At 45.5% G+C, this 239,986-nt stretch overlaps 20 protein-coding genes, 3 long non-coding RNA genes and 2 other non-coding genes across 65 annotated transcripts; 7 read left to right on the top strand and 18 right to left on the bottom strand.

The window, feature by feature from the left end:
- Window positions 1-2,564: 2,564 nt before the first annotated feature.
- LOC140581684 (cytochrome P450 2K1-like) lies at window positions 2,565-9,393 on the bottom strand. Its single transcript, XM_072705162.1, has 9 exons — window positions 9,098-9,393; window positions 5,969-6,131; window positions 5,437-5,586; window positions 4,825-4,985; window positions 4,346-4,525; window positions 4,106-4,250; window positions 3,748-3,932; window positions 2,932-3,073; window positions 2,565-2,812 (listed from the first exon to the last, which is right to left on the bottom strand). The coding sequence occupies exons 1-9, from the start codon at window positions 9,290-9,292 to the stop codon at window positions 2,625-2,627; spliced, it is 1,509 nt and encodes a 502-aa protein (XP_072561263.1). The 5' UTR covers window positions 9,293-9,393; the 3' UTR covers window positions 2,565-2,624.
- Window positions 9,394-10,675: 1,282 nt separating this feature from the next.
- On the bottom strand, window positions 10,676-17,223 carry LOC140581683 (cytochrome P450 2K1-like). Its single transcript, XM_072705161.1, has 10 exons — window positions 16,928-17,223; window positions 16,101-16,263; window positions 15,557-15,706; window positions 14,984-15,144; window positions 14,515-14,694; window positions 14,275-14,419; window positions 13,918-14,102; window positions 13,095-13,236; window positions 12,760-12,975; window positions 10,676-12,493 (listed from the first exon to the last, which is right to left on the bottom strand). The coding sequence occupies exons 1-9, from the start codon at window positions 17,120-17,122 to the stop codon at window positions 12,788-12,790; spliced, it is 1,509 nt and encodes a 502-aa protein (XP_072561262.1). The 5' UTR covers window positions 17,123-17,223; the 3' UTR covers window positions 10,676-12,493; window positions 12,760-12,787.
- Window positions 17,224-20,955: 3,732 nt separating this feature from the next.
- On the bottom strand, window positions 20,956-31,543 carry LOC111856768 (cytochrome P450 2K1-like). Its single transcript, XM_072705163.1, has 9 exons — window positions 31,248-31,543; window positions 29,368-29,530; window positions 28,843-28,992; window positions 27,958-28,118; window positions 27,480-27,659; window positions 27,240-27,384; window positions 22,289-22,473; window positions 21,352-21,493; window positions 20,956-21,232 (listed from the first exon to the last, which is right to left on the bottom strand). Exons 1-9 carry the CDS (start codon window positions 31,440-31,442, stop codon window positions 21,045-21,047), a joined length of 1,509 nt encoding a protein of 502 aa, XP_072561264.1. The 5' UTR covers window positions 31,443-31,543; the 3' UTR covers window positions 20,956-21,044.
- Window positions 22,631-36,584, top strand: LOC111856771 (uncharacterized). 2 transcript variants are annotated; one of them, XR_011984822.1, is made up of 6 exons: window positions 22,631-23,148; window positions 30,483-30,539; window positions 31,889-32,019; window positions 34,582-34,749; window positions 35,773-35,894; window positions 36,346-36,584. It is a non-coding gene; the product is annotated as an uncharacterized lncRNA (long non-coding RNA). The 2 variants fall into 2 exon arrangements; XR_011984823.1 differs by lacking the exons at window positions 35,773-35,894; window positions 36,346-36,584 and adding an exon at window positions 35,187-35,670.
- A 1,308-nt stretch (window positions 36,585-37,892) lies between these two features.
- LOC111856767 (cytochrome P450 2K1-like) lies at window positions 37,893-42,428 on the bottom strand. Its single transcript, XM_023836982.2, has 9 exons — window positions 42,127-42,428; window positions 41,001-41,163; window positions 40,738-40,887; window positions 40,235-40,395; window positions 39,842-40,021; window positions 39,356-39,500; window positions 38,759-38,940; window positions 38,541-38,682; window positions 37,893-38,397 (listed from the first exon to the last, which is right to left on the bottom strand). Exons 1-9 carry the CDS (start codon window positions 42,319-42,321, stop codon window positions 38,201-38,203), a joined length of 1,515 nt encoding a protein of 504 aa, XP_023692750.1. The 5' UTR covers window positions 42,322-42,428; the 3' UTR covers window positions 37,893-38,200.
- A 10,843-nt stretch (window positions 42,429-53,271) lies between these two features.
- On the bottom strand, window positions 53,272-56,524 carry LOC111856737 (uncharacterized). Of its 2 annotated transcripts, XR_002841215.2 has the most exons (3): window positions 55,460-56,524; window positions 54,849-55,369; window positions 53,272-54,374 (listed from the first exon to the last, which is right to left on the bottom strand). It is a non-coding gene; the product is annotated as an uncharacterized lncRNA (long non-coding RNA). The 2 variants fall into 2 exon arrangements; XR_002841213.2 differs by having other exon boundaries at window positions 54,849-56,524.
- trnar-ccu (transfer RNA arginine (anticodon CCU)) lies at window positions 55,894-55,966 on the bottom strand. Its single transcript has one exon. It is a non-coding gene; the product is annotated as a tRNA-Arg (tRNA).
- Window positions 56,312-56,384, bottom strand: trnar-ucg (transfer RNA arginine (anticodon UCG)). Its single transcript has one exon. It is a non-coding gene; the product is annotated as a tRNA-Arg (tRNA).
- Window positions 56,525-57,476: 952 nt separating the features above from the next.
- On the bottom strand, window positions 57,477-62,603 carry LOC111856723 (cerebellar degeneration-related protein 2-like). The gene is made up of 5 exons (XM_023836909.1): window positions 62,038-62,603; window positions 60,915-61,027; window positions 59,483-59,631; window positions 58,992-59,153; window positions 57,477-58,842 (listed from the first exon to the last, which is right to left on the bottom strand). The coding sequence occupies exons 1-5, from the start codon at window positions 62,096-62,098 to the stop codon at window positions 58,017-58,019; spliced, it is 1,311 nt and encodes a 436-aa protein (XP_023692677.1). The 5' UTR covers window positions 62,099-62,603; the 3' UTR covers window positions 57,477-58,016.
- A 126-nt stretch (window positions 62,604-62,729) lies between these two features.
- On the bottom strand, window positions 62,730-71,879 carry recql5 (RecQ helicase-like 5). Of its 13 annotated transcripts, none has more exons than XM_023836987.2 (19): window positions 71,674-71,879; window positions 71,373-71,494; window positions 70,592-71,107; window positions 69,604-69,700; window positions 69,411-69,522; window positions 69,067-69,229; window positions 68,894-68,976; window positions 68,164-68,385; window positions 67,854-67,950; window positions 67,650-67,686; window positions 67,124-67,182; window positions 66,774-66,847; window positions 66,502-66,595; window positions 65,857-66,039; window positions 65,003-65,496; window positions 64,860-64,908; window positions 63,958-64,218; window positions 63,769-63,841; window positions 62,730-63,503 (listed from the first exon to the last, which is right to left on the bottom strand). In XM_023836987.2, the coding sequence occupies exons 1-19, from the start codon at window positions 71,765-71,767 to the stop codon at window positions 63,340-63,342; spliced, it is 2,994 nt and encodes a 997-aa protein (XP_023692755.1). In that variant the 5' UTR covers window positions 71,768-71,879; the 3' UTR covers window positions 62,730-63,339. The 13 variants fall into 13 exon arrangements, 10 of the variants coding, with proteins under 10 accessions (XP_023692755.1, XP_072560867.1, XP_072560869.1 ...); XM_072704766.1 differs by having other exon boundaries at window positions 68,164-68,395; window positions 68,895-68,976; XM_072704768.1 differs by having other exon boundaries at window positions 63,958-64,152; window positions 68,164-68,395; window positions 68,895-68,976.
- A 460-nt stretch (window positions 71,880-72,339) lies between these two features.
- LOC111856753 (E3 ubiquitin-protein ligase TRIM58-like) lies at window positions 72,340-76,223 on the bottom strand. 2 transcript variants are annotated; one of them, XM_023836962.1, is made up of 10 exons: window positions 76,067-76,223; window positions 75,066-75,171; window positions 74,797-74,895; window positions 74,589-74,690; window positions 74,289-74,423; window positions 73,816-73,953; window positions 73,669-73,720; window positions 73,557-73,583; window positions 73,297-73,323; window positions 72,340-73,166 (listed from the first exon to the last, which is right to left on the bottom strand). In XM_023836962.1, the coding sequence occupies exons 2-10, from the start codon at window positions 75,123-75,125 to the stop codon at window positions 72,607-72,609; spliced, it is 1,200 nt and encodes a 399-aa protein (XP_023692730.1). In that variant the 5' UTR covers window positions 75,126-75,171; window positions 76,067-76,223; the 3' UTR covers window positions 72,340-72,606. The 2 variants fall into 2 exon arrangements, with proteins under 2 accessions (XP_023692730.1, XP_023692731.1); XM_023836963.2 differs by having other exon boundaries at window positions 75,066-75,165; window positions 76,067-76,202.
- A 1,218-nt stretch (window positions 76,224-77,441) lies between these two features.
- LOC111856752 (histone H3.3A) lies at window positions 77,442-79,689 on the bottom strand. Its single transcript, XM_023836961.2, has 4 exons — window positions 79,533-79,689; window positions 78,698-78,832; window positions 78,385-78,538; window positions 77,442-78,296 (listed from the first exon to the last, which is right to left on the bottom strand). The coding sequence occupies exons 2-4, from the start codon at window positions 78,823-78,825 to the stop codon at window positions 78,168-78,170; spliced, it is 411 nt and encodes a 136-aa protein (XP_023692729.1). The 5' UTR covers window positions 78,826-78,832; window positions 79,533-79,689; the 3' UTR covers window positions 77,442-78,167.
- Window positions 79,690-80,245: 556 nt separating this feature from the next.
- On the bottom strand, window positions 80,246-91,889 carry LOC111856729 (uncharacterized). 7 transcript variants are annotated; one of them, XM_023836916.2, is made up of 8 exons: window positions 91,768-91,889; window positions 90,102-90,147; window positions 89,709-89,839; window positions 88,063-88,172; window positions 84,954-85,066; window positions 83,987-84,112; window positions 83,003-83,176; window positions 80,246-81,437 (listed from the first exon to the last, which is right to left on the bottom strand). In XM_023836916.2, the coding sequence occupies exons 2-8, from the start codon at window positions 90,120-90,122 to the stop codon at window positions 81,315-81,317; spliced, it is 798 nt and encodes a 265-aa protein (XP_023692684.1). In that variant the 5' UTR covers window positions 90,123-90,147; window positions 91,768-91,889; the 3' UTR covers window positions 80,246-81,314. The 7 variants fall into 7 exon arrangements, with proteins under 7 accessions (XP_023692684.1, XP_023692682.1, XP_023692685.1 ...); XM_023836914.2 differs by lacking the exon at window positions 91,768-91,889 and adding an exon at window positions 91,534-91,651; XM_023836917.2 differs by lacking the exon at window positions 91,768-91,889 and adding an exon at window positions 91,534-91,651 and having other exon boundaries at window positions 84,017-84,112.
- A 1,900-nt stretch (window positions 91,890-93,789) lies between these two features.
- Window positions 93,790-108,105, top strand: LOC111856754 (Na(+)/H(+) exchange regulatory cofactor NHE-RF1-like). The gene is made up of 6 exons (XM_023836964.2): window positions 93,790-94,378; window positions 104,412-104,582; window positions 105,468-105,621; window positions 106,086-106,129; window positions 106,402-106,524; window positions 106,647-108,105. The coding sequence occupies exons 1-6, from the start codon at window positions 93,914-93,916 to the stop codon at window positions 106,785-106,787; spliced, it is 1,098 nt and encodes a 365-aa protein (XP_023692732.1). The 5' UTR covers window positions 93,790-93,913; the 3' UTR covers window positions 106,788-108,105.
- LOC111856721 (caskin-2) lies at window positions 107,746-137,017 on the bottom strand. Its single transcript, XM_072705239.1, has 22 exons — window positions 136,506-137,017; window positions 135,100-135,708; window positions 126,174-126,225; window positions 124,926-125,023; window positions 124,624-124,769; window positions 124,449-124,544; window positions 123,637-123,761; window positions 122,201-122,309; window positions 121,970-122,078; window positions 116,122-116,216; window positions 115,908-116,028; window positions 115,402-115,542; window positions 115,232-115,309; window positions 114,627-114,760; window positions 114,322-114,370; window positions 114,064-114,137; window positions 113,441-113,551; window positions 113,207-113,308; window positions 112,883-113,021; window positions 110,583-112,457; window positions 110,298-110,493; window positions 107,746-109,869 (listed from the first exon to the last, which is right to left on the bottom strand). Exons 2-22 carry the CDS (start codon window positions 135,191-135,193, stop codon window positions 109,773-109,775), a joined length of 4,041 nt encoding a protein of 1,346 aa, XP_072561340.1. The 5' UTR covers window positions 135,194-135,708; window positions 136,506-137,017; the 3' UTR covers window positions 107,746-109,772.
- Window positions 137,018-138,453: 1,436 nt separating this feature from the next.
- st6galnac2 (ST6 (alpha-N-acetyl-neuraminyl-2,3-beta-galactosyl-1,3)-N-acetylgalactosaminide alpha-2,6-sialyltransferase 2) lies at window positions 138,454-150,662 on the bottom strand. The gene is made up of 10 exons (XM_023836912.2): window positions 150,109-150,662; window positions 149,487-149,553; window positions 147,140-147,238; window positions 144,880-145,051; window positions 144,604-144,763; window positions 144,071-144,209; window positions 143,530-143,633; window positions 142,846-142,929; window positions 142,649-142,745; window positions 138,454-141,799 (listed from the first exon to the last, which is right to left on the bottom strand). The coding sequence occupies exons 1-10, from the start codon at window positions 150,288-150,290 to the stop codon at window positions 141,620-141,622; spliced, it is 1,284 nt and encodes a 427-aa protein (XP_023692680.1). The 5' UTR covers window positions 150,291-150,662; the 3' UTR covers window positions 138,454-141,619.
- Window positions 150,663-153,956: 3,294 nt separating this feature from the next.
- On the bottom strand, window positions 153,957-167,795 carry LOC111856755 (uncharacterized). 8 transcript variants are annotated; one of them, XM_072704763.1, is made up of 5 exons: window positions 167,225-167,795; window positions 160,536-161,594; window positions 160,247-160,493; window positions 159,992-160,136; window positions 153,957-154,741 (listed from the first exon to the last, which is right to left on the bottom strand). In XM_072704763.1, the coding sequence occupies exons 1-5, from the start codon at window positions 167,579-167,581 to the stop codon at window positions 154,627-154,629; spliced, it is 1,923 nt and encodes a 640-aa protein (XP_072560864.1). In that variant the 5' UTR covers window positions 167,582-167,795; the 3' UTR covers window positions 153,957-154,626. The 8 variants fall into 8 exon arrangements, with proteins under 8 accessions (XP_072560864.1, XP_072560863.1, XP_072560862.1 ...); XM_072704762.1 differs by having other exon boundaries at window positions 160,247-160,577; window positions 160,620-161,594; XM_072704761.1 differs by having other exon boundaries at window positions 160,247-161,081; window positions 161,124-161,594.
- Window positions 167,796-172,593: 4,798 nt separating this feature from the next.
- On the top strand, window positions 172,594-174,699 carry mettl23 (methyltransferase 23, arginine). The gene is made up of 5 exons (XM_023836937.2): window positions 172,594-172,866; window positions 173,458-173,562; window positions 174,004-174,241; window positions 174,348-174,432; window positions 174,533-174,699. The coding sequence occupies exons 1-5, from the start codon at window positions 172,762-172,764 to the stop codon at window positions 174,693-174,695; spliced, it is 696 nt and encodes a 231-aa protein (XP_023692705.1). The 5' UTR covers window positions 172,594-172,761; the 3' UTR covers window positions 174,696-174,699.
- A 285-nt stretch (window positions 174,700-174,984) lies between these two features.
- LOC111856741 (serine/arginine-rich splicing factor 2) lies at window positions 174,985-178,346 on the bottom strand. 4 transcript variants are annotated; one of them, XR_002841218.2, is made up of 4 exons: window positions 177,795-178,345; window positions 177,004-177,343; window positions 176,212-176,354; window positions 174,985-175,726 (listed from the first exon to the last, which is right to left on the bottom strand). XR_002841218.2 is itself a non-coding variant. In XM_023836941.2 (3 exons), the coding sequence occupies exons 1-2, from the start codon at window positions 178,148-178,150 to the stop codon at window positions 177,007-177,009; spliced, it is 663 nt and encodes a 220-aa protein (XP_023692709.1). In that variant the 5' UTR covers window positions 178,151-178,346; the 3' UTR covers window positions 174,985-176,354; window positions 177,004-177,006. The 4 variants fall into 4 exon arrangements, 3 of the variants coding, with proteins under 3 accessions (XP_023692709.1, XP_023692706.1, XP_023692708.1); XM_023836941.2 differs by having other exon boundaries at window positions 174,985-176,354; window positions 177,825-178,346; XM_023836938.2 differs by having other exon boundaries at window positions 174,985-176,354.
- Window positions 178,347-178,534: 188 nt separating this feature from the next.
- mfsd11 (major facilitator superfamily domain containing 11) lies at window positions 178,535-186,744 on the top strand. Of its 3 annotated transcripts, none has more exons than XM_023836933.2 (14): window positions 178,535-178,845; window positions 179,132-179,258; window positions 179,730-179,785; window positions 180,243-180,350; window positions 181,531-181,610; window positions 181,708-181,804; window positions 181,899-181,957; window positions 182,043-182,241; window positions 182,701-182,741; window positions 182,871-182,936; window positions 183,551-183,676; window positions 184,328-184,502; window positions 184,699-184,834; window positions 185,090-186,744. In XM_023836933.2, exons 2-14 carry the CDS (start codon window positions 179,163-179,165, stop codon window positions 185,249-185,251), a joined length of 1,401 nt encoding a protein of 466 aa, XP_023692701.1. In that variant the 5' UTR covers window positions 178,535-178,845; window positions 179,132-179,162; the 3' UTR covers window positions 185,252-186,744. The 3 variants fall into 3 exon arrangements, with proteins under 3 accessions (XP_023692701.1, XP_023692704.1, XP_023692702.1); XM_023836936.2 differs by having other exon boundaries at window positions 178,536-178,845; window positions 182,043-182,166; XM_023836934.2 differs by having other exon boundaries at window positions 178,539-178,845; window positions 182,043-182,217.
- A 267-nt stretch (window positions 186,745-187,011) lies between these two features.
- Window positions 187,012-199,976, top strand: LOC111856730 (uncharacterized). 5 transcript variants are annotated; one of them, XM_072705102.1, is made up of 17 exons: window positions 187,012-187,105; window positions 187,606-187,770; window positions 191,761-191,865; window positions 192,328-192,408; window positions 193,033-193,146; window positions 193,402-193,753; window positions 193,836-193,921; window positions 194,590-194,670; window positions 195,049-195,123; window positions 195,286-195,450; window positions 196,144-196,241; window positions 196,941-197,006; window positions 197,234-197,335; window positions 198,218-198,386; window positions 198,761-198,860; window positions 199,249-199,365; window positions 199,587-199,976. In XM_072705102.1, the coding sequence occupies exons 1-17, from the start codon at window positions 187,040-187,042 to the stop codon at window positions 199,736-199,738; spliced, it is 2,094 nt and encodes a 697-aa protein (XP_072561203.1). In that variant the 5' UTR covers window positions 187,012-187,039; the 3' UTR covers window positions 199,739-199,976. The 5 variants fall into 5 exon arrangements, with proteins under 5 accessions (XP_072561203.1, XP_023692691.1, XP_023692690.1 ...); XM_023836923.2 differs by having other exon boundaries at window positions 187,030-187,770; window positions 195,289-195,450; XM_023836922.2 differs by having other exon boundaries at window positions 187,030-187,770.
- On the bottom strand, window positions 193,749-200,301 carry LOC111856732 (uncharacterized). Its single transcript, XR_002841210.2, has 3 exons — window positions 200,145-200,301; window positions 195,026-195,072; window positions 193,749-194,761 (listed from the first exon to the last, which is right to left on the bottom strand). It is a non-coding gene; the product is annotated as an uncharacterized lncRNA (long non-coding RNA).
- A 779-nt stretch (window positions 200,302-201,080) lies between these two features.
- LOC111856728 (UBA-like domain-containing protein 2) lies at window positions 201,081-207,669 on the bottom strand. The gene is made up of 3 exons (XM_023836913.1): window positions 207,406-207,669; window positions 204,775-204,831; window positions 201,081-201,946 (listed from the first exon to the last, which is right to left on the bottom strand). Exons 1-3 carry the CDS (start codon window positions 207,523-207,525, stop codon window positions 201,716-201,718), a joined length of 408 nt encoding a protein of 135 aa, XP_023692681.1. The 5' UTR covers window positions 207,526-207,669; the 3' UTR covers window positions 201,081-201,715.
- A 2,849-nt stretch (window positions 207,670-210,518) lies between these two features.
- On the top strand, window positions 210,519-217,906 carry tsen54 (TSEN54 tRNA splicing endonuclease subunit). Of its 2 annotated transcripts, XM_023836929.2 has the most exons (11): window positions 210,519-210,959; window positions 211,514-211,672; window positions 211,821-211,884; window positions 213,469-213,552; window positions 214,327-214,425; window positions 214,513-214,565; window positions 215,023-215,124; window positions 215,569-216,161; window positions 216,304-216,364; window positions 216,995-217,108; window positions 217,297-217,906. In XM_023836929.2, exons 1-11 carry the CDS (start codon window positions 210,898-210,900, stop codon window positions 217,445-217,447), a joined length of 1,542 nt encoding a protein of 513 aa, XP_023692697.1. In that variant the 5' UTR covers window positions 210,519-210,897; the 3' UTR covers window positions 217,448-217,906. The 2 variants fall into 2 exon arrangements, with proteins under 2 accessions (XP_023692697.1, XP_023692695.1); XM_023836927.2 differs by having other exon boundaries at window positions 214,327-214,565.
- Window positions 217,907-218,026: 120 nt separating this feature from the next.
- tmem104 (transmembrane protein 104) lies at window positions 218,027-235,588 on the top strand. 3 transcript variants are annotated; one of them, XM_023836930.2, is made up of 10 exons: window positions 218,027-218,606; window positions 218,959-219,042; window positions 219,665-219,786; window positions 220,399-220,480; window positions 222,048-222,144; window positions 222,263-222,343; window positions 224,224-224,323; window positions 224,727-224,823; window positions 230,918-231,011; window positions 234,486-235,588. In XM_023836930.2, the coding sequence occupies exons 2-10, from the start codon at window positions 218,998-219,000 to the stop codon at window positions 235,241-235,243; spliced, it is 1,476 nt and encodes a 491-aa protein (XP_023692698.2). In that variant the 5' UTR covers window positions 218,027-218,606; window positions 218,959-218,997; the 3' UTR covers window positions 235,244-235,588. The 3 variants fall into 3 exon arrangements, with proteins under 3 accessions (XP_023692698.2, XP_023692699.2, XP_023692700.2); XM_023836931.2 differs by having other exon boundaries at window positions 218,309-218,389; XM_023836932.2 differs by having other exon boundaries at window positions 218,312-218,393.
- Window positions 235,589-239,986: the final 4,398 nt, after the last annotated feature.

Here is a 239,986-nt window from a genome sequence, read left to right as displayed (position 1 = left end):
CCGCCTTAGCTGGTTGGTTTCTGGTCCTTCCCATTGTCTCCTACTTCACCTATAGTAGTAAATGTACCTGGACATGATCCAGGTACAACCCAGACCCTTCCTAGAGCCAAACCCAGCAGTTAAGGGAGAAAGGCCTTCGTAAGAGAGGTGGCCACGGACCCAATGGTCACTCTGGCTGGGCTCCGGAAATCCTCTGTGGTGGTGGGAGAAACTTCCAGATGGACAACCATCACTGCAGAATTGCCACAATCTGGGCTTTATGGCAGAGAGTCCAGATGCAAGACCATTCTCAGTAAAAGACACGTGAAAGCCCCCGTGGAATTTGCAAGAAGGCACCTAAAGGGCTCTCAGACTCTGAAAACACAAGATTCTTTGGTGCGGCAGGAAATTTTGGGGTCGTGTTTGGATGTACTCCTCAAGGCCAAGACCATCACTGCAACACACCATCCTAATCTGCAGAACTGGGTACATGCCTTCGCAGCAAGCAGCGAGGAGAGCTGCTCACTCCAGTCCCAAAATCGAGGGTCCTCTGGCCCTAAACACAATGTTCAGCCAAAAATCTCGGCAATGAAGTGCAAAGTCAGGCTGAGTTTATAGCATGTGCTGGACTGCTCCATGTTAGACATGCAATTTGCATCAACCATTCACTAAATTTAATAGTTAAAAATCCTTTGACCAGAATTCAGCACTTAATGACATATGAACTAAAACATGGCAAATTTAAACATGGCAAAAAACTTACTTTATGAGAAAGATCTCGGTGTGTATGTTGATGCTTCCATGTCCCACTCTAGCCAGTGTGGGGAAGCAATAAAAAAGGCCCATAGGATTTTTCGTTACATCTCTAGGTGTGTGGATTTAAGTCAAGGGGGGTGATGCTACGATTATACAATTCCTTGGTAAGACCCCACCTAGAATATTGTGTGCAGGTTTGGTCACAATACTTTAAAAAGGACATTGCTGCCTTGGAAAACGTTCAATATAGGGCTACAAGAATGATTCCTGGTCTTAGAGGAATGTCTTATGAGGAGAGGTTAGCTGAGCTGAATCTGTTCAGCCTCGAGCAAAGGAGATTAAGGGGGGACATGATCCAGGTCTATAAGATTCTAACAGGTCTCGATGCTGTTCAGCGAAATGGCTACTTAAATATTAGTTTAAATGCTAGAACTTGTGGCCATAGGTGGAAATTAGCGGGAGAACATTTTAAATTGGATTTGAGAAAACACTTCTTTACACAGTATGGAATAGTCTTCCTGCTAGTGTAGCGCAAGCTAAGACCTTGGGTTCCTTTAAATCAGAGCTAGATAAGATTTTAACAACTCTGAGCTATTAGTTAAGTTCTCCCCAAACAAGCTTGATGGGCCAAATGACCCGCTCTTGTTTGTAAATTTCTCATGTTCTTATGTTCTTTACATGATGCACCATTGCTAAGCAGAAGAATGGCCCATATTCTTAAACAAATGGGAAGATCAGGTACACAGTTAATCATTTAAGTGGCTGAAACAGCACTTTTCATACACTTGCCAAGATGAGTGAGCAGTGAGAACCAGTGTATCTTTGGCCTCATTAAAAACAGATCTTACACTTCTTCGTGCAGAGGAGTAAGAGGTCACTTACCATATTTGTGCTCGCACCATTCCATGAAGCCACAGTAGAACTATTAGAGGAGAAAAGAGTGTCTGCCTCTTAAGTAATTCCTTTCATGAAAATGTTGCATCATGAATTACAATCTCAGGCTACCAACCTGACCAAATAAATGGCAAAACAGCTGAATGAAAGCCTAACCAGGCATCTCAGAGATCATTTCTTCAACCGGGAGCAATTTAGGGTTCAGTGTCTTGCTCAAGAACACTTTGATGGGATCAGGAAGAACCAGGGCTCAAACCTGCAACCCTCCAGTTGGCGAACAATAGCGCTACCTCCTGTGCCACCATCTAAGATGGCTTCAGGCCCAATGAGCCGCAATGGTGATGACTCCAGGTCTCGCCCCATCAACCTTCGACCCATCAGATCCTCAAGTATCACTGGGAATCTCAGCTGAAGCTTCAGGATCTGTACCCAGCTCAGGCAATTTATTTCTTTATGTGTTACTACTTGGCTGTTCAGTCAGGACACAAGTGATTTCCAGTCACCAACAATGACGTCTTTCTATATGTCTTAGACAAAGGTCTGTGGCACTTGCTTGACACAATAGTTGTTAAGGGCAGGAATAATTCAAATACCAAGGAAGATGCAACAGTTGAGATCCAGAGGTATCTGGACGAGGTCAATATTTCTAGAATGCAGGATCCTCTGCAGTACTGGCACACACCTGAACACGTCTACCCCCACCTGTACCCAAAGGACGACTGTCCTGCAAGGACCATCAATACCCAACACAGATCATACCATATAGAGGAAAACTGTAAAACAATCAAATAGCAGAATACTCTGACATCATTAATATAATACAATATGTATTGATTTATATAGTGAAATGTTCTTTGTACAGTAATGTTTTTGTTTTATAACACATGCAATGACACAAACAATCTATAAATTTTTTCACATTTTATTTACTGTGATTATTCAAGTCATGTGGAGGATGATATCCTACTCCATAAAACCATCAGAATTCAAGAGCTTCAAGCCCGGCTTACAGCACACAATTTATGTGAAGGCGGGTTGGAGACCAACCCATCAGTTGGAGTAAGGACCAGATCAGATTCAGACAGCCCAGGAGGTGGAGTGAATCTGAACTTCAGCAGGAGCGAGGTGAAAAACAGGAAGATCTCCATCCTGGCCAGACTCTCTCCAAGGCATATTCGGCGTCCTGGAGAATAGATGTGACAATATTTTGAAAGATACGTGAGGGACAACTATGAGTTTGTTTTCAGGCAGCTAACGAAAGAACTGAACAGAGCTCGTACCAAAGCACAACCTGCACTGTACCTGCAGAGAAGGGCATGAAGGCATCCCTCTTCTTGAACCGACCCTGATCATCCAGGAAGTGGCCGGGGTTGAAGGTATTGGGACTCTCCCATTCATTCTCATCTCTTAGTACAGATGTCAGCAATGGAATGACAGCAGTTCCCTGCAGGAAACAGACATGTGCACCTAAACACACGTTGCCACCACAATCATCTTCCCATCTCGTTTCCTGGTCAGGGTTGTGGTAGCAGCATGTCGAGCAGGTCAGACCAGACAAGCCATGGATTCTATTATGTTCTGCAGGATCCCAAGATGTTCCCAAGTCAGCTGGTAGATATTAACCCTTTGATGTAAACCTCCAGATCTCCAAGCTACACTCCATGTTAGTAACCCCAGGAAGACGTCATTTCATCCACTTGAACTCCCAACCTTGTTCTTTCGATCATTACCCACAGCTCAAGACCACACATTAGGATGCGTGAGTAGCTCCTCAAAGTGATCTTTCCATAGTTATATCCCCAGTCAGAACAAGGTCCCACCTCCATCTCCTGAAGTGTGTTGAATGGCTTTATAAAACCTCTCTGGAGACACCTGATTCTACCCATGGTGTCTCTAAACTCCAATGCACAAGCTTTCACTTCTGTGGCTGCCTTTGTGATAGCCTGTCTGGGCGTTAATACTTTTGTACTATTTCAGAGGACCGGTTATGGTTTTTAAATACAACAATTTAAGTTAGATGATCTGAGTTCATCTCCACAATTTTGGAACCAGCACTAGACAGAAGTATTCAAAGTCAAGGTGAAAACTGCCCCATGACAAAGCAAAAACTGAGCTTACCTTCCTGATGTGGTATCCCTGGAAGACCACATCACAGCTTGTGACATGTGGGAGATTCAAAGGAACTATGTTGCCCATCCTCTGTATCTCATGGATCACAGCATCTGTGTATGGTAGGTTCTTCCTGTCCTCCACTCGAGTCTGCCGACCCCCAATGACCCTGTCCAGCTCCTCCTGTACACGGTCTAACGATGGATGGGGAATAACCAGTATCTCTGTATTAGGGATTTGTGTGCCTGTCTGCGTGTTAAATCTCTAAATTACATCAGCATTACATGACTGACAGGCTACAGTGTATGGGTTAGGGTTAGGTGGGGTATTGTGTTACAGACCTGCGTGTATATTAATCTTTCCTCACCTTGGATATGGGGGTATTTGGCCATAAACAGCAGCGCCCAGCACAGTGTGGTCGCACTGGTGTCAGTTCCAGCTGCATAAAGGTTGGTCACGGTGTAGAGAAGGTTCTTCTCATGATAGTACTGGGATACTGGCTCCCCAGACGTCTGTTAGAGATGACAGAAGAAGGTTTGGTTAATGAATACAAAGGCACCATATCAGCCATGGAAGCCATGTATGACATGTGCAAAGACTGAGGTACCTTGACTTCCTGCTGTCGGAGAAGGAAGGCATCTATAAAGCCTCTCTTGTCCTCAGCATTCAGAGTTTTCTGAAGTTTCCTTGTAAGTTCTCTCTGGTGCTCATTGTTCTCCTCCCTAGTGTTCATCAGGGAGGTCCATACCTTCAGCCAAGGGCGCAGACTTGGAAACATGTTGTACAGCTGCCACCACAAACATTAGAAATATTAATATATGATATTAACATTGTCTTAGCATTAATACTGTGGCAGACACTTAAACAAACCGTTTTTTTTTATTATTTTATATGCTCACAATGTTCTTAATAGTGTGGCAAGTTTACCTAAACATGATATTTTAAGTTCTCAAGTTAATTAATTTAAATTTTAATATTTTGTTTATACTAATTTACTTTATTATGTGAAGATCTCTGCATTTCTGGCCTCTCACACCCCACTGACCACAGAACTGAATTAAAATACAAAGAAAAAGTAAAAAGTACATTAATGCCAGGTGCCCCGAGGAGCTTGTTACGTTGCTTTGCCAGATAGACCATCTTCTGGAACTCTGGATCGTCATATTCAAACCTGTTGCCGTAGACGATGGAAGAAATGATGTTGGAGACTGAGCGACTCAGTGCTTCACTGGTGTCAAATGGTTTGCCTGAAAGCATGGATAAGCAAAGCATCAAAGGGAAGAACATTTATGTAGCACCTGGAAAACATTACAATCAATGTAAAATCAACAAGGTTTGAAGGGTTATTGAAGCAGTGCTTGAAAGCTGCAGAAATTGATAGTATATCCAACATTTATGTAGTAACTTGTAAACATTTGCATCACTCTATAGTTGCTCTGGGGAGAACCGTCATTGATACACAGCTTGTACTTGAACTGTTCATGTCAATTATACACAGATAATCTACTTGTCATGACTAAGACTCAGTGTTTACTGGTTAAAATGTTTTGTATCTTCTGTACCACTTATCTAGCACAGGATGGAAGTGATATTCAGCATTCAATCATAATATCTAAATATATACATTAATATTGAATATTCAAGTAGTGAATTAATTATATAAATTTAGCATTTTTTGTAAATGTTGTAACATCTAACCTGTAAAGTCTGAAAACACCTCTGTCATGTAGTGGATCTCCTCAATAATTTTGTCCTCAATCCCTCGTTTTCCCATCCCAAAGTCACGAAGGGTGGACAGAGCAAAGCGCCTCAGCTCCTTCCATGAGTCTCCATTGGCAAACGCGATGCCTGTGTGGGTAGAATGTATTTCAGTGTCAGGTCACGGAGACCTCCTATATGCATGGAATCCAAAGCATTACTGTAAATGCCAGTGTGATCAATGGGCACTGATTGGGATTCCAGCCATAGCTCACCACAACTCTGAATTAGCAACAGAAATGAAGGAAAAGTCTGAAATAAAAGAGTTAAAGACGAGAGAGACACCTGAATTTCATCCTCCAAGAACTGCTATTATTAAGTTAAAAGTTATATTTGTTGCATATGCAATTATAGTCATTACAATATGCAGTGAAATTCCTAATCCCAGTCTGGAAAGAGGGGCTGCAATTTGCAATATGACCCCAGGAAGCCAGTTACGAATTCTTGAACTGTAAGACAATGATTTGCATACCGTGCCCTTTTGCATAATCTTTGAATATAGGCGTTATGTCCCGGTCCCCAAATTCTTCTGCAAAATTGATGAGAGCTTCTTTCACTGCCTTATAGCCTGCAAGAACCACAGTTTTCTTTGGGCCAAAGTGAATGGTGGAGACAGGCCCATACTTCAGAGATAGCTGGAGAAAGTCAGACAAAAAGAGAATATTCCATTACATATAGAGGTGCATTCTGGGATTCATGAGGTCCTCATATGTACAAATGCAGAAAATCAACTGAATGAATGAATGAAACCTTTATTGCCCCAAAGGAGAATTTGTCTTGCAATTAGGAACCATAAATTACACAGTGCAAAACAACACTTAGATATACCTATTAATACATAAAATGACAAATAATTAAAGACATGCAATATAAAAAGTATATAAAGCATAATTTAGAATGGCAGGTGCCTGTCTGAATTACACTTGTTCAGCAACTGAATGCTCCTTGGCACAAAAGATGTAATAGCTCTGTTTGTTTTTACATATGGCATTCCATAAGCGAGTACTCAGGGAAGAGGGGGGTACTCAGGGAAGAGGGGAGAACTCAGGGAAGAGGGGGGTTCTCAGGGAAGAGGGGGGTTCTCAGGGAAGAGGGGAGAACTCAGGGAAGAGGGGGGTTCTCAGGGAAGAGGGGAGTACTCAGGGAAGAGGGGGGTTCTCAGGGAAGAGGGGGGTACTCAGGAAAGAGGGGGGTTCTCAGGGAAGAGGGGGGTACTCAGGAAAGAGGGGAGAACTCAGGGAAGAGGGGAGTACTCAGGGAAGAGGGGGGTACTCAGGGAAGAGGGGGGTTCTCAGGGAAGAGGGGGGTACTCAGGGAAGAGGGGAGTACTCAGGGAAGAGGGGGGTTCTCAGGGAAGAGGGGAGTACTCAGGGAAGAGGGGGGTACTCAGGGAAGAGGGGAGTACTCAGGGAAGAGGGGAGTACTCGGGGAAGAGGGGAGTACTCGGGGAAGAGGGGGGTTCTCAGGGAAGAGGGGAGAACTCAGGGAAGAGGGGAGTTCTCAGGGAAGAGGGGAGAACTCAGGGAAGAGGGGAGTACTCAGGGAAGAGGGGGGTACTCAGGGAAGAGGGGGGTACTCAGGGAAGAGGGGAGTACTCAGGGAAGAGGGGAGTACTCAGGGAAGAGGGGAGTACTCAGGGAAGAGGGGAGTACTCAGGGAAGAGGGGACTACTCAGGGAAGAGGGGGGTACCCAGGGAAGAGGGGAGAACTCAGGGAAGAGGGGAGAACTCAGGGAAGAGGGGAGTACTCAGGGAAGAGGGGGGTTCTCAGGGAAGAGGGGAGTACTCAGGGAAGAGGGGGGTTCTCAGGGAAGAGGGGAGTACTCAGGGAAGAGGGGAGAACTCAGGGAAGAGGGGAGTACTCAGGGAAGAGGGGGGTTCTCAGGGAAGAGGTGAGTACTCAGGGAAGAGGGGAGAACTCAGGGAAGAGGGGAGTACTCAGGGAAGAGGGGGGTTCTCAGGGAAGAGGGGAGTACTCAGGGAAGAGGGGGGTACTCAGGGAAGAGGGGGGTACTCAGGGAAGAGGGGAGTACTCAGGGAAGAGGGGGGTACTCAGGGAAGAGGGGGGTACCCAGGGAAGAGGGGAGTACTCAGGGAAGAGGGGGGTACTCAGGGAAGAGGGGGGTACCCAGGGAAGAGGGGAGTACTCAGGGAAGAGGGGAGTACTCAGGGAAGAGGGGGGTACTCAGGGAAGAGGGGAGTACTCAGGGAAGAGGGGGTGAGATGGATCATCCAATATTTTCAAGGCCAAATTAATGGTGTATTCATCAGAAATCTGCATAATACTTTTTACTTCGGAACCAGTTATCTTCCTACTAAGTTTTGTAATCTTATCCAGCATATTCCTGTTTTGGACAGACAACCCACCCCCCCAGCACTGAATTGCAAAGGTCACAACATTCTGTATAAAAGTTAAATAAAACAATCTCAAAATCATTGTATCAGGCTTAAAGCTGCGCAGTTTCCTTAAAAAATAAAGTCTTTGTTGTGCCTTTGTGTATCTTGCTAAAGTGTTTACCCACAATGTGAGCTTATTATCAAGGATAGTGCCTAAGCACTTGTACTCTTCCACCATGTCTATATCATTCCCTTGTACAATGACAGGTTTAAAATCAAGGGCCTTTTCCTAAAATTAATTACCATTTCCTTGGTTTTCAAAACATTTAAAATCAAGGAATTTGCCTTACATCATTCATAGAACGATTAATTTCATTACCTGTTAAGAAACCCACTATGGCAGGTGCATTCTGGGATTCCTCAGGTCAAAGAACACATGTCCTCATATGTACAAATGCAGAATGTCAGTAAAGGTGCATTCTGGGATTCCTTGGGTTAAAGAGCACATGTCCTCATATGTACAAATGCAGAATGTCAGTAAAGGTGCATTCTGGGATTCCTTGGGTTAAAGAGCACATGTCCTCATATGTACAAATGCAGAATGTCAGTAAAGGTGCGTTCTGGGATTCCTCGGGTTAAAGAGCACATACCCCATATCTACATACTGAAATCCCCCCTCCCCCCCGGCATGAGACAGAGCCCCTGCCACAGCTGTGATGCTGGCTTGGAGCTGCGGTCTATGGGATGAGCTTGGACCAATGTGCAACGTATCTATTAGCAATGTTTTATTGATCATATCTAAATAAAAATGGAAATAAATTTTTGTTCCTACATGTTTTCTCAAATTCTGTTGTCTCTAGGCTGCCTGTGATTAAGTTTGCCACATGGCAATTATTCATATGCATTTTGGATTGCTACATTTACTTCTAAATGTATAAAATGAAAAAATGTTGCATTTTCTTATGTTTGGCTTTCCGAACACTGGAATAATACAAAATGATAATTGAAAAAGACACTTTAGTGAAAAAACCGCACAACTACATGTATTTCTGTGCATGAAAGGGGGAATCTCCTTAATGACCTCAATGATGTCAACCAGTGCAGACAATCAGACTGTCACAGTGCACATTTGTCATCTCACACCTCAAAGGATAAGGTGTTTGGTTTTTAAAAACAAATTCTGATGAATTAAATATTTGGCTATTTAACTAAAAACTTGAAAGTGATAAACTATAGTACAAATATAGATAAATGATGTATTTGACCTGGAAGAGGCACAGATCGAGCCTCTTGAGATCCAGCTGCAGTAGGTTTCCCAGAAGAGGCAGAGGTCTGGGTCCTGGGGGCTCCTTTCCTCGGATTTGTGTGTCGATCAGCAGATACAGGATCAAAAGCACCAGTACAGAAACAAGCAGGGTGACCACACTGGGAATCTGGAAAAGTTCCTGTACTACAGTCATAGTTTCCAAATCTCAGTCCTCAAAAAGCGTATGAGTTGTAATTTGGAGGAGCAAACCACATCTATTAGGGGTTAACCTCTCTGTACAAGGAGTGAAAGGTGAAAGAAGTCAAAAGCAGTGGTTTATATAACAGAGCTTTTCTACTCACAGTTCAGCCCCTTCTTTACATCAACCAATGACAGCACAGGATACATTAATCTTTTCATGCCCTCTGTACATATTGTGCATACATACCTGAAATATTAACTGCTTTCATCTTTGTCCTATGTTAGCTTTCTGTTCCTATTTCTTATGTTAAACGGGTTAACTTATTCTATGTTTTTTATGGTTTTTTTACTATGTCTGTTTTATTCCTCAGGTGAAATAACACATACTTTCATATGTACTATGAAGATAGTGTTCTTATAACCAAATACATTGAATACAGTGTGGTTATTTTTTTGCAGAGCTATTTTAATTTAACAAAAAAATCTGAACCCATTCCACTACAATGTAAATTTTGTTTAGGAATGCATTTAGTGTTAGTTTAATTTATATTGTTGCAACTGCAATTAAGAAACAGTACAACACATACAAAAAGTTCATTTCAGAATTTAGAAGTGAACATCCACTTATTTGTCTGTATTTCTAAATAATTTGGACAGAGCATAAGGAATAATCTCACGGTGTGCGTAGCTAAAATCTTTTCTCCCATTTATCTCATTCCAGACCCCTGCCCTGTTCAAGGCATTTCAGATATCAACTTGTCCCAGCTTGTTACAAAAGAATTTGTATTCCCATTTTCATGTAGCTGCACCTTGTTTTTGGTGTCTCCCATAATCTTTGAAATCAAATAATATATTTTAATAGCTATATACAAATGCTCTGGTCTTTGTGAAGGTATAACACAGTGGTAACTTTCTCCTTTTCATCATTTGTGTAATAGGACCAAAACAAGTGAAACCTGTGAGAAGAACCAATGAAAGTCTGCATTCAGGTGCCCTCAGATAGCCCCAGACCACAAGTAAACGAAAAAATATACAAAATCTCCTTCATGAACGGCTATATAAAAGCTGTGTACCTGCCCTGTATGATAGGTGTGTACATCTGTCAACCTGTCATCATATAGTTTGCACCAGCTACTTAATGACATATTGTACATATTCAGTGTCAGATTGTCTGAGCACGATTCAAGTTAAGCATCACTGGTGTAAGTTAAAGTTTTTTTTTCATGAATGATGCATCCTGCAGAAACTCTTTGCAGTACCATGCTCATTTCCTTCTTAAATACAGTCAGATGGCACTGACAGTGCATTCAGACCAATTCACATTTTTGTTGCATCCTTATGCCTATGCTCATTTTCCCCTCATACCAATACCCCATAAAACAAGGCAAAACGAGGATTTAAACATTTTTGCAATTTATTGAAGGTAAAGAATTAAATGTTACATTGTCATAAGTACACAGACCCTTTGCTGTAACACTTGAAATTTTGTTCAGGTGCAACCCATATCTAAGCATCTTTGAGATGTTTCTACAAGTTGTCTGGAGTCCACTTGTGGTTAATTTAATTTATTGAACATGAGATAGCAGAGCACTGATGTAGGAATCTGAAAACATTTGAATCTCTGTGTAATGCAGAAACCTCTGGAATTGGATATCCAAATGCAGAGCAACCAAGAACAAGAAATTGGAGGCAGAGTTGGAAATACAAGCTGGGGTTGAAAATCCAAAAGGTTTGTCATGGGGTTGCTGGGAAAGGCAGACACACATGCAGACATGGGAAAGTGGAGACACACACTGTGACCAAGAAGGGGATCATGGTCATCAAACAGAGTGTCATGGATCACAAGCACATAACAACACCTTGTAGGAATCTCAGAAAAACAGGAGAAAATGGGGAGCTAGAACATTTTTATTAATGGTATGTTGGAAGTTAAAAAATTAAGGAGTGGTCGTGAATGTCAGCTGCCAGTACCCAGGACTGTTAACGCGGTCCATACTCCTTCCCAGGTGACCATGGGATGGCAATGGCAGCCAGCATCCGCCTATTGCCATCGTACCACTTGGGTCAGGCTAATTCTCAGACTTTGCCTTTGGTCTCCATCTCCCAAGGGTAGAGAGGGGGTTGCAAACACAGAACAAACTGGAATAGGGTTAACCAGAAAGAGGGATGGTATAGGGAGTTTTGGGTATACTCTGTCCAGGGTAGGTACTGGCTTCAATCAGCCAATCAGCTTGGTTGTTGGTGTAGAGAATTAGAAAGAATCTCCCAATTTCCTGACTCAGCTATTCGCAGTGGCCATTTACTCCAATTTAATTAAAGATCTCTATGGCAATTTTAGTCATGACATTTCTGTTATTTAGATTACTCCTGGGCTGTGCCTTCTATTGCTTAACTCCCATTAATCCCGGACGGTGGGGCACTCCGGATTTGCCTTGGCCGATAGGGCGATCCACGGATCTGCTATGTAGGACTCAATTTAGAAGTTCGGAAATCACTACAATGTAATACAGTGCCAGCCTAGATACCCATCAGGACCCGGCGACCCATAACGCCTCAGAGGCTCAGCTAACACTTGCCGGATCTGAGCTAGCGAGGGCCACAGAGATTAAGCTGGTGCTCGCCGTAACCCAGCGTGTGCGCGCCTCAGACGCCAAGGCGGCCTTCGCTGTAACCCAGCGAGTGCGCGCCTCAGAGGCCGAGCCGGCCTTCGCCGTAACCCAGCGTGTGCGCACCTCAGAGGCCGGGCCAGCCTTCCCCGTAACCCAGCGTGTGCGCGCCTCAGAGGGCGAGTCGGCCTTCACCGTAACCCAACGTGTGCACACCTCAGAGGCGGAGCCGGTATTCACCGTAACTCAACTTGGGCAGTCGCATCGGGTCTCGGAGAAACGGGGTCGAGTCAGAGGCTGCAAGAGAGTGTTAGAAATAAGCCCAGTCTACAAGAAACATGACGAAGTGCCCGTCGTACTGTGACCATTCAAACGAGACCAAACATGGATATATGTGTCCCTAATGTTAGTCTGGGGTAATACCTCCTGTGTTGGTGTGAGTTCGCGAGTGTAGGATGCATCTGTGTCTTGACGCAGCCAGGACTTGTCGCTGGAATTTGGCTGCAGGGTTCTGGCCACCCAGTGGGGGTGAGGTGTCCCTTTTGTTGTAGTAATCGGGTGATTTGAGTCCAGTCTTGTCGGAGCCGGTGCACCTTTGCCTTAGAACACTGAGTGGAACATTGCAGGCTTGTCAGAGCTCAGACCAACGGGGCCTGAGAGGCCTCCAGCCTGACACTGACATCATTATTTTAATACAATATCTATTGATTTACATAGTGAAATGTTCTTTGTACAGTAAATACTGTGCAAGCATATTGTGGATTTCAGTTTTTGTTTTTGTTCTAGAACACATACAGTGACACATACAACCGATTAATTTTTTCACATTTTATTTGCTGTGATTACTCAAGCCATAGGGAGGATGATATCTTACTCCATAAAACCATCAGAGTTCAGGAGCTTCAAGCCCGGCTTACAGCACACAATTTATGTGTAGGCGGGTTGGAGACCAACCCAACAGTTGGAGTGAGGTCCAGATCAGATTCAGACAGCCCAGGAGGTGGAGTGAATCTGAACTTCAGCAGGAGCGACGTGAAAAACAGGAAGATCTCCATCTTGCCCAGACTCTCTCCAAGGCATATTCGGCGTCCTGGAGAATAGATGTGACAATATTTTGAAAGATACGTGAGGGACAGCTATGAGTTTGTTTTCAGGCAGCTAACGAAAGAACTGAACAGAGCTCGTACCAAAGCACAACCTGCACTGTACCTGCAGAGAAGGGCATGAAGGCATCCCTCTTCTTGAACCGACCCTGATCATCCAGGAAGTGGCCGGGGTTGAAGGTATTGGGACTCTCCCATTCACTCTCATCTCTTAGTACAGATGTCAGCAATGGAATGACAGCAGTTCCCTGCAGGAAACAGACATGTGCACCTAAACACACGTTGCCACCACAATCATCTTCCCATCTCGTTTCCTGGTCAGGGTTGTGGTAGCAGCATGCCGAGCAGGTCAGACCAGACAAGCCATGGATTCTATTATGTTCTGCAGGATCCCAAGATGTTCCCAAGTCAGCTGGTAGATATTAACCCTTTGATGTAAACCTCCAGATCTCCAAGCTACACTCCATGTTAGTAACCCCAGGAAGACGTCATTTCATCCACTTGAACTCCCAACCTTGTTCTTTTGATCATTATCCACAGCTCAAGACCACAAATTAGGATGCGTGAGTAGCTCCTCAAAGTGATCTTTCCATAGTTATATCCCCAGTCAGAACAAGGTCCCACCTCCATCTCCTGAAGTGTGTTGAATGGCTTTATAAAACCTCTCTGGAGACACCTGATTCTACCCATGGTGTCTCTAAACTCCAATGCACAAGCTTTCACTTCTGTGACTGCCTTTGTGATAGCCTGTCTGGGCGTTAATACTTTTGTACTATTTCAGAGGACCGGTTATGGTTTTTAAATACAACAATTTAAGTTAGATGATCTGAGTTTATCTCCACAATTTTGGAACCAGCACTAGACAGAAGTATTAAAAGTCAAGGTGAAAACTGCCCCATGAACAAAGCAAAAACTGAGCTTACAGGTACCTTCCTGATGTGGTATCCCTGGAAGACCACATCACAGCTTGTGACATGTGGGAGATTCAAAGGAACTATGTTGCCCATCCTCTGTATCTCATGGATCACAGCATCTGTGTATGGTAGGTTCTTCCTGTCCTCCACTCGAGTCTGCCGACCCCCAATGACCCTGTCCAGCTCCTCCTGTACACGGTCTAACGATGGATGCGGAATAACCAGTATCCCTGTATTAGGGATTTGTGTGCCTGTCTGCGTGTTAAATCTCTAAATTACATCAGCATTACATGACTGACCGGCTACAGTGTATGGGTTAGGGTTAGGTGGGTATTGTGTTACAGACCTGTGTGTATATTAATCTTTCCTCACCTTGGATATGGGGGTATTTGGCCATAAACAGCAGCCCCCAGCACAGTGTGGTCGCACTGGTGTCAGTTCCAGCTGCATAAAGGTTGGTCACGGTGTAGAGAAGGTTCTTCTCATGATAGTACTGGGATACTGGCTCCCCAGACGTCTTTTAGAGATGACAGAAGAAGGTTTGGTTAATGAATACAAAGGCACCATATCAGCCATAGAAGCCATGTATGACATGTGCAAAGACTGAGGTACCTTGACTTCCTGCTGTCGGAGAAGGAAGGCATCTATAAAGCCTCTCTTGTCCTCAGCATTCAGAGTTTTCTGAAGTTTCCTTGTAAGTTCTCTCTGGTGCTCATTGTTCTCCTCCCTAGTGTTCATCAGGGAGGTCCATACCTTCAGCCAAGGGCGCAGACTTGGAAACATGTTGTACAGCTGCCACCACAAACATAAGAAATATTAATATATGATATTAACATTGTCTTAACATTAATACTGTGGCAGACAATTGTTCATAGCGCTGGATCAGTCACAAACCATTTTTTTTTTATGCTCACAATGTTCTTAATAGTGTGCCCAGTTTAGCTAAACGTGATATTTTAAGTTCTCAAATTAATTAATTTAAATGGTTGACTTTATTATGTGAAGATCTCTGCATTGCTGGCCTCTCACACCCCACTGACCACAGAACTGAATTAATATACAAAGAAAAAGTTAAAAGTACATTAATGCCAGTTGCCCCGAGGAGCTCGTTAAGTTTCTTTGCCAGATAGACCATCTTCTGGAACTCTGGGTCGTCATATTCAAACCTGTTGCCGTAGACGATGGAAGAAATGATGTTGGAGACTGAGTGATTCAGTGCTTCACTGGTGTCAAATGGTTTGCCTGAAAGCATGGATAAGGAAAGCATCAAAGGGAAGAACATTTATGCAGCACCTGGAAAACATTACAATCAATGTAAAATCAACAAGGGTTGAAGGGTTATTGAAGCAGTGCTTGAAAGCTGCAGAAATTGATAGTATATCCAACATTTATATAGAAACATTTGCGTCATTGATACACAGCTTGTACTTGAACTGTTCATGTCAATTATACACAGATAATCTACTTGTCATGACTAAGACTCAGTGTTTACTGGTTAAAATGTTCTGCATCTTCTGTACCACTTATCTAGCACAGGATTGAAGTGATATTCAGCATTTAATCATAATATCTAAATATATACATTAATATTGAATACTCAAGTAGTGAATTAATTATATACATTTAGCATTTTTTTGTAAATGTATCATCTAACCTTTAAAGTTTGCAAACACCACTGTAAGGTAGTGGATCTCCTCAATAATTTTGTCCTCAATCCCTCGTTTTCCCATCCCAAAGTCACGAAGGGTGGACAGAGCAAAGCGCCTCATCTCCTTCCATGAGTCTCCATTGGCAAACGCGATGCCTGTGTGGGTAGAATGTATTTCAGTGTCAGGTCACGGTGATCTCCTATATGCATGGAATCCAAAGTATTACTGTAAATGCCAGTGTGATCAATGGGCACTGATTGGGATTCCAGCCATAGCTCACCACAACTCTGAATTAGCAACAGAAATGAAGGAAAAGTCTGAAATAAAAGAGTTAAAGACGAGAGAGACACCTGAATTTCATCCTCCAAGAACTGCCATTATTAAGTTAAAAGTTTTATTTGTTGCATATGCAATTATAGTCATTACAATATGCAGTGAAATTCCTAATCCCAGTCTGGAAAGAGGGGCTGCAATTTGCAATACTACCCCTTAAATGACCCCAGGAAGCCAGTTGCAAATTCTTGAACTGTAAGACAATGATTTGCATACCGTGCCCTTTTGAAAAATCTTTGAATATAGGCGTTATGTCCCGGTCCCCAAATTCTTCTGCAAAATTGATGAGAGCTTCTTTCACTGCCTTATAGCCTGCAAGAACCACAGTTTTCTTTGGGCCAAAGTGAATGGTGGAGACAGGCCCATACTTCTGAGATAGCTGGAGAAAGTCAAACAAAAAAAGAATGGCATTATATAGAGAGGTGCATTCTGGGATTCCTCAGGTCAAAGAGCACATTACCTCGTGGTGTGAAAGTTAATGTGTTTTTACCTGAATGCCGTGAGACCCTGAGAGTTTACTTATTCATGTATTGAACATTCCACTTACACAACAATCTGTAGAATCTTTCTCCATAATGAATTCCTCCATGAATGTTTTAATGTCTATGTTTGAAAACGTCATTTATATTATTTATATTTTAAAATATTTATATTCTATTTCTTTCTTTTTCACTATGAACAAAGTTTTTGGTTACATAAGAACTACCAAGAAGCATTACCATACCTACAGCCATTATTATTTTATTGTCGTGCTCATAATGTTCATATAACTTATTTATATTTAACTGACACCTTCATTCCAAGTGGCTTATAGTAGAGGAAAGTGGTGCAATTTATTTGTGCTTTGAACCCCTGAGCTCTGCATTGATATTCTTTGTTTTGGGGAATGACAAATGTACTGTGGCAGTCTGTCATCTCCCACCACAAAGGATAAGGTGTTTGCCTTTTCAAAACAAATTCTGATGAATTAAATATTTCGCTATTTAACAAAAACTTGAAAGTGATAAACTATAGTACAAATATAGATAAATGATGTATTTGACCTGGAAGAGGCACAGATCGAGCCTCTTGAGATCCAGCTGCAGTAGGTTTCCCAGAAGAGGCAGAGGTCTGGGTCCTGGGGGCTCCTTTCCTTGGATTTGTGTGTCGATCAGCAGATACAGGATCAAAAGCACCAGTACAGAAACAAGCAGGGTGACCACACTGGGAATCTGGAAAAGTTCCTGTACTACAGCCATAGTTTCCAAATCTCAGTCCTCAAAAAGCGTATGAGTTGTAATTTGGAGGAGCAAACCACATCTATTAGGGGTTAACCTCTCTGTACAAGGAGTGAAAGGTGAAATAAGTCAAAAAGTAAAGCAGTGGTTTATATAACAGAGCTTTTCTACTCACAGTTCAGCCCCTTCTTTACATCAACCAATGACAGCACAGGATACATTAATCTTTTCATGCCCTCTGTACATATTGTGCATACATACCTGAAATATTAACTGCTTTCATCTTTGTCCTATGTTAGCTTTCTGTTAAACGGGTTAACTTATTCTATGTTTTTTATGTTTTTCAGAATCAGAATCAGAAAAACTTTATTTATCCCGGAGGAAATTGCTCAATTGCTACAAACGGTCACACAGAGACACAGGACAAGAACATAAAAGAAAAAGAATATCAGATGTAAGTATCATAAGTATCATAAGTATAAGAACTAAAATAAAATTATAAGAGACTCTGCGCTATATACACCATGATATATACAGAAGCAGAAATACAATATATATAAATAGAATAAATACTGTTTCGTGGTAATTTACACAGGTAAATTACCAGATGAACATTGCACATCCGAATAGCAGCAGGTTTCTTGCCCAGGCTAAGGTATGGTATGTAAGGTATGTAAGATAGGTATGGTGTGTGGCTGGATGGAGTTTATTTATTTATTTTAGCGTCTGAGGCTGGGTGGTTTTTTACTATGTCTGTTTTATTCCTCAGGTGAAATAACACATACTTTCATATGTACTGTCACGCCCCGCTCCGTCCGCTCCTGATGTGTGCCACGCCCACTTCATTACCTCCTGTTTCGCCCTGATGGTTGTCACCTATGGCTTGTTACCTGTGGCTTGTCTTTTGTATTTAGTCCTCGTCTGAGTCCGTCTTCCCCAGACTCGTCATTGATGTTGCTTGTCGTGATTCCCCGGTCCCAGTCCTTTGAATAAATCCCCGTTTTACCCTGCTTCCTGGCTCTGATCGCCTGCTTTCCGGCTCGCTTGCCCCGTGATCGTGACAGAATGACGAGTCTCGGCGAAAGCACGAAGCAGCAGTCCGAGCACCACCGGTCAACCTGTGGTTAATTTAATTTATTGAACATGAGATAGCAGAGCACTGATGTAGGAATCTGAAAACATTTGAATCTCTGTGTAATGCAGAAACCTCTGGAATTGGATATCCAAATGCAGAGCAACCAAGAACAAGAAATTGGAGACAGAGTTGGAAATACAAGCTGGGGTTGAAAATCCAAAAGGTTTGTCATGGGGTTGCTGGGAAAGGCAGACACACATGCAGACATGGGAAAGTGGAGACACACACTGTGACCAAGAAGGGGATCATGGTCATCAAACAGAGTGTCATGGATCACAAGCACATAACAACACCTTGTAGGAATCTCAGAAAAACAGGAGAAAATGGGGAGCTAGAACATTTTTATTAATGGTATGTTGGAAGTTAAAAAATTAAGGAGTGGTTGTGAATGTCAGCTGCCAGTACCCAGGACTGTTAACGCGGTCCATACTCCTTCCCAGGTGACCAGGCAGTGCAATTCCAGTGTCAGGGGTCCAGAGGGTTTGGACCACATACTCTAGGAGTGGTTTGGACCACATACTCTAGGATGTCCTTTATATCATCTATGTCCAAGGGAGGAGAAGACATTGCTGGAGAGGTCAGGGCTGCATTGGGTTGTAATGGACTGGTTTGAAGAGGGAATCATTAATTAATTGATACTTTATACTTTATTGATCCCCGTGATCTCTTTGTAGAGCAAGCTGTCTGCGAAGGGCAGCCACCCGTAGCGGCGCCCAGGGAGCTGGGGATTGAGGGTCTTGCTCAAGGACCCACAGATGTGCTGAGGCTGGGCTTGAACCGGCGACCTTGTGATTACAGGCACATGGCTTAGCCCACTGAGCCACACGCTGCCCCCTGAATCATGTAACACTGGAGAAATCCAGCATTGACTGGGTAGTTGTAGATGGTATGTGACAGGGTTAATGCACAGGAGGACCTTCAAGGAACCGAAGGTTGACAGATATACCCATTGTTCTGGGTGGGGGAGCGGAATGGGATGGCAATGGCAGCCAGCATCCACCTATTGCCATCGTACCACTTGGGTCAGGCTAATTCTCAGACTTTTCCTTTGGTCTCCATCTCCCAAGGGTAGAGAGGGGGTTGCAAACACAGAACACACTGGAATAGGGTTAACCAGAAAGAGGGATGGTATAGGGAGTTTTGGGTATACTCTGTCCAGGGTAGGTACTGGCTTCAATCAGCCAATCAGCTTGGTTGTTGGTGCAGAGAATTAGAAAGAATCTCCCAATTTCCTGACTCAGCTATTCGCAGTGGCCATTTACTCCAATTTAATTAAAGATCTCTATGGCAATTTTAGTCATGACATTTCTGTTATTTAGATTACTCCTGGGCTGTGCCTTCTATTACTTAACTCCCATTGATCCCGGAGGGTGGGGCACTCCGGATTTGCCTCGGCCGATAGGGCGATCCACGGATCTGCTATGTAGGACTCGATTTAGAAGTTGGGAAATCACTACAATGTAATACAGTGCCAGCCTAGATACCCATCAGGACCCGGCGACCCATAACGCCTCAGAGGCTCAGCTGACACTTGCCGAATCTGAGCTAGCGAGGGCCACAAAGATTAAGCCGGTGCTCGCCGTAACCCAGTGTGTGCACGCCTCAGACGCCAAGCCGGCCTTCGCCGTAACCCAGCGAGTGCGCGCCTCAGACGCCAAGCCGGCCTTCGCCGTAACCCAGCGCGTGGGCACATCAGAGGCCAAGCCGGCCTTCGCCGTAACCCAGCGCGTGCGCGCCTCAGGGGCCGAGCCGGCCTTCGCCGTAACCCAGCGCGTGCGCGCCTCAGGGGCCAAGCCGGCCTTCGCCGTAACCCAGCGCGTGCGCGCCTCAGAGGACGAGCCCGCCTTCGCCGTAACCTAGCGCGTGCGCGCCTCAGAGGCCAAGCCAGCCTTCGCCGTAACCCAGCGCGTGCGCGCCTCAGGGGCCGAGCCCGCCTTCGCCGTAACCCAGCGCGTGCGCGCCTCAGAGGCCGAGCCGGCCTTCGCCGTAACCCAGCGCGTGCGCGCCTCAGAGGCCGGGTTGAATGTACCAAATATTGTGATTGATTATTTTAGGGACTGTTTTGATCTTGTGTGTGTGTCCTGGAGAACTGCTGATCTTATCAATTGTTAGACCCTCAGCCAATCGAATTGCTTTAGAAGAAATGTGAGAATTCCTTTGTTCTACCAGGTGACAAGATCCTCCACTGGATTTAGTCTTACTTTCTATATTTCTCTTATGTGAGAACATACTGCGCTAAGGTTCAGAGTATTGTGCCCATCGTACTGTGACCATTCAAACGAGACCAAACATGGATATATGTGTCCCTAATGTTAGTCTGGGGTAATACCTCCTGTGTTGGTGTGAGTTCGCGAGTGTAGGATGCATCTGTGTCTTGACGCAGCCAGGACTTGTCGCTGGAATTTGGCTGCAGGGTTCTGGCCACCCAGTGGGGGTGAGGTGTCCCTTTTGTTGTAGTAATCGGGTGATTTGGGTCCAGTCTTGTCGGAGCCGGTGCACCTTTGCCTTAGAACACTGAGTGGAACATTGCAGGCTTGTCAGAGCTCAGACCAACGGGGCCTGAGAGGCCTCCAGCCTGACACTGACATCATTATTTTAATACAATATCTATTGATTTACATAGTGAAATGTTCTTTGTACAGTAAATACTGTGCAAGCATATTGTGGATTTCAGTTTTTGTTTTTGTTCTAGAACACATACAGTGACACATACAACCGATTAATTTTTTCACATTTTATTTGCTGTGATTACTCAAGCCATAGGGAGGATGATATCTTACTCCATAAAACCATCAGAGTTCAGGAGCTTCAAGCCCGGCTTACAGCACACAATTTATGTGTAGGCGGGTTGGAGACCAACCCAACAGCTGGAGTGAGGTCCAGATCAGATTCAGACAGCCCAGGAGGTGGAGTGAACCTGAACTTCTGCAGGAGTGAGGTGAAGAAGAGGAAGATCTCCATCCTGGCCAGACTCTCTCCAAGGCATACTCTGTGTCCTGGAGAATAAATGTGAAAATATTTTGTAAGATACATGAGGGACAACTATGAGTTTGTTTTCAGGCAGCTAACAAAAGAACTGAACAGAGCTCGTACCAAAGCACAATCTGCACTGTACCTGCAGAGAAGGGCATGAAGGCATCCCTCTTCTTGAACCGACCCTGATCATCCAGGAAGTGGCCGGGGTTGAAGGTATTGGGACTCTCCCATTCACTCTCATCTCTTAGTACAGATGTCAGCAATGGAATGACAGCAGTTCCCTGCAGGAAACATAGACAACAACAACAACAACAAAAATAATTTTGTATAGCGCATTATCATAACATTACATCGTCTCAAAGCGCTTTACAGCATCCCCACCCAAAGCCCCCAGTGAGTAAGCCATAGGCGACAGTGGCAAGGAAAAACTCCCTAGAAGGAAGAAACCTTGGGAGGGACCAGACTCAAAGGGGTAGCCCATCCTCTAGGGGCCGGCAGGGAGAAACATGTGCACCTAAACACACGTTGCCACCACAATCATCTTCCCATCTCGTTTCCTGGTCAGGGTTGTGGTAGCAGCATGCCGAGCAGGTCAGACCAGACAAGCAATGGATTCTATTATGTTCTGCAGGATCCCAAGATGTTCCCAAGTCAGCTGGTAGATATTAACCCTTTGATGTAAACCTCCAGCTCTCCAAGCTACAAGTTATTAACCCCAGGAAGATGTCATTTCATCCACTTGAACTCCCAACCTTGTTCTTTTGATCATTACCCACAGCTCAAAACCACACATAAGGATGCGTAAGGACAAAGACTGACAGATAAACCCCAAGTTTCCTGCACTGCCTCCTATTGGGAGCACAATCCCGGGTTAAGTAGCTCCTCAAAGTGATCTTTCCATTGTTTCGCTTCTGTGACTGCCTTTTGCGGTAGCCTTTCTGGGCGTCAGTACTTTTCTATTATTTCAGGTGGCCAGTTATGTTAGTTTATCTCCACAATTTTGGAACCAGCACTAGACAGAAGTATTCAAAGTCAAGGTGAAAACTGCCCCATGACAAAGCAAAAACTGAGCTTACCTTCCTGATGTGGTATCCCTGGAAGACCACGTCACAGCTTGTGACATGTGGGAGATTCAAAGGAATTATGTTGCCCATCCTCTGTATCTCATGGATCACAGCATTTGTATACGGCAGGATCTTCCTGTCCTCCACTCGAATCTGCCGACCCCCAATGACCCTGTCCAGCTCCTCCTGTACACGGTCTAACGATGGATGGGGAATAACCAGTATCCCTGTATTAGGGATTTGTGTGCCTGTCTGCGTGTTAAATCTCTAAATTACATCAGCATTACATGACTGACAGGCTACAGTGTATGGGTTAGGGTTAGGTGGGGTATTGTGTTACAGACCTGTGGATTGCTGGGATTGCTGCGAGGATTGCTGGGATTGCTGCGAGAGAGTGGTGTTGAGCTGCAGCGATTGTTTGGGATTGTTTTTTTGGAGTGTTTTGAGTGTTTGTGTGCTTTACCTGTTTACGTGGGTGGCTGTTTATTTCTATTTATTGTTCTTATTTCGGTCAGCGTGAGTGCTTGTCTGTCCTGTCTGTTAATCAACAGCGCGATTATTACCGACGGAGAGCTGCGGGTGTCGCGTGCGCGGCGTTTTTCTGTCCGCGTTTAAACTCCGTAACGAACACCCGCGGGGCGATTATAACTAACAACATCTAACGTCGGTATCGCTACCAAGCGTCGGAAAAGGACAGTTGCTCCTGAGCTTTGCTCGGTCGCCAGTCGGGGCCGGGAGGACATTTTCCACTTTTTTCCCGCTCCGGCAGTAGCCTGCTGTGAGGGGGTTTTTGTGGTTTTTCGACCTCCCAAGAGCAACTTCGATTTCGCCTTGTTTTTAGTTCATACTTGGTTCAGGCAGAAGTTCTTCTGGTAAGTAGTAGTAAGTTTATCAGGTTTAAAATTTTTAATAAAATAATAATTAAGTTCCGTTTTAACACAAGTAATAACTTATTTTAGTGTACTCCGCACGTTACTGCATTTATTGTTACGCAAATTAATCTTTATAGTTAAATACACTATATAAATTTACTGGGCTGGGAGTACGGGGTCATAGTGAGTTAGTTAATTATGGGGCCAGCTCAGTGTTGCGTTTGCAAGATGTTTGCCCTTCTGGACGTTAGTGTCCAGTCGGACTTCATCTGCGAGCGATGTAAGCTAGTGGACTCACTCATGGTCAAGGTTCGCGACCTTGAGGAGCAACTGGCTCGCATCCAATGCAACAGTGAGTTAGATGAGCTAGTTGATACGCCGTTTAGGGAGACGGTGTGTACGCCACTAACGGGGGGGAGGGAGAATGAAGAGCAGAGAGGTCGAGAGAGCTGGGTGACCGTAGGTCGTAGACGCAGGAAAAGGCGTACACACGTTACAGAGGCGGCATCACCTGAGGTGTCTGTGTCTAACAGGTTTCAGGTGCTTCCAGCTTTAGAGCCGGAAGGGACTGGGGAAGCAGGTGGGCCCTTGGGCACTGAGGAGCCCCCTCCCCCCAGAAAGAGGGAGGTTGTGGTAGTGGGGGATTCAATTATTAGGGGAGTAGACAGTTATGTGTGCACGCGTGATAGAGGGTCCCGTACGGTGTCTTGCCTGCCTGGTGCCCAGGTAGGAGACCTTCCAGATCGTGTGGACAAGCTTTTGGCCCCAGCTGGGGTGGATCCAGTTGTCGTGGTGCATGTTGGCACCAACGACATAGGCAAGGGTAGAAGGGCTGTTCTGCAGGATAAATTTATAGAAGTCGCCAATAAGCTTAGAAGCAGAACGTCCATGGTGGTATTTTCCGAAATACTCCCCGTGCCACGCGCAAGTGAGGCTAAGTTAGCTGAGATAAGGAGATTAAATGCGTGGCTAAAAGGATGGTGTAGGAAAGAGGGGTTTAGGTTTATGGGGCACTGGAGGACCTTCTGGAACAGGTGGGACCTGTTCAAGCCGGATGGGTTGCATCTGAACCGGAGGGGAACCAGTGTACTGGGAAGGCGTATTTGTAGAGTAGTTGAGGAATGTTTAAACTAGGGACTGGGGGGGCAGGGAGGTTAGTTAAGTATGTAACTGGGGGGAAACGGAAAGCCCAAAAAAATCATATTATAAGTAGGCACTGTAATAAGCCTACCCTTTGTTGTCTGTATTTAAACGCCAGGAGTATTAGGAATAAAATTCATGATTTAGAGGCTCTTATCTCATTGGACTCTTATGATATTATAGCAATAACTGAAACGTGGTTGAGTGATAAGGATGGACAAGAATATAATATGGATGGTTACACATTGTTCCGTAAAGACCGTATAGGTAAGAAGGGAGGTGGTGTTGCAGTATATGTAAAGGAAATCTTGCAGGCAAGGGAGCTTACTGATATAAGTAAAAGTACGGAAGCTATATGGGTAAAATTAGATGCTACAAACTCAAATAGCCTAATTGTCGGTGTTTGTTACAGAGCACCCAATGTAGCTGCTGAGGAAAGCAGATTGTTATACAGTGATATTAGGATTATGAGCAATAAAAATGATGTGGTAGTTATGGGTGATTTTAATCTACCGGGGATACAGTGGGACATTGTTGCTGGCTCTTCTGAAAATGAACTTGAGATGGTGGAATTAGTACAGGATTGTTTTTTTACTCAGTTTGTTAACACCCCTACCAGGGGAGATGCCATTCTTGATCTTGTTTTGTCTAATAACCAGGACAGGATTGGTAAATTAGATGTTTTAGAACCACTTGACAGTAGCGATCATAACATGGTTAAATTTGAGGTTAAGTTTAGTGCCCGAAGAGCAAAGTCCAAATCAAAAATATATAATGTTAGGAAGGCTAACTTCAATTGTATGAGATTAAAACTAGAAACCGTGAACTGGATGGAGTTAAATAACAAAACTGTTGAAGAGGCATGGGAATTTTTTAAAAGCACATTATTGCAAGTACAAGAGGACTTCATACCTGTTTCTAGCAAGAATAAATCTAGGAAATTGCAACCTAGGTGGTTTAATAGGGACATAAAGTATAAAGTAAGGAGGAAAAGGGCTTTGTTCCAGAGATGGAAAATAACTGATGATGACATAATAAAGCAAGAGTATCTAAATCTACAGGCTGAATTAAAAAATGACATTAGACGAGCTAAAAGGAATGTCGAAAGGAAGATCGCATTGGAGGCTAAGGATGACGTTAAAAGTTTCTTCCAGTATTTTAACTCTAAAAGAGCTCTAAAAGCTGAAATTACTAATCTGCAGGATAGTAAGGGTCTTATAATTGAAAACGACATTGACATAGTAAATGAGTTCAATGATAGTTTTGCACGGGTATTCACTGTCGAGGACACTAGTAACTTACCAGTTCTTATTACTAATTCAACATCGTCTATAACTAATATATATATAACTGAAGCTGATGTTTTGCAAAGCCTAGCTAAGCTCAAAATAAATAAATCACAGGGCCCTGATGGCATCTTACCTATAGTGTTAAAAGAGATGAGGGATATTATTTGCCGACCCTTAACATTACTGTTTCAAAAATCCTTATCTGAAGGTGTGGTACCTTCTGATTGGAAGCATGCCAACATAACGCCCATTTTCAAAAAAGGGGATAGAAGTAATTTGTCAAACTATAGGCCAATCAGTCTAACTTGTATAACTGGTAAAGTTATGGAGGCTATAATCAAAGAGAAAATGGTAGATTACCTGGACTCAAATAACATTTTGAGGGATAGCCAGCATGGATTTAGGAGAGGTAGATCCTGTTTAACAAATCTGTTGGAGTTTTTTGAGGAAGCTACTCAGGAAGTTGATGATAAGAAGGCCTATGATGTCATCTATTTAGATTTCCAAAAGGCTTTTGATGTTGTTCCCCACAAGAGGCTCTCACTTAAACTCAAAGCGACAGGTATTTTAGGAACTGTAGCGACTTGGATTGATAACTGGTTAACGGATAGGAAGCAGCGAGTAGTTATAAGAGGCTCGATGTCACAGTGGGCCTGCGTTCATAGTGGGGTACCGCAGGGTTCAATTTTAGGACCACTTTTGTTCCTAATTTACATAAATGATATAGACACCAATATATACAGTAAACTGGTGAAATTTGCAGATGACACCAAGGTGGGTGGTGTAGCAGATACTGAACTAGCGGCTCAGCAGCTACAGCGGGATCTTAATTTAATTAGTGACTGGGCTGACACCTGGCAGATGAAATTTAACATAGACAAATGTAAGGTACTCCATGTAGGGAGCAGAAATATAAAGTACAGGTATTTTATGGGACCTACTGAAATAAAGGTAGCTGATTATGAGAAAGACCTTGGTGTGTATGTTGATGCTTCCATGTCTCATTCTCGCCAGTGTGGGGAAGCAATAAAAAAGGCCAATAGGATGTTGGGGTACATCTCCAGGTGTGTGGAGTTTAAGTCAAGGGAGGTAATGCTAAGATTATACAATTCCTTGGTGAGACCTCACCTAGAATATTGTGTACAGGTTTGGTCACCATATCTTAAAAAGGACATAGCGGCCTTAGAAAAGGTGCAGCGTAGGGCCACAAGAATGATTCCTGGTCTTAGAGGAATGTCATACGAGGAAAGGTTATTTGAGCTAAATCTGTTCAGCCTCAAGCAAAGGAGACTGAGGGGGGACATGATCCAGGTCTATAAGATTCTAACAGGTTTGGATGCTGTTCAACCGAATAGTTACTTCAGCATTAGTTCAAATACAAGAACTCGTGGCCATAGGTGGAAATTAGCGGGAGAACATTTCAAACTGGATTTAAGGAAGCACTTCTTTACACAGCGTGTAGTCAGAGTATGGAATAGTCTTCCTGATAACGTAGTGCAAGCTGAATCCTTGGGTTCCTTTAAATCAGAGCTAGATAAGATTTTAACAACTCTGAGCTATTAGTTAAGTTCTCCCCAAGCGAGCTCGATGGGCCGAATGGCCTCCTCTCGTTTGTATAGTTCTTATGTTCTTATGTTCTTATGTATATTAATCTTTCCTCACCTTGGATATGGGGGTATTTGGCCATAAACAGCAGCCCCCAGCACAGTGTAGTTGCAGTGGTGTCAGTTCCAGCTATAAAAAGGTTGGTCACGGTGTAGAGAAGGTTCTTCTCATGATAGTACTGGGATACTGGCTCCCCAGACTTCTGTTAGAGATGACAGAAGAAGGTTTGGTTAATGAATACAAAGGCTCCATATCAGCCATGGAAGCCATGTATGACATGTGCAAAGACTGAGGTACCTTGACTTCCTGCTGTCGGAGCAGGAAGGCATCTATAAAGCCTCTCTTGTCCTCAGCATTCAGAGTTTCCTGAAGTTTTCTAATAAGTTCTCGCTCCTCCTCCAAGCTGACCTCAATAGTGTTTATCAGCGTGGTCCATACCTTCAGCCAAGGGCGCAACCTTGGAAACATGTTGTACAGCTGCCACCACAAATATAAGAATTATTAATATATGATATTAACATTGTCTTAACATTAATACTGTGGCAGACACTTAATTGTTCAGAATGCTGGATGAGTCACAAACTGTTTTTTTTTTATCTTATGCTCACAATGTTCTTAATAGTGCGCCCAGTTTAGCTAAACGTGATATTTTAAGTTCTCAAATTAATTAATTTAAATGGTTGACTTTATTATGTGAAGATCTCTGCATTGCTGGCCTCTCACACCCCACGGACCACAGAACTGAATTAAAATACAAAGAAAAAGTAAAAAGTACATTAATGCCAGGTGCCCCGATGAGCTTGTTAAATTTCTTTGCCAGATAGACCATCTTCTGGAACTCTAGGTCGTCATATTCAAACCTGTTGCCATAGATGATGGAAGAAATTATATTGGAGACTGAGCGACTCAGTGCTTCACTGGTGTCAAATGGTTTGCCTGAAAGCATGGATAAGGAAAGCATCAAAGGGAAGAACTTTTATGTAGCAACTGGAAAACATTACAATCAATGTAAAATCAACAAGGGCTGAAGGGTTATTGAAGCAGTGCTTGAAAGCTGCAGAAATTGATAGTATATCCAACATTTATGTAGTAACATTTGCATCACTCTATAGTTGATCTGGGGTGAACTGTCATTGACAAACAGCTTGTACTTGGACTGTACATGTCATACATAAGGTCTGTGATAGACCCATCCATGTCACTGAAAAGCACCATGACTACAGTGCAGCAATGGCTAAACTCTGACCAAATATTCACTATGAACTGTCCGGGTGACAGCAAGATAACTAATCATTAAGTAGTCAAATAATCATTTTTGGATGTTTTGCTGTCTTTGTACACAGATGAATAACTCTGAATCAATTGATCCCTTTTCAAACGTTACACAGATCCACATAATTTATCTTCTGTTGCACTTATCTAGCACAGAATTGAAGTGATTTTCAGCATTCAATCATAATATCTAAATATATACTTTAGTATTGAATACTCAAGTAGCGAATTATATATATAAATTTATATATATAACATTTTTTGTAAATGTTGTAATTGTTATACAATTGTTATACTTGTAGTTTTGAAATAAAATATAGTCCACATCTACAATAAATTCAACAAGTCACCATAAATATTTTCACATGTAACATCACCATTATCTAACCTTTAAAGTTTTCAAACACCTCTGTAAGGTAGTGGATCTCCTCAATAATTTTGTCCTCAATCCCTCGTTTTCCCATCCCAAAGTCACGAAGGGTGGACAGAGCAAAGCGCCTCATCTCCTTCCATGAGTCTCCATTGGCAAACGCGATGCCTGTGTGGGTAGAATGTATTTCAGTGTCAGGTCACGGTGATCTCCTATATGCATGGAATCCAAAGTATTACTGTAAATGCCAGTGTGATCAATGGGCACTGATTGGGATTCCAGCCATAGCTCACCACAACTCTGAATTAGCAACAGAAATGATGGAAAAGCCTGAAATAAAGAGTTAAAGACGAGACAGACACCTGAATTTCATATTAAGTTAAAAGTTTTATTTGTTGCATATGCAATTATAGTCATTACAATATGCAGTGAAATTCCTAATCCCAGTCTGGAAAGAGGGGCTGCAATTTGCAATATGACCCCTTAAATGACCCCAGGAAGCCAGTTACGAATTCGTGAGCAGTTAGACAAGCATTTGCATACCGTGCCCTTTTGAAAAATCTTTGAATATATGCGTCATGTCCCGGTCCCCAAATTCTTCAGCAAAATTGATGAGAGCTTCTTTCACTGCCTTATAGCCTGCAAGAACCACAATTTTCTTTGGGCCAAAGTGAATGGTGGAGACAGGCCCATACTTCTGAGATAGCTGGAGAAAGTCAGGCAAAAAGAGAATATGCCATTATATATAGAGGTGCATTCTGGGATTCATGAGGTTAAAGTGCACTTGCCCCATATCTACATACTGAGATCTATGAGACCTTCCCCGGCATGAAACAGAGCCCCTCCCACAGCTGTGATGCTGGCTTGGAGCTGCGGTCTATGGGATGAGCTTGGACCAATGTGCAACGTATCTATTAGCATAGATATTGATCATATCTAAATAAAAATGCAGATAAATTTTTGTTCCGACGTGTTTCCTCTAATTCTGTTGTCTCTAGGTTGCCCATGATAAAGTTTGCCACATGGCAGGGGGGCACAGAACCAAAATACAAAATTAAAACCATAAATAACGTAACACAGCTGAGAACAATTTGAGGCAGAAGCTAAATATATTTATAGAGCTTTGTAAGAAGAACACAAGAAGCAGCGTTGATTGCCCACCCAGTTGCAAGTAGCGATACTCATATGATAACGATACGATAATCTCGTGGTTGGTACTGGGTCAAGATAGTGCGTGAAAACTCCCATAAACAAGAGCACATGTCTGGGTTTGGTTCACACTGACTGAGGAGCTGCAACCTTTTATTTTGTGATATGAGAAAGTTTCCACTGAGGAAATGAAGTAAAAAAAATACATTGCTTCAATTCATAGATAACTGTGAATTTGGATAACCAGTAACTATGTAAATTACAAAATGTCACTTGTTTTCTAATTTTGATCAATACTGTAACAATTTGTTTTTATAAATATATGCAAACTGTTGGTAACTAGGTTGTTCTGTTAGCATTTTGAACTACCTTTATGAATTTTTTTTGCAAGTATAAGACTACAAAGCAATCATTTTATTTAACTTATGTTTCTTGAAATACATGGTGTAAAATACCTTAAAATACTATGACAGGCAGCTCAACTATCAAGGTTTTCTTTTTTTTTGCAGTGAATTCGGAGGCTGAGCCTTGTTAACCAAATAAATCGAACATCAGCTGTGTGATAGGTGAGTCAGTAATTAAGCAATAACATAGGAGTGGGAATGCTTTTGTACTCCAATATATCACAACTGTGATTTGGTCATAGGCACGAGGCCACAGGCCTCACATATGATTATGTTTCCTAGTTTTGGCATCTGTTAACTCTACCTGTAGCTTGTTGTTCTGTGTCTCTGTTGATTGGTCATGTTCCACTCCTACTCCCTCGTTAGCCTGGTTGTGTTGGTGTAAAGTACCTTTGTTTGTTGATTTTGTTTGTTAGTACTCCCCTACTAAACTGGAGTACATTTTCCCAAAAGCATAATTGCTAGCAACAATAGCAACTGCTATATAATTATATGAATTATTCATATGCATTTTGGATTGCTACATTTACCCTAAAATGTATAAAATGAAAAAATGCATTTTGTTACATGTTTGGCTTTCCAAACACTGGAATAATACAAAATAATAATTGAAAAACACACTTTAGTGAAAAAAACGCACAACTACATGTATTGTTGTGCATGAAAGGGGGAATCTCCTTAATGACCTCAATGATGTCAACCAGCGCAGACGATCAGACTGTCACAGTGCGCATTTGTCATCTCACACTTCAAAGGATAAGGTGTTTGGTTTTTAAAAACAAATTCTGATGAATTAAATATTTGGCTATTTAACTAAAAACTTGACAGTGATAAACTATAGTACAAATATAGATAAATGATGTATTTGACCTGGAAGAGGCACAGATCGAGCCTCTTGAGATCCAGCTGCAGTAGGTTTCCCAGAAGAGGCAGAGGTCTGGGTCCTGGGGGCTCCTTTCCTCGGATTTGTGTGTCGATCAGCAGATACAGGATCAAAAGCACCAGTACAGAAACAAGCAGGGTGACCACACTGGGAATCTGGAAAAGTTCCTGTACTACAGCCATAGTTTCCAAATCTCAGTCCTCAAAAAGCATATGAGTTGTAATTTGGAGGAGCAAACCACATCTATTACGGGTTAACCTCTCTGTACAAGGAGTGAAAAGTGAAAGAAGTCAAAAAGTAAAGCAGTGGTTTATATAACAGAGCTTTTCTACTCACAGTTCAGCCCCTTCTTTACATCAACCAATGACAGCACAGGATACATTAATCTTTTCACGCCCTCTGTACATACTGTGCATACATACCTGAAATATTAACTGCTTTCATCTTTGTCCTATGTTAGCTTTCTGTTCCTATCTTATATTAAACGGGATTAACTTATTATATTTTTTTATGTTTTTTTTTTTTACTATTTTATTTTATTCCTCAGGTGAAATAACACATACTTTCATATATACAATGAAGAAAGTGTTCGTATAACATTGAATATACTATTATTATTTTTTTGCAGAGCTATTTGGGAAGATTCTGCCAATTTCCTGACTCAGCTATTCGCAGTGGCCATTCATCTGGGGATGATACCATGAAGACAAATTGAGAGTGATACTCATACGGTGGCAAAACGCTCTCCAGAATCTTAATGTAAATTGATGTCCTTGGCCAGTGTCTGTCTTCTTCCCTTGAAGATAAGTTACAGTGAACTTTCACCTGTCAAGAAATGTAGCCCACCAGGCTTGACATAAATACAGTTTAGTGTTCTGGATATATGCTAAATACTTGTAGTCCATTGAAATTTGAAAGGAGTGCTTGGCTTCCTCTTGCCAGTGCCTCCACTCCACAAGAGTTTGTGGTTGCCCACATCATAATTTTGCTCTGTTGCAGTTATCTTGTGAAAATAGAAAGCACAGGTGGGTGCAGCTTAAGAAGGAAAGAACAACTGTGATGTCTGAAGCCCCCACCTCCACGATGAATAGTACAGGGTGGGCCATTTATATGGATACGCCTTAATAAAATGGGAATGGTTGGTGATATTAACTTCCTGTTTGTGGCACATTAGTATATGTGAGGGGGAAAACTTTTCAAGATGGGTGGTGACCATGGTGGCTATTTTGGATCCAACTTTTGTTTTTTCAATAGGAAGAGGGTCATGTGACACATCAAACTTATTGGGAATTTCACAAGAAAAACAATGGTCTGCTTGGTTTTAATGTGACTTTATTCTTTCATGAGTTATTTACAAGTTTCTCTTTGTTTACAGCCATTGACATGTCGCAGAGGTTAACACATGAGGAGCGGATAGAAATTGTGTTGATGTCTGGTGAACGCAGTAACCGGGTCATTGCAGCAGATTTCAATGCAAGACACCCTACGAGACCACCCATCTCCCATGCTACAGTTAACAAACTGCTTGCTAAGTTTCGTGAAACTGGTTCAGTGTTGGATTTGCCAAAATGTGGACGCATGAAAACTGTCACTAATGAAGAAACATCAGTGGCTGTCCTAGCTTCATTCAGCAAGAGCCCACAGCGTAGCACTCGCCGCATGTCACTGGAGAGTGGCATTAGTCGAACATCCCTTCGGCGGATATTAGCTACTCACAAATGGCACCCTTACAAACTCCAGCTACTGCAGCATCTCAACGAGGATGACCCAGATTGGCGGGTCTGAATTTGCAGAATGGGCAAAACAAAAATTGGAACATTCCCAATAATTTTGATGTGTCACATGACCCTCTTCCTATTGAAAAAACAAAAGTTGGATCCAAAATGGCCGACTTCAAAATGGCCACCATGGTCACCACCCATCTTGAAAAGTTTTCCCCCTCACATATACTAATGTGCCACAAACAGGAAGTTAATATCACCAACCATTCCCATTTTATTAAGGTGTATCCATATAAATGGCCCACCCTGTAGATCTGGGTTTAGCTGCTGGACAATGGGTGCTTATGCAAACACCAGCTAAAGCTTCTGGATGACTGATGAGGCGTGGCTGTTTCAGGTCAAGAGTTTGTGCATGTGGTGTGAGTCAAGGCCATAAGGGGAGCTGCAAAGGTAATAAACTGTCATATGAACTGACAGTACAAAATTTGCAAACTTTTTCTTTTGAAGTGGAACATGTACTTGAGGAAGGAAACCCTGTTTTTGAGAGTTCTGAAAAGACATTAAAATTGACAAGATCCCAGAAGCACAACATGCTGGAAAAAAAGGCTGGAACAATGCACAGCTTCAAACCCTAACCCAAAACAATGCACAGCTTCAAACCCGAATCCAAAACAATGCACAGCTTCAAACCCGAACCCAAAACAATGCACAGCTTCAAACCCTAACCCAAAATAATACACAGCTTCAAACCCGAACCCAAAACAATGCACAGCTTCAAACCCTAACCCAAAACAATGCACAGCTTCAAACCCGAACCCAAAACAATGCACAGCTTCAAACCCGAACCCAAAACAATGCACAGCTTCAAACCCGAACCCAAAACAATGCACAGCTTCAAACCTTAACCCAAAACAATGCACAGTTTCAAACCCGAACCCGAATGACAGGGTGGTATGGTGGCTGAAGCTCTAATTACTGTGCATCCATGCCTCAGAGAGTTTGGAAGTGATAGTGGATGGTATGGATGGAAGATCTGCTTAAAGTTCAAGATGGGGAATTATTGTACAATGTTGGCCAAATCTGCGTGTGCAGAGGTGTCCATCAACGCAGCCCTGGGAGCGAACACCCCCATTCTAACATTAAAGGAGCCCGACATCTGAAGTTAACTTCCTTCCCAACTTTCCTAAAGGAGAGAACGAGGCTACTCTGGAACAGATGAGACTGCAAATCATACAAGAATTTGAAAAGACTGAGAGAAACCAATTATTAATAGAAAAACTCATGCAGACAAGCTTTGCTCTTCGTCAACAAGAAATTGTTAAGGGCGATCTACTGGTTAGGGACTTTTTGAATAGCTGTCCGGCCCTACAAATGGAATCACAGGAAACAACTGCTTTTCTCAGTCTGCCCTTCCCCAAATATGTTTCAGACAATCAAGTCGCAGTTTATTGTGTGTTTTAATGTGTGATCTTGGCATAGAATACAGGCACTATAGCTAGTAAATTATCAAGATGCTTAAAATAACTTATAAAATAGGAATGAATAACAATAATAAAGTTATTGATTCTGTTGACATTGATATATATTTGTGTATCCGCAGGTGTACGCTGAGTTCCACCGCATTACAAATGTGAACCTACACAACATGTTCTACACAGAGCTTGACCGACACACACCACGACTGATCTACTTGAACAGGCAGAAGGTGTCACGAATGGGCAAGACAGCAGAAGTGCTATGGGAGATTCATGGGACTTAGGATGTCCAGGTATGTTTATGACTAACTTTGCCATCATCACAGCATTGTTCACATTTTGTGAAGAGTTTTTAGAATTGTGCAGCCCAAAAATCAATTCAGGAAGCTGACTCGAAATTAAATTAAACAAAGGAGCAGCGTTTACTTAAGTGTAACATTAGCTGATACAGTCTACTATTACTACAATTATGTATAGTCACCAAATTATAGCAGACACCTGTTCTTTGTATGGTTCTGAAATCATGAAACATGAGTGATGTAATTCCTTTGTTAAATGAATCCCTCGGGTCATACTGATTACTTAAGAAAACATTGACTCAGAATTTACACAAACATCAGTTTTTAATTGTTTTTCTGCACGTCTTTGGATCTTTGTTGGGAGGGTCTATATTACAGTGAATGAGTGGAAAAATATTTGTACAATAATTATTACTTTTGACTCAATCAAGGAAGAACATGATGTCAACATGAGATGCACTTTGTCCCTTCGTGCACTTCCTGTCTACCTGTGCAAGGATGACTCAGAGTTCTTCAAGACCTGCAGTGCCAGCACTGTTAATATTAGTACTTTTAGCAATATTAGTACAATTAGTACTGTGTAAACTTACATTTACAAGCTGAAATGCTCCTTTCAGCATTTTAAATAAGAAAAATAATTACTGTATAATTATGCTTTTTTTTGCAAAGAAGAGTTGGTGGTTGTAATCATTTTATCCTTTTGACAAATTTAAACAACCTAAGAAGTGCAGGACAAAATCAACAGCAATTGTCCCTTTTGGGGGGTCGCTTTGACGTTGCTAAGGAGAGAATTAGAAAAGAACCATGTCACAGCCACTATGGATAGGAGAAATTATTATAAGCAACATTAACCTTCAATATACATATTGCCATGGAAGTGATGCATAAATACAGACAGAGACACAAACAGGCAATATAGACAGACAGAAGTAAGAGGGTAATAATGAACATACCATTTATGAGTTGTAGCCTTGTCTCTTGAACTCTTACAATAATTTTATTGATATTTTGCTGCAGGAAGAGGAGCCAGATATCACGGATATTCCTGTTGCTCTCCTCACTACTGGGGTGGACACCTTCAGACCCGAGAGCGTCCTTGTTGTCGTTGAGGGGCGAGTTGTTTTCAGCGATCTTCCAAGGTTGGCTGATGCATTTATATTGTTGTTTGGCCTGATCTATGCCTGCAATTTGGAGTTTCCAAAGAAACTCATGCACACATTCACCTTCATCCAGGAAATTCTGATGTGTTTGGAGGATGATAAGCCACTAAAACACTGCCTGCTGAGCTTGAAGAATGATTTGTTGAAAAACTGAACTATGTAGCAAACTTAGCAAACAATGTACTTGGGTATAAAGGCTCCATTCATTTCGAGCCTTAATCCAACACTTAGAAGTTTCACTGCTCATCCAAGCAGCTTCTTCAGTCTGAGGAAGGTTGTAAGTGTTCACATATTCATCCTCCTGGGTAGGTTAGGGTTAGGGTTAGGGTTAGGGTTGCTCTAAGTAGGCTCGTTGAGTGAAACAAAAAGGGGGGGGGGGTTGTGGGTAGATGTAACCGTCACACCTTAGCAGTCCCTCCTACCCCCGTAGAGTGCTCCACCTGGTGGGGGTGAAACGTTTCTACCTTACAAGAGAGAAATCCAGTTGCCATGAGTCAACCAAGCAGACAGTTTCACCTGGATGACTGAGAATCTTCACAGACTTGGGAACAGTTGTCAAAGGCAGGAACACTAGTTCAGGAGAAATCACATCCGTCGCAGCACGTTACACAAACTACTTTTTCGGAATAAAAATCAATAAATGCCCTCCTCCCTCCTTCACATACAAATAGAATTACCTTAATTTCCCAAAGAATCCCACAAAAAATGTTAAGAATTGCATAATACTCATTTACTGGCCACAGATGAGTTTTGATCCAGAATGGCTTTTGCCTGCTATAACTTGTTCATTCTAGCAGATATCACTGTTTGCCATTTTCTGACAGAGGAGTGTGACTCCTCACATGCATCATCAGCCCATCACTACACCGTATCACTCAGTAGGAAATTCAGGCAAACAGGAGTCAATGGGGAGATCACAGGATGTTCTGCAGTGGCACATGGAGGTAACCTGTCACACTGGTGAAACCGGTTATGTAAGCTAGTGAATCACAGATACAAAGTGCAGCTGTCAGCACTGAGGGGAGAGAGACTGGAGCAAAGGGGCACGGTGCCGGCAGTGGGTCTGAACTATGGAGTGAAGGGTCCTTCAGGCAATTCTTATTCTTAAAAGTTGCAGAAAATCACTATATATTCAACCATCTTCTTCTAACTGCTTATCCTGTTTAGGGTCACAATGAAGTCAGGCAGTTAGGGGCACAAGCCTGGGTGGGACACACGTACAGTAATTGTAGAAAATAGCGTGACTGGTGTCTCTTAATGGCCCATGTCACAGACAGTCATGTGACATGGGCCATTAAGAGACACCAGTCACCCTAAATGTAGGGAAGAGATACAAAGTACAGAAGCAGGGTTAGGCAGGGTCCCTGGGAAACTGGGTTAAGGGTCTGGAGTTAATTATTGGCCCAGTGGTGAAGTCTCTCTACCAGGCACAATATTTGACCTAGCAACCTTCCGATCATGATTACTTGTCCTAACCTGCAGAGCCACAGCACGACATTTCATGATAACCAAGCTCTAGTTGGAGCAAATTTAATGCATTGCTGGCTCTCATTATAATGGCACTTGATGACTCATTTATCAGAGACTGAGGCTTCCAAAAGATATACAGACGGTCCTCTACTTACGAACGAGATACATTCCGAATGGCCGTTCGTAACTTGAAATGTTCGTAAGTCATTATTCAACATCATTTTAAGGGTATACGCAAGTATAAATAACTAGGATGCTGGGAGTACGCACGCTACGCTGCGGCGCGGCGGGAGTAGCGGCCAGAAGTCGTACTAGGCGGAATTGGCGGGAAGAAAAAAAAATTGATGTTGCGGACAGGAAACGTGAGCCCAATGAACATAATTTGGACTTACACTCTTCGTTCATATGTCTGAAAGTTCGTAAGTTGAAAGTTCATAAGTAGAGGAGCATCTGTAATTCACTTTAGAAAATCGGCTTAAAAACAAACAGGCTTAAATTGGTGCTCAATGGTGGTCAATATATAACTTTATTAACAAAGTGTGTAGTCAAGTACACTGACACAAGGAAAATGTCACATTCCAAACAGTTCATGGCAAAAGGTTTTCTGCCAATCAGCCCTTTCCTCTATGTCAGGAAAACTCCTAAAATTCATTTTGGAGCAGACGTGACAATGATTTAATTCTGTAGTTATCCTATTGTTCTTCTTTCCTTCTCTTTTAACTAATTTTTACACTTTACTTGAGTTATTAAATGTGATAATGATGAGTGATTATCTAGAATTACAATGTAATATCTGATTGCAAACCGCTAGAGCTTCATGAGCTTCTGTCCCGAGGTTGAGCACACAGAGTATGGGGGGTGGGAGAGACTGTAAACCCAAACACTGGAGTCTGATCCAAATCAGATTCAGACACTCCAGGTGGCGGAGTGAAACGGAACTTCTGCAGGAGCGTGGTGAAGAAGAGGAAGATCTCCATCCTGGCCAAACTCTCTCCAATGCATAACCGACGCCCTGGAGAAAGGATAGATGTGGAGATACTCTTTGCTTATTAAGACAGATAATGGACAACAATATGTCTGTATTCAGGCAGTTAAGGAGAAAGGAAGAAACGCAGAGAGTGTTTTATGAGAGAACGAGATGAACATGAGCTGTACCTGCAGAGAAAGGCATGAAGGCATCCCTCTTTATGAATCGACCCTGATCATCCAAGAAGTGGCTGGGGTTGAAGGTACTGGGACTCTCCCATTCACTCTCATCACTCAGTACTGACGACAACAGCAGAGCAACTGCAGTTCCCTACAGAACATGTGTAATTGTAATACAGTGTACAGCAATATTAGTACTTACTAGCTTGTAAGTGATGATTTTTTACCTTCTTGATACTGTAACCCTGAAGCACCACATCACAGCTGGTGCTGTGTCGAACTAGTGGAGTAACTTGTGCCACCCTCTGCATCTCATGGATCACAGCATCTGTATACGGCAGGTTCTTCCTGTCCTCTATTCGAGTCTGCCGACCCCCAGTGACCCTGTCCAGCTCCTCCTGTACACGGTCTAACAGTGGATGGGGAATAACCAGTATCTACGAATGCTCGAGAACATTTAATAATGTGTGTCTTTAATACAGGGGTGAGGAACCTGATCCATGGAAGGCCGGTGTGGGTTTTTGGGATGGCCTCTCAATCAGCCAATAATAAAGCAGTGGCCCTCAACTCCAGTCCTGGGGACACACTGTTATTGGCTGATGGAGAGGACATCCCCAAAACCCACACCGGCCCTCCATGGATCAGGTTCTCCACCCCTGCTTTAATACATACAGGGTTAACCGACTCATCTATTGGACTTAATGTGACACATTTCAGTATTTTAGCAGGTGTGTATCCCTACAGTGTGGTGAGGCTATCCCATTGTTTTCAAGCACACATGGCAGCATGTACCGTTAGCTGGTCGGCACATGTACTGCCATCACCTTGGATATGTGGGTATTTGGCCATTAGCAGCAGTCCCCAACGCAGAGTGTTTGCAGTGGTATCGGTCCCAGCTGCGAACAAGTTAGCCACAGTCATTAAGAGGTTCTCATCATGGTAGTAGCCAGACTCTTGCTCCCTGGAAGTCTGTTGAGGAAAATAAAACAACATCAGATATTACGATCAACAACAGGGAATGAATTTACGGTAACTCTTTTCTTGAGGGGGCACAGATAATGCAGTATTATGGTCTTATTTATTAATTAACCATAGTATAAGTTTCAGTTACATACTGATGTCATGTTTGTTCATCATTAATGAATTGTGCTGCATCTTTTCTCTTATGTAGCTACTATGTTTGTTCATGATTTGTAATTCAGTAATAACTGATTTACTACAAAGTATTTCTGCCCACTCAGGTAAAGTGTTACTTTCTTGGAATTTATTTTGGGAGTTGAGTATCTATTTGCTATCAAAGAGCCCAGAACCTTCATCTTCTGTTGGTGGATAAGGTAGGAATCCACGAAACCTCTCCTCTCCTCAAGGTTCAGGGTTTCCCGAAGTTTTCTGATCATTTGTTTTATCTGCGTTAGTGTGAATTTGAAACCCTCCATCAAAACTTTCCTGTCCTTAAGCCACCAGCCCAGCCAAGGAAACATGTCATAAATCTGCCAGGAGAAAGAGAAGATAAGTTACAAGCCGTATGGTTGGTTGGTGGTTTGTTAGGACTGAAGTCTAAAACCATTATCGATCACCTCATGTCAAACCAGGTCGACGAAAAGAAATGCGATCTTTTTAAAACATCTTTCTGTGTCTGGTTTTCAAAGACACATATATTAGACACAGTAAAATAAAATTTAAAAAAAAACCTGTCAAAATACCAGGACTCCAGGTGACGCCATGAGCTGGACATTTCTTTTAGTCTGTGTGACCATTTCCTGGAAGTGAGGGTCATCATAATCGAACCTGTCGCCGTAAATAATGGATGAAATGATGTTGGAGGTGGTATGCATCAGTGCTTCTGTGTTGTCAAATGGTTTGCCTGTCAGCAGAGAATATGGGAAGGAAAATGCATAAAGAATTTATGTAATGATTCAATTGAAATCTGGCTATCTTGATTAAAAATAAAAATAGAATGACATTTCATCCACCCATCTTCCAACAACTTATCATAACAGCCAGAATGAAATTTAAAATTAAGATTTTCAAGTAGCTGAATTGCAATGATATTGCTGTGTGTTGCTTTATAATAATTGTGTTGCTTTATAATAATTGTTATACAATTGTTATACTTGTAGTTTTGAAATAAAATATAGTCCACATCTAAAATAAATTCAACAAGTCACCATAAATATTTTCAAATGTAACATCACCATTATCTAACCTTTAAAGTTTTCAAACACCTCTGTAAGGTAGTGGATCTCCTCAATAATTTTCTCCTCACTTCCTCGTTTTCCCATCCCAAAGTCACGAAGGGTGGACAGAGCAAAGCGCCTCATCTCCTTCCATGAGTCTCCATTGGCAAACACGATGCCTGTGTGGGTAAATTTCAGCGCCAGGTCACGGTGATCTCCACTACGTATGGAATCCTTTAAATGACCTCATGAAGTTACAGATTCTTGAACTGTTAAATAATTGTTTGCGTACCATGGCCTTTTGCATAATCTTTGAATACAGGCGGTATATCCCGGTCCCCAAATTCTTCACCCAAGTTGACGAGAGCTTCTTTTACTATTTTGTAGCCTGCAACTACCACAAGTTTCTTTGGGCCAAAGTAAATAGTGTACACAGGTCCATATTTCTGAGATAGCTGGAGAAAATCAGACAATTGCCATTATATTTAGAGGTGCATTCTGCGATTCCTCAGGTTAAAAAGCACATGTCCTCATATGCAGGGGCGGATTAAGGTGTACAGAGGCCCCTAGGCTACAGTAGTCTGTGGGCCCCCCAACCCCACCCCCCTCCGCGCCAATGGGGACCCCCTTGCAGGCTGGCACACGTGGGGCCCCTAGGCTTAAGCCATATCTAGCCTGTGCGTTAATCCGCCCCTGCTCATATGTATATATGCAGAAAGTTTTCTTATAACTACAGACATTAAATACACTGTTAAAAATTTCAGTGTAGAACAAAATCTGAACTATGATGTAAATTTTTAGTAATGAATTTAGTTCATATTTTGACACAACAAATAAAATATAATTCAACACAAATAAAAATGTGCATGTTTGTTTTAGCATTGAACACAATTTATTGTTTTTTAATCATTTGGACAGATGACAATGAATAATCTTGCAATGTGTGTAGTGGAAGTCCTTTACGCCTAACAATGGATCATCATAAGGAACTGATTAGAGTGTAAAATGATCCTTTCAGGGCTCCCAGAGCAAAATATATTGCAGTGATCAGACAACTAACTTGGTATTATGCAATAGATGAGCCATAAATCATAGCGCGGGTGGGCTGGAAGAAAATCATCACATTTCCTCTGTTTGATCTAACCACATACCTGTCAGACGCAATGGTTTTATCACACTGTATTGCTTACTGTGAAAGCTGAATGGGTGCTACCTAGACCCAACCATGCCTCCACAGTAGGTATTATCGTCATGATTGTTCACTCTGTGATTTCTGTGCTGTGAAACAGTGCTTGTATTCATACTGTAACAGTTTATATTTGTCATCTCCCACCATAGAGGATACGTTGTTTGTTTTTACAAAACAAATTCTAAAGATCGAAGTATTTAGCTATTCATAGTGTAAATGCTAAGTGTACCTGGAAGAGGTTCAGATGAAGCCTCTTGAGATCCAGCTGCAGTAGGTTTCCCAGAAGAGGCAGAGATCTGGGTCCTGGGGGCTCCTTTCCTCGGATTTGTGTGTCGATCAGCAGATACAGGATCAAAAGCACCAGTACAGAAACAAGCAGGGTGACCACACTGGGAATCTGGAAAAGTTCCTGTACTACAGCCATAATTTCTCTGTCCTCCAAACCTTATGAGTTATTTATTGGATGAGGAAGCCGCACCCTTTATGGCCGGCTTCCCAGTAGGAGGAGTAAGGGACTGAAACGCTAAACAGAGTGAAGCAGTGGTTTATACAAGAGTGTTTCCACTCATAGCCCCGCCCCTCCAGTGGATCAGCCAATGACAGCTCAGGATGTGTTACTTAAATCCCTTCACGCCCCTTCTCTGTACAAAGCACAGACATAGTGTACCTGAAACGTCAGTGGCTTTAATTTATTCTCTTCTTTTATTTTTTATTTTAATCACAATACAAATGACTAGGCGATTCTGTTCAGTGTGGTTGTTTTAATTTGTTTTTATTTTTTTTGGGCTCCCATTTTCATGTAAGTTATTTTCTTTCTGGGCTTCAACTAATCTTTTCCTTTTTAAAATGAAATCAACTGGAGAAGAGTGTAGTTCTCAGAATCTTATCCAATAAACCCATCAGGACATTTATTTTTGTGGTTATTCTGGTCATTGAGTGAAAATTCATAAGTAAGATCTGTATACTGCAGCCCTCACACACTGCAGAATTGAATTATGATTAAAAAGGTCAATTTAAAATTATGTGACTGGCAGGTGACCAGTTGACCGTACATAGCATCACTAGACTGACCATCTTCTCTGGGGCATCATATTCGAGGCTGCTGGTGTAGACAAGCAATACTGCTTCAGTGGTGTTAAATGGTTTTAAGGATAAAGGAGAACATGAAAGTGCTTAGCGTGTATATAATAATTCGAAAATATCTGAATCACCATGTGGGAACCTCAGAACGGGGATCCAAATACAGAGCAACCAAGAACAAGAATCATGAGGTGGAAGACAGAGTCAAAAATACTAGCCGAGGTTGAAAAGACAAAAGATCTGTCCAGGGAGTGCAGGGAAAGGCAGACACATGTGCAGACACAGGAAAGCGGAGACACACCAAGAAGGGGATCCGGAATCGTGCTCAGAGTCGGGGATGGCAAACATGCCACTGTTATTGAACATCTTTTGGATTTCTGTTTCCTAGTGTCTGTTACTTATTTTTGTGTCCCTGTTTGATTTTTCCCTTGCTTGTGCCTTGTTGAATTATGTTCTGCGTGCACTTATGTCCCCAGTCTGTCCTAGTGGTGTTAGCACTTAGTGTTAATGCTTCCTACTTCCAGTGCTTGTTAATCATGATTTATTCCACCAGTTGATTGTTGTGCCATGCCTTTTGTGATTGGCTAATTGAGTTATAGTTCCCACCAATAGAGAGTGTCAATGTTAGAATTCCTCGCCTTACAGATAAGTAACCTAACCCATGAAAATGAACATAATACAGTTGGCTTCGTGTGGGTTCAGGCATTCACATATAATCCAAATTCTTGTGATCCGTTAACACTTGGAAGTGGTGTTGGCTTCCTATAGCCAGTGCCTCCACTGCTGAAGGGCCAGTTTGATAGCCAGAAATTTACCCACAAGGTAATTATGCGATGTTGCAGTCATCTTTTGTGAATTCTAGTCATTGAACAGGCAGGTTCAGGTGATGTGCCAGGATAGTGTTGATGAAATTCCCCGCAGTTTGACATATGACAGCCAGAGTCGGCGGTGATGCTGGCTGGGATGGTGAGCTGTTTAAGGAAGATGCCCTAAATCCCCAGTGTTCTGACCTATGTTGCTCGAGTGTGTTCATTCGGATGCGGTGGACTTGATGGGCACCCACAATACAAGCAGAGATGGCGACACACTGCTGTCCACACAATGTGATAAAAGCCTGTTATTTTGACCTTGTGGGGACTTAGGGGAAAACTCAATATTATAAAAAAAAAGCTGTGAATGCAATCAAAAAACTAAACATAAGAACATATGAAATTTACAAATGAGAGGAGGCCATTCGGCTCATGAAGCTCATTTGGGGAGAACTTAATCAATAGTTCAGAGTTGTTAGAATCTTAACTAGCTCTGATTTAAAGGAACCCAGGGTTTTAGCTTCCGCTACACTAACAGGAAGACAAGAGCTATGCTGTCAAAAGAAAAGTCCAGAAGCCACACCAAAAATATTAAAAAAGATATTTTCTTCATTGATAAGGAAGTCTAACAAGGTAACCAAGAGGTAAGAAACAAATTGGATGATAAATAATTGTTTTGAGGGTATTTTATTTCTGATTTAAGACACGGGTCAGCACCGACCCGTCTAACATAAGAGATGCGTACAGAAAGCTAACATAGGACGAAGGTTAAGGTATGCTGACCAAACCTGCACACAATATTCTAGGTGGGGTCTTACCAAGGAATTGTATAATCGTAGCATCACCTCCCTTGACTTAAACTCCACACACCTAGAGATATAACCCAACATTCTATTGGCCTTTTTTATTGCTTCCCCACACTGGCGAGAGTGGGACATGGAAGCATCAACATACACTCCGAGATCTTTCTCGTAATCAGCTACCTTTATTTCAGTGGAACCCATAAAATATCTGTACTTTATATTTCTGCACCCTGGATGGATTACCTTACATTTATCTGTGTTAAATTTCATCTGCCAGGTATCAGCCCAGTCGCTAATTAAATCAAGATCCCATTGTAGCCTCTCCGCTGTTAGATCAGTATCTGCTACACCACCCACTTTGGTGTCATCTGCAAATGAAACCAGTTTACTGTATGTATTTGTGTCAATACCATTAATGTAAATTAGGAACAATAGTGGTCCTAAAATTGAACCCTGTGGTACCCCACTATGAATGCAGGCCCACTGTGACATTGTGCCTCTAATAACTACTCGCTGCTTCCTGTCAGTTAACCAGTTTTCTATCCAAGCTGCCATAGTTCCTAAAATCCCTGCAGCTTTGAGCTTTTACAAGAGCCATTTGTGGGAGACAACATCAAAGGCCTTCTGGAAATCTAAGTAGATCACATCGTAGGCCTTTTTGTGATCAATTTCTCTTGTAGCTTCCTCAAAGAACTCAAGCAGATTCGTTAAACAGGACCTACCTCTCCTAAATCCATGTTGGCTATCCCTCAGAATGTTATTTGAATCCAGGTTACGTGCCATTTTCATTTGGATTATAGCTTCCATTACTTTTCCAGGTATGCAAATTAAACTGATTGGCCTATAGTTTGCTGGATTATTTATCCCCTTTTTTGAATATGGGCATTATATTAGAAGGTACCACACCAACAGATAAGGATTTCTGGAATTGTAAAGTTAAAGGTTGGCTAATAATATCCCTCATCTCTTTTAAAACTATAGGTAAGATGCCATCAGGGCCCTGATGTAAGCTCTGGCAGATATGGCTATGGCAGCATAAGTGAGAGAGAAATGCAGGTGGGAACGCAGGCATGGGGGGTCCCTGAAACATCAGCACTCCAATTCCACAAGGGGGTGTGAAGCTAGAGTGACAGACTGACAGTTCAGTTCATCCAAATCCAATGGCACCGATCCCCACCCAGCTCTACACCTCACACTATGGGTCTAACTGGGAGTGAGCAGTTAGCTAGAGCTAGAACTAGAGTCCCTATAAGATAGACTACACAAGTGTGTTTTTAGTCTAGACTTAAGTATTGAGAGTGAGCCTGAGTCTCGCACATCCTCTGGATGTCTATTACACGGCTGCAGAGCTCAACACAACACAAAGGTGAAATTCATAGGCAGAACTTGTAAAGATCTGTATACTGCTGCCCTCACACAGCCCTGGACAACAGAAATAAGATGGTCAAGCCATGAAAGCAGCTAGTTTGCATGCAACCAAAACAAAATGAAAGGCAGAGCCGCTTGGTTACTGAGGCACAGAATAGGAACATTTAAAAGCAAAGCGTTATTCTGGGCTTCCTCTTGCTTCAGTCCAAACGTGCAGCAGCCGCAAATACAACATTGTTTCCTGTTACCCAGGCTCTCTGTAGGTCAGATTTAATCAATTGTTAGTGTGCACTGGAATGCTGTGATGATATCTTACTCATGTGGGACTGAAGGCTCCCAAACACACAAAATACTCCACTAAAATGTGCTTTAAAACCAAGCGGCTCGAGCTGCTTTTGCTATTAGTGAATTCTTTGAATGTTTTAGGCGACACGTCGCTGTGTGATGTGAAAGAAATGCAAAATGTAAAGTAAATGACTGCAGTAAATAAACAGTATACTAATAACATATATGAATATTACTGAAAACAACCCCCCTCCCCCAGAAGAAGAACTAACCCCCCCCCCCCCCGGGGCCGGCTCAACCCTTTTTGGGCCCCAATCAAAACCTGAATTGCGGCCCCATGCCAGAGCTGCATTAGATGGCCCCAGATGGGGAGGGAGTTGGAATTTCCTAAGCGTGGGGGTTGGGTTACAATGGGGCCTCTGAAAGGGGGCCTCTTTCTCCACCCTTATGTGAACCTGGGGGCTCCTTTCCCTTGTGGTTGGTGGAGAGAAGACAGAAGACTAGAAGAACCAGCAGGGCAGCAACAAGGGTGAAAACACTTGGGGTTTGTACAAGTTCCTGCACTAGAGCCATAGCTAAGCTGTGATATTCTGTCTTTGCATATTTCATTTAAAAGGATGGCCATTTTATCCTGATCCAAATCCGCAATTTAAAGACAGGCAAAAAGTTGAAAAGTCGATACATGGAGTGTGGGACAAATAACCAAGCCATAAGATGAAGAGCAAGAAAACCAGGAGATCAAACAGGAATCTGACACAGAAAGCAGGTCATGAAACTAAATCACATTAAGGTGGGACACTCAGTACTTCTCACAGAGATTTACCAACTCCAGGAGCCTTTATCCTCTTCCAAAGAATAGAGTATATGAGCTGTAGGTGTGCTTGGGTATTAAATTATTATAATTTTATTTAGCACAATGGTTCTCATACTATAGTACAGGAGTTTGTAATGGTGCATGAAGGTAGAATTTATGGTTCAGTGGTAATGGTGGAATCCAACAAAGGCATGGTTATGCACTGGGCTGTTTGTCATACAGCTATACAATTACGAGCTGCCACCCCCCCCCCCCCCCCCACACACACACACACACACACACACACACACGACACACACACCTCCTTCACGCACCTATGAGTCTTACTTGTCCATGTTTCTTGGATGCCTTTATGTTACTTGTAGTTTGCTTAGGTTTGGTTTCTCATTACCTACTTCATTTGGCTAAATTCCAGATTAAGTCTAAAGTCCTAAGTCTTTGTTGATGTTTCATGGAGAGCCTAGCTAAGCTGTTCAATGTGTGTTGACCATAAATAGTTCTTGACCAATTAAATGTTAGTACAAGAGTGCTCTGCACTTACAACAGTAACTGGCAGATGAAAATGCACAATGAGGCACACATGTCTTCATGGATATTTGGAGATCCATAATATATATCGTACTTAGCAGACTCAGTTGCCCAATTTCCCAATCATAGGTGGCATTTTATATCTCCTTGGGATGAGTGATGTGACTCTCTATGGATTGAGGTATGTTGTGTTTTCTCCCCCTGCACTCTGTATAAAAAACACTTGCTGTATTTTTCAAATGCAAATGAATCATTTTGTGTTATACAAAATAGTGTTTTAAGAAGAACAGGGTCCTACTGTCAACACTTAAAAAAATTCAGAGATACATCTCTAGCTGACACATGGGACGATACGGAAAATAAATTCACGCAATTTAAATGCGACTAAATTAAAAAGTTATAAGAAATAAGACACAATTTAGCTGTAACTTTCATGAGATCTTTCTCATGTTGTTTAACCATCCATCTACTCATCTTGCTGCCCCTTTTACCCTGGTCAAGTTCTAGGGGGGCTGGGAGGGGTCCTGGAGCATGTGTAATGCAGCATAGGACACAGACGTTGGGTTGTTAGTATCCTCATCACAACAGCTTTTTGATGTTCAACACATGCAATATATGCATCATATGCAACAAATAGTCTTTAACAAAAAATCTTTGTTGATTTGAAATTGGCCCTCACCTGGCAGGGTGCATGTCACGAAATTGGAAGGGGTTAGATGAGGTGAGAACACCGGTTCATGCAAGGATGCATTCTTGACTCTTAGCTAGACTGGTTATTTACATGACTGATTTCCAGTTAATCAGTGAGACACTGTGTCTCTCGCTTTCTTGTTTTTGACAAAAGCTCCAGTGTCTGTTTCTTTCACCCCCAACCACTGCAGATGAACACCCTAACCCTAACCCTAACCCCACTGCAGATGAACACCCTAACCCTAACCCTAACCCCACTGCAGATGAACACCCTAACCCTAACCCTAACCCCACTGCAGATGAACACCCTAAGCCTATTCCAAATTCAGTAAAAAGATTTTTCTACTAAAGCCAAGAATTTTTTAATTGCACTCCATGGCTTATTTTTACTTTTTGCTTTAAAGATGTTAAGGTACAGGTAATTTGGGCTGTGCCACATGAGACAGTTGCATCTAAACCTTCTGTTTTCCTTTTTTTGCATTAACAAAGCATCCAACAATGAAGGAGTCCGAGAATTTTCATAGATAGCGCAAATCGGAATTGTACTTGAACTCTGTGGTGTAGAGAGTGAACAGAAAGGGAGACAGGATGGTTTCTTGGGGCGTGCCAATGTTTCTCAGCACCGCACCATCCTGAAACCTCACAAACTCTCACCTGGTTGTTAAGTAGTCTGTGATCAAGGACACTATAGGGCAGATAATTCTCTTTGAAGTCATTCCCCAGACACAGAAGCCCGGTAATGTTGAAAGTATCAGAGAAGTCAGAGTGTGATCCTAACAGTGCTGCTCCCTCTGTCTAAAAAGTTGGCTTTGCAGATCACTGCATGACCTACCCCTGTATGTCCCTGGTAGATACACTATCATGGGTCCATTTGGTCATTGACTAAAGGTCTAAGATGTTTGAGTAACAGACTTTTATAGGATTTTTGTGATGTGAAAGCTGCTGGTCTTCTTGGGCATTGGAACAGTGCATGAAACCCACAGTTGTCGCATCTTCTGCAAGTTTTATGTTTTTAAATATTCCACAAGCCAGACTAACATATAGCTTGAGCCCCACTGCCTTGCCTGTGTGTAACTTTCCTAGTTTAACTTTTACATGGTCCAGCATGATGTACAGTCTGGGGAGGGGAGTGGAAGTTTTGATCTTGGGTGTTGTTCTTTTTTTTCATGGTGCAGGAGGGGAAGTTAGAGGAGGGAGAGTAGGGGAATAGGAGGCCGAGAAAGGGGTGAGGTAGTAGGAGTGAGTAGGAAGGCAGAGGGCTGAAGCCTGTCCATCTAGTGCCCCCTGGTGGTGGCTGTGTTAGGGAGTGCACAAGTACATTGTAATGCTACTTTCCACAAATCCCATTCTGCATGTTATATTTATATACACTATATGGACAGAAGTATTGGGAGACCTGGCCATTACACCTACAGGAACTTTAATGATATCCCATTCTAAATCCATCGGCATTAATATGGAGTTGGTCCCCCCTTTGCAACTATAACAGCTGCCACTCTTCTGGGAAGATTTTGGAGTGTGTCTGTGGGAATTTTTGCCCATTCATCCAGAAAACTAACAGAAAGCAGTATTCATCCAGAAAACTAGCCACCTGGTCGGGGCGGCTTCTCAGTATGAGGAACAGCAAAGCTTGGCTTTGGGACCAAGTCACCATATTTACAGCTCACCTGCTTTGAATCAGCCAATGATATCGTCCCAGAAACATAGACGTGGGACTTTGCACGCCCACTTTGTGCATTGCTGACATATATTTGAAACATTCTGCTGTCATTTATTCTATTTTGTTAGGACTGATATTACATGTGGCCCTGTGGTGGACTGGCGACCTGCCCAGGGTGGACCCCGCCTCGCGCCCGAAGATGCTGGGCTTGGCTCCAGCTTCCCCGTGACCCAGATGGATAAAGCGGTATAGATAATGGATGGATGGATGAACCTGAACCTTTACTTACATAAAAATGTTCAGAGGGCAGAGCAAAAAATGATTGGTTATCTCTCTGGACCAATCACATATACAGGAGGTGGCTCCAAGCAACTCGAGGATATGGGACCAACCAATTGGATGTTTGGTCCTGTCTCCTGTAGTTGCTTGGACCGACCTCCTGTACAATATTATTGGTTATCGCAATAAAATAATGTGATATCTATTGCACAATAAGTTATTTTTGAATAATACATTTTAAATAATTTATAAAAAATAATGGTTGCCTACCTCTACCCATATACTATCAGTGTAAGGAGTAGAGTGCAAAAGTGGGAGCAGTAAGTTCATGTGTGTAGTCATAGTCCATTAGACAGGCAAAGGGTCAGAAACAAGGCAGAGAGAATGACAGAAAACAAATCCAAGCCGTGACCCAAATCTGTAGCCCGAACACAAGCAGAAAGTTACAAAGCCAGTATGGGTGTTCTTGAGCAAACAAATCCAAATCACAAGGTAACATACCAAAACCTCACGAAGATTGAGCTGCAAAATTGTCCTTTTGTCTTGTCTTCCTCTCCGGTGTGGTAGCAAGTGGAAAGGTTTTAGTGCCGCACACAAAGTACAAAAAAAGAAATCAGACTAGAGTCTGAATTTAAAAATTTCTATTTGCTATGTTGCAGGGTGTCAGGAACGAACCCAGGAGAAGGAGTGGCGATCCATGTAAGAACATAAGAACATAAGAACATAAGAAATTTACAAACGAGAGGAGGCCATTCGGCCCATCAAGCTCGTTTGGGGAGAACTTAGCTAATAGCTAAGAGTTGTTAAAATCTTATCTAGCTCTGATTTAAAGGAACCCATGGTTTTAGCTTCCACTACAATAGCAGGAAGACTATTCCATACTCTGACTACACGCTGTGTAAAGAAGTGCTTCCTCAAATTTGTTTTAAAATGTTCTCCCGCTAATTTCCACTTATGGCCACGAGTTCTAGTATTTAGACTAATATTGAAATAGTCATTTGGCTGAACGGCATCCAGACCCGTTAGAATCTTATAGACCTGAATCATATCCCCCCTTAGTCTCCTTTGCTCAAGGCTGAACAGATTCAGTTCCGCTAACCTCTCCTCGTAAGACATTCCTCTAAGACCAGGAATCATTCTCGTAGCTCTTCGTTGCACCTTTTCTAAGGCAGCAATGTCCTTCTTGAGGTATGGTGACCAAACCTGCACACAGTATTCTAGGTGGGGTCTTACCAAGGAATTATATAAGTGTAACATCACCTCCCTTGACTTAAACTCCACACATCTAGAGATATAACCCAACATTCTGTTCGCCTTTTTTATTGCTTCCCCACATTGGCGAGAGTGGGACATGGAAGCATCAACATACATACCGAGATCTTTCTCGTAATCAGCTACCTTTATTTCAGTGGAACCCATAAAATATCTGTACTGTATATTTCTGCTCCCTGCATGGATTACCTTACATTTATCTGTGTTAAATTTCATCTGCCAAGTATCAGCCCATTCGCTAATTAAATCCAGATCCCGTTGGAGCCTCTCTGCTGCTAGATTAGTATCTGCTACCCCGCCCACCTTAGTGTCGTCTGCAAATTTAACCAGTTTACTGTATGTATTCGTGTCAATATCATTAATGTAAATTAGGAACAATAGTGGTCCTAAAATTGAACCCTGCGGTACCCCACTATAAACGGAGGCCCACTGTGACATAGTGCCTCTAATAACTACTCGCTGCTTCCTATCAGTTAGCCAGTTTTTGATCCAAGCTGCCACAGTTCCTAAAATTCCTGCAGCTTTAAGCTTTAACAAGAGCCGTTTGTGGGGGACAACATCAAAGGCTTTCTGGAAATCTAAGTAAATCACATCATAGGCCTTTTTGTGATCAATTTCACTTGTAGCTTCCTCAAAGAACTCAAGCAGATTCGTTAAGCAGGATCTACCTCTCCTAAATCCATGTTGGCTATCCTTTATAATGTTATTTGCATCTAGGTAATCTACCATTTTCACTTGAATTATAGCTTCCATTATTTTTCCAGTAATGCTAGTTAAACTGATTGGCCTATAGTTTGCCGGATTACTTCTATCCCCTTTTTTGAATATGGGTGTTATATTAGCATGCTTCCAATCTGATGGTACCACACCCGCAGATAACGATTTCTGGAATATTAAAGTCAAAGGTTGGCTAATAATATCCCTCATCTCTTTCAAGACTAAAGGTAAGATGCCATCAGGCCCCTGTGATTTATTTATTTTGAGTTTAGCTAGGCTTAGTATCACATCAACCTCAGTTATACATATATTGGTCATAGACGATGCTGTATTCGTATTAATTGGTGGTAAGTTACTTGTGTTCTCTATTGTGAACACCCTTGAAAAATAATCATTAAACTCATTTACCATATCAATTTCGTTATCAATTATAAGGCCCTTACTATCCTGTAAATTAGTGATTTCAGCTTTTAGTGCTCTCTTGGAGTTAAAATATTGGAAGAAACCTTTACTGTCATGCTTAGCCTCCAATGCAATTTTTCTTTCTACATCCCTCTTTGATAGCCTAATGTCATTTTTTAACTCTGCCTGTAGACTTAGATACTCCTGCTTGATTTTGAAATCATTAGTTCTTTTCCAATTGTGGAACAGAGCCCTTTTCCTCCTGACTTTATTCTTAATTTCTTTAGTAAACCACCTTGGTTGTCGTTTCCTAGATTTAGTTTTGCTGGAAACAGGTATGAAGTCCTCTTGAACTTGCAACAATGTGCTTTTGAAAAATTCCCATGCCTCTTCTACTGTTTTGCTATTTAACTCTGTCCAGTTTACAGTTTCTAATTTCCGTCTCATACCATTAAAGTTAGCCTTCCTAACATTGTATACTTTTAATTTAGACTTTGCTCTTTAGACACTAAAATTAACCTCGAATTTAACCATGTTATGATCACTACCGTACAATGGGTCTAAAACCTCTAATTTTCCAATCCTATCCTGGTTATTACAAAAAACAAGATCAAGAAGGGCTTCTCCCCTGGTAGGAGTATTAACAAACTGAGTAAAAAAAGTACTGTTTAGTTGAAGCAAAAGGGGCTTTATTCAACCACATGAGTAACTGGAAACAAGAGGAAAACAAGATGAATAATGTTAACAACGGCTAGGACTAGAGGAGAAACACAGCAGGAACAAAAAGTAAAAGGAGTAAAAGCATACAGTGACAGACAAAGGAACAGGGCAAGGGCAAGCACTTGAAACAAGGGCTACATGAGGACCAGGTGCAGATCATAACAATAACAAGACACAGGTGAGGGTCATCACCACCAAGCACTTAGAATTCAAACACTACGAGTGGCATAGCCAGTGACACCTGCTGGCCAAATAGGAAAACAACAAACCAGACAGAGACGGGTCTTGACACAGGGCAGTATAGTCAATGAAAAACTGTGTAAAAAAAAAAAAGTGCATAGACTAAGAAAATGCAAACGTTTCAGCGCAGGTTGGACATTCCTCAGTGCAAAAAGAGCATTTCAAGATGGTCACTTAATATATGGGATGCTGCACCAAATCAGTGAGCTTGGGCATAACTGAACAGCTTTGAGATTCAGATTCAAGACTCAAAGCGTTTATTGTCATATGTACAGTAGAAAAGTGCATTTCTCTGTGCAATGAAATTCCTTGTTTGCTGTCCACACAAAATGCTGAGGTACAATATATTAGAAAAAATAGTAAATATATACTTTAAAGTGTAATGTGCAAAAGAGCTTAATGTGCAAAAAATTACAATATGAGGTAGGTGATGATGTGCATTATTCATACTCCTGTCGGCTGTAAAGGAGTCTGATGGCAGTGGGGGAGAAGGAGTTGTTAAGTCGGGAGGCTCTAGATTTCACACTTCTGTACCTCCGTCCTGAGGGCAGAAGTGTGAACAGTCCGTGTTGGGGGTGTGTGGGGTCTTTGAGGATGGAGGCAGCTCTCCTCTGGACTCGGTAGGTAGCTGCTCTGCAAAGAGGGCAGCGGAGTCCTGATGATCTTCTCCCGTCTTCACCACTCTCTGCAGGCGTTTACAGTCCATAGCTGTAGCTCTGCTGTACCACGCGGTGATGCAGCTGGTCAGTGTGCTCTCCATAATGCAGTGTGCTGAGGATCTTGGGTGACAGCCTTGAAGCTAACTACCACCTGATCAAGTCAGTACAAGCACATTAGAATAATGTAATTCCATAGCACCAATACATTATCATATATATATTGATATACATACATATGTGTACATAGGTGTTAGCTTTTATACTGGGGATATGACATACCAGTATAAAAGGACAATAAAACTGAGTCACAGAAAATAGGTCATGTCTAATTCTTCATTTAACCTGCTACAATGTAGAATTTTAAGGTAAAAGATATATCAAGATACGTTACTCATTCATATATCCCATATTTTGGTGTCCCCTGCAAGCAATCTCCAACAGTTCCCTTTGCTGAATGGTAAAAATAGGATGCTCAATACCTCGGCTTTGACCTCTATTTTGTTGACAAAGGGTCAGAAACAAGGCAGAGAGCCTTTGTTGTTTTTGTATCTTTTATGTTAATTGCAAGTTTAATTGTTTGTATTGTAACGCGCGTTGTTTCTGTAAGGAACTTCACAGTTCTTACCGCGCGCTGGATCGTGAGTTCTAGGCTTTGTTGCAAGGAGGGCACCGACAGGGAGCTCTGGAAGTCATAACACTTGATTTATTCAACATGAGGAGGTGAACATCGCAGATTAGCTACATCCGATTACACAGTGCGCATCCTCTCTCTCCCTCTTCGGCTCTCTCAAACCGCCCCCACTACCTATTCTCTCGCGATCCTAATCGCGGATCTTTGTTCTCGCGATATTACCTCTACGTCTTATTTAAAGTTATAGAACATTCGTTTTAACCTTAAATTTCACTCCCTACATAATCATGGCACCACCTGCAACAAAAGAAATTCTGATTCTGTCAAACATACACATCTATTACAGTATTTTAATGAGTAATATGAATTTTATAAATTGACTCACCTGCTGATCATGTGGTTTTAATTCAAATAACAGATTGACACTGATGATAAATCCTTGAGTGCATGGCTGAAGTATTTTTGCAGACTGCTAGGTGTCGCTGTACTCCCATACTTCAACTCCTTTATTTACCCTGTCAATCAGGAAAGAGCTTCAATAGCTGTGCGAGGCATTGTTTGTCCGTTTGAAAAATTAATAATTCAGTACTAGAAACGATTCGTACATTTGAGCGACGGAAACCTTGACACCAATCGCCAAGTTCCTGTACGACATTTCCGCCTGTGGAGGAAGGTGAAGCGTCTTGGTGCTCAAATTCGGCGAAATTTGCAGAAAAGTAAGCAACTATCCTCTACTTACGGGCGCTATTGGACATAGCTGATTCATACAGGATGGATTTATTTTCTAAAATATTTGTATGCTTTAAAAAAGTTAGCAGAGGATGGTTTCGATCCATCGACCTCTGGGTTATGGGCCCAGCACGCTTCCGCTGCGCCACTCTGCTCCACAGAATTGTGTTAGTAACTCAGTACTATAAAAATGGGTATAATGAATGTTTGTAATTCATCTAAATTGTATTTTTGTCTGAAGTCTGGTTTTGTGATTACTTTTCGCATTAAACATTCATTAATTTCAAATCGGATTCTACAAAAAGAGTGACACCCCAGATGGGACTCGAACCCACAATCCCTGGCTTAGGAGGCCAGTGCCTTATCCATTAGGCCACTGGGGCTAGGCACAAAAGCTGTGCTTTAAACACACTCTTTTCTGAGAGAGAATTATAAATTAAATGATAAGTCTAAATTATAATTTAGAGACCGTAAGGATACAAGCAAAAATATTTTACATATTTTCAGATTATTTGTTCAGTTTGAATAGATGAATGGAGAAATTTTTCGTCCATCATCCATCCGTCGTCTAACCGCTAATATAAAAAATACACGACCATTTATTTATATAACTTTTCCCGAGCAAGAGAGAATCCACTAGTGAAGGTGCTGGTAATACCTGAATCGTAGAATTTTCCGGAAATGACATGAAAGTGTATCGGGCTACGCGTAACTGCGAGAAAATTTTACGACCACGAAGGGACTCGAACCCTCAATCTTCTGATCCGAAGTCAGACGCCTTATCCATTAGGCCACGCGGTCCGTTCGTGAACCATTTCCTTTAACGCTGTATGTCAGAAATAAAATACTGAAAAGTGGTTATGTTGTTGAAAAAAGTCTATGCCGAACAAGAGAAAGGTTGCATTTCCAGATTCAAAACAAGCAATCAACAGACGTGGAATCAAAAGGGTGGAGTCGTAGTTAAAGGTGTAGAACTGGTTCATCTATGATTAGGTCGTGATTGCGAAGTCATACAACCGACAATTGTTTTAAAGTTAGGCAAACACGTTAAAAATATGTTGGAAGGTATCGGTTCACATTTTTTTTTACTCTAAATGGACATGCTATTCGGCAACAACTTGGGTAAACCAGCTGTTATGTACTTGAAAGGTGTCTGTAGTTATGTAGATATGTAAGAATGAAGTGTTGTTTTTGAGCCACAGCATGGGGTGTGCCTCGTCAATATATAATACCAGTAGCCTTATACTTAAAGCAACATAAACCTGTGTATCAAGTCATGTCATTCATAAAATTGTTTGAGCAGGGTTGCCAACTTTGGTCATCTGGCTGGCGTTGAGATTTTCAATTCGAGACTGCACACGTATTTAACAGTTATATCACCTTGTAAATAGTCTGCAAGGTTTGCAAACTACCGTAACAATTTTGATGTAGCTAATTTTAGGTTTATAATGGAATAATATAGATTTGCCGTAAGAATTCTTACGTGAGAGTCTTAAAGCGTGTGTCACGCCAGTTGCGTGAGAGTTGGCAACCAACTTTGAGTGTTTTATTTTACATCCAAACACAAAAACCAGACTACAGCCCTGTATCCGAGGGAAGATGTTTTAACTGAGAAAACGATTTTAAATACCATGTCCGTGCTATAAACAAACAAATATAAAGAAAAATGAAGAACCAAACAAACAAATTTTGGTCGAAATGTCCGTCAGAATTCACCAACGTATTGACCTCTACTCCAGTGGGATTATGGTCCAATGTGCATTTTGCATTATATGACAGATAGATAGATAGATAGATAGATAGATAGATAGATAGATAGATAGATAGATGATAGATAGATAGATAGATAAATAAATTCTGATGTATGTAAAATAAATGCTAAACAAAGCCCAATTACATTTTCATCATTAGATTCTTTATTTTAAGTCGAAATAATTTTAGACAGACCCTCTCCACAGAAAGAGAAGTATGATCCTTCTTACTTTTTAAGCCAAACTAGGACATTGTAAGTAAATCAGAATTCTTCAGAATAACCTCACAAAGTCAATGTTACACATAAAACAACAGCGCAAACTCCTATCATGTCCAAATATGGTAAAATACAGCCTGACTGATTAGCTCCATTAGGCAAAACCATTGGACCTAGTGCCATTGCAGTGCTTCAGCAGGATATCAGTAACTATGATTTGCATACTGGAAATTTAGCCATGCTTATCTAATTTTCTTTGTAGCTTTCCATTATGTCAGAGCCTAAATTCAGTTTGGAAGTATGGAAGACAAAAATAGACTAGAGAAGAAAATGCAGTGTTTTCTACCATCAACTCTTATTACAGAGCCAACAAGACTATCTTTAGTGAACAAAGGAAAACATAGAGAACAATAGTGCTTTACTGGGCGCCCAGTTGTGAATGAACAGGAACAGGAAGAGTGATGTCATTTGCTGCTCTTGGTCTTTTTTGGGGACTTTGCCTCCGACTTTGTCTTTTGGATGTGGGAGAAGATTTCTTTGAAAAGTGCCTTATACTCAGGGGGATTCTGGGCCGCCTGGCTGTGTCCAGCACCTAGACGCTCGCATGCAGTCTCCGGGGGCTCAGGGGAGGCGGGGGGTGCGAGGGAGGCACAGTCTCGGGCGGAAGGGTCTCGGGAGATGGGCCGGGAGGTCTGCACCCCGGCGTGATGGATACCACCGTGGCCGCGTCGGCACTTTCCGAGCAGGTCCTCATAGCGCTCCAGGAGAGCGTGGTACTGCTCATCCACCTCGCGCAGAATAGACACGCCCTGTCCTGGCAAGCCATTGGCTCGTGGCCCATATCCACCCGGCTTGCGTCCTGGTGAGTATCGACCCCCCATGGAGTTCAGCGCTGTGTCGCTGCAGCTCTTATGCACCGATTCAGCTACACTCCCCTTGGCAGTAACTTCAGCGCCCTCTGCCTGGGCTCGCTCCTCTCCCAGCCCAGTGGCCGTGCTGATGACACCGCTGCTGTCCAGCCCGTCAGCGCCACCCAGCTCCCGCAACTCCCGGAGCTCCACCTCCAGCTCCTGCACGTGTCGCATGCAGCCCTCGGCCACCAGGAGGCGCTCTTCCAGGTGTGCGGACTCCTGCAGCACGCGAGCAAACTCTTTCTGTGCACCCTCACGCCTCGCACGCTCCGCGCATATGGCTGCCTGCAGGGCAGCCGCCACCTCACGCAAGCCTGCATTTTCCTCCTCCAGCGAGTGCCATTCAGCCTCAGGGGTCCCCACAGCGCCACCTTTATGCCTGGCAGAGAAATAACAGGTGTGTGTGAATCTGATAGTTAGAGTCAGACGATGCAGGAGCCTCAAAAAGCCCAGGTGCTACAAACACATTGTGAAGAACTTCTATGGTACAAAAACCTCTGAGAAGGACAGGGAGTCAGGGAGCCAAACCTGGGAGAACAAAGCTCCTGCAGGCAGGGGAAGGAGCGTCTGCTCCTCTCCTTCTCATTCCACTCTCCTCGAGCTCTCAGCTGCTCCATGGAGCGTAGCTCCTCCACCCGGGCGGTCATCGAGTCCACCTGTGCTTGCAGTGTCTCCATGGTGCCTGTCAATCTGACGTACAATGGACATACACAGTTGCTTCCAGGACCTTGCACTGACTGTTCATTTAATAAACTTGATCACTCCTAAGTCCACTAGAACAAAATGCAACTCAGATGAAAATATGTCCAAATATGTTCATCTAGCCATCCAGCAAGATACCAGTAAGGAGAACAGAAGAAATTTTTACTAGTTGTTACTCCTAATTTGCATATGTTCTAATGTTAAATTGTGCTTTTGTTCTGAGCAAATGTGCTTTAAACATTTCTTTTGACTACCTAAGACCTTTGCACAGTACTGTATGTATTTCCATCCACATGCAAGTCTGCCCCGTAACTCACCTGTCAATCTTCTGCTGCGAGGTCTTACCCTCCAGGACCAGCGTCTGATTCATCAGCTCCAGCTTGTGTGCACTGGCATCCAGCTGCTCATACACCTTGGCATGCTGTTCGTTCGTTTCCCGCAGGATCTCCACCTGCTTGGAAAGGTACTGCAGGCGATTCCACAGGGCAGAGAACCGCTGAATCAGATAACGGCTCAGATTTCAAATCGCCGTCGATCGCTTTTGATCTCAAATCGTTTCAATGGCTTGTTCACATTCGCAGATTCTGGAACCCGACGAGGGTCTATGAGGCACTCCATCATTCTGAAATGCATTGTGTGTAACACATGTCCCAAGTGATGTTTTGTTCTAGAAGACTTTCAGATGTCTCATCTGTATGACTGATTTCCCAGACCATTCCTTCCAAGAACCTCCTCTTTCTGGCCTGATAATGGTGAGAAGCACAATTCATCAATATGTCTTGTCAGAGTTCTACATTTCTGACATCACTGGTACTGCTATCCAAAGAAATACCTATATATGTCCATTCGGATATCTATAGAAATATCTATTTGTCCTTCCATTTCTCATAACCAGTTTTCTGGTATAGAGTTACAGTGAGTTTTGAGCTGATTTCAAGATGTACAGAGCAGAAAGTAGAGGACACCCTGCATGTGATGGCAATCCAGCACAGGGTGTCACACACACACACCAACACACACACAAAATGCAGTTTCCATACACCAATTCCCCTAACCAGGTGTCTTTGAACTGCAGGATGAGTCCCAGAGGAAACTTGCATGAACATTGGTACTGATATTTACATGTATATATTTCTTATATGGCAGAAGCTTTTGTTTAACGCAACATATCACAAAAACAGATAACACTGATTGGGGGGCAAATTCACTGAAACTGACGTATATTAACACGGGGATAATGTGGGCTTTTTTTTAAATAAAGTTTTGTTGTTCACATTTAGTTATTCGTAGTTTTTGTTTTCGCGATAAACAATCACTGCATCCTTAATGATGCTCGGAAGGTTGCATGGGTTAGGGTGGCCCCTCTGCTTCCGTGGATTATATATCACAAGCACACAGCTGTCAAGGGCTGCTATGCCAGTTACAAATGCAACAGCTGTATGCAGGGGCGCCGTAAGGGGGAGGAAAGCTAGGACAGGGGCCCTAAAAAATTAGGAAAATAACTGGATTGGTTTGGACTGGGGGGCCTAATATGATATGCTTTCATGGGGCCCAAAATCTCTAGCGGCGCCCCTGGCTGTATGAGAATTTAGCATCAAAAAGCTATTCTAATAAATAACACCAGGACAGTGTTACTAGATTTTAAATCATTTGACGCGCAACGGCTAAGCAACACGTGAACAACCCATAAAACATAACGGAATCTCCGCCTTGTACCACATTCCTTCCCACGTCTAATCGCTTCCCTACCTCAATCTCCCGCACCTGCTCTTCATTTGTGAGGTACATCTCTTGCAGAGAGTCCTCCATCTCCCTGTTCCTCTCCAGCAATGTCTTCCCCAGCTCCGCTGCCAGGTACAAATCTGATAGTGACACCGCAGATAGGAAGGGACAAGAGCGTAAGAGACTACTTTCTACATAATTCGTATTTTATCCCATGTATCAAATGACACAATACATAAGTAAATATTTCACTTCTTATTCATTTATTATGGCATTTCCAGAGTTACATCATCAACAACCACAGTCAAAAGAAAAATGCGCTGTCTGTGCATTTATTTAATTGCCATCCATTTTCCTTGGATATACCGAAAAATGGCAGGAGCATCGAGCACTTTCAATGGAAAATATGAAATAGTCAGAGGCACCCGACGTTGATGGGTGCAGTTCCCGCGGCTGTCGCCGACACTCTGCGTGAGCCATAACGGCAAAGCAGCGCACCATGATAAGAACCCGTCGGCCCGGTGTCTCGGGGACAACAAGCCTGTCAAAATCACGTGACCGAGAATGACGTCAAATATCAGATAATATCCAAATTGTATCCGGATTTTTTAAAGGTGCATTCTAAAAGAATGTTTATAAAATGTACTTCCAAATTTGACCACTCGATTAACAAACGTGGCTACTTTTCATTATCCTTACCATCTGCTGTATTTTTCCTTAATAAACGTTTCTAATTCGCCATTTTATTGTGTTAGCAGGAGGGGAGAATTCTTTAAAAACGAGACGCCAGTACAAATGTGATAATAAAGCAATAAACACTCCTACACATATCAAATTCATCATCTCGAGTGTTAAATCTAATTATTCAGATAAATATTGACGGCAGTTTTCTCTTTATCAAAAATATTGACGGTGCGCGTATGTATTATTACACGCGCGCTCAGCAATTATGCTCCGAAACTGGTTACATCACCGGGAGATTTGACAGCTACTTGTCGACAAGAAATCCCTGTTACTTCCTGATATAACACATAAATACGCCAGCATATTGTATTTTATATGACTACGATGCAAGACATTGAATAAACCGCCACTGTCTGTAGAAGACAAAGAAATGGCTGGGGACCAATTTGCAGTTTCTCTCACATACCCTGCTCCAGGTCCTGTTGGTCGTACCATGGCTCATCTTCTTCAGTCTCGAACTGCTCCATGCTGCTGCCGATCTGCTGCACCAGAAGCGCTCAGCTGCAGTGCGCAGCGGGGCAAACCTCAGCGCCGGCTCTCGGTGACCGGGATCAGATTACCGATTGCAGACGCAAAGATCCCCCATTGCAATTTGCAAATGACTCCACTTATAAACACAGACTTAAGACGACCGGTTTATTTATCGAATGAAAAGAGAAAAATAAAAAAATGTGCGTTTTAATTAACTTTACTCAGTTAAATGGAGCAAAAAAAAACTCCAGCGCTTTGTATTGTCTGCGAGGATGCCAGCTCTCTTGTTTTCAATCGGTCAGACCTGTCTTATGTAGGAACAGAGGTAGACCTAATCTTACTAAAAGCGAGGCTACGCTCGTGTGAAATAATTATTTCTTCGCTGCTGAATCCATTCGGCCGCGGTGGGTCTCAGCATCCTGCCCATGTGTGCCACGCGCCGACGTCTCGCTTTGTCCTCGCCGAGGTCCCTCTCTGTCGCCCCCCTGGCAACCACCAGGATTTAATTGCACAAACAGGAAAGATGACTCCACACTCCCCCCCCCCCCCCACACCCCACCCCCTTTCCGCTTCTGGGAGGAGAACACCTTGTCAAATAAAATAATTCCTCACATCAATTCAGAGGTGTTCACAGGAACTTCATTTATTGTAAACGGCCGGGTCTCGTTTGGAGGGTCTAAGCAGCTTTATGGATCACAGTGGCATAGAAGACTTAGAAGAGAATAACCCAACTCCGCGTTCACGCGGGCATTCGCTCAGGCGGCGCTACCGCAAAGCGACAACATCCCCAAGATGATTAATTCCCAGATGAGGTCGACTTTTAGAAAGCGAAGTCAAAACGCAACAAAATTAAACCGCAAGAAACGCAAAGGATATACAAACAGACATATACAACAAAAACTGCCAGATAAACTGATTTTATAATTCTTCCATACTCTAAAATTGAACAAAAAGGTGACATGTAAAAACGATAAATTAAAAGGAGAACAAAACTGACAGACTATAGTTACACCGGCAGACTGTAAATGGTTTTGGGGGTGGGGAGGCAAAATTAAGTCCCCTCAGGTGGCACTTCCAAAGTTCACGAAAAGGCCTCGTTGAGTTGAGAAGCAGCGTGGGAGGGCAGTAGCAGTATCTTCACCCTGCCCAGAACTAACTGGCTTATGTCTTTCCTTTGGTGCACTAGGCTGTTGGTGAGTGCGGCAGCAGTCCGAGTTCTGGATCCGAGGTCTCCGGGTTACGATGGAGCTGAGAGGCACTCCGAGTCTCCACCTCTGCTCCCCTGGTCCATCTCGCCCCCGGCCCGGCCGGATCCTCCCAAATGCTGCCAGTCCGCCTCGCTCTCGCAGCGCTGAACGGTGCTGAAGAGCTGGCCAATCAGACGTTCGACATCTCCTTTCACTTGGGGGGGGGGGGGGGGGTGAATGGGGGCACACAGTGAATGAATAAGTCACACGACAATCTGACACCCAAGCTCCCTCTTTCACACACTAACGCTGTAGATACATGTATGACGCCACTTAAATTTTCCCCTTCCAGCATCATACCCAAATAAGGACCCCACTGACTATGGCCACGCCCCCTAGCATTTTCTGTGCTGAGAGCCCCACCCCCCAGCTCACAGAATGGAAGAAAGGGGCCTGAGTTTCCCAGCCAATGAGCTCACCTTGGCTCCTCCCACGTCGCTTTCCCTTTGTGAGCAGGTGAGACAGGAAGCGGGCAAAAGCTTTAAAAAGGTCCTGAAAAGACAGCATTGCAGCACAGGCGATCACTGATCGTGGATTCCTGGGCTTTCGGGATTCTGGATGGTTAATACAGGGGCATGCAGGAAGCCATCAGCCACGGCGTCTCTCACCTTGGTGGCGAACTTGCCCTGAGCGTACAGCGGGTCCAGGCATCGCACCACGATGTCCGCCGCCTCTTTGAGGGACACCCCCTTCTGCGCTTTTTGGGGTGGCACCTCTGCATCCAGTCGAATTCTGCTCTGCTGCACCTCCAGGTTGAACGTCACCCTCTTCCCTCCGTCCTGCTGCCGCCGGCTCCGTTTGGCCTGCGGGGGGCGCCGGTCATCCTCACGTGGATACGCGGTCACGGCCAGCTCAGACTCCTCTGAAAACTGACATTCATATCCAAAGAGTCTGATGATCATGCTAACAGCTAATAGCGAATCTAACAAGCTGGTTACTATCATTTATGTTACTGCGATACCATGGTTACTATTAGGGGCCAGGCCAGATCCTGGCAAAGTCAAGAAAAAAATACATATACTATATATTACTATAGTGTCAGTCAAAAGTCTGGACACACCTGAAAATCATTTCTTTTTCAGCAAGATAATGACCCTGAGCACATCTTGAGATTATGCAAGTACTGCATTATATTGTGAACAGGGAAAGCGATGGAGTACTGACAGGTTGACCTGCTCCCCCCCCCCCAGCCGTGAGACTAGTTTTTTATTTATTTATTTTTTTCTATCTAAAAGTAAGGCTGTGCTGACAGGGGGGGGCAAAAATACTGCCTGGCGTTCTGTGACAACCAAACTTGGCCATGATCAGAGGTATAGCTGGGGTCCCCTTAACAAAACATTCTGCCAAGGGCTCCTCTAAAGTGTTGTGGCCCCTGAACTTGCCAGGATATCTGTGCCCCTACTGAGCGCCTGGTTAACCTGGTTAACCATACTTATGCTACCAGAATTACTAGGAAATGGTAACACAGTCCCTCTGCAGGACAGACGCGAGAACATGGGATTTCCGGCACCTTCTCCGACGGTTTCCCGTCCAAAGTTCCGCCCACCGGCTTATCGTCACTGCGAGAGAAGATAAAGGCACGCAAGCATGTGAAGAAAGTGAACCAATATCACCGAACAACACAGAAACACTTTAGCACTGTGGTTTGCAGACCTGGGGGGTTCTGAAGCTGGTTCTGGGTCCTCCTGCGGATGGTGCTCAGGAGTGGGGAAGTCTGGATGGGGATGCTGGTTCTGGTCATGAGGCTGGGGCCCCATCTCCCCCCCAGTCGAGGACTCGGCGTTCTGATCCTTATACCCCACAACTGGCCTGAAGAATTGCGAGATGGGGCGGAGCTGGCGGGCAGCTTCAGCTAGCTTCAGGTGCTTCTTGCTGGGGGCCTTGCACCCCCGTTTGGTGGGGCTGGCCAGCAGGTTGGTGGTTTTGCTGGGGGAGGCATCTGTACAGGAGGTCCTGCTCCCTCCTTCCCCCCCCCCAGCAGACCTGACGGGGCCCTCTGGGGTGGGGGCCTGGAGCTCTCCTCCTTCTCCCTTGCTAGTTCCAACCATGACCAAGTGGTTTAGTTTGGGGCCCCCCAGAAGCTCGCTGGCCACCAGGAGGGGGTTTGAGGAGCCACGGAGCCCCGCCCCTACTCGCTTACGCTTCAGCTGCGGGGGGGGGACAGACACACAATAAGCAGAACTGCCAGGTGAAGTACGTAAGTACGTACGTAAGTAAGTACGTAAGTAAGTACGTAAGTGTCTGTCTGTCTGCCTGCCTCATCAAGAGTGCTTCAATAGGCTATAAAGACAAAATTATGGGTTCAATACAAAACAATCACAGAGATTTTGAATAATTGACATATTTAAATGGCCAACTACATAATTTAATAATGGAAAAAGACGGGAATCTATCCAGGGTGCTCCTCGGCCGTGAGACCTATGCTGCGTGGGACCAGGATAAGCGGATGGAAGGTGTATGGATGCAGGAGAAGAAAGAGATCCATTAATGGAGGGGGGGGTCCTTACAGAGTAAATCTGGGAGGCTGATGTAAATCCCACAGCCTCTTCAGAGGGCAGCGACGAGACAGAGGGTGGGGTCTCTTTCAGATCGGTTTGCACGCCTCCTTCGTCAAAGAGGCAGCTGGGCTCCTCCACCACCTCCCCGGGGGCTGACTTCTCCCCCTCCACCCCCTTCCTCATCTCCGACACCTGGGGAACGACACACGTGCCAGGCTCACCTTACCTGAGTGAGCAGGGTGCGTGTGTGTCACTAAACTGTGTTTGTACACAGCGGCAGGCAGCCAGAACAAGGAACAGCCGAGAATGAATAATATACCAAAAATATGGGGGGAGTTAAGTAGAGAATTAAAAACATAAATGAAGAATAAAAATGTAAACAAAGAGAGGAAAAATAGAGAACAACAACAATGCCACAGGTCAAATAATACAAGTGCATATAAACAGACTGTGCAAGTAATAGAAAAGGTGTAATGCAAGCGCATACTTTGGCGCATACTTTGGCGCATACTTTGGCGCATACGTTGGCGCATACTTTGGCGCATACTTTGGCGCATACTTTGGCGCATACTTTGGCGCATACTTTGGCGCATACTTTGGCGCATACTTTGGCGCATACTTTGGCGCATACTTTGGCAACTGATGAAGACTCACCCTCTTCAGCACGGCTGCCCTGTACAGATTGGCAGACTTGCTGCTCTTGAAGATGTCGTGCTCGAGGTCCATGGCTAAGGTCTGGAAGTCAGAGCTGATGGAGGGGGGCAGGTCAGAAAGAGGCAGCTGGCCATGATGCAGCAACGCTAAGCAGATGAGAACGTTCACTGCCTGTGCAGCTAGTAAGTTAGAAGAAGTGAAAATAATGGCGCTCACATTAAATAAACACGTGCATGATTTGCCGACAGGTAGAGCGTTATATAGAGAAGTACCTGGTTGCGGGGTCTGCTGCCCCCTGTTGGTTCCTAAAGGCACTTTCCAGTAGCGACAGGCAGTGTTCCCGAGTCTGAAACACAGGGAGGAATCGCTGACATCTGGAAGACTAACAGGATGTAGTAGCCATCAGTTCAAAGAGATTTAGGAGGAGGCCCAGAATTAAGACACTCCCAGTCAATGACATGTCTAACCCATTATAATCAGGAAAGCATCAGATAAAACACAAATAAATGCTAACAACTGACTCATTATAAAAGATAATTAGGAAAGTAACAAATGTAATGAAAATAAACACTAACAACCACAGACGCTAGTCAGGCCAACATGCAAAATGGCAACCGATTACCTTGACTGTAAGCCTTGGGATTCGCTGGCTGTTTGCCTCCCGGAGTGGACAGTCTGGATCTGCAGTGAGATCAGCAGAGAGACCAGCAGAGATTAACAGTGAGATCAGCAGAGAGACCTTTACAGGCTTTACTCTTAGACTAAACCCCACCACTATCACCAAAAGTACAACTGAATTCTGGAAGTTTACATGAGGCCCTAACACAAGCAGGGCTGCTGTAGAGGCAGGGACACAAGCAGGGCTGCTGTAGAGGCAGGGACACAAGCAGGGCTGCTGTAGAGGCAGGGATACCCTGGCAGATGTAGGGGGTCGAGCATTTTACCGGGGCCCCAGAAAACTGGGCAGGGGGCCCAAAGCGACTCCCCATAACATGAAAGGCTAACGCGGGAGGCTAACACTTGTTTCCATTCCATCACACTAACGTAACCCCCACTGTGTCCCAGTACTGCCCACTGAAGGGGTGATGTATAAAGGACAGGACTGCAGTATCCCTTGACTTTCAGAAACTCTAGCAGGCCTGCCTCACCTGGAGGGACAAAGGTCTCCTTCGACACATCAGCTACCTGCGCAGGGATGAGGAGAGACAAAAACTAGAGATTTTATGTTTACCGTGCACCAGCAAAAACCAACAGCACTATTCAGCTTCACTATACACCGTTAAAGATGAGCACCCATGTCTGAGTCAGCATGCTAAAGCGTAGCCATTAGCGGGTAGTACCAGCAGGCCCACCTTGCGCATGCTCATCTGCCTTCTGAAGAAGTCGCCGAACTCCTTCCTGCGCTTCTCTGAGTCATCCTCGGGGGCGGACCACGACTCCTCGTCATACCTGGTACACGGTCACAGAAGACATGGATAATTCATTATAATATGTATCACCTCAGCTTACATTTACTTGATCAGTTCAGGTGGCAGATCCTGAACAAAAACATCAAAAGCACAGGCTGAAGCAAACCAATCAACTCCAGTGCCTTAATGACTGCACCACCTGACCTAGTGGCCGTGATTGGTAGCACGGCTGTAGCATTTCTTCCTAACTGACCTCTCAAAGCCGTAGCCCTTCCTGCCCCCGGCATATAGCTCGGGGTCGAAGCCAAAGGGCCCGCGGGGCTCGCTGCCCTGTGCCCCACCGATGGTGGTGCTGAGGCGGCCAGCAGCCTCCAGCTGGGCACGCACCGCCTTGGGGTCCCGGCAGAAGTCACAGGCCCCGGCACAGTCTGGCTTCTGGTCCCCGAAGTACTTGGAGATGGTGGCATGTCGACACCTGGAGACTCAGGTGGAGAATGAGGCATATGCCTGATAAGCCACATCCATTAATAATATGCATTAATATTTGGCAAATCCTGCAAGGTGTTCTTGCTCATCTGGATAACGTTTCAGTTTTAAGGTAGTCTTAGCTAAACGTAAGGAAACTATGTAAGGAAACTAAGATAATGTTCATTTAGCCCAGACTACCTTAAATCCAACAAGCTATCCGGTTAAGCAAGAAATCTTGCTTCATGGAAGACCCCCCTGCTTTGTCGAAATGGCCATATGTCAGAATAGGATAATCACACTGACTTTTAGGTGTGAAAATGAGACGATGCGTGCGTTGTAAGTCGGGGACAATTTGTACAGGATTTGTGTCTCATGTGTCTCAGATTCATTCGTATTAGAAGTTTCTCAGCTTGCCTCATGGCTTACAGTGATGAAACTGTATTTACTTTGCACATTCACAGAGTAGCTCTGCACATTTCCATGGCTCCCCCCTCAAAGAGAAAATCACAGCTCACCCCTCCTGCTCACAAAATGCCACCATGGCTTCAAAGTCCGTCATGGCCGCCTTGTCGTGCTCCTTCTCTGAGCCGCGCTTCTCCTGGAGAGAGGGAGTCAAACGCTTCAGAACCGCAGCCTCCGTTGATGGACTCGAAGCTCTGGGCGTGTCAGACCCCAGCTCTGCCCCCACCTGGATGCGGCTGATCTCTTTGCGGATCAGGAAGCTGATCTGGTCCCGATCCCGAGGTGAGTAGTAAACCCGGCACGAAGACGGCAGCCCGTCTCTTCCGGCGCGGCCCGATTCCTGGTAGTAACTCGCCAGGGACTTGGCCAGGTTCCAGTGGGCCACAAACCTATCCAATCACACCTGCCATTATTGCCATTATTATTTATCTTTTTTTTATTTTTTCTTTTCCATCCAAACCTCAATTCAAAACTTAAAAGCATCACTGACCAATGATTATAGCACCACAAGCAGAAGATCTCCTCCCTTCTCTCACTGTGAGCCAATCAGAGTCTGTGGCCGCGACCCACCTGACGTCAGCCTTGTCGATGCCCATGCCGAAGCTGATGGTGGCCACGATCACAGCCACTTTGCCCTGCATCCAGCTGTTCTGCGCCTCCGTACGGTCACCCGTCTTGAGTCCTGGGCCAGAAAAAATGTATTAGCCCAAAAGATAATAAGTGCAGTTAGCAGCCTGCAGTTTGAAACGCTGACACTCCGCACCTGCGTGGTACGGCTTGGCCAGGACCCCGAGCAGAGTCAGCCGGTAAGCCACTTCCTCACAGGCGTCTCTGGTGCGGCAGTAAACGATCCCACAGCCCTGCAGGACAGACCAGCACAAGCCTGAGTGATGGAGAGATACACACAGGCCTGTATCACAGACACACACAGGCCTGTATCACAGACACACACAGGCCTGTATCACAGACACACACAGGCCTGTATCACAGACAGACAGAAAAACAGACTGAGACACAGACACACACAGGCCTGTATCACAGACAGACAAGAATACAGGTAAAGGTCTATGCAACACAGATACAGAGATACACACAGGCCTGTATGACACATAGACAGATAGACAGAAAGACTGATACACACAGGCCTGTATCTCAGACAGATACACAGAATGTCTGTGATACAGGCCTGCGTGTATCAGTCTGACTGACAGACAGACAGACAGACAGACAGACACCTTACGGTAAAGTGACCCGCGAGTTCCTGAGGCACAACGAAGGGGAGACAATCGATGCCAGAACACAGCAGCAATAAGCGTTATTGGCTGAACACCTGAGCCCATCCCAGGAAGTAAAGCGTACTAGACAGGACACACCCTGGACGGGAGGCCGGTCTGCAAGGCGCATCACACAATCAGACTGCGGGCGAGTGGCGCTCATTCACCACACCGCACTGACACAAAACACAAGGAGGACCTCCTGGAGGGTGGAGTCCTACCCACAGCACTGCCTGTTGACCACCCCCCCCCCAAAGGCAGCAGAAGGGGGTGTTCCACAAAGCAGGATTTCTTGCTTAGTCAGAGATTGCTGGATTTAAGGTGGTCTGGGCGAAATGGACTAATATCTCTGCTCCCTTAAATTTAGCTTAGACTACCTTAAGTCCCACAAGTTATCCAGCTATGCAAGATATCCTGCTTGGTCGAACACCCCCCAGGTATGATGATTCATCCAGACACCCCGAGACAAGCTCAGACCTTGGCAGCAGCGGCCCCTCCCAGTGCCTCCAAGATGAAGGCGTGCAGGTTGGCGTAGTGGTCGTCCAGCAGCTCGCGGTACACCACATCATAACGCAGGTTACTGCGGAAGACTGGCGTGGCGAAGGAGAGCGGCGAGCGGAGGCGTAGGGCACGGCAGATGTCCTGGCGCACGCGTGCGGGGGCCGTGGCGGTCAGCGCCACGCAGGGCACCCCCGGGAGGCGGCCCCGCACCTCCCCCAGCTTCAGGTAGTCCGGCCGGAAGTCGTGGCCCCACTGGGAGACGCAGTGAGCCTCGTCCACCGCCAGGTAGGAGACCAGGCTGCGCGAGGCCAGGGACGCCAGGCAGGGTTGGAAGGAGGCCGAGCTCAGCATCTCTGGGGTCACATACAGCAGCTTCAGCCGGGGGCTCTCGCTCTGCAGGTCCGCCAAGATGGTCCCCCGCTCATGGGCGGGGAGCTTGGAGTTAATGGAACATGCTGGAATGTTCCGCGACTGCAGCTGGTCCACCTGGTCCTGTGGTGGGAAAGCCATGAACTGGAAGCTTTATTTACAATTAATGAGAAGCACCCTATAAATGATTATAAAAGTCTCTTCTTCCATTAGCCTGGGTCAACTATCACGTAAAAATATATAACAAATAACTGTACGGTTCCAAAATCAAAATACTGCGACCAACTTTTGCCCTTTCCCATGTAAAATGATCCGAACATTCACGATAAGTGTGCTCAGTTGTCGTGACATTTAGTAAGAATAAGCAGATGCTGTAGGCGCTTCTGACCTGAATGAGCGCTATAAGCGGCGATATGACCAGAGTTATTCCCGGTGCCAGCACTGCAGGAAGCTGGTAGCACAGGGATTTCCCTGCGCCCGTCGGCATGCACACGAACACATCCCGGTCACCTGTCGCAGGACACGCAACATCACACCCAACACTCCTTACTTTGCCATTAGAGCTTTCCGTTTTCAGTTTTTTTTTTTTTTCGTTTTGTTTCATTACAGGGTTAACAGAAAATTCTCCCAGACAATGAATCGCTGCGATTTCATCACCTAACAAATTGGCAAGTTTCATTCGCAGTTACCTTTAACGATGGCTTTAACCGCGTCCTCCTGCTGCTGCGATCGGAACTTTTCGTGGCCGAAATGCGTCTTCAAAGCACGGCGGAGTGCAGCCATAACCGGCGCTCGCTTATTCCCCCAAGACTCCGGCAAAGTTGCCAGTCCCGGATTAAAGGGCTCAGGCGCACGCGAATGACATCACAGGCGCGAGCCGGCGAGACGATTTGCCTTGCGGGCTTTGCAGGGTGCGCATAATCATGGGGTTTTCTAAGGACACTGCTGCAAGTCAGAATAGTCTAACTTAATGAGACCCTAATCTTGCAATATGCAGATTTCTTATTGGAACTCAAATACTAAGGACTTATAGATTTACATTGTTACAACAATGTAATATTTATGTTCAACTGAAAATTGCACGAGTTATATAACCTTTTGTGTTTGTATATTTCACCAGTTATAAGTTTTTAAAAATATAATCTTTATTGATATTTTTTTCTTAGCGTTTAGGTGCCATATGCATATTTTTAATTTTTGTGCCTCTCAAAAGTGGGAAAATACGTTCACGCATTACTAATTAGTCATACATGTGATTTCAACACAATAACATTAAGATGTATAGTTATGTTGTTAAACTTTTTGTGTAGGCATAATTGATATGTATGTAACAAAATACAGAAACGAGAAATGAGTAAGTGCATGACAGGGTACCTTTACTATTCACATAAAGTGCATCATTGTTACTTTAAAGGTGTACACACCACAAATATATATTATCATTTTTAAATATTAGCATTGTAAGATACATGTAGCCAGCAAGAAAAAAATACATGTTACAGAACAACTTATTTGCCAAGCAGTCTGGATTTTACAGCAGTGGGGAATCTGCGACTGTGAGATCTTGAGATTTTGCCCCAAATTTACTCAGATCCCTCACCAATGTGCTGAGCGGAACCGTTTTAACCCCAGACACAGATTCCAGGACAACGAGGCTCAGGTGCGCCGGGGGACCAGATCACCATGTCATTGATGATCTCTACGGTGCCAAAGAGAGGGTAGAGCTCTTCGCTGAAGGTCTCATTGTAGGTGTAGATGTGTGAGCGGTTCTTGGCGTCGTAGAAGGACAGCTGTCCCTTTTCGTAGTCGAGATAGACTCCCACCCTCTGCGGGTTGCCAAGGGTGGGGGCCAGGGCGGTGAAGGGCACGGTCAACGCCTTCATCTCTGAGCCCCTCTCGAGTCGCAGCGTTAAGTACCCGGAGGCCGTGTTCAGGGACTTAAAGCCCTTGCGGAAGGCAGATGCCTTGGCCACGCCCAACCGCCAGTCCCTGTCACCAACTTCCACCTCCCAGTAGCGCCGCCCAGCGGAGAAGCCCTCCATGCCCAAGGCACACCACCAGCCGTCGAAGCGATGCGGATGGTTGACGAGGTCCTGCCTCTCGAATCCACAGCGCATCTTCCTCTCATCAGGGGAGAGTACCAGGTCAGGGTTGGCCGTTTCAGCATCTAGGGTCACCTCCACTAGAGGGAGGAGTGGTTGGGAATCAGGAGGAGGTGAGTGACACAGTATAACTACAAGGTACTGCGTGTCCTTAGCCAATGGAAAGACCATTTTTATGCATCCAACAGTAATAATAAATGTCATAGGTACCTGCAGCTTCCCGTATCCAGTTCCACACTGCAAAAATAACATAGATAATAACATGACCTTGAATTATTTCATGTGCAAGAGGTTCACACTGAATAAATTCAAATTGACTTCAAAGGCATGGTGACAATCCCTGGACTTCAGGGAGGTAAACTTCGATTGATGAGTGCCATTACGCTCACACATACACACAGACTCATTCATCATATGAATAAAATATAATCAGTGTCTGAGATTCTGTATAATGCTGAAGCGTCAGTTACCCTTCTGAGGAATGTACGGGATGGCATCTGGAACAAAGTAAACGATACAGAACCAATTATTTTCAAGATTAATTAATTGCGCGTGACAGTCACATTTTCCAAAAACTCATACCAATGTTCTTGATCCTTTGTTTCCACACAAGCCACTTCTGGGGAATAGCTTCCTGCAAAGAACACGACAGATGATGAATTTCTTCTTAAAACCAAAAAAATAAAATAAAATCTATGTCAGACATATAAGGAGTCCCGTGCAGCCAACCTTGTCCAAGCCTTCGGTCAACGTGGCCCACAGCAGAAGCTCCACAGCCGGCTGGAGGCTTGGCACACAGCCTTTCTGCCAGTTGATTGCGATGTCATCCAGGATTTCCACCACTGCTTGCCCCGGCCACAGGCTGTCCTGGAGGGGCAAGGAGAATGAAAGTGGGTTGTGTCACCAACAGAATTCTAGAAGAGAGTGTGTTAGCTCCTGCTAGCTAAATACTAGGCCTCTACCCCAGCACGGTGAAGAAAGTTGCAGGAACGTGGATAAATACATAATTCAACAAATTTGGATGGTTTAGCTGCATTACAGATCATCATGGCAATGAAATCAGAAGCACAGCATTGTTTTGTCAGGGATGTCATATGGCTGACAAGTAACAGACTAAACAACAAAGAGCAACAGACGGTGTGGTGGAATGTGTTCCAGGACATATTGGCTCCCGCATGGCAGAATCTTCAGGATCTGCTTACCTCCGGCAGTTTCTTCAGCTTCCTGGTCCATTCCAGGATGGCCAGCTTGGCAGGGTCCTCCTCATGCCCGCCACCTGTCTCCTGCGAGTCCAGGCGCGGCCCACTCTGATCACCGCCCTCCAATCTGCCGGCAACCTACCGCGAGTTGGAGAAGAACACACCCACAGATCCATTTTCCGCTTCTTCGCAGTCGATCTTCATTTATCACTGTGACATTTAATTTATGAGTAGTAGGTACAAAATGGATAGCAGGGATAGGATGAGTAGGATGAACCAGTCCATCTTACGCAAATCTCCTACCTTGCCATCCAACAGTGCAGCACAGTCGATGATGAAAGCCTGACACACCGTGGCGGGCCAGACATCTTCACAAGTCCAGATGTGTTCCAGAACATCTGACCTCTGCAGGAAAAGAAGACGGCGTACGTAAGACCTCAGTGAATCTCTGTGTGAGGACACAGGCAGAATGGGTCAGTCCTCCATGTCTGTGTTGTGTGCAGAGCTTCACCTGGCAAACTCGGTGGAGGTCCTTGGCCAGTTCCATGATGAACACCTGACTCTCCACCAGTGGCTCTGCCCTCTCATCCTTCGCCTTGTTGCGAGACTCCTACAGAAGACAGAAGGACGGAAGAAGTTGGCCAAAAAAGAAATTAAACTTTCAGACACAAAAACAAATTCATAACGAATGACAGTCGTAACAGAGTAAGACTTACACCTCTAATAAGTGTTGAAAACCATATCTGAGCTAAATTTCCATTTCTAATGAGACGACTGTACCTTTACATGGAAGGCGAAGGTCTTAGCCGGCTCAACAAGGAAGTGCAGACACTGCATCATGTTGGCAGGTAAGTGAGGGGTTCGAACTGAGCTGGGTACGCTGTTGCTGAAGAAAATAATAGTCAGTAGCACCAAGTGTTATGGCGCTTAAGGAGCGGTATTTGTGACTCTTTGGCACGTTGCTAGATCTTAAGTTCTTCAACAGAATATGCAAATGAATAATTACATAAAAGACCGCTGGTACTAAATAAAATACAGTCCATATCTTGTATGCTCATTGGCCGGAGAAGGGGGTTTGTATTTGCAAAGTAACAAATTAAATAAGCCCCGAAAGCAACAAAACGGAAAAAGCCAAGTCAGACATGCTAAATTGATTTTATTATAGAACGATATCAGATATCAAAGTGAACAGCTGCATCTAACAAGTTCACTGCCATTATTTTTGGATTTAGAATTTATAGTTACCTTGAAGTTAAATATCATTTAGCTGACTGTATTTATAGTTTGTCTGATAGCTCCAAATGCGCATCACACAGAAATGCGTCTCGCGATATCCAATATCTCAAAAATAAAATCGCAGCATCATAACTGTCTGCTTTTATGGAGTTTACGATACAAACAAGCAAACATTTAAAAAATCGTGGTGTAGTTCACGGACAGTTTTATGTAAAATAATTCAAATTTTTAGGTGGGCATCCTGACACTGCAATCTAGATTTTTTTTTTCATAAACGCAATTCGGACATTAATCAAATATGCGACAGTTAGCAACATACATTGGGAATTGACTGTAAAATCGGACACTATCTTGTATCACTGCTCTGATATTAGCGTCTGTTTGCCCCTAATGGATAAACAGTTACATAATTTGGATTTCCGTTTTAATGTAATGGCAGCTGGCTCGCTTCCTTCGCGACAAACCAGCGCATCTATGTCATCCCGAAAGAGTCACATTAGTAAGCTTTAAAGCTTAGAAAATGTACTAAGTAGCTGCAAACTTACCTGTGCTGTGGCTGTAAGGCACGTCCGAGCTCCTCTCCAGCTGCTGCTGTATCTTGCTGCAGCCAATGTGACCTTGTTATTGCGTTTCAATTTCACCACCGTGCGTCGGCAGTCTTCGGCAGACACCCGAATGAAAACGAAGCACCCAGCGTGAGTAGTCAGTTTTCCCCCCTATTTCAAGTACCTCTCAAAGATTTTTGTTTAGTATTTGCTGTTATCTATTTTTTTTGTCGACATGGAGACTAAGCAGACTGCGTAATGCCCCCCAAAGTGATTAAATTAACAATAGGCTATGTGGTAATTGTGGTTTGTGCTAATTCACTTCTGGTGAATGTTTTATGACTTGGAGTCAAAAATCTAAAAGCTTAAATATTGAGATGTATGGCCATATTAGCAAAAAAAACTGTTTTTAAAACAAGTTGCTCTTGCATGTATTAGGAAAAGTGGGTCATGCTGCAGTCACGTGGTTTTTCCGCTTAAGCCTCCGTCGGACCGACATCGTAGAATTACCACAGATAAGAGTCCAATTAGAAATAGAAGCTGATGTCACTGAACGACAAATGACGGCGAACTTCGTGTTTTATTCGTAAAAAGGCGTTCAACTGTATTTGACCTTTAAGGTTCTTATGAATGAGCTGTTCTGTCTGTTGTAGCTCAGTTACATGTTTTTGAACATAGATTTTCTACAATTGCATGTTGCTCACTTAATATTTACTATAAATGCATTCAATATTCATTGCTAACAAATACATTTACAATTTATGTTCACCATTCATTTGAGTATCTTTATTAGAAAGAAAATGTCATATCGTTGATTTATCAAAGTAAACTGCTGCAGCAGTTATAACAGCAGAGAAAATTCGAGGCATTCTTTGTACAAGGGACATTACGTAAATACTGCCGTTTCATGGAATGAAACCGTTAACTAGGGCATTTAAAGGACAGCCTAGCATTTGACTATGCCATCATCACACAACCAGTTAACAGGATGTCAGACATGCACTGTTACTTTCCATGTTATAAAGGAAACTTGTTTTATTTGACTTATATTTTATAGTTGATCAAAACTTTCCAGTGCTTAACAAAAAAAAATCTGCAATTTAGGAAATAACTGTAAAAGTGCTAAAAACCTGTGGTGTGCAGAAACTTTTGACTGGTCGTGTACATCAAGTACAGAAAAAAAAATGTAAATGATGTGAACAATGATGTAAATGATGTGTACTTTTATGGAGAGTTTGGTGTATATCGGCGGTTCAGATTCTGGTCGAAGATAAAAATGGAAGGATGTAAGCATGTGATATTTGTCTCTCTTGGATCTAATCGAAAAATGTGAAATACTCAGACACTCAAATTCGCACAAAGACTGAGATGAAGGTGGGTTACTCAATGTACTTTAATACAAAGACTGACAAGAACATCAGTAAAATTTTAGCTGCCGAAGTTTACACTGGAATAAAAACCTTAAAAAAAAAAACCCAGCTACACCAAATACCCAAATGTCTTGTACTGTTTCACGACAATTACAATCTGACAAAAGATGAGAAACCCAGTTTAACAGCCCAGGAAGAGCAGATGATGCAGGGCAGGAGAGAATCAAAGATGGGATTATTGCAAGACTGGATTGGCAAGAAGGACCACAGCACCATCGGGTGGTACGGGAGAGAAACACCAGTTTCTGGAGCAAGCCCTTTACCTCACCTGTGCCACAGCACCTGCTACAGGGGTGAGGAGGTGTTGCACATTTCAAGGAACTACTTTGTGGGCTTTGTAATCCCCATCCAGGCTGTAAACTGAGGTTTGAGGGGGGGGGGGGGGGGGGTTAATCACAAAAATTAAAACCACCACCTTGATGCATGCAAAGAGCTGAACACAAGGCAACGAGCTGGCCAGCTTAGTGCCCTGGGCTTAGTGCTCAATGCAAAGGAAAAAATGACCAGCTCATTACAGGACATATGTGCTTTCTGGTCTTGCATCTCCAAGTTCATTGTGAAATGACAAGACTACAGTTAACACAAAAAAACAAAAAATAATAAAAACAGAAGTATATAGTAATAAGCAGGAAAAAAGTTGCACATATTTGGTTATCCCTCGACAGTGTGCTTTAAGCTCTCTCTCCTCTTATCCTGCGGGCCAGCTGAATATCCTTGGGCATGATGGTAACTCTCTTGGCATGGATGGCACACAGGTTGGTGTCCTCAAAGAGACCCACCAGGTACGCCTCGCTGGCCTCCTAAATAAAGAAATTTCAGAGTCAGGCGCAAAATCCAGAAGTGGAACAGCGTGCCAAGTGTCAGTCCCCGAAGTGCCCCGGTGCGTACCTGCAAGGCCCCAATGGCAGCGCTCTGGAAGCGAAGGTCAGTTTTGAAGTCCTGGGCGATCTCTCTCACCAGCCGCTGAAACGGCAGCTTACGGATCAGCAGCTCTGTGGACTTCTGGTAGCGCCTGATCTCTCTCAGCGCTACAGTACCAGGCCTGCAGCAGTAGATTGTAGTAGTTGTTTTTAGTGATTGTAAAATAATAAGAAAAATAAGAACTTTATTACTTTTCAATTATTAAAAAAAACTTTAATTCATCCCCTCAGTTTTCAGTGAACAGAGATTGGTTGCTGGAAACGAAAGCGTCCATACGCACCTGTAACGATGGGGCTTCTTCACGCCGCCGGTAGAGGGCGCGCTCTTCCTCGCAGCTTTGGTGGCCAGCTGCTTCCTCGGGGCTTTCCCACCAGTGGATTTACGAGCGGTTTGCTTGGTACGGGCCATTTCTCACCTAACAAAATATAAATTTAATACGATGTAGAAACACGTTAAAGAAGGGGAAAATGTAAAACTACAACATAACGGAGATGTTTTTGTGATTCACTTGCTTTTGCCTAGAAAAACAGATGTTGAAACTGCGATCCGTCGACAAAACATTTGGCTCCCGTTCAAAATCTTTGTCCAAATTACATCAGCTGAGATGATCATCTCCCCTGGATGGGAGTATTTACACTACAAAGAGAATACTTTACTCCAGATTTCACACTGCGCATGACCATTAAAGCCGTGCGCGATTACTTGGGGCAAAAACAACAAAACACAAGGATGCAGGCGTCCACCATGTTAGTTAGGCCTCGCCGCTTTCACTTCCGCTACCAATTCCAACTTGTTAAAAATAACACGACCATCTAGATAACACTAAGGTCAAACAACGAGTTGTTCACTGGAGATAAATTCTTTTCGGTGTTTCAGTAACACTATGAGGGCAAAATATGTGATTGACATCAGTTAGGTGACGAATCCATCCACTAAACTGTGAAATCGGCGGCAGTCTGTTCACATCGCCAAAATGTCGTTAAATTTCGCCCAGCAGTCGACGAACTAATTCCCTGCTGAAAAATCAAAGCGACGGCATAATAGTTTCAGAAGTTACCCGGCATGCGCTCGCCCGCTAAAAAATAGGAAAATAGGCGATTCGAAAACAGACTTACCGCAGAAGTTGGTTTCTGTAATCTGTCGTTGTCCGTAAGAAAATGACGCGCGTAGTAATAACAAAAGCGAACCCGCCCACTCAGCCGCGGCTCGTACCGAGGCCTGCAGCTTCTTCTTCGGTCGTTCTGTTGCGCTTGGAATCCTATTCTTTTAAAATACTGCCACCTATTGATCCGGAGTGCGATTACTTCATTTCAAATGCAAATTTCTAATAATCTAACTTTCTTGGAAATGTAATGCAATGTATGGGGACATATTGCATGCACAAATACAATTTCGGCGAAAGCAAATATTTTGTACAGTTTGATAATAGATAACACCAAATGTTTTTCTTTGAAATGTTCTTTCTGCAGATGAGTGATTCTCTTCAGTCTCCTTTCTATGAAAGATGCAAGAGCAAAGGTTCTCCACACACAAAATTTAGCAGAAATATTTGTATTTATGTGAATTTATTTGTTCAGTTTGTATATCGTGCAAAAATCCAATATGGCACAAAAGCTAAGACGCTTTTAGGTTCCCCCTTCGGTCCATCAAATTAACCTATACAAAACATACTATGAAATATCACAAACCTCACCATTATATCTCTTAGTGGTTTATAATTCGTCTCATTACTTTCTCCTTCTTTGTTGATTTATAATACTTTTCTTATTAGCCTCAAAGTAACCTTTAAAAATGATGCAATGACAGAAATAACATATATAAAAATTGATACATTTTTTTAGAATACATTTTATTAAAACAATAGAAAATGTACTTGGTTTAACAAGTTGTCCCTTAGTAATTAATAAAAATATCAACAAACACATGAGTTCACACAAACACAATATATAATAAAAATGCTGATTTTTACTTTAAAAACTATTCCAAAAAGCAATCTCATTGAAAATAAAAGGGAATGTCATTGGTTCAAGATTTTCTACGTTGCTCTTATACACTCTCAGAAAAAAAGTAAAATATGTACCTTTGCAACTGAGGCTGTACCCTTGTAATTATACCTTTTAATATACAGAAAATGACTCTGAGGAACATCCCAAAAGTACAAACAGCATTAATGTACCATCAACGGTATAGAAATGTTCATCGGAGTCCAAAAAGGTACGTTTACCTACAGCACAGGGTACAATTGGCAGACCCTTGAGGGTACAAGCAAAGGTACAAATTTTTACCCGTTTTTCCGAGTGTACCCATCCATCCATCCAATCATCTATCCATACATCCATTTTCTATACCCACTTGTCCAATGTCTTCACTATAAAAATAATTGTACTGCATCCGACATTTCAAAAACCATTCTGTTGTTCTGCCTTCAGGAAAAAATAGGAATAAAAAGCTTTAAATATGGTTGGAAATATATCTTCCTAGTATTCCTGCTCATGCCGTCTCACCGTTTACCTTATTACTTCTCGACTCTCTTCCATCGAGGAACAACACAAGTACTGAAACACCTTAATGCCATCGCGGGCCAGTAAAACTCTTATTTTAGCCCATTTGTGTAAGGGGAAACAAGTCCTTTTTCCCTGTCAATTGATAAATATTCAAATATGAAAAGTCTCAAAGTGGCTTTCGCATTTAAGCACCTCTTGGCAGTAATGTTGACGATTCCTTTAGTTCATCAGAACTGATCTTGGCACCAGTGAAAAATCCAGCTGTTAATGTACCACCTCGCACACTTGCATGTTAGCGTAATCAGTTTGAAGGTATATTTTTTCCAGCGGCTGTGCTACTCGTACTTCTACAGCAGAGGGCAGTAGAGAGCCCTCGCGCTCGATTAGTGGTGCCTAAGGGACAGACTGTGAGGATGTGGTAGCGTCCCTGTCCAGATGCGAGTGCACAGGAGGCTCCAGATTCTCCCAGTTGACCTCCACAGACTGACGGATGGACTCCTCATAAGTTGGAGGAGGCTGTAGAAAACACAAAAAATATATTAATGTTCTGGTGTTTTTAAGGGAACTCCAAAACAAAAGTAAAAGTTTCCTTTTCAATCATCGTTGAATCCGAGTGTCAACATTCATAGGATCAATAGCTACGTATTTGATGTTTTTTGTCTGTGGTTCTGGCAACACGCATCTTTAAAAAGCTGTTGGTACTGCAGCCGTCTTTACCTTCCGTGTTTTCTAAATCGCGTATTGTGACCGTCACAGTTCCATCACACCCATATCATCATTCCGCATGAACACTAAGTTACATCTCTATCAAACATGTCCTTGACAGCGAGTTGAGGGGACTCCCATTTTACACGATGCACAGACAGTAATTTTCACACCATGAATGATGCACTGTCATCAACAGAGCCTGAAATTACCTCATTCATATTCCTGTCCATACGCTGACCTGTTATCTTTTATTGCCCCTCATTCCCAAAACAGTAAAAACACAGTACATGCTTTGAGCCTCTAAGGCTGTTTTATTTCAGCTGCCCCCCCCCCCCACGACTATCTGAGGGGGGGCTGGACAGGAGCCAAAAGACACGTTTGTTTGCCGAGTCATTGAAAGGAGAGACAGTTTGGAGAAAATAGTCCATTACCTTTAGTCCGCTCATTCGCTTTCGATCCACTGCGAAGGACGCAGTTCTCACACAAATCACTCCACAGCAGCCACACCGAGAGAGATCCATCCATCCATCCATCTATCTATCTATCCATCAATCCATCCATCCATCCATCCATCCACCCATCTATCTTGTGCTGATCCAGGTCATGGGTTCATTTGGTTGTGATTTTATTGTGAATTAGATTGCTTGCTTTTTCTCTTTAATATTTTCATCGATGCTGGATCTGTATGTTTTATATCCTTATCTACTATGTTACTGTATTTCATTTCATTTTAGCAACATGCGGAGGAGTAAGCAAACTAAAAATGTCATCGCATGGGCGCCACACATAAACTGCTAGAATCTTGATTACTTAAATATATTTATTTATGCATACTGTGTTTTTATTATATATTTGAGTATATATACAACTTACAAACACAGACTGTACCCAACTTACGACTGGGGTCCATTTTGACAGACAGGTCATACACTGAAATCTACATGTCAGAATAGGATAATCGCAGTTTAGGTGTGAGGATAAGACTGAGACGTGCGTGTGTGGCTGGGATGGTCGCTCTAGTAGCGGAGCGCTGCCAGGTGTACGGAAGCCTGAAACTTATCATCGCATGCTTTTACTTAATTTATGATTATTTAAAAACTTTAATCGTATGTGCGAGTCACCGTAAGTCCTGCCCGGGACAGTCTGCATAAATAAACACCCATTCTAACTCTCGTTAAATATATATGCTATATATATTTTACACTGTATCGGATCATTTGATGGGTACAGTCAGTCTATAACCGTTTGATACATGCTCTGGTTCCTTAATCAATACGCAGCTTCCTTTAACTCCTGCTTGAGAGAAGACCGACACATTCGGGTAGAGAGTCCAGGCTGATTTCTGCCCCCAACAGCCGGAGACGAGTCCGTACCTCCGTCAGGGTGGAGCCGTACAGGCCGAAGCGGTGGGCGATCAGCATGTGGATGTAGCGCTGGCGGTCCCGCTTACGCACGCTCTCGTAGGAGGGCAGCCGCGGCAGAGGCAGCTCCAGGGACGGCAGGCGGTAGGTGTTGGGCAGCCCCACCATGAAGAGGTGCTCCGGGCGCTGCGGGGACACGGGGTCGTCAGAGAGGGGCAGTGGCAGGACGCATGTGCAGATCAGACAAGAGAGCAGATCAGAGACGCACCCATGCAAGATGGTCCCAAATACAGACATTTTAACCAACAAAGAGAACAGTATGAACACACTCACCATCTCCCAAGTAAAAACTCCCTTTTATGCTACATATTGCATACTGAACCATCTAGTGTGGAATTTTAGCATAGCATAGTGTTATGCTATTAGTGGGATCAGATGTGAGTGGATGGTTGTGGTTTGAATCCCCCAGAGGACACGGTGATTTTTACCATTTTAACCCAAAGTTGTTCCGGAGACCCTAACCCTGCTTTTACAAAAATCTCTTTGCTTTGGGTAAAAGTGGCTGCCAAAGACACTATTGAAATTATTGCTTTGTTTAGTTTTCATTCCTATCGATATATAAATAAATTCAGTGTTTAATGGCTGTTGAACTGCAAGAAGCATATGTGGCCAAATGGAGAAGGTGTCTGACTTTGGATCAGAACACTAAGGGTTTGCATCCCTTTATGGTCAAGTCTTTTAGGAAATCCCCCTAGTGAGTAGTAAATGTCATTTTAATGGAAGTAACTCAGATCAAGTGCTTCATTCTAATGTACAACAGCAGGCCCCTTTGTGGGTCTTGATCCAGCACACTACTGTTTCAGTTCTCATTCACTTTGCTACACTCTACAGGCTAGCCAGCTGCATATCCCATGCCGCACTCGACTTTTCTCTGCACTAAATCAGCCACGTGTCCGCAGAGTGAAATCACGATGCGCTGTTCTGGCTGGCACCCACCTGGGCACTGCGGTCGTGGCTGGCACCCACCTGGGCACTGCGGTCGTGGGCCGTCTCCACTGGCTGCTCCTGATAAGGTGAAGCCACTAAGGTCTGCCTGCTGCTGTAATACTGAGGTGGTGCGTCCTGTGGATGGGTTTTAATTATCATTAATATATTCGGTAAGCAGATATTTACATATGTATGTCATTATCTTAATGTGGCACAATCCCTACATTTTATGCTGTTCAATATTCCAATAAAGCACTAAAATAGCATAGGCAAGTTAGAGCTGGAAACGTGTGGCTTTACAGTGGGGAGCGTGTGCTTCAACAGGTCAAACAGCCATATTTGTAAAATCACCAGTTCAAATCCCAGAATCTGCTAAGTGGTTTCAGTTTTTGTTGGGCCCTTGAGTAAGTTCCCCAACTGCAATCACTCCGCCGACTGTCTATCCCTGCTTTTGGTCGTACCTCGGTTTAGGTGAAAGCCTTTACTAAATATATTGGGAACTACGCTACCAACTTCTGCTATGTCGAGGTCAGAGCCTGCTCTGTGAAATATCTGAGCATAATTTTTCTGTGTGTTTTTACATTCCTCTTAACCTATCCTACACATTTTTTAACCTAAAGGAAATGTGCGATGTCTGTTCACAATCTTCGGAATGTTTATTAGTATATAAGACACTCAAAGCTGATTTTAAAGGAGATCTCTTTTGTAGCAGGACTATTTCCTCATTCACATTTTTTGTCCACTGCAGTGTTATTGGTAAAGAATGGAAAACAAAATCTTTCATTCAATCAGCCTTTTCTTACAGCTCTCGAGCGCCACCTTCCATTCCCTCCCTTGACTCGCTCCCCAAACAAGATTAAACAATCTCACTGTATGCGCCTGTGAAATTCCTTGGAGCCCAGCTATTAAACAAAGTGATGGCACTGAGTGTAAATGAGGCCTTTGTGCACAATTACAAAGGCAGTGTCTTCCTGACCTGGTGGGGGGTCCCTGAAGCAGGCGACAATATGATCCATTGACTTGTCCCCTGACAGCAGTAGGTAGTTCTTAACGAGTACATCCCGGCATGTGACAGCTCCAAACAGGCCTCTGCCATAAAGCTGTCCGTCAGCCAACCCATCATTTTTAATCCTGAGGATAGCGGACTCATTTATTAACCTTTGTTAATAGTATCACCTGCAATTAAGTTATTGGTAATGTAGGTCAAACAACAGCTAATGCGACTGCCGGAGATTTCTGCTGGTAACAATGCCTGCCCGGACTGTGACGTCACTCCTGTGAACTTTAACCCCTGCGACACCCCCAGCATGTGATACGGGCACGCCGGAGAGGAGTGTCAAAGGTCAGCTTCCCTCCCCACTCACACTTTCAAGAGGCAGATAAGGCTTCAGAAAAGAGACGCGTCCTTTTGTCTCTGAGAAAGTCCCTCTATGTTGAAAAGCGCGACCGTGTAAAATCCGAATTTAAATCAGGGAAGACCTCCTTTTAATGGCAAGTCTTTTTCCGTGCTGTGACCTCAAATAAATGTGACCATTGTCCTTTCTGCAGCAGTATGAAGCTATTCATGTAACAGCCATCAAGAACAGCACATAAAAATGTACATTTAACAATGTTTTCTCAAAAACACTTTATCACAGACTTGACTTCAAATGAACACAGGGAGTTGTCATGAAGCACACCTGGGTGCCACCACCCATAGGAAAAAAGATTAGAAAATCTATCCCCCTGAAAATATACCACCATCCCCCTAAACTGTTCTGTGTAATTTTCATCAGGGGTAGAAAGTTTACATCCAGAAAGTACAAATCCAGACCAGGTTTTTCTTTGAACCAATTAGTTGAGCATAAAGAGTCACAGACACAGAGTACTCAACTGGTTGGTTGGACCAAAACCTTGGTCTGGATTTGTAGTTTCTACACCTAAGCTTTCCACCTCTGAGTGCTATTCACATACAGGTAAATCTACCAACTACATCACAGGAATTCAACTGGCGGTCTCTGAACTGAAATATGTCATCCGGACCACGTAATCATCTCCCTTCGCTTGATAAATTTTCTAGCTGGGGCCTCCTGCCATCCCCAACTCAATCACAGCCTCCCTGCCATAAGCTTTTTTAATTGTTATTTAACACAGCTTACTCAAGATTATGGTAAGTTATGCAAATCCAAACGCAAAACTGTGGCACAAAAACACCAAAGAGATGAAAGGTGAACCTTACATGTACTTTGTATACGGTGCTAAGTCACTTTGAGGAGTTGGGAACAACCTTTCTGCCAACTCGCGAGTTTTCAGTAGATCAGTGTTTTCCAACCCGGTCCATGGGGACCCCCAGACCGTTCGCGGTTTTGCTCCGGTAGGGGCCTGGAAGGGGACAAAAATGTGGACTGTCTGACAGGGAGTTGGGAGGGAGCAAAAATGTGGACTGGCAGGGGGTTGGGAACCCCGGACCGAGGATCGGGTTGGGAAACACTGCACTAGATGCCCTGGCGTTCCCCGTTCCTGCCCTCACCCCATTTCCCCCCCCAAGAGAGATGAAATTAGGTTCTGCACCATGTGCACTGCTGGCCTTGACTTCCTGTCTGCCATTTAACCTGTTGTGACTTATTCTCAATTATTTTTCTACAGCGACTCGCACAGACATCATTCTGTTGGACGGTACACCAAACAAACTCAAACCTGAAGTCATATCTCAACAGGGGTCTATTGCAGGATTTGAGCTCTCTGCCAAATGTTCAGAAAATAGTAGCAGAAGGTGACAAATATCAATGGGAAGATACCAAAAGTCGTTGGTAGAGGTATCAACTACCAGCCCAAGGTACCAGCCCAAGGTACCAGCAATGTAATCGATTTAAAGTGCAATAGTTTAAAAAGAAAAATACATGCTGCTGCTGGTTATAAATGACAGGAAATTATACTGTAAAAATAAAGTGGAAGTGTGACATGACCTGCTAGTGATACTTTCAGCTCCTTTCGCTGACATTTCCTGTGCCACTTCCTGGACCTGGAATCTTTTGTTAGATACATAATAAACATAGTTTGCTGACCGCCCCCCACTAACAGTACAAAAGGTAAGGACTTACTCAGCACATTTTAGTGGTTTCCATTACTTTATTATCAAAACAGCATGAACTGTTATTAAAAGTGGAGCTTGATGCAAATGAATACGCATCTTACAGCCTTACTCGTTCGGAGAGTTTCACATATCTGCCTTGCATGTCTCCCAGCCCTCCCTCTGCAAGCACATCCTCCCGTCCTTATGTTGCTGTCATTATATTATTATTATTATTCAGTTTTTATTAATCGGCAAACGAGCAACGGCTACCAGGGATTAGTGCATTTCTGAATGTCCTGCGACTTCTGAGGGCCCTCGGTGCTCGCCACGCCGATCCGGTGTTCCGGGCAATTCGGTTTCCCTATGTTTCCCCTGTCTATCAGGAAATAATGTTTCCCCTAATATTAAAGCAAAGAGGTATGTGAAATGTCTGAAAATCACTCAGGTACATTATTACATGTGAATACTGTATTGCTATTAGTACCGAGGCCCAGAGTTGCTGTATACCTGTTTTAACAGGAGGGAACCAAATATCCTGGATGTCAGGAAATAGTTTCTCCTAATATTTAGGCAAATATGTATGTGATGTCTGAAAATCACTCAGGTATATTATTACATGTGAATACAGTAGACCGTCACGCATAATATAGTCTTATAAGCAATACTATACCGTTTTCATTAAGAAATATCTCTATCCAGCAATTAAATACTTTCATGTATTATCTGTAAAAACAAAAAACATCGAAAAGTCATGTGATGTTTTAAAATATATGACTTGTTTACCTCAAGAGCTTCGTAAAAAGACATTAAAACAACAGCGAAACCGTGTACAAATCAGCGCGCGACAGGGGAAACATAGGGAAACCGAATTGCCCAGAACACCGGGAGCGGAGTGTGGAGAAGGACCGTCAACCTGCGCGCTGCTCATTTTCGTTCTGCCGTTCTCCCCCTCCCTCGCGATAACCGGTTTCCGCCTCGTCACGCAGGCGCACCGCGGCGCAGCTCCCCGTTACAGTTTCATGCATAGACTTACCGGGTACGGCTGGGTCTCCGGAAAGTGCCTGGCTTTGCAGCAAAGCGGATCTCTGCGATAAAGGATGGCCAACAGCATCAAGACCACCAGTAGAAATACTAAAGAACAGACTGAATGGGGAAGGAGACGGGGACAGAGGGAACGAGTTACTCATTATATGAGCTACGCATGAATGAGACAACTGTCATATAAATGCCTTCACATTAGACTCAAACACTGCTAAGGGTTTTGTGACGCCTGTTTTCTAAGATCTGGAGTTTGATTCTCCACAGAATTCCCTGTTCAGTCATGATGCTCAGATTTGCAAAACCGTTGCTGTTTTTGTTTCTAATAAAACTAAATGGCAGCTGAGACAATCAGTCAGTATAACACTCATATTTAAATATACTTCGGGTCAAAGCCGACGTGTTCCTGAAAACAATGATTTCGTTGTTACGTATCGTAAGCAGAATGAAGTTAGGCTAGAATTATATTAATATATTTGGTGCAAGGTAAACGGAAACGTGTCATATTTTTTCCATGAAATTCCACATACTTTGTGCCCATTATGTTGTCCGAAAGTGAATTTGATTTCGTTATTAAACTATCAGACTGCACTTGTCACCCAAGACACTGACCACTAATCTGTTAATAATGGTGAATGGATGTACGCTGTTTGTTTAAAGTCTATGTTTCGTTGATGTAATAATTATAATTTACTTAATGTGAATTTATCTAAACCTTGTTAAGTGGGTATGGTTAAACTTAGCGCAATATAAAATGCATATTATGAATTGCGACTGACTTGTGAAATTAACAGAAAAACGCGTAAACTTACTGGAAGCCACGATGACTGTAAGACTGTCCGTTGTTAGCGGTGGGGCCGAAGCGGTCGGTGTAGCTGGGGTGAGCATTTCACTTTATGATCGACTTTAGGACTTTATGAAAAAGCAGAGAACGTTCCGTCCGTGACATGTCCGGTGATCCCGTTACTTGTCCTGAGCTCTCGCTGCATCTGAGAGCCGGACCACGGGTCCGGCAGACCTTAGTTAATTAAAGGCTGCGCTCGTCCAATCCCGTGACGGAGCCCCAGCAGCGCACCGTGACTGGCACGTACACAACACACCTTTTTCTGAGCTACAAACGTTATTTTACGTCACATAATGCAGTCTTTTAAGTCGGCTACGGTAATATTCAAAATAAGCCTGTGAATCGATCGGGCTACAAAATGGCAAACTTTCCATTCCAGTTAACTAAACAGAAGTTTCTAAAGTTAACCTCCTTAATACTCCACTGATCATATCGTTTTACCAGAGATCAGAACTTAACAGCAATAATCAACTGTCCTGACGAGATATTAATTAGTTATGTCAAAATATTGGGGGGACGTTATTTTAACACAGCATTCCTGTTACTAATACAGATAAGGCGGTGTGATGTTTGTTTAGACATGAGACCCCCACCAGTTGTTTTGCTATCACTGTCGATTAAGTACTGTAAACAAATAAAACGCATTTGCTTGACCAAATGGTACCGCTACGTAGCTTTGTATGTCTTTAACCTGCTTTATTTTTTACGGTATGCTGGTGAACGAGGCAGGACACGCATGCATTATGACAGAAAGGGCCAGGAACGTGTGGGGTAGCGCATTCCAGCACGAGACTCACCGGTTGTCTTGGAGATGCGGAGGAGTTCCTCGTGCGGAGGAGCTCCCCGTGCGGCCGCTTTTTCTCCGCTTCTTCACCCAGATTGCCGCTGTCTCAGATAACTGCTCCAGCAACAGCGGGACTGTGCGGAGCTGCTCAGACATCAAAACAGAAAACTAATAGATAATGATCATATAGTCGATGCTTTCAGTGACACACTACGACTCATCATAGAACGTGAGCGCATATCGGCTTTTGCCACTAAGATAAATAAACGTGATGCTACAAGTGTCAACCATGTGTTGAAATATATTGACAATATATATTGATATATTGTAAAATAGATAGATAGATAGATAGATAGTCAGATGGACTGATATGTGAAAATGGAGGAAATAATATATATTTACTTACATTTGTATAATTCCACTCCATCTACCTGTGCTCGCCCATGTGAACTCTGAGGGTGGAAATTTTGGTGGAAGGATTGGTGTTCATGGAGACAGACATATTTTTCATGCTGCTAAAGAAAAGAGCTTATCTCGAATATAGGATTGTACGACTCTGGCGTTCTACAGTATTTTGATTGACATTTAACAAATTATAGGCTATGTTGCAAATTGACATATAAAATATTACACTGCACTTTATTTACTTAGTCGTGGCTTTCCTAATACTTTGACATTACTGGGGAGATAAGAGGTCCCTTATTCGTTATATGTTGGTGCTAGGTCGGTTGGTTGACAGATCTTAAACATTCGAGTCGTGAGAGGAAATGGTCCGTCTGTTCCCAGACCACTAACGATAAGTGGACCCGTGCATGAGAACGATAAGCCAGCTGTAGCTACATCTGAAAAATGTGCTTTTGCTTACTGAATAAATAAAAAAATGTCACGGATCTACCTGTGCTATTCAACGGCACTTGGCCTAAAAATGTGCTTTTAATGCCGAGTCGCCCGGTTCGTTATAATCGGCTAAAACTATTAATGTTGTCATCATTTTAGTGTTTTTAATATTGTTTTGTAAATTGTAACATGTACAACCACAATTCGTGCAATCAATCGTTAGGTCATTAGAATTAGCAATTATAGGTTATTATAAACGAAATGTTATTCGATGAAATTAGATTATTTTATCGCCCATAGCAAATATATCATTAAAACATGTGATATGTGGATTTTACGTAACTGTAGTATTTCAGCAGGAGTGTCACGGCGTGTCCGTTAGTAAGATGCTTTTCGTCAATTATCGGTTGACGTTTGTTCTCCTACTTATGGTTGTGTCAGAAAGGTGTTTAAAATAAGAATAAAATAAAAAATCTATTAAAATTGTAGTGTTTAGTTTTTTTATTTAACCGTAGTTTTCTCTGCTGCCTGCACCTACTTAGGCCGACCTCTTCTGCCCCCGCAGCCTCCCCACGGCGCTGCAACTGCTCAGGCCGGGAAGCGGAGGGTCACGACCATCTGACATTAAAAGCACCTCTCCTAATTACTCGGAAGCTTAACTTAACGGTGGTGCTTCGTGCTGTGTTCTTTCACACGGTGGCTACTTCTCTCGTTCCCAGCGTTGCCTGCCCTCTATCACATCTAAAGCTTCTTGCTTTTATTCCATTGAAAACCTGTCTTGCTACGTAAATGAACTAATGCATCTGTTTCAGTCGGTCATTGTGACATTTTGTGTCCTCGGTGCTCCGTGGCGACACTGCGATATAAAACGAGGAAGAAAAGACGAGGAATGCTGTAGGCCAGAGTCTAAAACAACACGTGGTTTGCTATACCCTAAGTAAGCCTAGGTAGTGCATTAAATAAGCCTTAATAAAATACATCAAGTATCAGAAAAGACTTGCCTACGAGGCCCAGCAACAGGGGATTAGACTTTCAGCCAGTGCAAAGGTGTGCTGCTGATCAAGGTTTGTTTGCGCAATTTCCCGGGAGCCTCCGTGACAAACTTGAAGTGTCTATACATTTGTTACCGCTAGACGGCAGCATCGACACACTTCTCAACACTTCTCTTTTTATGGTTCCTTGAGTTACGCACAAAAGATACCTTTGCTTTATTCGTTGAAGGCATATTTAGTTACCTTAGCCCGACAAAACCATGACGGCTATTAGCTGTAGCATTGCAGGACTAACAAAAGATATTCAAAGATATTCAAAGCTGGCGAGTCAAATCTGTTAGTCAAATGTGAGGAGCTCAAAAGGTGAGTCAGGTTTTGGGCCAATTCTTTGAAAGCGACGAACGAAACCAGTATATATTGTGTGCTGCTAAAACAACTAAATGTGAAATCAATGCTGCGGGATTTTACGGTATTTTACACTAAGGAAATATGTCGACACAAATAAAAATACTTGTTTCTCTTTAAATTCAAATAAATGCTAAATATATTTGAATATTATCACTACAGTTTCTGGAGAATACTGACGGTATCCGGCAGACAACGCGACGTGTTGGACCGTTGCCAGCTTGTAATTAATGTCAATAGCTTTGTGTAGCCATTGTCTATTGTGTTGTCATTGTGTTGTAAAGTAATGTCATGTATTGCGTCAAATGTTAAGTATTGTAAACAGTGGTGCGTGTGGGCGCACCGTGCGAGGGGCAATGTGTCGAAGTTGGTTGACTAAATAATACTAATGCAATAAATGCGCGGTTGAATTACACGGTGTTGGGTCTTATAATTGTACTATGGAAGATTTATACGTTACAGTTTGTGATATATGAGAACATGGGATGGGGGGGATGGGGACACTGTGGCCAGCAGGGGGAGCCCATCCTGTGGTCTGTGTGGATCTCAATGCCCCAGTGCAGTGATGGGGACACTGTGCTGTAAACATGGTGCTGTCATTTGGCACCAAGCCAAATGAAACCACCATATATATATATATATATATATATATATATATATATATATACACACACACACACACATACCTTTCCTGTATTGCTTGTCCTATTTAGGGCAGCGGGGGATCCGGAGCCTATCATGGAGCCTACAGGTACAAGGTAGCGAAGAACCCAGGATGGGGCACCAACCCATCACAGGGCACAAAGCAGGGAAGAACCCAGGATGGGGCACCAACCCATCACAGGGCACAAAGCAGGGAAGAACCCAGGATGGGGCACCAACCCATCACAGGGCACAAAGCAGGGAAGAACCTAGGATGGGGTACCAACCCATCACAGGGCACAAAGCAGGGAAGAACCCAGGATGGGGCACCAACCCATCACAGGGCACAAAGCAGGGAAGAACCCAGGATGGGGCACCAACCCATCACAGGGCACAAAGCAGGGAAGAACCCAGGATGGGGCACCAACCCATCACAGGGCACAAAGCAGGGAAGAACCCAGGATGGGGCGCCAACCCATCACAGGGCACAAAGCAGGGAAGAACCCAGGATGGGGCGCCAACCCATCACAGGGCACAGTCACACGCCAGTCACTCACACATGCACACCTATGGGCAATGTAGTAACTCCAATGAGCCTCAGCATGTTTTTGGACTGTGGGGGGAAACCAGAGCACCTGGAGGAAACCACAGAAGAACACGGGGAGAACATGCAGACTCCACACACATGGAGCGTATAACCAACCCCTTCATCTGACAGAAGCCCAACGCAAGAGTTACCTTAGTGCACTTAAGATTCATGACAAAAAAAGCTGTTAAACATTTTTAGGAGCTACAAAACACTAAATCTATGAACACTTTTCACGGTTGTAACTTAAACTAAAATAGGGACTATTAGGTCAGTAGGATGCAGGTCTATCAGCGCCCTCTACTTTAAGTTATGGGTTCTGTGACAACCAAGCCATGTGACAACGGTACCTCCGCTACGGAGCAAATTAAGCGGCGATGAATTGCTCTGAACAAAAACTGCTAATAATCAGATGTTTAGCTTGATAACATCCACGCCCTGGCGTTACGGACTATTTAAGCCAAGAACCATCATATTACGAACACGTCTTCTTAAGCACCTTACTACATGTTCTTATCAGTACCTTAAAAATAGGCGGATTTGGAGAATGTCATCAACAGTATCTTTGCGTATACGGCTTATTCTGCGGTTTCGAAATAGGTAACAGGCCCATTTCAACAGTCCCTATGGGAGGAGCTTTATAAGCGACAAAGGCGTTCTTGCTGAAAGTGAATAGTGTCACTGACAGTACTTCTGAATACCCGTGTTTATCAGAAAGCGGATACTTTTTACTTTTAAATAGCTTGAACATTAAAAATGACCAGACCTCGGCCCAGACTATGCGTGTTAGAAAAAGGATCAGACGGCTACGGTTTCCATCTTCATGGGGAGAAGGGCAAGTCGGGGCAGTTCATTCGCCTCGTAGAACCGGACTCGCCGGCCGAAGCGTCGGGTCTTCGCGCAGGGGACCGGCTGGTGTTCGTCAACGGGGAGTGTGTGGAAGGGGACAGCCACCAGCAGGTCGTATCGCGCATACGAGCCACCGTGGGAAAGCTGGAACTCATCGTTGTGGACCAGGAGACGGAGGATGTGCTGATGGAACACAACTTGAAGTGCATGAAGGAGTATGTTACGGAAGGCATCCCCATTCCGAGCGATGCAGCCGCAAACGACGGCGGGGTAGAGGAGGGTGACATCGCCGCGGAACCTGCACCCACCCCGGCGCCGGAGGAGAACGGCGCATTCTTTCTGGAAAAGAAACTCAGCATCAGCTCTGATAAGGTAACCGATCGGAGGGTGCTTATTCACTCATTTATGCTTGTTGTTTAATAGCTTAAACATAAACCACGTGGTCTATGTATGCGGGGTGCTACACTGGGGGCCAAAATTGTGCAAACATTTACAATATTTAGAGATTGAACAGCTTTATTCAAGTGCTTCTCCAGTTACTTATTTAATTGTCCAATATATGATATTTGTAAATATTCTTTGAGTGTTTATAAACATTACAGGCAGTATTCGTGTAGTAATTTTTAAACCCTGATGCCGAAAATGCTGGGTGTTACCACAGTTTTGACCGCCAGTGAAATTGTTCTAAGTTCATTTGCCTCCAGCGAACATCCCGTGAAAACATATTTACTACTTAAATCATCTTAACAGATCTTGTTAGAGCTGCGGTCTGTTATTCGTTCCTCTGGGACCTGAGCACCTGCTACCCACGGTTTTACAAGGTCTGGTTTCAGGTTCTTATTCTCTCCCAAGCTGCACAAAACCGTTCGGTTCTATTCCTGTGGTAGGGAGACATTGTCGTTCTCCCACACTGGTGATGTGAATCAGATCTGAATCCTATTTTCTTGTCTTCCATTAATCACAGCTGGTTTTATCCACACATCTGTTTGTAGACTGTAGGCTGTGAGGCTGAACGCAGCTGTCCAGCCCAAGCTGAACTTAAGAGCTACGAGTGATAAGCTAAGGACATCTGTGACTTGGTTTAGTTGTTTTTCCAGTTTGAAAGCTAACAAATACTGTGTTTTGAATACTTTTGATTATATATTTTTTGTTGTCAGTGAGGTTAGACATAAAAGCTAAACTTCTGTGAGACTTAATTTTTTTTAAGGAATGGCAATAAAATGTAAAATACACCACCATAAAGTTTGCTTTGCTTTTGAGAAGAATGACTGAACTCTAAGTAAGTTCATTCTTTGTTGTTGCTGCTTTTTCCTGCTGCTCTGTGATGTTCTCTGGCCTGAATCCATCGCCTCACTCTCACCACAGCCCTGCACTGGAAAAGCACTTATGGAATGTGGATGGAAGGATGGAATTATCATTTGCAATAAATGTCATACCAGAGCTGCCAGAAAGACAGCTGTTTCTCTGGATTTCCTTTCAGTTTTCACAACATCCTCCTCCGACACCCATCAGACTAACAGCCTCATGCCCCTGATCTAGCGTTTATGCACAGCAGTACTGATGACATCCCAGCAGTGTGTGGCTCTCCGGAACACACCAAGAACCCAGGGGGGAAACAGCCAGGATGTTTACAGCCACTGCGGTCCATCTTGCGGGGCTGGCTTTAATGTCCCAGTCCATCTGATGTTTATGTCCTGTTTACATGTGTCAGAGGTCCTCCTCTGGGGAGGGCCCCCGTGGAGTGTGGCGTAAGGAGCCCCGAACACATGGAAGACATGCTTACGTACCCTCACAAAGCGAGGCGACGACACGTGGCAGAGCGCCGTAAATATTTATGGGTCTGACCCAAACACATGACAGATGTGGAGAGTCAGAACCTTCACCGCAACTCAGATGGAGGGCAGTAACCGGAACGCACGCATGCAGATCCACACGGCCAGGCAGTCGTCTGCTTGTCGTTGGTTCCCAATACATGCATTTCTCAGTCTTTCATGTCTATGAGAAGCAGACAGTTCATAAACCGAGTATCTGTCCATCTGTCGGTTTTGTTCAGAGATATTCTGGTTTCTGCCTTTCTTGGCCTGTCAACATATCGATATACAGTACAGAGGTGCAGATATTCAGTCAGTGAGGGGTTTATGACTTCTACGTGGATGCTGGTTTTAAGCATCATGTTAACTGCGAGGTGGCCTCTTTTTAATAGCGGGTGCTGTCCACCGGCGATGCAGATGTCAGAAGTTTGATACGTGACAGGGACGAGAACCTATGATGGGAAAAGAATGTTGTAACAGCACTAGAGGTTGTGGTGTCTGGGTGCGCTGCATAACTAAAACATAAATAAGCACAGAGTGTTTTTCACAGGTCACTGATACTCAGGCTACTTTTAGTAACGTATGCATGAAGCTGTTTCTATAAGTATGGCTCTCCGAAAAGAGAAGTGGGGAACTAACAAACAGCACAAATAGCAGCAGAAAAAGATGAAATCCTGCCCCATTGTGTTTTCTGTTCCCCAAGAATGTGCCCAGGATAACTCAAGAGCTGCCCTTTCCTCTGTGCCCTGGTGTGGGTTAGGCTCAGTCAGGAAAAGGGCGTGATGCAATGAGACCCGTGCAAAGATGATACAAACAGAACCACGTAGGGGTCCTCGAGTGACGGGGCGGACTGTATCCCGACGCCTGACAGATGTCTGTAAAACCTCTCGTCGATAATACTTTTACAGAAATATATACGTGTCGCTTCATCTAAGCCGCAGGAACCGAGTTCAGATTTCAGATGAGATTTTGGCCTTCTGCAGGAAGAGGAGGTTTATATGTTCGCCATCTTGTGAAGCTGACAGCCATTCGTCTTGTGAAGCTGACAGCCATTCGTCTTGTGAAGCTGACAGCCATTCGTCTTGTGAGGCAGACAGCCCTTCGTCTTGTCAGGCTGACAGCCCTTCGTCTTGTGAGGCTGACAGCCCTTCGTCTTGTCAGGCTGACAGCCCTTCGTCTTATGAGGCTGACAGCCCTTCGTCTTGTGAGGCTGACAGCCTTTCATCTTGTGAGGCTAACAGTCCTTCGTCTTGTGGTGTTTGGTGCGTTTTTTCACCTGGTAAACAAAACCAGCCCCAATCAGCTCTCCAGCCCCCAGGGGCCTGAGCGTAAGACGATGTGAGCACTTACGTTTGTAATCCCCTCTCAACAAGCCTCTGTGTTCGTAACTGACTGACAGAAGCTGGGGAACAGAGGCCTTCTGTGCAGGACGGGATCTGGCTTGGGCAGCCATCTCAGGTAGGAGAGAGTAGCACGCTTTCCACCCCGCGACCAAAAACCGGAATCCATAAAAGACACGGATGACGGCTGCCCACCTGAATGTTCAGTGTTACCTGATATCTCAGTGGCACCTGAATGGGGCCAGACCTTGCTGTGTCTCCCTTCTCGGCCCATGGGAACACATGGTCTCCAACAAGCTGTTTTTAAGACCCTGTTTACACAGCCCTTAAATGTGACCAAACTCGCACCAAAAAGGGAGTCATTCAGCAAATCCAAGGAATTTTAGCTGTTCCAGACCTAAAAATGTAATAACTGACATAAAAAGAGGAAATCCTCTTTGTGTTTCAGCTGGCTGTTTATATGAAGTAAAATCAGGTGGCAGTCATGTGACTCAGGCAAGTCCTGTCAGCTGGCCCCCTGCCAGGGCCTAAGCCTCCCTTCCGGAACTTTCTGGCCCTGCTAGAATCAAGGCCACGGGCCGTTTCCTCGGGTGGCGCCTATTGAAAAAGCCACTGACTTCCTGCTCTTTCCGTTATTCTTCCTGTGAGGTGACCCAGTTGTAGGACAGGTACAATGTCCAAGGTACCGATACCCGGGGGAGGGTAGAGATGTCAAAACCCAATTGGGTGTGGAAAAGGCCACCTTAGTGCCGCCCGCTCGACTCGAGGGGAACCTGCTTGTGTGTTTCCCATCTCAGTGCTACATGTTAAACTGTGTGTGTATCTGCCTGCCTGTGTGTGGGTGTGTGTATGTTTGTAATTATTACTTGTGGGGACCACATTTCATCACAATGTGATAAAAACCCCATCATTTTTACCTTGTGGGGACATTTTTTCTGTCTGGCAGACAGGCTGACAGACAGGCTGGCAGGCAGACAGACAGACAGGCTGGCAGACAGGCAGGCAGACAGACAGACAGACAGGTAGACAGACAGACAGGCTGGCAGACAGGCAGACAGACAGACAGGCTGGCAGACAGACAGGCAGGCAGACAGACAGACAGGCTGGCAGACAGACAGGCAGGCAGACAGACAGGCTGGCAGACAGACAGGCAGGCAGACAGGCAGGCAGATAGACAGGCTGGCAGGCAGATAGACAGGCTGGCAGGCAGGCAGACAGACAGGCTGGCAGACAGACAGGCTGGCAGACAGGCAGACAGACAGACAGACAGGCAGGCAGACAGACAGACAGACAGGCTGGCAGACAGACAGACAGACAGGCTGGCAGACAGACAGACAGGCTGGCAGACAGGCAGACAGACGGGCAGACAGACAGGCTGGCAGACAGACAGGCAGACAGACAGGCTGGCAGACAGACAGGCAGACAGACAGGCAGGCAGACAGACAGGCAGATAGACAGGCTGGCAGGCAGGCAGACAGACAGACAGGCTGGCAGACAGGCTGGCAGACAGACAGACAGACACTTTCAGTATCTGATGATACAGGTTCTGTCCTGTCACTTGGGCATACAATCACATAAGATCTCCTGCTGCATCACGCTGAACACCATCAAAACACAGCAAACCCACAGCCTGCTTAAACACACATAAGACCATGAGTCATTACTCAGATGATGCACGGGGCGAAATATTAGTTATGCCCTAATAATGATTAAGATGCAGCGGGTGGGAATATTATGTTTATCGCAGAGTTTCTGCCATTTGCTTTGCATAAGCCGACATGATGGTCTGCCGTAGTGGTCTGACTTCCGCTGGTAATGACAAGTGATTTAAACACTCTCACTGCGTTTTTTTTATTAATGGCAAAGACATAATCAGGTTTGATCCATGACCTGCTACATGAGCAGCAGTGCGATATCAAAGGCTCCATGAACCCAGCATATTAAAGAAGGGCAGCTGAGCTTGATGACGGAACATTATTTTGGATTCCAACCTGTTCAGCTCATTCCATGACATGAAGAAAATAGGCTTTCCTGTAATTATCCGATTAGTGAGTGAGTGAGAGTGTCTGACGAAAATTAGTGAGTGACTGATGAAAATTAGTGAGTGAGTGAAAAAGTGATTGAGTGACTGAGTAACAAAGATAAATTGGTGTATGGATGGACGGAGGAATGGATGAATGGATGGTTGGATGGATGGGGTGGTGTGCGGTTCCGTGGGTTAAGATGCCATATACATCTGCTAAATAAATAATAATGCATGTAAAAAATTAATATTTTGATTTGAGGCTAAGGTGTCGTACAGGTATAAGCCAGTAGATGGCACAGTGGCTAAGAGGCTTAAGCTGATTAGCTGTTGGTGTATTCTGAGTGAGGTATATACAACGAGATAGGCAGCATTCCACTAAATAAAGGTGAGGTGTTTACAGTAGGGCTGGTTGACATGCCAATATATGTTGTGTGACGATAGAAAAAACATTATTTTGTTGTATCACAAGTGACACTCTTTACAGCAATATTTGAAATATTTTGGACAATGCTTAGGTTTTGCGTGAGGCGATATCACTATCCAATCTGCAGCCACACGCGCACTAGGTCTCGCGTATGCATACACCGCGCAACATTTTACAGCACTGGCTGATCTTTACCGCGTGTGATCCAACAGTTTACAGTTTTCTATAAACCTTTGTATGCCTTGTATATTAAAATTCTATATTTTGTTACATACCTAACTGAAATTTTGCCCAAAGATTCTAAATAAAAGGAGAAAAATAATCAAATATGAATATGTAACTTTTATTTGTCAAGTATATAATTAAAAATGTAATGAGAACAGGCCTTTCCTTGTGGCCATTTTATATAAACTATTTATTAATTGAATTTACAGAAAATGTGCTATATCGTAATATATATCGTTATCGGGATGTGACGTGACCTATACCGGCATTCGAGATTTTGGTCATATTGCTTAGCTCTGGTATATAGCGTCTCCCTAACCCCCCCCCCCAAGGTTAGGGAATAGCAGAGCTATGCTGACATCTGTTTGTGCAGATGGGGGTGTCGTGCACAAGCTGCAAACTCAGTGGCGTTCAGTTAGCAAAGACGGGCGGAAGAGAATGAGAGAGCAGCCCCTCCCCCGCCCTGGGGGTGGCCGTGCGGTCAGCCTGCAAAGGCGCCATGGGAGGTGATGAGGTGGAGTTCACATGACCTTCAGAGCAGCTAACAGCTAGTCGGGAGGGGGGGGTCGGGGAGGGGGCTTTACCCGCTGGCATGTTCAAACCTCAGGGGCCAAAAGTGTTGAAGTGATTGACAGGAGGACAATATGGGGTCTGTGGTACATCTCTACTTGTTACTTCTGCTGAGGGAGTCCCAAGTGCAGCTTAGCAGGGGTGGGCGGGGGATCCAGGACCTCTGTCTGGAGGCCCGTGCCAGAGTTTGGTCACACCTGTATTGTTATAGAAGAACAAGCTTGCAGTGATAGCATAGTTAGCATGTTGCCGCGGCTGCCTGTGGTTTTCCGGCCTCCTCAACCCTGTCAGTGCTGTCGCCTTGGAAACAGTACTATTTAAGAAAGGAAATGCCAGCAGAGGAAGTCATCTCGGGGGGTTGTGCTGAGAAATAACACCAAGGGCCCATGAACACGCCGCGCTAACACACCTTTCAGCACAGTGAGAGCCACACGTGACCGTGGCGACCTGACATGGGTGCGGTCGCCACGGCGACTCCGCGCGCCCAGCTCTTGCCATCGGCATCTTTTTCGCCAAAAGCATTCGCTTTACAAGGAGAATTTCCAGGTTTATAAGAAGGCGATTTCATTTGTCTGCCGTGGGTTGCTTTAAGAAATACTCCTCTCTATTTCTCCGCTGAAAATCTGCGAGCTTTCCCGTCTCCGGTGGCTGAACCCAGACGGTCTGCCCCAGATCTGACATAATCTGACATAAACCGTGCCACACCAGCCCAGCAGGATCATATAATAATAGTAGTTTACAGAGATAATACATGAGTGTATCTAGAAACAGACAGTGTACTACGATGACCTACTGCAGGGCTTAGCCAGGCCTGTTCAAGGCATCTGGCAGAATGGGAGGGGTTTTGTTAGGATCTCCAAGTCAGCAAGAACATTATGATGATAATAAGCCCAACAAAGCAAAGAAGCAGGTTCCTGGTGTCATGTGACACACCAAGAGCCCCACCTCCACTAGGAGCTCCGTCCACCTCCCACTGACCGCGATTTATCTTCAATGTTCATCTTTCTTACTGTCAGACTCCCCTACCCCAGACCCAATCAAACGAGCCCGGATTAATGCAGTTCAAATGAGCTCCCCAGCATTAACTGGGCTACCAGCCAATCAGACACCTCTCTGAAGATGAGAGTTTGAATTAGGGCCAGAGCTAACTTTACAGATCCCGCAGTCAGCATGTTCTGGCAAGGAGGGGGAACTTAAAGAAACAGCACTTTGTTAATAAAGTTCAAAATGAGGCACAAAACAAAGAGACACATTCCAAACTGCACATAGACACACACCCAAACACATGCCAAGTCAGGCTGGTTCCCAAGTCCACAGTGCTGTCAGGACCAGGGTCATTGACTGCGATGACTCAGATGTCGAACTGTAATCACCACGAATGAGACCACAGACCAGAACAAAATCCAGTACAGTAAGCTATAGTCAATAACCCCAAGAACCATCTTTGACTCAAAACCAGAACAGACAGGATCGATCCAAATCAGGATGAGAAACAGCACAAATGAGTGAGGAGGAGCTGCGCAGAGTGACCTTCACTGAGTTAATGGATTGCTGATTTAACTGCAGTTAGGACTGCAGTATAAAAAAATGGCAGAGTTCCCTTTTGTTGAGGGATTTGCACTGGATGTGATACAGCAACACAGAAGTCAGGGAAGAGAGAAAAAATGCATGGAGTGGAATGCAGGAAATAGAACTCAGGAAATGGAACACAGGAAATGGAATACAGAATTTCACGAAGGTGGGGTAGAATATTGGCTTGGCTCCGAATAGCAAACGTGGGTTTTTGGAGGGTACAAATGAAAAACAACAGTATAGGTAGCTAGTTACCACAAAGCAAATAGAATTTTTAGTCATTCTGAAAACCAGCAATTTAGTAATTTACTAAGAACTAAAAAACAGAAACACTGGGATATTTACAGCACCTTTTGTCTGACAGTGATGCAGACCAGCTCTCCATCCTGAGAGAGGTTTACCCCAGACAGCATGCCGCAGACGTCCATGCTAGGTGACAGCAGATGCAAACCAGGAAAATTAAAATCATCAACAAGAAGACTAGATATATGTACCAATTCATATATACAGTAAAATATTGTTCAATTAGCTAAATTATGGTAAATGTAAAGCATGAAAATTTTCACATTTATTTCAAACAGCATTAAAAGTAACCAAACAACCAACAGTCAGTTCTCACACCAATAATGTGAATAAAATTAACCAGGGATGGAAAGACTCAACACCCCCGTCCATTCATCCCCCTGAAATAAACTCTGACTGATTAATTCCATCCAATATGTAGGAACATGGATATCACTTCCTAATCCTTTTTCCTGTGATGGTTAAAGTAATATGATATGATGCACAGGGACAAAGTAATTACCCCCCCACATCGCTATTGCCATCGCTTTCAGAGCGCTACAGTGCTACCTCCACCTTCTCCTGAATTGATAGGAGGGGGGAGTCGTTTTTAGACAGGGGGGCGATGTGCAAATAAACTCAAGGTCTATGAATTGTGGCATTTATACAATAGATGTTTTTTTTTCTAATTTTGATCAATTTGTGTTGGCCTTTTGTGAATCAGAGCTGATGTTGATTTATGAGGACTAGGGCAAAACGTGGCCAAAGGCCAAGTGTTTCTGTACTCTGTTAGAAAACACAGCCCCAGACATTAGTTAAGGGCATCTTCCTGTGGATGCACTCACTCCTCCACTCAACATCATTATCCTACAGATCTGCATTTGCAAGACTGATAAAGGAAGTTTTACTGGAAACCGACGCAACTACAATCTAGCTTAAGAAAGTCATGATTTTTTTGAGTAACTGTTACACCACACCAGTGTTACGCTAATTTTGCATGAACGCGATGCTCCGTTGCACACAGTCGTGCTGTTTCTCCATCGCTGCTTATCTGACAGACTCGCACGTTAAAACACTGCAGCATCTGCTTTTGTAATGGCACTTTTCCACCATCACCGAGAACAGAGCCGTACCCAAGTGGAACCACAACAAGACGGTCTTCCATTGTAAGTCAGCTGTACCCAAACTCGTAATCGCAGTGACATGGTCCAGCTTACTAGCAGGGCTGACTAAACAAGCTGCTTGCATCACCACCGCCTGATTTGGTGAAATGCAGGGAGATAAAGAGGAACCAGTGATCAGCATCGAAATGCATTGATTAGTATTATCACACATTGCAATGTATTGATGCATTCCCAATAACTCGGAACTTGAACATTTCCAGCTGCATACTTGAGAAAGTACTATAGAATAGCTAAACGGAGTGGATTCGTAATGCAAATTTATGCAAGCGAATGCTAATCCCATTCATGTTTGATGGTAACATAAGACGCCGATTATCACACACTTGTGCGCAGAAATTAGCACTTAGTAAATCAAGATGTACACTATTTGAACAGTAAATAAGCGCCTCTTCGGTTTTACATCGCTATCAGTCATGGAAACCGGCAACGCCTTTACAGAACCGAAGTGAGCTGGAATCACACGTAACTAGTCTCTCTTCGCAGCACAGCTCGGTTCTTATATGCAATAATTGTAAACAAGGACAGCTGAATCGGGGCGATCGGGGTGAGTTTGTGGTGCAGGAATGTAAACACAGAGCTTTGAGCTCTGCTGTCAGGTCAGAGGTGCTTTTCTTGGTACCTACTGGCTTGTTATAATGGGAGTCTGTCAGTCCTGGTGTCAGCAACTCGGGGGGGGGGTGTGGTTAGAAAGAAGCAGGGTTTGAAAATGGGGTTTCATTGGGTTTTCTTTTGGTTTTTTCCTGTATTTTTGCATCTTTCAGAAAAAAAATGAACCACTGGAACATTAACATACATTTTGCGATTCCTTCTCCATAGTTATCACACCAAATTTCTACATTATTTTCCACATTCTAAACATTTGCACTAACTGAAATTTCTATAGAAATCAGTGCAGTTCCCCCTGCCATAGAAAACTGTCAGTGTTCAGAACAATGATCTCACATTTCTGTGCCCCCCCCCCCACACCACAGGAGACCCAACAGGAGCTCCGACCTCGACTCTGTGTCATCGAGAAGGGGGCCACAGGCTACGGTTTCAACCTGCACAGCGAGAGGTCCAAGCCGGGCCAGTACATCAGGGCCGTGGATGACGACTCGCCCGCTCAGAGGTCTGGCCTTCGACCCAAGGACAGGATTGTTCAGGTGACCCCACCCAGCTGCTCATCACCTCTTTTCCCTATTACTTTATTACCAGCAGGCAATTTTGGACAGCAGGTGGGATAATGATTAAAGGCCTCTACAAGTAAACAACCATTAAGGTGATTTAACATGATTTAATGCAGCCGCTGCATCCTTCAGCTTAACCGGTGGTGAAGGGGACTACGAACTTTCAGCTCAGTTTGGGTGACAGCATCAGATATTCTGGCAGATATTAGCACCCGAGCCAATTTTGGTATTTTCCACTTGTATCATATTCTCTCTATAATATACAAGTTTCCACGCGGTTTTGTGGTTTGACCAGCGGTCAGCAGGCCCAGGAAGTGGCTGTCAGGGAGATGTTTGCTTTGCCGAATTATGGTCAAAATGACAACTCTTAGCACGCCTGCAGCGTATTTGTGTTCGTTAATGATGGAGGATCTACATGAGAGCCCAGCTTGCAAACAGAATGCATTATGGGAATGTGCCCCCTTTTATGTGCCATTGGCTGCTAGGCCTGCTGTAGCCCTGCGGACTAGCTGAGAGCATCCACATATTTGTGTGACACAAATAGATACAGGATTTCCTCCTTGGATCTGCAGGAAGGCACACTGATAATGCAGCGAGCCAAATCCAACCAGGGATGAAACGTCTGTTGTCTTGAGAAGAACAATATAGATGGCAGATAAGGAGTTAGGGTTGTGGGCCGACCTCGAGAAAAGTTCACTTCCCTGTCATCTAATCACAGCGACACCAAGGTACCCTAAGTAAAGGGTGTTCCCGATTTACCACACATGTTGGTTTTTGAAGATGAAACTTAGGGAGTTCTGTTGACATGTCCTTTGCATGTGTTGCATGTGTGTCTCACCGGCATCCTCATGCGTGTTTCAGGTCAACGGCGACCCCGTGAATGGGAAGCAGCATGGCGACGTGGTGGAAGCCATCAGATCCGGCGGCGAGAATACAGCGCTGCTCGTGGTGGACCCAGAGACGGATGCCTTCTTCAAGAGGTGCCAGGTGACCCCTACAGAGGAACACCTCACAGGTGAGACCCGCTCTCAGGCTCTTACCAGCATGACAGAACTGAGGCCTGAATTTTAACAGAGAAGTCAATAGGTGTATGAATGTAGGATGGGGTAGGGTCTTCTGAAAAACATCACGTTGACGTGGCAATGCGTGCCGGTGTATCTAAGCAGGATATCATGCTGCTGGTTCGATTTAAAGAAACACAGACGCTTCCCAGGGTGAGGATAGGTGCAAGGATACCTTAGAATATGCTTAAATCTGGGCAAAGTTGACCTCACTGAGGCTGCGGAGATAGAAAGCCACTATGTGATTGGTTTAAATCCCAGAGATACTTGGTGGCAGTTGGTCAATGCAAAACGAGCAAGTTCTATGTAGACCTGACTAGAGGAGGTGATAGACTTTACTTACAGAGCATCAAAGCAAATTGCTATAAAAGAAATGAGGAATCTGGAATTAACTTGTGGCCTACCTGTCCACGTACAGGCCCTTTGCCCGAACCCATTGCCAATGGAGATTTGGAGAACAAGGTAAGACTAACTGCGCCTGTCACTGCTATGGAAGGTAATGCAACTCTAGGTGTGCAGATCTATGTACAAACCGCTAGATGTGCATATCTGTCTATGCAGATCTATGTATCTCTGTAGACACCATTAATCAGGCCTAAGTCATTAAGAGCTCAAATGGACAGAAAGCCTGTTCACATATAGCCAAGAGGTCCTGAGCACCAAGGTTAAGAAACGTTGTACTAAGAGCCTCGCCAGCTTCCCACAGCCTGTTCAAGGTCCTCTCCCCTCTACAGATCAACAACGACGAGACCGAAGACGCGAATTCGGACGAGGTCAAGGTACCCGTCAGCCCCACCCTCTCCAGCTCCTCATCCGAAGCCTCTCTGACAGCCCCACCCGCCACTCCGCCCCCAGAGGTCAGCTCTTGCAAACGGGGTCCTTGGGGTTTCAAGCCATAAGGCAAAGTGACATCTGTCCTCTGTTTTCACCATCCCTCTTTCTCTCCTCCCTCCTCCTCCATCTGCCTTTGTGGGGATAGGCTACGGAGCCCCCCTCCGAGGAGGCGGAACTGAGCGCAGGCAAGTCCCTACAACTGGCCCGGGAGCGAGCGCATCAGAAGCGCAGGAAGGCGCCCCCTATGGACTGGAGCAAGAAGCACGAGCTGTTTCACAATCTGTAGAACCACCCCCCCACACAGACACATACACCCACATACAAACATGCTGGACAGATGACCTTTACTTTTATTTACAACTGTGGGTTTGTCTTTTATTCAGACCAACTCATCACTCAAATTTAGGGACAGCTGCTCTGGATTAAGTTTCATACAGAACTTCTGAGAGAAGCATTACAATAAATACAATTAACTATATTCCGTACACATGGGGCATGCACTATCTTCCACCCCCTTACCCTGGGGTTTCAATATAGGGCTTGGGGGGGGGCATATTTTATAATGGGGGACCACCACCCCCACCCCCACAGCAATTTTTTTTGCTAGAATTTAAAAATGCTGTCATATTACCATAATACGCCCCCCGAAGGACATTACAGGTTTATTTGAACCGTCTTCTTGCATCTATCATTCGATGTATAAATTGAACATAAGTCAGAGGAAACTGAAGCAGGATGTGGTCAGACAGAGTGGGGGGTGACGAGCAAAGCAGCCTGTTTCACTGCTGCTGATCAGGGCTTAGTAGTGTGTCTGCATGCCTGTGCATCAGGCTTCTAACATACATGGGGGAACTCAATGGACAGATAGAGTGAGTGTGACAGAGTGTGTATTTGTGGGTTTAAGTAAATGTGCCTTATTGTGGTAAGACCAATCTCTCCTGTGCAAAGAAACATGTTATTATTTGATTGAGTCAAATGGCAGATGATGTGTGTGTGTGTGTGTGTGTGTGTGTGTGTGTGTGTGTATGATTGGTGTGAACATGTAACCTATTACAAGCCAGGAGACACACACACACGCGTGGTAGACTGGGTTGTCTTGTGATCCAGGCACCTGTAATTTAATTGTAATTAAGGTTTTAAAAACTATTATTCTTTACCTTATGTTTTACTGTTTTTGTTTTTTTGTGTTTTTTTGCTTTTTTTTGGTCCATATGATTCCATCCAAAACCAAACCCATTCCCCCATTGGTCCATATGATTCCATCCAAAACCAAACCCATTCCCCCATTGTGGCCGGAATTAACTTTTGCCATATTAGCTGGTGCTTCCAGAAACCAAACCTGCTCCAGATACTGAATCTCCCCCACGAACCCTTCATGTCATTATTGATTTTATTTAACATCCGTTTCCCTTCTTTTGCCGCTTATATCTACGCGTCACATGTCATCTGTAGGACACAGGTGAGACTGCTCGCCAAAGCGCACCCCCCCACCCCCTTCATTGTCAGGGAGAGGTTGAGCCACCAGTGACACACTCTCAACACGCCGCTTGTGTGCTCTTCCATGGAATGGGCTGCTTTTATAAAATAAAAATACTGTTTTTGCACCCGTCTGTGTCACTCACAACTTTACTTATCTGCTATTTTGTATTTGTTCTTGTGTTAAATCACAGAAATGCCCCAATTGTCAGTGTCAGTCATATCCTACATAGTTTCGGTATTAGTATTTGCCCTGTGACCGTAATCAGAGACGCAAAGGTTTTTCTGTTTGACTGTTCAACTTGAAACAAACCTGAACAACTGAGTGAAGCTACAGAACGAAGAACCCACAACGCAGAACCGTATCCTGATCCGCAGGCAGTCGACACTGAACACTGAACCCAAACTGTGACCCCATTGGCGATTATCGGTACTTGAACAGGACACTGTCAGTACTGTACCGCCATTCGCACACAAGCAGCTGGGAACCACACACAATATACCACGATACAGCACTGTATGCATCAGCAGCACATTTACAGGGGGTGATGCAGCATTAGCAATTATACATTTCACAGTAAAAAAAAAAAAATCCAAACCTTATTAAGTTCTAATTTGGAAATAATAAAGGATACGAGGATCTTGGAATACTGATGTCTGTGTGCAAGGAAAGGGAAGCCTTACTTAATTAGCATTGTGCTAACAGTTTCCATATTTGTTATCGTATACCAGAAGCGATTCATCTCCAAAGGCAGCTGTATAGCTCACAATATGAACATTTTAAAAGATGTAACAGCATTTCTGATTTTATACTGACTGCTGAAATGAGTATTATATTAGTTATGAAACAGTACAACTCATAGTGACGATGTAGTATGTATGCTTAACGTTAACAGACAATACATTGTAATTTATTTTTCAAAAGCAAATAAATAGTCTAAAAATTCCGGACCTAAATGCATCTTCTCCCTAAAATAAAAATAGAATTCGCCAGCAGTCATAGATGCAGTGTCTCTTTTCTCAGAACAGAAGTTGCCGGAATGTAATAGGGGAATTTCTCTCTGAATCAGCTCAGAGCGGCGGAAGCAGTTCTTCTGTAAAGCCATGATGTAACTAAACTGTTCAGAAGATCTGCTGCTTGGAGGAAAACACACCATTGTAAAAAACGCCATTGTCAGTTTCTTAGCCTGCTGATGCAGCGTACAGTTTAATACTGTCATTTATATAAACAAATACTTACAGGAGTGATTTGGGTTAAGTGCTTTACTCTAAGGTACAACAGCAAGAACCCTGCTGGAATTTGAGGCAGTGACTTTTCCAGTCGAATTCCCTAACCGCCACTGTCCCTACGGGAAACAGTGGAGATGGGCTTCCTGTCTTTACTCCTTCCTGTCGTCTGGTTTGCCCCATGGCCCAGTCACATAGAGGTACCATGTAATGGGGATTAGGCGGCACTGGCTGAAGGAAAACAATGCTTGATGAACAATGATTAAAAGAAAATAAGCAAACGTGACAGGAGATACGTCTGCCACAGTGTCTTGCGGCGGGGGTGCCTTCAGCGGTCACATCACTTCCTGTTAAGTCGTGGAAAATACCAGCAAGGGGGGCTCACATTTCCTTTCCTGTTCCTTTTCCCATGATGCACCCTGTCACTGCTTCCTTGTATGACTGTCACAGACCAGCTTCTTCGATAGCTGGAGGATGGGGACCGTGTGCTTCCCAGAGGCACTCGCAGAAGGTGCCGTCCAGCCGCGCTTGGCTCTACCTGAATGGGCCAGGGGTTGGGGGGCGGAGGTCAGTCCAGCATAGCGTCCAGCTGGTCGGCAAGGTCGTCGAACATGTTGCCAATGTCGTTGAGGATGGTCCCGGCAGATTCCACGGCGTCGTCCCCGCTGTGATGCAGGAGGGAGGGGATAACGTTTGCCGTTAGTCACATATGGGTGCATGTCTCCTTTAGGAATGACCAGCTCGCTCTAAGCATCCTAATCATTCTGCAGGTGAAGGAGTGTATGAGTGTGTGATACATTAGTGGAGAAAATAAGAAAATATTCCAATGGCGATGAGATAATCTGTCACACAGATATTAGTGCATTGTCCTCAGAAAACAAAACTTTACTTAAAAAAAGACTGTGATTTGTTTTGCAACAGGGTCTGCTGTAAGTATTTAAGGAAGATTTATTATAATTAAAAATCCCATGATTTTTTCTTTTCCGACTTGCATAAGTGTGGCGTTTCTCCTGTGTTTTAAATGCCTGCGCCCCCTGGTGGTGACTCTGCAGAACTCCTGCAAACAGAAATGCAGAGGTGTGAGTCCTCATACCCATCAGAGCTCTCCAGAGAGAGTTTCCGTTCCACGGCTATGAGTGCAGCTTCCAGGGAGGTGCTGGTCTGCTCCAGGCGCATCTGGGCCAGCGCAGGGCCTGGCTCGGGGGCACAGACTGGCCCCTTTCCTGCTCCCGGGAGTTTGTTCAGTGGCCCTGTCTGCTGGTGGCCCACTGCCGTGACTCTGACGCCCCCTGATGGAGACAAATAAAACACATTGAATATTTTCATAAGCAATTAACATCCGGAGCCACCCCTGACCAGGAGTTCTTTGGACCAGTACCTGGACAACATTGCTGGTGGGCTCTGGCAGTACCAATGGACTGGAGGAGGGGACTTGCAAGTTTTGGGCAGACGTGGGCTTTTGGATGCTTCTCAAGGCCCTGGGGGTCTGGCTCAGCCTCGCTGATGTGCAGGCTCACTCCTCCCACCCAGCGGGGATTCAGGCAGGTGTCCTCCTCGCAGCCTGTACTGTCGGCTTCATCCTGCCTCAAGGGAGGCCTCAGCCCCTCCAAGCAGTGCTCCTCCCCCTTTGAGTGAGCCCCCTCCCCCACCAGATGAGGCTCCTCCCCCTTTGAGTGAGCCCCCTCCCCCACCAGATGAGGCTCCTCCCCCTTTGAGTGAGCCCCCTCCCCCTTTGAGTGAGCCCCCTCCCTCTTTGAGTGAGCCCCCTCCCCCACCAGATGAGGCTCCTCCCCCTTTGAGTGAGCCCCCTCCCCCATCAGATGAGGCTCCTCCCCCTTTGAGTGAGCCCCCTCCCCCACCAGATGAGGCTCCTCCCCCTTTAAGTGAGCCCCCTCCCCCACCAGATGAGGCTCCTCCCCCTCCAAAGCAAGCTGCTCCTTGGGCTTATTCCTGCGCTTCACCGTGTCCGACTCCTTCAGGTTGAACTCCAGGGTCTTGGTCTGTTGGTCTGTCACCATGGCGATGCTGATGGGGCCCACCACGTCCAGCCTCATGCTGCCACCAGCCTTGGGTCGCTGCTTGATGGTGAGGTTACCCTCTTCAGCAAATGGGATAGACTCACTAGAACTGTTCAGGGGGGAGGAGCAGCGTTCCAAGCCCTTGCTCCGCCCACTTTCCAGCAAGCCAATTTCAGACTCGCTGGCTGCTCTCCTCCGGCCCGCCATGGGGTCCCAGGCCTCGGGGGATGGGTCAGATTCTGGCAGGGATGTGCAGGAACGTGGATCGGGAGGTACTGCATCCTCCTTAAGGCAGTCCGGCTTGTCCCACTTGTAGTTCAGACCCCCCTTGGCTGTCCCTAGCATGGTGGGGAGGCTTCTCATTATGGCGACGTCCTGCATCCCATGCGATGGACTCGTTCCTGGGGGCCCAGAGCTGGTCCTGATGGAGCTGAATCGCTTGGGCGGGGGCGGGGGCGGGCCTCTCCGGAGAGCACGGATGACGAAGGAGCGACTGCGGCCCAATCCACGCCCCGGAGCCGAGTGTGGTGGGTGGTCCGGCCGGCCGTGAACGGGCCGGAGGGTCAGCGTAGCGTATGAGCCTAGAGACCCCGAGGGAGCTAAGGAGGCCTCTTCATCTTCGGGCTCCCCGTCAGACAGGGTGTGGCGGGTCGGGCTCTGAGGCCAGCGGGTGGCTTGTGGGCCTGAGGTACCGCAGTGAGAGTGCAGGTAGCTAAAGGCAGGGTGTGGCGGGAGGCCCTGGAGACAGCAGCTGGGATGAAGTGGCATCATGGACCCAGAGGGGCGAGCACTTGCCGGCGGAGCAAACCTGACTGGCGGTGCCCGATTACTGTCGGCGAGCAGGGAGCTGAGAGTGAGAGTGCCTGGCTCCCGTGAAGTCTTAGCCGGCCAGTTTGTCCGACCTTCTTGAACATTCCATTCGTTCTGCGTGACTGCGGCCCTATCGCCATGCAGTGATGTGACCGTACTGTCCTGGCCGATGGACCTGCAGGCCGTACTCATGCCCATAAGCCCTTTTTCGTTAGTGATAGAACCATTGGACAAGGCTGTTGTCACCTCGGTGGCAACTTCACCATCCTGGACAGGCATCCCAGGAGGAGGGGGGGCACACTGAACACTCTCCAGAGTCTCGGTGGGAACGATCCCCATTATCCCACGTCCAGCCTCAGCCTGGACCTGGGCCCTCCGAATTTCACACAGCTTCTTCACAGCTAGCATTATCTTCTTCTGGTGACCTGGAGGAATAATAGATGCTCATGGGAGTTTTACTTGCACAAAGCAACTAGAGGAGGCAGGAGAACCAATCAGATGTCTTGGTCCCACGTTCTCCAGTTGTTTGGACCCACCTCCTCTACAATCTAATTGGTTATTTCACTGAACCAATCATTTTTATCCCATTTTTTCCCATGAGCATGGCACATCATCTCCTAACACAACACCATACACAACATGGAGAAATAGGTTATCTGTACCATGTACCATGGACATATACATCCAGGAATTCAAGAAACTGGTCTTGTCACCAAAAATAACTTCTGGAAAAATTTCTGTGGAAAGCACAGTTGCAGCTTTCTTATTCAGCAACGCCCACCTGGAGAAGCAAATGGGCAAAGGGACCCAAGTCTCAGTCCTGCTGAGGGGCATCGGGCTGGAAACTCACCCAGCTTGGCGATGCCAACCTCCTGCAGGTCCTCCCATGTCAGGTCCTGCACGATGCCCATGGAGTCGTAGCCACTGTCAGTGAGTTTCTTGTGGTACTGAAGCAGGCCGATGGTACCAAGCCACTCAGCCAGGTCCAACTGGGGGGGATTAGGAGCGGAAACAGGTGAGCAGAGTAGGTTAAAATTGGTCATTAACGTCATGAAGAGTCTCTCTACACTGAAGGGCACCCTTACAAGAGCCGAAACTTCACCAGACAGATCCGTCCTATAAAACCACATGTTGGCATGCACCAATCACGCAGAAGCATCGCTCCTCAACTGACGGGAATGTATTCCGGCAGCCAATCAGAGATATTCAGGTTTCCGATCTCCATAGATATTTTCTTGCGGTGCCCGGGTTTGGTCACTCCAATGGCTGTCAGGTCCTGGAAAGTGACAAAAAAAAATGGGAATGACACGGACGGCAATGTTAGGGAGCCAATCCGATAAATGATTAGACAAATGGAGACGGACACATGGGTGCAGACAGACAGTGAGCCAAGCGCTTAAGGCCTTACCTCAGGGGTCATCCTGCTGATGGTGGGCACGTCGTATCCCGCGCTCAGGAAATTGCCCGTGTACTGCTCCAGCTGGAAGTCCCTCAGCCACTGGTAGATGGCCTCACCGTCCTGCGGGGGAGGGACATTCGGGAATAAAAGGGCACGCCGGGGACAACTGGTGCTGGTTGGATACTTAGTGATGTGAAGCTAGGGGTGGAGGTGTGGTGAGCTCATGGGAGTTTTACTTGCGCAGAAATGTTTGGAAGGCAGATTGAAAAATGATTGGTTCAGAGAGGCAACCAATCAGATTGTAGAGGGGGGTCGATCCAAGCAACTAGAGGAGGCAGGACTCAAACATCTGACCCAGATCACTAGCACACGATTCTATAATGGCTGACTTTTTCTATTGGCTAGAATATTGGTTATGAATGTTCCCCCATCCAGGATCTCAGGGGTGTATACAGGGGCGGCGCCACAGGACCAGCGGCCCCAGCTGAAAGCTGATTGCCCCATAGATTGCCCATTCCCTGTCACTTACCGATTCAAAAACTATGATTGGCTAATCATAAACGTTGGCCCCACTGCATGAATTATGCCCTAAAATCCTAGAATGGCCCCAGCGGGATCCCACAGCTTTGCACCTTGACCTCCAGCAGCTGCTCAGGACGCGCGGGCTGCTCCGGGGCCTGTCCACCGCCCTGCCAGCGCAGAACACCTGCAAATATTATTTCAATCCATGGTTAGTCCCAAAACCCACAGAATGAAGGCCGACACAAGCCAACAGTGAGAAGTGTGACCAATTCATGGACTCCCTGAATTCATTAAAACAAATGTAATACATTTTTATTTTTAAAGAAGTAACAGAACAAGACACAAGAACCAGAGTCAAGGTCGCCTACTTGGACGATGGTCCGTCTGTTTGTAGGAGTCACCACCAGGGGGTGCCGGCTGCATTTTAGAAACAGGAGAAAAGCCACACATAGTGCAAGCAGGAAAAGAAACACTGCAGACACAGAGAATTGAACTGAAGCATAATCTGTAGTGGGCCGAGTGGCGGGTGAACGGATGAACATTACGAACTGCGCACTGAGGGACAAAGAGGATCCCAAAGAGGATCCCAAAGAGGATCCCTAAGAGGATCCCTAAGAGGATCCCAAAGAGGATCCCAAAGAGGATCCCTAAGGGCCCTCGGCGCCTGGGGTACCGTTTTGGTGTCGTGTGGTCTGGCTGGCTGGTGAAGTGCATTGTGGGCCACGTTGCTCTCGGAGCTCTGGCCACTCCCAGCGCTGCGAGTGCTGCCCACACTGTCCGTACTGGCCACACTGCTCCGGTCACCCGCTGGGGGCAGATCATGAGCGAAAGAGGGAGAGAGATAAGCCCGGCTTAGCAGTCTTTCTGGCTCCGGGGAACTTAATCCACATGGTATCTACGATGTGAATAGCTGCTCTGTTCGGTTCTGACCATGTGTTTACAAAGTTTTGCATAGCTATTGTTTTGATATCATCTTGTACTCGTTACTGGTCTTATGACAGCTTGTGATATAGCACCTGCCACGCTTGCCTCTTTGGATAAACCTGCATGCCGAGTGAATGAAGGAACAGAAATGCAAAGCAAGGGGGACAATGGGAGAAAGAATGCAGCTCCGAGACAGCCGGTTTATTCTGGCACAAGCTGGTTAATCGTTGTACCCTTAAGCAAGATAAGTAAACATGCAGACAAACACAGGATGGGGAGGAACCATTTTTATTTGGGGGGGGGGACCTCAGTCACAGAGCCACCGCAGTCGGGGACAGTCTCACACGCTCCTACCTGTGAGGGAGTGCCGGAGAATCCAGACATCCTCGCTGGCGTTGGCAGGCCGAGAGCGGTCATCTGGAGGAAAGCCTGCTGAACGCACACACAGCGTGTAAATCATGGGCGTCTAAATGCCTGTGAGTTTGTTGTTGTCTGTTTAGGTATGTGAAAGAACATAATCCTACCTGTGCTCTCACTCTCCAAGCCATACAGCCTGCAGCTGTCGTCCATCGGGTGGGCGGAGCCCAGGCCCGTGCCCACAGGGGCCCTGGACAGGAAGTACTGTCTCTGGGGGGGCAGAGATACCTGCCGCAGGAGGGCACCCCCTGCAGGTGATGGATGGAGGTGAATCACATTAGGGAAAAGTACCACCACCTAGGCTGTTTAACCCCAATGTCCCCACAATGTGGTAAAAACCTCTTATTTTGATATTGTGGGGACCATTTTTTGGGCCCCATTTTATAAAAATCTGTGACTGCAATCAAAAAACTAAAAATATCAAAAGTCTTGTATTTTGTTCGGTTACTTATGGTTAATGGTAGGGCTGGGTAGGGGTTAAGGTTGTCATAGTTAGCGTTAGCATTTTTCCCATTGAAATGAATGAATGGTCCCCATAAGGATATGTTTACCCTACATGTGTGTGCGTGTGCGTGTGTCTATGTTTGTGTGTGCGCTGGACATACGGTCTGACCTGATCTCTGGCTCTGCAGAACCTCCGCGATGGCGGGGGGGAAATAACCCACGCGGTCGGTGCCCTGTTTCCTGTCGTGGACGTGGCCTTTCCACCGGCCATCCGCATGGCGCTCCAGGACCTGCGGGACGACCCCACAACAGTCTTTAATCACCTTCCGGAATGCGCTGACAGCCGACCGGAAGGCTGGCCCACAGCGCCCCCTGCTGCCCACCGTGATGATGTCACCCGCACGGACATTGAGGGCCGTGGGGTCGTGGAGGTCGTGGTGGTCCTTCAGGGCCCTAACCTGCATCACACCAGAGGCGTCTACGGAGCAAAGGGAGAGGAGGAGGAGGGTTAGGAAGAGGAAGAAGGGAGCAGTAGAGAAGAAGGACTAACGACTAAACTACATCTGTATTAAGTATTACAAATATGTAAGTCTGTATTTCTAAAATGTGCACAGAAAGTTGTACTATAGATTTGATTATTATACCACAATAAAACAATAACAGTAACACTTTCTTGAAGCTGTCATCTAAAATGCATTATACATATTTTCATGATGGATTATAATGGTCAGTATAAGAATTAATAAAGCACTACAGTATTTTCAATTGACAGTCATAAGGCATTATATAGTTGATTATAATTCTTCATAAGCTCGGATGAAGCTCTAATCTATAAAGCACTGTAGACAACCAATAGATACCTTTATAACACATTACAATGGTCAGTATAAGGATTAATGAAGCATTACAGCATCTTCTATTGACAGTCATAAGGCATTATAGTGCTGATTATAATACTTCATAAGCTCCAATCTCTCATCTCTCATCTATAACGCACTATAGATACTTTCATAATCCACCCATCCGTCTCAACGCCCCCGAACCCTGCTGTTCCAGGGACAGTAACAGGTGACGCCATTATTCACAATCTGGACTCCATTTTAAAGCACAAGAACCGTGAGGATTTTAAAGCTCTTATTCTTGTTCTTATTTTAACTCACACGGTTTTCCCTGCACCCATATAAAATTACGAGAGTCAGAAGAGTTAAAAAAGGATTTCACTGATCTGGTCGATAGATTGGAGCTGCACCAAGAAAAGTTGGTGATATCTGGGCCTCTGGCGGCCTGCAACAACCGTGGCATGGTGTACGTCCAAAGACACCCACCACATCGAGCACTGGGACAGACACACACCACATCGAGCACTGGGACAGACACACACCACATCGAGCACTGGGACAGACACACACCACATCGAGCACGGGGACAGACACACACCACATCGAGCACTGGGACAGACACACACCGCATCGAGCACTGGGACAGACACACACCGCATCGAGCACTGGGACAGACACACACCACATCGAGCACTGGGACAGACACACACCACATCGAGCACTGGGACAGACACACACCGCATCGAGCACTGGGACAGACACACACCACATCGAGCACTGAGACAGACACACACCGCATCGAGCACTGGGACAGACACACACCACATCGAGCACTGGGACAGACACCCACCACATCGAGCACTGGGACAGACACCCACTGAGCATGGCAGTCACCACATCGAGCACTGGGACAGACACCCACCACATCGAGCACTGGGACAGACACCCACCACATCGAGCACTGGGACAGACACCCACCACATCGAGCACTGGGACAGACACACACCACATCGAGCACTGGGACAGACACACACCACATCGAGCACTGGGACAGACACACACCGCATCGAGCACTGGGACAGACACACACCACATCGAGCACTGGGACAGACACACACCGCATCGAGCACTGGGACAGACACACACCGCATCGAGCACTGGGACAGACACACACCGCATCGAGCACTGAGACAGACACACACCGCATCGAGCACTGGGACAGACACACACCTCATCGAGCACTGAGACAGACACACACCACATCGAGCACTGGGACAGACACACACCACATCGAGCACTGAGACAGACACACACCACATCGAGCACTGGGACAGACACACACCACATCGAGCACTGAGACAGACACACACCACATCGAGCACTGGACAGACACACACCACATCGAGCACTGAGACAGACACACACCACATCGAGCACTGGGACAGACACACACCACATCGAGCACTGGACAGACACACACCACATCGAGCACTGGGACAGACACACACCACATCGAGCACTGGGACAGACACACACCACATCGAGCACTGGGACAGACACACACCACATCGAGCACTGGGACAGACACACACCGCATCGAGCACTGGGACAGACACACACCACATCGAGCACTGGGACAGACACACACCGCATCGAGCACTGGGACAGACACACACCGCATCGAGCACTGGGACAGACACACACCACATCGAGCACTGGGACAGACACACACCGCATCGAGCACTGGGACAGACAACACACCGCATCGAGCACTGGGACAGACACACACCGCATCGAGCACTGGGACAGACACACACCGCATCGAGCACTGGGACAGACACACACACATCGAGCACTGGGACAGACACACACCGCATCGAGCACTGGGACAGACACACACCGCATCGAGCACTGGGACAGACACACACCGCATCGAGCACTGGGACAGACACACACCGCATCGAGCACTGGGACAGACACACACCGCATCGAGCACTGGGACAGACACACACCACATCGAGCACTGGGACAGACACACACCGCATCGAGCACTGAGACAGACACACACCACATCGAGCACTGGGACAGACACACACCACATCGAGCACTGGGACAGACACACACCACATCGAGCACTGGGACAGACACACACCACATCGAGCACTGAGACAGACACACACCACATCGAGCACTGGGACAGACACACACCACATCGAGCACTGAGACAGACACACACCACATCGAGCACTGGGACAGACACACACCACATCGAGCACTGAGACAGACAACACCACATCGAGCACTGGGACAGACACACACCGCATCGAGCACTGGGACAGACACACACCGCATCGAGCACTGGGACAGACACACACCGCATCGAGCACTGGGACAGACACACACCGCATCGAGCACTGAGACAGACACACACCACATCGAGCACTGGGACAGACACACACCGCATCGAGCACTGGGACAGACACCCACCACATCGAGCACTGAGACAGACACCCACCACATCGAGCACTGGGACAGACACACACCACATCGAGCACTGGGACAGACACACACCACATCGAGCACTGAGACAGACACCCACCACATCGAGCACTGGGACAGACACACACCACATCGAGCACTGGGACAGACACACACCACATCGAGCACTGGGACAGACACACACCACATCCAGCACTGGGACAGACACACACCGCATCGAGCACTGGGACAGACACACACCACATCAAGCACTGGGACAGACACACACCGCATCGAGCACTGGGACAGACACACACCACATCGAGCACTGGGACAGACACACACCACATCGAGCACTGGGACAGACACACACCACATCGAGCACTGGGACAGACTCGGATCAGAACTTTTATGCTTGCTGAGAACATATTAGTTATTATGACTACCTCATAACTCTACATTGGAAGTATAGGATACTGTACTAAGCATGAACACAACTGTGGTTATACAGCAGCCCGAAACAAGTGTATTCAGTGAATCATATCGAACAGAATTCCTAAGAAAATCTCTTTTATAGGTAGGCAGTGCCTGCAGGCTATTCCATTTAACACCGCACCTGTGGAATGTCCTAATAATATCAGAAAAGCTGTTGATATTATCAGATCACTTAATAACAAAACATTTATCCTAAATGAACTGATCTCAGACTATAAGATTGATTTGGTATGCTTGACTGAAACTTGGCTCTCTCTGTCTGGGACAGCTGCTCTCAGCGAGTCAACGCCTCCGAACTGCAGATACTTTCATGTTAGCAGTCAGGGCAGGAATGTTGGCGGTTCCCTGAAAACATACACTGCAGTAAGATAGACTTGGGTGTTTCCACATCATTTGAATACTTTAAATGTGAAACCTGCTCTGTGTGCTGTAACTGTTTACCACTCACCTAAGCCTAATGCGAGATGTGTGGCTGAATTGTCTGACATTTTATCACTAGTCTTTCCACATTTCGATTGTTTTATTATTACTGGTGATTTTAACTTTCATATGGATGACAACACAAAATCTGCTGCCACTGATTTTACACAAATTTTAACTTGTTTCAATCTGGAACAACCTGTACATGAGCCTAGACACGCGTCTGGGCCGACAATAGATCTCATTACATCACATGGGCTTAAAGTAACTGCACAATCAGATAAATATGTTACTGTACCCGATCACTACATGGTGTTCTTCACACTGAACATCGCCTCAGATTTCAGACCATAGAAAAGGGAGATAAGGAGGCATAGAAATGATTCAACCGCTGTAAAGGGGTTTTCAGAACTCAGCGGAGGAGGCTGTGAAGTTGGTTGGTTCTTTTGTAAATGAGCTTATATGCGGTTATTAACTCTACAGCGAGAAATGCGCTAGAGGCTGTGGCTCCTGAAAAGGTTAAAATATCGTGGTCAGTTACTATGCACCATGGAAAACTACAGATACTAATCAGCTAAAACAAAATAGCAGAAAAGCAGAACGTGAATGGAGGAAGATTAGATTAGAAATGCATCAAAGTATTTATAGAGTGCGTGTCGATTTACCAGCATGCCACACGTAAAGCACCACTGACATACTTTTCAAAAACAACTGCTGACACCAAAAACAATCCTCTAGTACTATTTTCAACTATTAATAGATTCCTTGACCCTTTGCAACCGATGGCAGAAGAGGCATCAGCTGAGAAACGTGAGCAATTCGCACTAAAGTAACCAATATTAGAGCCTGTGCAGTATCAACTTAAGGTCCATGTCGCTCTGATAGCGCAGCTGCTGTCTTGATGGATTCTTTTAACGAGATCGACATGCAGTGCTTGGAAAGGGCAGTCGCACATCTGATGTTGGACTGACCCAGTTCCTACTTTATTAAGTAAACCTTCATGTTATTTTCTGAATTGATTTCACACACTGTAAATATATCACTTTTAACAATCACTTTTCCAGATTCTTTAAAACCTGCTTTATATCATAAAGTTCTTATTAGTTTTTGTGCCGCATTATAAAGGTATCTATACTGCATTATAAAGGTATCTATACTGCATTATAAAGGTATCTATACTGCATTATAGGTGAGAGCTTCATAAAGCAGTCATAATGCACAATAAACATGGCTATGATGTGTTACGTCCTTTTATAAATATTTATAACCATGTTTATAATGCTTTATGAATGCCTTATGTGAATGTGTTCACAGATTCTTAAAGACATGGCATTCACAGAAAGTGTTACCATAATAACCACTAGAGGCCCCCGTGATACCAGGCGTTTTGCTCTGGGGGCATCTCTTCAGTAAAACCCACACATGGGTGACAGCATCACTCAGAGAGAGTCAGGCAGGACAGCTAGGGCCGAATTTACAGGGGTGGGGTCCCTTGGGCTAAAGTCATTGTTGGGGTCGGTCCTACAGCATAAAATACTACTGTAACAACCAAAAAAATAAATCTGGACCTCGCCCACAATTCGGGGCCCTGGGCCACATCCCAGATTGATCTATGCATATTCCAGCCTTGAGTATAACATATTCACAGCTCCCGCTGTCGCCCCCCCCCCGCTACGGCCTCTCTCACTGCACAGTCATGGTGATGAGCACAACCGAGCCAGAGTGCCCCCGGCCCAGAAAACATCAGACGGGGAGGACCTGTCAGGGGCTCGGCCTGCTGGGAGATTTTAAAGGGACAGACTCCTAAAAACATGAGCAGCTGTTGTACCCCATAGATGGGTTTATGTGTTAGTACAGAACACAAACCCTTCAAATAGGTATGGCTGCTGTGGACGGAGTCTGCATTTAAACAGTAGGGGGCGCCACATCGCTTTCCACCTTTGCGGCGACTGACATTCGGCAGGAGCTCCAGGAACGCCCTCAGCAGGTCACCCCTCACCTCGGAGGAGCTGCTTGATGTCCCTGCCGGCGTGCGATGTGGTGAACTGGTTGACGATGTCCAGGGCCGTTTGGTTATAAGCGTTACGGATGTTGACGTCCACCCCCGCCTGTCCGGGCGACAGAGACCTGGCACTTCATTATATCGTGAAACTTCAACTGTGGGTATTTTTGGAGCACAATAAGTGCATTTATATAGAACAGACGTCATGGAAGCAGAGGTCTGACTCACGTCCAGCAGCAGGCGCACTACCTCCGTCTTCCCATAGAGGGCAGCCTCGTGCAGCGCTGTGCCACATTCTGTGGTTCTGTTGATGTCGATGCCCGCCTTCAACAGTAACCTGTGTGCAGCAGGGAGTCTTTGTTAGGCGTTATGGATTTGATATGGATTCAAAAACGAATCACTGTTCCCCACGAATATAATCTCAGCACAGGAACAAAAGAAAATGAAATCAACTGTCATGCCTTCCAGCATGTCCTCCTACCTCATGTGTTTCCTACAAGCTCAAAATGACTTAGAAAATGTATAAATATATATTTTTGCAATATCAAACCGTACTCTCACCTCACTGTGATACACAGACACGCACACCTAAGAATTAACATGGAGTTTCATACAGAAGAGAAGATGCTGGCATTTCCCAGATTAACCCGTGCTGTGATCAGCTGTGGCAAGGAAGCATTTCAGCAATCCTCACAGCGCCTGTTACCGGCCTGGGGGGGGGGGGGGTGCCCATTTCAATTATACCACCACTCATTCCCCCCTCTGTTAGCAGCAGTTCCTGTCCAATTCTGAAAGCACCCCCCCACACACACACATACCAGTAATCTCCAGGAAATTTCCCTGCGAACATGGTACAGCCAGTTTGGCCGGTCCCACTGCCTGTTAGGGAGGATCACTGAGAAGGGCACGCCCAGCCCCGGACACATCTGTGTGCAGATTCCTCGCTCTTCTCTTAACTTCTCGTGAAAGTGCCTGTAGTCGAGTGACATCTCCTAGGTGACGACCCACACAGGGATAAAGACCAATCTGATGACCCACTATGACCCATAGGATTGCCCAAAAAAGGCCACTGGGTGACTCTCTGTTCCCTGCTTGAAGCCCATTAAAAGCTGAGTGTGACGGTTACCTTCCCTTCTGTACGCAAAAAGAGCTCAGGATTCTGGCCGCTGACATCACAAATTTCTGGTGCCATGTGCAGACGCCCACAGACATCTACAGTCCCCTTAGACCCCGATGGATGCCTGCAGATGCCCCTCAGACACCCGCAGACCTCAATAGACCCCCACAGACACCCACAGACACCCACAGAGTGCCCACAAACCCTCACAGTCACCTGCAGACACCAACAGACCCCTGCAGATACCTGCACACCCCTGTAAATGCCAGCAGGCCCTCACAGATACTCACAGACCCTCTCAGACCCCCGCAGATGCTTACAGTGCAGACACCCCCACAGATGCCCACACACCCTCACAGATGCCAACACACCTTCACAGATGCCCACACACCCTCACAGATGCCCACACACCCTCACAGATGCCCACACACCCTCACAGATGCCCACACACCCTCACAGATGCCAACACACCCTCACAGATGCCCACACACCCTCACAGATGCCCACAAATGCCCGAGAAGCCCTCCATACTCTCATGTGAACTCACCCGATGACATCTTTGTGGCCATTGCGAGCGGCCAGGTGCAGGGGGGTGTTGGAGCCGCGGCCCGAGTCCCCGCCCCCCTCCAGGAGCGCCCCCACCATACTGCTACTGAGCAGCAGCTGGGCCGCCTGGAATGGCGAGTCACAGAGAGGGAGGGAGGCTCAGCTCTCTGCACCACTTTGCTTGGTAATTTGCATCCCAAACAAGTTAACACACACTGTGTAAATTTCAGCACGCAGCCCCGCTGCCCCCACATCCAGGGTTAGAGGTTCGAATCCCACCCCACTTAGGTAAGAGAGACACTGTGATGGACTGGCCAAGGTGATTCCCTGCATCCTACCCTGGACTCCAGGCTACCGTGACCCATTTTCTCAGTCCCCTCAATTTTCTAACAATCCCAGACTGCAGTCAAAAAACTAAAAATGCCAAAAGTCTTGTATTTTCTTTGCTTACTTAAGGTTAAGGTTACGGCTGGGAGGGGGTTAATGTTGCCATTGTTGGGATTAGAGTTATGCCCATAGAAATGAATGGACAGTCCCCACAAAGATATGAGTACAGGTCTGTGTGCATGCGTGCGTTCGTGTGTGTGTGTGTTTGTGTGTGTGTGTGTGTGTTTGTGTGTGTGTGTGTGTGTGTGCACGTGTGTGTGTGTGTGTTTGTGTGTGTGTGTGTGTGTGTGTGTTTGTGTGTGTGTGTGTGTGTGTGTATGTGTTTGTGTGTGTGTGTGTGTGTATGTGTTTGTGTGTGTGTGTGTGTGTGTGTGTGTGTGTGTGTGTGTGTGTGTGTGTGTGTGCACGTGTGTGGGTCTCACTCACTTTCTGCCTGCCAAACTCACAGGCCAGGTCGAGGGGCGTCTTCTTAGCCATGGTCACCATGCATGGATTCGACTGGTGCTGCAGCAGCATCTCAGACTGGTGGGGGCGACAGCGAGCAAGGTCAGCACACACATGCACTGGATGGAGATGGGGGGGGCGGGGGAGCAGCACTCACCACCTCATAGTGGCCATATTGGGCAGCCAAGTGCAGAGGGGTGTGGCCGTCCTGGGAGGGGCCGTTGGGGGAGGCCCCGGCCCTCAGCAGCACTCGCACAGGATCCGGCCTGCCTTGCCAGGCAGCGTAGTGCAGAGGCCTCATTCCTGCAGGGGGCAGCAGAGAGGCACATGCACAGATGAGCAAAGATATCGATGACAAACAGAAGTTTGGGCCTGTCGTGTGAAGTGGATCGCACCACGTGACAGGGCTCGGGGGGGGGGGGTGCATGCATGGACGTGTCCAGTGAATGCGGGTCATACCATTGCGGTCCCTGATGTCCACGACAGCTTGGGCCTCCAGCAGGAGAGAGAGGAGGCTGATGTTGCCCCCCAGGGCTGCATGATGTAGCGCTGAAAACCTGCAGGGTACGGGGTGGGGATTAGGTGCTACCTGTGAGACCTTCAGAACGTCAGGAAAATGCTCCGTCTCATTCACTGGGATGTTTAAAGAAAGACTGGAACAAGAGCCACAAATATTTAAGCAGAATTTTAACTTTCAACAAAAAAAAAAAAAAAAACGTGACAGCCTGCATCCATCTAAATGTGTAGGACATTTAAAACGTCTCCCTGAGAAGAATCAGACTAAGTGGGCAGCGTCCCTCCGGCCACCAGCACAGCGGCGCGGCCCTCACACTCGCACTGAGAGCGGCGCGGCCCTCACACTCGCACTGAGAGCGGCGCGGCCCTCACACTCGCACTGAGAGCGGCGCGGCCCTCACACTCGCACTGAGAGCGGCGCGGCCCTCACACTCGCACTGAGAGCGGCGCGGCCCTCACACTCGCACTGAGAGCGGCGCGGCCCTCACACTCGCACTGAGAGCGGCGCGTTGGTGACAGACTGGCAGGCGCCCGCATCAGCAACAGGAATCTCACTGGGTGACCCCCTCTACAGGAAGGCTGAATTCCTGAGGCCCTCACCCAGAACCCCTATTGGGAGGAATCCCCGGCGTGAGGAATCCCCGCCATTAAACAAAAACTTCCCACTTAAACAACCAATCATCAAGGCTTCTAGCGTGAAAAGCGGAGAACACTGGCCTGAGCACCTCATTGTAAATCAGCAGGCTAAATAACAGGAAATCCTGCACGGAGAACCTTTTTAGCCCCCAAATGAGCCGAATGTAGATTTGGCAGCAAGCGTATACTAGAGGTCAGGTTGCCGGAGCTGTAGCGAGCCCTCATCTGGCCGAGCAAAACTAAGGGCGTGACCCAAACCAGAGCACGCTCCAGCCCACAGCCCTGAGCTCCATCACAGCCTGGCAAGAGGTGCAGGGCAGGGTGAGGCAGGGCGAGACAGGGCGGGGCAGGGCAGGGCAGGGTGAGGCAGGGCGGGGCAGGGCAGGGCAGGGTGAGGCAGGGCGGGGCAGGGCGGGGCAGGGCGAGGCAGGGCGGGGCAGGGCAGGGCAGGGCGGGGCAGGACGGGGCAGGGCCATGAGCAGCCGGGCTCCACAGCGCCCCCGTGGCTCTGGACTCCCCGTGGTGAGCCGGATGCTGACAGTCCGGGAGTCTCACCCATCACAGTCTTGGTAGTTGACGTTCAGCTTCTTCGTAGAACCCAGCAGCTCTAGAGAAAGAGGGATACAAGGAAAGAACAGTAAAGCCCTGATGATCTCTGTCTGATCTTCACAGCCAAGCAGCTAAAGGTATGAGGGTCTTTAATTCTCTCATTCGCTAATTACTTTATAAATTTGCTAAGCAGTTGCTTCTATCTGTTTAAAGAAGCATAGAAAATATAATTCTAGACTTTTCCAAGTTTTTCACATCAGGTAATGATATAAAAAGTATGGCGGCAGGTCTCTCCTGGGATGCAGAAGCTCCCGGAACCGGGCTCCCTGATCCCTGCGGCTTCCCATTCAGCCCTGCAGGAAGCTCTGTGTCACAGTGCGCATCCACCCTTTCTGCAAGATCCACGGGTCTCCAGGGTTCAAAGGTCGTAAGTCTGTCATCTCCAGAGAGCTGACTGAAGCTAGCCTGTGAAGGTCTGAAATGCACCCCCCCCCACCACAGCTCAAAGCAGGAAAGGATCCCTCCCAAGGCAAGATGAAGCACGAGCCCAGTTTAACTTTCTTACAAACTCCTCCCCCATACAGGGGACTTTATGTCCCCTCAGTCACACAGGCACAGAGAAACAAACACATCAGCCTCACACAGGCCGATGAAACTGGACCAACTGTGTTGAACTGTGTCATTTCAGTGATGATACTATGGGAACAGGTCACATGATCATGAGCAGGTCATATGACATAAGCAGTATGATGAGTCAAATCTTGGATGAGGATAAGAAGCTCTTAACTAGGCAGGCCAGGAGGATGACAAAAGCAAATAAAAATAAAAGATAAAAGCCAAGGTCATATTCTTGGTAGCTTCAGCAGCGGCGCAGGCTATGCTGGAACTGGCTGACCATTCACGGAAAGTCCCCCCCCCACCCCGAAGTGAAGCGAGGTCACTGCGGAGAAGCCTGGTCTGCTCCCTCTGGACCCCCGCCAAAGAGTTCAGGCCTTGAAGGGGCACCATGTCCTCCCCTTAGTGTTTGCACCCTCTCACGTCAACACTGCTAGTTTGGAGGATGGGGGGGGGCACACGTTGTCCCACAGTTTAGTGACCGATAAAACAAGAGACCACTTTCCTGATCCGCCGAGGGCCCTTCTAACATCTTGTGGAGCGCCGGGCAAATCTTGCCCCCCCCCCCCCCCAAGCATTTGTAGAATCAGCATCAACGTCTGTTTTCTGCCTCCCCTTCCCTAAGTGGGATCGGCGACCGGTGATAAATCTCTCAGCAACTGGTGCGGCTCTCACGTGCCGGGAACTCGCTCACAGCTATTTCTGACACGGCTTGCTGAGGCCGGGGCGGCTGTCGTCCATAAATAAGGAGAAAACGGCCTTTTTAAAGCGGGAGGTGGTATTAACATGGCACAGCCTCTTAGCCACAAGAACGCAGGCTGAAGGCAAGGCTTCACTGGAAGCCGGCTGTACAGAACACCCTCCCTCAGACTGCCCGCCTGTCTGTGCTCGCGGTCTCCGGCCCTGTCCGGGGAAACCAGAACAGCCGGCCGAAACTGAACCCGGTGGGAAAAAAATAAACCTGAAGCTAAGATTAGTCAGTGGCTGTATGTATCTAACCATGCAATTACGGATCCTGACTGCAGCAGCAAAAGCGACACGACGCTACAGAAAACGCCTTAATGCCTTGGTGAGACACCAAAAACCCCAATGCTGTCACTCAGCCTCCAGCCTCAAGGTGGCGCTCAAACCCCCGCCAAAAAGGAACTCTGGGTGTGGTCTTCCATCATGAGCCAATAAAGTTAGAGGAGACACAAATACATCATTTTGCGCATAATGGTTTCTCGTATATTCAGCTTTCGGCACGACTTCATTTTGTGCCAGAGCCTCGCCCCACCACCTCAAACGCTACAAACTTAAAATTAGAGTAAAATACATATTTATAAAATCAGTTGTGTTATATGATTTTTTTAACACACATCCACCTAAATTAGTATGTTTGACTTATCTGACTTTTGAAGTGAAAGGGAATAAAAAGCACATTGCATGCAGAAAAATCCAAATTTTTGCCACTAAAATAGACGAGGTCATTTTATGGTGTATTAAACTCATCAATAAGATATGTTTGTCTTACAGTTTGATGTAATTAACAAGTATGTAGAAAATATAGCATTATTACATGTTTAAGTAATTTATAGCGCATTATCGTTATAGTTAAAGACTGTTTTGCATGTGTGATGTCATTCTCCCTCCTCGTACAACAGTGATCGCAGTCGGTCTCACTGCTCTTCAACATCTCCATCAGTCACCAAAGATGAAACACATGTCCCGGGTAGACTGAACAAGCTGCTTCGCTGCGACTCGTGATGCCACACAGCTCGTGACTCCAGCTGGCTGCACATCACTGATACTGGATCACTGCGCCCAACAGCATGGCGACAGGGTGGAACCCCGGCATGTTCTAAGCAGGCTAGTCGGTAAATGAAGCTCTCCGGATGAGTCACTGGGGTGCCAAAACACTCAACGAGTAGACGTGTTTTGTGGACTTTTAAAGCACCAAAAAAGTGTGACGTGGTTTTCAGTGGCTACTGCGGGACACCCGAGGCATATCTGAAAGTTAAACAATAACAGGATGGGATAGAATAAACACGTACAGCTTTCTTGGGCCCATCCATGTTTACACAGACTCACAGCATCATCGTGCCTCTGGTCTGCTGCCAGTTTCCCAGCAGAGTCACTGATAAGGTCTGGCATGTATGACTGCTGCTCCTGCGTCTGGCAGCGTTTCGAGACACAGATCTGCTTCTTCTGGACCACAACCGCAACGGAGAAGTTACGAGGGGACTGCAGAGGCCAAAAGCGGTGACGTATATCCAGAACGATCTGCTGAAGGTGGCCAGTTACGTCAAGGGCGTCTTGAATCTTGATTGTCATCTAAGTGCACTCATGTACACGCTAGTGAAAATCGACATCATCAGTGTGAGCCACGGCCCACGCCAGTGCACGTCAGGAAGTAGTGTTGGCCAAATTAAGCTTCTTGAACCATTTTCTGATTTTTTTTTAGCCCCACTAGATGGGACTATTGCTTTGCTTTGAGGCATGCATTAAGCCCTTTTCTGAATAGAGAGCACCATCTAGTGGTGTCAGAAAATACAGCAAACGGTTCATGAAGCTTCATTTGGCCATCACTAGCCAGAAGACCAGTGTGAAACTGCGTTTGGTGAAAGCTCCCATAGCAGAGTACAATGGGGAGATTCATTCAGGCTCCATCAACAAGCAAGGGAGAAATGCCAGATCTGTCCTACAAAGGCCTCCAAGTTCCCAGATCTGTCCTACAAAGGCCTCCAATCTTTGTTCCCATCCTGCAGATCTCGCCTAAGGGGGTCCTCTGTAAATCAGAGTGCCTCTCATAACAACTGAGTGTCTGTGTCACACGAGGACACAGGAGGACATGAGGACTGGCTTCTGCCAATGGATGTCAGCTACATCATCGATAACAGAGGATGGAAGTGTGCGATCACGGCGTATGATACCAACCGCACAGGGAGAGATGAAAGCTTTACTTTCACCAGGCTATACATGCCCAAAAAGATCCCCCCCCCATGTGACTTTCCCAAAATCAATCAGACAAGTACATGCGGCAGAAATGAAAGCAGAGGAAACTGATTCACACCACTGGCTGGACAAACAACCATAAATCATAAGGTCAATCAATCAAGCACCGATTATTAACCTGACTGCGGAAAATGGCAACCTTGGGCTTTTGACAGTTTGTCGATTGGCACTGTGTTCCCTAAATCCCCAACACATGTCAATAACATAGTGGGGGGGGGGGGCTATGAGGAGTCAGAAAGGGACCTAGAGATGGATGAGAGACACCATAAGGAGACAAACAGGGATGAGAGACATTCTGGGGGCAGGACATCCAGGCTGACCATCAGCGCCTTATTTCAGTGCTCATGCTGGCGCAGGACCCCTCTTTGGCGCTCACTCAGTGCTGTCAGCATTCACATGTCAAACGTACTACAGACCTGTCCCTGTTAACGGTTTTGTGTAAAAAACATTTTCCTTGGCACCAAAAGCAGTGGAAATATGCAGAGGCTGAAATTATACATTTGCAGAAGCCCACTACTGAACTAATACAGCTATAATCTGATGGAAGAGCAGCAAGCAAGACAAACCAGTAAGGAAAAAAAATACATATATGGTCGGTAGGTTTGTACAGCAACCTCAATGGATTCCATTTATACATCCCTACTAGAAAAGTGGCTGCTGAACATCAAGCAGGAATCATTGAATTGAAATGTAAACGACAACACAAAGTTTCCCAAACCCCCACAGCTCTGTACCCTTCCTGCACCCCCCGAAACTGACTTGCAGCCAGCACAAAGAAAAGAGAAACCAATGGATGCCTGGGCCAAACCAAAATTAAAAAGGGGTAATTTTCTCAACCACATCCTATTTTGACTAAACGACATAACTAGTAAAAGAATCAGATACACTTTAAAGGGAAACATATGTTCCTGGGAGGAATGGGCCGTTCCTGATCAGTCAGTTAATGAGAAAAACAAACACAGACCACCCCTGGCCAATCAGCTGCCATTATGCAAATTCAGAGTGAATATTTCATCCATGAAGAGCACGCAGCATTTTCTGTTTAGCTGTCATGTGGTTTTTTTATCACTCCTATCACTGAGGGTTCCACAAAACTCTGGCGAATAGAAAAAGGGTTTAAAAAATGACCTGCAGCCCTAGGCGCAAATGACACGTGAACTCAGACGCCGGCAGACCGTCTCCAGTGTGTCGGTTTGGCCCCGGGACAGCAGGAGGTTACATAAAGTTAGGTTCACGTGGGAGGAGACGTGGTCTGTGGCTGCCAAATGAGTAATCCTTTTGGTTGGGAGAGGGACGCGCATTAAAAAGAGCACCCTGAAAACCACCGACTCGCTGGAGTGCCTCCCCAAACCCCCCTGAACATTCTTTGGGGGGGGGGGGGGGATTCAAACTTATAAACCCCCAAAAGGCAATTGAAAAAATATGATAATTACCACAATGAATGAAGAATATTGAAAGAATGGATTTTGGTAATGAATTGTTAGGTCGCAGTGATCAGAAGGTCGCAGGTTCGAATCCTGGGTTTTGCAGAGTGATTCACTGTTGGGTCCTTGAGCGCGGCCTTTAATCTCCATGTCCTCCACCTTCCTGTCTCAGCTGTACATTACTTTGGATAAAAGCGGCCAATAAATAAACAAATATAATAGGTCAGAACCGGGGACAGCACAATGGCTCAGTAGCTAATACTGTCTCTGGTTTCCTTTCACAGTCTAAAGACATGGTGCTAGACTAACCGGCATCTCTAAACGTCCCAGAGCAGGGTTTCCCCAACCTGGTCCATTTTTTGTGGACTTTCTGGCAGGAAACTGGGATGGAGTGAAAACCAAGGCCATCTGAGGGTCCCTGGGGACCAGGTTGGGAAACCCTGTCCCACAGCAGGTGCCCTGTGACGGTCTGGCATTCCATCCAGGGTGCAACTCAGTCCTGTGCTGCTTGGAATCCAAGTCACCCTTGACCCTGAATGGGATAAGGTCAAAGGAGGTCAAAAGATGACAAAGTCAGAACAGGCCACCAGTCAAGAAAGGCCTTTGTAGGACATAAACTGGTACCAGTAATATAGAAAGTATGAAGAGTAAGGTCAAACCACTAATGTCAAGCAAGAGGAAAAACAAAGATGAATAAGTTAGCACATGATGAGGACCAATTATCCGTGAGGACAGAAGTGGCTATTGACCTTTAGGACACGCCCTCTTTAACCACATGGCTGATCTGCTGGCAGCCAAAGCACATGTAACAACTTCTGTGAAAACCAGGAAGCTGCTCAGTCCACCGCCTTATAAGGATTCCACAGGCCCAGACGAGCAGCTGCGCAGGAAGGAGCGCCTGAGTGGCAGGAATCCCAGCCAATCTCTCTTTGATGTTTTCAGTTCGACCTCTGGCTGTCAGATATTCCACCAATCAGTCGTGTCACAGACACAGACAGTAGATCACCGAGACAGTTCCCCACCTCAGAATCTCTCTTCAGTTCGTATCCAAAGGAGAGGAATCGCCACAGACACCCTCATCTTTAGTCTCAATTCAAATCCCACAAATCAGCAAACCAAAGAAAATGTGCTGAAAATCATCCCCTCAACCACTTCCATAAAATACACCAAAAAACTGTTAGAGGGTCTTTTTTAAGAAATCAATGAACACGGTCTCATTGTTCTCAAGGCCCAAAGATCTAAAACAAGTCTGTAACTGTGCTTTCATCTGCATGCAGGTGCCTATGGCAGAGCTTCTCATTCAGACCAGCCTGGCCAGACCGTCGGAGTCTCGTCTTTTTATTGTTTGATCACCACAACTTGGCAGTAATGCAAAGGAGGAGAACATTAAAGGACGGGATCAAATCAGGAGAGGAGCGTGAGGTTCGGGCAGAGGTCACTCATTCTCCTAAACCGCGGTGGTCCTGAGAGGTTCTTCATCGTGGCCATTTTCAGGCGACGTCTCTTTGTTTAGGGTCAAACACTAAACATAGTGACTTGACTCTCAGGTAGAATTTTGAGCAAGAGCAATTCCCCTTTGACAATAAGTGACCTAACATCACACCGGGGTCACACCAGGCATGATGGGTCAACTACGAGCCACTGGTCCTTATCATTATTCTTTAAGGACATCTTGTCTGCTTATGAATACAAGAATTATACATTGTTTGTAAAACTGTCACTTAATTGCGTTCCATCCAAATGCTGCAAATTATTCATCTACAGAAAATAACCCAATGTATTTATGTCATTATGACGACCAAGAGTAAAGTGTGTTGTACAGGTGTAAACCACTTGCACAATGGCAAATAAAAATCCTTTACCCCTGTAATGATGATTCCATGCCATACCCATCTAGGAAAAATGATATTTAACACCCAAGAGTTTGAGTCGAACTCCAACATCACCTCTAAGTGTTTCCAATGCGCTTTCAAACGTCACGTCCATCCCAGAGAAAACAGTATTCTTTCCACAAGCAAAGATTTTATCAAAATTAAATTACCGCTAGTTACATCGGGGGGCACATTGCCAGGGCATTTCCATACCGCCCACGGGAATACAGGGGCCTGGAAATTTAAACGGCTCCCATTGGGTTACATGCTGCCCAGTGACATGAGGCACTCTTTGACGGTTCTTGAGTCTGACGGCAGAGTTTAGGGTATCACACGCAGCCGCAGCCGCAAATAAGTACAGCAGGACAAACCGGCGTGCAAAGCGAGAGGCGTAGGCTGACCATTCACAGAGTAACGGTGCTGAAAAACGAAACCTGAAATTTATGCGAGTCAGTTTAGACCGCGGTAGTCAAAGACTTAATTTCAGTAATAGCTTTTGGGTTTCACGCACAGAAGACTACGTGATTAATCACATTCTACTAGTGAAGAAGTATTACGCGTCTCATTGACCTCCAAAAACAACAACCCAAAAAAATCAGAACTGTGGTCGAGGAATTTTAGAAGCATCATGGAAATGAAAAAAGAGCAAAATTCCCTCGTTTGCTTTATCTCGTTCCCCGAAGGTTTAATAAAAAGGGGATTAAAAGGTGCGTTCGATACATTACCACGTAGTTCACCCTTAAATAACGTTTGAAATGGAGCCATGTGCTAAAGAATAAGTCCATCGTGGTTAGTGTGCATGTGAGTGTGAATGTTAAACCAACAGCTCTGCCTCACAATCAGGAAGATAAATCGATGCTGGCCAGACCGACAGAATATCTATAATGGTGGGGTGCATGTGAAATAGCAGAGGGATGTAGACACGTCCCCACCAATACTGTGGGAGTACCCTGTGTGTATGGGGGGGGGGGGGGTCAGGGCTGATTCGGTCCCAACCTACGTTTAACACAAGTCTATGCCCTTCAAACGGCATCTTTTCCAAGCCCCACCCCCACAAAGGAATCCATCCTATCCAAGCCCCACCACCTGAAAGGCATCCATCCTATCCAAGCCCCACCCCCTGAAAGGCATCCATCCTATCCAAGCCCCGCCCCCACAAAGGAATCAATCCTATCCAAGCCCCACCACCTGAAAGGCATCCATCCTATCCAAGCCCAACCCCCTGAAAGGCATCATCCTATACAAGCCCCGCCCCGAAAAAGGAATCAATCCTATCCAAGCCCAACCCCCTGAAAGGCATCATCCTATCCAAGCCCCACCCCCTGAAAGGCACATTTAACAAATAAGATGTCAAAAAGGAGGGGCATGTTTGTGTGGATGTTACATTAGAGGGGGCTGATGACTGACCCCAAATTAAAACACCCCCCTTCCCCCACAGAATCTGTCAAGGATTACATGAAAAATAGGAGTCAGCACAAGCTAGCAGAGGGAGAGCTAATCTGATAGGGAAGTTGGATTATGTGTAGATTCATGTCTGCAAGGTGCAAGGCTTTGTAACCAACGATCCAGCATCGGTGTAACAGTGTGTGCATGTGGATCGGGGTTACAAGGTAACAGGGTAACAGCCACTAAGGAATCAGCCAACCAAGTTCCGCCCTGGATCAGCTGCTCCATCCTCTAGAGCAGTGTTTCTCAACCCAGTCCTCAGCGAACCCCAGCCAGTCCACGTTTTTGCTCCCTCCCAGCTCCCAGCCAATCAGGAACACCAAATAGCTGGTACAGGTGCTGGGAGCTGAGAGGAAGCAAAAACGTGGACTGGCTCGGGTTCGCTGAGGACTGGGTTGAGAAACACTGCTCTAGAGCAATGTTTCCCAATTCGGTCCCTGGGGACCCACGGCCGGTCCCCGTTTTTGCTTCGCCGAGGACCGGACTGGGAAACACTGCTCGAGTCTCATTACTGCAAACACATCCAGGATTCTGTGAAGAAAAAGAGACGCCTCGAAGTGTAAAAGAGTGAAAGGCACTCACTGCTGCGACCGGCCTTCTGCCTGGCCAGAAGCTTCTGCGCCGATGGTACGTCTCCTTTCTTCACCGCCTGCAGGAGGTCCTGCTCTCTGCCCATGGCTCACGTGCTGAAGGTCAGCAAGCCACCAACTCAGAGCTCCACAAAGCACACATGAAACCCAACTGGACCTGGCCCAAGGTGTCAGTCAAGAGCTTCCTGGAAACTTCTTCAGATGAAGGGGAAAACAGCAACAAGGATTCATTTTATGCTCACATACATGCACAAAAACACAGAGGGAAAGGTTTGGGCAGCCATGATTGATTTCAGAAGGAGTCCAGTAGCAGTGTGCTTCAATCCGTAAAGCTTGTTAAACATCTGTCATGAACCCTGTGAGAAATCTGCCGTGAGGGTATAATCACTGCCATGGTTCCCCTGCTGCTGGACTTCTCCTGGACCTCCTTGGTAGATCTGATCCGTCATGAGGAAACAGACTGACAGCTGGCCTTGGATGTCGTGTCCTTGGCTGGGTCCACTGAGTCGCAAGCCATCAGACTGTGGCTTGCAGATCTGTCAAATTAAGGCTGAGCTAGCAGTGATTGTCCTGTACCGAACTGGTGGTGACACAACAGAGTCTGAAAACAAAGAAAAACAAAAAAGGCAAAAAAAATAAATAATAAAAAATAATAAAATTCACTAGCACCCCAGTTCTACGGTACATTGTACGGTAAATTTTTGGGTACATTTTTTTCCCCAAATTTTCTACAACATGTGATTCATGACTCACTAAAAAACTGCAGCAATCGCTAAAAATGCAGGGTGATGCTGACATCCCCCATAAAGTCTAGGTTTAATTTACAAACTATTTAAATCTGTTACCGAAACCAACGTAACTGGCCTACATCAGCCAGCAACTAAGTTTAAAACGCAGGCGTTTTCTTCTGAAATGTATCCGCACGATTTACAGTCGTTAACTTGGTTGCATGACAGCTCATTTCTAAAATTATCCAGGAAAAAACTATGAAAAGAAATGATTTGGACTGGTGTCTCCGTACAGTGCGTTTGGTTACAGCAGGCGTGACAGGCTACACTGCATTATAATTACCGGATAAGCTGTACTTAAAAAAGTTACTTAGAAGAATTTCTGTGAAGCTGTTCCTTTTTAAGCTGAATTACCACACATCATGCTACATTACTCTGTTAAACATCTTATAAAACATTAGTGATTTTATAAGGCTTCGCTAGTTAATTTGTATATATATAAATAACTTTACAAATTAACTAGCGAAGCCTTATAAAATCACTAATGTGTGTGTGTGTGTGTGTGAAATGTAATTTGCTTCCCCCAGTGTAGAAAACATCTTAGTAACTTGGGCAGCACTATCGCCTGCAGTCGTTGCTGCGACCCATTAAACCCACTAGAGAGGCTCACCTTCGTACGCGCATCTCCAGGTGCGGTAACTGGTCTATGTGGGTTTCCGCAAAGCGACACGCAACTTCCAAGGATGCCGTCCTCGGGTCTACAGCTGGGTTCCCAGACCTGGTTTGCAGTGATCACTAACTACTGATTCGCACCGCAAACTAGTCGGATTTTCATGGGTTTTCAGCCGTCGATGCGAGCCGACCGCGTTAAAATATAAAGCGCTCAGCGTGTTTCCTTACTGACTAAACCCAAAAACTCCGCTTGCCATCTTTCCAAGTCCAACTGCGATTCCGTGCCATCGATCCCTCCCACTTTCCCGTAGTCTGCCTGCACGTTTCCATTTTTAAATCCCCGCAAGCTTGGTGTATATGCATTTTGCTTAGTTATGCGAGTTAGTCAAACCGCTGGTTAGGTCATTACTACTTTAACATTACTATAGTTATACAAGATCGTGCAAAGACTTTCATGAATTCCTTCATTAAAAATATTTAAGAATGGGAAGAATTTTTCGCTCGAAGGAATAAAACATCCCAGGCGCTCTCCGTTTGTTTTATGTGGTTTCCCCCCCCCCCATTTTGAGCCGTGTGACATTCACTTCAGTAAAGCTAAATTTCTTCTTGATAAAAAAAACGAGGATTGCGTTTCTGATTCATTCCCATCTCGTGGCGATGGTTCTGACACCGGCCAGTCTGCGCACCCTGCGGGGGTTTGCGCTGTATCCCCGGTAGATGGGGTCCGCAGCCGGGAAAGTCTTCCGACTGGGTCGTAACGTTTGTTAAACAAACTGATAACATCTTGATAATCAGAAAAGCGCTAACACTTTACTATAGGGGGCACAAATAGTTCAGTATTAAGCGATTACTTATGTATTAACCAGAAACCTAGTGTTAGGTACATACTGATGTCATGTTAATTCATCATAAATGAAACATAACGCGTCTTTTATCTCAAGCAGTGATTATATGTGTTACTATATCTGATAATTCTGTAAACTTTTGTGAACTACTGAAGGAACAAGTCATAACACAAGTGAAATACTCATGTTTGTCCTTCATTAATGAATCATGACGCATCTTTTATCTCAAGTAGCGACTACATTTGTTCATGATTTGTACTTCAGTAATAACTGAGTTACCACGAAGTTTTTGTAGCCCCTCAAGTAAAGCGTTACCCAGCAAAGTTAACGCTGCACACGAAGGCGTTGCACACGAGAATAATAATTGCGTGTCGTGCAGTAATCCATCAGTTTGTACGCTGAAATGAATTTCATTACATCAGTATTGCATCAGAGGAATGAATTGCAACTAGTAACAGGTGTTTAAGGGAACATGATATAAATATACAGCATATGTATATACAGTAAGAACCAAATCAAAAATATAAGAGCTAAATTGGAAGCTTGGTGGCTTCCTGAGATAAGAACCATGGCTAAGGTGTATGACTAGTGCGGTTTAGTGTTCAGTCATGTGATTGCTCTAGGGAAGAAACTGTTTCTGAGTCTGGTAGTGTGTACATGTATAGTCCTGTATTATTTACCAGATGGCAGAGGGGCAAAAAGACAGTGATTGCGGTGGATTGAATCTCTGGAGAGGTTTGAGGATTGTGGTTGTGGTTGGTGCCCGGCCTCTGATGATGTGTTCGGCAGTCCTGGCTATTCTGTGCTGAGCAAATTGACAAGATTCATTGATTCCAGAGGGGGAGGAAAAAAAAACCATCGTCATCGTCTTTCAAGACAGGAAGTACTCTTTCCTGTGATCAAAGAGAAGGTGGTCCTCTCCCCCAACCACCTGGTTCTGCAGACAGATGCCTGAACAGGTAAAAACCTTCTATGTCACCCAGAAAAAAATTATACATTACAGACCAGCCACTCACCTTTCCCCAGACTGAAATTGTCAAACCTCTCTTACATTATTGAGGAAACATTTTTGGAAGTCTCAACAATGACATAACACAGGAATGCATTTAAAATAATTCTATCAATTATTATTCTTTTCAAACAAACCACTGCTTGATTATTGGGTTTAGCGAGACAAAGGCATCCAATGTGCTCATTAAGATTTACCATTCAACAAGAGACAAGTCACTCATCGCTAAGTAAACAGCACAATAAAAACAGGGCTTACTACATTTCTTTGGGTGAATCTTCTTATATACAATGTAGGCTCTCTACAACTTACTGGGCTACATTATTTCAAGAGGAATTTCTATGGTTTCCTGGGTTATCACTGCTTTTTAGCCAAGAACAAGTAAGCCTTACACATTTAAAAAATAAACAGCCAATCAACATCGAGTTTCATATTTAGCTATTTTAGCATCAGAACCCAGCCACCATGTACATATGAGACTTACACCATCTGATTGGCTCAAGAAAACATGTCATGTGTCACTCGATGTTGACAAATGTCCAATCATTGGACAAATGTCCTCATTTGTCAAAATGTGGGAATAAAAGCATTTTAAAAACATGGCTTATTCTTTGCACATTAAATACAATTCCAATTGAACATATTCACCCAGCAGTTTTTCTTTTGTATCACCAGTAAAGAAAAAGTGTGGCTTACAAATGTAAACATGCACTTAAATTAATTTTTAATAAAAAAAAAACCTAGTCTTCATAAGACCTTATTGGTACGCTAGCAGGAGGCAACACTGGGCCATTCTCTGAATGTCACTGCTGTAACAGGTGGTGACACTGGGCCATTCTCTGAATGTCACTGCTGTAACAGGAGGTGACACTGGGCCATTCTCTGAATGTCACTGCTGTAACAGGTGGTGACACTGGGCCATTCTCTGAATGTCACTGCTGTAACAGGAGGTGACACTGGGCCATTCTCTGAATGTCACTGCTGTAACAGGAGGTGACACTGGGCCATTCTCTGAATGTCACTGCTGTAACAGGAGGTGACACTGGGCCATTCTCTGAATGTCACTGCTGTAACAGGTGGTGACACTGGGCCATTCTCTGAATGTCACTGCTGTAACAGGAGGTGACACTGGGCCATTCTCTGAATGTCACTGCTGTAACAGGTGGTGACACTGGGCCATTCTCTGAATGTCACTGCTGTAACAGGTGGTGACACTGGGCCATTCTCTGAATGTCACTGCTGTAACAGGAGGTGACACTGGGCCATTCTTTGAATGTCACTGCTGTAACAGGTGGTGACACTGGGCCATTCTCTGAATGTCACTGCTGTAACAGGAGGTGACACTGGGCCATTCTCTGAATGTCACTGCTGTAACAGGTGGTGACACTGGGCCATTCTCTGAATGTCACTGCTGTAACAGTTGGTGACACTGGGCCATTCTCTGAATGTCACTGCTGTAACAGGAGGTGACACTGGGCCATTCTCTGAATGTCACTGCTGTAATGCAGGGAGTATTTCACTCAGGGCCAGTGTATTACGTACAGCTGCTTGGTAATGTGAACAGCACAATATCCTCCAAACTGCGAGTCATGTGACTGAAACTGAATACATCCATTGAGAGACTCGCTTACCGGTCCACTCAGCACTAGAACGGCTACGACGCCTGATGGAGATATTTTCAATGTGGTGTAACAGCTGGTGCCATCTGAGGTGGGTCCAGCACTTCAGAAATAGACACCATCTACAATTTTCATACAGTACAGTGTCTAGGGTTCATAGAGAGCAGTGTGACGGACAAAAAATATCACGTCGGTGTCAGAGAGGTCAGAGGGTAATGGGAGGGGTCAGAGGGTAAGGAGAGAGGTCAGAGGGTAATGGGAGAGGTCAGAGGGTAACGAGAGGGATCAGAGGGTAACGAGAGAGGTCAGAGGGGTACGAGAGGGGTCAGAGGGGTACGAGAGAGGTCAGAGGGTAACGAGAGAGGTCAGAGGGTAATGAGAGGGATCAGAGGGTAACGAGAGAGGTCAGAGGGTAACGAGAGAGGTCAGAGGGGTACGAGAGAGGTCAGAGGGGTACGAGAGAGGTCAGAGGGTAATTAGAGAGGTCAGAGGGGTACGAGAGAGGTCAGAGGGGTACGAGAGGGGTCAGAGGGTAATTAGAGAGGTCAGAGGGTAACGAGAGAGGTCAGAGGGGTACGAGAGAGGTCAGAGGGGTACGAGAGAGGTCAGAGGGTAATTAGAGAGGTCAGAGGGGTACGAGAGAGGTCAGAGGGGTACGAGAGGGGTCAGAGGGTAATTAGAGGGATCAGAGGGTAACGAGAGGGGTCAGAGGGTAATTAGAGAGGTCAGAGGGTAACGAGAGAGGTCAGAGGGTAACAAGAGGGGTCAGAGGGTAAGGCCTGGCAATTTAGTGCATAAGACACTGGACCCAAGCTACAAACCTTCTTCTAATATAACTATTGATGTTTGAGTTTATCATCAATGTTAGCGATGAAGAATATTGAAAAATACTGAACCCAAACACGTCTTACCTCAACCAACTCACACTTCGAATAGGCCTGTCCTTTTCATTTTTACAATTTGTACCTCGACCTAAATCTTGGAACTCGACCGTCCCTACTAAAACTTGTACGAGTCGAGACGCGTTCAGCTTTACCAAGTCGGGCCTCGAACGGGCCAGCTGAGAAAAATCTAGCAGCAACTTGATCGAAAACGGAACATGACAAAACGAAACAGACCAGCTGAAACTTGTACGGATGGAGACGCGTCTCCCCTTCCAAACAGTAACCCCCCCCCATCCCTCCTGCCACTTCTAGTACGACGTCCGCCTACCTCAGTTCAGGTTAAGTCCTCATGAGCTGTCGTTTAATTCATGATTATTCCTTTTATATGTGTGCATTTTCATGTGTGTATTAGTGTTTTATTGATTATTAATGATTTTCATCATTTGTTTGTTAGGTTTAAATCGTTTGGTCTGGAACCTTCCCGAGAGATTAATAAAGTACTATCTATCTATCTATCTATCTATCTATCTATCTATCTATTATTTCTTATAGGGAAATTCGACTTGGACCTCGACCAAATCACAATTGGACCAGGTTTGTGGAATGAATTAAGTTGCTGTTCCAAGGCCCCACTGTACCAGTATTCCATTGGTTCTAAGGCAGTACTGTTGCACCAGGGGAAAATAAGTGAGGTGCAGAGGTGCAGAGCTTCCTTCATTCCTGCTTCACCTGCATCGAAACAATCCCAGAATGCCTCAGTGGTTTGATGGCCTCTGGTACAGCCGCATGACTTTCTGGGCATGGAGGGCCGCCCACAGTTTTGACTCCATTATGATGTCATGGTTGGCGTACAGTTCCAGAGGCTGTTTGATGGCGTCATAATAGTGGTCCGAAAAGTCCATGTAATTCTCAGTGATGAAACCATAGGCTGAGACCTATCAGGAAGACATAAGACACTTTAGTTTAAGGTCTGCTCCTCACCTATTAGCAAAACGTCATTTTAATTCAATCATTCAATAATATATTAACTGATAGAAAGATACAGTTATGTGCAAAAGCCTTAAAAATGATGTTTAAATGATCTTCATATTGGTGTAACTATGATATTATGTCTGTGTATCAGCACAGCTATTGTGAAACCTCACCTAAAGTTATCCCAGTGTTTGCAATGACAGTCCAACAGACCCAGGTATCTAACTACCATGCCTTCTTTGGCTAATCAATTGAGTTAATTAACTGAGCAAGTTAATTCATTAATTGAGCTGGCGGTGAAATTTTGTGAATACGTGGATTTACTGGGGTGAGTAAATCCTGAGGAGAGGTTTGAGAAATGAAGACATCCAGCATCCATCTAAATCAAGACATGAGTAACTTTTTGGAGAACAGAAGAAATTCTTATTTATTCTTATTCTGCTACTGTTCATTTGCATATGTCCTAATGTTAAACAATGCTTTCTGAGCAAATATACACTTACTACCTAAATAGTCTTAAATATTTTCTTTGACCACCAAAGATTTTTGTACAGTACTGTACACTCACAAAGGTAGAAATGTATTACAATCATATCTTACACTTGATATTTACGAAATGGACTGTAAATCACTTGCAAATATAAAACAATGGGTAAGTAAGCATATTCAGGAATGAGTTATAATTGGCCATTTACAAGTTTGTGAGGATTGATTAGTAACGGTTTATTAATACCTAATGAATCAACATTAAACTATTATATTATATATAAATAAGCCAGCTATGGCAGACGGCATGTAGATCCTGCACTGACCTGATCACACATATGCAGCGCAGTCATAAGCATCAGCGCTCCGGTGCTCGGCATGTAGACTTCGGGAAATTCGATCATCTGCGTTGAGTTCAGGAACCTTTTAAAAGCACCTCTGTCACTGGGGGAATTACTTTTGGCCCCCGCACGCGAGCTCCACCAATGCAGACGTGTTGGAAAGATTTTGAAGAAACACTTACTCATCTTTGATGTACTTAATAAATTCCGGACTGAGGATCTTGAAGCGATTAGCTCCCTGGTTAGCTCCAAAATATTGCGAGGGACTGCAAAACAAGACGGGACTGGGTAATATGCACACACCAAATATAAACTTTTAATTGCTCAAGACTAAAATAGCATGTGACGATACTGGAATTAGCAGTTCTGCTATCTTCTGAAATCTAATTGCGCTCATAGAAGTTTTACTTACACAAAAATGTTATGAGGGCAAAATAAAAAATGATTGGTTCAGAGAGATAACCAATCAGATTGTAGAGGAGGTGGGACCAAGATATGGTTGACTCCGCCTCCTCTAGTTGTTTGGACCCACCTCTACAATCTGATTGATTGGTTCAGTGTGATGACAATTTTTCATTCTGCCCTCAGAACATTTTGTGTAAGTGAAATTCCCACAAGCTGAAAGGGAAAGCACAGGGACCGGTGTGAAACAGTGCCATACAGTGGCTATGCTGTGAAGTGCAAAAGCTCTAGCACCTCACCAGTGGATCCTAGACCTCTGCTTTTTTACGTTCCACCACCACACACATTCCTGATTTAAGAAATCAAGAAATCATCGAGTCCTTTATTGGTGGATTATCATCCTGTTTCAGAGGTTTACTTCACACTGGCAACACTGCTGACCATCGCAGCTACTCAACACTCACTGGTCACCTTTGTCCGGCCCTGAGGTCACTGGAATGCCCCTGATGGCAGCAGTGAGCATCAAGTAGTCACGTGAATTAGCAGGGATAAACACATAGTGAACATCCTAATGGAAAAGCAGGGAGACAAAAAGCATTATATTTAATTGAAGCACATCTTGAGTGATTTTGGTATATGGCTCTAAATCACCAGCAAGATCGACAAGGAATCTGTCTTCGTGCCAGTGACAGAGCATAAAGCAGGGGTCTCCAGCTCCGGTCCTGGAGAGCTACTGTCCAGTCGGCTGTCAATCCTACCTGGCTTCTGATGAGCCACAGCTGTTCTCAGGTAAAGACCAGGAGCAGGTGTGACTCATCAGAAGCCGGGCAGGATTGAAAACCGACTGGACAGAAGTTCTCCAGGACCGGAGCTGGAGACCCCTGGCATACAGCATACCCCCCCGCCCCCAAAAAAAAGCATGAGTCATAAATACATGGGGGCATGGTTACATGTAAGAATAGTACAGAAGTAGGTGATTAGACAGGCTGATGCTGTTCTCACTACCTGACCCTGCGGAACCTTCCTGAAGCCAGCGTCTTCATACGCAATCAGCGAGTTCTTCATGGAGTTTGTGCTGAACCCATAAAATGAGGTTTTTGTGCCCACGTCCTTCTCAAAACCCTCGGTCACCGCGCCATTCACCCTGGTGGCACACAGACGACACCCTCAGGGGCTTCAGGACCGCAGTACTCCACTTACACTCATCCGTTAATCTGAAGCTTTCCTCAGGGGGGAGTTAATGTCCTCATGTACTTCACCTTAACTGAAGGCTGAGGTATTATAAAGTGGTTTTCTACCAAACTCTGCTTGAGAACCACTATTTTAAAGTAGGATTTATACAAGCAAAAATGCAGAACAGTACGGCATATTGCATATAATTATTCTTTGGTATTCATTCCTAAATTGCACTGCACTACAGTTTTTCCTACCACCCCAAGGCCTTACACAGCAACTGCACTGTAAGAATTTCACCATGTTCCTTGAAACATACTAGGCAATAAAAACTGAAAAGCTGTTGTTGACTGATGAGCGAGTACCTGAATACGTAGTGGTGACTGTCGATGGCCGTGCCTTGGCTGGAGCCTCTGAGAATCCCGCCGTTTCCCACGACCGCGCAGCGGACGCAGGTGAGTGAGCCGCGCTCGAACAGTCGACTATCCCAGGGGTCGCCGAGGAGTCGCACGGCTTCTGTTATTGCTGTTATACACACACACACACATTCACCACTACAGTAGGGAACAGATTTTGTTTGAATCTTTGTGATTCAGTGTGAACCACTCCACCCCCCCAAGTTGGGAGAGGGATTTATTTACTCTCTTCTGGCACATCTTTCCATCCATAGGGCAGGGGGTGGGACCTCAGCCGGCCAAACACTGAGGGGTGCAGGTCGCGCGCCGTTGTCAGCACAGACACGGAGAAGTTGAGGTGCTTCACGTGGGCCGAATGCCTTGCTGCTGCCCATCTGAGGGAGCAAGTCGGCCATCCCTAAAAAGATGACATACATGCATGAAATTTGACAAAAACCTTTATAATATTAAATGACCTACTAACCTTTATGGTCACAGTAACTGCTATAGTGACTTCCATTCTATTTCTTGATTTCTATGATTTCTGCACTTGAACATCTATTCCCCTTAATAGAGTGAGTCAGAGGTGGAGTCTCCGCCATGACTCCATGAGTCTGCATGTTCACCTCGTGTCATCATGGGGTTTCCTCCAAGTACTCTGGTTTCCCCCCACAGTCTAAAAACATGCTGTGGTTAACTGGAGTTACCAAACCGCTTGTAGGTGTGAGTGTGCCGTGCTGAGGTTAATTAGATAGAATCTTTATTGTCATTGTAGCAATGAGACATTGTACAACGAAATTAAAGTGCAATTCTCCAGTGCAAAATAAAAACAGTCACTCTGAAAGAGCCTGAACGCTACTTTCTTTCGTACCTACAAACAAACAGTTACAAACAAACTACGTATTGCACTTGTTTCCTTAGCCAGTTTTGGCATGAAACATAAGGCTGTAATGTAAACAAAAATAACACTGTAGTAAAGTAAACATGAAGTAAACATTGGAGTTACCAAATCGCCTGTAGGTGTTGGTGTGCCATGCTGAGGTTAATTGGAGTTACCAAACCGCCTGTAGGTGTGACTGTGCCGTGCTGAGGTTAATTGGAGTTACCAAACCGCCTGTAGGTGTGACTGTGCCGTGCTGAGGTTAATTGGAGTTACCAAATCGCCTGTAGGTGTGAGTGTGCCGTGCTGAGGTTAATTGGAGTTACCAAACCGCCTGTAGGTGTGAGTGTGCCGTGCTGAGGTTAACTGGAGTTACCAAACCGCCTGTAGGTGTGAGTGTGCCGTGCTGAGGTTAACTGGAGTTACCAAACCGCCTGTAGGTGTGAGTGTGCCGTGCTGAGGTTAACTGGAGTTACCAAACCGCCTGTAGGTGTGAGTGTGCCGTGCTGAGGTTAACTGGAGTTACCAAACCGCCTGTAGGTGTGAGTGTGCCGTGCTGAGGTTAATTGGAGTTACCAAATTGCCTGTAGGTGTGAGTGTGCCGTGCTGAGGTTAATTGGAGTTACCAAACCGCCTGTAGGTGTGACTGTGCCGTGCTGAGGTTAATTGGAGTTACCAAACCGCCTGTAGGTGTGACTGTGCCGTGCTGAGGTTAATTGGAGTTACCAAACCGCCTGTAGGTGTGACTGTGCCGTGCTGAGGTTAATTGGAGTTACCAAACCGCCTGTAGGTGTGACTGTGCCGTGCTGAGGTTAATTGGAGTTACCAAACCGCCTGTAGGTGTGACTGTGCCGTGCTGAGGTTAATTGGAGTTACCAAACCGCCTGTAGGTGTGACTGTGCCGTGCTGAGGTTAATTGGAGTTACCAAACCGCCTGTAGGTGTGACTGTGCCGTGCTGAGGTTAATTGGAGTTACCAAATCGCCTGTAGGTGTGAGTGTGCCGTGCTGAGGTTAACTGGAGTTACCAAACCGCCTGTAGGTGTGAGTGTGCCGTGCTGAGGTTAACTGGAGTTACCAAACCGCCTGTAGGTGTGAGTGTGCCGTGCTGAGGTTAACTGGAGTTACCAAACCGCCTGTAGGTGTGAGTGTGCCGTGCTGAGGTTAACTGGAGTTACCAAATCGCCTGTAGGTGTGAGTGTGCCGTGCTGAGGTTAATTGGAGTTACCAAACCGCCTGTAGGTGTGACTGTGCCGTGCTGAGGTTAATTGGAGTTACCAAACCGCCTGTAGGTGTGACTGTGCCGTGCTGAGGTTAATTGGAGTTACCAAACCGCCTGTAGGTGTGACTGTGCCGTGCTGAGGTTAATTGGAGTTACCAAACCGCCTGTAGGTGTGACTGTGCCGTGCTGAGGTTAATTGGAGTTACCAAACCGCCTGTAGGTGTGACTGTGCCGTGCTGAGGTTAATTGGAGTCACCAAACCGCCTGTAGGTGTGACTGTGCCGTGCTGAGGTTAATTGGAGTGACCAAACCGCCTGTAGGTGTGAGTGTGCCGTGCTGAGGTTAATTGGAGTTACCAAACCGCCTGTAGGTGTGAGTGTGCCGTGCTGAGGTTAATTGGAGTTACCAAATCGCCTGTAGGTGTGAGTGTGCCGTGCCATGGGTTGGCTGCTGCTCCTGGGTTGTTCCTTGCCTTGTGCCTAGAGACTCCACATTCCACACAACCCTGAATAGGAAAAATGGTTGTAGAAGTTGGATGAATGAGCACATATTATAATCTATAATAATAAATCTTAAATTTGGCTGATCGATCCACCGGTGCGATACATCCCCCCCTCAATCGGTGTATTTTACTGACAGCACTCCCGCCCCTACCCTGATTGCTAAGTTTTACCGCTGGCACGCGACGCTTTGATTACCATATTACCGATGTTATATTGTTTTTAATTCCTGTCGCTTCTCTTTTGGCTACCAAAAAATAGCTACCCTAGGGCCCCCAGAGAAGTTAGTCCTCTCCTGCAGTGGGTATTTTCATTACGCCTTTGTTAGTGGGCAGTATGCAGTTCGCCCTCTACTCCCACCCCAATGGCCCCCCACCGGCTATTTGGGTATTCAAAAACTAGACAACTATGGAAGGAAATCTGTGTCATCACAATTAGAATTTTATATGCCACTGAAATTCTAACATTGAATATTTATGCATTGGAAATATGCATCGGAAATTCGATGGTCCGAATTCACATGCAAAAATACGAGGTTAAAAATACGAGTTATACATCCGGGATGCCAAGGCTAAGCAATCGAATCTGTGGCTGCGTTCGACTTCATGTACAACAGCAATGCATTCTGGTCCAGACGTTTGTATCCCAGGCAGTTCCAAGGCGTTATCTGCCATTTCTCCCGAATATCACGTAAAGCAATGAGAACTGGTTTTCAGTTAATTTACCTGGTAAAATAAAGTTTAAATAAATTACATAAATGCTCTAAAAGTACATGTAAGTTAGTGGTTTATTTATTGTTAGTTACTGTAATGTTGCGCTGCTTTATTTGTTTAATCATCCAGTAACTTAGTTATAATCTATAATTAGAAGGCATTCAAGTAAGGATTGCATTGTACTCAGTACATGACAATAAAAACTTTGATTCCTTGAAATACATGTATTTGATCTTTTTCCTGGCAGCTATCTTTTTACACAGGGCCACTATACACAATAGTTTATTTTTTTCCACTGCTAACAGTTTGGATCAGGAGTTGGTTATTGGAAAAGAAGTAATGTGCATGCAGGTGATATTTGTATAGATTTATCTACACTCTTCTGGCAGTGCTGCCATTGCAGTCAGGTCTCGCACACTATGAGGAGTAGAAGTTGTCCGACTTGGCTGCAGTCAGTTTATACTCCACCCTGCAGCCGCAGCCAGATGCTCTTGTCACGTCAGCTGCAGACAGACCTAAGCCCAACATAATATACCTTATACGTTCACATATACTGTCCTCCAGACCACAAAACCCATAAACAGATTCATTAATAATAATAATAATAATAATAATAATAATAATAATAATACAGTAGAATCTTTGAACTCAAACGCCTCTGAACTCGACCAACTTGGCACATCGAATGGGTCTGTTGAATTTTTTTTCGACTTGTACCTCAACCTGAATCTTGGAACTCAGCTGTTCTTACTAAAACTTGCATGAGTCAAGAGGCATTTCAGCTCCACCAATCCGGGCCTCGGACGCGGTGGCTGAGAAAAATCTAGCTGCAACTCGACCGAAAACTCAGAAACACGACAAAACAAAACAGACCTGCTAAAACCCGTACAGATCGAGATGCGTCTCTGATGGGCTGACACAAAGGCAAACGGACCTACTGGGATCCTGATGCCTATGAATTGCTCTGTCTCACGGTACGTCTAAACCGAGTTTGACGTGCGAAAGCTGTATTCTTGTGTTCAGTGTGAATTTTTTGGTTTTTATCTATAATACATTTAGTGACACAGTAATTATGGCAAAGAAAGTGAACAGTGATAGCAGCAAACCAAAGAGGAACATAGTGAGAGTAACTAGAACATAAAAAGACAATTATATTGAGACTTGAAGGTGGTGGTGGATTGTCATTTATTTCATGTTTATCGCTTTTGTATCTGTGCTTTTTTATGTGTGTTTATATGCTTTTTATCATTAGTTAGGTAGGTAGTTAAGTTTAAATCATTTGCGAGTCAGGAACGGATTAAATTTATTTACATTATTTCTTATGGGGAAATTCGACTTGGAACTCGCCCAAATCGCAACTTGACCAGCCTTCTGGAACGAATTAAGTTCGTGTTCCAAGGTACCACTGTAATTTAAAAAGCACATTACAAACACTAACACCTACAGCTACGAGTCAACTACTGATGAGTGCAGTTAGATTGAGCTTCCAGTGATCGAATGTCCAGATACAAGCCCCTTCCCAGGAGTAATCCCCGCCTACCTCCTTCTTATGGAGCGCCGTATTCAACCTGCTGTGGATATTCTGGTATCCTGCAGGTGACCAGCGTCTGAAACGTACACGAAGTTTAAAAGAAAGGTTTAAACTATAAATAACAGAACTTCGGATTAGTGAAAAACAAGTATGTCTACTTAAAAAGCATGACTTAGGAACCAATACTGAACAAGTTTCTAGTTGTAACTAACCTGCATAGCGACTGAAAGTACAAGGAATTATTTGTCAGAGTTAGAGTGTGTAAAATAAACCGAAGGTTCTCTAATGAACAATTTAATTGCAACACAACACAGTCCTTGAAATCAGTCAGAAATAAATCAACTGAAACTGTGGTCCATGAAATATGTAACTACTTCAGAATATATCGGGACAAGGTTTAAGCAATTCTGGTGTATAGGCTTACACTTTAAAATCCAGGGAAGTAAATGATGATGCACACACGTAACAGCATTAAGTACAAGTATATAAACTTATCTACACGGGTCAGATTTAGCAACGAGGACTACAAAAATATTAACACCGTACATGTAGCCTAGTTTAAGAAATAGGACCTATTTGATGCGAAAAGCACATTCGCATATGAAAGTGAAAACAACTAAGATATAATTACCTGAACTGTCCCCGTATGGAATCATCAACACTGGATAACAAATTAATCGGATCGTAGTACCCATAATAAATACTGGCCATCAAACCAAAACTTGTTACTCCGAAGACAGCAACGCTGCAAACGAAAGTCACATGACGGTGAGAATACAGACCACGTCTAACGAGGACTTTGATTATTCTCATTGTCTCAAGTCAAATTGTATGAAAAGTTTTTCAAAAGTCGGTCAAAACGGTCATGCTCGCTATCACAACCCCTGCGGTTTCTAGTGCAGGAAGTGAACCACAGGGAACAAAACTTCAAATGACACCTAATTCTTCAGTCGCGTGGAAACTAGGCGGTACACAAAAAAAGGTGGAAACGCCCCAAACAGTAATGGAGAGTGACGACGGTGGCGACACTTTCTCAGACTGCTTGTATTGGAAAGACAAAATTTGAATAGACTACATTAAACCTACATCTGCCACCTATCCACCCACAACGCTATAACGTGTATATGAGCGTATACGTATACAATTTACATTGAATAGACAAAGTTAAATGTTGCCGTAACTGACCCCATAACAGGGGATGTAATAAAATAATTATTTTTGCTATTTCTTTATAAAATTATTATGCTATTTCTATTTAAAATGATTTATGCACAGTCTGGATCGTCACTAAATAGCTGTAGCTATAAATACAGACTAATAACATTTTGAGTGAAAAGTTACAAGCATGTTTTGGTTAATTATAAGTTATATATTGTTGTATAATTTATAACAATACGCTACAAAATATATTTACATAAAAAATCAAGACACTGGAATTTAGTAATACTTCTGTGAACTTCTGTGAAAGCTTACTAAACTGAACTGTGTGTGTGTTTAAGTGAATGTTGTTAAGTTTTTTTAAGTGTGCGTCTGGATACGCAGGTGAGCCATTAATTGTGTATGTGTGTCTGTATGTGCATGTGACGTAGCTTATGTGTGTGACAGAGAGAAAGAGAGGGAAATCTGTCCACATCAGACTCGCAGTTATGACAATCATAACTATAGTTCCTCCGTCACTGCAACAGCATGTTGCAACTGTACGTACACTGACATCCACGATAAAACGTGCTATGTTAGCTTGACACAATAGCTTTGACACATGCTAGCTATGCCTGTTAGAAGCTAAGAAACACTGATTAAAATAACATGACTTTACAGTGATTCATGCAGTTTAGACAGTATGGCGAAGATTCTGATAATAAAAAATTTCTTTTTTTTTTTTTTACCTTGAAAAGTATTTTTTGCAGAAAAAAATAGTCGCATGTGCTGGTTTCTTCCAAAAAGTTTGAGGGGTTAACTAAGCATGCGCAGAATGAATATCATCACTGCATGTCATTCCTGATCAGAGGAATAAGCCATGTTGCGGTCGTCCGCATTCTCCACTACTGTAAAATGGCTCTATATTCTGTCCGAAATTCATAATTTTCATGTTAAGACATATTGTTATTTACGTGCCTTTATTATACTGGTTATTTAATTATTGTCATGACCCTAGGGTGACCAGATAATCCATGTCAGGGAGGACACTCTGAGCTAGGACAGGAATTGTAAATTACCATTTCAATTAAACGGACTTGGATTTCACTTGAGCACCGAGTTCTTGCTGTGTGTTGATTGGTCAGTCTCCTATAAGCATGCATGTGTCACTAATGCTAATGTAAAACAGCTGGATGAGTCTTTCAGTGAAGGAAACAAACCAGTCAAAGCACAAGAAGAGCTGAACTCTTTAGCCGAGCACAGGAGCCTTTTAATTTGGAAGTAGTTTGTAAAACCCGAAGTAGCTCAAAGTGTCCTCCTTGACATGGATTATCTGGTCACCCTACATGACCCGATCGTCTACTCCTTCCGTGTGCCACGCCCCCTCGTTAACCTCGTGTGGGATCCCCGAGTCATCAGCTGTTTCCAGTTATCTTCACTAGTTCTGTGTATTTAAGTCCACGTTAGAGTATGTTTCTCTAGTTCTGTCATTGTATTACTATGCTGTTTGTTCTATATGCCCTTTTGTTTGCCTATTAGGGTGACCAGATAATCCATGTCAGGGAGGACACTCTGAGCTAGGACAGGAATTGTAAATTACCATTTCAATTAAACGGACCTGGATTTCACTTGAGCACTCAGCTCTTGCTGTGTGCTGATTGGTCAGTCTCCTATAATCATGCATGTGTCACTAATGCTAATGTGAAACAGCTGGATGAGTCTTTCAGTCAAGGAAACAAACCAGTCAAAGCACAAGAAGAGCTAAACTATTTAGCCGAAGTAGCTCAAAGTGTCCTCCCTGACATGGATTGTCTGGTCACCCTATTGCCTATTAAATCCCTTTATTTTACCCCAGTCCTTATCGCCTTTTCCAGCTTCCCTGGTCCGTGCCTTGTAAGGCATAACTAGTATTAATTCATAATAATTAAAAATTAAAGGCCATTAACAATACCTTATCTTCTAAATGTTGAATTAGAATGTTTATTATTTTGTCTATAGTTACTATATAAAACAATTGTTTGACTTTATATTAACATTTGTCTAATATCCATAATCGTTTTAAGAATAACTTCTAAATTTCCAGCATTAACCTTGCGCCCTGCCATGAAACAATTCCCCATGGTTTATTATTGTACTGTGCAAAGGCCTACATGTAAATAAACATTTTTAAGACTACGGAAATACAATTTTTGCACTTCCATTACACATGGTTTTCATATTACGTGTTTTATACAATAAAGAAAAAAAGAACTACTTTTTCAATTTGCTACCAAATGACATTGGTGACTCGGTGCATCCAGGGTCGGACTGGCATACGGGGCAGCTGCCCGATCGAGGCCCCCCTCCGTCTAACAAACCTCACATAAATGCAACATTCGTAAGAAGTAAGGCGCTGATGTCATGCGTATCACACAGATTCGTGACACGCTACTTTTATTTATTTCTCTGACTTTATATACCAGGGGTGGCCAATCTTATCCAGAAAGCGCCGTTGTGTATGCAGGTTTTCACTGCAACTCCCTAATTAGGTCACTAATTAGAGGACTGATTGGCTGAAGAGTCCTCACACCTGGGTTTGACTAGCTGACCTAAAGGTTACCCCCAAAAACCTGCACACACCCCGGCCCTTTGCGGATAAGATTGGCCACCCCTGTTATATACCGTCTCATTATGGTGGAAGTCAGCCATGGGCGTCGTTAGGTCCGACATTTTAACACTAGCCATGACCATTTTACCCCCGATGCCAGTCTTCTTTCAAAATAAAATAAAAAACACTTGACTTGGCTCCGGATTTTTTCCAATAGCTAGAAACGTCCCTGGAGTGAACACAAACAAATATTTGTTACAATATCTAAAACAATTTTGAAATTTAATAGCGACTGTAATGTTTCGTAGTCACACTATGTTATAGAGTCGAGTAGCTAACGGAAAAGCATGTTTGTGGAATTTGCTAAGTACCTGTCATTTTAGATCTTAAAAAGGAACGTTAAGGTGATGCCAAAGTTTCGGTGGGCGAGCGATTGGGAGCGGGCGTGCCATAACACATACATATAAAGTTGAATAAATATAGGGTGTGACTCATACCAATTCTCTGGCAGCAAATAATCACAGATTCTTTAGTTTTTTTTTTTGTGTAGTCTTTCGGTTATGTATTTAAGACGTAGAAAGCACAGAACTAATGTGGCAATCCCATGATTATCCAGCGTTTTTAACCAATTTCCTATTGCCTAATGCACCTGTCGAGATAATTTAGCAAAGAAAACATAACATTTTTAACAGCACGTTCTGTAAAATGCCTCCCACACAAATTTCATTTTAAATCACAAAACAGCTAGACTCCCATAAACAGAAAAGAACTTTATTACCTATTTCACAGGATTCAAGACAGTTGGACGCAGCTTGTACAATAAATGCAGGATCGTTGTTTTCCACTATGCTATGCTCTTCATAATACATTAATGTGAACACAAAATAAAAACACACAGTAACTTCGTGCAAAACTATATCCAGTGAAACGTCATAAAAACACCAAGCAAACCTGACGGTCATGATGGCTTGTTTCTTCAGTTCGGTTTTTTAAAGCGAACTGGAGGTGATGATGTGCCAGTACTATACATTTACTGGTAACCCACCAACAAAAGCTAAATACCGTTCGGCATGACAATCTTCTCACTGCAGCATCGGAATTAAGCTGGTCCACATCACCAGGAGTCAGACAGGCAGAAAGACCTTCCCAAAATCATTAACAGCAAGGGAGGAAGGAAACAAATACACCAGTGAATGCACATGAAGTGCACACCTACCAGGTCAGAAAAAAAGCTTCCATTTTAAGTTTATGCTGTGGCAAATACATGGAACAAAATTGATTCTCTCTTGTGCCTGAATATAGCAAGGAGATGAGAATGTCGAATTTCCTGTCACGGCCAAAGCGCCGTAGGGGTTTGGTGCCTAAACGCTTCAAAAGACACCTGTCCTCAGCTCCCGGTCTCCCCAGTCCACCCAGCATCCAGGTCTATTTGGAGTAGAGCTTCAGCTGTTCCGTCACGTCCCCCTCCGTCACCTCGCCAAAGGTCTCCTTGTTGTTCCTCAGCAGCTGGAATATCGCAGCCAGCTGTTTCTGTTGCATCCTGCAAAAGACACACATGCACGAGGCAGTGGACACCATGTCACAGCCGTCGCACCCAGACAGACTCACTGCACGAGGCAGTGGACACCATGTCACAGCCGTCACACCCAGACAGACTCACTGCACGAGGCAGTGGACACCATGTCACAGCCGTCACACCCAGACAGACTCACTGCACGAGGCAGTGGACACCATGTCACAGCCGTCACACCCAGACAGACTCACTGCACGAGCCAGTGGACGCTATGTCACAGCCGTCACACCCAGACCAACTCACTGCACAACGCAGTGGACGCCATGTCAGCCATCACACCCAGACTGAATCACTGACTCACGCCAAACCCCTCCAGGTTTAATACAGAAAGTCTCACTTCCTCCTTATATACACTTTGATTTTTAAAATTGTATATCAGGGGTGGGCACTCTTATCCGCAAAGGGCCGGTGTGTGTGCAGGTATTTGGGATAACCTTTAGGTCAGCTGTTCAAACCCAGGTGTGAGGACTCTTCAGCCAATCAGTCCTCTAATTATTAATTTAACGAGGGTGTTGCAGCGAAAGCCCGCAAACACAGTGGCCCTTTCTGCATAAGATTTGCCAACCCTGCTGTAGAATGTGTTTTACTACATTGCCCAACCAAAAAAAATAAATTGTTTGAATTTAAATCAGCAAGTACTTAAAACCCAATAACTGGATCATTATTACCATTCAGCTACATTACACAGCAATAAAATGAAGGCAGCCGCATATCTTAAGGTTCCGAATGACCAGGTTATGCATCAATGACTTTTTTCTTTCCTGATCGATTGATGCCAAGTTTCATGGGGCTCGAATTATCAAGGAGAGCTTCATGGAGTTGGCCTTGACTCCAATGAATGTCTTTGGCATGCGCTGGAAAAGACCTTATGGAGCGCTATAATATCTTAGTGTAAAACTGAAGCAAATATGGAGAAAATAATAACATGAGAAATTTAAGAACGAGAGGAGGCCATTCGGCCCATCAAGCTCATTTGAGGAGAACTTGATTTAAAGGAACCCAGTGTTTTAGCTTCCGCTACACTAGCAGGAAGACTATTCCATACTCTAACTACACACTGTGTAAAGAAGTGCTTCCTCAAATTTGTTTTAAAATGTTCTCCCGCTAATTTCCACTTATGGCCACAAACTAATATTAAAGTAGCCATTCGGCTGAACAGCATCCAGACCCATTAGAATCTAATAGACCTGGATCATGTCCCCCCTTAGTCTCCTTTGCTCAAGGCTAAACAGATTCAGCTCAGCTAACCTCTCCTCATAAGACATTCCTCTAAGACCAGGAATCAAATAAACGTTGAGGCATTGCATAAGCTTGCGGAAACTATGTCATAATCAAAGGTAGACTGTGCAAAGGAATATTAAAGTCACATGCCTTTGGCCAGGTCTCTTCCTCATTCCTTCCATTTGACAGTGCAGGCTCATGAACTTAGTCAACCTTTTAAGTATTGTTTTGACATACCTGATGCCAGAAATAAATGCTCAAAACACAGAACTGGTTACACAGCCTTGACATTTAATTGTTACAAAGGCCAGTAAGATAAGTGCCACAGTCATTTAAAAAAGAAAAAAAAAACATTGATTATAACTGATCTGTGAAAGACAATACACTAGTCTCCATTCCATATGAGCTCCCGGTACTGCTTTACCACTGACTAGTTTATAGGGCGAGTGGAAAAGACGTCACGGTGATTAACATGGCAGGTAATGACTACACACAAGCACCTGCATCTGAGAGCAGTCAACACAGAACAATGGGCGAGCCGCAGTCAGGACACCCTGACAACACTCACAACTTTATCCTCATTAGTGGGGGCAGAAATATATAAAATGTCTTACTGTCAACTACACAGAAATCCCATTAAAAGTGAAGTTGGGTCTGGGTTCTTTCAATGTGTTTGACAAAGGTAGTCGAAGACACAATGGTGAAAAATGAATATCTTACCCCCGCACAGCGTGGCTGCGATTGCGCATGCAAGGTCAAAGAATAAAAAGGGCAGGACTGCCATCCACCAATCGAAACACAAACACATACACACACGTTTATTTCTCAATGACACAGTCACTCAATGACCAAAAGAGTTGAGGCTCATCTTCATTAAGCTGGACTCCAACACAGAGAAATGCCTGGTGGTAAGCCTACTCCTCCGCTCTGAAAAAGAAACAACCGGCCACTCAACAAACATGAAACTTTACTTCGAGGCATCTCACATCGCCCTCACTGCACCCAGCAATACGAGTGTGCATCCAAATTCTGACGCATTGTACATAAATAATGCAAACAAGCCCATTGTCTCCATCGTAGACATTTGAACCAGGTTGGCAAGTCGAATGTCTAAATACATTTCCTCACCCCCATTCCGCTTGCAGCTAAAACCGTTTTTAAAGCCATGCAGTGTTTGGAAGCCCAAGGTTAACTCAGAAGAGCAGGAGGAGAGTTGACAGTGAAGGCAGGGACTCGGGAGGGCGGGGAGAGGGGGGGGGGAGAGTAAGTGGAAGTATGCAAGATCCCGCCTTTGAGGTCTGGATGAGCAGAGGCCTGTTTACTGAGTCACACCAAGAGCCCTGCAGAGACATTGACTGATAACCTTGCTTAGGAAGACAGAGTTCAACTTGTTTTTAATACATGGCTGTAATAGTGTCATGCAAGACAGATATTGGTGGTGTAAGTTCTTACAATGGACTCCTGTGCACCATTTATTTGAGGGCCCTTCCGTGAAAGGTCAACATTTCAAAGGTTTCAGGCATACATCAGACATACAAAAACAAAACAACCACATGACCAACAAGGCATCTGACCTTTAATGATTAAATGATACAGATGCATCCGTGAAATATCCTTAATGTAGACGACTGCTTACAGCCTTGCGATAAAAAAAACAAAAAATCTAGACTAGACAGATAAGATCTACAATCTAGGCACTCTGCTGAACAAGACAGACTTGCCAGCCAGGTAAACGGTGTGTGTGTGTGTGTGTGTGTGTGTGTGTGTGCCATCATAAGGCAAAAATACCGGGAGGCGAAAATGCATTTTAACATAGTATACCCACAGTACACCTAACCTAACAAACATCACAGCCTAGCCTACCTTAAGCATGCTTAGAGCACTTACATTAGCCTACAGTTGGGCTATAATAAAGCGATTAATATCATGTAATTTATTGAATAATGTACTGAAAGTGAAAATCAGAATGGAATTGGAATACCGTCGAAATATCGTAACATGGACCATATCGTAACCAGCATATGTAATTTGCTTTCAGGCAGTTCACAATGCAATGCAATGTGCTTCAGCAGTTTAACCTCATGGACCAATAGCCCCCAAATCCTCCCTGCAAAGGGGACCATGGACCCTCTGTGCCCCCCACCCAGCCCATTTCTTTAGGGCCGCAGTGCAAGTGCACTGCCTTTATTTCCACCAGTGACTCGTAAAGAAAATTAGCAACCAAGAACAAATCCCCTTCCTTGATGGGTGTTCATTAACTGTTATTATGTTTGCCAGTTAAGAAAACAAAAAAAAAAAATTACGCAGAATCATGACTTAATTGAGAGTAATATCAATGGCTGGCTTGTCCAAATTCTCCTACTCCCAACGAAACGACACGCGAATGACTAGTCATTTACACTCCTCTAGCGCCATCTAGTGACTACTCAATGGTATCGCACCTGAATAAAGGGGAATTATGGTTCAAAAACATTGCGCTTTTACACTTCCAATAACATTATTGGGAGCATTCGGGACACTGGATAAGGAGTAATAAGGTGGCAGCAATGGAAACGAGGGGAAGGCGTGTATGTTACTAAAGTTCATTAATATATGACATCAGTCAGGGTGTACAGATATTTCAGGGACCAGAATTAATTTGAATAAAACTCATTCAGATATTAACATTTTAAGATTTTCACTAAACTAGTGTTTTTGATGAGTGACAATGTGTAAAGTGCAAAGGTTTAAAGTTCCAGTCCACGAAGTACAAATCCAGACCATGATTTTGTTTCAACCAACCAGTTGAGCATAAAGACACAGTCACAGATACTCAACTGGTTGGTTGAAACAAAATCTTGGCCTGGATTTGTACTCTGGACCTGAAAATATCCACCTCTGGTAAAGTGTGAGGGACCTTGGAAATTATAGTAAGAAAATTTTTCTTTAACACTGCAGTTTAGAAAAATGTCATATCGCCTAACAACAGGAGGCAGGAATGGCACATTGGTTCATAGTGGTTTTCCGATGACTATGGTAAAGTGGGATAGTGCCAAGGTCACCATTCAACACATAACTCTGCAAATTGATCACAAATCCTGTTCAAAGTATGAGTCACAAGCTATGTAAGCAGTGAATGTCACTGCTATTCTGAGATGCTTGCAAGGAATTAAAGGGCTGGTCCCTTGGTTTGATGTGCAGTCATACCTGGATGATTCACTTTTACTGGCTGAAACGTAATTTGGGTCACAGGACACACAAAAATAGTTACATATTACAGTAATAATGCAGGAAAAGTAAAACTACATCCTTCAGCAATTATGACAGATTTTTTTGGAACAGTTAATATTCTACTCCTTCCTGTTCTTTCCTGTTTCTGGGCTCCGTGAGAAAGAAAACCTCAAAGCGAAAACCTTTTCCCACCAAGGGCATCATAAAACGCAATCTGGTTTGTTTGTTGGGGATGTGATGCTTTTAGTCCTGAACAGGTTAGGGCTTCCATGAAACACTATCGGAACTCAGCCCACCCATGCAAAACTTGGGATTTATTATCTTAGTGTGTATCCCACGAGCAAGTGCGCACACACATACACACACACGCATGCACGCATGCATACACACACACACACACAGAACCTAGCAGTGCAGATACAAGAATGTCACGGGACACAAACCGGAACAATGCAGGCATTGTGTCATATACAGCAGATTCAATATGAAAACAGAAGCTAAAATGTCAGGATCAGAAGTGCTGGCCTCCCTAGCATAATCATCCCAATGGTCACAATCCTGGGAAATTGCAAACTCTCTTATGGACTGGCCCTCCAGGACCGGAATTGGGGAACCCTGTACTAGGCCAAGGTCTAATAATAATAATAATAATAATAATAATAATAATAATACCGTGTTATGTTGAATGTGTTCAGCTTCTTGAAATAACAAGTGTGGCTGTATTGATGGAAGGGGCTGTTAGGGTACTGGGGAGGGGGTGGGGGGGGATCTAGCCATGCACCTGACCTCTGCTCTTCCTCCAGCTCTTCCTTGGTCATCAGCTTCTCAAGTTGACTGGTTCTAAGTTTTCTGGAAACGTACTTCAGAGGCTCAGCATCACCGTCTGAGCTGGACGGCACCACAGCATCTGCAGGGTGGGGGTGGGGAGCAGCTGTGTCAGACAGACAGATAGCAGTGGGTATCTAAGCAGCCAGAACTGAAGAAGCGAGGTTCTTAGGATGTGAATTAACCAAACTACAGGAGATGATTCCTGCCACTTACCAATATGCTCTTCTTTCGCTGGGCCGGGCTCTGCTGCCATCTGCAGGATGTCCTCCAGAGAAGCCACTGCAGGAGCAGACTCTGGAAAGTCTTCTGGGATAGATGTTGTGGTCTTGGACAAGGGGTCAAGAATAGGTTCAGGCACTGAATCAGTAGGGGAAGCCTTGGGAACAGATTCCTGTTCAGAATCCAGTTTAGAGCTGGTCTCAAGAATAGATACTTCTTCAGGGGCTGCCGTAGGGGTGACCTCTGGGATTGCTGCCGGTTCGGCGGCTGCCGTTGGAGTGACCTCTGGGATGGATGCCGGTTCGGCGGCTGCCGTAGGGGTGACCTCTGGGATGGATGCCGGTTCGGCGGCTGCCGTTGGAGTGACCTCTGGGATGGATGCCGGTTCGGCGGCTGCCGTAGGGGTGACCTCTGGGATGGATGCCGGTTCGGCGGCTGCCGTTGGAGTGACCTCTGGGATTGCTGCCGGTTCGGCGGCTGCCGTTGGAGTGACCTCTGGGATGGATGCCGGTTCGGCGGCTGCCGTAGGGGTGACCTCTGGGATGGATGCCGGTTCGGCGGCTGCCGTAGGGGTGACCTCTGGGATGGATGCCGGTTCGGCGGCTGCCGTAGGGGTGACCTCTGGGATGGATGCCGGTTCGGCGGCTGCCGTTGGAGTGACCTCTGGGATGGATGCCGGTTCGGCGGCTGCCGTAGGGGTGACCTCTGGGATGGATGCCGGTTCGGCGGCTGCCGTAGGGGTGACCTCTGGGATGGATGCCGGTTCGGCGGCTGCCGTAGGGGTGACCTCTGGGATGGATGCCGGTTCGGCGGCTGCCGTAGGGGTGACCTCTGGGATTGCTGCCGGTTCGGCGGCTGCCGTTGGAGTGACCTCTGGGATGGATGCCGGTTCGGCGGCTGCCGTAGGGGTGACCTCTGGGATTGCTGCCGGTTCGGCGGCTGCCGTAGGGGTGACCTCTGGGATGGATGCCGGTTCGGCGGCTGCCGTAGGGGTGACCTCTGGGATGGATGCCGGTTCGGCGGCTGCCGTAGGGGTGACCTCGGGGACTGATGTGGGTCCAGTGGCTGCCACAGAGGCAACTTCAGGAAGATTTTTTCGTTCAAGTACCACTTGTGCAACAGGTTCTGCTTCAGCAAGTGCTTCAGGAACAGGTTCCGGTTCAGAAGCTGCTTCAAGAACCGGCACGGGTTTTGGAGCCGGTGCAAAGCCCACTTGGGAAGCAAGGTTCATGGGTTCTGGAACAATCTTTTTCTCCAGTGGTGGTGGTTCACTCTCCAGGATCCTTGATGCCACTGATAGTGTCTCTGATACAGACTTCTTGATTATTTCTGCTACAGACTCCTGTAGACAAAACAGGGGGACAACAAAAGAGAAATGAACCCAGAATCTTTCAAACAAGCAAATCCACAACTCACTCAACCTACATGATGCACATTCTGTTCAGATAAGGCAGACAGCGACACGTAAACAGGTGCCTTTCAATCTTCCTATTTCCCATTCACAATGACAAACCTCTGGACAACAGGGAGCATAGTGCTTAAGGAGCATGTCCATGTGAATGAGTAAATCATACATCGGCAAAATCATCCCATTCTCCCACCCTCTCCAGCCCAACAAAAGCAGACATGAAGAGTTGGAGTGCGCACAAATAATCCACTATTCAGATAACCATTCAAGGCATTACTATTTGAATACCGATATCCCAATTCGTTTACTCTGCTAAAGCAAACAATCATGGAAAATTCAGAAAATTTACAGACAACTTAACAGCACAGGCAATCAGTTGATAGTAATTTCATTAGGTCCATGGTAGGGATCAGGGAAGGAGCAAATCTGTGGACCGTCCGGGTCTCCCTAATTTGAGGAACACTGACCAAGACTACGATTACGAGTACAACTGAACGTACTCAAGCAGTGATGATTGAAGTCACTGCTGATTTTTTCATTTATGGAGTGAGATGGCTGCACAATCACAACAGTTTTTTAAATTGTAGTCAAGACACAGAGTGGTTCCAATACATTTTACTTTTATACTTTTTGTGTTTACAGTTGTCATAATGTTATGTGAATAACCAGATAACATGGTCAGTTGTTAGAATGTCGAGACTGCTCTGCATGCGCAGACCAATGTGAAGAGTTCACCTGTGACTTCAGCTTCAGCTTTAATTAAGTTTGCCCCAGTCAACACCAGGACTATTCCCCTCAGAGCCACATGGGGGCTGCTCCACGTCATGGTGCTGAGTGACCATCATGGCCATCTGTGCAGGGCTAACACTAATACCACCAGCACCAGCAATGAGTCAGGAAAGGGAGGAGACTGATGTTCCTTCAGAGGCTATGGGCACTTACCCAAATCCAATCCCAGGCCCGCTGGACCTGAAACAAACAGCCAACAAGCTCAGCATAGACGGAATGCAATGTCCGGCACCGTGCCTAACCAAGCAGTCATGTCTGGATTGCCGAGGACAGAGGGCTCAGCTCCGGCCGAGCTCCTGAAAGTCATGCCGACCAAAATCACAGATATGGCTACGGCCTCCGGATCAGGACGGCACACAGGGGTGGGTTGTCATTCACTCCATCTTCCAACTGCTTATCCAGTAGAGGATTATGGGGGCGGGTTGAAGCGCAGGGTACAAGGTAGGGGTGCACCCTGGATGGAATGCACTCCCACAATTTGGCCATTTTGGAGATACCTCTGGACTATGGAGGGATATTGGAGTAATATTTCTAGCGACTGTTCCAGAAATCCAAACCCAGCAGGGTTAAATGCATTTCAGTTACAGTTTGTTTGGAGAGGAGCTGCTGGCCAACAGTTATAATATTAATACCACATGATGAGTAACAGATATAGAGAGTGTCATTAAAACTGGGACTCCTCTATGAACGGGGGCTGTGTTTGGTAGTGGGGAATCATCACAGTTGTGCCTAGTGAATCGGCCTCATGGAATCTAGAGATCGCCAATCAGCTGTCACTACTGCCCAAGGGACCGCACCAAGGGACGGGGGGGGGGCGCTGTCTGACTTGCACTCAGTGCTGCCATCAATCATCAGTCTTAAGAGATGACACCTCAGAGGGGGGGGGGGGCACGCGTCTGCAGTCAGACTGGCTCCTTTCTTGAAGTCTTCAGCTACCGGCTCCCACAGGCCGGCTGTCCTGAGCACATTTCGGTCCAAATCCCTCCAGGATGGTATCCGCTGAATCTCCCTGGGACGCGAGGGAATGCTCACGCTAAAAAGGGAAGCCGTTTCTCTACAGTCACGCTGACATTTACAATAATTTACATGCATTTAGCGATAAGACACTTTTTGCCATCATACAAGTCAGGCAGTCAGCTTTTTACAAACATAGGCCAAACTTCCAATAAATTCCCATGTACAATGGTAAGCAGTACTAGAGCAAGGGCTTTTTAAAACAACAATAATCTAATAAGGCAGCTACCCAAATGAGCAGATAAAGTGTAACAGTAAGAGCGTTCAGGGAACAGAGGGGTGTAGGCTTGAGGTGTTTCTGGAACAGATACATCTGGAGGCGTTATATGGAGGTTGAGAGCAGATCTGATGACCGGATGTGACTTGGCAGCACCATCATTCAGGAGCCACACATGAGAAACTTCTAGACTGAGACTTCTCACATAGTGAAGGGATATCCAAGCAGCAGTGACACTACCACTGGAAGAAAACGCAGGGGCTCATGTTACTTTTAGACAAATAATAAATAATCATTGTGAACTGAACTGTTTTGGCCCCAGAGGCAAGAAAATCCAATCAGTGTTTTTCTCTCCGAGCTCATGTGATTGCACTGGAGATCAGTTTACCAGGTAGTCACAAGCACAAAAAGAGAAATCGAGAACAACAAGACTGTACTGCCGGTCCACTCAAAGTACACATCCAGGGCCACACTCAGCACGGCTGGTCCTCAGGAGCCCATCTACACATCCTGGCATCAGTGGATGAAAGCAAGGCTGGGCCACGAGGGGAAATTCCAGACCGGAAAGGTCACATGGGAGTCGGCCAATGTGCACGCAGCTTTGCAGATTCCATCTCACGCCTCAGATGGGGTGACCAACCCAAGGAAACAGGGGCACTGAGGAATTTTCTGGAGCTGACTTGCTGCCTCCAGGAAGCAGTAGCCATCTTTTCCATCGCTTTGCATGAAGCAGACGCCATGCTAGTCTTCTATATATAAACTACAGATGTTCTGGATCTGTTTTAGAACTTCCGCAAAAAGGCAAAGAGCAGAAACTTTCACCTACCAATTCCAATAGAATACTGTACACTGAAATATACAGAACTGACTCCAATACCTGGCTCGGTGTCACAGAAGGATTCATTAATACACACGTCTATGTAACAAAATTCATCATGGGAGCTTTGTTGACTCAGAACTTCATTATTCAGCTTTGGAACAAATATCCAACTTTGGTTACTGCAGATAAGGTAGTGGGTGGGTAGGGGAAGCTGAACACATGGCCTTTTATGGTATGTTCTGAATCAAGAGAGGAAGACTGTTGTAGGAGGCAAGAACGAGGGGAACAAAGAGTGACTGCATAGGTTAAATATGTGTGGAGCTGGGGTGAGAGAAAAGATCCACCACGTGCCTTTGCTTGGGCTGGGAAATCATCTGCATCAAGGTCATGTAGCAGCTACGAGAAAACTTCAATGTGAATATATCACAAGTACACCTGAACTAGTGCGAAGGGTCCCAGATTCAAAAGGTGAGCTCTTTCCAAACACCCCCCCCCCCAAGATCATTATTCCAAGTCTGAATGCAGGGTCATACAAAAAGAGCAATAAAAAAATGCCATTGAGTCGTCAGCAATCTGGCTCCACACAATGGGGCTGGTTACACGCGTCATTGACACACGATTCATTGCTGCTGCCTGGGAGATTTGAGTCCAGTAATGGTGACAGGTCAGTCCACAATTCTGACAGCTCAACTCAAGCCATTTCTTAAATAAGGTAAAAAATACAGCCCAGTTTAATAAAGAGAGGACTTGGCAGAAGGAAATGCTTCAGTACGGTCCCTCACAGTTGTAGCAACACTGTGTCCACAACAGATTCCAGTCTTTCTTCAGTAGGAGGTTCAGCAGTGTTCCGAGACCTGGACACTGGTCAGGTTTTTTCCTCCTCTGCTCCTCCATGGATTTTTGAACATTAATATGTCCGTTTTCATCAGGTAGCAGAAAGACCTACTGCAGTTATGCCACTAGACCACACCTGTAATGACTGGCAAGGAGCAGCACACACACACAAGCGTAAATTCAGAGACTTAGAGAGTTTTGAATCTGTGGGGGGGTGTAATGTAATAACTCTGGACAGTGCCTCAGTCGCCACCCTCAAAATACCCAGCGCTGGTAAAATTATACCTCCGATCAATTGGTGAGAGGAACATTAGCTGCTCAAAATGGAAGCAAACGTTCACTGATCTTCTGGGGCAAGAGGGGCAGGAGGCCAGCATGTGTATTTGCACATTTCTGCAAGCTTTCTACAAGAACCCTCTCTCTAGCAATGCATGCACTGCAATCCATAAGAAGACCAAAGCCCCCGGCTCCCGCTCAACTCTCCATTTTGTTGTGTTTGTGTCAGAGACTTTTCTGGAAGAGGAACGTCGCACAGGAACATTACAGGAAGTCCGGCACATCTCCACACAAGCCTTCACCGCTCTTTGGAGAACAGCGGAGTTACTTTTTTTCATTAAACACTGAGGCTAGCTGTTGCTATTAAAGATTGAGGAAGGTGTTAAATGAAAAATAACTGAAGTAGAAGCAGATGAAGGTCTGTGTGTGTTTTTATGACTTTCCAGACCCCGGTTAGAGCGCAGAGATGTTCATACATGCTGGACCTCGGCAGCCAATCGTTAACCCCACTTATTCCTCCAGGATGCAGTATTTGCCAGGGCCCAATCCAGCTGGCAGAGGAAAAGATTATCCCTGCCATAACACACAATGGAGTAGAGAACGAGGAGCTCTGTTACAGGGACTGAATATGGCGGTGCTGCATTGTTTACAGCCTTAATGACCTGCCAGCAATAAGAATCTATACTTCACCATTACAAGCTGGCACAGAAGGTCATATCACCTGCTCTCCGTTACATAGGTGACGCAACCCTAAACGCAGTCCCCTTAACACCTATACCAGCACTTAACACCTAAATCCCATCCCTACAGCTGTACCTGAAAAGGTGTCACTCCCACCTGCGCTGAAACTTGCCCATTCCCCGCCGTAACTATAGCGACCACACGGAATTGCCGCACTGCGCGAGCACAGACACACACACAGACACATATATACATGCTGAAACCTAAATATAGCAAATACATGTAGTGCATTCTTCGTAGATGTGTCTGGTTACAGCAACGGTGGACACATTCTTTCTGCTGTTTAAAGAGCTTATGGGGGGCGGGGGCGCTTAAGGTAAAAAGTGGCAGAGACATCGCTGGTGTTCCTGTGCTTTCTCCCCTTTGCGGAGGTGACAGTCCGGCCACTGCTCCTACAGGTGCTCAGCACGAAGCCGCCACCCACACACAGACCTTCATCTGAGAGAGATTACTGATTGATCCCAAATTGCATGTTAAATGAGAACCGCATGCATAAAGCTTAATTGCTTTAACATCCACTGTGAATTCCGCTAGATTATTCCAGAATTTCATGATACGGTCTGAAGAGAAAACTAACTTTCATTAAACGGTAACTACAACACCGACAAAGGTTAATACTGGGAGAGAAACGTGCCCATATCTGAACATTAAATATTTTAAGTGGTGACCCGTTTAAATCATACTGTGTGACTATGTATTAGTTACATGCAAAAAACTTACACTTCGCATGGAAAGTACTTGACACCTATAACACTTTCCTTCGTGTTTAAACCAATTAGCTTGGTTTCGTATACTGGAAAATTTTGCGGTTTTTTTTCCCTTAAAGAGAAAGTTGTGTTTTACTTTTATAATTCACCCTTAGCCATTTCTTACCGTTATCTGACTTTTCTCCAACTCCTGTTGCGCAGGCGGAATCTCAGACTGGGTCACGGGCTCTTTCTCCAGCGTTCCCATCTTCTCCACCACCGGGGCCACTGCGGGAACATCAGACTCTGGTTCTGCCGTGATCTCTTCTATTCTGTTAACTTCACTCTGTGAAGCCTTATGTTTTTCGGATTTATGTTGCAATTCATCTCCTTCCCTCGCAATTTCCTCTACAGGAGCATCGTCCACGATCGTCTCGGACTCTGGATCGGCTTTCTTACCGAAGATCGAGGTGGCCAAGATAATTGCAAGAAAAGTGAATATGACCGCGGGCACGATAAACGACACATCAAAAATCGCATCCATGATTCTATTAAGGTTTCAGGAGACTATTTGTCCAGTGTAACTAAACTGCCAAACTTCAAATTTCCCGCAAGAATTCATCCAAATCTATACTGCGCTGTTAATCGCAGTATGCCTATAACGCATTAAACCACACTCCTTCTACAGCATCTCCAGCTCACACTAAAGTAAATGAGATCAACCTGCGCGTTTAAGCCGTGCAGCAGCTGTCCAGAAGGAGCGTCATTTCCTATGAGACTGCCCAGGCCGATCCCCTTTTAAAGCCGTATTTACCCACATCCTTATGTGCGCGGAGACGTTTGAATTTTTTTTATTCCAAGTATCTGTATTTTGTAATAGTAGTATAGATCATTTAATACAAAATATATAAAGCAAGAATTAGTGTGGAAACAAACTAAAACGGTTGCAAGAGACTTATTATAGGTGACATTATTTAGGTATGTCACAAAAAAATTCAAAGTTGTTGGATTTTTACAAAGAAGAAAGGGCTTGATAAGACCTTTCCAATGATACCAAGAACTTCTTTCTGTGATGAATGGCAAGAAAGTTATAGGATATTTTGTAACGCCAATTAAGGCTTTTTAACGTCCACTTAGTAACAGATAAAACAATGGAGAACCATATTTGACTTTGTGACCTGTTTATGGTGTTCAGAAAAATGAGCATAACTCTGTTATTGTTTATCAGATTTTAATAAACTAGGTATCATTAGAAAGCTTATTCCTTGCCTAACAGTCTCAGATACACTGAAAATAAAACAAATAATTATTTAATTTATTTGTCTGTCAATTAATACTCACCGGAGAATGTATGTAGTGAATAATACAAAGAATGTCTTTTCAAAGAGTCCACAGCATCAAATTAAAAAGTACTTTGTGTTATCATTATAATCCATTCAATAATAATACATTTGAAAAGCATTGTCCATAGTAAAGTATCAAAAGGTACAGGTAAATATGCAGTATGTGCCCGTTCAGAACTGTCTGATCTCCGGGAGTTGAAGAAAAGAAGTCTTTGAGATGCTGCCTTGCTATGCCAGCCCGTGCTGGTTGTGGAGGATTACGTTTTCTCTTCATGTTAAAGGTAACTGAAAAGACAATATGCAACTATTTCTAACCTTTCCAACCCATTCAAAATTATCAATCATCTGTGTTACAAAAGCAAGCGATGGGTATCTACTCCATTTTATTACAAGAATATATATTCATAAACACATATAACCTAATTTAAAAGCCTTCACATCATTTTAAAGCTGTAAATTCCATGCTGAAAATCATGCTATTTTCGGCTCTTGCTGCACTGTTCACCACAAAACATGACCGGCTCTCGCGGCGGATCCAAAAAAGTGAACTGCTGATCGATACATTTTGCTCAAAATACGCCTAAATACAATAAACTAACTAAGAAATATAATTATCATAATTTGAAGAATAATTCTGCTTACGTTTATTGTCCCAACAAAGGTTTTAACGAGTGAAATTTTCGGTAAGATCGGGAAGAAATTTCGAAGTTATCAGAAAGTCAGATTACCGTGTTTTGAATGGAAATCCCCAGATGAAGGTGTGTTTTACGTTATCAGAACGGGTTACCCTAATAGACACAAAAATAACACAACAAAAAGGCAAAAACTATTGGGATACCCTGATGCTCTGTGGAATGGCGACCAAATTGAAAACGAGGCTGCCTGCCAAAGCCCGTATGGCGCAGAACTGGTGATTGTGACATACCTACACTATTGATAACGATAATCATCAGTGTTCCAGATAAATCATACCGCCACGCACAGTTTTTATTTGTCAGGAAACATATCAAATCCGAAGCTCAGTGAGGACAAAACACACCAAGGAACTGGCCCTACATCAAATCCCCACAGATAAGCTGCAAAAATCATTCGGCAGCTGTCGGCAAATTTCTAGATATCACAACGTGAAAGACAATGTTGCAACACCTAATAAATTTGTATTTATGACATTTGAGCCACCGTTTCAATTTGTTTTCCACCCTCTTTAAATTCTGGTGATCGGCTTTGACAATCGAGAAAATCTGACTAAGGGTAAAACTGAGGTGTTCCCACCTAAGGTTGCAAAATTCTGGAAATTTTCCTGTTAATTCCCATATATTCCCATGGAAAGTTTCCAATTTGTAGTATTTCCAAAATTCCCCAGCTTATCTTCCCATGGAATGGAAATATTCTGCAAAGTTTCTGGAAATTTTCCATCCCTTTGCAACCCTATTCCCACCATATGTCTCAGGTGACCTCTCATCACTTCCCTAAGCTCGACCTTCTCGATCTGCAGGAGAGAATATACGGTATGTAACCAAACATGACGCGCTGTAGAGTTTCTTCTCAAGTTCCACTAGGCTTCCTCTTAAACTCAACCGTATCGATCAGTAACATTGCGCTTATGTTCCCATTTGATGAGGTCAAATGACCGACTCAAAACATCAGAAATAGATCTTTCTTATGAGGGTGAGATTTTGGACACAGGACCGGTTATTTTCTCAGCTGTGCGACAACTCAAGTAATAATTAGTAGGCCTACTAGAAGAACTTCTCCGCACACGCATCTTCTCCTTTTGAAATCATGGGTTGTCACGCATCTGACGCTCTCGCAAGAAATCTTACGGCAAATCTATATTGTTCTATTATAAATCTAAAATTGGCTACATCAAAAGCGTTAGGGTAGTTTGCAAACCCTACACACTATTTACAAGGTGATAAAACTGTTAATAGGCTACGTGTAAATGAGTGTGCAGGCTTGTCTCGAATTGAAAATCTCACTTCAGCCAGCTGATCAGTTAGCCAACCTGACTCACAATGCTGTATTCAAACTTGAATGCTAAATTCAGTTTTGAATGGGTACGTAGTACTTATTTGATTTCGATAGGCTACTTAAGTAATTTTAAACCAGATCGATATTTCTCAACTTTTACTTGAGTAACAGTTTGAGGTGGTATCCGTGTCTGTATGAAAGTTGAGTACTTTGTCCACCACTGACAATTCGTTGCAACAGTATTTTACTACCGTTAGATTTCAGTTTCAGAGTCCTTGTTTATGATAAATATACTCAACGTTGAATCAGTGCCAAGATCACGAGAGTACCTACCTTTTCCGGTTTTATTTAATATTGTAATGCGTGTCTTCCGGGGCCTGTTCCAAGAAATCCGCCAACCTATCCGGCTAAGCAGAAAGAGTGGCCTGTACTACGAAGGGGGTTTAGCCAAATCAGATTTAACCCCGAGGTAATTTGCGAACGCGAGGTTAACAAAATCATGTTGACTCCATCGGGGCTAATCAGTACTACGACGCCAGTTAAGAAGTTGATTTGTTAAATCGGTGTTAACTGCATTGGAGTTTGTGCGCGTTCACATATGTGGAGCACGTTCGGCAACGCAAGGCACCGTTTGACTCATAGCGCGATCTCCATATGTTTCACGGAGGAAGACTGCATACTAATTATGCAGCGTTATGAGGAGTTTAAATCAACCCTTTAAAGAAAGTCCAATACCACTGCAGGTAACAAAAGCAGGCAGGCTTGTTGGCAACGTATTGACGACGAAGAAAATGCATACGTACATTTTCACGGTCATAAAACGTGGTCTAAAATATCCCACGACCGAGTATTAGACAATGTAGTGTTTTCTGAAAAGAATTGAAATACTGTTAATAAATACAGAGGCTAACAGATGCGACACAATTCAGAAGTCACCTATTATATGCTGCTAAGTAATATAATGCTCCCTGAAGTCCCGCATTAATATAGCCTATGTTACTCATAATGAAACCTAATGTTAACAATAACTGATCCGATTTAAAATGCAATAGTAGTGGAAAGCGTTCGTCGCAGCAAGTCAGGATGAAATATAGAAACATCATGTCAAGTGGTAGGGCTATGTATTTATATTTCTACTCATTATGAAAGATTTGTTGTGTCTAGCCTCCACTAATAGCGTGTTTCTATGTTTTACAGCTAATAATAAAAGGTGTCTGTTAATATGACACTTAATAGAAGGTGAGCCACTGTTTAACAAACAATTAAATGATTTACAACAGGACAAAACGAAAAAAAGAAGCATATGTGTAGTGAGAAAACGACTTGGAACCTGTCACCGCGGTTAAGTTAGCCTCATATTCGATATTCAGTTTTCTGGCTTTAATATCTTTACGGAATTAAGTAAGGTGGCCGTTTTTAATGACAGAATTGTGATGTCCAGTACACAGACATCGATGCACACCGATTATTTTTCCGCTTCAAAACATTTTGTGATTTGTGCCAAATCATGTTAATCGCTAATATAATATAGGTCCTTTCAGCTGTAATGATAAATGGTGGTTTAGTATTTTGGGCTCATGGCGACTGTTGCACACCCCTTTGTTTCCCAGATTGAATGTGTATAGCGTTTTTGGAATAGTTATGATAGCTTTCGTTACACATCAGGTTTTCAATCGTTTTTTTAATCAATGAATGGTAGAGCAGTGTAATGCTTACAGCGTTGTGAAAAATACGCTTATACAAAGCGTTGGATTATGAGTGCGCTTCCAGACATCGTATTTCCCCCGTAGCGTGACAATCTGAAGTAACTGGCATGTGCCACTAGGGGGAGCGTTTTTGGAATAGCTATGATAGCTTATAACAATAGCATTTCATTGCCATAACTTCTTTGTTTTGTCATTAAGTAACAGTAGGAATCACGTTCACATCTTCCCACGTGTTATGTTTCCATTAATATAGCCTAATAAATACGACAAAGTGATGATTAAGAACAGAACTCCCACTGACACTTAAATTGCTAATGATTGAATATTGGTTTGTTTTGGACGAATATACCTTCAGTGTCAACTGTGCTGCAACTGGACAATCCGCCAAGTCAGACTGCACTACGAGACACTGCCAATACGTGCATGCCAATGGTGATTTTCAAACATTTAATATAATTAATGGATTAAATAAGGATAGCAAATATTTGCCTTCCCAAAAAACAGATGACTGGCATTGTGCCAAATCTCATCGCAGCGGAAATGGCGCGTAATTTATGACGTCATAGTCCCTCCTTGCCGTAATGGCGGCGCAAAGTAGTAGTGGCCTGCTGTAAAAGCAGTTTTAGTCAGTGAAAGAAGAATCGTAGCAGGATTGTTTTGTTCCTTGCACGTAAAAATATTTTATATCACAAATTTGTATATTTATGGCTATGAATGAAGCGGATGAGTCCGGTATTATTCTGAAGACGTTTAGGTTTGAAGAGGAGCATGAAGATGGATTGCGTTCCCTGACAGTTTCAGTCCCTGAGGTTCTTTTTAACTTTTATAACCTTTATAAATTAAAATTACAAAGCAAGGCTTTCCATAGTGCACGACAATGCTGTACCTAGCCGCATATATAATGATTGTATATTTTATCCGGTAAAAACTGCAGTGCTCCCACGAAATGATATAGATATAGATATAGCTTTAGAAACAATGAATCACGTTCTGCTGGTGATGCTTAAACTCTCCGTTCATTACCTGTGTGTTTTTGAACGAATCTTTTAAATGAAAGAATTGACTTTCTTAACTGTAATGCTTCGTCATTAGTTTCAGTTCATTCACGAGTGTATTAGATTATGCCATTCACAGGCGAAGTGCCCTCTCTTTCGCCACCCAGTGGTGTAATAATGTATAGACGTATGAATGAGTTAGTACCGTCAAGTATAAAATGATTTGTAAAATGTTTGTGATATATATCCAAATGTTTGCCACCTCTCCCGTATCTGGCGTGATAGTCACGCGTTCAGACTCACGCAAGCTCTCTATAGGTGTCATAGGTGAACAAATATTTTAGTCGAACATACTCGAATAGTGGATAATCACAATTTCCATCTATAATTTGACCTGTGTTGCAGGTTCTTGATCCGGACTATGGGATGTACGTGTGGCCATGTGCGGTGGTCCTAGCGCAGTACGTGTGGATGCAAAAAGAGGAAGTACAGGGGAAGAATGTTCTGGAGGTCAGTGTCAAACAGATATGCAAAGCATGCCCATAATACAAGTACTGCCTGCGTATCACCATTTTCTGGCCAAATTCTGCTCTAATTCAGAGTTCACACTCTGAGCTTTGTACAAAATATATGCAAAACAAATCAGCACACTGATAAAAACTTTGACTTGTTCAGATAAATTATCGGCCAAACAAATATATTGGGGCAATTTCAGCATTAAGAATGAGACTCATATTAGCAAACAAAATGCCTCCAAGCATGGACAAATTTAATATGTCAGTTTGCATATCTTTCCATGTAAGCTATTGGGTTCAATGTAGACAAATACTGAAAGTGCATATATTTACAAGCTAGAAATAATTGGCATTTTATCAGTGGTTATGGATGTGACAAATAGACCTATAGGTAATTGGCCATTCAGTACTCTGAATCTGAATGCAATCGTTTCAGCTTGGTGCCGGAGTGAGTTTGCCCGGTACAGTGGCCACAAAGTGTGGGGCAAACGTAGTTCTTTCAGATAGTGATGAGCTGCCGCACTGCCTGGACAACTGCCGCCGTACCTGCAAATCAAACCAGCTGCACAGCGTGCCCGTCGTGGGAATCACTTGGGGCCAGGCGTCTCCTGACCTGTTGCTGTTATCTTCTGTAGACATCATATTAGGATCAGATGTATTTTACGAGCCTGAAGGTTTGTACGCCCTTTAAAGGGTCTTGGTTGAGGGACTGCTTTAATGCGCATACTGTGCTCAATTTTAATCTGCCCATTTTTCCTTTTTTCGCTCAACATTTGGCAGCCTTCGAGAATGTGTTGGTCACCGTCTCCTTCCTCTTACGGAGAAATGCTCAAGCCCAATTTTGGACAACTTACCAAGAGAGAAGGTAGGTGTAACAAAGGCTTAATATTAGATCAGTAGAACCCCCCCACACCGAAAAAAGAATTTGATGTTAATCTGACTTCGAACTTTCACTTTGTTTTCAGTGCCGACTGGTCAATAGAAGCTCTGCTGCACAAATGGAACCTGACATGCACAGAAGTTCCTTTAGATGGTTTCCATGCCGACAAAGAACATCTAGCTGGCTCAACACTCCCTGGAAGTCACACGATACAGATGCTGATTATACAATTAAAGGAGAAACCGTGATGAAGCAGTTGTTTGAGGCATGTTTTTTGGGAAATTCTGTAAGAGAATTCTACACAATTTTATTTCAATTTGAACTGAAAGGCTCAGGAGCAACAAACTCAATTGGTCTGACTGTTGAAGAGTCTAGATTCATTGGTTCAAAATTTAGACAAACATTTATTGGTATAAACACTTCGTGGAAAACAGAATTTCTTGGAAGTTAAAGGAATGCACCATACGGATTCAGCAAGTGGATAAGTTCCGTTTGACCAAGCAGAGCATACAGAAGAGGAATCCCCAAGCAACTTGGTAATTGTCCACTAAGTTTATTGAAAAATGTTTCAAGGTACCAGAAAGAAAATGTGCATTTACCAAAGTGACCCACAGCAGCCATGATTATGCTGTTATGGTAACCACAATAGTAAATCTGGAGACAACCAGGCATGGCCAAGCAGCTTGCGCAGCCACACGGCACCTCAACAGCTAATCAGCAACTCAACAGCTACACGACTGCGCCTAGTGCACAAACATACAAGATTAGAAATCAGTAAAATAAAAACGATAAATCTACAGCAGAAAGCTGCAAGAATATTTAAAAAAAATCTCCACATAGCACTGGTTGCATTTAAGCAGTTAATTCCAAGTTTCAGTACATCTTGAACTAAGAACTGGATGTTTTTAGACTGAGGGCTAATTAGAGAACAGATAACTAAAGCTGCATTTGTGGAAGGTGAATAATTTCTTCACGACGAAAAACATTTAAGAAACTCAATTACAATTTCTACGGAATTCCTTTGCGCCCTCTCCATCATTAGTTGTTTCCGTTTAGCTCCAGTAACTCATTAGCATCTGCTACTCGGCATGTTTAACGAATTAAAATGAAATCAAACCGTTTAGTACAAATAAAGCCTTTAGGTATAAACAAACAAATGAGGGGACTCTTCAGACCAAGGTCCAATCTTAACCTTAAGTCACATTTTGTGGGGTGGAAGTCCTCAGTCTTAGGTCTTTACTTCCAATGGGATGTCCTTGGTCCTTTCAGCCTGAAAAAACTAGAGAAGAAGAAGCAGGTCTGAATAAGACAGACATCATTGACATTGTTCATTTAAGCAAACTATTACCTGCAGTCACATCATGATCATTTTTTTTATGATGAGTGTTACTATGCAAAACAGCAAGGAGTCAGAACCCTCAGAGCATGTGTGGGAGATTACTGAAAACACCGAGGGTTGGTTGAAGGGATGTGTTTAGTTTCCATACTGCTAAATGGGGTGTTTACTTAAATCTTACACATATGAAGGCTTATCACTTGTGTCAAGAGAATGGAAAATGTTTGAATGATGGATCTAATAGTATTGTGTGCAAAAACATTCCACTCATCCCAAGAGGGTTTCTTCCAACCCCACTCCTCCGCCCCTCCACAAAAGGGGGCCAAGTTCTCATTTTTTTTTTCCCATTTAACCTTTGCCTCCCAGCGGCCCAAATCGATGACCAGGAGGACAATGCCAGGCTTCCATCCATTGTCCTGCAAACCTACCTCAGCACCACCCCAATACTGACAGAACCACCTGCTCCTTAGCCACCACACCACCAGCAGCAGCCGGAGGACTGGGCCGGATCACACCCCATCTAACTGCACATACAGCCCCAAACTCCTCTTTTGCAAACAGGAATCAGCAGCTTGGAGGAGAGAATTCCACATTTTTGGGTGAACATTAAGTCCAAAATAAGTTTAAAAAAAAAAATGCAAAAAGATTCACTTTTGCATCAAGGTGCACCTATCCCAACACCTGCCCAAACGAGGGTGACTGACAAAAATACCAGGCCTAAACAATATTAGTACAGCGTTTCCCAATCCAGTCCCCAAAAACCCACAGACAGTCCACTTTTCTTCTCCCTCTCAGCTCCTGGGTGGAAGCAAAAATGTGGACCATCTGACAGGGAGCAAAAACGTGGGCCATCTGTGGGTCCCCAAGAATCGAGTTGGGAAACACGACATCAGGATGCTTCCTACTTTAATGTAATGGGAATTTAGAAAAAAAAATTAATAATACTGCAAGAAAAACCTGTTACACTTCCCTAGCTGTACAAAAACAAGCTACAGAAAAACATTTCAAAGCCTGCAATCATATGATTTTAATGTCAGATTACACTTTTGTGCCTTTGAAAGCGGCACATATTTCACCATTATAGGATAGTATTGGGCCAGGTTACAAGTATATTGTGCAGCACAGAGAAGGATCTGGTGTATTCATGCATCCTCTATAGACACCTCAGTCCTTGCAAAAAAAAAAAAAGCATAGATCTCAGGTCTATGCCTAAGGCTTACCGTTCATGAGACTGCACCGTTCTTCTCAGGGGACTTCAGCATGCTCTTAGACCGTGATCTGGATTTGGAGATCCTTTTCGATGTCGGCGAGCGACTCCTCGAGTGGGATTTGGATTTCGATTTGGACCTCGATTTGGATCGAGATCTGGAGCGCGACCTGGACGGGGATCTGGACTTGCTTCTGCGAGATGTGCGGGACTTGGAGCGAGACTTGGAGCGAGTCTTGGAGCGAGAACGAGAACGCGAATAGGAGCGCGATTTGGAGCGGCTGTAGCGCGAGCGGCTGCGGGAACGGGAGCGACTCCGGCTCCGGGAGCGGCTGCGTCTTCGGCGTTTCGGGCTGCAAGACAGGGAGGGGGTGCGTCGCAAAATGGCTCCTGGTCAACTTTGTCGAGACGGTCACAAATGCCAAGTCAAGCATATACATTCATCCCCATTCCAACGGGACGAGTAGATTTATATTTAAGTGCCGCTGCTTGTCCACATTTCAAATTGAGTAAAATGACTAATCAGCATTAACAGTGCGGCGTAATTAATTACGCGTGAACTTTACAACAGGAGGGAGTTTTCACTTCTGTAACACCAACTGCGCATTCATTTTGCATACTTTTATACTTTCTATATTATTTATTTGCAGATTCAAGGTCCAAACACAATGGATGTTGGCTATTTGGTGCGTTTGTGCATTCAAATGTTTTAACCAACACAGTGGATATAGTTTATGTGGATATAGTTTTAAAACTTATCCCGCCAGGCAGATCCTCCATCAGAGAGCAGCCTGCCAGTCTTACCTTCTGCTCCTTCTGCCATATGCCCCGTACCTGCGGGGAGGTCCTCCTCGATGTCCATAGTGAGAATCTGGTGGCCGTCCGTAGCGGGCCATCTGGACCCGCAGCTCCCGGCCGTCCAGGATCGCCCCGTCCATGGCGTCGATCGCGTCCTCGGCGTCCCGCTTGTCGTGAAACCGCACGAACGCGAATCCTCTGCTCTCCTTCGTGTAGCGATCCCGGGGAATATAGACATCCCCTACCCGACCATACTTCTCAAAAACGCGGCGCAGAGTCTCCGGAGAGGTTCGGTACGTCAGATTGTCCACCTTCAGAGACGTCATGCCCTCCACGTCTGGCGGAGGCCTGCCGTAACTCATTTTCCTTTAATAAAGATAAACTGTATTCAAACTGAAGCCTAATTTATTATTACAACTTTCGAAGTACGGTCCTAACTTTTAAACAAAGAACCCAATTATCAACTCAAGCTATTAAACTCGCTCTTTTCCATGGAACACGCAGCTGGACCCCCATCCAACGCTCGCTCACATAAAATGGCGCCTAAGTATTTCCTGGCTTCCTATTTATACGGCGTATGGGTGTGCAACGCTTAAACAGAAAAAATAATAGACATAAGATTACGTAAACAATTTTATTTATACGACTGTATTTACTTCTACAAAGAAATTAAAATCTAGATTGTTTATATAACTTTTATTATGTTGACCCGGAAGATAAACTTTTCTTTCAGGTAACCGTCACTTTTCCAAAAGAAAAACTCCGATTCCCGACAGACCTTGCGGCTTCCTCCGGCGATCTTTGTCAGCTGACTATCACATGATACTCACAGGCACAATTACAGTCATACATGCGGAATTTCAGTGAATGTCTTGTTAGTTAAGATTGATTCAATGCCAGACGGAAAAAGCAGTGTTTTAGTTCCGTATTTGTCATCTGACTGTCTTCATAGTTACTCATTTTCTAGAGCGGGACGGTCATTTTGAGAGATGGTAACTTTACTCTGTAACTAGAAATTGACCCACAGACAGCAACCGCGCCCGTACCACCTGACTTGGTAAGCTGTTTCTATTAAACTGTAAATGATATATTTACGTCGAAATTGATTAAGAAAATTCAGGACAATGTAGTGATCGTGAGAGAGTTGATCGTTTTTTTTCCTCGACAGTTTATTTCCCAGGCAGATTATTTAAAAGTCTTATGTCCAGTTGAAATTATCTGTGATACATATTGTTGTGGTGATTGTATGCTTTTAAGTATCGAAATAGGAAGACATTGTGGTAGTGACATGTTTTTCCTTTTCTTTTTGTTTGTGGGTCTTTCTGGAACAATTGCAAATGCAGCAGTTCGATAAACGTCAAGAAAAACTCAAACATGACTCCAGCGGGGAAGAATCTTATGAATATAATTATTCTTGGTTTCGGGTTTATGTTTATTTTTACCGCTTTTCAAACCTGCGGTAATATAGAGGTAAGAAGACCATAATCTTTCCAGTTAACTATGAATGGTGAAAGATGCATTGAAGGAGGGTTTATCTGTATGTGCAGACACCTATGCACAAAACAAGGTTGTTTTGAATGCCTTTGATGTTTGTCACCCATTACTACATGGATATTAACAGAAATAATAATAATTATATTCCAAACAATTTACCTTAATTTGTAGTATTTTATCAAACCTACCACGTACCTTGTTGTAGCAAGCTCAAAGAGACAAGGTGGCTCATGTCAGGTAGCCGAACACTGATAATGGAAATCATTGCCGTCACAATTTCCAAGAAATTAATTAGTGCCAGTCTGTGATGTCAGTTGCCCTTCACCAAATTTATTTAACTATGATAGCCATGTTCCACATTGAGTAAGAGGGCACAAGAATTCTGGTACCTCAGCAAATTTATACATATATTCAAATTTAATTTACTGTGTATTTGCTTGTTTTCAGCAAACAGTAATAAAGAATTTCAACAACACTGAATTCCATGGGAGTGGATATACAAGGTAAATTTTATGATATACTTTTGGATGTCATGCATATTATGTAGAACTTTGATCTCTTAGCTCTGAGATCTTGATAAGCGTGAGTCTTCTTTTATGACATGAAGAAGATAATGAAGAGTATTACCAAGTTTCTGAAATTGTACTGCATCGCTGACATGCAATATAATTGTCAAACGTGCATTTTTAGGCTGACACAAGGGTTCTTGTAATGATTTTTCAGCTGGGTACAACTAAGCATTTAGCTAGTAGCCCCATACAAATGCTATGAGGGTAGGTCTTCATTTGCTTTTGGTGAAACGTTTTCTGTGATTATTCTCTTTGTTAGACTTTTCACCTAGTGGGAAAAATGGGTCGCACTTGGGATTGCAGATATGAAACAGAAGTGATTTGGTCTTTACCTGGGAATCCATGCCTGTTATCGGCCAGATTTCAAACTTTTTCTTTTTTTCCTCGGCAGCATGGCGATTATTTACGGGGTTTTCTCTGCGTCCAACCTGATGGCACCTTCTGTGGTAGCTGTCGTAGGACCGCAGCTGTCCATGTTCGGCAGTGGACTGCTGTACAGGTACACCAACACTCAGCCTGCTCATTAATGAATGATGGCCCAACCAATAGCAAAATGGTAAAACAATCTGGACAAAGCAGTGACTCTGTATGGACGTTACAGAGGCAAAATTACTAATATGCTAATCAGAATGGATTGACTACAAGACTGCATATAATATTCCAGCATTAAAGCATCCAAGTTTTTGTATTCTTTTTTAGCATGTAGATGTCTGGGGGGCTCAGTGGGTACTCCTGTTGTCTCCCACCTCCACTCTCATGTTCTCCCAGTGTCCTTCCAAAGGCATGCAGCTCCTGTAGCTCAACAAGTAGAGCATTGTGCTAACAACTCAGCAAATCAGGAAGCACACACAACCGCAACCCTTCCCACTACTGTAGGTGATTTGGACTTTACTTTCCCTCCAATAACTCAGGATAGGAGCTTGGAAGATGGATTGATGTAGGTCCCCATTTTAGATTTTTTGTTTTGTTTATTGAGTATCTGGGATTTGTTGGCGTTTTCCCTGCATATCACCGCCACGCTTGCTCATCCCAGAAAGGCCCTGTACTGCCTGTCTCCATGCAGCTCAATGCCTTTCTCTCAGCACACCGCTAATCATCTTACGGATGCAGCTTCAGTACCGGATGCACTAAACCTGCCTTGAGTGTTTTTGAGCATCGATATGTCAAAGATGAACCCGTCTGACTTGCACTCTACATCTACATCTACATCTACGTGCCTTTGTCTGAAAGCAGTTGGTGGTCAAACTTTATTGACAGGCTGATGAGGCAGTTTGAAACTCCAATATGAAAACCATTATGACTCTCCTTCACTACTAGGACGATGGCCTGCCCCCTCCTTTCTTGTCTCCTGAGACAATTATTTTTTATTGCCCAGAGTAGTGCGGGCATACAGTAAATAACAGTGGTGGATAGTTCAGGTCCAGAAAATAAAAATCCAGACCAGGATTTTGTTTCAACCAATCAGTTGAATATATATAGTGAGTACTCAGCTGGTTGGTTGAAATAAAACCTTGGTCTGGATTTTTACTTTCTGGACCTGAACTTTCCATCTCTTTAAATAACCAATGAATAATGTATTCTTTCCATGCGTCTGATTCATCCTGGTTTGTGTGGATATAGACTCAGTGCTTATTTTGGCTCTTTTACTGTGTGACAGCTGCGTGTTTACTTCCTTCCAGCGGTTACATTGCTGTGTTCATCCGTCCTTTGACCTGGTCCTTCTACACGGCTTCTGTGGTGGTCGGGATAGCAGCTGCAGGTACAACTCTGTCAGTTTCTCCGATGATGGACATGACGATGGTACCTACAGTGACGGCGATTATCTTAATCTCCCTCCCACCTCCCGTCCCTCTCAGTTTTGTGGACGGCGCAGGGCAACCTGCTCGCCATCAACTCCACGGACTCCACCATTGGCAGAAACAGTGGGATCTTCTGGGCGTTGCTGCAGTTCAGGTGCATGATGGGATAACGGCGGATGCTGCTGTTTTCTTGGTAACCATAGCAATGTGTACAGGCCTAATCATTTTGGGTTTTTTTTCCCTTACAGTTTATTATTTGGAAACCTCTACATATATTTAGCCTGGCATGGGAAAACAACCATTTCAGGTATTTCATGCTTGTTTTACCGATTATTTTATTATAAACCCTAATTAGTGCGTAACTAAGGGAGGATGTCAACACTCTGCCTCAGATAAGGACCGTCAGACCGTGTTCATCTCGCTCACCGTCATCAGCCTGGTCGGGACCTTCCTCTTCTTCCTCATCCAGCGGCTGGACACTGAGGCCACGACCAGAGAGGGCGGCTCCTCCGACACGTGCGAACCCCTGCTGCCAGCGGACCCCACCGAGGGCTCCCTGACTGTCACGTTAGTCACGAACGCAAACACGCGGTGCTGATCTTTGCAAAAACCTCATATAATGTTCATGCGCTTCTCTGCTTACGATGGGCTTAGCTTCCAATGAAGCTGAAATATTGATATGAAGTCAAACATGATATGATAAATATGAAGATTAATAATTTCTGTCAGTGAATAAGTAAACAGTTTCTGTAACTGAATACGATACGTCGCAAAACACTGAGATGTTTACGCTCCCGATCGCTACGGAGTCTGGAAGCGTGGCTGGTGGATGCCGCCATCGTACGCCGTATAGCTAACCCAGGAACGGACCGCGATTTTAGATACTAAATGTGCATTGCTATCGTGCCTTTCGTTAATTTGAAACATCATAAGTCACACCATCCTTCGTTAAACGGGGAGCATCCGTAGTTGGCTGTTATTCCCTCTTTATGTTTTCCGGCAGAGGGTGTGATAGATCTGATGGTTTATCGAGTGCGTTTTCTGTTACAGACCCGCCGAAGGACGCTGTTCTCAGGCATGGAATGCCTTCAGTAAGTCCCAGGCCGATTCTCCTCCTGGTTCCTACCATGACCTTGAGTCTTTGAGCGCAGCCCCTTAAATGCAGCCCGACTGTGGTTCCTCAGCACAGCCAGCTCTCACCCTCTGCTCTCTGTTTACAGAGAAGGCTGTCCAGCTGTCCATCACCAAGGAGATGCTGCTGCTGAGCACGTCCATAGCCTACACGGGTAGGAGCATCTCAGCCAATTGGTGTCTGGCAGATGCAGCAGAATGACATGGGTTCAGTATCAGTCAAAAGACTGGACAGACATACTGGAAATCATTTGCCCTAAGTTCTAAGCACTCCCCAAGGTTATGTAAGTATTGTATGATCTTGTGGAATGAGATGGAATGCTGCGACAGATGACCTGGCCTCAACAATCCCCCCTCCCCCCCAACTAAACTCTACAGAGCTGGTTTGGGGTGACTTTGATCGAAGAGTAAGAGTAAGGTAGACAACTTGTGCTCAGAACTTGTGGAAATTCCTTCGGGACTGTTGGAGAAGCGTTCCAGGTGGCTACATCTGGAAGCTGGCTGAAAGAATGCAATGCTGTCATCGAAGCCAAGAGGGGCTAATTGGATGAGTCTAAAATTTGAGACCTAGAACATTTCACGTGGTCATTGCAGTTCTTGATGAGTATTACTTCCTTGCCTTGAGGCCTTTTACCATTAGGTGAATAACAGCTAAAACAGAGACAAATGCCTTAAAAGCAGGTGTGTCCAGATATCTGAATGGTTACTGTATAGTGATTGACAGTGAGGTGTGACCTCAGAGTCGCTGTCTGCCCCCACTTCCCTGCAGGCTTGGAACTGACCTTTTACAGCGGGGTGTATGGAACCTGCATCGGGGCGATGACACGCTTCGGGGACGACGCCAAGGGCCTGATCGGCCTCTCTGGGATTTGCATCGGTTTGGGGGAGATTCTAGGTGCGTAAAGCCGTGTGTATTAGTTTCTGTCGGGGATGAATTCCTATGATTATTGTGCTTGTTACAGCAGAGTCTAGTCCTGTTGCTCAAGAACTGGAATCCTGCAGGTTACGCAGACTGTCTGTCCCCAGCTGGTTCAGCTGAGGGGTCGTGTGTTGAAATGGACGTTTCTCAGAATAGGCTAATCGCACGGATTTTTTGGTGTAAAAATGAGACTTGGAGATGCGTGTGAGCCAGGGATGGTCGTTCTGCCACACAGTACTTTCCGTGGCGTGTTCCGCGTGCAGTTTACACCACGTAGCATCCCTGATGATGTATATACACCCGAAATTTATTTTTACATAAATTGATTACCTTCGGTCATATGTGTGAGTCATCATAAGTCACATAGGTTGTAAGTCGGGGACAGTCTGTACAGAAAACCTAGCAAATGGTTCCTGTTTTGATACCTAAGTCTCCCAGAGGTCACTCTCCTTTTGTACTCAGTTTAGTTAAGTGCAGAAGAGGAGCCAAAGATCGCAGACCCCATGTCTTTTGGATTAGGAAGGGTTTCCCCCGATCTGCTGCCCGATTGTGCCTCCGGGAGTGGGGGGGAGGATAAGGGGCAGCCCCACCCCATCTGAGTCACAGTCTTTTCCTCCCTGTTCTCAGGTGGGGGCTTATTTGGGATGCTGAACAAGTGCTACAGCTGTGGCAGAAACCTGGTGGTGCTGCTAGGCCTGCTGACACACTACCTGGCCTTCTTCCTGATCTTCCTCAACATCGCCAACGACGCACCGATCGCCTCGCAGGACGGCACTCACCTGGAAGCCTATATCACCCCAAGGTACGTAAGGAGGCCTACATCACGCCCAGGTACGTAAGGAGGCCTACATCACGCCCAGGTACGTAAGGAGGCCTACATCACGCCCAGGTACGTAAGGAGGCCTACATCACGCCCAGGTACGTAAGGAGCTATGTGGCGCCTAGAATCTATTCCCCTGTTGTTCTGACTCCTGCTCTTGCTGTGACTGTTCCCTCAGTGTCACAGTGGCGCTCCTCTGCAGCTTCTTGCTGGGCTTGGGTGACAGCTGCTTCAACACCCAGCTGCTGAGCATTGTGGGATACGTGTTCCGTGAGAACAGTGCCCCCGCCTTTGCCATCTTCAAATTTATCCAGGTAAGCTACCAAGGAGGTATAATCACAGTGTCCTTTTTGTGTCTATAGCAGTGTTTCCCAGTTGGATCCTTGGGGACCCCTAGACAGCATGTTTTTGCTCCCTCCCAGCTCCTGGTTGGGAGCAAAAATGTGGACTGTCTAGCAGGGAGCAAAAACAAGGACCGGATTGGGAAACACTGGCCTATAGCGTAACATACCTCACTGTGTCCTTGTATCGATGAGGAGCATAACGAGTATGTCTGTCGCCCCCTGCAGTCCATCTCTGCAGCCGTGGCTTTCTTCTACAGTAACTACCTCGTACTCCACTGGCAGCTGCTCATCATGGCTTTGGTGGGCTTCCTGGGCACCATCACCTTCTTTGTGGCCGAGCTGGTCGTGGCGGCCACTCGCCGGGACTCTGACTACAGCAGCATATGACGCGCTGATGTGTTTCCTGATGACTTTGGTGTGCCCCCCCCCCCCTTGCACTCCAACCCCAACCCCTGCTTTGCATCTTGATGTCATCCTAAGCACCTACGAAATACACAAAAACGCACAGAATTTAGGATGCACTTCAGTTCAATCTGCTGTTTGAGAGCAGAAACCTGCTGAATTTTTTTTTATTTGGTTAAACTGATAGTCCATAGAAAATCACAGCTTCCACTTGTGATCGAGTACAATCGGGAAAGTGTCAGCTTTTGTTTTTTGCAGAAGATGACCATATATTAAACTAGACTAAGTACATTTAGGCTGTCTGGGCACCCGCAGATGGCAAAAATCTGTCCATTTTTTTCTTTTTGAGAAAAAAAATAACATAAAGGGACAACCTGAAACGCAAATGAAACATGTTAGAGTTTTTAGGTACATTGCCAGCTTTGTGGAATTTAGTGGATAGTTTCTCAGTGCTGAACACTTCCTTCTGAGAAACATACAGCATGCACAAGAATTGAGACCTTGTAAAGCAAGAACATAGGCAAGTGACAATGCGCAACGTATAAAATCTGTTAAGCAGCGATTGCCAATACATGTCTACACGGGAGAATACAGTAGTTCGATTCGTTCGGTTTTGGGAGGCTGGTGAAAACTGTGTTAAGCGTCTACTCCCGAGTTTATTTTGGTGTTTTGGGGGGGGGAGTGAGATTAAACGCTAGAAATGTGTACATTTTGTTAGCACGCGCTGGTTGCGGTTGAAGTACACGTGGCGTACAAGTCCCGATTAGAGCGGCTGGGCTTCATTCTTAAAGTGTGTGCCAAAGTTTGAAAATCCAGGTTGTTGGGGCAGGTGCAACCTGCTTCGTTATAAATGGCGTTTTCACAAAATCCCTCTGCCAGACCGCAGAGGAATGGGAAAAGGCATGATGCTCGTGCAGATTCCTGTGCAAAACCTGAAGACGTCTGTGTAGTGTAGAATTACTACATCGATTCCTGAAGCAGTCATACAAGTTCATCCACGAAAGTGTAAAGCGGCAAAGGCCACTCGTAATACAATTGTGTGTTGTACTTTTTTGCACGTCTATTTTTTTTCTACGCCAGGGTCATCGTCCATCTTCCTTGTTCATACAACCAAGGGAAGCACCGCGCGTCTTAAGGGATTATACAGTCACTACTATTATTTAAATTGTTGTGAATAATTTTCATTTACATGATCCATTCAGCATTTTCTGACTGCCGACAAATTCCTCGCCGGTTTACATAGGAGATCAGTGCTCTGCTGTGCAGAGTGATCGGGAAAAAAAAACCTTTTTTTGTGGGTTACTGTCAGTGAGAGTTTGGAAATTACTTCAGTTTGACTTTGAAGGTGATTACATAACGGGAATGGAAACGAATGCGATGCATGTATTTTTTAAATATATGTATTCCTAATATTATGCTCTAATGTGCTGTAATAATTGTTCAAATTTCTTTGTTGTTTTAATAAATATGTCCATCTATTTTCTCTCATGGTATTTATTTGTAAACTACTTTAATAATGCGAAAATGTGCTAAATCAATTTAAAGCAATGCATCATCTATTGGTATAACAACAATAGTGAAGTGGCTGGTGCTTAGCAACCGCAAACGCTATTACCATTCGGAGGCTGAAGTTTTGGTGATTGACTTGCATTTTATCCAATCACAAACGCTCTTTAAATTCACGTAAATTTCGACGACGAATTGGCTTTTTGATGGGCGTGGCCAGTGACGGAAAGTCACGAAAAATCTTGGGTCCAATTTATCAAAGCAGAAATGTCCACATGTGATCCAGCTAAAACCTCTTTACCGGCCTCTTTACTCTCAGATAGTTTTATTCGTGTAAGAGTTTGTCTTTCTAACAGACAGTAGGCAAAAATTTAAACAATTAAACGGATAATTTTATAATTACCTGTTGTTGAACAAATGTAACAATTGTGTTTCTTTTTTAGTTTCCGCCTTTTTAAGCAGGCTACCTGCTGTCCTATATGTTCACATTTAATTGATAAATGTAATATAATTTTATATAGTTGTAAAACCAAATGTACATAGTAGTCCTATGTAATTTTAGGTTTGCTAAAGATATTTTATGAAGTGAACTGATATATTGGAAATCTTTAAATGCGATGTCGTCCGAAATGAGTTTGTATGAGTTGCTGGACTTGTCAATGGGCGCGACACAGGTGGGCACCGTTAACTTTTGCGCTCTTCGCTCCCTCCTTTGCGCCATTCTGGAGCGGCTTAGCCTGGTCCAAAACGGAGACCGAACCGAGGGGGGCGACTCTCCGCTCCAGACGAAGCCGGGTCTTTCGCCGAGGAGATCTTTCTCCTACTGTCACCAGATTGAAGAAAAGCTGAGGCGTGTCGAGGAGCAGATGGTGGCGCTGGAAAGGCTGCCTAGCGGGTCCGACTTAATAAGGTCCAAGTCCGACGTGACGGTTGGTGAGATGTGGCAGATAATGCAGATCAGCCGCAAGGTCCAGGCGAACGAGGATGGTGTATCTCAGGTAACTAATCCCTTTACACAGCGCATTTTTATTTAGGCCTATAAATTTTTTAGAAGTTTTACATTATACTGCATAAATACTATTTTTACCGGGCATAATGAAAGTCTTATTATAGCGTGAAATCTGTTTAACGTTTCTGAAATGTTACCTTCTGTTTGCAACTAAATCGGTAGGCAAACTGAGAGCAATTGCTGAGAGTAATATTAAGTCCTTTCAGTCTTAAGTCTACAACTGGGAGGTGTTAATGTGTGGAGGAGCCGCTCTTTTGTAACTGGCCCGATAGAGTACAGCTTCTCCCTCTGGCTTCGTTAGCTCCTCGTTAGCACCCAGCCACTGAGGATTTTTTCCAGCATTAACACTTCGCTTGGGGTTGGCCCTGGGAAATTAACCCCCCCCCCCCTTTTGGTGGGTCAGACGGAAGACACAATAGGTGATGAGGACTGGTAATGTCTTCTCAAATTACTTTTCCTTGAACTATGTTCAAATTTCTCTCCAACACTGTGGGTCTTCATCCTCCCTCCCATGAATAAATAACGGATGTTTATATGTTTTTACAGCTTACAGCTCTAACTGAGAGTTAAAATAAATCTGAAGTAACGTCATAAATATTAGGAAGACACCTTTATTTAAGTTAACCTACGGTGCCACCTGACCTTCTAGTGTGGATTTCAGTGTGAACGTGCCATTTAGTTTAATATAAATTTAATATATGGGGCAATATGAAGGGTCTATCATATCATATAATCATACATCCAATATGTACAATATAAGTGGCTTTGGTCAACCTGCCATAGCACTGGTCTATGTGTTTGTATATATAGAATGGAAAACAGCATTAAATTCATACATTTATAACCAGACCGCTGCTAAAATTTACACCAAGGTATTTACACTAGATTGTAAACTACTCAGTAATAAGCATCACTGAGCGGCCACTCTCACCAATGACAGAATGTTTCCCTCTGTCTCTTCATCTGGCATCTTGTGTGATCGTAATTAACACCACAAGTATTAGCTGATGGGGTATCGGGGCGACTTTGTCTCTAGGGGATGGTAATAGTCGTTCTGAGGGCGGAGGATGGACTCTTTCTAAAGCCTGTTGAATAATTCACCTTGTGCCACTGTTCCTGTCCGGTCACCGGTGTCATCATTCGCTTTCCCTCACCTCAACAGCCTACGGTGACAGCTCTGCAGTCCGTGAATGCAGCTGTCCTTTAGCTAGGTTTAATAGGTACAAAGAGGGTGGTGTATTGATTAAGTAATTTGCTCCACAGTTGTGTGGTCAGATCCCAGCAGGAAATTCAGCCTCATAGCTTTCCGAATAAAACCCTCGAAACTGCAGCACTAAGAGTGTCTCCCAACTTGGTCCTTGGTCCCAATCCGGTCCTCGGGAACCCACAGACAGTCCACATTTTTGCTCCCTTCAAGCTCCCTGCCAGACAGTCCATGTATTTGCTCCCTACTGAGAACTGGGAAGGAGCAAAAATGTGGACTATTTGCAGGTCCCCGAGGACCGGATTGGAAAACACTGCTCTAAGCTGATGGTGATGTAATGGGTGAATCACACACGCAGCCTGAATCCTAGCCATTGTCCTCCTGGCTGTGTCTGAAGTCATCGGGGAGAGGGGCTCTTTTCAAGGTGTGTCACATGACCTTACAGAGGCAATCCATAACCTTTAATTGCCTCTGCGTGCTCGCAGTATTCAGGAAGGGGATTGTATGACCTGACTTTCGTGTGAGCCATCAATCACAATCAATGGGTCCCTGCTGCTGCTGGAAGCGGTGACTGAAAATAGTGCAGTATAATTTGTGTTTGTTGTGTTTTGGGCTGCATTGTTAAATTCCCTCCCATGCAACAGGTATTGGGATGCTCATATGGCCCTTTCCCGTTGGTCCTGAAAGCCTGGCACCTTAACTGCGGGTGGGGTAGGGGGTGGGGGGAGTGGTAGCTGCCAGAAGAAACGTCACAAAAACTGCAATAAACTCAACTGAACAGTCTGCCGGCCGGCTGGCTTTTATTAGACCTTCATTTATGGTGAGACTGGTTTGTGGTGCCTCGCTCTGTGCCTGACATCAATGGCTGCCCTGCTTAGTGTGCGAACACACTGGCTTCTCCTGCTTTTTAGTTCAGGCAGGAACTGCACAGGAACCTTCCTCCTGCAGGAACCTCCTAATGTGTTTACTTACTGCTGTTGGCATTGGCCAGCAACCGCTACCTCCCTGTTCTGTGTGAACACCTTGTCCCTTCATTTACTGTGGATGTTTTTTTTTATCATGTTTTATGGTTATTTATTAATTCTGTACACCAAGCCAAAATTGGCCACCATACAGTGGACCTACATCCAGTGACGTAGGTCCAGGGCATTAATCAGACATCCCACTTCTCCCGGAAGTTCTGGAAGTCTCCCGGAAATTGACAGCAGCTCCTTTCAATCATGCACAATATCCTGGAAATCTGTCATTCCGGTCTGTAGCCCCGGTCAGCAAGTTTGGCCTACCCACACCTCAGTATATATACGGTATTACCGTAATACCAGCCAAGCACTGGCCAGCACCCCCACCCTCCCGGATCCCCCTCATTCGCCTCCCTGAAATTAATATCCCTCAGGTGGGATGTCCGCAGTAATGACGCATCCCATTTGAACTGGGGAGTTGGAATTTCTGAGTTCCTAATATTGCAACTGGAAGTCCCCCCGAAGTTGGATTTCCGGCTCCGAAAGTTGCAGGAACCTCTGCAACCCCGACCTCAGAATTCAGCACGGCTGCTCTGTGTGTCGACGGTAAGAAGCTGTGACTGTCCATACTGCACGTCTGTCTCATTTCTGCGTCATTAAATAGGTCATACATACAACTTCTATCTGTGGACTTGTTGCCACAGTGTTTGTATGCGCAAAATTCTGCGAAATGCGTCATTATGAACTGGTATTGCTAATGGCTAACCTGGCTGTTTGCACTGGGATGCTCAGGTTTCACATGTAATTTGGCCTCCATAGAGCCTTGACCTTGAAAGTCTTTGAGATGTTACGAAGAAGACTGTAAGGAGTGGCTCAGCTCACCTATCATCGACACAAGATATCGACGAGAAATGAATGCAAATCGGGATGGAAAAAAGTGTTGTTGAGATGATGTTGCATAAACTTGTGGAAACATTGCCAATGAAGAAACGTGCACCATAATCAGAGCTAATGGCAGCCCAACAAAATACCCAAACAGTGCCAATGAAGAAACGTGCACCATAATCAGAGCTAATGGCAACCCAACAAAATACCCAAACAGTGCCAATGAAGAAACGTGCACCATAATCAGAGCTAATGGCAACCCAACAAAATACCCAAACAGTGCCAATGAAGAAACGTGCACCATAATCAGAGCTAATGGCAGCCCAACAAAATACCCAAACAGTGCCAATGAAGAAACGTGCACCATCATCAGAGCTAATGGCAACCCAACAAAATACCCAAACAGTGCCAATGAAGAAACGTGCACCATAATCAGAGCTAATGGCAGCCCAACAAAATACCCAAACAGTGCCAATGAAGAAACGTGCACCATCATCAGAGCTAATGGCAACCCAACAAAATACTCAAATGGTGACTTTTTTTCGGCTGGGCAGTGTCAATGTCTATATTTTTAGTACTTATTTTGTAAATGTACTTTATTTTGTTATCCTTCTACTTTGTTTCATTTTACCACTACAATCATGCATGTGACAAATATAATTCTTGAATCTTAAATTGAATCTTAAAATATACCCTCCCCCTTTCCTCCAAGTTCCTTCTACACATCGCCTTCTCTTCCATTCCGCCGCCTTCATTGTCTTGCACTCTTAAAGTTTAACTGCAGTTCGCGTTTTACGAGCACCAGTCCACAGCCGTGCTTCTTTAGTGTCCCGGTCCTCCGTCTCACCATGAGTCAAAGGGTGATGTGACCCGGAGTCACGGGCCGGTGTTGTGAAGCCTCATTGTCAGCACTGACATGTTTGCTTTTCAGGCCATGGCTCTGATCCAGGACCTGCTGACGGAGATCCGTGACCTTCGGGAGTCCCGGGACACCCTGACGAGTGAGGTGAAGGGGCTGCAGGAGACGCTGTCCCAGGTGAGCCGCTGGCCTTGGTGTGGGGGGACACCCAGCACCACATGGGGTCACAATGCACTGCCTTATAATGAACTGCACTATCAGAAAAAAAGTAACAATTTGTACCTTTGCTTGTCACTGGGGCTGTTTCTTCAAGGGTCTGCCAATTGTACCTTAGCTGTACATCATTAATTTTTGTACCCCCCCCCCCACCCCCAATGATACAAAAATATTCCTCAGAGTCCATTTCTGTAACTTAAAAGGTACATATACTTACAGCTAAGGGTTCAGTTAGCAGACCCTTGAAGGTACAGCCCCGGTGACAAGCAAAGGTGCAAATTGATACTATTTTTTCTGACAGTGTTCATTACACTACATCGGATTACATTGCATTATTTGTTTTTAATAGTCATATTAACGTAAAAAGTTTTGAAGAGATCTGAGAAACTGAATGTGGAGCCTGCTGTCATGTTTGGTGTCCAGCTGAATGTGACTGAGCTCCGGGACAGAACCTCATCTCTGGAACAGTGCTGTCACCAAGTGTCCGGCATGGAGAAAACTCTGGTGAGTTTTGCTCGCGTTCAAGGCAAAGTGTGATCCACAGGTTTCACCTATGGTACATATGTCTTTATATTAGAAGATAAAGAAGGATGGGCCAATCATTTGGGCTTTGACTCTGTTGTGTGGTGTTAACTCAAGCTTTGCGGTTGTACAGGTTATGGAAATGTTCTAGAGTAATGGTTTGTTTTAGTGGTTTTTCTTAGTCCAGAACCCCCAGTCCTTGTTGCCCTAATTACATGAACAGACCTGTTTTAAAACCTTATATAATGTTGTTATCCTTTAATAAAGATGATAAAGGCTGGTCATTATTTAAAGATTTCTTTTGTGTCTGGATATTCCCACCTACATGACCAGAGTTGGATAGTCCAGGTCCAGAAAGAAAAAATCCAGACCATGTTTCATCCGACCATTTGAATGCGCTGTGACCGTGACTTATGCTCAACTGTTTGGCTGAAACAAAATCATGATTTGGATTTTTGCTTTCTGGGCCTGGATTTCCCAGCCCTGTTGACTACAGCCTCATAGAGCTAAAATGATTTTGTCAGGGAAGCTTTGAAGGTGAAGTGTCAGCAAGCTGCCAGTTTTCACGATCTCCCTCTCCAAGCACTACCCATCTGCATCCCCCAGGGGGAGCTGCAGGAACGTCTGAAGCTGTACCCCCAGTCAGCAGAGCTTATGCAGTACGTCTCGTGGGAGGTGCTACAGGACACGCTGGTCGGAGAGCGGGAGCAGATCAGACAGGTGAAGCTCCTTTGTGCCTGTTAAATACGACTGTATATTGCCGTCATATCACCACTCAGGCAGGTAGGGGGTTGAGGCGGTGAAGGACTGATATGTTAATGGATACATTAATGGATCTGCAGTTCAGATGGAAAGGCAGATGAATCTACTATTTTTGGTATGAGTCAAGTGCCAGTTAAAAATAAAAGCTGCATCTGTCAAGTTCATATAGATCGCTGCACTTATGATGTGTACATTAAAAAGTTTTTTCAACAGGAGCGGCCATTCGTGGCCACGCCCACACAGGTGGAAACCCCAGAGGCCACGCCCACACACACGTCCGAGGTTGTGTCCGCAGCCTCCCCCGCACCCACAACAGCCGTCTCTACTCCCCTCCCCCCTCCCGATGAGGATGTGGCTCTTCAGCACGTGTGTTCGGATGGGGCGATGACTCCGACACGGGTGCGCGGTGGCGCTGAATGTTACCCAGAGGCGGTAGAGGCCCTGCGTTATGTGGGGCACCTGCGGGCTGCCCACGAGGTGCTGGGGAGCCGCGTGGCCCGTCTAGAGAACAGCAAGGCCGACCAGAACGAGATGCAGGCTCTGAGGGACCTGCTGGGCCGTGCAGGTGAGGAAGGGCTGCGAGGAGCCGGGGGCCAGGGGCCTGTCTGGTGCTCCCCTCCTGGGCGTGACTCTCTCCTAATTCTCAGCCAACAGGCAGGAACTCGACAGACTGCAGGCAGAGCTGAGTCACATGAAGGAGCAGGCGGACCTGCTGACCGTGGACAGGGAGAAGGTGACGTGGCTCAGGGTGTCCTTCCGTCTTTTAATAAACACCACTGGGCGTAGACATGAATAATCAATAACTCTTTTTTTTATTGTGTTACGGTTAATAATATGTTCTAATGTTAAATTGTGTATTTTTTCTGAGCAAAACTACACTGACTACCCAGATAAATAGCCTTAAACATTTTCTTTGGAGTTAATAAGTAGCAACCCCTGGTTTATCTTCTGAGCGGAACCATAAAACAGACAATGCTGAGCAGCTTCCTCCAAAAATATAACTGGCCCCCAGTGACCACCACAGTTAAAATGTTCAGCAGGCGCCACCGTTCAGAGGTACAAGCAGAATGAGCCACTCAAGAGTCACAGTTACCATAGAGTAGGAAGGGGAAACCCCTTAGGACTGAATGGATTTGTCAGGCTCTGGCTCCCATTACTGTCCCACTACAGAGTTTTTAAGTTTATATGGGCTCTGAGGTGTTGCGTCTCCCCAAGGACAGGGGATCAAGTGATTTGCAAGAATCTGTATTTTAAATTTCCAGTAGAATTTTAGTTGGAGCACGACACATGTTGAATTTCCAGTTCGATTTCTAGGATGTTTCTTGTTTTGCTAAGCATTGAGCTACACTCTCCCACCAGAAGGTGGCGGTATTGAGCGACATGCAGGAATTTGTCTTACAGTTGCAGGCTGAGTGCGAGAAGCTCCATTCCTGCACCCGTCACCTGGAGGAGGAGTACAGCCTGAGGCAGAAGCTCATTGATGTAAGTATGACTGCATCCACCCTACCGGAGGGAAGCCCGAATGTGACCAACAAGGCTGTAGGCTCGCTGATCTGCCACCGAGTAAACAGGTCTGAGAAATGAAGAGGAGCATCCATTAGTCAACGTCAGAAATTTCCACAAACAGTTAGTAATGCTTTTGATCAAGGCTTCCATTAAGTGACTAACATGGTAGATGAGCCATTAACTAATTCATGGTATAGAGAGGCAAAAAGAGAGCAGCTAGATAGGGGTGTAACCAGGGGTGACTTTTGGGTGAGTAAGAGGAGGTCAGTAGGAGTTATTCAAGTGTGTTTACCTCATCTGTACAGATGTGTTGTCTGTGTAAGTGTCTTACCAAGAATATTTTGCTGAATTCAGGAGTTGTACAAATCCATGGAAGAGCTGAAAGAGAAGAAAGCTGATAAGGACCATGTGGAGATGGAGATTGAAATTGTGAGTGATGACGTGATGTGCTGTGTAGGGCCATGTGACGCTGGATGGACCTTGGAGAGGCCCCAGGGTGTGGTTAACTTAAAGGGGCTCTTCTGCCCCCGGTCTCCCCCTAACGACCCGGCTCTAGCCATCGCCCTCTTGACGCTCGGCTCTTCTCGACAGAAGGCTGATAAGGGGGCCCTGGAGACCAAGGTGAGCCACAGGCAGTTTGATGAAATGACCAAGCAGCTTGGTGCCATGTTGGAGGAGCTGCTGAGCAAGGTGTCAGACCAGGAGCAGGACTGGCACAGGGTCATGGAGAAGATCTCTGCCAAGATGGACAGCAAGGTGAGGAGGCCCTGCTTCCCAATACAAGCCCAGGATACCACTGAATGTTTCTGTTGGTGTGTAACAGCGTACACCCCCCCCCCCCCCCCCCCCACACACACACACACACTCGTTGTTTATCCCTCTGGCTTGGAATAACCCCCTCGGGGACCAAACAAGTCTTCATGTTACTGACAGCTGCAATGACTCAGTCTTTGTCGAACTTCATTCACATCAGAATAATTAGCACTATTGTCTGCAGTGTTTTCTCGCGGTCATTTAGGGCGAATTGGCATCTTTACATGTAGTGTTTGATTGTGCGTGAATGTGTCCTGTGATGGACGAGCATCCGGTGAGGGCGTACGCTACCTTACCCTCATCCTGGATAAGCCCCAGGCTCTCCGCGGCCCGGTACTGTAAGCAGTCGGATGGATGGCTATTAACTTCTGTTCCAATATTTGTTGTAAGGTGCAGTCTGTCCTACAGCTGCCTATATGGCCAAGGCCGTAGTTAAATATGAGGTCCTAAAGGTCAGGACTTCTCAGTTTCTCAATTACGTAATTCTGTTGGTGGCAAAAGCCAAGAGGAACCTGGCGAAGTCGTGTTTGCTTTGGCCAGCCGTGCTCTTCCCTGTGCACTGATGCGTAAAGTAGCCAGCGCTTGGCGTTTGCCTCGTGTCTGTGCTGTGAAACTCCAGCCTCCCCCCCCACACAGTTGGACTCGGTGAAGAAGCAGCTGGAGGGTCGCTGGAAGCTCATTCTGAAGCACCCTCAGATGCAGCCTGCACAGGACGACGCGGCCGGCCTCAGGAAGTCAGTCCACCCATTACTGCCGTCTATTCTTCATTCAAAGCCACCTGCACACTTACACAACAATATTCTGAGGGCAGACCAAAAATGATTGGTTGAGAGAGATAACCAATCAGATAGTAGAGGACGTAGGACCAAGACATGATTGATTGGCCCTGCCACCTATAGTTGTTTGGACCCATCTCCTCTACAATCTGATTAGCTATCTCTCTAGACCAATTTTTTTTCTTTCTCCTCTCTTTAAAAATCTGGATGATGTTACATTTCAGACTTTGGATGCAAAGCTGGATTCTCCTCCTGGGAATTACAATTGCAACTCTGGTCACACGTCTAGATCTATATAGATCATGGGTATAGATCTGATAAATCACGTAAAGATCTATACTCAGTATGGTCGATAATAAATTTACCATATTTTGGCCATATTTAAACTCAAAGACCACCTTACCCAGTCCCCATAGCAGATGTAGCTGTAGACCTAGAACCACAGAAAAAGCATAGAATGGTGGACTCAGAAACTGGAGATCTCCATTCATGGGAGTTTTACTTACACATATATGTTCTGAGGGCAGAATGAAAAATTATTGGTTTAGAGAGATAACCAATCAGATTGTAGAGGAGGTGGGACCAACCAATCAGATGTTTTGGTGCCGCCTAGTCTAGCAAGATCTCCTTCTCTCTTTCCTCACATCCACTTAACAGACAGCTAGTGAATCAGGTCCACTGCATTTCCTGTGACCGTCCCATCGCCGCATCAGTTCCTGGACCGTAAGTAGCTCCTTACAAAATTCTAATGCCAACAATAGGGTAACAGTGAAGGTGCACTTATTCATTTTTTTTGTAATCCCTGTGAATTGAGAATAATAATATGTTTCTAACATAATGGAATTTAATAGTTAGTGTTAGCACTGTCTGCCTTGCATAGACAGTAAACAGCCACAGGGCCATTTGAGCAAATGACTGGCTCAATGCATCCCTGCGTCTTTCTTCCAAAGACACCTGGTGACGGTTCCTCTGGCCCCCAGCTTCCCACTGCACAAGTCCAGCCGCCCTCACACCATCTATGAGATGGAGCAGGTCCGTCAGCACTACCAGAGGTGAGGACCAGCCAGAACCCCAGAGCATGCTGGGAAACCTCTTTCTCTTGTCTTTAGACCCCTGAATCTTTGCCTTAATATCCATGAGTGCCAAAGTTAATTTCATAATTAAAATACAATTATAGTCATTTTTATTTGAAAGTGTAAATGTAATACTGGCTATTATGGTTTTCCTCTGCGGTCAAAAATGCACAGTGAATTGGCATCTCCAAACTGCAGCTGGCATAGTAGTGTGAGTCCCGTGATGGACTGTCGTCCCAGGGGGTCTTCTGTCTCATCCCTTGTGCCTCCTGGAATAGACTGTAGGTTACCCACCGCCATCTAGTGGAGAAGTGGTATTTGCGAATGGATGGATGGATGGATGGATGGATGGATGGATTCAAGATTCTATTGTAAAGATAATTGTAAAGTAGCATTAAAGATGAAACATCACTTTGCTCCTCCTTGTGAGTGTAGCATTTGATGCTGTTAAATAAAAGGCTCTTGGATTAAACTTTAAAATGATATGATAGACCTAAAATAGACTTTCTGCTAATTTCATTAACAAACAATATCTGATGTAGTATTTTACAGAAGACTGATCACTGGAACAGTATGACCACACAGTCGTAGGGACCAGACCTAGTTTCCTGGCCGCCTGTCAGTGTGAAGCCCGGGATTAGACAGTCACCTGGGCTGCTGCGTACACGGCAGGCCCATAAGGCACCAGGCAGCCGATCGGAGCACAAGCAGAGACGCAGAGCGGCCCCCCAGGGAGCCGTATGCGGAGCCCCAGTCCAGGACCAAAGCCATGGAGGGGGGGCGTGGTGTGGAGAGAGGCGTGGCCACAGCATAATAGGAAACTGTACTGCTTTAAACTCTCATGTACCGCCCCCCCACCAGTGAACGAATCCCAGAGCCAGAGGGGAGTGGCTTCCTGCCGACATCCCGCAACTGCGGGGGCAGCCACACCCTGACACAGCCCAGCCGACGGTACCTCCGCCTGCAGCATCTCGCCCACGTCGCCCCGGCGGAAGAAGAGGCGTTGCCACAGGGAGCTGGATGTGCTCAGGTGTTTGGGGGGGGGGGGGGGGTTGTGGAATTTCAGCATGAGGCTATATTCACCACCCTCGCTAAATATTCAAACACCCATTGGTATCCTTTAATATTTCTTTTTATTTATAAAAAACGTGCTCGTGATTGTTGTAATGCTTCGTAAAGTCAGTTTAAACCACACTGAGTTTTTCTGCAGTGTTTATAAGGAGCACAGCTGGCCACCAAACAGGTAACTACTAATTAGAGCAAGTGGAGAATCCCTAGAGCGCTGTGTGCGCGAGCGCCTCCCACTGTTTAGCGAATGGAGTCGCTGTTCTCTGAGGGGCCTGGGTGTGTCAGGGCCCCCCTCCCGCCCCCCGACGGCACTCATGGCTCGTTCTCCGTGTCCAGGCCGAGGAGGTGGACGTCCTGGGCCTGGATGGACACGTATACAGGGGCCGTCAGAACAGCAGGAGCATGGAGATCAGGCTGCCCGACATCTCTAAAGAGGGTGGGTGCCGAGCAGGTCAGGGGCCACAGTGGGGGGGGGGCAGATGGCTTAAGGCAGTGTTTCCAAACCTGGTCCTTGGGCACCTCCAGACAGGGTGCTGGGGGGGAGCAAAAACATGGACTGTCTGGGGGGGAGCAAAAACGTGGACTGTCTGGGGGGGAGCAAAAACGTGGACTGTCTGGGGGGGAGCAAAAACGTGGACTGTCTGGGGGTTGGGAAACACTGGTTACTGGTTTAAGGGACTCTCTGCTCAGAAAAAGGTCACAAGTTTAAGACCTGAGACTCTGAACTGCTTCCAGTCGTGGCCTGTAAGCCCACACCAGGGTATCGGGGACTTGAAAGCTGCATGTCATTTGCTTTTGTTCGGCGCATGTACGATGTCACGCAGGCGCTGAGAGAAGCAGAGCGGCCAAGACGGCGCTGGCCCAGAGGCTTGGTGCCACAGAGCTGGGCCCCAGGAGCCCACGGCGCCCCCACAGCGCCGACTCCCAGCGCGGCCCGGCGGGTCAGTGTCAGGCACGGCTTGGGCGGATGAACCTCATGTACAATTGTAGAAGTGTTGTGTTTATTCTTGGTCGTCAAGGTACACTTGTTGTGTAACTAAACAAATTTACACTACACAATCACAGTTAAGAAATGACCTTGGAGTAAACTGAGATAAATGCTAAAATACCTCTGCCAATCACAAATATAGACCTCTGAACTTTGACCCCTGATCCCCTCCAGTACCTTCCAGCACTTCCCTGAGAGGACAGACTGTGTCTCCACTAGGATGTATTTGTGAGACCAACGCCCCCATTTCTCTGCCCCAGCCATCATTGGATGGCCAGCTGGACTTCAGCCAATCACCAGAGGATGGGTCTCTGACATCACTATAGACCAACTGGGGGTGGAGAGGAGAGTGCAAACTGAATTTAAAAAGCATCTCTAATAAATCATTTCAATAAGCACAAGAGCGTGACACTGACTCTACTAGGACTCAATAAGCACAAGAGCGTGACACTGACTCTACTAGGACTCAATAAGCACAAGAGCGTGACACTGACTCTGCTAGGACTCAAATCAGCAACTCGCCAGGTAGAAACGTCCCTTTTTGCCTGCAAATTCCGGCCACCCAAGCCATCTCACTGCCTCACTGCACTGGGGGGGCAAAGAGACCCAGGGTTTCATGCATATCCCCCCGCCCCCCCACACCGGCTAAAGCCATGGGTTGTGGGGAAGCGGAGTGTAAATGTCATCAGATCCGCGCTCGTGCTTTTCCCGGCATTCTTAAGACCTTCCTACCAGCAGAGGGCGTCTTCATTAGACCCGTCGATCCATCTACACTGCAAAACCAAGAAACCCAGAGACTGAGAGCAGAATCCACCGTTCTTCTGTTTGTATCTCGCAGTGAAACGAAACGATTCCGCAAAAGAACGACGCCCGGGATATTGAGCATGGAACGTGTCGGGGGTGGGTGTCGGGGGTGGGTGTCGGGGGCGGGGGGCGGGGGGGTCAGGGAATCCTCCATATCACAGCTGCCTTCTTCATCACCAAACAGTGACAGTGTGCTCAGCAGGCTGCTTTAAAGGTCAGCAGCCAGAGGGGGACATCCTCTCCCGCTCGGGCCAAATTCCACGCTCACCGGGGGCCACCTGCTGTCGCGAGATCCCAAACGAATCCTCTTAACTGCGTTAAACCTCCTGCGGTGATTTACAGCGTCCTCCCGTCACGTAAGGTACAGGCTGCACCGTGGCCGCAGTCAAAACTGGAAATAACAGCTGAAACCTCGGCACGCAGATTAGCACGTACAGTGAAACATTGTGAGACGTCACAAGGCCATACAGATAGAACGCTAGACTTTGGGCGGGGAACTAAGGTCCAGTTTGTGACTGGCTGGTGGGGGGGGGGGGGGTGATGCATGGCTGTGTAGAACTTCGATGCAGCTACAACTGGAACAGACTATCATGGCCGAACATCAGGTGCCAGTGACTAGGTCCGACGAAACCTAACCTCAGAATCACGGCATTCCCACTGAAGGTTCTGTCAGAGGAGACGAATGTGGGACTTGCTGTGAGTGTGTGTGTACAGAGACCAAAATCCTGAGACAATGGCTGTATGCAAGTATAAAACAGAGACTGGAACAAATCCACCAAGCTGCACCTCCCTCTAATCTATCTCTGGTGTCTAGGGCGCAGTTTGCCCTCCCTGGGCACGGAAATACCCAACAAAGTCACAAACTAAGGGAACTGGAGCCTTTATTTGAACTGTGGACCAAATGGATTCACATCTAAGTACTAAAAACCTGTAGAAAATGAGTCAAAGTCTCTTTCCTCTGATTTCGATGCTTTCACCTTCACCTTTGTAAAAAAACGAAAAACATTCTGATGCTGGCTGGAAGTGGAGTTGCGTCCTTTTCTTGAGACTCTCCACAAGAACTATTGTCGTCCAGGCTGGTTTGGAGAGCCATTCACTCTGCCCCCTAGTGACCATCTTGGGAAGGTGGAACCACAGCAACCCACTGTCTATATCTTTCAGGCTTGTGTTGGTTGTGATATCACTCTTGGCCAAACACTGAATGGGGTCCGGCTGTAAGCCTGAATGAACCGAGCGTGTTCAGGCTCCCACATCACTCCGTCAGCCAGTCTCAGTTATGGATACTTGAATTTGTCCCCCTTCCCACAATTCCTTGCTCTTTCCCAGCTTGCTAGCTGTGCTTAACAGGAATGAAGAGAGAACAGTAGTATTTCAAAAAGGATTTTCTTTAAAAATAAAAAAAATAAAAAAAATAAAATGACAGTAGTATCCATCCCCAAGTCAGTATGACCCCACCCACACCACCCCCCCGCTTAGCTCCGCCCCCTCCAATGCGGGTCTCATCTCTGGCCGTGCAGGGCGGGTAAGGTGTGTGTTTGCTGGACAGGCCCAGCCTGAGCAGTGGGTGGCCACACTGGGGCGTGGCGATGTGGACAGGCGTGTGGCGAGGCAGGAGCAGGCCAGGGACAGGCTGCGGAAGTCGGGGAATCCGTCGCGCGTAGCTGGGAGAACATGGTGATGGCGTCTGGGAAGCTGGGGGGCGTGGCCGGCGTGTTGCGGGGCGTGCACATCTGGACACGGAAGCAAATGGGAGACCGATTTAAATACTGAGCAGCAGCTGCAGCAGACTCTTCCATTTTAGATACACGCCATTGTGACGGCTATCCCCACAAGTCGCCATGACGACTGTGACGGCTATCCCCAAGTCGCAATGACGGCCTAGAGCCACTGGGTGTGTCGTTACATCTGGTGCATCACCCACTAGACTCTAATAACGACGGAACTCAGTCCAGTATTCACTTTGCCGGTACACAGGCAAACATAAACCCACCGATTCGCTGCTCCAATCAGGCGTGCGTTGTGCTTTCGTAAAGCATATTACAATTAGGTAACAATGGTCTCGCACAGAATGGAGTAAGAATAATTATTTGGCTCAGAAATGTAGTCAAACATGAAAGTCAAACATGGGACAACTTGAAATACTCAAGTAAAGTACGAATCCAGAAAAAACTCAAGCACAGGCAGTACCAGGAATAAAGGCGTCCAACTTACAGACAATTCAGACTTACGAACGGACCGTCATAAAGCCAATTACATTAAAAAGTTTGCGTTAAATCCAATGGTTCGTAATAACGAACACGCACATTACTTTGTGACGCTCATGTACGGCTTCTACGTTTCGCCAGCTTGAGCTACAGTTCAGTACCTGTGTAGCTACTTATTATGATTATTATTGTTATTATTACTGCACACTACTGATATTGTTCTCACTTCCCTACTAATTCCACTTAAGGACAGACGTAGGGAATGGATCTCCTTCATAACCTGGGCACTTGCCTGTACTTCTGCTTGGTTACTTCACACCTCTGCATTCCAGCATTGGATATTCCGGAATATTCTTACCAGCAGATATCACAGCATATTATCTTAGGCACACCAAATCGACAGGGAAACAGCTGTACACCATGCCAAAAACTCCCAACTCCCCAGATTCAAGTATAAACATGAAATATAAGCAGGCCAGCTTCTGAAGGTCATCTCGTCGTCTGAGACACTGTTTCTGAGGGTCAGGGCTGTCATGTGAGCGAACACCGCAGCTGATTTCTGACAGTGTTGTGTATAAATGAAATCTCCATGGAGACTCTCAAGGAGAGAAAAACACGCACATGCTACCGCCTAAGAACAAAATGGCGTCAAACTGAATAACACTAAATTTTAGCGACAATTCCGATGCATGCGAGTGACACAACGCAAACTCCCCAGCAGCACATGGGAGCGGAGTGTCACTGGCCTGTTGACCGGCTTTGGCAGCCCTTCACGTGTTGGTGGCTGTTCCGAGGGCCACCAGGTCCCCCGGGCCAGACCTGACGCCGAGCCACTTGTCACAGCGACGCCTGCCTCTATCACTCACGCTCAATGTAATTCAACTGCTTAACGATTAGCAAAATCAGAATACACCATGACCACTAGCAAATTAGTACTGCCGGTATTCATCGCTGATGTTACTCATGATCACGGTGTAATTTACTATTAAACGTATTTCTTTTCCATTACACAGGGTCTGCTGCTACACTATCCTATACTGGCTCCCTCCCAGTATGTCAAGCTCCTGAACCCTTTACTCTGATTGGTTACCCCCACACCCCCGGCTGGCCCTGCATCAGCCCAATGGATGTCACCTGCGCCCTAAATAAAAACTGCCACACTTTCACGCACAGGAGCGGAATATATGCGGCTCTATCAATAACAGGAAATCAGGCCCGTGGAGGGCAGCCAGCTTAGTCCGCTCGTCTTTGGCGTCGGCCCAGCATGCCCCCAGAGCCCCAGCCCCTCCCTCCAACACAGGCCCCCCCCCCGAGGCTGGTGCCGGCTGTACTCAGTGCAGGGCACACGAGCTTCAGAAGCGGGCTCAGCTTTCAGCACCAGCAGCAAAAGGCTCGGAAAAGGGCAGCTCAATTTAGAGCAACGTTTCTCAACTGGGGGGTCGCGACCCAAATGTGGGTCACAAGACCGCTCTCAGGGGGCTGCAGACAGAATGATTTAAAGGAAAATATATATATATCGCCACCCCCTCCCAACCCTAGTCAACAACTTTTATTGTGAATTTGGGTTGTAACTTAATAAAATCGCGATTACATGGATTCTGAGGTTCCTCTTAATTAAAGGATGTGACCCCCCCTAGAGTGACCCCCCTAATCCATGTCAGGTGGGACACTGTGAGCTACTTCAGGTTCTACAAACTGCTTCCAAACTGAAAGGCCCCTGCGTTTGGCAAACAAGTTCAGTTCTTATTGTGCTTTGACTGGTTTGTTTCCTTGATTGAAAGACTCATCCAGCTGTTTCACATTAACATTAGTGACACATGCATGATTATAGGAGACTGACCAATCAGCACACAGCAAGAACTCAGTGCTTAAGTGAAATCTGGGTCCTTTTAATTGAAATGGTAGTTTACAAACCCTGTCATAGCTCATAGTGTCCCTCTTGATAGGTGGTCACCCTAGTCTTCCTGCTAGTGTAGTGGAAGCTAAAACCATGGGTTCCTTTAAATCAGAGCTAGATAAGATTTTAACAACTCTGAGCTATTAGTTAAGTTCTCACCAAACAAGCTTGATGGGCCGAATGGCCTCCTCTCATTTGTAAATTTCTTATGTTCTTATGTTCTATCCAATATCCAATACATGTTGCTTGCTCATTTAACGCTGCATATGTTTGTCCCAGTCCAATGCCCAGCACTATTTCGCCACGGGTGAGCATGCTTGGTGTATCGGGGGCACTGAACACAGCACTATCTGTGTGCCCTCCCCTTAACGGGGTCCCACCCTCTACTGATCTCACGGCCGCAGCATGCCACGAACAGTTCCTCCGGAGACGCTGACGGGGGGAGGGATATGCTTACCATCTGGTGGGTATGACCCGGGACATTGACTTCTTGGAAGAACGAGCTCAGAGCAGTCTGTGCATAAAAGAAGAAAAAGGGAAGTCAAGACGTTACCTCAAGCTGTCTGACGTACATCTACGTCAACATCCCAAGGTGGCTCATTGAACTCGCAGCTGGACCATTCAGAATGGCCACGTGCGCACTCCAATATACGCCTGTGTTCTCACGAACAAACAAAGGAATAATTTATCAGAGTAGACTGCAATGCTGTCTCTTGCCCCTAGTCCTGAATGCATATTAAAACATTAAAACTGAAGTTAATGTCCAGACTAGTATCATTCAAGAACTTTTCGTTCTCTTTGGTTCTGCACTTAATCATTCAGTTTGTTCGTAAACTAGATCATGCCGTTCACGACCGAGATAACCTGTCCTTTACAGCCCTATCGTGTAATGATGTACAGAATCAGCATGACTAATGTAATGTCATCAACAATAGGTTTAATATATAATATCTATCTGTCTTGCGCCCGTTGGATAGGCTATACCGATATGGATGGACATATATGTATTCAATTTATAGTAACAGATTTTTGAAAATTATAAAAGGTGAAAGGAATAAATGAATGAATGAATCTTTTTGTTGAAATAACTCAAAAGGATCGATCCACTATAATAAACCCTTCACGGTTTTCCTTTTCAAAACATCGGAAGCAGTACACACCCAAACACACGGGGTTTGGTTCCTGGGGCACCATAACCTTGAGGAGAATAACAGGAGATATTTTGCTGTGATGTCTGCTTCTGCTCGGATAAAGCGCTCGCGGGCGGCCGCGACCCGGACGGCGCGCGCCTGTTGGTACGTGCCGCGAGCAGGTATTGTTTTGTAAACATGGAACTCCCCGTTCCAGTCGGCCCGGAAATACCCGCCCCGGCTCGGCGAGCGCCTCTCAATTAAGCTAGTCTGTCATAATTGTCTCACCTTACGACTCTCCTAAAGCGACAACCAAAACCGGCATCCTGTCGCTTTTAAGAGTTAAAGTGGAGACTAGGGTCCCGTATCCAAGGCGACCAGCGACACTGAATGTCCCTGATCTCTCCAGTCGCAATCCCTTTTCCTACATCCAACGCCCAAGTCTAAGATTCCCGTCTGGGTCACGATAACCTAAATCGGCGTGTAGAGTTCTATTAACTCGTAAGCCTTAAATCAGTTATTTCCACAAGGCCTTAAGGTCTATATTCACAATACTTTACAAAGTCCGACTTTAATTCATTGTAACTGTAGACTGTAACTGATATCCACGGCGAGTTGCTTTTTTTTCTCCCTTAAATGCATATACTGTAGTCAGCAGGCTGGATTATTAAGACCGTGATCTGATCTGGAATTCTGGTTGAATAGCTCAGAAAAAATCCGCGGAGGTGATGGGGCACTTTGGGATACAGCCAAGGGCCGATGGCCGTGCAAGAATTCCTTTTTAGCCTGCGAGGATCGCACCACACAGATCTTCTACTGTCGATGCCTCTTCCCGTGGCGAGCACTCCCCGCTACCCTGGCCTTGGCCCCGGCCTAAAAGTAAACCTGAGTTTTACACCATCGCTGTAGAGTTGTCAATCATTAATATCCCCATTTTATCTGTGTAAGAACAAAAGCATCGTTACTTATGTACAATTATCAGAGGCGGTCACTGTTTGTAAAATGGGCGTATTGATTTTTATTTTTTTATATTCACAAATAAACCTTTAATGGATTCGATTCTTTCCATTTCTCACGTGTCCTACGGCCCTATTGTGTTTCTTACCCCTTCCTGGTAAATTAAAACCCACAGAGGCATGACTGGCATCTTGGGAATTATTGTGACAGTTGTATGCGTATAAATATAGAGATCTGCCAAACACTTTAAAGAATAACTACTGTTTACATTTTTTTCTACACGACCACACTTAATCTTTGCAGTAATTCGCGTGATCTGTTTTCATTTTAATAAAAGAAACCTCTTACGTCGATATTAAATACTGTTTAATGAAAAACAATCACTGCAGTACGAAAAAAAATGGTCATAATGTAAACGTAAACGCTGAAATCCGCAATGACATTCAGCACACTCCAGTTTCATAAGTAGCTTATAAATTATCATAATAATTTCTTACGATTTTGAACCTTCAACGCGCTCGGATCCCCACGTTGTGAGTATGATTATGAAATCTGAGGTCATAAAAAGGAGAACTGGTTATGTTTTAACACCGTTTAGTCTACCCACGCAATATTTCCCCACACAGCTACCCGAATCGTTTTCCGGATGAATACGGGCATCGAATGTACAGGGGGAAAAACAATACACACATGGCCACGTGTGACGAAAATGCACAACTGTAACGCATGTGGTGGTACAACAAAGACCGAGAAAGCAGCCGGCGAAACGACATTCCGGATAACTGGGCTGCTGGATCGAGTCGCAGTGCTGGATCTCTCTGATTGTTATCGTACCCGGAATGGGTTTAACAGTCAGTATGAACCATAAGCCCAAGGGGAAGACTCAGAATTCCTGAAGTTTTAACAAAAGATTAACATATGTTAACACATGGTCTCCAAAACAATCATTTTAACATCTCTTTCTCTTTCTCTCTCTCTTACACACACATGCATACACACACCTCGAACTGCCAGTGCGCGGCTTGGAGTAGTTGTTTCGCTTGGTCGGCGGCGCAGCCAGCGGTCAAAACAAACTGGTTGATCATCACCTGGTGCCGGAGTTCATCCATATTCACCGACATCACTCCCGTTCGCACCGCCAGAACTCACCAAACGGCGAAACAAAACGGCAAAAGTGAATTTCCGTGCTCTGCTGACCAGGCGGCGCAAACCCCGTCTCACACACACACGCTCCACTCCTCCAGTCTTTAGAGCAACAACAAATAGCTGAGTGTCATCACCAACAACAAAGCCCAACTCGCCAGCTGATTGGCTGGACGAGTAAGCGAGATTCTACACACGGGCATTCCATTGGCTATTAGACAAAATGCCAGTCTGTAATAGTGATGCAATTGTCAGGAGCATATGATATGGTCGCGCTCTCTTCAGTGTTCCTGGCTTATTGTTTTATTATTTATCTAGCTATATACACGGTCATAATTTTGCTACTTCCTGGAATGAGGAAATCTATTTAACTTTAGAAGGATCGCTCCCAAGTAATAGTAGTGCTCTACTAATCATATTAATAATACTAATAATAACGCTACAAGAGCTACTAGTTATTGGGAAATTGTAATCGGAGTGTGTTTTTGCATACATATGAGTTTAAGCTGCTTGAGTAGTCAGCGCGGTAGTGATCAACCGTTGACTACGTATGACGTGTTTTGTCTGCCATTCTCTAAGTACAAAGGCAACTGTACACTGACGGAAGAGAGCAGTACACTTATAGAAAACAAACCTCACGGTCACATATGAACTTAGAGGCGCGACCAATTGTTCTGAAGAATTTAGAGATGTATTTAAGACGCATTATAACTGTTACTTTTTTCTGGACATTGATCACCAAAATAAACTTACTCTCGGCGAACCTCATGAAGGGAATGGTTTTAGGGCGTAGTCCAGGTGACTTTGGACTTAAATTCGACAACCTACACTTGCACGGCACCGGCCACGAGACGGGCGCCCTCTGTCGTTCACTTTCGTCTATGTTATGGAAGTGAATCAAAACACGGGTCATGAATCACGAGCTACGTCCAAGTTAACCAGCCTCGCCATTCAGAATTAACCTCGCTAGAACCGCGTCAACTAAACATAAAGTACAGGCGGCGGGGAAAAAAAGTGATTTGACACTTTTGCATATGTGCTCTTAGAGGTTGCTCTGATGTATTTGTCAATATGTTTTATCATAAATGTTACCTTGTTTGGACATGAGCACATTAATATGTACTGATGTACATACTGTGTAGGATGAGTTACAGGATATTAGAAATAGCATAAATAGTATTAGAATGTCCTCAATAGATCGATACCCTATCGTTAAACTGGTCACCAAGGGCTACCCTTAATTGCGTTTATTAATTTTTAGTTGATTGTATTGAAAGTTCTGGAGGGCATGTTTGTGACATTATTGTCCCTCTGAATTGCATGTCACATCGGACATAAATGTCTGCTTAATGAGTAAAAGGTCTGGGGAAACGAATGGAAACGCGGACTTGAGCACCCGCCCCTTTCCTCCAGGATGCCTCAAGTGCCCTTTCCTTGGGTTTTTTGTTGTTGTTGTTTTTTTTTTTTGTTTTTTTTTAATGTTTATGTGCGTATGGAGCCCTGTCTTTGCCCCTCAACAATAAAATGTAACTATTAATCTCAATTTTGCTAAATAAAAGGATCTGGCTTGCATCAGTCACATGAGTGCCATTAACCAATGCTCGGCCTTGAGGGCAGAGCGCGCTCGTTACGAGCCGGGTACGAGCTCGCAAAGTGCACGCGCATTTTCTGCAGGCTGGGTGGTGCGGAGCTGGAGGGGAAGCAGGCAAATGAATTGGAAGGTGCAGACTGCAACAAAACAGTAAATAGGGTGTACAGCGCACACTATAGTCTATAACAACAAATGAATTGAAATAAATGAGCGTGCTGTTTGTGCAACAGCGCGACAAACATTACCTGTCCTTTTATGAACTGCACAAGTAGTGGTGGTCATTAACTGCTAGCTAACTGGGTAAGGGTGTTACAAGGGGGTCTGTAGCTCTGTCCACCGTTTTAGGGAACATGTTTTGTTTTAAAGTAAGTTACAGGACTTTTCCCTTCTTTTCTGGAGGGCTTTTATTTCACTAAAAACGATCTAATATGGATATCCACATACTTCCATATTAGATTCGTCATGAATGTGAGTTGTTGTTATTCAGCCTGTTCTATCTTTTTTAACTTTGAGCACCCGCCCCTTTAAACGTCTCTGCACGGCCCCCCGTACCGTGAAAATCTGAAGTAACTGGCATGTGCCACTAGGGGTAGCGTCTTTGGAATAGCTATGATAGCATTCGTTACACATCAGGTTTTCAATCGTTTTTTATTAATGAATGGTAGATATTGCATTCACGTTTTATCAGCAGTGTAATGCTTACAGTGATGTGAAAAATACGCTTATACAAAGCGTTGGATTATGAGCGCACTTCCAGCCATCGTATCTCCCCTGCAGCGTGATAATCTGAAGTAACTGGCATGTACCACTAGGGGTAGCGTCTTTGGATGAAAAACAATACCATTTTATTGCCATAACTTCTTTGTTTTGTCATTAAGTAACAGTAGGAATCACGTTCACATCTTCCCACGTATTATGTTTCCATTAATATAGCCTAATAAATACTACAAAGTGATGATTAAGAGAACTCCCACTGACACTTAAATTGCTAATGATTGAATATTGGTTTGTTTATACCTTCAGTGGCACTCAACGTGCTGCAACGGGATAATCCGCCAAGTCAGACTGCACTACGAGACACTGCCAATACGTGCATGCCAGACGTAACAGTACAGTTCTGCGCTGTCCCATGACAGTTCCGGTGTTCTGTCGATATATGCTGCCTTGTCGAAAAATGCTACCGTAGTGCTAATCGATAGCCCTAACCCTAACTCTTACCCTAACCCTAACCCCCCAAAACCCCTAAAACCCTTACCTTAACCGTAACCCTAACCCCTAAAACCTAACCCTAATCCCAAAACGGTGGAACTGCCCATGCGCAGAAAGGCTCGATAGCACGTCTCGATAGGTAGTATTTTATGACAGAACACCTGTTTAGTCACGAGACACTGCCTGTACGTGCGTGACACTGTCATGGAAAACGTAACAGTACAGTACACTTTGTGCTGTAACCCCTTCTCCTAAACTGGTTATAATGATAAAACACAACTAAAAAAGCAATTGTGCATTCTTCGCTATGAAAGGTAATTCGTCGTGTTATTAATACACGATTCTTGCATGTTGTCACTGATTTCGATTTCCACTCGGAGTCTAGTTGTTTTCCACTGGCATGTTGCCCGGATCAATAATCAGCACCTGCAGTACGAATGTACTGTATCCGAATGTCTTTGCTTGGACCTGTTGAATACGACAAGCGGCGTGGCCGTAATGCGGAGGCTCTAGGACCCCGAAGACGGAGCACATCTTTACACTTTTAAAGATGGCGGAATCCAATACATCTGTTTCCTGCTCTTCGGACAATTTTTACAGTGAATTACTCAGGTAAAGTAATAATTTACATTTCATTTCTAATATCCCGACTCACAAGTTAACTGTTTGCGTCTTTTACGTGATTCTCTATTCTCCTTAATAAAAGATGCTTTAATCACAGTTAAGTGACGGAACGTACGCCGACATTCAGAAATACCAGTATGTTAACAGCTGAAGTTTAATTTACTTGGGTAAAGCTGTTTCATATAACAGCTAAGGTTTTCTGTTAGCGGGTTTATCACTATGATGTCTGTCACAATAATACGGTACTGAACTGGGAAGTGTTTACAGCGCTAGTGCACATGGCGTAGTGAATACATCTTTACTACATGCTGTTTGCTAGATGCTCCGCTCACTTAACTATCTGACGAACTTTCTTCAGAAATATTTTTCATCTTTTCTTAACTACCTTGATTTTTCCCATCCTTTCTTAACCGACTTAAGAAATCTTTTTCATCCTCTGGTATGCTTTCCTCTATTCACTAACAGAAGTGATGTCCCTTGATCGAATTCTGTAGTCGGTGCGCTGAAGATGGTCCATGCTGATCATTCTCCTTTTAATGCAGCCCCTCCGAGCTGTTCGCCGCGCGCTCACGGAGCCACAAGATACCGGCGCGCGGCCAGAAGGAGTTCCTGCCGGACGGGTCCGCGCGCCAGCGCGAGAGGCTGCAGCAGAGCCTGGAGGAGCACTGGAGCCTCATCTCAGAGGAGCGTGTGGAGAGGCTGTGAGTAGCCTGGTTGGCGGGGGATCCTTCCCTCATGATGACATCACTGCACCACATGCATTTTTTGATACAGTGATGACATGCTTGACATCAGACACCTTTGTGGTTGTGTTGGGTGAGGGAGACATTGTTTTGGTTTTGTGTACAGAGGAGCCCTGGTCAAGGGTGAATGGATTCCCAGCAAGAATGTGGTGGTGTTGAAGTCACCAGCGGTAAGTCCTCCTTCTGACCCTTGTGCTTGTGTCAGACCGCCATACTGACATCCTTACTGGAGGCGTTCAGGGAATATTAAAGAGAAGTCAATGAGGATGTGAGGGGAGGGGGTCATATTATGCGATGATAAATTCAATCAACAGGAAAATAATTGTGATAGCTAGCAATACATTTCCATTCCATGCAGTATAATATGTGGTGCAGCCCAACTGTCCACTTGGGTAAAGGTATGATGTGCGATTTATGCAAATGGGCCTCCAGCAACATGTTAAAAAGCCTTTTTTATATATAATTCTGTCATTTCAGTGGCTTGGGATCTTTCACTTGTGTTTTTGTGTGTGTGTGTGTCTTTGTGTCTGTGTGTGTGTGTCTTTGTGTGTGTGTCTTTGTGTCTGTGTGTGTTTCCATTACATAATGATCTTTTCCATTCTGCTGTGACATTGGCTCAACCAGTCAAACCAGAACAAAAACTCACTGAAGTGCAGACTGGTGACTCATTCAGTGTTTACCTTTAATATCCACTGGATAAATATTTTAGCCTTAGCTTGATGACTGCATCTTACGTTAGCAAGATAAGTTTGGTGATAATTAATGCAGCTAGCGAATTACTTACATAAAAACCTATTAGTTGGGGGGCGCAATAAGTTATCGTAGATAACTATATCGAAGAGAACTCTATCGGCAGTCTATCGCTCATCCTGCTAGTCCCCGATGTAGAGGGTTGAATTTCGGACCGTATTTTAAACCACTGAAATTGTGGCAGCGTATTTGAAACAGCGAAAATAACGGGACAATATTGTAAAGCAGAAATAAGAGGACTGAATGTTACTGCTTGAATAAAAGACATGGAAGATATTCAACTGAATTTGTTCTTTTGAAATTTATTTTGAGGCTAAATTAAATTAACTGAATTCATGTGGTTGAATTATAAACATGCACTTTAAAATACGTATGTTTTGGAACTTAATTTTGGATTATTCGATAAGTGTAATTCAACGTTTTTTTCATCAACGACTTTTGTCATTAACTTACTTCCACACCCCTCTTGGTCGTCGACTGCGAGTGACGTCACCCCCCATACAATCACGCCCCACAGTATAGACCCATCCCTGACCCTTGTAAGACATGGGAAATACAATTGCAAATGGACTTTGCTTTTTCATTTGAAATGTGGCAGTCAGTGTTCGTTCGCGAAAGCGGAAAAGCAAACGGTCATGCAAAATTTGTAATTGCGTTTGAATTATGTCACACTTTATGCGTCCACATATGGAAAATGCAATTTGCAACTCCTTTTGAAAACTATCCGGGATTTCCCTCCATAACTATAAAAAGTACTGTCTTACCTTGTTTGTATTGGCCTGTAATATCACAGCTGGACGATCAACATAATTTATATTTTAAACAATTTATGTTATAAAGATTGCTGTTTACATGTAACAGTAATAATGAAAGTTTTGAATATTGCATAAAGTGAAGTACTGATTGATTCTGGCTCTAGTTTGAGTTAAAAAGTCACAGCCATTTACTGCAGTGAGTAATGCTGAGATATCTTTGCTTTTATGTGATTCCTGTCCTATTTGCAGGGAAAGTTTTGGCAAACCATGGGATTCTCTGAACACGGGAAGCAGCTTCTGCTCCCCGAAGAGGCCCTTTACCTCATGGAATGTGTGAGTAACTTAGAAAACTGCTTGGATTAGAACCCAGCAACGTGGAACGCAGATCCAGGAGGGAACCCGTGCCCTACGTGTTCCTGGAACTGAGGGGGTATAGAGACCCGTATCTGTACATGGAGCCATGGAGCCAGGGGGGTCCCATACCTGTACCTGGATCGTTACCCATACCCATATCTGGGGGGGGACCCGGATTTGGACATGGACCTGTGCCCATACCTGTACCTGGATCGGGGGGTGCCTGTACCCGTACCCGTACCAGGACCTGGATGCGGGGTGGACCTGTGCCCATACCTGTACCTGGATCGGGGGGTGCCTGTACCCGTACCCGTACCAGGACCTGGATGCGGGGTGGACCTGTGCCCATACCTGTACCTGGATCGGGGGGTGCCTGTACCCGTACCCGTACCCATACCTGTACCAGGACCTGGATGCGGGGTGGACCTGTGCATTTTTCAAATGCAAACAGTCAAGTAGATATGACTTTATGGTCCCCTTATGCCCTGCCCCCCCCCCCTTGTTCATATGTGTTCTGTACACAACAGAGGTAGAAAGTAAAAATCCAGACCAGGATTTTGTCTCAATCAACCAGTTGAGTATCTGTGACTGACTCATTATGCTCAACTGGTTGGTTGAAAGAAAATCTTGGTCTGGATTTTTACTTTCTGGACTTGAACAACTCACCTCTGGTACCCAATACAAGCTCTGATTGTGCCAGTTTAAGAATAAAATTCATGTCATCATGGTTCTCTCTTGCTTTCTGTGGTCCAGGGCAGCGTCCAGGTGTTCCTCCATGATCTGCCTCTGTCCATACAGGAAGGGTACGAAATGTTTCTCTCCAAAGACACCGTGAATTTGCAGCAATACCAGGTGAGACATGCAGCTGAGAGACGTGAGTGCAGAGGTGCTCTCCCACTCAGACTCGTGCCGCATAAAGCCGCTGTCTCTTCCCTGAAGGTGTTTAGCCATCTGAAAAGGCTGGGCTATGTGGTGAGCAGATTCGACCGCAGGTAATACGTGGGCACCTAAGCGAAGGCTGTCAGTGCACTTCATAGACATGCATAATACCATTTATTCTCTGAATTATGACTGATTCCAGATGGGAGTTTATTTATTGGGAGCACCAGATCTGAGACGTGTCATGTCATGTACAACACTACCTATTTTTATCTATTTATTAATATTTTTTCTTGCAATATTTTACTCGTGAAATGTTTGTTTCACCGCAGTATTGCACGTATATTCACTCACTTTTTCATATATTTATCTCCATAAATTATGCTTATTTCTTTATATATATATTTTTTTTATATATGTTTTCGTGTAGCTGTGCACTGTGCAGTTTGTAATTACAGTTTCCACCGAGATAATAAAAGTATTCCGATACTGATGTTTAAAATATTGTCGACCTGGCCCAATGTGTGTGTGTGTGTGTGTGTGTGTGTGTGTGTGTGTGTGTGTAAACAGCACCGTCCCATCTCACTATGAGAGACAGCTGAACCTTCCCCCAGAGCGAGACGGCCATGGAAGGCAGCTCAAACGGAAACGCAGCCGGAGCCCCTCATCCCAGTGAGTTGAGGCCTCGTGCAGAAGACGGCGTTTCTGTGCACTGTACTGAACTCTTTGTATTAGATTGACAGGGTTGTAATAGGAATCCATATTTATGATGCAACTGCATATATTTCCATATTTATACATTAACTTTGATAAATAGCATGTTTTTTGCAAACCATATCAGTGTTGGGAAAGTTACAGAAGTAATCCATTACAGACAGAGGTGGATAGTTCAGGTCCAGAAAGTAAAAATCCGGACCAAGGTTTTGTTTCAACCAACCAGCTGAATACTCTATGACTGTGACTTTATACTCAACTGGTTGGTTGAAACAAAACCTTTTTCTGGATTTCTACTTTCTGGACCTGAACTTTCTGTGACAAGTTTGAATTTTCTTGAGTAATGAACACATAAGCCTAGGGGAGGGGCCTATTTCACTGACCTGCTGCCTGATTGGCTAGGCTGCCTGATGGACAGGGAGGAGTTGCGGGAGAATCCCTAGAGATGCGTGGTGGTGAGACCAAGAGCCAGAGGGCCAATCCAGAGGACGGGGCAGCGGGCTTATCCGAGCCAGAGGCAGAAAGAATGGTGGAAGACGTCCCCGTCCCCAGCGGGGTCCCCGAGAGGAGATGGTGGGTGGAGGGGGGAGCGGATCTCCCGCAGAGCCCAACGCGACCCCGACACCGCGGCTGGGTCTGGGAAACCATCACGCTCCCCGACCTGGGCGCCCACAGATGCCAGCCTGCCCTGGCCGCCCCTGACCCATCCCTGCTGCCCGGGCGGCTCTCAGTGGGCGTCTGCGCCATGGAGCCCTGGCTGCGGAGGCTGAACCTGCGGCCAGAGCGCCTGTCACGACGGGAGAGAGAGCGGGAGAGAAGCCGGTACCGCCGCGACGTCAACGACGACAGGGAGGTGCGGCACTGCCGGAGCTGGGCAGAGTACCACGAGCTGCGGAGGAGGAGGCGGAACCGCCACGGCCGCCGCAATAGGCCGGAACATCTGTGGGAGGGAAAGGTCACGCCCCTTCTCCAGCCAGGACAGCACACCACGGCAGGTACGTCCCAGGTGTGGCTGTATCACACAGCTGCTGTCCCCATCCTGACATTTCACCTTAACCGCTGTGGAATGGAGTGAGAACATGATCAGCTTAGATGCCGATCAAAACCTGCTTCCTTTCCCCTCTCTGCTGTGTGCAGGGGACGTCCTGGATAAGATTGGCGTCGTCGGAGCTTCCCGTCTGCTGGATGGTGCGGCTGGGTATGTGTAGAAGTGGTGTCTGTGCCAAATCAGCTTTCTGAGTCACATTCACGGGGGGTCGGGCTGAGTCACATTCACGGGGGGTCAGGCTGGGAAGATCCCCAATAATGTGAAAATTCAAGAATAGTACTTGGACTCTTTATCAAAAATGCTAAATTAAAGGCACTGAAAAGCTTATGCGAGATTCTCGGTCACAAAGACAGCTGCTGAGACGAAGATGCATGGCTTTAACATTAACGGGACAGTATGTACTTACACTAACAAATATTAAATAAAACTAATATTTATAATATTATTTTATGTGATCAAAATAATTTGTATTGCATATATATTAGCTTATATGTTATCTGCGAGTGTCTGCTGTCTTTCAACAAGCTCCAGAAATATTCACATTGAATTGTTCATGTCCAACTTTCACATAACCAAAACCAAGCGTGTCAAACTGGCCAGTCTGGAGGAGAGACTGTATTGGCCTTTTGCCCTGTAACCGCTGCCTTGGTCCCTTTGGGTCCCTTTGGGTCCTGCTGTGTCCCATGTGATCAATAGCTGGCCTGGCTGTTCCTGTCTTTTAAAAAAGTGCAGTATTTAAATGGAAATAATTAGTTTTACATTTGATGCCTCTCTTTGCAGATTAGAAGACTCTGAGGGGTGGAAGATCAGCTTCGATGTCTTTCAGCCTGACACTGTGGCAGAGTTTAAGAAGTCGAGCCCGGGGAAGCCTTACTCCCGTCTGTGTGTGTGCAGGTAGGCCTGGCTACGTGGCCTGGACCGCTCGCTCCCGCCTGACCGACTGGTGCCTGTTGAAGGCCTGCTGGAAGGAATGGCTGAAGTGCATGGTTTTGCTTCTCCATTTCCTATGATGACCCCAGTCATGTGACTTCCCATGATGACCCCAGTCATGTGACTTACTGCTTCCTTGGTTTTCCCCCCAGTTTTGAAGGCCCTGTGCCTGACCTGCGGGTGCTGAAACAGCTGGCTTTCCAGAGTGGGGATGTGCCGGTGACCTTTGCAGTGGTGGACCATGGAGACATCTCCTTTTACTGCTTCAAGGACTTCCAGCTGCCAACTGATACTTCACACTGACACTTTGTCATCCGATTGCCAGTCAGGCCCAATGAGAGTTCGGTGCTTAGATGACCATTTAAGGAACATTTGCCAAAGTGACCTGGAATACTAGGCTTTCCTTGAGAAAGCAGATTTTTTTTTTTTTTTTTTAAAAGAACTATTAGATGTAGGTCATCCCTGATATTTCTCATTTTTTGTAATCTCTGCACTATATGAACATAATGTTGTTTCTTAAGTTCAGCAGGATGGAGGTTGACAAAGGGGCTCTAGGATTCATTGTGCAGCAGTGTGTATTTAAGCTTTCTCTGGATGTGTTGTATTCCTAATGTCAATAATCTAGTTCATCAAAAGCTAAGCATCACTGAAGGTTACTTTTATTATTTTATTATTATTTTGTAAATTTTATTCTTTTGAATTGGGATAAACTGGGTTAGTTTTTTTCAACTGGACTTTGGGTAATAAATGCTTTCAGAATCAGTATTTTTTTTAATTCACTTGAGAGGCATTGATAAAGTATTAACTTATTTTGTAGATTGACTAGATTGCGAGATTGAAATCACGTTACACTAATTTTACAACCATATGCAACTTCAAAAAAGTATTGAAATGCAATATAAAACTGCTGTTAACTTTCCTTATGCATTACATAAATGTAACATCATTTCATTCACAGAATGCCAAGCTGAAAGTGGTTTTACTTTTATTTAGATTTAAGTCCCTCCGACCCGTAAATCACCAGCTCTGGCGAGTCTAATTAAGGAAAGCAGCGTACATTGTAGGCTGGCCGAAAGGTTAGGAACCTCCTACCAACGCGATGACAGGTACAGAGATGTCGCCGGCGCGCTTTCTGACGGCGCGTATGCGCAGCCGCAGCCGCGTACCATTCCCAGTCCCAGTCCCATGACACGCGCCTTGGCGCATGCGCGCTGAACTTCGCTCGCTGCCTCAGTTGAACCGAACGTAGGTAATGCGGCTGCTGGAGGTGCTACAGTGATTCAGGCCGCGGGAGGAAGCGACGCAAGCGGCAGTTTTCCTCAGCTTTGCAGCTTGAGTCGCTTTTTTTGGTTGAAGCTGCTGGGATGATGTAGAAATTAGGTTTCGGCTGGCTAATATCTTGAGGTAGCTGTGTTAGCTTGCTAGCTGAACTGCAGTTTGCCCACAGCGCACGGAGGAATAGGTGAGGCGTGTGATGTTTTTCCAGACTAACGTGATCTCTATCTGATCAGAAGCTGAAAATAGGCGCTGCCGCGCTGGGAAGCTGAGCAGGGCTTTGGGGTTTGTTAGCGGCGGTGTACCTCTGCTACTGTAATGTTGACATATCAGCTTTGTTTCACGCGAATGAGCTTCAAAGCTGTGTACCCGCTCATCGTTTCCAACTCTTGGCGTGATTCCTGTGGTAACTTTTTACAGCCTGAATTCGGTCCATGTGCTCTCTCTCATGTGCCTGCTTGCTACCCGCGTTGTGAACTCCCTTGACATATAACGTTACTGTTACTACCATGAATTCTGTGTGATTTTACTCCTTTTAGGTTTTGACTGCCTTTCTGCGACCGTGGTAACTGCCAGCCATGGCCGGTGGCATCACGGAGACTGGGGAGCCGTATTCTCCTTATGTAAGTTCACCAGGTTTATTACTGTTCCTACTTTCCTCAGTTATGTGTAGAACTAAATATTCACATTTTTCCATAACGTGTTCATCAGCTCCTCCTTTAAACGTGCCCTTTAAAGCTCTGCCACTTAATATGGGGAGATCCTTTCATGCGTGCTGTAAATTGAGTTATCTCAGAAAAAGGAAATAACGTGTGACTGAGGCGGATATTTCATATAAGATGGGTTTAGTTTTTGCAGAGTTTGCTGAATCGTTAGCCGCTCGCAACTGCAGTTGCTGACGACGGCATTAATTATTATCTCTGGGATGTGTAATGTTACTTTGCTGGCTGGGTTTGAGTGTCTGGGCTCTGATAAGGTTTCGACTTACAGTGTTCCGGTCATTATGGGGAAATATCGGTAATGGACACGCTCCTGTAGGATAGCATGCAAAATAGTCTCGTGTTTAGCATACTGGATTTTGGATCCAAACACTTTTTCAAGCTTTCAAGAAATCGTTGTTTCTCTTAGGAAATGTTACTACTGTATATAATGTTGCTTTGTAATTTTTCTTTACTGTGACGTATTACACCACAACATATTCCCTGTACTTGGGTCCTGATCATTCCCCCCCCCCCCCCCGTGCAGGTGGGCATGGTGTACATGTTCAATCTGATCGTAGGTACTGGGGCCCTAACTATGCCCAAGGCCTTTGCCACGGCCGGCTGGGTAGTGAGCCTGACTCTCATCTGCTTCCTAGCGTTTATGAGGTAAGGCTTTATAGCTGTTGTGGCCCAGCTGACACAGTCACTGGGTTTTTAAATAAGTCCGCGTGTATAAACACTAATGGCCAGTTAATGATTGACTGTTAATGATTCTTCTTGCTTCTGCTTAAATGCAGAAGTAGCTTTTCCCGCTAATGTTCTTTGAGCCACGAGGGCTTTTTCTTAAACGCAGTACCTCCTGCTTGCCCTGTTTAGTGAATTATGCATTACGGTGTAATTTAAATCTCTTATCCAGGGGTCTTTGTTTTCCTGAGGTGTTTATGTCTTTAGTTCACTTGTTTAGCCACCAGGTGTCAGTGTTGAGCCGTTTTGCTCAGCAAGTTGTTCGTGTCCTGTAGTATGGGACTGTGACGCGGTAGTGGTTTAGGTTTTGCGCACTTATTTTCTCTCATTTTTTGGTTAAAATCTAAGTTGAAATAATAGTATATTTAATTGTATTTGAATTGAATGTGAACTTTTCTAATTATCCATTTATTTAGGGATACATTTTCATTATAATGTAGAAATCAGGTAGAGCATCCTTGGATGCATAGTGCAGTGGCGGTTTGGCCGGGTTACCATGGTGGTTGAAGGCAGCATGTTCCTCTGTCCTCGTAGCTACATGACCACCACCTTTGTCATTGAGGCCATGGCTTCCGCCAACGCTCACCTGCGCTGGAAGAGGCGGGAGCAAGAAGAGGTGAGCACTTCCTGTTTCCCACACCGGCCAAGTATGCTGAGGCGCTGCCGCTATGGCGGGTAAATGGCTCCCTCCTTAGAGTGTTTGGAAGCCTGCAAACGGAGCTTAGGCCGCCCTCCACCCTGCTGGATGTGCTGCTGAAGGGAGTCCCTGAAGGAGGGGTTGGAGTGTCATCTCTGGCAGAAAAACCATTTAGGCATGTTGTTGGGTTTTTAATAAGTCATTTAGTTTTTAGCCATGAAACTCCAAGTTAATTACACTTCTGCTTCTGTGGGAGCTATTCCTAGTGTCCCAATTTGCACCTTTGATATATGAACCTCCTCAGATAGGTAGTATGAGTGCGTAAGAGAGCTCTGGTGGGAATATTTACTTGGAAAAAATCGTAAATTAATTTCCCCTTGCATGATACAGATCAGTGGCTTTGCAAATTGAACTCATTTGAAGCCAGTGATATATTGTCCAATTTTAGAATATCTATTGCTGTGGAAAGTGAGCAGTGAATCTCTTGAAGGGTTTACAGTGATAACAATATTTCAGGTGCAGAGGAAACTTCTCTTCTTACTGACCTAGAGGAGGCGAAGTTTCCTTAATTGTAAATTACTCGGAAGAGTCAGACATTTCCGTGGCTGTTAAATCGACTGCTGTCGGCTTCTGAGATGAATTGTCTGCTTTGGTGGATGGGAAGTTACTGGAGGTCATTGGGAATTTGTCTTCCCTGTCAGACAGTCCCCTGAAGGGCACCCTCAACTTAGCAGCAAGTTCCGTATGTTCTGATCGGTCGTGTTAGTTTTCTTACCGTGGATTTAGGCTTCTTTTTGCACAGATTGGGCCTGAACTGTGACTGAAACCTGTAGATCTTTTCACTTCATACATACTGGTCCTCCTGCCTGCTTTTTGCCAGTTGTGTATTGATTATGGGATGTATACACCGTTGAGCCAAAACATTATAACCACCCCCATGTGAAGTGAATATTGGTGATCTCATAAAAATGGTGCATATCAAGGTCTACGACAGTGGTCACCAAACCCTACTTCTGGAGGTTTGCAACCCTGCAGAACTTAGGTGCCTTAAGTTAACACATCTGATACAGATAATCAGGCCGCTTGGTAGCATTTCAGTACTAGAGCCAACTTAGCGTCAGAATAGCTAGCTGCAATACTTATCTGCATCGGGTGTGTTACCCTTGGAGCACTGGAAGGAGATCGCCTGGTTCATCCCGTTTTCTGTTGCATCATGTGGACAGCTCTGTGTCAAGCAACTGTGGGATGAGTTTGACCAACAAGTTTGATTGGTGGCTACACAGTCCACCGCGAGCAGCTACTATTAGCTTACCATCTGACTAGTATATCCCAGACCTTGACATACACCTTCTGTACGAGGGACCCAACATTACTCAACTCATGTGAGGCTGGTCATAATATTTGGGCTCATCGGTGTAAATCTGAAGCGTAGCCTGTTTTGGATAGATCATATGTAAGATGAGGTAAATCTGAAGATTAAACAATGGCAGTTGTCATGTCTAGAGCTGAACTCGGTGACCTGATTTTTACCCCCCCACCCCAAAAGATCACCGACAGTGATTCCACTTCAGACTATTCTGACGACGACGTGATGGTCAGGGGCCGGTCAGAACCACAGGAGACCCGGCCCATTCTCTCAGTCCGTGAGTATAAACGTGTGTGATAAGGCCAGTCATTTGCAAACCTGAGAACCTGTGACACAGGATCACATGACCCTCACAGCTCCTCCTGATTGGCTACCGTCTTTCCCTGCACTTGCAGAAAGGTCCGCGTCGGTGGACCAGTTTGACATTTTGGAGAGGGTGGAAATGGGACAGATGGCCTCCATGTTCTTTAATAAAGGTGAGCATCCCCCTGGGGGCCGGTAACGACGTGGATTCGTGGTTATCCTGCTTTTAAATCCCGGGAGAAGCCCTCACCCCTGTAAGTGTGGAGTTCCACCTTCTGACCACCGATGTGTGTCTGGACGTAGACGTGTCTGGAAGTAGACGTGTCTGGTGCGTGTGGGAGAGCCGTGTCTCGTTGGCGCCTCTCGGTAATGGGATTCTTGTGTCGAACCTCTGTCTGAACCCCCCGTGGTGTCTGTTGGCAGCAGCGATCACTCTGCACTGGGGTTGACTGAAGGGTAGGAGGACCATCTGGAGGTCCTCGAGGCCCTGCTGATGGACAACATCCATTTGTAATTGGCTACCAGGGTCAGCTTCCCCCCGCCACTCAAGCCCCTCCAATCATTAAAGTGTTGAATTGCCTTAGCTGCTAACTTCTCTGTTTCGGGCTGGTATTGCCAACGGCGTTTTGACCTGTTGAGTCGTGGAACGACTCACTTCCCCAGAAAGATCATAGCTGACAGCAGCTCCCCTTGACCCAGAAATGCGATAACTTCCCACTTTTGGGTACGGACTGTTCTCGCTTCTGGGCTTCAGCCGTCGCCTCCCCACCCCCCCACCTGTGCCTGCACACAAATACTGACCCAGTTTGTCTGCTGGCTTTACCCAGAAGCAGTTGTGGCAGATGTCTGTATTAATTTTAATAAGACCGATGGGTTTTTTTTGTCCATGTGTTTTGGTCTCCACAAGGTGGCGCTCTTGCTTTGTGCTTCCAATCTCTTGTTGCGATGTCCAGCTTTGGCATTTGCTTGTGTGTTTGTAGTTTGTGCTGTTGTACGTCTTGCATCCCAGATGGTGTCTGTTCTACTCATCCTTTCGTAAATGAGCTTCCCATCATCCCCCCCCCCCCATTCAGGAATGACTAGCTCCTTATATCCCGGGTCTCTAGCTCTGTATAGGAGTAGAGGTGAAGGCTGCACTCTTCCTTCACAGCACTGGCTGTCACTCACCAACTCTCTCTGTCTGAATCATGGATCCATCTGAGGCCCTTTACAGCCCCGGTTGACCTCACTACTGAGCAGTGTAACTGGTTCCTTATTTCTTAACTAGCACTCCTGCAGGGAACTCCAGGCACAAGATTAATTACTGCAATGGTAGTGTAGTTCCACCCCAGGCCAGGGGGGGAGCCCTGACTCGGGTCATCTGAGTAATGGCAGGTGCACTCCTGTCTCGGAGGGAGGCCGCTCCAACCGACGGAGCCCCTGGGGGGAGGCTAATTGCTATGGCATAGAGATGCACAGCTACCGCGTCCTCGGCAGGTGCGAGGACACGGCTTGCGCTGCGTCATTAAGCTCGTTAAGGCTGCCGCTCATCGAGCCGCACCAGGAACTGCGAATGTGGGTCGTCCAGTGTCTGCTCAGGCCCCGGTTTAATCGCTGTGACGGGCGGCGGCCACACGGGTTAGCATGTGACCCGCTGGTGCCTTTTATGGAGTGCTGGTCCACTGTGAGATTCACGCAGCAGGGGCCGGGAACCTCAGTGCCATCAGCCTTCAGGAGATCACCTCGGTGACGTTCCTCCCCCATCCCTGGGAAGGGATGTTCTAAATGGGGTCAGGGCAACATTGGGCTGAAACTTTCAGTGGGTTCAACTGGCGTGCTGGGATGGGTCCAGTACCTTAACTAACCATGTGATCAGGCAGCCCGTCCCAAAGAGAAGACTAGTCGCGTAGTTCCTGCTTGATTGAATGATGTGGTTGAATGATACTAATGAAAGGTTTCACTGTGTGGCACAAACTTGTGCAAATGGTTGATCTTTATAAAAACGCAGTGCTCTCCTGTGCCTAAAGGGGGCCCCCTTCTGATGTGTTTGTCTGTGTGTGTGTCTCCTGATCAGTGGGTGTCAACATGTTCTATATCTGCATCATCGTGTACCTGTACGGAGACCTGGCCATCTACGCTGCGGCCGTGCCCATCTCCCTGATGGAGGTCGCCTGGTGAGCTGCCGGAGCCGTGCTTCTTCCCCCCCCCACACCCCCACCCCAGTCTGCACCTCCGCCCCTAGGGCCCGCAGTAGTGGCTTTACGGTGCTCCCTAACCCCTCTGATCTCCTTGTCTGCTGGCTCCCAGACATGTTTTTATTGCTGTGGATAATCCCGCCACTTTTGGTAGTAAATAGTATAAATATCAGAGTCCCAAGAGCAGTGTGGTCCTTCCGCCTTGTCGCGCTGCGCCCACGGCTCGCAGCTGCTCTGTCCACTGTAGTAATGCAATCAATCCTTCATCATAGTTTTTGCTGTAATTGTGACTTTACACGGCCTGCAGAAGGTCAGTTGGTCAGGTCAACACCCCTTTAGCGTGTTCTAGGCCCTTCTGATGCCCTCCTGTGTCCTGTCGCAGCGGAAACCTGTCTTGCAGCGCCGGCGTTGTGAAGTACAACGACACGGAGGCGTGCTGGGGTCCCGTGCGAAGGGAGGATGCGTACCGTGTCTTTCTGGTGAGTTCCGTTCCCTGAACACCCCCCTCCAGTCCTCTGAGTCTCCTTCTCTTTCCCTGCTACCTCCCGTCAGGACCTAAACCACACTTTGTACCCTCCAAGTCTAACACCACCAATTGCACCCCCCCCCCCCCCACCCCATCCCACTTGGTACAGTCTTGGTACAGGGCTGGCCTGTAAATACAGCCATGCTCGACCATTCATTTGGGCAGAATGTACCAGTTCGTACTTTTGGGGGGGGACCCCGCTGAGTCTGTCGTGGACTCTTACGTCCCTCTGTTAAGCAGAATGTCCTTGGTGCCCTTGAGTCTGTGTGGGGGGGTGAACCTGCTGTTTCCCGCGGCCTGTCCCTTTAAATGCAGAGGACAGCCAGTGACTGTCTGCCAGCTGTGTCTCTGCTCGTCTTGCCTTCAGTCAGCCTCCTGCGGCCTTTTAACAAAGTGGAATTATGTTGTTTTTTTATATAATCCACATTTCCCTTTGTTTGCCCTGCGGGCTTGTTTGTTTATTTGTGGGAGCAGGGGGAGTCGGGATGAGCGACTGTTCCCCCCCCCCCCACAGTGGCGTGTTAAAGGGCCCGGAGATCCCCCCCCCCACATCGCGCGATCTTTGCCCTCTCTGCTTATTAGTTTTGACACACCCAAAAGATTAAGTGCGTGTGACTGAAATTCAATTCTTATTTGTCAGTCATTTTCCCCCCATTTATTGGTTTCTCTCGTCTGCTGGCACTGAAAACTCTTCGACTGTATATTTTTGTCCTTTTTTTTCCTCCTGGACCTTTTATTAAATTTCCTTTTGGCTCCAGGTCTTCCTAGAATAAGTCATGACTTTCTTCAAGCCGCTTTTCCTCAAGGGTGCCGTCAGTCATGTGCTTTGGTGGTTAGGCAGCTCTACCGGAAGGGACCAAACGAGGAATTGAGACCTTGGGAACGTCCTGAAGGTGTATCTTTGGTCAGGCTTCGTTCTTCGGTTGAACGCTGGAAACAGTGTGCCGTCATTTTGAATCCACCGTTGCATTCTGGGTGTCCCCGAATGCCCAGGACCCACGACTGTACTTATCTGGTCAGCAGCTCAGCTACAGCTGCGTCGACGCTCTGTTATGACGGTGTGCAGGTTGCAGCCCTGTAGGACTCCGAAGCTGGACCTGAACCTGCGTACAGGGCAGAAAAATCCCAAAGCGATTTGATTCGTCCTGTCGTGTCGGCTTTAAATTTGGAACTAACCTCCCCCCCCCATGTTGATGATGCAGCTTCTCTGTGGGGCAGCTACTCTATGGGGAATTTCTGAGGGAGGGAATGTGTGTGTGTGTGCGCGCGTGTGTGTGTGCGCGTGCGTGCGTGTGTGCGCGTGCGTGCGTGTGTGTGCGTGCGCGTGTGTGTGTGTGTGCGCGTGCGCCCCCGTGTCCCCTGAGCTCTCAGCAGGTATCTCCATGAGGACTGGTTACCTTTGCAGGTGCCATCTGTCCTGGTCTTATAACACACCATAGACCTCGCACACACCAACACGCAAACGTTCGCTGTTATCTTGCTGTCTTTTCAGGTTGCTGCGTTTCAGTAATGTGTGTGTGTGTGTGTGTGTGTGTGTGTGTGTGTGTGTGTGTGTGGCTGTGATGCCCCCCCCCCCCAGGTGAAAACACAGGTCATGCTCCTGTAGTCAGGTGGGTTTTAGTGCGTGTCTCTGTGGGATGTGAGTTCATCCTGACTGGTTGTCCCAAGGTTCTGCTAAATGGGGGCTGTTTGTCTCCCTTTACCTTGCCCCCCCCGAGGGCTTTGCTCAACCTCATCCTCTGAGCCTTGTCATGGGCGTGGGGTTTGTCAGAGATCTATTTCCAGTCCGTTTCTGCCGTGTCCCATCGGGCTCCGTGTTTATGAGAGGCTGCGGCTTCTCATTCCTTCCCTCTCCTCCCCCCCCAGCTCGAAGGTTGTTGTAAATTTTTCCTCCTGTGCCTCCCCCTCGCTCCAAAAAGCCTGCACCGTGAGTCAGGCGGGAAGCAGAGATGAACAGAAAGTGAGGTTTATAATGGGCCTCCCATGGTTCGGCGGAAGGGGGGGGCTCTGTTTGCATGGGTCTCACCCCCCGCCAACCCCACCTTAATATCCACACGCAGTGTGAAAATCCTAAGCCATGTAATTTGCTTTTGATAAACAGCTGCTCCTAACACAGGCCCTGATGTCGCGCCGCGTGTGTCCAGGCTGTCCGATGGCCTGCCGGCACACGGCGGACGTTCGCACCCCACTGACTGCTCCACATCTCATCTCGGCCATTGGGGTGTCCTGTGACCCACACCCACCATCTTCCTGTGTTATCGGGCCCTTCTGACCTGGTTTAACATCAGCCAGAGCAGATTTGGTGACGCTTCATGTGCTTAAACATCATGGATTTAAGGAACAATGGTGTGTGTCGTGTCTGGCTTAGTTCCTGCGCTATAGGGTTACACCTAAGGTTGGTGGTTTGAATCCCGTTTCTGGCGCTGGGCTGGCATCCCATCCCGGGCGCCCCCTGCTTACTGGGATGGGCTCCAGGCTTCATGTCATTGTGCGGTGGCTGGTAGGTCAGTCCATTAGTTCATTTATCTCAAGGGGAAATTCAGCAGCAAAGGGACACGAAGCGCAGAGATACGAACACATTCTGCCGGCAGCATAAACAGGAAAATATATTTATATATAAATAAATCTAAGTGTTTAGGAACCTGGAGGCGTGGAATGGGGCGTGCTGTATTCCCGTCCGTAGCCTCTCCCTCTGCGAAGCCTGTAGGCGATGGACAACTTCTGCTGTATTCCCGTCCGTAGCCTCTCCCTCTGCGAAGCCTGTAGGCGATGGACAACTTCTGCTGTATTCCCGTCCGTAGCCTCTCCCTCTGCGAAGCCTGTAGGCGATGGACAACTTCTGCTGTATTCCCGTCCGTAGCCTCTCCCTCTGCGAAGCCTGTAGGCGATGGACAACTTCTGCTGTATTCCCGTCCGTAGCCTCTCCCTCTGCGAAGCCTGTAGGCGATGGACAACTTCTGCTGTATTCCCGTCCGTAGCCTCTCCCTCTGCGAAGCCTGTAGGCGATGGACAACTTCTGCTGTATTCCCGTCCGTAGCCTCTCCCTCTGCGAAGCCTGTAGGCGATGGACAACTTCTGCTGTATTCCCGTCCGTAGCCTCTCCCTCTGCGAAGCCTGTAGGCGATGGACAACTTCTGCTGTATTCCCGTCCGTAGCCTCTCCCTCTGCGAAGCCTGTAGGCGATGGACAACTTCTGCTGTATTCCCGTCCGTAGCCTCTCCCTCTGCGAAGCGTGTAGGCGATGGACAACTTCTGCTGTATTCCCGTCCGTAGCCTCTCCCTCTGCGAAGCCTGTAGGCGATGGACAACTTCTGCTGTATTCCCGTCCGTAGCCTCTCCCTCTGCGAAGCGTGTAGGCGATGGACAACTTCTGCTGTATTCCCGTCCGTAGCCTCTCCCTCTGCGAAGCCTGTAGGCGATGGACAACTTCTGCTGTATTCCCGTCCGTAGCCTCTCCCTCTGCGAAGCCTGTAGGCGATGGACAACTTCTGCTGTATTCCCGTCCGTAGCCTCTCCCTCTGCGAAGCCTGTAGGCGATGGACAACTTCTCCCCCGTGTCAGATTTCCAGGCTGGTCCGCAGCAGGGTTAACGAGCTCCTCCACACTGCGTTTAGTCCCTGCCGGAGACCGGGCCGAATCATCTGTGGGGACGTTTTGGAAGGTCCACCCCGAGTGCGGGTCAGGATCTCCAGCGGACCCCATCCCATTCGCACCATGGCAGGGAGTCCGTGGTAAACACTCCGAGGAGTGGGAGAGAGGGGGCACTTACGGCCCGCTAATCCCTGTTATGGTGTTAATCATGATTAATTAAGCTTTATGGCTGTTTGTGCTGGTGGGGTGGTGGGTGATGTCTGGGCCCCAGCTGAGAGATGGGCTCAGGGTTTTTGTGTGTGTGTGTGTGTGTGTGTGTGTGTGTGTGTGTGTGTGTGTGTGTGCTGTTGACGGAGACAGACTTCCACACCTCAGATTAGCAAGGTAACCTGGCTGCAAATGAAGTGGCCGGATGTGTACGAGGGGTAAAGTACGTGCCAGGCAGATGGGCCAGTCTGTGATGACAGCAGGGGACGTCTGCGTGCGATTTACACCGGTAACTCGGGCGAACGAGCGTCTGGATATGCAGCTCAATGCGGATTCGGATCAGCGGGGTCTCCTAAATCGGGAAGGTGACTGACATCGGCTGCTTTGGGCAGACCCCGCCTCGCACCCTGGCTTCATGGCTGGCGGGAGCCGAGAGCCAATCCGGTCGCGGCGCACAGATGCCTGCCAGGCGGGAGGAGTGGGAAAGCTACCGTGGTCCTGCGTCTGTTTCTCTGCTTGTGACCTTGCAGTCTTCGAAACCTTTCGCTTAACACCTCCGCCGCAAAGATCGATACGTGATGGGGGGGGCTGACTGTAGGGGGTGGAATTGAAGGTTAAAACGAGCAGACTGTGGCCCCGTACTCTGAGGCCTCGTAGATACTGCAGCCGCCGTCAGCCTCACTAAACAGGGTCTGTTTGGTAGGTATGCGGGTCTTCTCTTACTCCGCCAGGAGTCACTCCTCTTTAAGGGTGACAGATGGCCCCAAAAGGGGAGGAGGGGGTTCCGGATGCCTATAAATCCCTGCTCCCCGTGGCGTGTCTGCATAGATTACAGAAGGTCTGATGAGCTTTAATCGATGGCCTTTCATCTCCTGCTTATTCTGTCTACCACATAGTTTCTAAAGAGACGTCATACACTTGTTCACCACATATTTTATGTCCAGAGAAGCGGGGGGGGGTCAGTGGCAGGCTGGGTGTCTGGTTCTGGAGGATCAAGACAGTAGTTTGCCGCTCTGTAGTTAGACTGCGGATTGTTGGGCTGCTCTCTCCCCAATTGTCTGCTGCTTCTATGGAGACAGTCGGGTGTGTTGCCACTCTACGTTTATTCAGTTTGATCAATTTCTATTTTTTTTTCCTTCTACCCCGAGTCTGAACGTTCTCAGTCTGGCTCCTTTCCAGTCCATAAGATCTGAGGAATGTTCCCCACCAGGTTCCAAATTGGTACCCTGACCTGAGACCACCGCACCTTAATCTCTTGACCCAGGTGCCTGTGTTCACCAAGCAGATGTCCTCAGATGCTTGCACAGCTTGATTTACTGAGTGGTTGGTCCCACACTGAACTTCTGAATATTTGGGAGAAGTACCTCAAATCAAAGTACATATGCAGGAGGACGGCCTCTGTCACCCAGGAGTCCTGCCGCAGTTCCCAGTGGCTGTCAGCCCCAGCGCTGAGGCTGACCAATCTCTGGCCTGGTGCATAAATCCCACCTTCTGACAGCTGTGCTGTCGACTCATAGGATGCCCTGGGTCACTGAGTCCTCAGGTGTGAAACCTGGGGAAATGTTTTAGTGACGCGTCTGTGTGACGCACAGAGTGGATACCGGCCCCGTGCAGTGGTCCGGACAGCAGAGTCACTCCGCCCCTGTCATTGTGAATTTATCATGTCTGAGATGAAGAGGCTCCATTCTCTGATTGTGCCTCGTCCCTCCTCCCCCACCCCCCCGGGTGGGTAAATGGGTAAATTTAATTTATTGATTTTCATACTGGTTCAGCTCCTTCAGGCTCTGGGGTGCGTGACTGTGAGTACGAGCACCGTGACAGCCGGCTCTCAATTGGCCATATCTATCCCCCCCCCAGCCCCGGCCAGCCGGCCAAGGGAATCGCGGTAAATGGAGATGTATCGACAGCTTTCTGTTTATAGCCCAGAACCCAAGGCCTAATGGACGCTGCGCGGCTGCTCAGGGAATCTCCGTCCCGTCGCGGGCCGTCCTCTTTGTCATGTCTCCGTCCCCCGTGTAGATGCACAGCTCACCTCGTGATGTCGCGCCGTGAATGATTGCTGCCTTCTCGGCACGCTACATTCTTCACGTTGTGCACGCCTGAATCTCGTCGACTCGCACCCCCCCATAGCTGCAAATCAGTCAAACGTTTACACATCAGGTGGGAACGCTGACCGGCTTCTTCTGCGTGTGGCGGCTCAATCCGATTGGGCGTCTAATTGAATCGCTCTCTCTCTCTACCCCCCCCAGGCTGTCTTTACCCTTCTACTGGGCCCCTTTGCATTCTTCAATGCTCAGAAGACCAAGTACCTGCAGATTCTCACCTCTGTCATGAGGTGGATCGGTAAGCACCGCCTCCATCTGTCTCACCCACCCCTCCCAGGGGTGTCTGTGTGTCTGTCCCTCACCACACACCTTGGGGGATGGGGGGGGGGGGGGTGCAGACACCTCAGCCCCAAGCCATCATTCAGCCTGTCCAGAGCGTCTGAGCCGGAGCCTGGTTCCCGCTCCCGGAGGTCGGAGGAGATCCATTTCCTGCAGTATCGAAATGAGGCATCGCTGCTGTCGGCCTGATAAGTGTGGTGATTGAAGGCAGAGCGGGGATGGATTTTTCGGGGCTGGACTCTGTCTGGCGGTCATGGCGGCTGTCTCTCATTAGCATAGCTAATGACTGCTCATGGTCCGGGGGGGGGGGGGACGCCTCCACCCAAACTCTGCCTCTCTCCCTCTGTAAATTCACGGGCCGTGTTCCTGTCTGAGATGGATCCGGATCGTGTCTGTGCTGCCTCGCCTTAATCATTTCTGCCTGAAGTACACAGGCTCTCGTGGACACCTGTTAGCATAGCGGCTCAGGACGAGGGCCCGGTTCACATTGCAGGCGGGTGATGCTGTTGTACCTTTGAGAGAGGGCTGACCTGAATCGTATCAGAGGTGGAATCCTTGCCCCTTTTTGTGTCTCCTTGATCTGTTCCTCTTTGCTTTCGTTCCTCATATTTCTTTGACTCTGGGGGCCGTTGTTGTTTCATGTTCTCTTTTTGCTAATTTTTTTTTTGTTTTTTAAGTATGTAGAACAGCTGTCCCCCCTCACCTAGATGAGCCTATCCTATGAAGCAGCAGGTCCCCAACATTCTGTCCAGGGTGTCCCTTGCCAGGTGTTAGGTGACCCACCCGTGCAAAATGACAAGGAGGAAGGTAGAAGGAGGACATGAAATGATCGGTTAAGTCCCAGTATGGGTCCAGACAGCTGCACGGGCCATAAGCACTGCCGATGTGGACATGCAGACGTTCGGTTCGGCGCTGCTTGCTTTATGAGCGCCCCCTGCAGGTTGAGTGGGCACCTGCTGGCCAACCAATCACTTTTGACAATGATGTGACATTGGGGGATCATTTTGTGGCACAAGAATATACTGTTTGTTTACTGTGTGTGTTTGTGGTTTCAGCCTTAAAAAAAAAAAACTAATTTAAATTGTCATGTATTTCAAGGCTTCCTGCTGTCATACCGTGTGCCTTAATCAGAGCCCAGTTGTTTAATAATTAGCACGGAAGGTGCCTTCATTAATATTAATGAAACAGAAAGCAAATTCTATCTAAAGTTTTAGTGTTTAGGGACAGGAATGAATAAGCACAGCCCCCCCCACCCTGACTCATGCCCCCACCTTGCTGCATTTTTTTCTGATGCAACTGCATGTGTAAATGGCTGTTTAAAGCAGGCTTCACCTAACCCATAGTGCTCTAGTGAGACACTGGAAGAATCCGAACAGGGTTTGCATACTCAGTCCCTGATTGGTTTAAGTCAATTATCATCTGTCACTTTATTGGCTCCTGTTGGGTTAAACAAAAAAAAATAACATCTGACAAGGTGTAATTCCTCTCACTGTTCACCATTGTCCGAGGGCCAGAAAAGGGAATGTCACTTCACTTTGATGTGGGATTCTAATGAAGCTTGATCAACCTTCAGCTTGCGTTCTGTGGTGCTAAGCAGACAAAAACAAACTGCCTGAGATGCTTCTTTGAGGACCTCAGAATGTCTTACCAGCCCTTCTGTCTGGAGTAAGAGACTAAAACCCTCTCTGAGAAAAGGAATGGGTCTAAAATCACAGAATTAATCATTTTAGGTTGATCCACAACCTTCTAAACCTCACATTAGACCAACAGCTAAATGAAAAAACCTCCCCAAGCTGCTCATTCTGTCCTGGTGCTTAAACATCAGTATTGTGGAGGATGGAGTTGGTCAATAGGAGTAGGCCTACCTGGCCGTACTCGTGAACCCACATCTAATACTCAAGGTCAGAGGACATTTTTTCCCCACTCCAAATATCAAGGATACATCAGTTGCACCCCAGGTGCATTCTCAGGAGGCAAGTTATCTTGCCAAGACCACAAGTACGGTCTTTGCGTTCTTGGTATTGGGAGAAACCCCAGGTATCCTTTATTTAAAAACATGCCCAGGAGCTCTCTTGGAGTGGACTCAAGGAAGGCGACCAAACGAGGAGTTCCACAGCTTTTATCGAAGATGCTGCAGGAAGTGTGACAGAACTGTTATTTATTCAATCCTGCCTGCCTGGGTGCGGTGCTCCATGTTTAGCACCAGTTGGACCTTTCGGAGGTTCAGACTAGGTGGGTCGTCTACATAGCAAAGAAAAGGGGCAGCTGGTTCTGGAGTGACAGAACACCTAAGAATCGTACATCCATTTCTGCTTCTACGGAACGTGTATCCATTCATCTGCTAAGAGGGAGCCTGAGATCTATCCCAGGCAGCACCGGCACGCGGTAGAGCAGTAGGGCATGTAGCTCTTCACATACCAATCAGATGTGGGATTCGAACCCTGAGTCCTGCCGGTGTGAGCCAAGCGTGATGCTCACTGAGGCTTGGTACCACCCTCTGTATCTTCAGGGCATGATTTCCGATTCAGGTGAGGGTTTCTCCCCTGTTGCCAACTTCAAAGGGCCAACCGATTTGTGGTAGTTTGTGGTTTGATGGGTTCTTCTCGACAAAGAGGCAGAATCGTCTCTGGATTCCTTCTAAGCACCGTAGATAATCTGTGGGCTCATCCGGCGGATAGAGAGACACCTTTCTTAACCGCGTAACGTCCGACTTGGCACTCCAGGTGGAAGTGAACCGCACCGTGGTAATGTTGAGGCAGCAGGTGGCGTGGCGTGGCGTGGCGTGGCGTGGCGTGGCGTGGCGTTAGCGGACGTGACCTTGCAACAGCGTCTCCCCCGAATGGCGCGGCACCTGCGGCCCCGGCCCGCTTGCTGGTGTGTGGCGAGCCCCCGCCTGCCCTGACGGGTATTTATAGACGCCCCACCTTGGGTTAAGCAGCCCGGCAGAGACTTACAGATGTATCTGCCGCCCCCCCACACCCCAAATCCTGGGGGAGACGTTTGCTGCAAGGTCACAGGTGCAATCAGCCAAGGAGGAACACGAGTCGTGTGTGTGGGGAAGCACCCAGCCCACCTTGTGATTCACAGAGGATCACCAGCAGGTGCAATCAGCTCCACAGTCACTCTGATGACTGGATCCTCAGTGAACGCTCTGACAGAACTCTGGCTGTGTGTGTGTTTCCCTTTCTTTTTCCCTGCGCCTCATCTGTTCATTTATTCCTTTCTCTGCTTTTTTTTTTTTTGTTTTTCCTATTTTCCTTGAGCCGGACTGTCCTGCATTAAAACACCACATAGAGAATTTAATCTTTGAATGTTTGTTAAATATGAATGTCTGGATCCGCAGTGCTGGTTTATCTCTCATGACGGAGACCTGGCGCTCGTATGACGCTCCCCTCCCCCACCAAATCTAACTCCGCCCCCCCGTGCCTTTCAGCGTTCTCCACCATGATCGTCCTGGCGCTGATCCGCATCGGGAGGGGCAGTGGCGAGGGTCACCCGCCCGTCGCCCAGCTCTCGGGCGTGCCCAACCTCTTCGGCGTCTGTGTATACTCCTTCATGTGCCAGCACTCGCTGCCCTCGCTGGTGACGCCCATCTCGGACAAACGGCGCCTCGGCCCTATGCTGCTCGCTGACTACTCCCTCATCCTGGCCTTCTACGGCCTGCTCTCCTTCACGGCCATCTTCTGCTTCGATGGTTCGCAGCTGCGTGACATGTACACGCTGAGCTTCACCGACGACTGTCAGCTGATGGCGCCGCTGCGCTACTTCCTGGGCCTCTTCCCTGTCTTCACCATCAGCACCAACTTCCCCATCATTGCTGTCACGCTGCGGAACAACTGGAAGACGCTGTTCCACCGCGAGGGGGGTACCTACCCCTGGGTGGTGGACCGCGTGGTATTTCCGCTCATCACTCTGGCGCCCCCTGTCATCGTGGCCTTCTGCACGCATGACCTGGAATCTCTGGTGGGCATCACTGGTGCCTACGCTGGCACGGGTATCCAGTACATCATCCCGGCCTGCCTAGTGTTGCTCAGCCGGCGCCACCTGCAGCCCGTCCTGGGCCGTGAGGCCATCAACAAGCACGGCTCACCCTTCCGCCACACCTTCTGGGTGGGCTTCGTGCTGCTGTGGGCCACTTCCTGCCTGTTGTTCGTCACGGCCAACATCGTCCTGACGGAAACAAAACATTGAGACTATGGTACCGCTTTTGTTTCCCTGTTTCTTTTATTTTAAGTGCAATTTTATACCAAGGGCCTTAAAGAACTCGCAGTGCACAGTTGTGCAAAAGACTTTTAAAATTTTAAAAAAGCTGTAATTTTAAATTATTCAGAAGGACCAAATTCATGCATAGACCTCCAGGGGGCGTCTGACTCCTGGTGAGAAGCCTCCTTACGTTCTGAGATGATGTTCTGCTGAATGTTCCTGCCAGGGATGTTAGCTGCTCACATCCAGACCAGCTTGCGTATGAGCCCATATCGATAGTGTAAAAAGTCGTCTCCTTTTCCCCACCATGTACAAATAAAAATGGAATTGAAAGATCTGTGTTCCGCTGACATTCAGTTGGGCTTTTGGGGCCAATCGGCAAACTCCCACAGCGAGATGTTTGATTCGCTGACGACGGTGCTCACTGCAGCTGGTGTTGCAAGGCTCCTGTCCAGCTGTGCACTGGAAGGGGCCCCTGAAACACTGGAAGTGTCAAAGATCTGGAATTTAAGCGGTTAGAGCTTTTTAAGGCTTTATGTTCTCTGTTGATCCTAAGGCTCCTGAGAGGTCTGTGGGGGTGAGAGAGAGTGTGAGTGGTGTAGACCACATGTCCCATGTGGGTCAGGTGACGGCAGCATCTTCCATGCTGAACTGCCCACCCCCCCCCCCACTAGCCCATCTTTCAGCCCCCTTTTTTTGCTGCATGGGTGTGTTTTGGGAGATTACCTTCTGATGGGCAGGAAAAAAAGTCAAGATGTGAATTTGAGGGCAGTTGATTCAGATCCCAGGGGGGGGGGGTTCTGAGTAGGGTACTTCAACTGAATAGTTTAAAATGGGGGGGGTGTCTGTTGGGGGGGAAATTTCTGACTGATAAAAAAAGAAGAAACGGTGAGTGTTTTTGTTCTGCCCTATTTGGTGAAGGTTCCCCCGTTGTTTGTCCACTGGAGGTGTTTCTGGTGTTTACTTTTGGTGAGTATCTTTGGGGCTTTGCTGGTGGGGAGGGGGGGGCAGGGTCTGTCACGTTAAATATTCTATTTGTGTTCACTTACCACTCGCCTTGAGTTTGTCTTACAAAAGAGCATCCAGTCTGTACCGGCTTCCCCAGTGTCGTCACGTTGCCACGGCACCACCTGCATTAGGTGGGGGGGGGGGGCTGTTTATCAGCCTCTGTGTTATGCCCCCCCTCTCTCCCCCATCTCCCTCTCTGGCCTGTCAGATAAGATGCATGTAAGCCACTATTCTACAGCAGACAGCCGGTCTCTCCTGGAAATAAACTCCGGGCTCAAACTCGGGCGTCTGGTTTGACTTTGCGAGCGGCGCGTCCCTCCGTGAATAAGCATCGGCGCCTGCCGTCCGTCACCACGGCGATCGCACCGCTACCTGCAAATCGGCCCCATGGACTCCTAAGAGAGATGTAGATGAGCGGGGACTCATTCCACTCCCTGCCAATGGGCTATTAATAAGATGACTTTTTAGTGGTGCTCAAGTGTTGATGGGTAGAAATAAATTTTGGGTGTTTTATTTTCATAAACACCTTTTACCTCGAGTCTCACATTCTCCCGCAATGATTCAGAAGCTCGATACATTTTTTTTTTTTTTTTTGTCCCCTTCTGTCAACGTGGGCAAATCGATCTTTGCTGTTGTGAGTCTTTCTGTCTTCCTCCTCAGTCTTGAGTGTCACTTAAATCCCTCTAAACCTGGGGGGGGGGGGGGCGGTATAGGGTTGTCCCGGTTTTTTGTTCTCGCTGAACTCCCACCTGCACATTTTCACAGAGCGCTTCTGTGACATTGCTCTGTATTTCTGTCACGTTCGCAGGTGTTCTTCAGCTAACATGCCTCGGGGGGGGGGCTGCTCCCCCTGTGTGTTGTTATAAAATATTTAATTCTTGCTGGAATGTAAACAAATCTAAACATTTGTTGGGTTTATTCAGTGTTTGCCCGAACGATTTGTTCATCTTCTGAAACGACGGGACCGTTATTCCCAGATGGGAAATTCCTCAGCCTTCATTTTTTATAATGCTTTACACTTTTTATACAGTTGTTAGTTTAGCGTGTCTCCCTCTACTGCGTTCATTTTTATCAGAATGAATCTGAATTAATCTAATTAATAAATTAATCTAATTAAAAGGTTCAGCAGGAAAACGGCAGAAAAATCTCCCAGCTTCTGGGTTTTTAGCCTGAAAACTGAATGCATTTTTCTGGACAGCAGGTGGCGCAGTGGGGGAGGACCTGGGCCTGTGCACGGGAATCGGCTGTAACCTTAACCCACCACATGTTCTGTTAACGGCTGGCTTTCACCCTGACACACAGTACCTTTTTTTTTTTTTTTTTTTTTTTTTTTTTTTTTAAAAATCTTTGGTTTCTAGAAGCTTCCTCACAAATTGCCTCTAAACATCGTAATTTACCCCACACTTTTGTGCTGGTTCTCAGTTCTGACTTGACTGCTGTACTGAAATCTAATTTGCCCCCCAGGCCTGTAACGTGGGCCCTGTATGTGAGAGGCTATAATTGCCAATGGAGACTTTTGCGCAGCATAATTTATTCGCATCCAGTTTGATTTTCGCATGATTAATCTGATTAACGGCTGAGGCGCCGAGACCGCAGACGCGCCGCGGTGCCGGGAGCTCCGACACGGAAGGTTGGAGGGCTTTGCGGCGTGTCGGGAATGTGAGCCGCGACCCACCATCTGATCGAAGTCACGGCACCGGGGAGGTCCAGAGGATCGGATGGCAGTCTCTCCGTCTCGGCATGTCTGTCACACTTAGCCGTCTGTCGCCAAGAGCGCCATGGAGATGTCCTGCCTTCAGGTAGGTCACCACTGGGGGGGTTGATGACTGTGACAGTGGACCCCAGTGCTGGGTTTACTGGGCGTAATGGTGGTGCTGTGTTGAGATAAGAGTTATGAATCCAATCAGACCTTTGTATCTAATAATATAATAACTTTTCATATTGATATTCATTCTTCATTCTACGCTTTTGGTGCTGAAGGTTGTGGGATGCAACTGGATTACCCATAATCCTTTGTGCCTGCCCTGTTAGTCACGCAGGGATTCCCCCCTTCTTGCACATTCCGCCTCTTTAAGGAATTCCCCCCTCCCCTGCTGCCATTGTGATTAACTCTGGCTCGCGCCCCCGGAATCTCCCGTGCAGGTGTGAGCCGTGAGCCGCCCAGCCACGCCCTCCGCCGCGGGCCCCCGTTGAACGTGATTTGCACCTGTAACACGCCTGATTATCGCCTCGGCGCAGGTGCGCGTGACTCACTCGCTGGGTTCCAGCTCTCCAGCTACTTCCTGACAAAACAAAAAAACAAAAAATAAAGCTGCTCGACGACTCATTCCCTTCACGGATGAGGATTTGGCTGCAGAATTCGGTGCTTTATCTGGTCTGCCACAGATCTGCAGGCAAGCCTCTCTGGCTGCCTCAGGGCCCCTCCCAGGGGTGCTTCTCATCTCCTTATCGGCCGAGGGCCGGTTAGATCCGGCCCCCCCCTCGGCTGCCTTTCACCAGCCTCGTGGAGGACGTGAGAATTTGCCGATCGCTCCGGTTCCGGGTCCCTGGTCCCCGGTGGGACGACACCTGCTCTCACGGAGGGAGACCAGCCGACGTGCGCAACAGACCTGAGGCAAGGAGATGACCCCCCCATCTCGGAAAATAGCAGTCTGACTGCCGTATGGCAGGGCTGTCAATGCCTCGTCGTGCCGTGTAGCATGGGGGGATGTTTACTTCCCCGGACCCTGGTGGCAAGAAATCAACACATTTATTTTGTAGTACAGGTGGATTCTGGGAGTGGCTGGGGGGTGAATTGGAGGAAGTGTGCAGCTCCCTGTGACGTTCTGGGGGGGGCGGAGTCCCTGCATTTGACAGATCTGTACCATTGGCCCATTCAGAGTCCCTGTGGGCCAGCTCATCTCCTTTTAATGACACCCCCCCACCAACCTGGCAAGGTGTCTCCCCCTAAGAGCCGCCTGACAGGCCGGGATTAAGAGCGTGGATTGATCTGCTGCGGTGGGGGGGGGGGCAGACGGCGCTCGTCAGGGTGTGCGCCGGTGGAATGCAGAATGCTCTCCAGTCTGGGCACCGTGGGGAGGGGGGGCTGTAAGGTCTCTGTGTGAAACCCACAGCTGCCACCGCCTGCAGAGTGCCCCCACCTGGCTGGGCAGAATCGCATTATTGGGTTCTCTGCTCTTATGTCTGTCCCTGGTGTGTTAAATACTCTCTGTACGCTGAATCATTCCTTAGGTGCTGTGGGTCAGCTCAGCTGGGAAAGGCGCTATATAAAGGCGTGCTGAATGGGCCATGGCTACAGGCTGCCCGGGGGCCTGCTGACTCCCCACCTCTGTGCCAGTTTCCAGCCCTTGCTGAGTAACTGGGGGATTCTCTCTCACTCTCCCTCCCCCCCCCCCCGCCGCCGACAGAGTGTCTGGCGCTCCGGGGGGCAAAGATGCTTAATTGCCTGTCATGTGAGAATCGCCCTGGCGCGATCGTACCGCCGTAACGGCCTGGCGTTTTCACATTTCTGCTGCCGGCCATCCTTCGTAAAGTGTGTTAATCAAGCCGTCCCTCACGAGCCCTTCCCTCGTTAGCATAACGGCGACTCGTTAGGCCCCGGTGCTTCGGCTCTTGGGGGGACCTGCTCTCCTCCACTTACCTTGCCGTCTTAGAGGTGTTTTCTCTCCCAGCTTGTACCTTTGCCACTTTATCAGGTATTGAGTGGTGATCTGTCTGCCTCTC

Source organism: Paramormyrops kingsleyae, chromosome 22, assembly GCF_048594095.1.
Source record: "Paramormyrops kingsleyae isolate MSU_618 chromosome 22, PKINGS_0.4, whole genome shotgun sequence".
In the NCBI taxonomy this organism is placed as follows: Eukaryota; Metazoa; Chordata; class Actinopteri; order Osteoglossiformes; family Mormyridae; genus Paramormyrops; species Paramormyrops kingsleyae.
The sequence above is the reverse complement of the archived record's forward strand: the minus strand, read 5'-3'. Positions and strand labels throughout refer to the sequence as shown.

Excerpts from the sequence above, each read along its gene's own strand:
- LOC111856721 (XM_072705239.1), bottom strand. The coding sequence starts at position 135,193 with ATGGGCAGAGAGCAGGACCTCCTGCAGGCGGTGAAGAAAGGAGACGTA. Across the intron at positions 116,029-116,121 it reads GTGCGGGTGACATCATCACG|GTCCTGGAGCGCCATGCGGA; the intron begins GTGGGCAGCAGG and ends GTCGTCCCGCAG. Across the intron at positions 115,543-115,907 it reads TCTGCAGAGCCAGAGATCAG|GGGGTGCCCTCCTGCGGCAG; the intron begins GTCAGACCGTAT and ends CATCACCTGCAG.
- LOC140581684 (XM_072705162.1), bottom strand. The coding sequence starts at position 9,292 with ATGACTGTAGTACAGGAACTTTTCCAGATTCCCAGTGTGGTCACCCTG. Across the intron at positions 6,132-9,097 it reads TCGATCTGTGCCTCTTCCAG|CTATCTCTGAAGTATGGGCC; the intron begins GTCAAATACATC and ends GACTTTCTCCAG. Across the intron at positions 4,251-4,345 it reads TCCGACAGCAGGAAGTCAAG|ACGTCTGGGGAGCCAGTATC; the intron begins GTACCTCAGTCT and ends CATCTCTAACAG.
- LOC111856730 (XM_023836922.2), top strand. The coding sequence starts at position 187,390 with ATGTCGTCCGAAATGAGTTTGTATGAGTTGCTGGACTTGTCAATGGGC. Across the intron at positions 187,771-191,760 it reads ACGAGGATGGTGTATCTCAG|GCCATGGCTCTGATCCAGGA; the intron begins GTAACTAATCCC and ends TTTGCTTTTCAG. Across the intron at positions 193,922-194,589 it reads TGACCGTGGACAGGGAGAAG|TTGCAGGCTGAGTGCGAGAA; the intron begins GTGACGTGGCTC and ends TTTGTCTTACAG.
- LOC111856728 (XM_023836913.1), bottom strand. The coding sequence starts at position 207,525 with ATGTCGGTGAATATGGATGAACTCCGGCACCAGGTGATGATCAACCAG. Across the intron at positions 204,832-207,405 it reads CCGCGCACTGGCAGTTCGAG|ACTGCTCTGAGCTCGTTCTT; the intron begins GTGTGTGTATGC and ends TTTTATGCACAG. Across the intron at positions 201,947-204,774 it reads CGGGTCATACCCACCAGATG|ATGTGCACGCCCCGCAACAC; the intron begins GTAAGCATATCC and ends TTCCGTGTCCAG.
- LOC111856729 (XM_023836916.2), bottom strand. The coding sequence starts at position 90,122 with ATGGAGTGGAATTATACAAAT. Across the intron at positions 89,840-90,101 it reads TGGAGTGGAATTATACAAAT|CTCCGCACAGTCCCGCTGTT; the intron begins GTAAGTAAATAT and ends ATGTCTGAGCAG. Across the intron at positions 81,438-83,002 it reads ACGGCTCCACCCTGACGGAG|CCTCCTCCAACTTATGAGGA; the intron begins GTACGGACTCGT and ends TGTTTTCTACAG.
- mfsd11 (XM_023836933.2), top strand. The coding sequence starts at position 179,163 with ATGACTCCAGCGGGGAAGAATCTTATGAATATAATTATTCTTGGTTTC. Across the intron at positions 179,786-180,242 it reads CATGGGAGTGGATATACAAG|CATGGCGATTATTTACGGGG; the intron begins GTAAATTTTATG and ends TTTCCTCGGCAG. Across the intron at positions 184,503-184,698 it reads GAAGCCTATATCACCCCAAG|TGTCACAGTGGCGCTCCTCT; the intron begins GTACGTAAGGAG and ends CTGTTCCCTCAG.
- tsen54 (XM_023836927.2), top strand. The coding sequence starts at position 210,898 with ATGGCGGAATCCAATACATCTGTTTCCTGCTCTTCGGACAATTTTTAC. Across the intron at positions 213,553-214,326 it reads CCCTTTACCTCATGGAATGT|GGCAGCGTCCAGGTGTTCCT; the intron begins GTGAGTAACTTA and ends TCTGTGGTCCAG. Across the intron at positions 214,566-215,022 it reads GTGAGCAGATTCGACCGCAG|CACCGTCCCATCTCACTATG; the intron begins GTAATACGTGGG and ends GTGTGTAAACAG.
- tmem104 (XM_023836930.2), top strand. The coding sequence starts at position 218,998 with ATGGCCGGTGGCATCACGGAGACTGGGGAGCCGTATTCTCCTTAT. Across the intron at positions 219,787-220,398 it reads TGCTTCCTAGCGTTTATGAG|CTACATGACCACCACCTTTG; the intron begins GTAAGGCTTTAT and ends CTGTCCTCGTAG. Across the intron at positions 222,145-222,262 it reads CCGGCCCATTCTCTCAGTCC|AAAGGTCCGCGTCGGTGGAC; the intron begins GTGAGTATAAAC and ends CTGCACTTGCAG.
- mettl23 (XM_023836937.2), top strand. The coding sequence starts at position 172,762 with ATGGCTATGAATGAAGCGGATGAGTCCGGTATTATTCTGAAGACGTTT. Across the intron at positions 172,867-173,457 it reads TGACAGTTTCAGTCCCTGAG|GTTCTTGATCCGGACTATGG; the intron begins GTTCTTTTTAAC and ends CCTGTGTTGCAG. Across the intron at positions 174,242-174,347 it reads TGTATTTTACGAGCCTGAAG|CCTTCGAGAATGTGTTGGTC; the intron begins GTTTGTACGCCC and ends AACATTTGGCAG.
- LOC140581683 (XM_072705161.1), bottom strand. The coding sequence starts at position 17,122 with ATGGCTGTAGTACAGGAACTTTTCCAGATTCCCAGTGTGGTCACCCTG. Across the intron at positions 16,264-16,927 it reads TCGATCTGTGCCTCTTCCAG|CTATCTCAGAAGTATGGGCC; the intron begins GTCAAATACATC and ends GACTTTCTCCAG. Across the intron at positions 15,707-16,100 it reads AGATTTTTCAAAAGGGCACG|GCATCGCGTTTGCCAATGGA; the intron begins GTATGCAAATCA and ends CTACCCACACAG.
- LOC111856752 (XM_023836961.2), bottom strand. The coding sequence starts at position 78,825 with ATGGCCCGTACCAAGCAAACCGCTCGTAAATCCACTGGTGGGAAAGCC. Across the intron at positions 78,539-78,697 it reads AAGAAGCCCCATCGTTACAG|GCCTGGTACTGTAGCGCTGA; the intron begins GTGCGTATGGAC and ends CTACTGCTGCAG. Across the intron at positions 78,297-78,384 it reads CTGCCATTGGGGCCTTGCAG|GAGGCCAGCGAGGCGTACCT; the intron begins GTACGCACCGGG and ends TTCTTTATTTAG.
- LOC111856723 (XM_023836909.1), bottom strand. The coding sequence starts at position 62,098 with ATGGAGCAGTTCGAGACTGAAGAAGATGAGCCATGGTACGACCAACAG. Across the intron at positions 61,028-62,037 it reads CCAACAGGACCTGGAGCAGG|ATTTGTACCTGGCAGCGGAG; the intron begins GTATGTGAGAGA and ends TGTCACTATCAG. Across the intron at positions 59,632-60,914 it reads AGCAGGTGCGGGAGATTGAG|TACCTTTCCAAGCAGGTGGA; the intron begins GTAGGGAAGCGA and ends AATCGCCTGCAG.
- st6galnac2 (XM_023836912.2), bottom strand. The coding sequence starts at position 150,290 with ATGAGAATAATCAAAGTCCTCGTTAGACGTGGTCTGTATTCTCACCGT. Across the intron at positions 144,764-144,879 it reads GAAAGATGTGCCAGAAGAGA|CAATAACAGAAGCCGTGCGA; the intron begins GTAAATAAATCC and ends TGTGTATAACAG. Across the intron at positions 143,634-144,070 it reads GGAAGGTTCCGCAGGGTCAG|GATGTTCACTATGTGTTTAT; the intron begins GTAGTGAGAACA and ends CTTTTCCATTAG.
- LOC111856767 (XM_023836982.2), bottom strand. The coding sequence starts at position 42,321 with ATGGCTGTAGTACAGGAACTTTTCCAGATTCCCAGTGTGGTCACCCTG. Across the intron at positions 38,683-38,758 it reads AGGGTTACAGTATCAAGAAG|GGAACTGCAGTTGCTCTGCT; the intron begins GTAAAAAATCAT and ends CATGTTCTGTAG. Across the intron at positions 38,398-38,540 it reads CTTCATGCCTTTCTCTGCAG|GGCGTCGGTTATGCATTGGA; the intron begins GTACAGCTCATG and ends TCCTTTCTCCAG.
- LOC111856755 (XM_023836966.2), bottom strand. The coding sequence starts at position 167,581 with ATGGATGCGATTTTTGATGTGTCGTTTATCGTGCCCGCGGTCATATTC. Across the intron at positions 161,595-167,224 it reads TGGAGAAAAGTCAGATAACG|GAGTCTGTAGCAGAAATAAT; the intron begins GTAAGAAATGGC and ends TTTTGTCTACAG. Across the intron at positions 154,742-159,991 it reads GAGCTGGAGGAAGAGCAGAG|GATGCAACAGAAACAGCTGG; the intron begins GTCAGGTGCATG and ends TGTCTTTTGCAG.
- recql5 (XM_072704766.1), bottom strand. The coding sequence starts at position 71,767 with ATGGCTGCACTCCGCCGTGCTTTGAAGACGCATTTCGGCCACGAAAAG. Across the intron at positions 71,495-71,673 it reads GGTTAAAGCCATCGTTAAAG|GTGACCGGGATGTGTTCGTG; the intron begins GTAACTGCGAAT and ends GTCCTGCGACAG. Across the intron at positions 67,183-67,649 it reads GGAGACCTTTGTCCCTCCAG|ATCCAGACTGTCCACTCCGG; the intron begins GTGAGGCAGGCC and ends ATCTCACTGCAG.
- LOC111856741 (XM_023836938.2), bottom strand. The coding sequence starts at position 178,150 with ATGAGTTACGGCAGGCCTCCGCCAGACGTGGAGGGCATGACGTCTCTG. Across the intron at positions 177,344-177,794 it reads TATGGCAGAAGGAGCAGAAG|CCCGAAACGCCGAAGACGCA; the intron begins GTAAGACTGGCA and ends CCTGTCTTGCAG.
- LOC111856753 (XM_023836962.1), bottom strand. The coding sequence starts at position 75,125 with ATGATGCAGTGTCTGCACTTCCTTGTTGAGCCGGCTAAGACCTTCGCC. Across the intron at positions 74,896-75,065 it reads CCTTCGCCTTCCATGTAAAG|GAGTCTCGCAACAAGGCGAA; the intron begins GTACAGTCGTCT and ends TGTCTTCTGTAG. Across the intron at positions 74,424-74,588 it reads CTGCACTGTTGGATGGCAAG|GTTGCCGGCAGATTGGAGGG; the intron begins GTAGGAGATTTG and ends AACTCGCGGTAG.
- LOC111856754 (XM_023836964.2), top strand. The coding sequence starts at position 93,914 with ATGACCAGACCTCGGCCCAGACTATGCGTGTTAGAAAAAGGATCAGAC. Across the intron at positions 105,622-106,085 it reads TACAGAGGAACACCTCACAG|GCCCTTTGCCCGAACCCATT; the intron begins GTGAGACCCGCT and ends GTCCACGTACAG. Across the intron at positions 106,130-106,401 it reads ATGGAGATTTGGAGAACAAG|ATCAACAACGACGAGACCGA; the intron begins GTAAGACTAACT and ends TCCCCTCTACAG.
- LOC111856768 (XM_072705163.1), bottom strand. The coding sequence starts at position 31,442 with ATGGCTGTAGTACAGGAACTTTTCCAGATTCCCAGTGTGGTCACCCTG. Across the intron at positions 29,531-31,247 it reads TCGATCTGTGCCTCTTCCAG|CTATCTCAGAAGTATGGGCC; the intron begins GTCAAATACATC and ends GACTTTCTCCAG. Across the intron at positions 21,494-22,288 it reads AGGGATACCACATCAGGAAG|GGAACTGCTGTCATTCCATT; the intron begins GTAAGCTCAGTT and ends TGTTTCCTGCAG.